Genomic DNA, 224,677 nt, shown 5'->3' with positions numbered 1-224,677 from the left:
TTTCACCCTTAAAAAATTTTTTTTTTCATCTGATGATGAGAATCGTAAATATTCTGTGGCAGGACAATCAAACTAAGATAGAAAGAAGGAAAAAAAAGACAAATGACATGCCCCCTTTGTGGCAGGCCTTTCCCAATGTGCAATGTCAATCTACATTATGCACTTGAACCAGACCTCCTCAAAGCAGGAGGATGAAATCAACCTATGAGAAAAAGTCCGCTCCTTTCTTCAGGCTCCAGCATGATAACATTGTAATTCTCTGATTAATATATTTATTTTTCATCTCATAAAAAGGTAAAAGGGGTTACATTGACCAAAGGCTTGTCTGTACATGCGTAATTGAAAAAAAAGGAAAAAAAACCTTTGTTGATTGAACTATAGATACAATGTTAACCTGTCAATATGATACATAATTTCTTTCTCTCAAAAATCTATAAAACTGCACCTCTAATTCCTGATCAATGGAGCAGTTCTCAGAGGTTCAGAGAATCTGTTTCCTGGGTTATAATCCTCAGTTTGGCTCACATGAAATTCTCTTTTCTTTCTTCTTAGCTTGATTGGTATTTGATTTTTCATAGACAAATTGAAGTTTAGTTGATTTACAAAGTTTTGTTAGTTTCTGGTGTACAGCAAAGTGATTCAGTTATAGATAAATATACATACATTCTTCTACATATTTTTTCATTATAGTTTATTACAAGATATTGAATATAGTTCCCTGTGCTATACATTAGGACCTTGTTGTTTACCTACTTTGTATACAGTAGTTTGTATCTGCTAAACCCAAACTCCTAATTTATTCCTCCCTCCTCCCACCCCCGCTTCCCCTTTTGGTAATCGTAAGTTTGTTTTCTATGTCTGTGAGTCTGTTTCTGTTTTGTATATAAGTTCATTTGTATCATTTTTTAGATTCCACATATAAGTGATATCATATGATTTTTTTTTTTTTTTTTTTTTTTTGCGGTACGTGGGCCTCTCACTGTTGTGTACTCTCCCATTGCGGAGCACAGGCTCCGGATGCGCAGGCCCAGCGGCCATGGCTCACGGGCCCAGCCTCTCCGCAGCATGTGGGATCCTCCCGGACTGGGGCACGAACCCACGTTCCCTGCATCGGCAGGTGGACTCTCAACCACTGCGCCACCAGGGAAGCCCTCATATGATATTTGTCCTTCTCTGTCTGACTTACCTCACTTAGTATTCAATATAATAATCTCTAGGTGCACCTATGTTGCTGCAAATGGCATGACAGTATTTCACTCTTTTTTATGACTGAGTAATATTCCATTGTGTGTGTGTGTGTGTGTGTGTGTGTGTGTGTATATATATATATATATATATCACATCTTCTTTATCCCTATATATTTTGGATTTGCCTAGCCAGCCCTTAATTCCTTGTAATATTCCTTGCAATAAATTTCTTACCCTCTGAACCCTAACTGACACACACTCTAACCCTCCTGCCAGCAAAGTAAGAGACTATACTTGGTCATTTGCATCATAATATGAAATTTTTTAAATAAATAAAGATCTTCATTGTAAAACACATTTTGATAGAAGTACAATTCTAAGGATTCCTAGCAGAAATAATTAACATACTATTTCTGTATGTGTTTTTGTTTATGGTGTGGAGAGGGAGGGTGGGGAGAAGAGATAAGGCATTAAAAAGCACAAAACACTTTGAAATCAAAAGATTTCCTTTGTACTTGCCTGACCAACAAACACTATAATTTACAATAATGTTAAGGCATTAAGCAAAAAGTAATGAAATTTTAAGGATGAATTTCAAGCATCAGCCAGCATGTGAAGGGTGAAGGCAGTCACTACACTTGAGATCATTCATATGTTCATTAAACAAATATGTACTGAAGAAGAAATCTTTTAATGAAAGAGCATGGAACTTGATCTGAAGACCTCAGTTCAAATCTAGACTATGCCAGTTGATAGCTATATGAAACCCTTAACCACTCAGTTAGTTTTTAGCATAGGGAATTTCAAAGGAAACTTTTGCTTTATTTATATTGTTTGAATTTTTAAAGTCATAATGGTATCCCTTTATTAGTTTTATAAATAATTATATCTTTAATATAATTATTGTATATCAAAGTAAAAGTGACATTGCATGTTATAAATTATAAAAATCATAAATGTCTTTGTATAATAAGTAATTTAATCCATTGTTTTTCTTTTTATGGAACAGACTCATAGGCAAAAACCAGCAGAGTAAACATAAAGAAGAAAGAAGAAAAAAATTAAAATATAAGGGCTAAAACAAATAGAGATTAACAAAAAGTAAAATTTAATTATTTAAAAAACTTATAAATTTGACATACCACTGCCAAATCTGTTTAAGAATGTCCAAAGTGAGGAAAGACACAAACCAAAGGGGAAATAACTCTAGATACAAAATACCATAAATGCCAATAAACTTGAAAACTCAAATAAGTGTAAAATTTCTGGGAAACTATCAAACACCAAAATTAGCCTGAGAAAAAATAGAAAACTTGAATAAGCTAATAAGCATTCAAAAAATTAAAATGGCAATTTCCCATATATACAAAAAAAGAGAGCCTAGATGATTTTAGAGGTAACATTTTACCAAATCTTTAAAGAAAAGATTAATATTATCTCATACAGGTTTTTGCAGAGCATAGAAAAAGAGAAAAAACACTCCAACTCACTCATAAGCCTAGAATAACCTTGATACCACACTGGATAGGAGGTGTAAGTAAAGAAAATCACATGTATGAATAAGGCAAACATCCTATGTGAAATATTACCTAACTGAATCCGACAATGTATTAGAAAAAAAGTTTTGTACAGGTAGAGTTTTCCTAAAAATACAAAGATAATTCAACATTAGAAAATCAACCAATGGAATTCATATTCACGGACTTAAAGGAGAAAACCCACATGTTTATCTCAATAGCTATAGAAAAAGTCATTGCTAAAGTTTAATACCTACTTACAATAAAACGTCTTAAAAAACTAAGAAAACTACTAAAGGCTACTTATCAAAACCTACAGAAAATATACTTAATGGGGAAACTTTTGGAGTCTTACATCTAAGGCTAGGAACAATTAAAAAATGCCTGCTAATGCTATTTCTACTCCTTATATTAGTGGAAGTGCTGACAAAGTCGATGATAAGAAAAAAGAGCCATTTGGACTCACAGACTGGAAGTAAAGAGACAAATATATAACTTATGGCAGATTATATGGTTATTTACATGAGAAATTAAGCAAAGACAGCTATTAGAACTAAAAAGATTAAAACCCAAACAACATTATTTCTGTATACAAAAATCCATGTTTCAAAACTTAGACATTTTCCTATACATGCAGTAGCCAATTAGAAAATAAGATAGCATGTCAAAGCAACCAAAACTGTAAAGAATCTAGGAATTGACTTAACAAAAGATGCACACAACCTTTATGGAAAAAATTTTAAAAAACATTAAAAGAGACCTAAGTAACTGGAGAAATATACAATGTTTACAAAAGAAAAGATTTAACATTGTAAAGATGTTGATTCCCTCAAAAATGATCATAACTATAATGCAATTCCAACAAGACTTAAATGGAATTTGAACTAATTCTAAATTTACATGGAAGAAGAAAAAGTCTACCAATAACTAAAACTGTTCTCAAAAGAAGAGCAGAGGACTTGCCTGGTGGCGCAGTGATTAAGAATCCACCTGCCAATGCAGGGAACACAGGTTCGAGCCTTGGTCCGGGAAGATCCCACATGCTGTGGAGCAAGTAAGACCGTGAGCCACAACTACTGAGACTGCATGCCACAACTACTGAAGCTCATGCGCCTAGAGCCCCTGCTCTGCAACAAGAGAAGCTACCACAATGAGAAGCCCGTGCACTGCAATGAAGAGTAGTCCCCGCTCGCAGCAACTAGAGAAAGCCCATGCACAGCAACAAAGACCCAACGCAGCCAACAATTAATTAATTAATTAATTAATTAAAAAAAAAGAAGAGCAGGGAGAATAAATTCACACTACTTCATATTAAGACATACTGGAGGGCTTCCCTGGTGGCGCAGTGGTTGAGAGTCCGCCTGCCGATGCAGGGGACACGGGTTCGTGCCCCGGTCTGGGAGGATCCCACATGCCGCGGAGCGGCTGGGCCCGTGAGCCATGGCTGCCGAGCCTGCGCGTCCGGAGCCTGTGCTCCGCAACGGGAGAGGCCACAACAGTGAGAGGCCCGCGTACCACCAAAAAAAAAAAAAAAAAAAAAAAAAAAAAAAGACATACTGGAAAGCTATAATGTTTAAAGCAACTGTTAAAACATGTGATACTATTGCAGGAACAAACAGGAATATAATGAGTACAGACATACGTACAGATCCATATGCCAATTATGCCCATGGGGAGTGGATATGTGATCAAATTGGTATCATGAATCACTGGGGGACGATGCATTATTTAACAAATAGTATTGACGAAGTCAGCTCACTTGAATGAACAAAAATAAAACTTGAATCATACTTACACACAAAGAAACTCAGGCCTAAACACAAAAGGTACAACCAGAACATTACTAGGAGAGAATGTAGGAAAACAGTTTGTGAACAAGATGTAGAAAGCACAGCCTGTGAGGTAAAATGTGATGGATCTATCTACATTAGATCTTTCCCCCCTCCCTTCCTCCCTCCCTCCTCTCTCTCTCTCTCTCTCTCTTCCCTTTCTTTCTCTCTTTCTTTTTCTTTCCTTCCTTCCTTCCTCACCATGCAGCATGTGGGATCTTAGTTCCCTGACCAGGGATTGAACCTGTGCCCCCTGCATTGAGAGCATAGAGTCTTAACCATTGGACTGCCAGAGAAGTCCCAATGTAAAGATTTCTGTTCAACAAAAGACATAAGTAACAGATGGATGGCAATCTGGGAATCTAGTTTTTGCTGTGTATATCATCAACTAAGAACCAATATCTAAAATTTTTAAAGAACTTCTGAAAATTAACCAGAAAACCCAATAGAAATGTGAACACAGGGGAATTCCTTGGCGGTCCAGCCGTTAGGACTCAGCACTTTCACTGCCGTGGGCCCGGTCCAATCTCTGCCCTGCAAACCAAGATCCTGCAAGCTATGGAGAGGCACTTCACAAAATGAGAAACCAAAATGTCTCATAAGCATATTAAGATATTTTCAATCTTGTTAGTAATCAAATAATGCAAATTCAAACAATAGTAACATACTACTTTATGCCCCTCAGATTTACCAAAATCAAAAAGTTGTATAAAACTTTTGATAAGGATGTAGGGAAACATGATCAGCTGATGGGTGTGTAAACTTGAGCCATTCTGGATAATATTTTGGAGGTATTTAATCACAAGCATACAAAAATATATATATACACAAAGTCCACCCCCCTCAGAAAAAAGAGAACAAAACCCCCAAATACCTTAATACAAGAATGTTTATGGTAGCATTATCTACAAAGTGAATACTTAGAAACACAGAAGGCACTCAACTTCATATTTAACTGAATTCGAGTTCAGAAAGGTGACAGAGAAGAGTTTCCTGCCCTATATGGTAAATTTCTTTGAGGACAAGAACCATAGTTTATCTTTGTATCCCTGTGCATATGGCTTGATAGGAGATATTCCATAGCTGTTTGTTAAACTGACTAGTAGTGAAATAGAAGTTTTTAAGGAGCTGCAAGAAAAATTTGGTAACAATCACATCCATTGTCCTTGGTTAGTCACACAATTTATGGTTAGCAAACAGAGACTAGAAAACAAAGTCACATGCCATGGTCCAGTACTCTCTATTACATTATTTTCTCTCTTCAATTGTCTGGTATGACATTCCATGGAAAAAACAGGGCACATTTTCACTTTTTCTATAGAAAATTCTTTGAAGAGTGGTAGAGAGTAATAAAGTCCTGTTTATTCTAGCTTAAAAAGAATTTGTCTAATGATGTTAGAGAACCATTTTTCTAAGCTATAAACAAGAAATTTAGATCAGAATTTTGTATTCTCAAACTTCAGTCATTCATGTTTCACATGCTCAATTTTTTCCATGTCCATGTATCATTATTTATTTCACGCTTTTTCCTTAACTGCTTGCTTAAAAAAAAAAAAAGTTCTGTCGTAAGTAAAAATATTCATGAATCAGATTTGATGTTACATTTTACAACATATAATTTACAACCATGAAAATAAAACTATGTACTATATATAATTATTTTTATATGTTGTGCGCTTTATCAGTCTGTATTAGATGATTTCTGAGGTTCCTCCTAAACTAACATTCTGTCATTTTGTGTTAGTTTCTCTACTTCAGCAATTTAGTTGTTCACTAAAGAACACTGGATCAGTGCCACAAGGCACTTAACCATAATCTTGTAACCATAAAGAAAGAAGTGCCATGAGGGAATTTCCTGGCGGTCCAGTGGTTAGGACTTGGTGCTTTTACTCCGTGGCCTGTGCTCAATCCCTGGTTGGGGAACTAAGATCCCGCAAGAGCTGTGCAGCCTCCTCCCTGCCCCGCCCCCCCAAAAAAGTGCCATGATATTCTGCTTTTTAAAACTCCAAAATAGACGCATTAAAATTTCTAAATTCAGCACTGCTGTTAGACAGAAATTTATAAATGATTTACAGGATGTAGAAGCGAGTGATATGGTGGGTATATGGTATGAAAGGATTAAGTTATTTTAAACACAGTTTGGAGAATACAGAGAAGGAAGAATTAAAGAAAACAAATCCACTCTCACCTTGCTAATTGGGAAAATTTTAATCTTTTGAGACTTTCTGAAAGTCCAAATGAGGTGAGGAAGAGTTGCACAGAGGAGGGTAATCAGTCATAGAATATAGTTAGAGCAATATGTTTTTTTAAAAAACATAATTCTATAGCAGAGAAGTGGTAACCCTAAATAAAACGTGCAGGGTAGGCAAGAAGAGAATTCAATAGTCTCAGATTTCAGCCAACTAAACCCCAAAACATCATGGTAAATGGTCTTTAGGCAGAGGATCAAAAAACAAAAGACAAAAACAAAAAAACCACTACCCACCAGAAATTACATTTCCGTGTTATGATTCCAACTCCTAATCTCAGCTTATTCTGAAGAATAAGGGCAAAAGTATCAATGATTTCAACTGTAATGTTTTTCAGTAGTGGACACTATCTGGATAAGATATTTAAAAACTAGAAAACATTTTTTATTCAAAACATACTTTTCATTAAATTTTTCAATGTGTAATTCATTCAGCTCAATATTTTTAGCAAGAAAAAAATTATCCAGGTCATATTTGTTTGCCTATTTAAAACTCAAAATAAACAACAAACTTAAAGGTTGTAACAACAAAAATTCCCCTAAAAAAGTATCGAGTCATCCCTTTTAAAGTATGGGATTAAGACTAGTAGATGACACAATATTCCTATTTAGCAATGTGAGAAAATTGTTTTTACAATGAAGAAATTACTTTTCATAAATGTGATTTATTTTGGGTTCAGGTAGTTACCAGTTTAATACCAAGGTTACTAAGGAGAATGAACTTAACAAGGAAGTTGTGGTGATGCTTTAATATGGAAAAATCTTTATACAGAAAATTATTTTTCAAATCACTAGTACGAAGCAGACTCCAAGCAACTAATAAACTATTAATATTTTTAGTGTTTTAAACTTACAAATTGAGCATATAACTTCATGTAATAAACATGTAAATTACATGTAACAACTTTTAGCTTTGTGAATTTACACTTTACACCATAAATGTACATACACATTTTTTCTCTTAGATTTGACTGTTGTCTTAAGAGCTTAATTTATGGAAAGCTAAACCAATATATTTGTAAATCCATAAACTAAATGCCATGAATAATTCTTGTACTCTATCTTCAGTCATCAGAACTTGAGTTACAAAGGAATATATATTCAAAAGTTCATTTTTAATTTATAGGGATGAGACTGTTAATCATAGGGTAAAACTGACTAGCCAGATTTGCTTCTCTGTTGGGATTTACAGTTAAACTATTTATTTTCAATTAAAAAGTATTGATTCTTTTAAGTCAATCTGCTTCTCAAGAGGATTGTGGCTATTTGATATGTATTTTTTTCTTTTGGCTGTGCCGCACATCTTGGGGCATCTTTGTTCCCTGACCAGGGATCTCACTCATGTCCCCTGCCATGGACGCATGGAGTCCTCACCATTGGACCGCAAGGGAATTCCCATGGCTATTTGATTTTTATTAGCTTTTTCAAATTTATGTCACTTATAGTGATTTTAAGTCATGAAAATTCCATCAAAAATTAATCACAGTAGTTTGGGGAGTATATTAACATGCTTGTAAAAGGTAAGACTGGGAGAACAAGCTGAGTAAGATTAACTGTAAATTGCCAGGAATTAAGTAATTCAATGCTTTGAAAATCAGATTTAAAAACTAGGAATAGTGTTAGTTTATTGGGGGAAAACAAAACACTACTGGCTACACCTGCCAATAATTCAGCTATCACCTAACAGGCTACAGACCCTGTGAAACAGAGAAACTGGTTAATACGTGATGACACACACTCAGAGGAATAATAAAGGTGATTTAAAATGGTAAAATTGGCAAATCCACAAGCAGGAAATTTACAAGCTTTTGAGTACCACACAATCATTTTCAAATAACATGAACTGCAAAGTGAAGATGAAAAAAAAAGATCCATCACTACTGTTCACAACTGCCAAGAATTCTATTGTAGTGCTAATAAACATCACCATCTGTTTTCTCGAGTCACAAAAGAGTACAGTGGAAATGTCTGTTTTTGCGCAGAAAAAATCTAGAAGCAATTAGAAAATTTTCTTTTTAGGTAGGTTTGTTTTTCCAAAGAAGTTCATTTAGCTAAAAATATAGACTTGCTACCGCAGCAATTTATCGTCAGTCATAGGCTTATTTGAAAGCTGAGTCAAAGCAAAAAGGTTTTATTGGACAAACTGTCAGTGAGATGTGGCCTCAAGCTGCAGATTCAGCAAAAAAGCACTAAATTGTATGGTTCTAAAACTTAGATTTAATACCTCTGGAGTAGTTGCATTACAATCTCTAATTTGATTACTAACACCTGATCAAAAGTAAAGCTGTAAAATACACAATTAAAAAAAAAACCCAGGCATTATTTATTTAAGGTTTGTTTCCTAAAAATCAAATTCCTGAAGCTGGATGTATATTAAAAAAGTATAGACAGAATTACCAAGAAGGTAGTTGCATGGCTAGGTTACGTAGTTATGAAAAACATCCCAAGGACAAACCTTAGATTTTTATGTAACATGGTGTAATGGAAACATAACTACACTGGAAGCCAAATAACTTGGATTCCACTCCTGTCTGCTATAACTGGTTTTGGGACCCTGGCCTAATAATAACCCTAAGTTTCTGTTTCTATAAGAAACTTAGAAAACTAGAGTGTGTAGACGAGATGGTTTCTAATGTTTTCTTCCTATTTCATTACAATTTTAAATCTTCTAAGAAACATTTACATCAGACAGCTCTACCTGGAATGTGATAATCAGATAGAATGGTAGTTTCTAGCAATACAGGTATGCATATATAACAAAATGGTGGAAATAAAAATGATTGGTTTTGAAAAACTTGTTGCTGCCACCATTCTCAAAACAGACTCAATTCCCATGGGTCTTGAAGTAAAAAAAAAAACACTGTGGGTCATAAATCAGTCTTTTCAACTACATCAATATTTCTGAATGACAATATAGTTAGTGCCAGCGTTTATTGTATTTGAGGTCAATAATGCACAAAATGCGATCTCCTTGATACTATAAAAAGCTGTTACTGATTTGTAGTTGTTGTGCCTCTCCCTCACTCCACTCAGTTCATATGTTGAAGTCCTGGGCACCAGTACATCAAAATATGAACTTATTTGGGTATAGTGTCTTTATCAAGTTAAAATGATGTTATCAGGGTGGGCCCTAATCCAATGACTGGCTGGTTCCTTGTAAAAGGGGCAAAGTTGGAAACAGACTTGCACTCAGGGAGAAGACCATGTGAACATGAAGACAGCCACGTACAAGCCAAGGAGAGCAGCGGGGAACAGATCCTTCTCTCACAGCTCTCAGAAGGAATCAACTATGCTAATATTTCAATTTTGAATTTCTAGCCTCTAGAACTGTGAGGCAATAAATTTCTATTGTTTAAGCCACTCAGTTTGTGATAATTTGTTATGGTAGCCACAGGAAACTAATATAGAAGATTGATTTACCATTATCAAAAGTAATCTATACATTTTCATACAGCAACCCCTATCTCCCACATCTTCCTATTTCCATTTTAATACTTCAGTGGGTTTTCTCAGAAAATGATTTGGTATCAGAAGTTTGGGTATGACTTTGCAGTTGCATAACTGAAAATGAAATGTGAACAGATTATAAATAACCTGTTTATTCATTTATAAATGAGTTATGAAATGTTACTTTATTGTTAAACCCCTTACCAATTTCTCCCCATTTAAAATTATTTAGCACATAGATGGGGTTAAAAGAGAGTCAGAATTAAAAAAAGACTGCCAAGAAAATCAGATCTCTCCTTCTTACCATAACGCTGGCCTCCTAGTGTCACTGAAACAATCACACAGATGGGGAGTTCACTGATTGCCTTGGGGATAATAATTGTTGGGGAATGCAAAAGGAGGGTCTGGATCTTATTAATGGGACTATCAGTGGACTTAAGTGCATATTATGTTGCACTTTAGTTCTGGTAGTACAGTACTTTAACGACTTCATACATGAAAAACTGATCTTGTTTTGAGTTTAAAGAAAAAGTTTACAGCACCTATGTTTACGGAAGGAAAACTATAGTCTAATTTCTTCAGTACATCTGTTTCTTATCGATTTATGAAATCAGAGAACATGCAAGAAATATGACGATAGTCACCAAAAGCGGTTAAAAATACCAACTACAATACACTGAAAATACCACATTTAGGATACAATTATATACTGAAAAAGGTAGCAATGCCAAGAAAAAAAATTTAAAAAGATCTTGTTAAAGACAGTTCTCATAAGTTGTGTTTAAAATCATCCATTTTAACAACTGCAAAAAAGTCAAATTTATTATTTTACATCAACATTATGGAAGTTAAAGAGAACAATCAAGTTGTCTCATGGACTGGAAGGTGACTTATTAATTCCCTTTCATTTACAAACCTCATTAAGCAGTCACTACATTTATGAGGTAAATCAGCCGAATGCTTGAAATCTAGATGAATTTTAAGATCTTCAATCTGTCCTGTTGAATATTCACAATATTGGCATAAATAAATCCCTTCAGATAAATGTGAATTTAAATGTTTGCAATATTCTAGCATACTTGAAAAGCCTTTCCCACAGTCATCACAAACATGAGGAAAAATTTTAGTATGTTCAATAGCAACATGCCTGTTAACGTTTGTATGAAGTCTACTCCGAAACCCACATACTTGACATACAAAGAAGTTTTTACATTTGTCAAATGTAATTTTGCTTAAGAGGCTGTACTGTCCATGTTCTCCATTGTTATACTTATCACTTAACTCTATTAATTTACATGCATGCTCATTTACCACATGGCTATGCAAGTCTTCTGGATCATTCGTTTCATGTTCACAGAACTGACACAAGTACTGTTCATCACAGCTGTGCTCCTGGAAATGTAGGTAGAGTTCACTGCTTGAGGAGAACTGTACATCACACTGCTCACACCAATAAAGGTGATCACTAAAATGGGTGTCTGCAATGTGCTGGCTGAGGTTCTCAAAAATTACTGTCTTATAATCACAGTATTTACAAATGTAGGGATCCTCTTCATGCAGTTTGGCATGTTCGATCAGAAGCATGTTGGTAGAGAAACTTTCTTTGCATACTCTACAGACATTTGAATCAGTACGCTTATGCTTCAAGATCATATGCTGCTTTAAATCAGAAAAATATTTGCTGTTGAACTCACAAAGTTCACATTTATAGAGGCCACTGCTATTAGCTCTCAGTAAAGGCCATTTCTGCTGGGCAGTCACATTAAAAGCTTGGCTCTTGTCAAGAATTTTGCAAAGTTTAGCTGGTGGCTCTTCATCAGTTTGGTCTTGGAGACTCTCAGAGGAATTGTTTTCTGTCTCTATATCATAATCTTCAGAAATTGCATGCACTTCCGCAGCAATTGGAACATCTTCAGCAGTGTGAACTTCTATAGGGCTCTCCTCTTGAGTTTGCTGGTTGACTGATTCAGGGGAGTCGCACTCTTCATCACAAATTTCAATATCAGCAGATTTTTCTAAGAAATAAAACAAGGCTATTATTATTATTATTACTAAATAAGACCTACTAAATAAGTCACTGACAAAAAGAAATTTATTTTACTTATTATTTTTTCACTGATCTATACAAAATGTGCAAATTCTATTAATTACTTTCCCTTACCTGTAGAAAAGGCAGTGTGATCTAGAATTCTAAGTACAGGACTGGGAACCAGGTAGTTTTGATTTCTGTTTCTGGCCTTGATTCCATCTGTAAATTTTGGCAAGTCATTTGACGTCTCTGTATCAGAATCATCATCTGTGAAAAGGGATTTGGAAAAATATTTATTATTTATATCAAAGCATTAAACATTATTCTAAAACAAAGCACAACTGTTTTTAAATATAATTTAGAATTCCAACAGAACTAAGGACTTAAATTTAGCTATGAAAAGCTTTGTTATCTGCATACCACAGATTCACAGAAAATCTGTCCAAACAAGCAACTACTTTTGTTTCCATGCCCTATTTGGACTAGAATACACTTTTTAAAGTTACTTGGGAATTTTAACTTGAAATTACTGAGTTTGAGTAAGTCTTTATTCCCTCAGCTCAGCCCCAATGTTTATTTATTTTTTAACACTTTTATTGGAGTATAATTGCTTTACAATGGTTAGTCTCTGCTGTGTAACAGTGAATTAGCTATACATATACATATGTTCCCATCTCTCTTCCCTCTTGCGTCACCCTCCCTCCCACCCTCCCTACTCACCCCTCTAGGTGGTCACAAAGCACCGAGCTGATCTCCCTGTGCTATGCGGCTGCTTCCCACTAGCTATCTATTTTACATTTGGTAGTGTATATATGTCCATGCCACTCTCTCACTTTGTCACAGCTTACCCCTCCCCCTCCCCATATCCTCACGTCCCTTCTCTAGTAGGTCTGTGTCTTTATTCCCATCTTGCCCCTAGGTTCTTCATGACCATTTTTTTTTCTTTTTAGAGTCCATATATATGTGTTAGCATATGGTATTTTTCTCTTTCTGACTTACTTCACTCTGTATGACAGACTCTAGGTCCATCCGCCTCACTACAAATAACTCTATTTCATTTCTTTTTATGGCTGAGTAATATTCCATTGTATATATGTGCCACATCTTCTTTATCAATTCATCTGTCCATGGACACTTAGGTTGCTTCCATGTCCTGGCTATTGTAAATAGCGCTGCAATGAACATTGGGGTTCACGTGCCTATCTATCTATTTATGGCTGCGTTGGGTCTTCGTTGCTGTGCGCGGGTTCTCATTGCAGTGGCTTCTGTTGTTGCAGAGCACGGGCTCTAGGCACGCGGGCTTCAGTAGCTGTGGCTCGAAGCCTCTAGGGCACAGGCTCAGTAGTCGTGGTGCACGGGCTTAGTTGCTCCGCGGCATGTGGGATCTTCCCGGACCAGGGCTCGAACCCGTGTCTCCTGCATTGGCAGGTGGATTCTTAACCACTGCGCCACCAGGGATGCCCATGTACCCTTTTGAATTATGGTTTTCTCAGGGTATATGCCCAGTAATGGGATTGCTGGGTTGTATGGTAGTTCTTAGTTTTTTAAGGAACCTCCATACTGTTCTCCATAGTGACTGTATCAATTTACATTCCCACCAACAGTACAAGAGGGTTCCCTTTTCTCCACACCCTCTCCAGCATTTATTGTTTGTACATTTTTTGATGATGGCCATTCTGACTGGTATGAGATGATATCGCATTGTAGTTCTGATTTGCATTTCTCTAATGATTAATGATGTTGAGCATTCTTTCATGTGTTTGTTGGCAATCTGTATATCTTTGGAGAAATGTCTATTTAGGTCTTCTGCCCATTTTTGGATTGGGTTGTTTTTTTGATATTGAGCTGCTTTTAAATTTTGGAGATTAATCCTTTGTCAGTTGCTTCATTTGCAAATATTTTCTCCCACTCTGAGGGTTGTCTTTTCATCTTGTTTATGGTTTTCTTTGCTGTGCAAAAGCTTTTAAGTTTCACTAGGTCCCATTTGTTTTTATTTCCCTTTCTCTAGGAGGTGGGTCAAAAAGGATCATGCTGCGATTTATATCAGTGTTCTGCCTATGTTTTCCTCTAAGAGTTTGATAGTGTCTGGCCTTACATTTAGGTCTTTAATCCATTTTATTTTTGTGTATGGTGTGAGTGTTCTAATTTCATTCTTTTACATGTAGCTGTCCAGTTTTCCCAGCACCACTTATTGAAGAGGCTGTCTTTTCTCCATTGTATATTCTTGCCTCCTTTATCCAAGATAAGGTGACCATATGTGTGTGGGTTTATCTCTGGGCTTTCTATCCTGTTCCATTGATCTATATTTCTGTTTTTGTGTCAGTACCATACTGTCTTGATTACTGTAGCTTTGTAGTATAGTCTGAAGTCCGGGAGCCTGATTCCTCCAGCTCCATTTTTCTTTCTCAAGATTGCTTTGGCTATTCGGGGTCTTTTGTGTTTTCATGCAAATTGTGAACTTTTTGTTCTAGTTCTGTGAAAAATGCCATTGGTAGTTTGATAGGGATTACATTGAATCTGTAGATTGCTTTGGGTAGTAGAGTCATTTTCACAATGTTGATTCTTCCAATCCAAGATCATGGTATATCTCTCCATCTATTTGTATCATCTTTAATTTCTTTCAGCTGTGTCTTATAATTTTCTGCATACAGGTCTTTTGTCTCCTTAGGTAGGTTTATTTCTAGGTATTTTATTCTATTTGTTGCAATGGTAAATGGGAGTGTTTTCTTAATTTCACTTTCAGATTTTTCATCATTAGTGTATAGGAATGCAAGATATTTCTGTGTATTAATTTTGTATCCTGCTACTTTACCAAATTCATTGATTAGCTCTAGTAGTTTTCTGATAGCATCTTTAGGATTCTCTAGGTATAGTATGTCATCTGCAAACAGTGACAGCTTTACTTGTTCTTTTCCAATTTGGATTCCTTTTATTTCTTTTTCTTCTCTGATTGCTGTGGCTAAAACTTCGAAAACTATGTTGAATAACAGTGGTGAGAGTGGGCAACCTTGTCTTGTTCCTGATCTTGGTGGAAATGGTTTCAGTTTTTCACCATTGAGGATGATGTTAGCTATGGGTTTGTCATATATGGCCTTTATTATGTTGAGGTAAGTTCCCTCTATGCTTACTTTCTGGAGGGTTTTTATCATAAATGGGTGTTGAATTTTGTCAAAAGCTTTCTCTGCATCTATTGAGATGATCATATGATTTTTCTCTTTCAATTTGTTAAAGCCCCAGTGTTTTAAAGTTAACATGGACAAGCTGAAATGCCAGTCGGTAGAGAAAACTGCACTTCAACATCAGGTCTTTCTTTTTTTTTTTTTGCTGTACGCGGGCCTCTCACTGCTGTGGCCTCTCCCGTTGCGGAGCACAGGCTCCAGACACACAGGCTCCGCGGCCATGGCTCGCGGGCCCAGCCGCTGCGCGGCATGTGGGATCTTCCGGGATAGGGGCACGAACCCGTGTCCCCTGCATCGGCAGGTGGACTCTCAACCACCGCGCCATCAGGGAAGCCCAACATCAGGTCTTTCTTAAACAGACTTTATGTTTTAGAAGTTTCAGATTTACAGAAAAAAAAAAAAATAGACAGTACAGAGAATTCCCATATATCCTCCATTCAGTTTCTCCACTCTTAACATCTTACATTAATATTTGTTACAATTAATGAGCAATACTGGTAAGTTGTTATTAACTAAAGTCCATACTTCATCCAGATATTTTTACGTAATATTCTTTTTCTGTTCCAGGATCCCAACCAGGATACATACCATTTAGTTGTCATGTCTCTAGGCTACTGTTAACTGTGGTAGTTTCTCAGACTTCCCTTGTTTTCAAAGACCATGACAATTTTGAGGAGACTGGTAAGGTATTTTGCAGGATGTCCCACTAATGAACTTTGGTTTTTTTTTCATGGTTAGACTGGGATTATGGATTATTGGGAGGGAAACACAGAGGCAAACTGTCATTTTTATCATATCATATCAAGAGTACATACTATTAACTTGGTTTATCACTGTTGACGTTGAACTTGATAACCGGGGTATTTATTAGGTTTCTCCAATGTAAAGTCACTCTTACTTTCCATATTCTATGCTTGGAATTAAGTCACTAAGTGCAGTCCACACTTAAGGAGTGGAAAGTTATGCTCCACCTCCTTGAGTGAGGATATCTACATAAATAATTTGGAATTCTTCTGTACAGATTTGTTTCCTCTCCCTTAAATCAGCCATTTCTCCAAGAAGCCCTTGTTTCTTTTATTGGAAAATGGTATTAGAAACCAAGGTCTGAGCACTAGATGTGCTCATTGCTACTGGGTTGTCATTTCTGCTAGGCCCCCTCAGCTAACACAGCAAAAAATATGTGCATGTACACTACCATGTATATATAGATATACCCATAAATGTTTCTGTATGTAACCATTTGTGTCTATATTAAGCCAAACATGAGTTAATACTGATGTCTCTGACTCTGCATGTTCTTTTCTTAAAATTTATTTATTTTTATTATTTTAAAAAATATTTATTTATTTATTTATTTGGCTGCACTGGGTCTTAGTTGTGGTACGTGGGATCTTTCAGTTGTGGCATGCAGTCTCTTAGTTGCAGCGTGTGGGATCTAGGTTCCTGACCAGGGATTGAACCCGGGCCCCCTGCACTGGGAGCACGGAGTCTTAACCACTAGTGCCCCAGGGAAATCCCTGCATGTTCTTTAAATAATTTATGTATCTGTACCTATAATAGGAGCTCACGGGAACTGGGAGTTTTGATTATTGCAGAGGAAGAAGAGAACAAATGCAAGTTACTATTCATCTTATGCTCCAGAAAAGAGGAGTCAGTAGAAGATACAAGATTGAAAATGATCAAGTCCTTCACCCTCTGTTCTTTCCTTCCATTAGCCCTCCAGACTGAAAGGTATAGCTGAGTGGAAGAACTGTGTGTAACAGTATTCTTCACCTTTCATCATAAATGGTCCAAACTCTGGGTCATTCCTGCTTTGCCACTGATTCCTAGCTGATTAAAATTGATTTAGGAGGATGTGTTTTTGATTTATATCTCTGAAATAATGTTAAAAATTAAAATTCACTTTCTTACACAAAACTCTTTTGTTTTCTTAAGTTTAAACACTTGCCCATTTTGAAATCATCACTTTCACCCACATTTTCAAAAAAGAAATGAAAAATTATAAAAGCAACTTAAAGAAAAATATTTTGGAAAATTTAGATATACCTTTGTTGTCAAAATATTTTAAGTCTGGTTGTCTCATAGAACAAACACTATAACAATGATCAGAAAAAATGCCATTGAATCCATCTGCAATTCTGCTTATTCCAGAGGAATCTGAAAACAAAATTTTAAAAATTTCAAGCATACTGAACATATATACATTTAATGACAGCAATCTCTTTATCCAACTGATATAAAATTTCATAGTATTTGTAATAAAGTATTAATATTTCCCTCAATTCTCAAGGCTTTTATAATTCAGATCTGACATTGACTTTGAGCTTTGAAAGAACCATAAATTATACAATTTAAAATATAATACTCTGAAGCACACAAAGATACATTTGCCTTGGTCAGAATCCCACAAAATATAAATATGCAATATACATGTTAATTGCAAAACAAAACAAAACAAGACAAAAACCCAAAAATAAGAAACCAAAAAAAACATTGAATTAACTACCAAGAAGATCTGCCATGTACGGTAGGAAAAGCATAACACATAGGGGAAAGTCTGAGGACCAGTTAGGGCTCTGAATATAGCCATTTCAACTCTTGCCTGGGAAGTGCCAGTAAGCAGTAAACCAGGCTTAATTTCCTCAGATATGAAAAATGTGTAGGTTGGGTTGGTTAACAGGTATACCTGAGACTGCCCCAAGTATATGCATGTGGGTTGCATTTGTTACAGATGGCCAAAGACATCTTATTTGCCAAGACAGCAGAGCCAACCTCAAAGAAAGGATCTAAAATTACACAATCAAAAAGAAATTCATATTTCTGAAAATAATGTACAAGATAAAGTATTTTCCCAATGATGCAAAACATCTTCCACCAAGGTTATTGCTGTGCCTTAAGCACAAACTTGGGAATCACAGAGGCAAATATCCATTATGCTGTACAAGTATGTAACTTTGGATATCTAATTTTAAATATCTATAAACCACAAAGCTGTGAGGAATAAACAATGTCTGTAAAGTTCTGATGTGTGCCTAGCACATGGCAGACATTGAGAAATATATATTCAAATAATTTATTTAAAGTTTACTCTCACCTAAAAGTTGACCCAGATATTTAACTCTTATCAGATCATTTATGAGAAAATCATGGAAACACAATAGCATGGGAATACATGGCCTAACTTTTAAATAATTTAATCACACACTGACCTGAATAACGAGAAGGGTGTAAAGTCTTCCTTTTTCTTTTTTTAGGATATTCATTCATATCTCTTTAATCTAAAAATGGAAAAATTTAACAAATATATCACAACTGTTAATATTGTTATAAAATTTTCTTCTAACCAAGTAATTTATTGGCAATAGGAAGTATGTGTGCCACATGAAAATCCACCTCGTAAGAGAAATGTTAAACAACCCTTCTGCTTACATTTTGGATTTATTTTTCTGATCAAATTTAAAGGCAGGACACCAAGTTCTGTTTTCTTTCTTACTGAAGTCGAGAACTCCTTTTCAAATGTGGATGTAATTGTGAAAACTGGATAATAACATAAGCCTTATGCTTAAATTATTTTTTATAGAAGACAAATTGTGCATATGGCACCAAATTAAGAGTTTTACAGGTACATTTCTTACAGTTAGGAATATTTTGATGCAGTTTTGAAGCCACGGGTAGATACATTCCCTCAAAAAAATACTGTCACAAATCTGTATTGATGCCCTGGCTTCAGGGGAAAAAAAAAAAACAACTCATTGTATAGAAGCTCAGAATATAATTTTCAAGAAAAAAATCCTTTTCTGACTTATGAGGTCACATTCAACATTCTGTCGAGAACAAAAGAGTATGTCAGCCACTGAATGATTAAATTCTGACAGACTGTTATAGAATTGACTAATTAGTTTTACTACATCCCACTTACTTGGTATAATTCTTAATACTGGAGTGAGGAAAAATGAATTACAGGAAGTTTTCACAGATGGTTAAAAAAAATGCCTGTAGAGAAAAACATGACAAAAGTCATATGAGCAAATATATAGTTCATTTCTGAGACTCAAGAATACAATGGTGGGCTTCCCTGGTGGTACGATGGTTAAGAATCTGCCTGCCAATGCAGGGGACATGGGTTCGAGCCCTGGTCTGGGAAGATACCACATGCTGTGGAGAGACTAAACCCATGTGCCACAATTACTGAGCCTGTGCTTAGAGCCCTTGAGCCATAACTACTGAACCCGCGTGCCACAACTGCTGAAGCCTGTGAGCCTAGAGCCTATGCTCCGCAACAAGAAGCCACTGCAGTGAGAAGCCCACACACTGCAACAAAGAGTAGGCCCCACTCGCTGCAACTAGAAAAAGCCTGTGTGCAACAACAAAGACCAAACGCAGCCCAAATAAATAAATAATTAAAGTTAAAAATATATATATAATGGTACCAGATCTTAGTCAACTAGAAAGCTATATAGAATTATTAACTCAAGTACAATATTCTTTTGAACATACTGTATTAAGTACTAAAACTTGTATAAATCTATAAATATGTGACTATATGTAAATGTGTCACGTTTCGTTGAAATGAATTTACCTTCTAAAGCTATAGCTGTATCTTAACACCAAAATAGGAATATAAATCTCATTAATTTATTTAGCCACAGTGAAAGCCAATATAATGCAAGCCAACTCCAAATTAGACTTTAAACTGTTTAAATCCTTATAGATTATTTAATAAAGTATAATAATGATCATTTGAGCACCAATTACGTACCATGCTGTGTACATTATTTTATTTAACCCTACGATTTGCAAAATCCACAACACTCTCAAAATCGCTATTCTTTACCCTTTGTTACTGATGAGGAAACTGAGGCATAAATTTAAGTCAGGGGAATACTTAATAAGTGACAGGGCTGGGATTTGAACAAAGATCTGATTTTGAAGACCATGCTTTCAATCCCTTTATTTTAGTTGTGGAAACAAATAGGGAGATAAAGTGATCACCCCAATTCAAGTAATAGATCAGTGTCAGAATCAGAACTGCCTACTCCATTTCAGATTAGTGTTCTTCCCACTGTAGCACTGGGAAAGTAAGGAACGTCAGGAAAAAAAAATGCATTGTGAAGTCTTCTCTACCAGCTTATAAACTGCTTTTCTTATCACCACGGTGATATACTATATAGCAGGGAGAACTTGGCATCATTACTAAGACCATCTCATTTCTAGTGGTAAGGAACTTGAGGTGAACATACTATTTTTGCTGCTTCACTAAGTTCTGGGTATATCAGCACTACACATGCTGTTATACTATACTTATAGTGCTGCTGAGTTTATTGCAAATTTTCCTTCTTTTATTTGATCTTCACAACAATCCTGTGAAGTACATAGAAGGGCTACTATCAAATCCACTCCAATTTTACTGATGAGGAAACAAACTCAGGGAAAATCAAGTCAACAAAGTAGCAGAACCAGAGATGAAAAAGCATGTCTTCTGACTTCTGGGTTTTGAACAACTGTGTGAGTAAATCTTCACTTCTAATCACTGCTACCACAAAGTTACGTCTTGCTTCCAGTTCTTACTCAGCCACCAACTGGGAGGAGGGGAAGGGAATCACCCAAAGAAATTGACAACCATAATTTACAGAAATGTTATCAATATATATAATGCCTCACCTAACAACACAAATAGCATTCCTTGAGCCCACCCCCATCAAGTGCATTAAAAAATAAAAAAAGAAAAGCTGTTTTCATATTTATGTAATAAACTAAAATCTCAAGACTTATTCCTAATACCTTTTGTACAGTTCCAGAATTTACACAGCTAAAACCTTTATACTTCATGTTCTAAATGTTCTACAAGTATCAGATAGAACACTGAAAACTGTCAGCCGAGCATGTTAAACACTTCAAATTCTTTCAAAAAACCAAGAAAAGGAAACCAAGCATGGCATCAGAATTAATGTTGCAAGCTGGCCTGGATTCAGACTGTCAGGTGGAAGGAATAGGATCACCTTGATCAGGAATTGTTTTGACTCCTACTTAGGGCTAAACAATATCCAAATGCTCACCAGACCTCCTTGAAGCCAAGATGGTACAATGCCCACTCAAGACCAAAAATGCTAACCATCCTTCATTTCAGCAAATGTTTTTAAGTGCCTTTTGTATGTATAACGGCCCTGATGAAGACGTTTGGCTTTTTTACTTAGGTATGTCACATACACATTTGCTAACTAGTCCTCCTTTCATTGGGAAGATTCTGAACATGCACCTTTTAATTCAACTAACTCCCCTTCCTCCCTTAAAAACAAACTACAGATGTAATATATGTCACTGCAGTAAAATTAGAAAAAAAATAAAATGAATTGAATCACTTAGAATCTATTCATCCAGAAAAACCAATGTTAACATTTTGGTGCATACACATCTAGACATTTTTCTCATGCTAAGGTATTCACAAATATTTTACCTTTACAAAAAGAAAATCAAGCCATCCAAAACATTTTTTAAAAGCAACTTACAAGACACTCATCAGCATTTTTCCACCTGTCATTTTTTCAACAGTAAAAACGTCTAAGTACAAAACACACTACAGATAATAGGCAGTCAGCACTTACATCAAAGAGTTCAACCTTTCTAAGGCCTTTCTTGCAATGTAAATATTCTCTTTCTAATTGGTATAAACATAAGAAAAGCATTTACAATAAAAAGCTACAGTTTTCTTCTAAAGAGTTTTAAAAGCACGTTCTTTTCCACCTTCATTTTGAAACAAGTATATATTTTCCAGATTTTAAAAGAAATGAAACACAAAAATGCCACAGGAAAACTTGAACTAGAACCGACACTGTATGTCCAATTTAGTGTCAGTCTTTGCTTTATCTCTTTGCTAAGAGATAAACTGCCTCAAATCACTCGTGTCCCTTGGCTGTACTGAAAAACAAGACCAAGAGGAGTTATAAGCAGCCTAACAAGTGGCTTACACTATACTGGCTGGAGACTTACAGCCGGGACCGAGGCCTGAAGGTTGAGGCTAGAGGCGCGGTCAAGGGACGCGCCGCCGGAGGGTGAAGATGCCACCCGGCAGGGCCTGAGAGCCAGCGTGGCACCGACGGGCGTCCCGGGCCCAGACGCCGGAGGGGCCCCTCAGGAGCCACCGGGACCCAGCCGCCTCCACCCCAGCGCCACGCACCGGCCCCACCCGGGCCCGGCGACTAGCGGAAACTCCCAAGCCCCGACCCCAGAGGCACCTTTCGGAAAAAAACAGCGGGAGGCCGAGGCGAGCCGGGGTGGAGGCATCCTCCACAGGGGATGGAACTGCCTTCGGGATGGGGGAGGGGAGCGCCATCCCGCCTGAAAACGAAGGCAGGGTTTCCATTTAAAAGACGCCATCCGGTCTTCCCTGCCCTCTCCCGCAGGAAGCTGCGCCCGCACGCCCGCAGCCCCTGCAGCAGTGCAGCGCCCGACCCACTCCGCCCTCACACTCACCAGTCCTCGGGCCCCGCCCGGCCAGCCCAGGCGCAGCTCCGAGGCGGCGGACAAGGCGCCCGAGCACGGTTGGAGGGGCCGCGCAGCCCTGCCCTCGGGCGCACGGCGGCGGGCGGCGCCGCTCTAGCCCTCACGCTCCCGGGCGCTCCGCCGGGCCAGCCCCACTCCCTCCCCGCGCGCCCTATGCCCTGCCTGCCAGGCCCCCGGCCCTGGCTCGGCAGCCGCACTCACCGCCTCGCTCCGCGCCTGCGCCGCACGCCTCAGGGGCCCGCCGAGAGGGCGGGGAGGTGACTAGGTGAGAGTGGGGGCAGGGGAACGGGTGGCTTGGCCTCTCCGCACACCCGGCCTGGGAGGGACCACCGGCCTCAAGCGCCGGGGGTGGCCCGGCGGCCCGCCCCCACCCCCGGCAGGCACCTCGGCGCCGCGGCTGGTCCCTTCCGGGCGGGGGACCGCCCCTCCCGAAACAAGCGGGCGATTCCACCCTCTAGAATTGCTCCCGGCGAGGCTGCCGAAGGAACTTTCCCCCGCCCGCCCCCGGCCCTCCCTCCCGCACGGAAGAAGTGGGAGAAGCGACGCGCGCCAGGCGCCCTTTTCCCATTAAGCTCTTCCTGGGGACGTGCGAGAATGGTCTTGCTCGGGGTAGGCAAGGCATGTGGCGTTTCAAACCCCAAAGAGGGGCCGCACCCTATTGGGGACGAAAAGGGCAGCTGTCTACAGGGCAGGAGGGTTAAGCTCTTAAAAGGTCGTGAATCATTGTTAGGCTTTAGCCGGATTCCCTGACTCAAAAAATCTTGGTGGAATGAGTGTGGAATTATAGCGGATTGCATTAGATGATTTAACTCCTTTTCCGACCTTGAGTTTCTAGGAGCAGAGGTAGAGAGGATTAAATTAAGGAAGCGTAAATAAACTTGTGAACAGGGTGTGGTCACATGTTTAATCTTTTTGACAAAGAGTTAAGGTTGTTAGTCCCAATTTACAAATTAGTAAAGTGAGCTTGTGAGGGTCTAGAGACTAAGTTTTATTCATTTTTGTAGCCTCAGCACCCGGTTCAAATAATTGTTAAATGGATGATTAAGCCCATATGGATTATCATGTGCCCAAGGTCACTCTAATAGGACTGCAATCTGTGTCTTTTTATCCATATGTCTACTGTGCTTTTCTTGCTTACCACATACTAACCAACAAACCAACCACCGGATAGTTATCATAGACTTTACTCTGACCCCTTCAACTATCTCCCAGGAGATAAAAGTCATATTTGAAAGAGACACTAGTGTGTGTCTCGATTTTTACGATTTCATAACTTTTATGTGTGTATTAAGCCCAAATAAACGAATATTTACGAATGCTGGCATGGCCTGAATAAAGTATGAAGAGATTTAGAGGCACCTTTTAATCCTAGTATAGTAAGTTATGGCACGGAATAGGGAATTGACACAGGTTTCTGGAATTTGTAAAGGACAGTATGTTTCGTTCCCTCCTCTTGGGTAGTTGGGCTGTTTCTTGATCTGATACGGTGGAAGCCACTAGGGGGTGTTATGGAACCATTTTGAAGGCTTCTCTTTGCCCGCAGTGGTGAAACCATGCCGCGGTCCTGGGAAGGAGATCATTTTGCCCGCCAGCGCCGGCGCCTTCATTCCACTAGCGTTGTGCCCTGGCAGCGAGGAACTTTTGATTTGCGCTGGCAGCTGGACATCAGCTCTCTGTTGACTAAGACGACTCTTCTGAGAACCAACTTATAGAAGAGGTACACCTCAACTAAATTTGGACTTTATTTCTCACACCTCCCGTCTGCCTGGAACGGTAGTGTAATTAATCTATCTTTGGTTTGGAGTATGTTATTTCTTTATTGGCTTGTTAAGCATCAGGTGATGCTGATGCTGCTCCCAGGATCACACTTTGAGAACCACTAGCCTAAGGCTTTCCCCACCCAACCTGACATTGGGTAAATAGTACAGTGCTTCTCTCACTATTCCACAGATAGGCTCCAGCTCTTTCTCATCTGTGTGTTTCGGTATGTTTCTTCCACCTGCAATTCCTTTCCTTTGTTTCTGTCTGTAAGATCAAGCTCACAGTTTATCTCTTCTGTGAAGTCTTTGATTTTCCCTAGCAGAGATCTCTGATCACTCTTTCAGAGATTTTATAGTATTTGGTGCATTAGTCCACTTATCATCAAAGATGCATTACTGTGGAGATAATGAAGCCTTAAGCTTCAAGTCCCCGCAAGTGCATGAACCTCTTCTAGGATTAGGTACTTAATTTTGCATTTATAATTTTATTTTTCTTAAATTGGTGCCCTCAGTTGGCATAAGCTTCTGTTCTCACAAAATTTGGCTCCACCCCTGTTTATCATATTGTGTGTCCACAGACTTTGAATTCTAGTTTTATTATATTCCAGTCTGTTCCATCTCCCTGCTTAGCACAGGCATAGAGCCTCAATAAAATAGTCATTGCATATCTATCTTATGTCCAGCACTGTATTAGGTACTGGGGATACAGTATGAGCAAGATGGATGTGTTCCTTGCCATGCTGGTCCTAATAGTAGAGAAGATAGGCAATGAAACGGCATTGGAATGTAATGACTAAACATATATAAGGTAAGTAAAGAGTGTATGGGAGCTCATGACAGGTGCCTAGCTTGGTCTAAGGAGGATGGGGCAGGTAAAGAGTCTAGGGATTCAGCTTGTTGAATGAATTGATAAACTCTATCCAGGTTACCTAGCCTGATGACACTAGTGTAGACCTAACTGGGCGCCATAGTCCTGACTCAAACATGAGGCAATGGCATGCCATAGTCTTGCATCAGGGACCTCACATTCCCAACAGAGAAAACTGGACTCCGAAATTCTGAGCCACCTACACGGCAGAGGTCTTCCAAGCAGCCAGCCCAGTGCTTTCAAAACCAGCAAGCCCAGATCTAGCCAGCCAGTCAGTCCACTCACTTTGCTTCCTTAAAATAGGACAGAGATAGTCTTTTGGCTTTAAAAGTCTTACTCCATTTCTTCTTCTCTGAACCTCATCTCTGGGAGTCTACCTAGACTCTGTACTAGGTCAAGTTCTCTTCTTGGCTATAAAACTTTTTCACTCAGTGCTCAATTTTCAATTGCTATTAGTCTTTATTGTTTCTTTAACTGAATGAATCAATGAATGGATACATAAAATCAGACTATATTTCTTTATTAGAATATTAATTATGCCTTCTACAGTGTTTGTGTGGTACTTTTCATTTTCTAGAGTATTGACTTTATTTATAGCATCTGGGAAGGAAGGTCAAGTGTTGTATCCATTTGATAAACTTGAACTCAGACACTCATACCTGTGAGGGTCTGAAGGCTAAACCATGTCAAGGGAAACAGGTTAATAGATGATGAAAAGAAGTAAATAGGTATATTTGATATCCCTAGGAAGTAAATAGGTATATTTGATATCCCTAGGAAGTAAATACATATGTTTGATATCCCTAGGAAGTAAATAGGTATATTTGATATCCCTAGGAAGTAAATACATGTGTTTGATATCCCCAGGAAGAAAACTCATTAACTGGTTAGGTCTGTGGTAGGCATTACTACTGTTCAACAGTATCAAATTTCTGGTGCTCTCTACTCTCAGCCATACAGGTGATTTTACTCCCTGTCCTCTTTGAAGTTGGGTAGAGCCACATGACTTGCTTTGGTCATTGAAATGTCAGTAGAAGTGCTATGTGTCACTCTTAGGTGGAGGCAATTCATTCCGGTGCTTGCTTCTCTAGCCCTCCCTTCCTCTGTCTGGAGAGCTATCAGGACACAAACAGACATGACATGAGCAAGAAACACTTTTGTTGTGTTAAATTGATAAGCTTTGGGGATTGTTTGTTATTGAAGAATCACTTTCAGGGAGTTCCCTGGTGGCCTGGTGGTTAGGATTCAGTGCTTTCACCTGCGGAGGACCAGGCTGGGGGAACCATCTCACGTGCCACTCGGCGCAGCCAAAATAAATAAATGAAACATTAAAAAAAAAACCCACTATGATTAAAAAAAAATCACTTTCCATCACTGACTGAGACAAAGGCTAAATTTATACATTCCTTCATCCAGGGTGTGAGGCTAAAGAACAGAGTCTATTAAAATCTATATTCCTTTAGTGTTTCTTTGGATTTTAAATTCAATTATTTATTCATTTAATGAGCGTTTATTAAAGCTTACTAGTTGCAAGATAACTGTGGTAGCCACTATGGAGGGGACAATACAAAAATATGTTTTTAGTTACTTGTATAGCAGCCTTATCAGGCCACACTGAAAATCTATGTAAATCTCTTAGAACTGTAATTTTCTTAGAGTATTTTCATGTAGCAGTTCTCATGTCTTACACCAAGTGGTGCCCCATAGTAAATGGTAACAATGGGAGCTGCTTTTGATGATCAGGAATATCCAGAGTTTACCTATTCCGAACTTTGACTAGTCTAAACTGAGTAGCATTGCTTTTCCTTTTGGCAGTCAAAAACCGGAAAGACATAATTATTTATGATGATCACTAATCACAGTGAAACACCACCTCCTGGAGGCAGTGGATGGGGACTCTTGGGGTCTCCCAAGTAGACCGTCTGCTTTGAGAAGGTAAGAAATCAGTCTGTCTTGCTGACTGCTAATCCCCAAAGCTTACCTAGCACAGTGCTGACAGAGTGACCACCTAATATTTATTGTATGAATGAAGCACAGAGTGAAAGGATGCATGAAATCCTTACCACAGTGTAAATACTTGTACAGGTTTAGTCCGTTTTGTGTGTTCAAAGTATGTTTAATGGCAAAGATTTACATAGTAGGCATTCCTCTCATATTCAATTTCCCCCCCAAATATGTTTTGAAATATTAAATCTGTTTTGAAATAGGAAAATTGATATGGAGTCTTAAGGGGAAGGGTAACATCAGAACAGGCTTAGCTTGGGACTTCCCTGGTTGTCCGGTGGTTAAGACTCTGAGCTCCCAGTGCAGGGGGCAGGGGTTCGATCCCTGGTTAGGGCACTAGATCCCACGTGCCACAACTAAAAGATCCCGCATGCTTCAACCAAAGATCCCGCATGCTGCAACTAAGACCCAATGCAGCCAAATAAATAAATAAATAAATATCAAAACAAAACAAAAAAACCGAAAAAACAAGCTTAGCTTAGTTACCCTTAAAAAGCTACAAGATTTTCAGGTACTCTGAAGCCATTAAGAAAAGAAAAAAGATTTGAGGAGGAACATCAAAAAGAATGTGGGTCATGATTTTATTGCCCTTCACCGGTGTAAAATCCCTTTAAGAATTTTAAAATGGATTATGTATCATTGATTTACTCATAAAAATGATGAGGTTTGGCATATTCAAAGGGTAGTTTACTTGGACAATAATCTCACTAAATTTATTGTTTTCATTTTTAACCTGCGTGCATTTTGGATATTTTCATAACTTTTATAAACTTTCCAAATGTATATAAGAATAGAGAGAATAATAAATGTACCCTCATATACCCATCATCCCATTTTCAATAATTACCAAACCATACTTGCCTTTTGTTCTTTTCCCTTTGCTCTCCCGCCTTCCCTCCCTCCTTCCTTTTCTTCTTTTTTCTCTTTTTCAAGCATTTTGAGAAAATCCCAGGTCATTTCACTCTTACACAATTCTCTATAAAATATGGACATTTTCTTACATAAACACACATACTTTTCACACCTAACAAAAAGAACATTAATTCCTTAATATCATCAAAGACACAAATTTCTCTGTCTTACACATGTCCTTTTTTCAGTTGGTTTGTTTAAAAACAAGATCCAAGCAAGGTCTATAGTCAAACCTACTTGTTATGTTTCTTTAGTTGCAATTAAGCTGGAAAAACCCCTTCCCACTTTTTTCATGTCATTGATTGTGGAAGATGAATTTACATGTTTTTACTTTCAGTGTTTTAAATTTTATTACAAACAGAACTCTGAAGATTTGCACTTTAAGTAATTTTGCTTCTCTTAGTCTTTGCTAGCTTACAAAAAGAAGGCAGAAGTACAAAACAAAATAGCCAGGCTTCTGGGATGGGGGAGAGAAATTACTGTTTTTAATTTATTTGGCTCTGTTAATATTAAACAGATTCAGAGGTCTCATTTTCTGAGGAGAAACAAAACATTATTGAGTACAACTAAATAATTCAGTCACATTTTCCAAGCTTATAACACTTCTTGCTTCTTTGGCTGTTTCATTTTTATTTCTGTAAGGATCTCTGAAAATTAAAGGTTAAAATCAAAATCATTGAGAATAAGACTTCCAGTTCTCTATCTCTATATATCTTACCTTCTTCCTTATGAACAAAATCCTTACTTGAGACTGAAATGTGTCCAACTTAAAAACTGTGTTTTCCAGCTTCCCTTGAAGATAGAGATGGTATTAAGATACAGGTCTAGCCAATGAGATGTAGGCAGAGGTAGTTGTGAGGGAATATGAGGAAAGCTTCTTTTTAAAAATGGAGACAAAACTGTTCACAGAGAAAGGAATAGAAGTGGCCCTTAAACATATGAAAAAAATACTCAAATTAATTCTTATTAATATAAATACAAATTAAAACTACCCTGGGACTTCTCTGGTGCTCCAGTGGTTAAGACTTCATGTTTCCACTGCAAAGGGTGCGTGTTCTATCCTTGGTCAGGGAACTAAGCTTCCACACGCCACGCAGCCCTGAGCTATCATTTCTAACTATCTGATTGGTGTAAATCCCAAAATTTGGCAACAAACTCTTGGAGAAGTTGCAGGGAAACCAACGATTTCATGAATGCAAAATGGTATAACCCCTGAGGAAGATTTTGACAATATTAGCAAAATTACAGGTAAATTTACCATTCAATTGATAAATCCCACTTCTAGAAATTTATGCTTAAAATACACCAGTACAAATATGAAGTCACATATGCACAAGCTTTGTGTGTATGTTTTAGCCTTTTCCTGAGTTTCTTTTTTTTTAAAAATAAATTTATTTATTTTATTTAATTTATTTTTGGCTTCATTGGGTCTTCGTTGCTGCACACGGGTTTTCTCTAGTTGTGGCGAGCGGGGGCTACTCTTTGTTGCGGTGCGCAGGCCTCTCATTGCGGTGGCTTCCCTTGTTGCAGAGCACGGGCTCTAGGCGCGCAGGCTTCAGTAGTTGTGGTACACGGGCTTAGTTGCTGCGCGGCATATGGGATCCTCCCAGACCAGGGCTCGAACCCATGTTCCCTGCATTGGCAGGTGGATTCCCAACCACTGCGCCACCAGGGAAGCCCTCCTGAGTTTCTTAAATCATATTTGATTGTTGAAGCAAAAATTATAACATTATATAATGTGCTCATTGTATACAGAGGAAATGCATGAGATTATTGTGCTTAAAAAGTGGAGGGGGCAAAGGGACCTAAGTAGAGTTAAGCTTCTACATTTCCCTTGAAGTGGTAAAACATTCATACCAGTAGGCTATGGTAAATTGCATATGTGTATTCTAATAAGTAGAGCAAATACTAGGAAAACTATACAATACAATGTACTAAAAAACACTTCAAATAAATAAAAATGGAATGCTAAGTGTCCAAAAATCCACAGGAAGGTAAGAAAAGAGAAGCATAGGAATGAGAAACAGAGGAAACAAACAGAAAACAAATAACAAAATGACCTACTTAAGCCCTAACTTATCAATACTTACTTTAAATGTAAGTGGTCTAAATACATCATTGAAAGATGGAGATTGGCAGTGTTGATTAAAAAATATTTGACCCAATGATAGCTGCTTACAAGAAACTTCAAATTCAATGGCATAGGTAGGTTGAAAGTGAAAGAAAAAGTAAAATAGCCAAAATTGATATCTATTTCTTTGTAAGCGTTTACTAACATTTTTTATAGTGAGCAACATTTCTTACCAAATTTCTGTGGAGAGTGTAATTTCAAAATTATTTTTATTTTCTGCCAAAGCTCTTGATCCACTTTAAAAAGCTTTTATTTATTTATGTCAGCTTTATTGAGATATAATTGACATATAATATTGTGTAAGCTTAAGGTGTACAATGTGGTGATTTGACATACACATATATCACAAAATGATTACCACAATAAGGTTAGTTAACACATATTGTTAACTATAGTCACCATGCTGTACATTAGATCCCCAGATTTATTCATCTTATAAATGGTAGTTTGTACCCTTTGACCACCTTCACCCATTTCCCTTACCAGTTCCCCACTGGCTCCTGGAAACCGTCAATCTATTCTCTGTTTCTGTGAGTTCATTTTTTTTTAGATTCCACGTATAAGTGATATCATACAGTATTTGTATTTCTCTGACTTAATTTCACTTAGCATAACACTCAAAATTCATCCATGATATTGCAAATTGCAGGATTTCTTTCTTTTTTAATGACTGAAATATATGCATATATATATATCACAAATATAAATATATATATATATTTATCACAATTTCTTTATCCATTTATCCATGGATGGACATTTAAGTTGTTTCCATGTCTTGACTATTGCAAATAATGCTACAGTAAACATAGAGGTGCAGATATCTTCGATATAGTGATTTTACTTCTTTTGGATATATACCTAGAAGTGGAATTACTGGATCATATGGTAGTTTTATTTTTAATTTTTTTGAGGACCCTCCATACTGTTATCCAGAATGGTTGTACCAATTTACATTCCCACCAACTTTTCTCCACATCCTGGCCAGCACTGTTATCTCTTATCTTTTTGATAATAACCATTCTAACAGATGTGAGGTGATATCTCATTGTAGTTTTGATTTACATTTCCCTAGTGATTAGTGATGTTGAGCACGTTTTCATGTACCTGTTAGCCATCTGTGTATCTTATTTGGAAAAATACCTATTCAGGTCCTTTGCCCATTTAAAATTAGATTATTTGTTTCTTGCCATGAGATGTAGGAGTTCCTTATATATTTTGGATATTAATTGCTTTTTAGATAGATGGTTTGCACATATTTTCCCCCATTCCATAGACTGCCTTTTCACTTTGTTGATCATTTCTTTTGCTGCACAGAAGCTTTTTAGTTTGATGTAGCCCCACTTGTTTATTTAAGCTTTTCTTGATTGTGCTTTTGGTGTCAGAGCTAAAAAAATCATTGCCAAGATCAATATCAAGGAGCTTTCCCTGTTTTCTTCTAGGGGTTTTATGACTTCAGGCCTTACATTTAAGTTTCAATCCATTTTGAGGTAGTTTGTCCAACTAGTAGTTGTAAGATAGGGGTCCAGTTTCATTCTTTTGAATGTAAATATCCAGTTTTCCCAACACCATTTAATGAAGAGACTATCTCTTCCCTAGTGAGTATTCTTCACTACCTGGTCAAATATAGGTTGGCTGTAAATGCATTGGTTTATTTCTGGGCTCTCAATTATGTTCCATTGGTCTGTGTCTGTTTTTTGTTTGTTTGTTTATACTAGGTACTAAAAAATCTTTATTTAGTATTCAGAGCAAGTCCATAGGTGATTTTGCTTTCCTCATACTACAGAGTAGTAAACTATGTGTCTGTTTTTATGCTGATACCATACTGTTTTGATTACTGTAGCTTTGTAATATACTTTGAAATAAGGAAGTGTAATGCCTCCAGCTTTGTTCTTCTCTCTGAAGATTGCTTTGGCTATTCTTTTGTGGTTCCATACAAATTTTAGGATTTTTTTTTTCTATTTCTGTAAAAAAAAATGCCATTGGAAGTTTGATAGGGATTGCATCGAATCTATAGATGGCTTTGGGCAGAATAGACATTTAACAGTATTAATTCTTCTGATCCATGAACATGGAGTATCTTTCCATTTATTTGTGTCTTCTTCAATTCCTTTAATCAATGCCTTAGCGTTTTCAGTGTACAGATCTTTCAAATTGGTTAAATTTATTCCTAAGTAGTTTATTATTTTTGATGCTATTGTAAATGGGAGTGTTTTCTTTCTTTCCTTTTTTTTAGGTAGTTCATTGTTAGTATGTAGTCTAGTTAAAGGTTTGTCAATTTTGTTAATCTTTTCAAAGAATCAGCTGTTAGTTTTGTTCATCTTTTCCATTGCTTTCCTATTCTCTATTTCATTTATTTCTCTCTAATGTTTATTATTTCCTTCTGCTAAATTTAGGCTTAGTTTGTTCTTCTTTTTCAAGTTCCATGAGGTGTACTGTTCAGTTGTTCATTTGAGATCTTTCCTTTTTTCTTAAGGTAGGCATTAATAGCTATAAACGTTCCTCTTAGAACTGCTTTTGTTACATCCCATAAATTTTGATACAATGTGTTTCTATTTTGTTTGACTCATGATTTTTTTAAATTTCTCATTTGATTTCTTCTTTAATCCATTGGTTGTTCAGGAATGTGTTGTTTAATTTCCATGTATTTGTGAATTTTTCAGATTTCCTGTGTTATTGATTTCTAGTTTCATACCATTATGGTTGGAAAAGAAACTTGATATAATTTCTATCTTGAATTTGTTGATACTTGTGTTGTAGCTTAACATATGATCTTATCCTAGAAAATGTTCCATGTGTACTTGGGAAGAATGTGTATTCTGCTGTTGTATGGAAAGTTCTGTATCTGTATATATTTTCTCTACAGTGTTGTTCAAACCTGCTGTTTCTTTATTGATTCTCTGTCAGGATTATCCACTGCTGAGAGTTAGGTATTAAAGTCCCCAACTATTACTGTATTGCTGTTTATTTCTATTTTAGTTCAGTTAGTATTTGCTTTATACATTTAGGTGGTCTGATGTTGGGTGCATAAATATTTAATATTGCTGTATCTCCTTGATGAATTGACCCTTTTATCTTTATATAATAACCATCTTTGTCTCTTTTGACCATTTTTAGCTTACAGCCTATTTTATGTAAAGCCTGTCCCTGTTTTTTTTTGGTTACCATTTGTTTAGACTATCTTTTTCTATCTCTTCACTCTTAGCCTATGTGTGTCCTTAAAGCTAAAGTGAAACTCTTGTGGTTCATGGGATTTCAGTTCCCCTACCAGGGATTGAACCTGGGCCACAGCAGTGAAAGCCTGGAATCCTAACCATTAGGCCACAAGGGAACTCCCATTCCATGTCTTTTGATTGGAGAATTTAATCCACTTATGTTGAAAGTAATTACTGATAGGTAAGAACTTACTATTTCCATTTTGTTAATTGTTTTCCAACTCTTTTGTAGATCCTTTGTTCCTTGAGCCCTCTCTTGCTGTCTTACATTGTGATTTGATAAATATTTATGGCAGTATGCTTTGACTCCTTTATCATAATCTTCTGTGTATCTACTACAGGTTTTTCCTTTCTGGTTACCATGAGGCTTATATAAAATATCATAATAGTTATAACATCCTATTTTAAGTGATAACAGTTATCTATAGGATGCATATTATGTGCCTGTGTTTATGCTACTCACTGGGAAATACAAAGTAGAATAAAAGAAAGCCCTTACCCATGAGAACCTGGTAGACTCCTGGGTTAAACAAATGTTACCTAAGCTGGGGAGTGCAGGGTAGGCAGGGCTTCTTGGAAGATAAGTAGGAATCAGCCATGTGACAAAGAAGGAGAAGTTTGTTGGTCAGAGGGAATGCATGTACAAAGGAGATGAGAAACAACACAGTTTGGTATTTCTGGAATAAAGCGTTAAATTTGAAGTTGACTGTGTTTTTAGACTAGAAAAATGGACAGGGACCAGATCTGGGAGGGTTTTGTTTGTCTTGATAAGGAGCTTAGACTTTATCCTGCAGCCAGTAGGAAGCCATTGATAAGTGGTAGCATAAACATCAGATTTGCATTTTAATGGTGACTTCTAGCAACAACAGTATGGAATAAGGGTTGCTTCTCAGGAGGTAGAGAAAAGAGTTAGAAACTGTATTATTCTAGGTGGCAGATGATAAAGACTTTGAAACAGGACAGTAGTGTTAAGGACAGAGGAACTGGACAAATTCAAGAAGTATTCAGGAGGGAAATTTGTCAGAACCTGGTGATAATAGGATGTTTGGAGATGAAGAAGAGGAAATATTATAATATAATATAGAATGAATTTCTAGTGTCTGATTAAATGGTAGATTAACTGGCATAGGGAATGCAGGAGGGGAAGCAAGTGTGGTGGCAAAGGAGGATGAATTAGGTTTTGATATTGCTGAATTTGACAATACAGATCGAGTTTGGTAGGCAGATCTAATGCTTTGTAGAAGGACTTGGTCTGGAGATACACTTATATGCTCAGGACTCAGTGTCATGGCTTATATGCGTAGGGTAGGAGATGCTATCTTAGATTTATTAATTTGAGGATTTTCTGCCATTAACACTCTCAGGAACTTGCTGCAACTGATAGAAATCTAATTTAAACAATTTTAGGCACTAGAGTGTTGGCTCACAGCTAGCGGAAAAGGGGGATCCAACTTATGGCCACCTCAGAGAGAGAGCTCAACAATATTTAGAACCTGGAAATTAGATACACAAGACTTAATTAACTTAGCAGACCACAGAAAGCTGAATTCTGTCAATGTTCACCCACCAGAGATCATCAGGAACACACCTGGAGTTAAAGTTATGCTTGTTTAGTTTTCTGCAGCAAGGGAGAACACACCCCAGAGGAATCTTGGAGGCATCTCAGGAAGGAAGAATTGGGAAGGAATTCTTATAGGGTAGGGTTTTTGCTGCATGATTCTAAAGAGGGATTAGGGAAGTGAGGTGCCATCTTTGGATGGGATATGGTTGAGAAATGGGGGTCTTTCAGCAATTGGATATCTCAAATCTTTTTTCAGGAAACTGAAAGAAAAAAGCCAGACCAGGTATGTCAGTGGTAACAATGCAGCAATCACTTAGAAGAAAAGATTGTTAGTCATTTTTGCAGCTGTGGTATCGCATTGTATAGAAATGCTGTTTATGTGACCTTCTTCATGTCCCTTGGAAACATAGTTTATGTTCTGGAGGAATATCACTGTCTGATTGCCAGCAGGGCTGTTTTTCATTTTCTCAAATCTAACTGCCTATAACAGGGTAATTCCAAGGAACAAGCCAATTTTCACAGCAGTATCCTGGAAAGGCTCAAAATATACACAACAGGTATGGGTATGAGTGGGACTTAAAATATGAGAAAGTCTATATGAACATGAAAGTCTACATAAGAAAGCAGTTAAGGCCTTGTTATGAACTGAACATTTGTGTCCCCCCAAAATTCATATGTTAAAATCCGAACCCCCAATATGATATTATGAGGAGGTGGGGGCTTGGGGAAGTGATTCGGTCATGAGGGTAGAGACTTCATGTTTGGGGTTAGTGCCCAAAGGGAGCTCCCTTGTCTCTTCCAACATGTGAGGACACAGTGTGAGAAGACATAATCTATGAACCAGGAAGTAGGCTCTCACCAGACACCAAATCTGCTGGCATCTTTTCTTTTTTTTTTTTTTTAAGGAGAACCACTTTATTTTGAGTAGTAAACAAAACTTCATTTATAACATAATAAACAAACCTTCCATCAGTTTTTTAACAGTTAGTCCAAAGAACAAAACCTCTGACTTAGTTAGAATTTACACTTAACCTTAAATATTCTAAAATGCATCCATGTCAACGTTGGTATTTTAATTTTGCCTGATACTGTGAAATAGGGCAAACCTTGATCATGGTCAAATTCCTAATTTTTGCTGTTCAGCCACTTTTCTTAATCTTGCTCTCTGATTCCATACATTCCAGAGTGTTCAGTGGATTTGTAATAAACTTCCAAGATGAAGGGGAATTTCTTCCTCATTGTTTGCCTGAAATCTTGGCTTGTGTTTATCTTTTTAAACAAAATATATGCTCCAAAAATGTCCACAGGTTCAGCTACTAAACCTCCTTTAAAGATCTTTGCCAGTGGATCCATAGTGCCTCCATCCTGAGGTGTGTACTTGCAAGGGTCTGTTGGCATCTTGATCTTAGACTTCCCAGCCTCCAGAAATGTGAGAAATAGGGACTTCCCTGGTGGCACAGTGGTTAAGAATACGCCTGCCAATGCAAGGGACACGGGATCAAGCCCTGGTCTGGGATAGATCCCACATGCCGTGGAGCAACTAAGTCCATGTGCCACAACTACTGAGCCTGAGCTCTAGAGCCCACGAGCCACAACTACTGAGCCCACGTGCCACAACTACTGAAGCCCACCTGCCTAGAGCCCGTGCTCCTCAACAAAGACAAGCCACTCCAATGAGAAGCCTGCGTACCGCAACAAGGAGTAGCCCCCACTCGCCACAACTAGAGAAAGCCTGTGTGCATCAACGAGGACCCAATGCAGCCAAAAATAAATAAATTAATTAGTTACAAAAAAAAGAAATGTGAGAAATAAATGTTTGTTGTTTAAAGTTCAGTTTAGGGTATCTTTGTTATAGCAGGCTGAGTGGAACAAGACAAGCCTCTAGGATTGAAAGTTTACTCTTTAGAGAGGTTGACTCAGAGACTGGATTTGGAAATATGAGAAACAGCAAAGGGAAGGGAGGTCCAACTGAACTGAGAGTGGGAGCCGAGGGAAAGTTTGCAGAGTTAATGGTTAGACTCTAGCCTCTTACCCTCACACAGCTGTCAGGAGACTGATTTTCAGGCTTAGAAATGGGATGGTTCTTCTCTTGGGAAACCAGTTAATCCAAGGAAAAAAACTTACAGATATTGGCAGTAGGGAAGGTGGGCACTGAGGGAAACACCTGTGTCCCAGCCTGATCACAAGCCCACACTTAGCTTCCAACTATCTTTTTCATGCCTTACACTTAAATATGGACAGCACCCAAGGACCATGAGAGATTTGGGAAAAGCATTTAACATGAAAGAGAAAATAAAACAAACATTAAAGCAAAAAAAAAAAAATAACAACAACAACAAAAAAATTTACAAGAAAAGAGATAATCCAAGGAGCAAAAGATGATATTGAATCTATGAAATGAGAAAAAAATGCTCTAAAAATAAATATTCAGCAGTCAAGGAAGAGTTTTTGGAAATTAAAAAGGTATTAGTTAAACTAAAAATTAAATTTCTAATTGAAGTATAGTTGATTTACAATATTATTTTTAGGAGTACAACAGTGATTCAATATTTTTATGACTCTTTTTTTTTTTTTGGCTGTGCCATGCGGCATGTAGGATCTTAGTTCCCCAACCAGGGATCGAACCTGTGCCCCCCTGCATTGGAATCTTAACCACTGGACTGCCAGGGAAGTCCCCAATATTTTTATAGATTATGCTCCATTTAAAGTTATTATAAAATAATGACTATATTTCCCTGTGCTGTACAAAAAAATAAATTGCTAGAAGCTTTGGGAGATAAAGTTGAAGACATCGTCAAAATAGAAAAAAGGAGAACTGAATAAGAAGAGAAAACATAGAATCATTTGAGCAGGTCCAATATTCAAATAAAGGAGGTCCAAAAAGAACAGAAAAGAGAGGAAATAATCAAGGGAAAAAAAATAAAGATTTCTCAGAAGAGAAGTTCATGTCTCCAGATTGAAAGGGTTCATTGAGTGCCTAGTGAAATGAATGAAACAAACAAACAAAAAGCATTGTGAGGTTTTAGAATATTATCGTTAAAGAGAAGATTCTAAAACTCTAGGGTTGGGGAGGGGGAACAGATCACATTCAAAGGAGAGGAAAGCTGGAAATTTTGAAAGCAACGCCTTCAGAATTCCAAGGAAAACTGAAATACAATCTAGAATTCTATAACTCAGAGAACATAGGTATGTATTATGTCATAGACTTTGCAGTGAAATGAGCATTAGAATGTTTAGGCTGCACAATAATAGAATTAATTCTTTCTTTTATTCTGCTAAGCTCTCTTTCTTTCTGCTTTCCTCTAAATGTATAGGAAATCTATTAGATAAAAATCACCTCTAAAGTTCTTATTTCTTGTCAAAGACAGCACTCCCCAGATAAGAAATGGTATTCTAAGTAATAAACATCAAAATAAACCATCCGAGTGGGAGGCTGAGGGAGACGATCAGTGGTGTTATTTAGCTTACCACTCCTCCCAACCTTTTAAAACAGTTTTATTTTACTTTATTTTTTTATAAATTTATTTATTTTGGGCTCCATTGGGTCTTCGTTGCTGTGCGCGGGCTTTCTCTAGTTACGGTGAGGTGGGGCTACTCTTCGTTGAGGTGCGCAGGCTTCTCATTTCGGTGGCTTCTCTTGTTGCAGAGCATGGGTTCTAGGTGCACAGTCTTCAGTAGTTGTGGCTTGTGGGCTCTAGAGCGCAGGCTCAGTAGTTGTGGCACACGGACTTAGTTGCTCCACGGTATGTGGGATCTTCCCGGACCAGGGCTTGGACCCGTGTCTCCTGCATTGGCGGATGGATTCTTAACCACTGCACCACCAGGGAAGTCCCTAAAACAGTATTATTGTAAAAGATTGCACATTTTTTTCAGAAATATGCATCAACTTATTGGCACAGTTTAACAAATATTTACTGTAAAGCAAACACCCATGTAACTGATACTAAGGTTAAGAAATTAAACGTCATGAGCACTTCATCCCAATCCATGTATCAATTTCTGATCCCAACTTCTCTCCTCTCCCAAAAGGTAACTGTTACCTTTCTTTTACTTTCTTTTTGTTTTCTTGCTTTTCTTTATAGCTATACCATATATGTGCGCAGTATCTTTAAACAATGTTGTGTTGTGTTTGCCTGTTTTAGAACTTTATATAAATCAGACTGTATATATTCTTTTGTATCTTGCTTTTTTCTTTTTTACTCACCATTACATTGTAAGTCACTCATATTATTGCATGCAGTTGAAATTCATTAATTTTGTTGTTGAGTGATATTCCTGTATGAATATACTCTATATTTTTATCCATTCTATTGGAAATAGATTGCTTCCTATGGACATTTTCATATACATATTCTGGTTTGTATGTATACACATTTCTCTAGGATATATGCCCAGAAATATAATTGCTACATCACTGGGTATGTATATCTTCAACTTTACTAGATACTATCAAGTTGTTTTCCAAAGTGGTTATACTGATTTACAACCTCACGAGCAGTGTATGAACATTCCAGTTGTTCTGCATCTCTATCAACATTTGGTATTGTCTTTCTCCTTTTTTTCTTTTCTTTTCCTTTCCTTTCCTTTCCTTCCTCCTCCTCCCTCCTTCCCTCCCTCCCTCCCTTCCTTCTTTACTTTCTGTTCCAGTACCAGTATAGTATATATCCTTGCAGTTGAAATTTGCACTTTCATGATGACTAAAGAGATTTAGTACTTTTTCATTGGCAGTTAGGATTTCCTGTTTTGTGAACAACTACTTAAGTCTTTTTTTCTTTTTTAAATGAATTGTGTGCCTTTTTCTCAATAGATTTGGTTTGTCTTTCCTTTCATGAGTAATATAGGTGGATGTTGATAGAGAGTGGAGTTATATGGTCATATCCCACCTTTTAGAAAACTGCCAAATGGAGTTTAAGTTATTGTATGTGTGTGTGTGTGCGCGCACACGTGCATACGCAGGAGGATTATTGAGTCAGTTCTTCTTTTCAGATGTTACCTCCAGGCAGTTCATGAGTTTTCTGCCCTGGAGTCTGGGCAAGAGATGCTTGGTGAGATTTGAGTAAGCACCATCAAGGGAAGGCACAGGAATACACCCTACCCCCCACCCCAATCAGGAGATCACTTAATGGAGGACATCAAAGGATGTCCATTGCTTGGGGAAGGTCTCCAGTTAATCATTACCTAGAAGTAGAGAGCAGAACATGGTCTGGTCAATCCCCTGAACGGGTCAGTCCCCTTTAATCAGTGCTTTGAAGACCTTTAAATTCCTGTTAGACCCATTAGTTCATCTGGAAACTAATGTTTACTTGGAAATGAGACAAATAAGAAGGGGATTCTCTGAAACAATCCTCTAGAGGAATGTGTCTTCACCACCCTTAAATTTAGATAAAGTGAAGAAAGTAGGAGAAAGTTACTTGCAACTTCTGATAAATAAGCTGCTGGAGCATTTCTGAACGTCTTTAAACATAATTTTTTTAAATTAAATTTTATTTTTTTATACAGCCGGTTCTTATTAGTCATCTTTTTTTTTTTTTCTTTTGTGGTACGTGGGCCTCTCACTGTTGTGGCCTCTCCCATTGCAGAGCACAGGCTCCAGATGTGCAGGCTCAGTGGCCATGGCTCATGGGCCCAGCTGCTCCGCGGCATGTGGGATCTTCCTGGACCCGGGGCACGAACCCGTGTCCCCTGCGTCGGCAGGTGGACTCTCAACCACTACCACCAGGGAAGCCCCAGTCATCCATTTTATACACATCAGTATATACATGTCAATCCCAATCTCCCAATTCATCACACCACCACCACCACCTGCTGCTGCTTTCCCCCCTTGGTGTCCATACATTTGTTCTCTACATCTGTGTCTCAATTCTGCTCTGCAAATCGGTTCATCTGTACCATTTTTCTAGGTTCCACATATATGTGTTAATATGTGATATTTGTTTTTCTCTTTCTGACTTACTTCACTCTGTATGACGGTCTCTAGATACATCGACGTCTCTACAAATGACCCAATTTCGTTACTTGTTATGGCTGAGTAATATTCCATTGTATGTATGTACCACATCTTCTTTATCCATTCGTCTGTCGATGGGCATTTAGGTTGCTTCCATGACCTGGCTATTGAAAATAGTGCTGCAATGAACATTGGGGTGCATGTGTCTTTTTGAATTATGGTTTTCTCTGGGTATATGCCAAGTAGTGGGATTGCTGGGTCATATGGTAATTCTATTTTTAGTTTTTTAAGGAACCTCCATACTGTTCTCCATAGTGGCTGTATCAATTTACATTCCCACCAACAGTGCAAGAGGATTCCCTTTTCTCCACACCCTCTCCAGTATTTGTTGTTTGTAGATTTTCTGATGATGCCCATTCTAACTGGTGGGAGGTGATACCTCATTGTAGTTTTGATTTGCAGTTCTCTAATAATTAGTGATGTTAAACAGGTTTTCATGTGCTTCTTGGCCATCTGTATGTCCTCTTTGGAGAAATGTCTGTTTAGGTCTTCTGCCCATTTTTTGATTGGGTTGTTTGTTTTTTTAATATTGAGCCGCATGAGCTGTTTATGTATTTTGGAGATTAATCCTTTGCCTGTTGATTCATTTGCAAATATTTTTCCCATTCTGAAGGTTGTCTTTTCGTCTTCTTTGTAGTTTCCTTTGCTTTTCAAAAGCTTTTAAGTTTCATTAGGTCCCATTTGTTTATTTTTGTTTTTATTTCCATTATTCTAGGAGGTGGATCAAAAAAGATCTTGCTGTGATTTACCTCAAAGAGTGTTCTTCCTGTGTTTTCCTCTAAGAGTTTTATGGTGTCTGGTCTTACACTTAGGTCTCTAATCCATTTTGAGTTTATTTTTGTGTATGGGGTTAGGGAGTGTTCTAATTTCATTCTTTTCCATGTAGCTGTCCAGTTTTCCCAGCACCAGTTAGTGAAGAGACTGTCTTTTCTCCATTGTATATCCTTGCCTCCTTTGTATATCCTTGCCTCCTTTGTATATCCTTGCCTCCTTTGTCATGGATTAGTTGACCATAGGTGCGTGGGTTTATCTCTGGGCTTTCTACCCTGTTTTATTGACCTATGTTTCTGTTTTTGTGCCAGTACCATATTGTCTTGATTACTGTAGCTTTGTAGTATAGTCTGAAGTCAGGGAGTCTGATTCCTCCAGCTCCATTTTTTTCCTCAAGGCTGCTTTGGCTATTCGGGGTCTTTTGTGTATCCACACAAATTTTAAGATTTTTTTGTTCTAGTTCTGTAAAAAATGCCATTGGTAATTTGATAGGGATTACATTGAATCTGTAGATTGCTTTGGGTAGTATAGTCATTTTCACAGTATTGATTCTTCCAATCCAAGATCATAGTATATCTCTCCATCTGTTTGTATCATCTTTAATTTCTTTCAACAGTGTCTTATAGTTTTCTGCATACAGGTCTTTTGTCTCCCTAGGTAGGTTTATTCCTAGGTATTTCATTCTTTTTGTTGCAATGGTAAATGAGAGTGTTCCCTTAATTTCTCTTTCAGATTTTTCAGCATTAGTGTATAGGAATGCAAGAGATTTCTGAGCATTAATTTTGTATCCTGCTACTTTACCAAATTCATTGATTAGCTCTAGTAGTTTTCTGGTGGCAACTTTAGGATTCTCTGTTTATAGTATCATGTCATCTGCAAACAGTGACAGTTTTAACATCTTCTTTTCCAATTTGTATTCCTTTTATTTCTTTTTCTTCTCTGATTTCCATGGCTAGGACTTCCAAAACTATGTTGAATAATATTGGTGAGAGTGGACATGCTCTTGTTCCTGATCTTAGAGGAAATGCTTTCAGTTTTTCACCATTGAGAATGATGTTTGCTGTGGGTTTGTCATATATGGCCTTTATTATGTTGATGTAGGTTCCCTCTATGCCCACATTCTGGAGAGTTTTCATCATAAATGGGTGTTCAATTGCGTCAAAAGCTTTTTCTGCATCTATTGAGATGATCATGTGGTTTTTATTCTTCAGTTTGTTAATATGGTGTATCACATTGATTGATTTGCATATACTGAATGATCCTTGCATCCCTGGAATAAATCACACTTGATCATGGTGTATGATCCTTTTAATGTGTTGTTGGATTCTGCTTGCTAGTATTTTGTTGAGGATTTTTGCATCTATATTCATCAGTGATATTGGTCTGTAATTTTCTTTTTTTGTAGTATCTTTGTCTGGTTTTGGTGTCAGGGTTATGGTGGCCTCATAGAATGAGTTTGGGAGTGTTCCTTCCTCTGCGATTTTTTGGAAGAGTTTGAGAAGGATAGGTGTTAGTTCTTCTCTAAATGTTTGATAGAATTCATCTGTGAAGCCATCTGGTCCTGGGCTTTTGTTTGTTGGAAGATTTTTAATCACAGGTTCAATATCATTACTTGTGATTGGTCTGTTCATATTTTCTGTTTCTACCTGGTTCAGTCTTGGAAGGTTATACCTTTCTACGAATTTGTCCATTTCTTCCAGGTTGTCAATTTTATTGGCATAGAGTTGCTTGTAGTAGTCTCTTAGGATGCTTTGTATTTCTGCAGCATCTGTTGTAACTTCTCCTTTTTCGTTTCTAATTTTATTGATTTGAGTCCTCTCCCTCTTTTTCTTGATGAGTCTGGCTAAAGGTTTATCAATTTTGTTTATCTTCTCAAAGAACCAGCTTTTAGTTTTATTGATCTTTGTTATTGTTTTCTTTGTTTCTATTTCATTTATTTCTGCTCTGATCTTTATGATTTCTTTCCTTCTGCTAACTTTGGGTTTTGCTTGTTCTTCTTTCTCTAGTTCCTTTAAGTGTAAGGTTAGATTGTTTATTTGACATTTTTATTGTTTCTTGAGGTAGGCTTGTATAGCTATAAACTTCCCTCTTAGAACTGCTTTTGCTGCATCCCATAGATTTGGATCATCGTGTTTTCATTATCATTTGTCTCTAGGTATTGTTTGATTTCCTCAGTGATCTCTTGGTTATTTAGTAACGTATTGTTTGGCCTCCATGTGTTTGTGTTATTTTACATTTTTTCCCTGTAATTGATTTCTAATCTTATAGCATTGTGGTCAGAAAAGATGCTTGTTATGATTTCAGTTTTCTTAAATTTACTGAAGCTTGATTTGTGACACAAGATGTGAGCTATCCTGAAGAATGTTCCATGTGCACTTGAGAAGAAAGTGTAATCTGCTGTTTTTGGATGGAATGCCCTATAAATATCAATTAGGTCTATCTGGGCTATTGTGTCATTTAAAGCATGTGCTTCCATATTAATTTTCTGTTTGGATGATCTGTCCATTGGTGTAAGGGAAGTGTTAAAGTCCCCCACTATTATTGTGTTACTGTCGGTTTCCTCTTTTATAGCTGTTAGCAGTTGCCTTATGTATTGAGGTGCTCCTATGTTGGGTGCATATATATTTTTAATTGTTATATCTTCTTCTTGGAATGATCCCTTGATCATTATGTAGTGTCCTTCCTTGTCTCTTGTAACATTCTTTATTTTAAAGTCTATTTTATCTGATATGAGTATTGCTACTCCAGCTTTCTTTAGATTTCCATTTGCATGGAATATGTTTTTCCATCCCCTCACTTTGAGTCTGAATGTGTCCCTAGGTCTGAAGTGGGTCTCTTGTAGACAGCATATATATGTTTCTTGTTTTTGTGTCCATTCAGTGAGCCTGTGTCTTTTGGTTGGAGCATTTAATCCATTCATGTTTGAGGTAATTATCGGTATGTATGTTCCTGTTACCATTTTCTTAATTGTTTTGGGTTTGTTTTTGTAGGTCTTTTTCTTCTCTTGTGTTTCCCACTTAGAGAAGTTCCTTTACCATTTGTTGTAGAACTAGTTTGGTGGTGCTGAATTCTCTTAACTTTTGCTTGTCTGTAAAGCTTTTGATTTCTCCATTGAATCTGAATGAGATCCTTCCCAGGTAGAGTAATCTTGGCTGTAGAGTCTTCCCTTTCATCACAGTAGGTATATCATGCCACTCCCTTCTGGCTTGTAGAGTTTCTGCTGAGAAATCAGCTGTTAACCTTATGGGAGTTCCCTTGTATGTTTTCATTTTTCCCTTGCTCCTTTCAATAATTTTTCCTTGTCTTTAAGTTTTGCCAATTTGATTACTATGTGTCTCAGTATGTTTCCCCTGTGTTTATCCTGTATGGGACTCTCTGCACTGCCTGGACTTGGGTGGCTATTTCCTTTCCCATGTTAAGTAAGTTTTCGACTATAATCTCTTCAAATATTTTCTCAGGTTCTTTCTCCCTCTCTTCTCCTTCTGGGACCCCTATAATGTGAATGTTGTTGCGTTTAATGTTGTCCCAGAGGTCTCTTAGGCTGTCCTCATTTCTTTTCATTCTGTTTTTGTGTATTCTGTTCCGCAACAGTGAATTACACCTTTCTCTCTTCCAGGTCACTTATCCGTTCTTCTGCCTCAGTTAATTCTGCTATTGCTTACTTCTAGTGTATTTTTCATTTCACTTATTGTGTTGTTCATCTCTGTTTGTTTGTTCTTTAATTCTTCTAGGTCTTTGTTAGACATTTCTTGCATGTTCTCAATCTTTGCCTCCATTCTTTTTCCGAGGTCCTGGATCATCTTCACTATCATTATTCTGAATTCTTTTTCTGGAAGGTTTCCTAACTCCATTTCATTTAGTTGTTTTTCTGGGGTTTTATCTTGTTCCTTCATCTGGTACATAGCCCTCTGCCTTTTCATCTTGTCTATCTTTCTGTGAATATGGTTTTTGTTCCACAGGCTGCAGGATTGTAGTTCTTCTTGCTTCTGCTGTCTGCCCTCTAAACATAATTTTAAGAGAGCTGATGAACTGTCTCTGCAATATAATGACTGATAATTTCTACATTTGAACATTTTTTCTACCCAGAGGATTAACTTATTGAGAATTTTTTTAAAATAATACTTGAGTTGGTTGTAATTTTGCAAGGCATCATTTCTTAAATAAAAAATGTAATTATAACTTTTGCTAAGCTCCACAGGGGCAGAGATTTGGGTCTCTTGTATTCACCATTGTTTTTTCCAGAGGCTAGAGCAGTGCCTGTTACATGGCAGGCCCTCAAATATTCATTGAATAAATGGATGAATACGTGATAGATGTTGAAAGCTGATAGCCTAATAACAGAAGGAAACAAAGATGATGCTTATTATTATGTGAACACATGCAAGCATACACACTCACTACTTTAGTTTGACTATATTTATGACTTTACAGGGGAAAAGATGCAAAATTTCTGCCTTTAGGAAGATAATGCATATAAATAACTAACGAGCATGAGAATAGTCATAAAACACAACCAATAAACTTAAAGGTAAGGTCTTACTTTTTGAGGGCAAAAACTGTTTTTCTCCTCTTTTATTTTATTTATTTATTTTTTTTAAGTTTATTTATTTATTTTTTTAATTAGTTTCTGCTTTATAACAAAGTGAATCAGTCATACATATACATCTGTTCCCACATCCCTTCCCTCATGCATCTCCCTCCCTCCCACCCTCCCCATCCCACCCCTCCAGGCGGTCACAAAGCACCGAGCTGATCTCCCTGTGCTCTGCGGCTGCTTCCCACTATCTATCTACCTTACGTTTGGTAGTGTATACACGTCCATGCCTCTCTTTCGCCTTGTCACAGCCCACCCTTCCCCCTCCCCATATCCTCAAGTCCATTCTCAAGTAGGTCTGCGTCTTCATTCCCGTTTTGCCCCTAGGTTCTTCATGACATTTTTTTTTTTAATTCCGTATATATGTGTTAGCATACGGTATTTGTCTTTCTCTTTCTGACTAACTTCACTCTGTATGACAGACTCTAGGTCTATCCACCTCATTACAAATAGCTCAGTTTCGTTTCTTTTTATGGCTGAGTAATATTCCATTGTATATATGTGCCACATCTTCTTTATCCATTCATCCGATGATGGACACTTAGGTTGTTTCCAGCTCCGGGCTATTGTGAATAGAGCTGCAATGAACATTTTGGTACATGTCTCTTTTTGAATTATGGTTTTCTCAGGGTATATGCCCAGTAGTGGGATTGCTGGGTCATATGGTAGTTCTATTTGTAGTTTTTTAAGGAACCTCCATACCGTTCTCCATAGTGGCTGTACCAATTCACATTCCCACCAGCAGTGCAAGAGTGTTCCCTTTTCTCCACACCCTCTCCAGCATTTATTGTTTCTAGATTTCTTGATGATGGCCATTCTGACTGGTGTGAGATGATATCTCATTGTAGTTTTGATTTGCATTTCTCTAATGATTAATGATGTTGAGCATTCTTTCATGTGTTTGTTGGCAGTATGTATATCTTCTTTGGAGAAATGCCTATTTAAGTCTTCTGCCCATTTTTGGATTGGGTTGTCTGTTTTTTTGCTATTGAGCTGCATGAGCTGTTTATAAATTTTGGAGATTAATCCTTTGTCAGTTGCTTCATTTGCAAATATTTTCTCCCATTCTGAGGGTTGTCTTTTGGTCTTCTTTATGGTTTCCTTTGCTGTGCAAAAGCTTTGAAGTTTCATTAGGTCCCATTTGTTTATCTTTGTTTTTATTTCCATTTCTCTAGGAGGTGGGTCCAAAAGGATCTTGCTGTGATTTATGTCATAGAGTGTTCTACCTATGTTTTCCTCTAAGAGTTTGATAGTTTCTGGCCTTACATTTAAGTCTTTAATCCATTTTGAGCTTATTTTTGTGTATGGTGCTAGGGAATGATCTAATCTGAAACTTTTACATGTCCCTGTCCAGTTTTCCCAGCACCACTTATTGAAGAGGCTGTCCTTTCTCCACTGTACATTCCTGCCTCCTTTATCAAAGATAAGTTGGCCATATGTGCGTGGGTTTATCTCTGGGCTTTCTATCCTGATCCACTGATCTATCTTTCTGTTTTTATGCCAGTACCAGACTGTCTTAATTACTGTAGCTTTGTAGTATAGTCTGAAGTCAGGGAGCCTGATTCCTCCAGCTCCGTTTTTCGTTCTCAAGATTGCTTTAGCTATTCGGGGCCTTTTGTTTTTCCAAACAAATTTTGAAATTTTTTGTTCTAGTTCTGTGAAAAATGCCATTGGTAGTTTGATAGGGATTGCATTGAATCTGTAGATTGCTTTCGGTAGTAGAGTCATTTTCACAATATTGATTCTTCCAATCCAGGAGCATGGTATATCTCTCCATCTATTTGTATCATCTTTAATTTCTTTCATCAGTGTCTTATAGTTTTCTGCATACAGGTCTTTTGTCTCCTTAGGTAGGTTTATTCCTAGATATTTTATTCTTTTTGTTGCGATGGTAAATGGGAGTGTTTTCTTGATTTCATTTTCAGATTTTTCATCATTAGTGTACAGGAATGCCAGAGATTTCTGTACATTAATTTTATATCCTGCTACTTTACCAAATTCATTGATTAGCTCTAGTAGTTTTTCGGTAGCATCTTTAGGATTCTCTATGTATAGTATCATGTCATCTGCAAACAGTGACAGCTTTACTTCTTCTTTTCCAATTTGGATTCCTTTTATTTCCTTTTCTTCTCTGATTGCTGTGGCTAAAACTTCCAAAACTATGTTGAATAAGAGTGGTGAGAGTGGGCAGCCTTGTCTTGTTCCTGATCTTAGTGGAAATGGTTTCAGTTTTTCACCATTGAGGACAATGTTGGCTGTGGGTTTGTCATATATGGCCTTTATTATGTTGAGGAAAGATCCCTCTATACCTACTTTCTGCAGGGTTTTTATCATAAATGGGTGTTGAATTTTGTCGAAAGCTTTCTCTGCATCTATTGAGATGATCATATGGTTTTTCTCCTTCAACTTGTTAATATGGTGTATTACATTGATTGATTTGCGTATATTGAAGAATCCTTGCATTCCTGGGATAAACCCCACTTGATCATGGTGTATGATCCTTTTAATGTGCTCTTGGATTCTGTTTGCTAGTATTTTGTTGAGGATTTTTGCATCTATGTTCATCAGTGATATTGGCCTGTAGTTTTCTTTCTTTGTGACATCCTTGCCTGGTTTTGGTATCAAGGTGATGTCGGCCTCGTAGAATGAGTTTGGGAGTGTTCCTCCCTCTGCTATATTTTGGAAGAGTTTGAGAAGGATAGGTGTTAGCTCTTCTCTAAATGTTTGATAGAATTCACCTGTGAAGCCATCTGGTCCTGGGCTTTTGTTTGATGGAAGATTTTTAATCACAGTTTCAATTTCAGTGCTTGTGATTGGTCTATTCATATTTTCTATTTCTTCCTGAGTCAGTCTTGGCAGGTTGTGCATTTCTAAGAATGTGTCCATTTCTTCCAGGTTGTCCATTTTATTGGAATAGAGTTGCTTATAGTAATCTCTCATAATCTTTTGTATTTCTGCAGTGTCAGTTGTTACTTCTCCTTTTTCATTTCTAATTCTATTGATTTGAGTCTTCTCCCTTTTTTTCTTGATGAGTCTGGCTAATGGTTTGTCAATTTTGTTTATCTTCTCAAAGAACCAGCTTTTAGTTTGGTTGATCTTTGCTATCGTTTCCTTCATTTCTTTTTCATTTATTTCTGATCTGATCTTTATGATTTCTTTCCTTCTGCTAGCTTTGGGGTATTTTTGTTCTTCTTTCTCTAATTGCTTTAGGTGCAGGGTCAGGTTGTTTACTCGAAATGCTTCCTGTTTCTTAAGGTGGGATTGTATTGCTATAAACTTCCCCCTTAGAACTGCTTTTGCTGCATCCCATAGGTTTTGGGTCGTCGTGTCTCCATTGTCATTTGTTTCTAGGTATTTTTTAATTTCCTCTTTGATTTCTTCAGTGATCACTTCGTTATTGAGTAGTGTATTGTTTAGCCTCCATGTGTTTGTATTTTTTACACATCTTTTCCTGTAACTGATGTCTAGTCTCATAGCATTGTGGTCGGAGAAGATACTTGATACAATTTCAATTTTCTTAAAATTACCGAGGCTTGATTTGTGACCCAAGATATGATCTATCCTGGAGAATGTTCCATGAGCACTTGAGAAAAATGTGTATTCTGTTGTTTTTGGATGGAATGTCCTATAAATATCAACTAAGTCCATCTCGTTTAATGTATCATTTAAAGCTTGTGTTTCCTTATTTATTTTCATTTTGGATGATCTGTCCATTGGTGAAAGTGGGGTGTTAAAGTCCCCTACTATGATTGTGTTACTGTCGATTTCCCCTTTTATGGCTGTTAGTATTTGCCTTATGTATTGAGGTGCTCCTATGTTGGGTGCATAAATATTTACAATTGTTATATCTTCTTCTTGGATCGATCCCTTTATCGTTATGTAGTGTCCTTCCTTGTCTCTTCTAATAGTCTTTATTTTAAAGTCTATTTTGTCTGATATAAGAATTGCTACTCCAGCTTTCTTTTGATTTCCATTTGCATGGAATATCTTTTTCCATCCCTTTACTTTCAATCTGTATGTGTCTCTAGGTCTGAAGTGGGTCTCTTGTAGACAGCATATATATGGGTCTTGTTTTTGTATCCATTCAGCCACTCTGTGTCTTTTGGTGGGAGCATTTAGTCCATTTACATTTAAGGTAATTATTGATATGTATGTTCCTATTCCCATTTCCTTAATTGCTTTGGGTTCGTTATTGTAGGTATATTCCTTCTGTTGTGTTTCTTGCCTAGAGAAGTTCCTTTAGCATTTGTTGTAAAGCTGGTTTGGTGGTGCTGAACTCTCTCAGCTTTTGCTTGTCTGTAAAGGTTTTAATTTCTCCATCAAATCTGAATGAGATCCTTGCTGGGTAGAGTAATCTAGGTTGCAGGTTTCTCTCCTTCATCACTTTAATTATGTCCTGCCACTCCCTTCTGGCTTGTAGGGTTTCTGCTGAGAGATCAGCTGTTAACCTTATGGGGATTCCCTTGTGTGTTATTTGTTGTTTTTGCCTTGCTGCTTTTAATATGATTTCTTTGTGTTTAATTTTTGACAGTTTGATTAATATGTGTCTTGGTGTATTTCTCCTTGGATTTATTCTGTATGGGACTCTCTGTGCCTCCTGGACTTGATTAACTATTTCCTTTCCCATATTGGGGAAGTTTTCAACTATAATCTCTTCAAATATTTTCTCAGTCCCTTTCTTTTTCTCTTCTTCTTCTGGAACCCCTATAATTCGAATGTTGGTGCGTTTAATGTTGTCCCCGAGATCTCTGAGACTCTCCTCTGTTCTTTTCATTCTTTTTTCTTTATTTTGCTCTGCATCAGTTATTTCCACTATTTTATCTTCCACCTCACTTATCCGTTCTTCTGCCTCAGTTATTCTGCTATTGATCCCATCTAGAGTATTTTTCATTTCATTTATTGTGTTTTTAATCGATGCTTGATTCATCTTTAGTTCTTCTAGGTCCTTGTTAACTGTTTCTTGCATGTTGTCTATTCTATTTCCAAGATTATGGATCATGGAAATAGAATCTTGGATCAGCTTTACTATCATTATTCTGAATTCTTTTTCAGGTAGACTGCCTATTACCTCTTCATTTGTTAGGTCTGGTAGGTGTTTATCTTGCTCCTTCACCTGCTGTGTGTTTTTCTGCCTTCTCATTTTGCTTATGTTACTGTGTTTGGGGTCTCCTTTTTGCCGGCTGCAGATTCGTAGTTCCCGTTGTTTTTGGTGTCTGACCCCAGTGGCTAAGGTTGTTTCAGTAGGTTGTGTAGGCTTCCTGGTGGGGGGGACTAATTCCTGTGCTCTGGTGGTTGAGGCTCGATCTTGTCTTTCTGGTGGACAGGTCCACGTCTGGTGGTGTGTTTTGGGGTGCCTATGGCCTTATTATGTTTTTAGGTAGCCTCTCTGCTAATGGGTGGGGTTGTGTTCCTGCCTTGCTAGTTGCTTGGCATAGGGTGACCTGCACTGTAGCTTGCTGGTCGTTGACTGAAGCTGGGTGCTGGTGTTGGGATGGAGATCTCTGGGAGATTTTCGCTGCTTGATATTATGTGGAGCTGGGAGGTCTCTTGTGGACCCGTGTCCTGAAGTTGGCTCTCCCACTTCAGAGGCACAGCACTGGCTCCTGGCTGCAGCACCAAGAGCCTTTCATCCACCCGGCTCAGAGTAACAGGGAGAAAAAGTAGAAAGAAAGAATTAGTAGAAGAAAGAAAGAGAGAGGGAAAGAAAGGAAGAAGGGAAGAAAGGAAGGAAGGAAGGAAGAAAGAAAGGAGGGAGGGAGGGAGGAAGGATGGAAAGAAAGAAGGAAAGAAAGGAGGGAGGGAGGGAGGAAGGAAAGGAAGAAAGACAGGAGGGAGGGAGGAAGGAAAGAAAAAGAAAGTGGAAAGAAGAAAGGTGGGAGGGAGGAAAGAAAAAGAAAGAAGGAAAGGAGGAGCGGAGGGAGGGAGGGAGGAAGGGAGAGTAGGAAAAAAAGAAAGAGCAGGTAAAGTAAAATAGAATAAAGTATGAAATATAGTAGCGTTATTAAAATTAGAAAGTAATTATTGAAAAAAAAAAAAAACCGGACCGATAGAACCCTGAGACATATGGTGGAAGCAAAGCTATACAGAGAGAATCTTACACAGAAGATTACACATACACATTCACAAAAAGAGAGCAGGGGGAAAAATCAAAAATCTTGCTCTCCAAGTCCACCTCCTCAATTTGGGATAATTCGTTGTAAAAAGAGGAAAAGGGCGAGAAGTCTGAAATCTTGCTCTCTAAGTCCACCTCCTTAATTTGGAATAATTCGTTGTAAAAAGAGGAAAAGGGGGGAAAGTCTTAAATCTTGTCCTCAAAGTCCACTTCCTCAATTTGGGATGATTCGCTGTCCATTCATGCACTCCACAGACGCAGGGCACATCAAATGGACCGTGGAGCTTTAATCCGCTGCCTCCGAGGCTGCACAGAGAGATTTCCCTGCCTCTGCTCTCACAGCTCCCGGGTCTCAGCCTTGGACCTGGCCCCGCCTCTGCGCGTAGGTCGCCGGAGGGCGTCCGTTCTTCGCTCAGACAGGACGGGTTTAAAGGAGCCGCTGATTCGGGGGCTCTGGCTCACTCAGGCAGAGGGGAGGGAGGGGCGCGCAGTGTGGGGCGGGCCTGCGGCGGCAGAGGCCGGCGTGACGTTGCAGCAGCCCGTGGCGCTCCGTGCGCTTTCCCGGGAAAGCCGTCCCGGGGTCTCGGGGACCCCGGCAGTGGCGGGGTGCACAGGCCCCCCGGAAGGCGGGGCGGACAGTGACCCGCGCTCGCACACAGGCCCGGCGGCGGCAGCGGCGGCGGCGGCGGGCCGCGGCGGGCGGCGGTGGCGGCGGTGGCGGCGGGCGGCGGGCGGCGGGCGGCGGGCGGCGGCGGCGGCGGCGGCGGCGGCCCACGCCCGTCTCCGAGGTCCGTGCCTTACCCGCGGCTCGTGCCTGTCTCCGGCGCTTCCCCAAGCAGCCCTCTTAATGCCCTCTCCTCGCGCACCAGGAAACAAAAGGGAAAAAAGTCTCTTGCCTCTTCAGCAGCTCCAGACCCTTTCCCCGGACTCCCTCCGGGCTAGCCGTGGTGCACTAACCCCTTCAGGCTCTCTTCCTGCCGCCAGCCCCAGTCCTCTCCCTGCGCTCCGACTGAAAGCCGATACCCGAGCCTCAGCTCCCAGCCCTGCCCGCCACGGCGGCCGAGCAGACAAGCCTCTCGGGCTGGTGTGTGCCTGAGGGCACCGGTCCTCTGTGCCAGAATCTCTCCGCTTTGCCCTCCGCACCCCTGTTGCTGTGCTCTCCTCCGCTACTCCGAAGCTTTCCCCCTCCGCCACCTACAGTCTCCGCCCGCGAAGGGGCTTGTAGTGTGTAGAAACCTTCCCCCCTTCACGGCTCCCTCCCACTGGTGCAGGTCCCGTCCCTATCCTATTGTCTCTGTTTATTCTTTTTTTCTTTTGCCCTACCCAGGTATGTGGGGAGCTTCTTGCCTTTTGGGGGGTCTGAGGTCTTCTGTCAGCGTTCAGTAGGTGTTCTGTAGGAGTTGTTCCACGTGTAGATGAATTTCTGATGTATCTGTGGGGAGGAAGGTGATCTCCGCGTCTTACTCTTCCGCCATCTTCCTCCGGGGTCCCTCTTTTATTTCTTAAGGATCTTCTGACTTAGAAATGCCTAATATAGGCTCTGTACACAGAAGGTTCTCAAATAAGTATGCAAAGGGTAAATGTTGTTTCAACACAGTTTACCTGGAATTAGAATTTAATTCATTGCAAATCAACACATTCTTTGCAGCATTTTTGCTTGTTGGAAATAAGCTCTGAATCAGGAAGTGTATGGGTTGGGCAGCAGCATATTTGTCTTGGTGCTCTCAGTGCATGTCACCTGGGATAGGACTTGGTCATGTTGCATGAATAAATCCTGTGAAGAAGAGTTAAGGGCATTAAGGATGACTAACTTGGAGAAGGAGAAGTCTTTGGGGAGCTGGCAAGATTGCTGTCTTTGGATATTGGAAGGCCTAACCTGTAGCAGAAGGAGAGTCAAATGAATACACTATGTGGGTGCTTCCAATAGGCAGATTTTTATTTGTCACATGTCAGCAGAGGAACAACACCATCTTAAAACCAAAACCTGGAAGAGAAAAAAGTTGCATTCCTTTTCTGGTTTTATTTTTTTCCAGGGTATCTTTATGGTATACCTCCTTCCCCCCTATTATTTATTCCCTTATTTTCTCCAAGTTTCACTGTATGAATTCCCTGATTCAGCAGGATCAGAAAACTCCAGCTTTCTATCAGCATATCTACTTTCTGGGGAATGATGATTCTCTCTGGGCCATTACATGCATAATTCAAGGCTTAGGATTCCATGGCTACAGTCAGTTAAGAGCGATATATGGTTTACCTTTGCCCATAAAAATGAGATCTAAGACCTGAGGTAAAACATAAATCAATTTTGGGACTACCTAAACCTCCACAGCATTGCTCCTGATGAGTGTCACATTGCTAAGGACTCCTCATAAATCAGCATGAAAAATTAGTCTCTATAGACAGTGCTGTGTCTGTTGCCCTTGGTATTATTTGTGTATTACCTTATTGTTAACATGCATGGTATCCTGGATTAAATATATTAGTTTTACCTCGATTTTTGTTTGGATGATAAAATCTCAGTTATTGGGCTATTACACATCAATCTTTTCTCTTTTAAATTCAGACCTCATCCCTTGTTTGGAAAATGCAAGTAGTTTAAGAGGAGTGTTATGACTTAGAGAGATAGACCCAGAACAGGAATAGAAAGTGTCCCAACCTGAAGTCTGCTTCAGAATCCTTATATAATCTTAGGTAAATTGCCCAACTTCTTAGTATCTCATTTTTCTACCCATAAAAAAATATTAACAAGGGAAATTTACCATATTCTTCCTGTTGAAGAATGAGGTATGCTTAAAGATTCTTGGCAATTAAATATTAAATTGTCCCTGAAAAGAAATAGTGTAAAGATGACTAACTTTGAGTCACTGTCATATTGTTTTTTGGTTTTGTTTTAAATCTTTATTCATACTTCTAGCCTTCTTTACAAATAGGGCTGTGTGGGACCTGGCTTTGGGGCACTCAGTGGCTGATGTTTACAGAGTGAATCATGGTGAGGAAGCAGGAGTCACCATGGTGAACTTGTCCAAGAAGGGAGAGAGCTGGGATGGACATGTGTTAGTTTGAGGGATGACCCCCAAAATGCCAGCAAATCAACTACAGCAGCCCATCAGTTCAACAGTGCCTCACTACCTTGGTGTGGTAGAAAGGTCAGTGTTGAGAAGCTTGGGTTCATTCTGGCTCAACTACTAACTGGCAATAACCCTGAACAAGTCACTTACCCTTTCTGAGCTTTAGTTTCTTTGTCTGTAAGTCTAGGGGGATTGGGCTAGATCTATACTGTCCAAAAACAGTAGCTGCCAGCCACATGGGGCTATTGAGCACTTGAAATGTGGCTAATGCAATTGATGAGGAGCCGACATTTTAATTTAATTTGAATGATTTTGAATTTAAAATTAAAAACGGGAGCAGTGTAAAATATTTTTCTCTTAAACACAACGTTATAACTTTGGTAGGACTACATTTCACTTAAATGGTTGAAAATGTAGCATCCTTATTGGGATATGTTGTAAATGTAAACTACACCATATATCAAAGGCAATATGAAAGAGTGTAAAATATCTCATGAATAGTTTTCTGTATTGGTTACATGCTGAAATGATAATGTTTTGAATATATTAGGTTAAATAAAATATCTTACTTTAAAAATTTCACCTGTCTCCTTTTTACTTTTTATAATGTGACTACTAGAAAAATTTGAATTACATATAAAGCTCACTTTTAGATAGTTCTTGGCTAGATGATCTTAATTACATCTTCCAACAATAAAGCTTATTGTTCTAGGTAGCTATTGTGAAAGTTCAGCTCTGAGGGGCTTTTAATACCCATGAGGACCAAAAGAGGAAACTGGGACATGAGGGTTTTAGCACAAGCACCAGCCTTATTAAGAGCCAAAGTGAGCAGAGGTCTAGACGGTCATGGGAAACATGTAGCTTTGTAACCATGAATCAACTATGTTCAGGTCTGATCCTTGATGTGATCCACTGGCCCACTTTCTAGCCAGACCTGCTCATGTCTCATTTTTCTCTTCCCCTTCTGCCCTCACAGTCTTTTTAATTAGTTATATTCCAGGCTTTTGAAGCTTCCTGCTCTCAGGAAGTAGGTATGTTGGAAGACATAATTCAGACTGTTTGGGAAAGAAGACATGTCCCCTTCCCTTCCTGGGTATCACTGTGGGCCATGGATGTTTCTAGGACGCAGGTGAGAAAAAACACTTTGTAGCAGGTGTCAGTGTGGTCTTACTTGGTATGGGCTCCTCATATCCACCCCATCACCCTAACTCCCAAGAAAGGTCCCCAGACAGGATGATGAAACATAAAAAGGGCAAGTTCTATAGAAAACTTGCTTGAGGAAATGAGGCAATCCCAAGTGTCAAGGATAACAGATGTATGGCATACAGTAGTTTTATTTGATCAATATTTATTCATCACAAGTTTTAGTTTGATTATTGATTATTCATAGTGATGACGAGAATAAGCTCTGGGGTTGGAAAAACCCTGGATTTGAATGTTAGTCCTGATACCACTGTGTATTATTGGAAATTTTTCTAACTTCTCTGAGTCAATTTCCTGGTTTCCTTTTTTGGTCCTCATGGGTATTAAAAATTACAATCAAAGAGACAAGAAGATCAGAGAGAATTTATTTCAACATGGTCACAGGCTCTTTGCCTGGCACCTTGCATAGACTATTTCATTTAATGCTTTCATCAACTCTGTGAGGTAGATGTGTTTATCTCTGTTCCTCAGATGAGGAAACTGAGGCCCAATGATGTTAAATAACTTATCCAAAATCACACAGCTATCAAGTGGCCTTATAATTCACACTCTCTACTTTAAAATTTGTGCTCAAAGCCCCTCAGAGCTGAAATTTCACAATAGCTACCTAGAACAATAGGATTTATTGTTAGAAGATATAATTGAGATCATCTAGCCAAGCACTATCCAAAAGTGAGCTTTATATGTAATTCGAATTTTTCTAATAGTCACATTATAAAAAGTAAAAAAGAGATAGGTGAAATTTTTTAAGTAAGATATTTTATTTAACCTAATATATTAAAAAATATTATCATTTCAGCATGTAACCAATACAGAAAACTATTCATGAGATATTTTACACTCTTTTCATATTGTCTTTGAAATATGATGTAATTTACATTTGCAAAATATCTCAAGAAGGATGCTACATTTTCAACCATTCAAGTGAAATGTAGTCCTACCAAAGTTAGGTGGATAGAGCCACCTTATTACTTGACCAGGTTCCCATGGCCCCTCGCCCCTACCTTTATTCCTGCACCTGTCACACATAGTTATTCCTTTATAGCTCTGTCACTGATGGGAATATGAATGCCTCTGGCAGAGTGGTCAACTCCCAGGGACCCCATTCACACAATAGCTGGTATGAATGGCACTGCCTAGAGGTGTGCCACATCTAGCCTGAGCAGCCCCTCTGTAGCACAGGGGCTCTGCCTGGGGATGGGGTGGAGTGGGTAGTTAGCAAATTTTTTTCCTGGCATCTGGTACATGGTAGGTACTCAACAAATATTTTTTGAATGAATGACACTGGTCTACAATTTATTTTAAGTTGATTTGATCCATTTTCCTAATATGTGGATCTTTTCATCTAGACAATTATCTTATTATTATGAGATTCCTGCCACCTCCATCTAGGAAAATGCTTCAGTTTTAAAGGATTAATGTTATTGATGTTTCTTGTGCATCCAGCAGAACTTCTAGAGAGGTGAGCTCACTGTGGAGGAGCTGGGTGTGTTTAGGCTGCTTGGTGCCGCTGGGGTCTTGACTGCTGGGGTGACTGAGCCTGCAGGGCCCATTTGGTCCATGCTCCACCCACTTTCAATGCTGAGAAACAACTCAGTGACCTTCTGGCTTCATTTTCAATGTCATAGATATGGCTCTGGAAAAGAAACTGAGTTTATATTTTCAGCATATAATAGCACTGAGTTTGGGTCACAGCTGCAGCAAAATCAACCAGAAACAGATAAACAATATGTAAACAAAGTGGGGATGAATTTGATCCATTTTCCTAATTTGCAGTGTGGAGCTGGTTGGCTGGGGGGAGATTGTGGGTGGATTATCTGTCTTGGATTCTTCTGATTGCTTGAATTCATACTTCAGCGAGGAGAAATTTAGCCCAGAATGCAACGGTACCAGGATGGAAAAGCCTCTCCAGTTCAGGTGGATAAACAGTCATGGGGCACTCAGTCAGGCCTGGGGTGGCCGGGACAGTTACTTCCCCCCAGGTCCTTTCATTGCACACTGCCAGCTTCATGTCCTAGGGGAGAAGAAAACATATCCTTTTTATGGTTTTGAAGAAACTGAGCTGCCCAGAGACTTCACTTGATTTACTTCTTTTTTTAAAAAATACATTTATTTATTTATTTTTGGCTGCATTGGGTCTTCGTTGCTGCCCACCGTCTTTCTCTAGTTGCGGCGAGTAGGGGCTACTCTTCGTTGCAGTGCACAGGCTCCTCATTGTGGTGGCTTCTCTTGTTGCAGAGCACAGGCTCTAGGCACACGGGCTTCAGTAGTTGTGGCATGCGGGTTCAGTAGTTGTGGCTCACGGGCTCTAGAGAGCAGGCTCAGTAGTTATGGTACACAAGCTTAGTTGCTCTGCGGCATGCGGGATCTTCCCGGACCAGGGCTGGAACCCGTGTCTCCTGCATTGGCCGGCAGATTCTTAACCACTGCACCACCAGGGAAGTCCCTGATCTGCTTCTTGATTGTTAAAAAGGAACATAAAGACATGTAGGAAACCCTTTTTTCCTGACCAAGCCTGCTTTTCAAAATCTGTTGTGCTGCTGCAGACCCCAAAGTCACATATTTGGGTGTCAGGAACTGAATATGGAGTCTTCTTCTCTTGACATTCCTGCTGGGAAAATCCTATCCCCTTCTCTCTGCCCAGGTACCCCAGAGAGTTGTATGTCTCTGCCTGACTAGAGAGAAGATCACACACATGGAGATGCAAAACAGGAAAATCCATTAATATATTTTAAAAATGCTTCCTGTGATAACAGAATTCATGTTGAGACAAGAAGCTTCACAAATCCTCAGCTTCTGAGAGGACGGAAAATATTTCATGGGGAAAATGGAAAGAAAGCCAGTACCAAGTGTTAGGACATGAGGATATGGTTTTCTCTCAAATTTCCCAGGCAGTTTGTGCTGTTGTCTTACATGTGACCCCTCACTCTACCCATTTCACTTACTTCCCCGACAATGGAAGCATAGCAGGGCGCATACCAGGTTTGTGAAATCAAGCTTCTATAATTCTCTTTGTGAGGAGCAAATGGAAATAAATTGAGCTAATTAATATAAGGGTTTGTAAGAACTGAAAGGCCATGCTATAAAACACAGTTTGGAAAAGGGGAAACAAATCTTTGCATTTGGTGCTTAGGATCCAGTCCAGGATTGTGACATGGGGTTTCCTTTTCAGCTTTCTTCTTTATTCTTTTTAACTTGGCAGGGAAATGTGGCCTAGATATTTCAGCTTGGATGAACCAGATGGATGATCCATGGAGTTGCTGATCGGTTTTGCTCCATGTGGCTGCAAAGCCAGGTACCTAATTGTGTGCTCTGGAAATAATCATGGTGTAACACATCCTTTAAAAGGGGAGGCTGGTTTCCTTGCTGCCAAAATGACGGATGTCTGGTAATTTAACTTTGCCAATATTGGTAGATAGTTATTGGCTTTAATTTATGACTAATAATTGGCACAAAGAGAAAATTTGATTTTCTAGCCTATTTGCTCCTTCATAGATCCTTAAGCATTTAAAGTGGGTGAGTTGATGTGTACTGCTCTCTTCATCACCTTTCCACGTTTCCACGTGACTGGGTCAGGTTTTCTATCAAGGAGAGCAGAGAATAAGAATACTTACTTTAATATTCTGGTGAAACTTTTTCCTTTTACTGAATGGCTTATAAATTGACTCTTTTTTTCAGAGACAGATGACAGAAACTCAACTCCATCTACCTTGAGCAAAAAAGTGAATTTAATGACTCATATAACAGGAAAATGAAGCCAGCAGTGGATTAGCTTCAGGCATAGCTAGATCTAGGGGTTCAAACATTATCATCCAGGCCATTTCCCTCTCTCTACTTTTTTGTCTGTCCTTGTCTGTTCTATAGGCAGGTTCCCTTCATGTGGTAGGCAAGATGGGTCACAGTAGCCCTAGGCCCATACTCTCCCGCTTAGCAACCCTGAGTGAAAATAGAACGTTTCTCTTCCATCATCCTGACATCGCCCTCAGAGAAAGTGCTCATTTGCTGTGCTTGGGCCATGAGTTCATCTTTGAACTAGTCCTTGTGACCGGGGGTAGGTACATGTGAACTGGAGAGTCTGTCCAAGTGCTCATCCCTGTGGTGGAAGTGGCAGGTCCTAACCCCAGAAAAAGTTCCTTTATGTCTAATTGGCTGTAATTCAGTCACATGGCCAACCCTGAATCACACACCTGACCAAGGGGATGTGGTGCTCTAATTGGCCAGGCCTGAGTCACCTGTGTCAGCTCTGGAGCCAGAGACATAGGACAAGAACTGAGAGTGAAGGGGGGCGGGGGTGCCCCAAGGAAATTGGAGCACTGGCAGAGGGAGAGCATAAGTTGGCTAGCTGAAACAAAAACTATGAAGAGACTTCAATAACAGCTTGCACTTACTGTCTAAACCTTTGGAGGTTGGATTTGTTTTTTCTGTGACACTATATTGAAACCTAAGGAAATATAAGTTTACCCTGCTTACAAATCCCTATATTTAGAGAGTGTTTTTGATTTTGCAGAGTTCTTCCCCCAATTCTAATAACAACCCTATGGAGTTTGTAACTATTCCCATTCTACAGGTGAGGAAACTAAGGTACAGAGAAGTTAACTAACCCCACACTACATAACTAGCAACCAGAGGAGCCAGTGCTCAAATCCAGGCTGACCCTATAGCCCTTGCATTTTCTACCCTGCCCTGTGAGAGAGAAAGACAGCTCATAGAAAGCCGTTCCAGTGTGAATAGGAGCGGGGCACAGATTCAACAGACAGTTCAGAGGAGCTGTTAGCAGTAGACTCTGTTGACTCACTGATGGTAGGTGGAGGCAGAGGTGGAGGTGAAGGAGAGGAGGTGACTCAGCCTTCAGCTTGGGTGACGGGTGGGGTGATGCTGCTGCCATTAATTTAGATAGAGCTCACAAGCTGAGATGATTCCCAGCTTCTCAGGTACATCCCCCCTCCCCACTTCAGTTCTTGAACCATTCCTGATGACACCCAAGAGATGACCACCTCCCTTTTCCCTGTGCCCTCCCCTATCTTGTGGGGCTCCTTCTTCTAGGCCTGGGATACAGTGGTCTGGCTAGATTTGGCTTTTACGGTGTTCTAGTGGTCTGGCCTGTATGTCTTCTCTCAGAGTTCTCCAGGACTCAGGCTCCTTTGCTGCCAAAGGAACGCTGAGAGTGAATCCTGGTGATTGGGTGGCCTGAGTTTCAGCACACAATAGGCTATCTCAATTTCCCCTCCTTAGTCTTAGCACTCCAGTGCTGCTTGAGGACCTGTCCAGTGGCTGAGCCTGGGTGTCCTACTCAACCCTTGCAATCCCCTTCTGTCTGATTTTCTGGCATGTTGGTTATGGCCATACCTCACATGGACAAATATCCCTCAGGGATGATCTATCATCCTGACTCCTGAATATTGGCCACAGTCTGGATGTCCCAGAGCATTGCTCTGCTGGACTGTCTACCTGGCCGGGGGCCACTGGACTTACCTCTTCCAAGAGTCTTAGATGCTGCTTCCCCATGTTGGTGTCCCTGCCAGAGGTATTAGGTCTATTCTTGTTCCCTTTGCTGATCAGACTCTTCCCACCTTGGAGCTTTTGCCCTGTGGCTGCCACACCGTCGGCAGTGATCTGCTCCCTAGTCTGGTTGGCTTTCCCTTGCCATTCAGGTTGAGCTTAAACGTCATGTTCCTAGTCAGTGTTGCCTGCCCTCTTCCCATCTCTTTCTAGATCCTCAACCCATTTCGTGTTCCTCATCACACTATATATTTGGAATCCTTTTATTTGGGTCTTTGCTTCTTATCTGTCTCCTCATTAGAATCAAAGCTCCTGGAAGGCAGGGATCTCCCCTCTTATGCTCACTGTTATACTGGAAGACCTGGAACAGGCCCTGTGATACAGGAGGTGCTTAAGGAACTACTTATGGAATGTTACTGAATGATTCTTGATTGCTGAGCTCATATCATGTCTGGTCTATACCAGTGGGAGAAGATGCGATGGATTTTGTGCAGGCCAAATTTGAGGACTGTCCACTTGGAGCTGTCTAACGCTCTCTGCTGGGAACTGTCCACCTGGTCTGTCAGGCAGACTCCTAGATTCAGCTTGGAATTGCCCTCTCAAAAACCTGCCCTTGGGCTTCCCTGGTGGCGCAGTGGCTGAGAGTCCGCCTGCCGATGCAGGGGACGCGGGTTCGTGCCCCGGTCTGGGAGGATCCCACATGCCGCGGAGCGGCTGGGCCCATGAGCCATGGCCGCTGAGCCTGCGCGACCAGAGCCTGTGTTCCGCAACGGGAGAGGCCACAACAGTGAGAGGCCTGCGTACCGCAAAAAAAAAACACCAAAAAAAAAAAACCCTTCCCTTGCCCTGACTCCCAAAGCAGTACTAGGCACCTCTTCTTCCTTGCTCTGGGAGCACCTCTTTCCGACCTTTAATTATCCACCTGTCGCACAGCATTGTATACTTGTTTGCTTACCTGTATTCCTCCCCAGTTAGACTGTGACCTTTTTGCCAGCAGGAATTCTGTGGGGTTTGTCTTTGGACCTGGTGTCTCATATAGAGTTACAATTCAATTCCACAGTTATTTGTGTGGGAATATATAAGTTGGTGAGTGTGTTAATAAACTGGATGTATGAATCTGCTATGCAAGAGATAAGTCAGGGTTAGTGATGCAATAATAAAATCAAGTAATTTAGAGCCATTTATCCAAAAACAATGTCACTGAAAAACCTTTGAAACTTTGGCCAGTCATGTGCAGAAGAGCTCAAGTCATCATTATTGTGTCAAATTAAGTCCATCTGAGCCATTCTCCAATCACATGCTCCTATTCATAAGCCTAGAATAGAAATTCAGAATTGTGTCCTGACCCACTGGAGGTAACTCCAGAGTCATGGTTGTGACATTCTCAGCTCTTGAACAACTCTATTTTCATCTAACCTGAGTTATAGTCACTAGCTCTTGAGAGTCTCAGTCTCATTAATCATAAGAACGTCTGTGCAGGGGAGGCGCCTACCTCATCCTGCCCACGTGTAGATTAATGACGCACAACATGAGGGTTAGCTCAGGCTCGTTCTTTTCACTTTTGATTCATTGATGGGTTTATTCTGTACTTGGCTCACTGTGTTATCACAGATTTAAGACCTAAAGACATAATTCATTTGGTAATTTTATGTAATGTCACCCCTGAGATGAAATTTTCATTGTGAAAGAAAATTAGTTGTTTATTCACCAACCATTTTTAAGTTGTGTATTGCATTGCAGGCATTGTGCTAGGGTTTGAGGACAAGGATGAGTATGATGCGTCCTTGTCTTTGAGGAGCAGATAGTCTAAAGGGTGATGCAAGACAAGAGGGGAGATGCTTTCAGTCTCATTTGGTGAGGGCCATGGTAGGGTAAAGTCTTGGGGGATGAATACAAGCAGGTCAGATAAAGGATAGAGAGCAGGGAGGGAACAGCAAGAACAAAAAACAGGAAAGCATGGACTGGGAGTGGCATGAGACCAAACCAGAGCCGTCTCTGGACCCCGTAAGGCACTTGAATTTTAGCCTGTAGACCAGTGTTTTTCAAAACATATTTGAAGGAATACTTGTTCTGTGTGATGATAATTGCTCTTGCATGGTAAAAGGGTTTCCTGGTTAACCAAATTTGGGGAACACTGATTTAAAGGACAGTATTAATACTGTTCAGTTGGTTCCTGTTTTTCTCGAGTGCTGTGCACCATCCTGTGACAGGCGAGGGGGACAGAGGGGAACAATACATACGGTCCTGTGCTCATGGGGCTTGTAGGCCAACGAGGAAGACAGGAATTAGCAAATGGCTACAAATGACTTCTTAAGTCTATACAAGTAGGAACATCCCAGAAAGGAGTTTGTGTTATAGGATATAAGAACAAGAATTAACATTCTTTTTTTTTTTTTTTTTGCGGTACGTGGGCCTCTCACTGCTGTGGCCTCTCCCGTTGCGGAGCACAGGCTCTGGATGCACAGGCTCAGTGGCCATGGCTCACGGGCCCAGCCGTTCCGTGGCATGCGGGATCTTCCTGGACCGGGGCACGAACCCGTGTCCCCTGCATCGGCAGGTGGACTCTCAACCACTGTGCCACCAGGGAAGCCCAAGAATTAACTTTCTTTTAGCCCATGCTATTAGCCAGACATTGGGCCAAGGGCTTCACAATCATTATTACATTTAAACAAAGCTAATTGGGGCAGTATGCTGGGCGCTTTTTGCATTTCCTGATGTTGGACATAGTCATAGGGCATTTCCTAAATGGGTTTGACCACAGGACCGTTTTTTCACAGATCACTCATTCACTCGTTTTAGCGTGGGGAACCATTGAAGGCTTCTCAACTGAGGAGAGATATGGTCAAGTTTAATTTTCCAAATGGCAGGAAACGTACTTTGTCATCCTGGTGACTCAAAAATGGTCAGAAGCTTTAGAAAGAATTTAGGGATCTTCAACCTTGCCAGTGCATAAGACTTACCTGGGCTTCCCCGGTGGCGCAGTGGTTAAGAATCTGCCTGCCAATGCAGGGGACACAGGTTCGAGCCCTGGTCCGGAAAGATCCCACATGCCACAGAGCAACTAAGCCCGTGCGCCACAACTACTGAGCCTGTGCTCTAGAGCCCTCAAGCCACAACTACTGAGCCCGTGAGCCACAGCTACTGAAGTCTGCGTGCCTAGAGCCCATGCTTCGCAACAAGAGAAGCCATTGCAATGAGGAGGCCACGTACCGCAACAAAGAGTAGCCCCCGCTTGCCGCAACTAGAGAAAGCCCATGCACAGCAACGAAGACCCAGTGCAGCGAAAAAAAAAAAAAAAAAGACTTACCTTTGTTTTCCAAAATACTGACCCATTAAATCTGAGTTTCCTGGAGGGCAGTCTGTAGCTCTTGGATACATAGGAAACTGGTAATATTGTCTGCCTCTGAGGCGAGGTCCTGGGTGGCTCTGTGACAGAGACAGGAGGAAGGCTCTTCACTGTAAAGTGGTGAACCGTGGTTACACATTACCTATTACAAAATAAATGTGGAAATTTAAAAAATCTCCATGGATGATCCAGATGTAACAAGGATTGAGAACCACTAGTAGAGTTAATTAGTGAATTAAAAACAAAATAGTGTGAAACAAGTAATTAAGATTTTCTATTATAAATAAGATGTGCTAGAACAGATGTGAGCATTAGGACGATATTAGCCATAAAGAAAGCAACTTTCTAGTGATGGCACAGAGAAGTCAGACCATGAAGGGTTAAGAAGACAGAAAAATGGGGAGTGGAGGCCAAAGACTAGAAGCTGTTTTCTGGGAGAACCCTGACCCCTCTACTCAGTAGCTGATTAACTGTGGGACTTGGGAAAGTTTCTGAGTCCCCTGGATTCCTAACTGTAAGGCGAGAATAATATTAGCCTTAGAGGTTGGTTAGGAAAATCAAATGAAACAATGAGTGAAGGTTTTACACATACACACGCATGCACACGCACACAGCACTTAGCATAGTGCCTCGTGCAATGTGAGCAGATAGGGTAGATCTGGACATTTTGGTTGGGAGAGCAGAACGCTGAAATTACAAAAATGGAGATAGATCAAGACCCTGTAGAAAATAGAAGGGGAGGGGAGCAAAAGCATCAGCTGAAAGTGTTTCTTGGAAAGGAGGAGGACCCCTTTCCTCTGGTGGGGAGGGGAAGGAAGGAGAGGCTGAGCCAGTATAGAGGTGATTTGGCAACAGAGGCATTTGAAGAGGGAAGCTGAAGGAGACAAGGGTAAGAACCCTCACTGCTCTTCTCTGCAAAGAAAGAGGCAAGGTGAGAATTGCCTAAAATGTTTCAAGTGCCAACAACATTTGATGCACAAAAGCCACATTTTTGGTTAAAATAAATTGGTGCCAGTCATCATATCTGAATAAAAATATAGGCAGCCTTGTTACTGTGTCACCTCCCTGCTTCTCCTCTTTTTTTTTAATTGCATTATCTCTGGCACAGATACCTTCAAGGGTCGTTTATTCATTCAGACCTTTTATTTTGAGCCTACTGTGTGGCAGGTCCCAGACCAGGGAGGTCCTCATGCTGACAGTGGTACGGGGCAGTGGGGGTGTGGAGGGATGAGGGAGAAAATCACAGTTCACTTCTTCTTGTGCATGGTGTGTGAACTTAGCAACTCAGAGAAGGCTGGGTGTTTCCAGGGTAGGAATTGTGTGGGTTTCTATTTGCATGGGTGTGTTGATGCCTGCTTATTTCCCCAAATGAGCTGATTGAGATGGGACTATGAATCGACTTGAGTAGACATGTCCCATTTGGCCCAAGAAAGATACTGGCACACTGTATCAAAGAGCCTGGAAAAGAATATGTTGGGAAAAAATAAAAGAATATGTTGAGTCAAGTTTTAAAAAAATTTCTGAAACATAATTATCCGCTTTCTATATTTTTTTTTTTTTTTTTTTTTTTTCTTTCTGCGGTATGTGGGCCTCTCACTGCTGTGGCCTCTCCCGTTGCGGAGCACAGGCTCTGGACGCGCAGGCCCAGCGGCCATGGCTCACGGGCCCAGCCGCTCCGCGGCATGTGGGATCCTCCCAGACTGGGGCACGAACCCGTATCCCCTGCATCGGCAGGCGGACTCTCAACCACTGCGCCACCAGGGAGGCCCTCTATATTTTTTAAATTAATTTATTTATATTTTGGCTGCGTTTGGTCTTAGTTGCTGTGCGCAGGCTTTCTCCTGTTGCATCGAGCAGGGGGCTACTCTTTGTTGCGGTGCACAGACTTCTCATCGCGGTGGCTTTTCTTGTTGCAGAGCACAGGCTGTAGGTGCGTGGGCTCAGTAGTTGTGGATCATGGGCTTTAGAGTGCAGGCCCAGTCGTTGTGGTGCACAGGCTTAGTTGCTCCATGGCATGTGGGATCTTCCCGGACCAGAGCTTGAACCCATGTCCCCTGCATTGGCAGGCAGATTCTTAACCACTGCACCACCAGGGAAGTCCCTCTACTTTCTTAACAAGGAGGACAGTAGTGTTCAATCCTTTCAGACCCAATGTCCCCTTCATAGCAAATATCAATACTTTACTATTCTGAAATGAGATCCATAGATGATATAACCTACCTACATATGTTTAAAAAATATAATGCCTGAACTGTATTATATAGAAGAAATTAAAGTTGAGTAAATTCCCATTAAGTGTAATTCTCCATGCGAATTCTTAGGCATGGCCACATCAGTGGTACAGTGAAGTACACATGCTGACATTTATATGGATAGTCACGTTGGGTGTGACAGCTGAAAACATAGGCTGATTTGGGTTTTATTATATTGGTAACTCAGATACCACGTGCAGCTTTGCTGATGGTGATATACGTTTCCAAAATGGTGAAGAACTTTTGATAAAGTTCTGAACACAACAAATATACATTTCTCTCAATTTTCACAGTAGGAGCATTTTGGAAAATTCAACAAATATTGAAAAATGCAAAAGCCAGTCAAACACAAGATATTTTGTGTTCGTATGTAAAACAGTGTTTGATTTTAGCTCAGATCATTATTAACAGACTTTTCATCTACATGAATATCAGCGGGAACGTGGAAAGTTCCATGGCACTCAGGGCAATTGTTTGTTATGTGGGACTTTCCTGCAGACTGCAGGACATCTGCCACATCTGGCTGTCCACTCCATTCAGGTGACAGCCAAGAAGCACCCAACAGGTTTCCAAAATGTCCACCAGGGGGTGGCCCCGTCCCCTTTGAGAATCACTGCTGTTTAATATGTGACTATAATTGAACTCTACACTAAGAGAAGCTCACTAAATGCTTGTTGGATAGAATGACTAAGAATCTTGCAGATCCTCACAACCAGCATTTTGAACTTTAAGTCACACCATGGAGAGGCTGTAGATATAAATGGAAGATGTAGACAGGAATAGCCAAATGCTTCAATCTTGCAAGCCTATCCCAACTGGTTGGAAGTGGTTGCCTTTAACGCCATCCACAGAATAATTTCTGAGGTAGTGTCCAGCTTGTTCAGTCATTCAGGAGCTATTTCTCGGGCATCTGTGCTAGGCACTGTTCTAGGAGCTGGTGGTACAGTAATGAATAAAACAGACAGACTCAGACCCTCATGGAGCTAAATTTTTCAGCTCACAGGGAATGGACATTAAAGGTGTCTGCAGTGAGATCAGAAGTCCACTAGCCAAAAATTACCTGAACAAGGAGAGTGATCTGTATCTCTACAAACCTAGGAACTCTTCTGGAATTTTAAAAAATTAAGTGTCTCATATAAGTTCACTTTCATATACTTCGTTGTCTTCTCCTCGGAAAGAGAAAAAGGAAACAACAAAACAAACAACTTTTAGTTAATTGAGAATTCTGATTGAGTTTTTGTTAGCAGAGTTATTCTATCATTTTACAGGATGCATGAGAATTAACGACCACATATCACTTGACAAGAAAAGAGGGCTTGGTCAAATCAGAAACAAGAATTTATCTAAAAGTAACTAAGACACCCAGACCTATCAAAACTTATGAACATCCTGTCTCTATGAAGACCTGGTCACCAACATTCCTGGGCAAACCTTGAGAATAAGGCACATGTCCCAAGCCACTGAGTGAGAAGGCAGACTGTTAGTAAAAGCTGGGCTTTGAATCTGATCTCTTCTGGAGTCCTGGAGCTGCCCCTTCTTGCTGTGGCTTTGTGATTTGGGTCTCTGTGTCCTCATCTGCAAAATGAGTGAACACCTACCTCCCTGGGTTATGTGACTAAGGGAAATAACGTTCCCAAGCAGGGTCGCTCAGGGGGCCTAAATTGTTATTACTTTTCTAGGAGAAGTAGGTTGAGGGCGGTTGGTTGGGTTCCCTCTTTTCTAGGTGAGCACTGTCACTCAGCAGCTGAGGTGGCCTGTTCTTGCATTATTGTCACTCCAGGAGAGGAGATAACTTTTCCTTGCAAACTAACTTATGGTTTCATATACTTTATTGGATCTTAAAGATGGAAAGTACATTAAACATCTGTTCCAACCCCCTCATTGCATAGAGGAATAAGCTGAGTTCCAGAGAGGTCTAGTGATCTGGGACTAGAAACAGTGTTTAGCATCCCAAGGACCAGGCCTCCAAGACCTATTAAACCCATAACATGACCCAGAGTTTTCCAATGTATGAATGTAGGACCACCTGTATTAGGATCACATGAGGAGCTTTTCAAAATGCATGTTCCTGCGTGCTACACCCCAACTATATGATCAGAATCTCTAAAGATGGGGCCTGGGAATCTGTATTGAATAGGTCACGCTTGGAATCAAGTACCATTCAAGCAGTGATCAGTTACCTTGACTTACATTATTATAAAATATGTCTGTGCCCAGTGCCACCTGGTGAAGACTCGGTCACAGGGGATTTCAAACGGGACCATAAATCAAGGGCTCTTGAACTATCTAACAATTTCAGCTATTGTTTCTATTAGTTTCTGCTTCAATTATCCAATGAGCTTTTTCTGTGCCAGGTTGGACCAGTTCGGTGGCTCTTGTGAGGTTTTGTAACTCAGTGTAGCTCTCTGCTCTTAAAAATGCCCAAGAAGTGAATTAATGCATATAAAGCCTTAGAACCATGCCTGGCTCATAGTACTCAGTAAACGTTAGTCATTAGTTTTATCACTCATCAGAGCAGGGAGACCATCTGCAGAGAGGTGACACTGACATGAGAGGTTTCTCTGACATGAACCTAGGTCATATAGGGTCCGTGTCCATTTGATTAGCACAGATGTCTGGAGTTAGTCATTATGATAAAGGAAAAGGAAGATACCATCTAAGACTGTAAATGTGTAGCACAAATCATACTCCCTTATTGTTTGTTTTTCCTGCAAAGAGAATGTAAGATCACATATTACTCTACTTTTGACAGTTTAAATTGCTGCTTGCACCAGCAAAAACTACTCATACCAGGATGATTGTTCAGTTAGAGGTTTATTTATTCTCCTACAAATAACAGAGACAGACAAAGAACATAAGCTGTTTTAGATTGTTGTATATGATTTGTACATCTCCAAATTTGAAGAGAGATACAGTTCTCATGAACATGGAGAATTTCAACTACCAAAGAATTCATAGCTGTAATAAGTAGTATGTAATTGAGAGAATATGAAAATGAGTGAGGAAGTGGTTTCTCTAGCCTGGTGAAAGGGAGATGGTTCTTTTTTCCCTTGAGTAAAGCACCTGTTCAGTGCAAAAGAAAATGTGGAGCCAAGAATCCATGACGCCAGCATTTGGCAGTAACATCCCCTTTCATCTTCAGATCTCACAACAGTTTTTGGGCACTAATTAAGTTACATCACACTCACACAACTCACACTGAATTTTATTTACTTTCTTTTTACTAAGGAAAACCAGGGCAGAGAATGTATAAAGTGTTACCTGAAGTTACAAAACTGGGATTTGAACCTAGTACCCAAATCCTCTGGCCCAGAGAGGGAGGGGGCCCAAATGGTGGGCTTGATGGTTGACTCATGGCTTTTGTGGAGTAGGAAGTGATCTCCAGCAACTCTGAGAGGAAAGAGTAAGCTGGGGACTCAGGGACGGTCTGAGGGACCAAGGGTGGGGATCAGAGATCCTGATGTACAGTGAAGGTTCGTGCACCTGGCATCTCTTACCACCACACTCCTTCTGGCTTAGCTTGTGTGTTCCTGAATGGATGCATTGGGATTGCAATTCATAGCAACCACTCTAGGTTCTTCTTGAGAGGTAGGCTGTGAGCCTTGAGTGGAGTGTGTGTGTGTCGGGCACTTGTTGTAAGGGTGAGAGGGGAGTGGTCTGCTGTTGGTGGACAGAGAGGCCAGTCAGTTACCAAGGGAAGGGGCACCAGGAAGAAAATCAAAGGGTAACAGGTTAAGTTACTCCTTCCCATTTACCATCATGACCCTATGTAAAAAGGAAGAAAAAAACAAGCATAGGCTGGGTCTGAGGTCAATTTCAGATGGCCGACTGTGCCAGCTACTTCTAAGACATACCAGACCCAGACTTGTCCAGGACCCAAAATAAATATGTCTGGATCTATCAGAACTTTTGAATTGGGACTAAAGTTAATTTAAAATAACTCACTTTTTTTGTTCACACCCTCTTAAAATGAATTTTTAAAGATTCTGCATGAGTATTTTCACTTAGGTGGAACTAGAATTATAAAATGGGAAGCCCCAGTAAAGGCAAGTGCAAATTCAAGTAGGGGGTCTTAGGGGCTCAGAAAGTACCCTATTTCTGAGGTTGAATCAAATACATAAAAATAGCAGAAAACCAATAATTTCTTCAATGAGAGTTACATACCAAATTGCAGGGGAATTTATTAGCACATCTAAATCTGAAAAAGAGATTTATTATATATTTATAAGGCTGTTTCAAGTAGGAAGCAGAAGGAAAAAATTCTAGTTGGTATCAGTTTTTATTCCAAATTGCATCAGTTCATTAAAAACAAATAATTAACTAGTCCATAACTATAATAGAAAATTAATACAAATCATAAGTATATAAATATTTTTTCATTAAGTGATACTAATACAGCTGCAAGTAACAGTTAATAAATATGGCTGTATATATATGATGTTTATAGATAAGATTATGCTTACCTTCTTGCTAACACCAATGTTTTGGAAAATGTTAAGATAATACTACCTTTACTAAAAAACTTGCAGCAAAAGTAGTCTACCTAACATTCTATCATCATTTCGGTAAGCTACAATATAATAGTAATTTATGTTCATGATTTAGTTGTATCGAAAGATCCCCCCAAATGTCTTTTAGTTATCAAAGAAAGATAAAATATCATTTGATACAGTTTTTTAAAACTTTGTTATAGTTTTAATGGTGAGTTATTTTATGACCCTTTGAGTCTTGAAAATTTGGGAAATCACATATGGTATAGAAATGAATTCTCTTAATCAGAACATACAATTAACCAGAAAAAATCCATCCTCTGAGCTTGCAGTCTAACAGAAAATTTATGAAAAAGGAAACGTGGCCAGGGCAAAACATTTCCTCTTTTTATAAACCTTGAACAGCGTATGTCCTTCGCAAATTATACAGGGTCCCTTAGGCCTCAGAACTTTCCACAAGCTTTTAGGTCTCTATGGTGATGCACCGGCTGCTGAAGCAGAACCCAGGTGATAAGGCAGCGGCAGGCATTGGGCGACCACGGGGAGAAGGTATGGCTGCAGAAAACCACTTAGGGCCTTGAGCCTTTTGGATGGACCGCCCTGCCTTGCCGGGAATATGCAGAACCCCCAGACAGGCCAGCCCTAACCCCCCACCTCCCCAGGAGAGCGGGCACCGCACACCACCAGGTGGCAGCTCTGGAGGCGCAGGTGCTTCCAGTGGCTGCCTGCGCCGGGGACTGGTGGCTCCCCGGGGACCCCACTTCTGTTGATGTTTAAACTTCACCCTTCTGGTGCCCTCAGAGGCTATGGCTCAGGTGGAAGGAGTCCATTTTGCCCAGCCCCCTGGTCTCATGCAGCTGTTCAGCATCCCCGTGCAACTTACACTCCAGGGCGGCTGGAGACACTAGGGGAGGTAAGTCACCACCAGAATCTCTCAGCTTTCATGGGCATCTCGCTGAACAAGTGGCTAGAAGAAGAGCGGCCATAAGGAGTTTGGAGGTTGAGTTTGGTCTTCATCCTCTGAGGCTGTCCACTTGTCATGCCTCCCACGGGACCTTGGAGGCTTCCCCAGCAGCACTGCTATCCAGAGGTTGCATCCTTTCTTGTTGGCTTCCTCATCTAGGCTGCAAGTTTTGGGAGGCTAGGGATCTTTTTAAACTCCTCTCTGGCTCCCCAGCAGTAGAACATGGCCCAGCACATAGTTGGTGCTCAACAAATGTCTGTTGGTTAAATGAAATTACTACCAGCATTTGTCACATTGGTGAAATCTGCTTGGGTCTTGGAGTCACAGCCTGGGTTCAAATCCAGCTCCATCACTTAAATAGTTGTATGACTGTGGGCAAGTCACTTAGCCTCTCTCTGCCCCATCCTCTTGTCTGCTGATGGAGATAGTAATGGTCTCTGCATGCCTTAGCATACTCTCTAGGTACTACTTTCTATACTATTCCATTTCACGTTTTAGCTGTGGTTATTGACCACCAGGATCTACTATTTAAGGGGGAAGTGAGACAGGTTATCTTGAGGAGCAGGGGAATGCAAAGCAGAGGGGCTGTACTTTGCCTGCCCTCAGGCGTGGGGCAGTGGGGCATCGAGAAGTGGGCACCAACATGGAGAGAAGAGCAATGCCTGAGGGTGTTTGAGGAATGAGGTATTAAAACTTGCCAGCTTACTCGTGGGAGGGTACATTTCACAAATAAGTTCACTCACTCTATCTGGAAACCTGGATGGTTTGTTAGTGGCCCAAGTGGAGCTGGGAGCTGAGAACGTGGAAACAGTAAAGATCATAATGGTCATCACATTGCCCACTCCCATTGTTCTTTAACTACACTCATGGGTCTTTATGTATTTGGGAGAAAGTATGCAGGAGAGTGAGAGGTAGGGGTTTGGACGGAGGTTGGGGCTGGAGGAGGAAGGAACAAACCGAAGAAAGAGATAGAGGCAAAAACGTTTCTCTCCTACAAGTGAACTAATGCTTTTGTGAGAAGACAATCAAAGTGAGTCGTTGTATGGCAGAAGATCAAATGACAAACATGCAAGGGAACAATTTTTAATGCCCCATTCGTAACATAATTAACTAGCTATCAGAGCAGTTGTGTTCTCCCCAAAGCAATACAGCATCCCATTTTCACTTCTGAAATGCACAGTTGGATCACCCATCTTGCCTCTTGCTGAATTTCATGAACCATGTTGACTTTTCTCAACCTCCTTTGCTGTTTCAAAAGAAGTTGTTAAATAATTTTGTAATTAAAAAATAGAAGGGTAAAAATAATTACCCAAATCCCTGCAACACAAACAAATTACAGGGAAATATTTAACATACCCAGCGCTTAGAAATTACATACACATGTGAAATGAATGTCAGCTGAATTATCAAGCTTTGATCAACCGCATCATCCTTCTAAGGAACACTCTGCCCAAGGTACAGTGTTGGAGGAAGATGCTGCGGGCTTCCGCAGGGATCACACCCAGATGAACATGTTCAAGCTCTTTGAAATTGAGTTTGCCTCATGCTAAGCCAGAAGGCACCTGTAGCAACTGCGGTGGTCAGGGCTGGTGGGAAAGTCAGTTCTTTCTGCAGGGGAGCAGCAGGAAGGCGTGGGTAATGCCTTGACTATAATAAAATGCCTCCAGGTAACACATTGGTTAGAAGTGAAGATTATTGCTGGCAAAGAGGAATGAAAATGCTATTCACTCATCTCACTGGCTGGAGAATAAAATAAGATCACTCTTAAGCACTTTCAGGTCCTTTGATGAAAGGTGCTTGTAAATACCACAAACTTAATTACAGGACTGTTTATGGCCTCAGAAAACTGGAAACAACCTAATATTCAACTGTAAGGAAATGGTTAAGGAAATTATGGTATATCCAATTCATAGAATATTATGTAGCCAACAGAAGAGTTACAAAGAATTGCTACCAACATGGGAAAGTGGTTATTATGTTAACTGAAAAATACAAGCTTAAAAAAAAATATATATCCAGTGTGATCTCATTCTATTTAAAACAATATAGACGAGGGGAATAACCCAGTAAGTGAATAATAATTCTCTCTGAGTGGTAGAACTGTAGGCGATTTTTATTCTCTTCTCTAGACTTACCCATATTTTCAAAGTTTCATAAAATGAGCATACAAAATAAGTTCATTACTGTTACAAATCCTTTGACATTTATTGATGCTTTCTTTACGGCTTAGTTTGTGGTTAGGTCTCAAATATTTCATGTATGTTTGAGAAGAATATATATTCTGTAGGGGACAGTATTCTACCTTTATCATTTAGAAAAAGCTTGTTAATTGCTTTGCTCAAATCTATTTCCTTACTGATTTGTCTGGTTGAGCTATCAATTACTGGAGGAGTAGGTAAAAATATGTCAGTCTGATAGTGGATTTTGTCTATTTCTTCCTATCGTTCTGTCAGTGAGGCAATGCTATCAGGTACGTATAAATCAATATCATTATATCTTCCAGGTGAAATGAACCTTAAATCAATGTCATTACTTCTTTACTTCTAATAAAGCTTTTTAACCTTAACGTTCATATCACCTTGCTTTTCATTAGACTTTGCCTAACAAATTTCAACCTTTCTGTATATCTGTGTGTTTTATTTATTTTTTAAACATCTTTATTGGAGTATAATTGCTTTACATTGTTGTGTTAGTTGCTGCTGTGTAACAAAGTGAATCAGCTATACATATATCCCCATATCTCCTCCCTCTTGTGTCTCCCTCCCACCCTCCGTATCCCACCCATGTAGGTGGTCACAAAGCACCGAGCTGATCTCCCTGTGCTATGCGGCTGCTTCCCACTAGCTATCTATTTTATATTTGGTAGTGTATATATGTCAGTGCTACTCTCTCACTTCGTCCCAGCTTACCCTTCCCCCTCCCTTTGTCCTCAAGTCCATTCTCTACATCTGCGTCTTTATTCCTGTCCTGTGCTTAGGTTCTTCAGAACCATTTTTTTTCCAGATTCCATATATATATGTTAGCATATGGTATTTGTCTTTCTCTTTCTGACTTACTTCACTCTGTATGACAGACTCTAGGTCTATCCACCTCATTACAAATAGCTCAATTTCATTTCTTTTTATGGCTGAGTAATATTCCATTGTATATATGTGCCACATCTTCTTTATCCATTCATCTGATGATGGACACTTAGGTTGTTTCCATCTCCGGGCTATTGTAAATAGAGCTGCAGTGAACATTTTGGTACATGACTCTTTTTGAATTATGGTTTTCTCAGGGTATATGCCCAGTAGTGGGATTGCTGGGTCATATGGTAGTGCTATTTGTAGTTTTTTAAGGAACCTCCATACTGTTCTCCATAGTGGCTGTACCAATTCACATTCCCACCAGCAGTGCAAGAGTGTTCCCTTTTCTCCACACCCTCTCCAGCATTTATTGTTTGTAGACTTTTTGATGATGGCCATTCTGACCAGTGTGAGGTGATACCTCATTGTAGTTTTGATTTGCATTTCTCTAATGATTAGTGTTGTTGATCATCCTTTCATGTGTTTGTGGACAATCTGTATATCTTCTTTGGAGAAATGTCTATTTAGGTCTTCTGCCCATTTTTGGATTGGGTTGTTTGTTTTTTTGATATTGAGCTGCATGAGCTGCTTGTATATTTTGGAGATCAATCCTTTGTCAGTTGCTTCATTTGCAGATATTTTCTCCTATTCTGAGGGTTGTTTTTTCGTCTTGTTTACGGTTTCCGTTGCTGTGCAAAAGCTTTTAAGTTTCATTAGGTCCCATTTGTTTATTTTTGTTTTTATTTCCCTTTCTCTAGGAGGTGGGTCAAAAAGGATCTTGCTGTGATTTATGTCATAGAGTGTTCTGCCTATGTTTTCCTCTAAGAGTTTGATAGTGTCTGGCCTTACATTTAGGTCTTTAATCCATTTTCAGTTTATTTTTGTGTATGGTGTTAGGGAGTGTTCTGATTTCATTCTTTTACATGTAGCTGTCCAGTTTTCCCAGCACCACTTATTGAAGAGGCTGTCTTTTCTCCATTTTATATTTTTGCCTCCTTTATCAAAGATAAGGTGACCATATGTGCGTGGGTTTATCTCTGAGCTTTCTATCCTGTTCCATTGATCTATATTTCTTTTTTTATGCCAGTACCATACTGTCTTGATTACTGTAGCTTTGTATTATAGTCTGAAGTCCGGGAGCCTGATTCCTCCAGCTGCATTTTTCTTTCTCAAGATTGCTTTGGCTATTTGGGGGTCTTTTGTGTTTCACATACAAATTGTGAAATTTTTTGTTCTACTTCTGTGAAAAATGCCATTGGTAGTTGATAGGGATTGCATTGAATCTGTAGATTGCTTTGGGTAGTATAGTCATTTTCACAAAGTTGATTCTTCCAATCCAAGAACATGGTATATCTCTTCATCTGTTTGTGTCATCTTTAATTTCTTTCAACAGTGTCTTACAGTTTTCTGCATATAGATCTTTTGTGTCCTTAGGTAGGTTTATTCCTAGGTATTTTATTCTTTTTGTTGCAATGGTAAATGAGAGTGTTTCCTTAATTTCTCTTTCAGATATTTCATCATTAGTGTATAGGAATGCAAGAGATTTCTGTGCATTAATTTTGTATCCTGCTACTTTACCAAATTCATTGATTAGTCCTGGTAGTTTTCTGGTGGCATATTTAGGATTCTGTATATATAGTATTATGTCATCTGCAAACAGTGACAGTTTTACTTCTTCTTTTCTGATTTGGATTCCTATTATTACTTTTTCTTCTCTGATTGCTGTGGCTAGAACTTCCAAAACTATGTTGAATAATAGTGGTGAGAGTGGGCAACCTTGTCTCGTTCCTGATCTTAGTAGAAATGATTTCAGTTTTTCACCAGTGAGAACGATGTTGTCTGTGGGTTTGTCATATACGGCCTTTATTATGTTGAGATAAGTTCCCTCTATGCCTACTTTCTGGAGGGTTTTTATCATAAATGGGTGTTGAGTTTTGTCGAAAGCTTTGTCTGCATCTACTGAGATTATCATATGGTTTTTATCCTTCAGTTTGTTAATATGGTGTATCACATTAATTGATTTGCATATATTGAAGAATCCTTGCATTCCTGGGATAAACCCCACTTGATCATGGTGTATGATCCTTTAAATGTGTTGTTGGATTCTGTTTGCTAGTGTTTTTTTGAGGATTTTTGCATCTATGTTCATCAGTGATATTGGCCTGTAGTTTTCTTTCTTTGTGACATCTTTGTCTGGTTTTGGTATCAGGGTGTTGGTGGCCTCGTAGAATGAGTTTGGGAGTGTTCCTCCTTCTGCTATATTTTGGAAGAGTTTGCGAAGGATAGGAGTTAGTTCTTCTCTAAATGATTGATAGTATTCGCCTGTGAAGCCATCTGGTCCTGGGCTTTTGTTTGTTGGAAGATTTTTAATCACAGTTTCAATTTCAGTGCTTGTGATTGGTCTGTTTTTATTTTCTATTTCTTCCTGGTTCAGTCTTGGAAGATTGTGCTTTTCTAAGAATCTGTCCATTTCTTGCAGGTTGTCCATTTTATTGGCATATAATTGCTTGTAGTAATCTCTTATGATTCTTTGTATTTCTGCAGTGTCTGTTGTTACTTCTCCTTTTTCATTTCTAATTCTGTTGATTTGAGTCTTCCCCCCTTTTTTGTTAATGAGTCTGGATAATGGTTTATCAATTTTGTTTATCTTCTCAAAGACCCAGCTTTTAGCTTTATTGATCTTTGCTATTGTTTCCTTCATTTCTTTTTCATTTATTTCTGATCTGATCTTTATGATTTCTTTCCTTCTGCTAACTTTGGGGTTTTTTTTTGTTCTTCTGCGGTAGTTATTTCCACTATTTTATCTTCCAGGTCACTGCTCCGTTTTTCTGCGTCAGTTATTCTGCTATTGATTCCTTCTAGAAAAATTTTAATTTCATTTATTGTGCTGTTCATCATTGTTTGTTTGCTCTTTCGTTCTTCTAGGCCCTTGTTAAACATTTCTTGTATTTTCTCCATTGTATTTACAAGTTTTTGGATCATCTTTACTATCATTACTCTGAATTCTTTTTCAGGTAGACTGCCTATTTCCTCTTGTTTGGTCTGGTGGGTTTTTACCTTGCTCCTTCATCTGCTGTGTATTTCTGTCTTCTCATTTTTTTTAACTTACTGTGTTTGGGGTCTCCTTTTCGCAGGCTGCAGGTTAGTAGTTCCCTTTGTTTTTGGTGTCTGCCTCCAGTGGCTAAGGTTGGTTTAGTGGGTTGTGTAGGCTTTCTAGTGGAGGGGACTGGTGCCTGTGTTCTGGTGGACAAGGCTGGATATTGTCTTTCTGGTGGGCAGGACTGTGTCTGGTGGTGTGTTTTGGGGTGTCTGTGAACTTATTATGACTTTAGGCAGCCACTCTGCTAATGGATGGAATTGTGTTCCTGTCTTGCTAGTTGTTTGGCCTGCGGTGTCCAGCACTGGAGCTTGCTGGTCATTGAGTGGAGCTGGGTCTTAGCGTTGAGATGGAGATCTCTGGGAGAGCTTTCACTGTTTGATATTATGTGGGGCCAGGAGGTCTCTGGTGGTCCAGCATCCTGAACTTGGCTTTCGCACCTCAGAGGCTCAGGCCTGACACCTGGCAAGAGCACCAAAACTCTGTCAGCCACACGTCCAGGTACGTGGGGAGTTTCTTGCCTTTTGGGAAGTCTGAAGTCTTCTGCCAGCATTCAGTAGGTGTTCTGTAGGAGTTGTTCCACATGTAGATGTATTTTTAATGTATTTGTGGAGAGGTAGGTGATCTCCATGTCTTACTCCTCCACCATCTTGAAGATCCTCCCCGTCTGTGTGTTTTAGATGTAAAAACATATATTTAAATCCAGTTGGACAATCTTTATCTTTTAACTGGATCATTTGATCCATTTAGATTTATTGTAATTACTGGTGTACTTAGATTTATTTTCTCATGTTTTTGTGATTTCTATCTGTCCTGTCTTTTCCGTGAGTTTTTCTTTTTCCCCTTCTTCCTTGCTTTCTTTTGGATTGATTTTTTCCCCCTTTCATTCTTTCTCTCTCTACTGGTTTGGAAGTTATATCATCTATTTGTACTCTTTTAGTGGATACTCCATCAATTTTAGCATGCAGACTTGAACTTATTAAAGTGAAATCAATATCTTTATCATCTCCTCAAAAATATTAGTAATTTAGAACACAATAACACTGTCACCTCCTATAAGGTACGTGCTCTTATAATGTATTTGTCTTTTCTTTTAACCCCACAAGATGACATCATCACCATTATCATCATCATTTTAATGAAGAAAATTTAAAATTTAAATATTTAACTATTGAAGTTTTATTATTATTGTTATTTTGTAAGGTTTGTATCTTTACTTACCTATTTACTCCTGTAATTGCTCTTCATTTTTGACTAAATCTCAGCTCTTCTACCTGGATTGTTCTCCCTCTGCCTGAAGTAAATACTTGACCTTTTTCTTTAGTGAGGGTCTGTTGATGGCAAACTCAGCCTTGTGTGTGTCTGAAATGCCTTTATTTCATACTTATTCTTGAGAGATTTTTACTGAGTATAGAGTTCTTTTTTTCTCAGCATATTGACAATATTCCTGTCTTCTGGCTTCTTTTCTTGTTATAGAGAAGTAAGCTTTCAGCCTAATTGTCATTCCTTTGAAGTTAATCTGTCTTTTTCTCTGGCTGCTTTTAAGAATTTCTCTTGTCTTGGTGTCTGTGCAATATCTCTGTGATGTATATAGTAGTGGGTTTCATTTTATTTTATCCCACTTGGCTTCTGGAATCTGTGGACTGGGTCTTCATCAATTCTGTAATTTTATTGTTTTTTTTTAAAAATATTGCTGTGCTTTCTTCTCTTCTTTTTCTGGAATTCTGAACAGACTTTATGTTAGACCCTTTCTATCTATCTTCCAAGCTTCTTAATCTTTCTTCAATATTTTCCATTAAAGAAATCTCTGTATTATACTTTAGCTAAAGTATATTTAGCAATATATTTATTTTGCAGGTCCATCTATTTACTAATTATCTTTTCAGATGTATCTAATCTAACTGTTAAATCCGTCCATTGATTTTTTTATTGAAGTATAATTGATTTACAATGTTTTAGGTGTACAGCAAAGTGATTCACATATATATAATATATATTATATGTATATATTCTTTTTCAAATTCTTTTCCATTATAAGTTATTACAAGATATTGAATATAGTTCCCTGTGCTCTACAGTAGGTCCTTGTTGTCCATTGAGCTTTTTATGTCATTTATTTTATTTTTCATTTCTAGAAATTCTGTTTGGTTCTTTTTAATATTGGCTTGGTCATGTTTTAGAGTCTTCTGCTCTTTCTGATATCCAATCCCTCCTTTATTTCTTCAAGCATATTGTAGATATATTTTTATATATTGTCCAATATCTGAAGTTTTTTTTTGGATCTGATTCTGTTGCTTTTTCTCACTCCAAGGTCCTTATTGTGTGCCTTATGACTTTAGAATGAGAGTACATACTCCTTGAAACTTTATAGGATTCCTTTGAGACCTAGGTTGAAGGTGATCTCCTCCAGAGAATTTATATCTTTGCTTCTGCCAGCTGCCAGAAGGCACTAACTACTTGAGATAAGATTAAGTGAAATTCTTAGCTTGAGGGTTTTAGATTTCCCAGGTAGTGTGAATTCTGGCTATAAACTCTCTTAAGGATCACCTTAAGGTTATGAAATCTCAGGGGAGATTATAGTTTTCCTCCTGTACTCAGTGTCAGGTTAGAGTAAGGCATTTTCCTTGCAGTCTCCTAGGGAGTTGTGTGTGGGAGGTGGCTACTTCCAATTCAGCCTTACACTGAGTACGAGGTCTTATGGGTCCCAGCTCTCGTTGAGAGCATTACCTCCCACACCTTGGATAGGCCCTGGGCATTGTCTCCTGTCCCTGTGTCTCCCCCCACCCCCAAACTGTGAGACTGAAGCTCAAGGTCACCAAGTTCTGCAAATGTCCTCAAGGTTAAATTTTACTCCAGTCTACTTTCCCTTCTGGGTTCCTACTTTCACACAGTTTTTGTTCTTTGAGTATTTCAAACTCTTTTTTTCAGTTTTGACCGAATTTTTATGTTTACAGTTAAAGTGGGTATCTAGTCCATTTTGCTGGAGAAATAGAAGACTATTATTATTACAACAATAAAAATATAGCTGTGTGGGCTTCCCTGGTGGTGCAGTGGTTAAGAATCCGCCTGCCAATGCAGGGGACATGCGTTCGATCCCTGGTCTGGGAAGATCCCACATGCTGCAGAGCAACTAAGCCTGTGAGTCACAACTATGGAGCCTGCGCTCTAGAGCCCGTGAGCCACAACTACTGAGCCCGCGCGCTTAGAGCCCGTGCTCTGCATCAAGAGAAGTCACCGCAATGAGAAGCCCGCACACCGCAATGAACAGTAGCCCCCGCTCGCTGCAACTAGACTGCATGCAGCAATGAAGACCCAACACAGCCAAAAATAAATAAATAAATTTATTTAAAAAAAAGTAAAAATCAGCATTTTTGTGAGAAATTTCATGATTTTTAAAGTGTTAGCAATGAATCCCACATAAAAACACACATACACACACACACACACAGAAAAGGCCAAACAGAGCACATCTGTGGGCTGGATACTGTCCATGGGTCACCAGTTGGCAACCTTTGTTTTGGACTTTGATCCCTGGACGCCCCCTTGTGAAAGAATTTATCACCTCCTTTGCTAGAGCAGAACAGAAAGAGGGAGAGAAGAGGCGTAGGGCCACTTGTGTGGAGCTGTATGAGGACAGAGGAGAGGTGGGCGAAGGAGACGCCAGCAGCGAGGCCCTCACTGTTCTGAACGGACTGGGCCCTGGGCCAGAAAGCCATGTGGTGGATGTGCTGCCTTCTCAACAGCTGGATATGAAAGAACAAGTTAGATCCTACTTCAGGATGCTATTAATTCCAAATGTGAGCTTGCGGAGTCATTCTTTCCATATGGAATTCATAAAAGAATGTAAAAAATATTTTCAAGGGAAATATGCAATTTCCCTGGAAGACAAGTAAGTTTATAACACTATTTACATAAAATGAATGAAAGCTACTTATAGGTAATTCTTTCCTAGTCATTGATTAAACAGATCTCTAAAGACTTAACCCAGGCAACATTCCTTAGTTTTGTTACATGAAAAAAAAATTATAACACATCATTTTAGCTTGTTTAGATGGACTTTTAAACATGCCCTGAATATAAGATCTCATTGTGTTGCATCAAGCCTGCTTACGACCCTCAGGTGGGCGGCAAATGGGATCATCCCTCCATCCCCCATGGGTTGGTAAATGTTCCCACTTTTTTTTTAACATTTGTCAAAAAACGCTTTATGACTGCAATATGACAAATGGCACATATTTAAAGTGTGCCATTTGGTAAGTTTTGACGTGTATACCAGTGAAACCATCACACAATCAAGATAAAAAACATATCCATCACCTACTACCATGAAAGTTTCCTTGTGCCCTTTTGCATCCTCCTCCAACCCCAGGTAACCGCTAATCTGCTTTCTGTCACTAAAGGTAAGTTTGAATTTTCTAGAATTTTGTAGGAATGGAATCATACAGCGTGGCCTCTTTTGTTTGGCTTTTTTCACTCAGCATAATTATTTTGAGGTTCATCATGAGTACTGTGTTTATCAGTTCTGTTGCTGAGTATTATTCCATTGTGTGAATGTAAGAGTTTATACTTGTTGATAAAAATTTGGGTTGTTTTCAGTTTTGGGCTCCTTACAAATGGGGTGCCATCAACATCGGTGTACAAGTCTTTGTATGATCATACGCTTTCATTTTGCTTGGTAAATAAATACGTAGGAATGGAACCCCTGGGTCATATGGTCCCATATATGTTTAACTTTTTTAGGAAATACCAACTGTTTTCCAAGGTGGTTATACTGTTTTGTATGCCCATCAGCACTGAGAGGGGAACAGGGATTCTGGAGAAACCAAAGCCAGCCTCCCCTGGCTGTAGTGTAGGAGAGTTCCAGTTCCTCACATCATCTCCAACGCTTTGTATTGTCTGTCTTTTTGGTTAAACCCATTCTAGTGGGGGTGATATGGTATCTCCGTGTGGTTTTAATGTACAAGTTATTAATGAGCATCTTTTTATGTGCTTATTTGCTCTTTATATAACTTCTTTGAAGTGGCTGTTGAAATCGTTCACTGGATTGTGTGACATTACTGAGTCTGAGAGTTCTTTATGTGTTCTGGATTCAAGTCCTTTATCAGATAAATGATTTGCCAATATTTTCTTCCAGTCTGGGCTTGATTTTCATTCTTTTAACAGTGTCTTTTGAAGAGCAGAAATTTAAAATTTTGATGAAGTCCAATTTACCAGTTTGTTCTCTTTCAGATTGTGCTTGTGTGTTGTATCTAAGAAATATTTGCCTACACCAAGATCATAAAGGATTTATGTTTTCTTCTAGAAATGTTAGAATTTAAACTTAGGCTTTTAAAAACAAATAGTTTATTTGTTTAATTTTTAAAATTGAAGTATAATTGACCTACAACACTATGCTGGTTCCAGGTGCACAACATAGTGATTCAATATTTCTATATTTCACAGAATAATCACCACTGTTCCCAATTCTTTATGAGCTTACTGAAATATCTCCTTCCCTGTTCCCACAAAGGACAGCCTTTTCTACCTCAGGGAGGAAGAGAAACATAGACCACAATGATGGAGACCCGCCAGATGTGCACAGGAAGCTGCCATCCAGTGCTGCAGAGGACTGAGCCATGCTGCTAGGGTTTGCAATGATAGGCTTCTCTGTCCTAATATTCTTCTTGCTTGGAATAACCATCCTAAACCTTCATGCTCAGGTAAGAAACAGAGAGAGGAGACCTAGAATTTCCAGTTCAAATCAGGTACAAGCACACTGGTAGAGGAGGGGAGGGGAGGCTGGCTTTGGTTTCTCCAGAATCCCTGTTCCTCTCTCAGTGCTGGGAGGCAGCTGGGTGTGGAGGAAGAGGTGGTGAGAAAGTGGAAGATACTCCTTTGCCGCTCCCCTCCTCCAATCTCAAAATTCTTTCAACAATGGTCCACATATTAGATATTTCTGTAGGTAGTAAAGTCTTTCTTTAACATGTAGATATCCCAGGGAAGGGGATGAGCATGAGCTTTTGCATGAGCATAACAAAAGTTTTTTGAGTCTGAGTTTTTTGAGTTTAATAATGTCTACCTGGCACATAGTAGTTGCCAATAAATATTAGTTTTCTTCCTTTTAAGTAGTTTCCTTAGTAAATACATGTAATAAGTTACCATTTATTAAATATATGTCAAATATATATTATATTTTATCCTATTTAAACCTATGGCAAGTCCATGATGGAAAAATTATTTTATTACTTAACTTCCATTTTATGAATGAGAAAGCTGAGGCTCAGAAAGGCCAAGTAGAATACCCAAGGTCATATAGCCAGTAAAGAATCTGCCTATTCATTCTGATATAAGACTCTTTGCCTCCTGATACTTAACTGAAGTTTGATGCAGTGAGGAGGATGGGAGTGTTGATTAGGGTTGTAGAGGAGCTGTTTAATTTTGGAGACAGGCTCACACAACATGGGGTACTTCGGAGGAGGGTGGCACTGGGTAGGGGGTAAACAAAGTATATCTCCCCTTTGGCTAGCCGAAGAGCAACAGAAGGCCCAGGGGGTACGGGAAGAGGGAGGCCTAGGAGTTCAGTGAAGAAAAAGGGTCATAGAAAAGGAACTGTGTGGCCTGCTTTTGTTATTCTGATATCAGAATATCAGAATCTGATATCAGATTCATCTCCCACCACTTACTCTTCTAAGCATTTCTGGAAATAGTTTGGAAGTAATTAAGGGAATGTTTAAGAGTGGTGAGTTCTCATCTCTCTTGCCTTGTGATCTTGTGCCACCAGAGAATAGTTTTGCTTCATAAAAGATGAAAGTTTTGCTTCATAAAAGTTGAGAGGCTTGGGTAGCTCATACCTTTCCCCACTCCCTTATACCCTCATTCCTCAATCAAACGATGGAATTTGTCTATTTGTAGACAAATTGACGCACAATACTATTGAAAGAACATGCTGAATGTTTCAGCCTTAAATACATTCCTGGTTCTACCTGAAAACCTCTGGCCTGGCCCTTGTACATAGGAAAGAATATCCCACTCTCTATATTGGAGCTTCCTGAAATCTTCAAGGAAGGTTCAAATCAAACTCTGTTTGGCACTTGATTAGGATTTAGAGAGTTTTAAGTTCTAATACAGAAAGGCAGACAACTCTAATACTTTAAGATGCCTGGTCTAAATAAGTAGAGAAATTAATTTTGTGAAAATCAGGCCAGTGCTAAACCTGTGAAAGAACCTTATTTTCCATTTTTGTATTTTCACTTGCCCAGTATTTTATTCTTCTAAGGCCATATCTAGTGATTTTTTTTTTAATGCCCTGGGCCTTGAGATCATGTTAAAATGCACTGTGTCTCGGGTTTGTTATGTTAATAAAGAAAAATGGTTACATACAGTCCAAGATCTTAATGAGAGTGCAGCCTGAACCTAAACAATGCTTTTCAAACATTCTGGCTTTAGAATTTGCTAATCTAACTTCTTGTGTTTAAGGCACAGGGAGATAAACACAAAGACTTACCTAGATGTGAGTGTGAGGATACATGAGGAAGTGGACCTGTGCATTCAATCAGAGCCTTTCCTCTCACTCTCGTTTACTTTATCTTGGACCTGTTCTCTAATTATTTTATACACAAGTGTCCTTTCTCTTCAACACCACCGCAAAGTCTTCATGGGCAGGAATTTTGTCTACCCCGTCTCATTGCACCTGTGACATTCTGTATATGCAGTGCATATGTAAATTCTCAAGGAATGTTTTCCAAGTAAAATTTAATTCAGTACAACACGTATTGAGCCTCTACTGTGTGAGAGGCATTGTGCTTTGTGCTTTGAGCAACATAAAGACAAATAGGATATAGTTCTTGACCTTAAGGAAATTACTAATAGTAAAAACATGGCAAGTTTTCTAATGAGAGATTCCTCATATGATTTGCATTTGCCTCTTTGGAAGTAGAGTGGAATTGTACCTTGTTACCACAACTTTCGGAAGCTGTGTTGTCTAAGAGCCCTGTGGTTGGACTCCTTCCAAAGGCACATTTTCACCAGGACAAGCCAGTTGGTGCATCTTGAGATGATGAGGCAGGAGAGATAAGATTTCTGAGTGTGAATATTTGTGGTTACGGTATTTAGGATAATATTGCTCAAAGTGTGGTTCTCCAAATACCTGCAACTTAAATACTATTAAATATACAGATTCCTGGGCCTCAACTTGGATCAACTGAACCCAAATCCCTGGGAGTGAAGTCATAGAACCCGTTTTAACAAATTCTTCATTCTAAGAAACCCACTCAGGTGATTCTGAAGAAATATGCAAGGAGGGTCATAATTGAGATGGAACTTGGCACTTTGCTGATGTTTGTCCCATTGCAAAGTTCTCCATGCTCCCAAATCATTAGATGCCTTCTGTAATCATCCTACATTACTTTGAAATAGATGCCTTGGGTTACCACATTAGAAATATAGGACTAACTTTTCTAGGGGTGAAAATCATTTATTTTTTTCCAAATTGAAGCACTCAGAGAGAAGAATCTAAGCACTATCATCCACACGCACATCTTGGACGACTGGATGGACTGTCTTTCACCTGTGGTGTGGACTGCCGATGTCAGGGCAAGTACCCGTGTCTGCAGGTGTTTGTGAAGCTCACCCATTCAGGTCAGAAAGTGCTCCTACATTATAATGACGAGGCTGTCCAGATAAATTCCAAGGTAGTGTAAAGTTCATGTAATGAAACAGTTCTAATTACAGCAACTTTTCCATGGCAGACTGTCCCTAGCAAGGTGCGGTAGCCATCTCTAGATAAATCTGTTTTCTTCCAGTGAACATTGTGACAATGACCCAATCAGGATAAATGAAGCTAAAAGAATTCTTGGAGGAAAAATGGGGTATATAGAAAAGAGAGGTCATACTGGTGTCTGGAATTTAAAGACTGGGCCAATGAACAGAATTATTTATCATTCTTATTTTTGGCAGTCCCATTCCCCATCATATCGAAAATGTTAAAATGTACTTACAGTCCACCTTAAATCAAACAAGTAATTTTTCTTATCAAAGAAATTTAAAGATTATCCTTTAAAGGATACTGAACAAGTTCATATGATTTAAAGGGTACATTTTCACATAACTATAAAAGTTGAGTTGTATTAGATTAGTTGACATTTTACACTTCATTGTGTTTACTTAAGCACTAATTTCAATCTGATGAGTTTGGTTTTCTATTTTGGATGCAATAATCTTTAAGGTCTCAAACAGTTTTGTGGGCCCTTGGCACAGTGTCGTGAGTGCTTAGTGGATATGGCGATAAGCCTCAGTGTCTTTATTCCCACATCCTGTTTAGTGCTCAGAAATGGCCATTTCACTATTTGCCCTCCTGGCAACCCTTCCCCATGAGCTATGTAATAGGTTTCATCACCTCTGAGATTAAAACTCCTCATAGCTTCAGTCTGAAGCAATTTCAGAATTAAAGCTTTTGTTTAAGTGCTTGTTTTCAGAGACAATGCCCTCACCTTTCTTCCTCCTCCATATTCCTAGTGCTTCTATACCCCGAAGTGCTACTGGGATAGAAATGACTTGCTCGACAGTGCTCTGAACATAAAGGAACTCTTTGATCACAAAATGGGACCCCCTTTTCATGCTTCCACACTCCAGCCAGCCAATCCGAAGACGTCATTCTCATAAAAAATATGACCAAATGGTTATCTTCCACTGGTTATTTTGGCCTTCATGACTGAGAGAGGGTGCCCTGATAGTTGGCATGGTGAGATTAACACAATACCTGTCCCTCTTATGTGAAAAATACAGCACTGCACTCAGAGACGAGGTAAGTGCAAAGTTCCTTACATGGCATAGCATCAGTTCAAACTGTGGAGTGTTGGGAGGAGCAAAGGAAGGAGCAGAGAAATCTTAAGATGGTGGCCGAAGTCCGGGCCTTCAGATACCTGCAATTTCTGCACTTGAGGACCTAATTATGCCTGCTTGCAAACTAACCGTGTAGAAGCAAGGTATGACATTTCATGTGGGAAAGAAAAATCTCATTAAAAAGTCTCATTAGGTATTTATTTATTCTATATAAATACATATAAATTCACCATCTTTTTTCACTCCAAATCTCTCTACATCAGCCAGGGAAGCACTTTTTGTTTCCACAGGGCAAAATGAGCTCAAAGTCATTGTGCTTCATCTAATATCAGCTCTAGCTAGAACTTGTCATTGTGGAAATAAGTGATGAGGGTTTCTAACCTATTGAGCACTGAACAGCCAGTCTAGTTCTATGCAACATAGTCCACATTAAAACATTTCTCAAAAAAGTCTTAGTGAAGAGCAGTTCATTCACTATAGGAAGATAATAATCTGATAATTTCAGAAAATGTGGACCTACTGTTTTACCTCACCATCCATGAGAAAGGAGGAAAGCCGCTGCCTAGGAAATTCACTAAGCTTAGCCTTATTTGTACTTAACCTTGCCGTGTACCTTGTGATTTTTCTTTGAGCAACAAGTTTTTCTATTATGCTTTCCGTAAGCGCATTTTGTTCTTTGTGTACATTCTGGAGGGAGTGAGAGATAGCTAGAAACGTGTTATGAAGTAGGGAGAACCTGAAGTGGATGGAATTTAACATTCATCTCAGGTAATCCGCATCATAGAAAAGTCCCACATGGATAGTCAACAATTGTCCGTACTTTAATGAATCAACCATGGTTATTAAATACTGTCACAAGACTCTCCCAACAAGTGCTTTCCAGGTTAAGCTGAATATGAGTTGAAAACAGAGTTCATTCTGAAACCAGTGTTCCTCAAAGTATCTTTACAATTTTACTAAAAAAATTGTACACCATGGACAATAGAAAGAATGACTTTTGAAACAACTTTTATATGAAGATGTAATCAAAACAGAAACTTTGACTCTAAGCCAATTTAATTCCTTTTAGCAAATAAGTGCAAGTCACACATTATTAAATAAACTGAATAATAGAGCACTATTGACTTCACCAGCAGTGAATAATTTTGGTGTTTTCTCCTCTTTCTAGTGTGGAATAGTGGAGAGAACATGTATCTCAGAGTACAATTTTTTTGAATTTGTAGGCCATAATTACAACTTTTCAGATATGTATCCTTGGGCAATTCAGCTGAACTGTTTGAGCCACTCTTCTCATCTATAAAATGGGGATGATCTCTTCTTTCATGAGGTTATTTTTAGGGAAGAAAAAAGGAAGAGTATGTAAAACACCTAGCTTAGTTTCTGGTACGTAGTAGAGGTGCTCAAAAATGTTTGTTAGTAGATAACAAAACTTTTGCTAAGTTTTAGTTTTCAGTCAGCCTTATCCCTCTTCTGGGTATATACCCAAAGGAAATGAAATCAATACCTCCAAGAAATTTCTGCATTCCCATGTTCACTGCAGCTCTATTCACAACAGCCAAGATATGGAAACAACCTAACTGTCCATCAACAGATGAATAAATTGTGAGATATATATATATATATATATGTATAAATACATGCAATGGAATATTTTTCAGCCTTAAAAAAAAGGAGATCCTGCCATTTGCAACAACATGGATGAACCTGGAGGGCGTTGTGCTAAGTAAAATAATTCAGACAGAAAAGAAAAAACTGCATTTCACTTACATGTAGAATCTAAAAAAGTCAAATACATAGAAAGCAGAGAGCAGAATGCTGGTTACCAGGGGCGGGGAGGTGGGGGAAATTGGGGAGATGTTGGTTAAAGGGTACAAACTTTGTTATAAGATGAATAAATCTCGAGATCTAATGTACAGCATGATGACTATAGTTAATAATACTGTATCGAATGCTGGAAATTTGCTAAGAGAATAGAGTTTAGGTGCTCTCATCACGCACACACACAAAAGGTAACTATGTGAGGAGATGAAACGTTAATTGGCTTGACTGTAGCAATCATTTCACTATGTATATCAAATCATATTGTAAACCTTAAGTATACACAATTCTTATTAAAAATAAATTCAATCGGTCTTGGTAACTTTTGTTGGACAGCTGGGTATAGGGGCTGGGGTAGGGAGCTGCAGGAAAGGATTCCTCCCCACCTTCTCTTGGCTAAATATCATATGCATTTAAGGTCCAGAACATGCTGTTTAAAAGGTTGTAATAAATTATTTTGTACGCCAAAGACTTCCCCATAATAAAATATATGTATGCATACACATTTTAAATCATTCTGCAAATTGAGATTCTCTAGATTTCTTAAATTAAGGGCACATATCTATTCCATTTCTTAGTAAGTTTGACACCCATCTAACAATATGCAGTTCTTTGGATTTTTCTTCTAACAAATTTAAAACAGTCTGAAACCTGAAGTGCATGAAAGTGTGAAACCTAAAGTGTTTCAAATACTACAATTTTCCATTTATATAGTGGCTACTTGGTCCATCTCAGGAAAGAGAGACATGCCTGAAGAACAAAGTCAGTTTACAACAATGTTAACTCAAAGTCACTCTAACCATTTGGAAAATAAACAAAATTTTAGCAATTATTTGCTGTGAATTGCTTAGAAGTACTAAATATCAATGCCCATGTGCATTACTGGTCCAAGAAAAGCCCAGACTTACCTTTTGCAAGGTTTATGATAGCTGAATGCAAACCAGCTTGCTTCTAGCTGAACTTCACTTTTAGGTTCTAGTCATCAACTGACTTGGGAAAAAGTCTGTCCGCACATACAAACACATTCATACATGTATGTGTACACATATATTTCTGCTTAAAATACAAGCACGTAATTCTTCATGCTTAAAGGAAGTTAATATTTAAACAGGTATTTCTCTAATATTCATCACTTTACTGGGACAGAAAAATTGGCTTTTAAGGCATAATAGTTTCAGGTTTTTAGTCAACTATAGTTAGTCATTATTGACAGGAACTCAAATTCAGCTAAATTTTGATTATTAGCAACACTGGTTTGTTGTTAAGTATTAAAAAGAAATGGCAAAATATAATTATCACAGTTTTTTGTTTAACATATAGTACACTAAGGATTGTTTGGACACAAGTCAAAGTAATATTTTTTTTTAATAAACAGCGTGACGTTACAGACTGCAGTTAAAGTAAAGCAGACATTGACAGTTTCTGATGAGCACAAACAGTAAGTGCAGTCACAGGCCAAACGTCTTGCCAGGAACAGCAAGACTGGGGAGAGGTCTTAAATTTAGTGACACTGTATTATTCTATATTTTCAGTACAATACCACATGCACTTGCTGTGTCAAATACTTCTTGGGCCATCATTAAAAGAACATTTAAAAACATTTTCCTCCTAACTAATGCAGTATACCACAGGACTCCAACTCATTGAATGACAAAATATAGTGAAATAGATTTGCTACAATAAATCGGGCTAAGGAGGGTGATGGGAACTCCTTTTTGAAGCTTCCAAAGTCAACATTTGATGTATCAGTAGTCTAATTTTGGTAGTGCCACATTCCCAAGATGTTACGTTCTAAAAGCATACATTCTTTTAGATTTTAGTCAATCCAATAAAGTCTGAGGACTGAGTCACATTGAAACCATTAACTGCATTTGAAACTTTGGTTCTATAGCCAAAAACATTTCTACAAATCAGATAAAGGCCAAGCTGTCCAATACTCTTAGGAACATAAATCTGATAAGAGGATTTTTCTTATGAAATCAGTGGATAGTGACCACATTTGGAAATTTATACTAGAATTAAGGAGTTTAGTCTTATTAAAGATATTCTGAGAAAATAATAAAACAGTGAAGGTCTTCTGCCTCCTTGCTATCCTAGAAGGATTAACAAAAGAATCACCTAAAAGTATACATGGCTCTTAGCATAACCACAAAATTATTGTAGTGAGAGATTAAATAATGTTTTAGATAGATTCATAAACTTAATTTAATGCTTACAAAATGCATTACCCTCCCCATACTTACCAACATGAGGACTGGAGTCTACTGTTGGTAGTGAAAATCAGCTACCAAACTACACTAATATGTACAGTGGACTGATTTTACTTTTTTCTTCCCTGCTAAAACTCTTAAATGTAGTTGTGTAAAAATTAAGTCGTAAGATTTTCTTATGGCTCGTAACTATCACTTTATGCTAACTAGCATGGCTGAAATATGAACATATCTAAAACCAAGCAAAAGGAATGCGCTGCATTGATAAAAAGTGCAAAACCTTACTCAAGTGGAGTACTTGAAGGAAATACGCTTGTTTAAAAACTAATATCCCAACTTAGGAAACTCCTAATCAATTTTAAACTCTTCTGAATTTTAGAACCTTGATGTTTACACCTTTTATAAAAGATGCCTCTTGACTAGGGCTAGCAAACACTGTGTATACATATAGAAATGTCTGCAAATATACACACATCAATTTCACTAATAATAAAGAAAACAAAACTAATTTCAAATGCCGAATTCAAGAACCTAGTACCATGAACCTCCTGGCACTACTGCCTTTTCCTAATGGTTGGAGCAATGATTAAATTTTAACACAAATTTTTTCTTAATGTCTCCAATGCCATTAAAAACAAGGCATGATTGGGCTTCCCTGGTGGCGCAGTGGTTGAGAGTCCGCCTGCCGATGCAGGGGACGCGGGTTCGTGCCCCGGTCTGGGAGGATCCCACATGCCGCGGAGCGGCTTGGCCTGTGAGCCGTGGCCGCTGGGCCTGCGCGTCCGGAGCCTGTGCTCCGCGACGGGAGAGGCCACGGCAGTGAGAGGCCCGCGTACTGCAAAAAAAAAAAAAAAAAAAAAAAAAAAAAAAAAAAACAAGGCATGCCAGCTCTGACTTTATCTAAAATACAGTGCCCTGCAAATTTCTGTCGTATCAGAGCCGGAAGTACTGAATTTTTGACTCATCTATTTTTTTTCCTTATTAACCTTCTGAGGTAGAGTTACCCATCCAATTTTATCAGGACCATAGTTATCTTGAGCTAAACACTATATTCTTTTCAGAAAGTGAAAATAACTTCTAAGAGAAAAGAAAAAAGGCTTCCCAGGCCATGGCACATAAGATACATTTACAATTTTTAATGTAATAATTAAAAAATAAAAATGGTTTGTCTTTATATTTTAAAAAACAGCCCAGCTGTATTATTCTGTCACCAAGAATTATTGATATTGTCTGAGGATTCTATCAGTGCTAAATTATATAGTTCAGCCTTCACAATCCCATCCTTGATGAAGAGTTAATTCCCTCATGGTACGCACAATATACTCTCACAACTTGCAGCCATCTCTTAGTGCCCGATCTGAGCAGGATGGATATGAAGGATGTAATTCATTCAAGCAACTCCTCCCTCCACATTCCCCTCTTCTCAAAAACATCTGAAGTATGAAAGTTGTTTTTAAATGGTAGAAGCACCACAATCCATAACACCACATATGGTCTTTAAACTGAAGTATTTTAGTGATGTCTTGGACATCAAAATCAATTTTTAAGGTGGATTTTGAATGTGTGGGTCCAGCCCAGGTCTGCAGTTTGTGCAGATATAGAAACAAAAGGAACTTAAAACATTCAGAAAAAGTTAACTTGCTGATTTTAAAATAATGCTGGAAATTAAATTTCTTCAAAAGTTGGCAAGCATGAGCTACTGGTCATGATATGAATTAAATGGATTTACAAATCATTAAGAAACCCAATTTTATGTACTGTGAAATTTCCATGGCGCCTTTAAAATAGGCTGCTCATAATTTTTTTAATAAATGCCAAATCACTAGATTTTTGATGGAAAAATAAATACAGATGGACTGTGTTTTATCTATTTGAAAATCACCAATCCATTTAAAATAAAATCCAAGAGGGTATATACATTCTAATCAAGTAATTATTTTCCTGATTAAAAAGAACTACACTTTACACAAAATACTTTATCAGCAGCTGTTTTCTTCAAAAAACCAATAGTCATAGTTTCACAGTTGTAAAAGTTACACATTAAAATATTTTACAATTCATTGTATATTCACCAGGTTCCCATTTCCTAAAGGGCTTGTAATATAAAGCAGATTAGAAGGGAACACCTCAAAGTTGATGACTTTGACACTAAGTTTTACAGAGGACACTAAGAACCACAAAAAGCTTAGGTTCTATCGTAAAATAGTGACCAAATTCCATTCTTCTTTTAAAAACCCAATTAGAAACATCTTTTTAAAAAACCAAATTCCACAACATGAGTAACAGATTTTAAATTAACAGCATTCTAAAAATCTTCAAAATAAATGATTTTATATAGCTGAGAATGATAAAAAGTTAAAGCATGATTTTCAAATAGTTGATTATTTCTTGCTAGAATGTTTAAATTAGGTTTTATTTTCTTTAAACCTGACTTTCTTTTCTCCAAAAATAGTCATTGAAGGAAATATTGCTCAAGTGACCAAATGAAATTGTTGAGCCAATACTCAGTTATACCACATTCAATGACGATGGTCAGCCATAGAAACTGACCAATTGGAATTGATCTCTGATACTGAAGTACCTGGAAGTAGCTATATTATCACTGACTTGAGACATATCCTAGTCACCCCATGTAGCATTTAATTCAATTTCTGGTTCCTTGCCTTCTGAGTACTACCTATCCCTTTTCCCTTATTTTTAAGGTTGTTTACATAAACTCTGCTTGGATTTGTTTGAAATGTACTTTGCATTTAGCTAGTTCATTTAATGTATATTCTTTATAGAATTTGTCTACATTTCTTCAAACGGAATTAATTTGGTTGTAATAACTTAAAAATAAATGTAAATGATAAAATAAGTTATGTGGCTTGTGTTTTAATGGTGGAGAGGTCCTAGGGGACGGGGGACTATCTGGACTGATGTGAAAAATGCAAAAATTGTATAAACTTGGTGCAAGGAAGCTCAAAGCTTTTTTGGCACTCAGTAAAACACAGTTCTCTGTTAAAAACTTCAGTTTCCACCATCAAAGCTTCAGATTTGTACCATTTCACTGAGTTCTCCTGTAATTAATCCCTGATATAGAAAATACTGGGATGTTACTATGTATTAAGTGAATAAATCTAAAAGACACGAATTGTTAATCATGAAATTTTAATGTTATGAAATCTATATCTGCAAAAGAATCTATCTGGTCTCCTGCTTAAAACAAAGTTTAAATTCTTGTAACTATTCTAAGACAGTTTAGGGAAGTAAGTTCCCAAATTTATTTTTCTTGTTGGCAATATTATGTACATGCTTTAGTGAGGTACCTAAATCTCCAGTAATTATGCCCTTTAAGGGTTCTAAAATAGTCAAATATTAAGAGTATTTGTATTAGAGTCCCGTTCACTATTCAAGACTTCTACTATAGGTAACTGATTTCATAAATGAATATTTTTTAAGTGATGCTGTATAAAATGTGCACTCTTCATAAAGATGTACTCCAGTAATATCTAGGAAACTGTCAGTAAATTATTGCACTTTTTCTGGTGTGGCACCTGGACATTTGCTAAAGTTATGTCCTAGGGCATTAATCATTCATTTCAAATACTGAGTAAAATATCAGATTGTAGAGTGATAACTAGCCTTAGCCCCTACGTCTTGGGTTAATGTTTTTCAAAATGTTTAAGAATGTAACCTGTGCTCAAATGCAATTTAATAAAGTTGGAGAGTGAGCCCTGACAACTCGGAAATGGGACATGATCTTAAAATGGTTTAAGGCCCTAATTTTATTATGGAGATACTGAATAAATAGGCTAAAAAGGTAAAAAGTTCATGGTTTCTATTCCCCCTATTATAAAGTATTATTCATGAACATACCTTGGTAGAGGGGTTAAGAAATCAGGAAGATAGTCTAAATTGTGTTAATTTTGGTAACTAATTTCATATGGTTGAGGCATTCTCCACTATAAAAGAGGATGGAAGATGGGGGATTCAAGTGAAAACAGAAGAAAATAAAAGGAAAGAGGAGGAACTTTCATCTGTTTTCCTTAAGTAGTTATACACTAGTCATTGGTATAAATGGGATAGTGCCTGAGCCTCACCCACAGATCAAGAGAAAAGTTGACCATGCTGCTACAAACAATAAAAAATTTGGGGTGCAAAACAATGCATGACTATGGGACAGATCATGTAAATAAAGAATATATATTAATGATAGTTTCTATAATATAAATAGCCTTTAATAAAAAAAATAATCTTTTTAATAACATTAATACTCACTTCTATTTTCTGGAAAACATGCATGAAAAATGTATTCAATTCATTGCAAAAGGAGAAAAAAAATCAATCTAAGGTGAATACTGTACAATTCTGAAGCAAGAATTATTCCTGCTCCTTCTTTCTCTATGATGATTATTTACTTTGTGGGAGCCCAGAATTTCCCTGGGAAATAAGAATCAGATTCTTGTAAATACTGTCCAGAAAAAAAACCCCAAAACACCACCTTATAACAGGTCTCATTTGTGACTGCTTCCCAAACTTTGCAGATAAGACCCCAAATCATCAAAAGGTTTGATTTATTAAAAAGGAAAAGTCTCTGATGAAATCTCAAGAGTCCCTTACACCCCAAGCATTTTTCTTCATCAAACAAGGAGTCAAAAACCCACTTCAAACTATAAATTGAACAGCAATGGAAAAATAAAAATTTTCATTATTTTCCAATCTTAGTGTAATTTAACATCAAACTCCAGTTTACTTGGACCTAATGCAATAATAGATTTTGTTGTGTCCACATTTCAAAACATAAAACATTTGCAAGACAAAAAAAGAACATCATTCTTTTTCCTTCTCCATCATTTCTATATATTTTGGGTTTTTTTTTTTTTTGTTTTGTTTTTTAAAAAAAGATACAAACAATCTTTAAAGTTTACCTTTTTTGGACTTAAGGCATAACATGAAATTGCGCATTATTCTAAAGCTTAATTTTGAAATGAACTAGTTTAGTGCTATCGAACCCTGTTTGCGTTTACATTACTTAAATTATATAGTATTTTATTTCTGTTCCTGTTGTAAATTCTAATGCTGTTCATGGATTGTGCAATTCCTATGCAATCAGTCTTTGCCTGTTGACAGTTATTAACAGTGCAGTATAGAATCCAGATACTGAGCTTTCAGTTTCTTAATCATTTCAGTTCAAAGCATGCTGCTTAATTGTGTGGAAGATCCAATCCATTTTTGTTGTCCAGCCACCATGATGTGCATCATTCATTTGTTTCATGAAATATTCCAAAGCCTCCTGCTCAGTTTTATCTAAAGCTAGGGTCTTTCGAATGTATGCAATATCATCAAAAGATTGTAGTTCTGGCATTCCAGAGCCAAGCATCATTGAGAAAAGATTTATGAAGAGATTGGCATGCTGCCGAATAGCTAGATAAGCCTTGTAACACATCTCCTGAAACCTACAAGTAATAAGAACAGTTTGGTTAGTATGGAGTAAAACGCGTTAATACCTTCAGGTCTCTGCTCAAATGTCACAAAGTTAGAGGGGCCTTCTTGGACAAAACTATAAAATACAGCATTCTTCTCCCTACTCCTCTTACCAACACTTTCTATTCCCTTTACCTGACACCAGAATGTGAACTCTGTGAATCCATAAGCACTTTGTTTACTGCTCTATCATCAGCCCCTAAAAGAATGCCTGGCACATTAGCAATTTAATAAGGATTTATTAAATGTATGAACTGGTCCATACTAAAGCCTCTAGGGATTAGGTTAGGGCCAGGACTGAGTTATAGATAAAAGAGAATTTTATAAAAGGTTTTTAAAAGTACTTAAAGGTTTAAGATAGACTAATGATACCCCATATGGTGGTTAAGAAAAATTATGAATAAACATGGTATTAATGGTTGACTGCATTCCTCAGATTGTATGACTAAAAAGTGTTGTTTGAAGCACTATACATGATTTGTTAATAAAGAGAAGGTGGAATCCAATTTTTAAACGGCAGTGAACAAAAACTTTTAATGTACTGTGAAGTTTAAGGATCACTTTCTTTTTAGGCTTTAACTAACTCAATAAATTAAACTGGTTTTTCTTTCCATTTCCTTCACAGCATTACACAATAAATAAATAAAAATAAACATTAAAATATCCAGTTTATGCTACAATGTTAATAAAACATTTATTTTTAAATTGCTTGAAAAATATCGATTGTTTTGGTAGAGCAGCAAGAATTCTTTATTTTGTGCTTTTGATTTCTTGAACTTACCTCTCAAATTCTCTTGTCTTTGTGCATTCCTGGGCTCCTTTACTAATCACTATTAAGAAATCTTGTGTCAAAACAAATGGCACACGCTCTCGTTTATAACCAAATTTTTTCTTCTTGTGATCCAAAAAGTGTCCAAAATCTATATGAAACAGCTTTCAAAAATAAGAAATTATGTTATAGTTTGACAAATGCAGAAATATAATGTCCTGAATTAGTAAATTTAAGGATGTCGAGGGACTTCCCTGGTGGTCCAGTGGCTAAGACTCCGTGCTCCTAATGCAAGGGACTCGGGTTTGATCCCTGGTCAAGGAACTAGATCCCACATGCCACAACTAAAAGATCCTGCATGCCACAACTAAGGATCCCACATGCCACAACTGAAGATCCCACATGCTGCAACGAAGATCCCGCATGCCACAACTAAGACCCAGTGCAGCCAAATAAATAAGTAAAAAAATAAATATTAAAAAAAAGAATGTTGACACATTTAAAAGAGGAAGCTATTACTTGTCCATCATCTTTAACCATGATGTTACTATTGTGACGATCTCCAATTCCCAAAATGAAGGTAGCAACACAATATCCAGCACATGATCGTGTAAACAGGTCGATGGCTGCATCATATCTACAAAGAAGAAATAAACACCTTGGAGTTAGTATGGAAATACAGAATGATCCAGTCCAAACTGGGAAAAGATGGTCAAAGTCTTTTAGTAAAGTCTGTATTAAAACAATGAAAACCATCACTGACATTAGGGGGAGGAAGTAATTATGTTTGAAGATCTGAGGAACTTTGGGATTCTCAAGTGTTCAGAGGTTTCTAAGAAAATTTCTAGATATTCTCTGACCAAAGCATAATTCTTATTATAGTGAAAAAATACTTATGTCATTAACATAAATTTTTTCTAATCATTTTAACAATGAATTAGTAAAATTTTTAATTTTAATTTTTATTAATTTAACCTTAACTTTTTAAAATAGAATAAGCATTAAGAAAAACACATTTTAGATTCTTAAGGTGAATGTACAGGATTTCACCAAATTATAAGCAATTCTGATCATTTAAACTCAATAATCTCGAATATTTCAAAGGTTGAACATATCTTTTTCCAAAGTAAATACAGTTTGTTATTTTTTTCTTTTCTGGTCTAACTCAAAGAAATATACACAACCATTAAAAATCTTGTCTATCAGATACAAACTTCTACTAGCATAAAAAGAAAAGAATAATAAACTCACATTTCTCCCTTGTTCTTGTCTTTGAGCCACTGATGTAGTGTGTGGCTGTTGAACTGCAGGGCACCTTTCAGGCCTCCTTTACACTGAATTTGCATAATAGTGTGAGAATTTCTCACCACCTCAATAAGTCCCACACAGTCACCAATGGACAGACAACCGTAAGGTAACATTCTGAAAAAGGAACAAGACTGTAGTTAAATGATGGGATTTTAAAACAGCAAATATTTTATCTTTTTTTTAATGTGAAGATCTAATCAGTTTTATTAGGAGATTCATGAATCGAGCATCATTCCATCTAGCAACTTGAAGGGCGCTCCCTAAAATAGCAAGTATTTTAATAGGCTAATACAGGAATATTCTATTTGCAAATTTTTCATGCATGACCTTTACTCCTTTAACCTAGTTTTACTTTTCTTTTATTACAACATGACAAACATTCCTAGAAAAATCATCAAATTATCTGCCACCATTTATTATAACCTCCAACTGTGAAAGCATTTAATTGTACATGAGAAAAGCATGAAGAAAATTATTGTGGCAATTCAAAGTTTATAAACATTTATGACTTTAAAAATAATGGGTGAATTTATATTTGATTTATTTATTTATTTATTTATTGCGGTATGCGGGCCTCTCACTGCCGTGGCCTCTCCCGTTGCGGAGCACAGGCTCTGGACGCGCAGGCTCAGCGGCCATGGCTCACGGGCCCAGCCGCTCCGCGGCACGCGGGATCCTCCCAGACCGGGGCACGAACCCGTGTCCCCCGCATCGGCAGGCGGACTCTCAACCACTGCGCCACCAGGGAAGCCCAATGGGTGAATTTAAAGATGTTTAACTGACATCTAAACAATACCTTAGGGTAGCAGTTCTCAAGTTTTTGGTTTCAGGACTCCTTTAAACTCTTAAAAATTATCAAGGATACCAAAGAGCTTTTATTTATGTGGGTTAGATCTACTGACATTAGAAATTAAAATGGAGAAAATTAAAATATTTATTAATTCATTTAAAGTAATATTTATACTCATTTATATAAAAAATACTATCTTTTACAAAACAAAAACCCTAAAAACAAACAAACAAAAACTTAGAAGAGTGACACTGTTTCCCATTTTTTCAAACTTCTTTAATGTCTGGCTTAATAGTATGGAGCTGGCTTCTCATGAATGCTTTTGTATCCAATCTAATGCAATGTTTTGACTGAAGCATATGAAGAAAATCTGGCCTTGCACAGATATGTATTTGGAAAAGGGAGTAATAGCCTTTTCAGATAATTGTACATATTTTTCTTTCCTACTGTTCCAAAACTTGACAAGAGATAGTTTCTTAAGTTGCAATGTGGAATGTGAAACCATAACAGTAAACTTTTCATACTCTGTTACATGAAGACCCATTTGTTTATCTTGCCTCTGAATGGAATTTCTACCCATATATGACTTTATAATATGCTATATTGGTCATTTGGAAGATATTAGTTCACTGAGTTATGGAGATCTTCCAAATGTTGATCTCCTTTTCATTATACCAACTAAAAAAAATCACAATTGGGGCTTCCCTGGTGGTGCACTGGTTGGGAGTCTGCCTGCCAATGCAGGGGACACGGGTTTGAGCCCTGGTCCGGGAAGATCCCACATGCCGCTGAGCAACTGGGCCTGTGCGCCACAACTGCTGAGCCTGCGCTCTGGAGCCCGCAAGCCACAACTACTGAGCCCACATGCCACAACTACTGAAGCTCACGCACCTAGAGCCAGTGCTCCGCAACAAGAGAAGCCACCGCAATGAGAAGGCCATGCATCACAATGAAGAGTAGACCCCGCTCTCAGCAACTAGAGAAAGCCCGTGCGCAGCAACAAAGACCCAATGCAGCCAAAAATTAAATAAATGAATAAAAAATAAATTAAAAAAAATCACAATTGTTAACATTATCACTGATCTCATCAGAAAAGTCTTTAATTTTGGGGAAGCTCATAGCAGTAGATACAAGCTTTTCAAAATTCTAATTTTTTTTTTTTTTTTTTTTCTTTTTGCGGTATGCGGGCCTCTCACTGTTGTGGCCTCTCCCGTTGCGGAGCACAGGCTCCGGATGCGCAGGCCCAGTGGCCATGGCTCACGGGCCCAGCCGCTCCGCGGCATATGGGATCCTCCCAGACCGGGGCACGAACCCGTATCCCCTGCATCGGCAGGCGGACTCTCAACCACTGCGCCACCAGGGAGGCCCTCAAAATTCTAATTTTTACTTGAAAGCTTAAATTTGATTTTTGACAACAAATACTGTCACTTGTTCTCCCTGAAGAGTCTCATATTGTTCATTTTCAAGAAAATGTCTACCAAATATCCATGTCTGAATAATCATAGCTTGTCTGTTAGTTATTCTTTAAGTAAAAATGATGTTCCATGATAAAAGCAGTTAGTTTAGCCCACAACTCAAATAACCCACCAATGCTTTTTCCTTGATACAACCATACTTTGGTGTGCAGTCGAAGTGCTTTATGGGTATTTCCCATTCATCACATGTAATATTAAAAAGGACATGTAGTCAAGGGTAGAGATGTGAGGATTTAAAGAGACAATGAAAAAAAAGGACCTAATACGCCCATTGGCACATAAGTACTGAAGTATGCTTTTTCTTGCTCTCCTGTTCTCATATGCTACTGTCCATTCTTTCCACCTTTCCTTTACTTCCTAAATTCCTAAAAGAGTTAACAGTCTAAACTCATTTTTATTTTCTCACGTAATTCCTTGTAGCTTAATTTCTATCACTCTACTGACTCAACTCTTCTTAAAGCTAACCATGAATCATCAAATCCAAGGCCTTTTTCATAGTCCTTATGCTCTTAAACTCCTGAAGCACCTGATACTGTAAACTGTTTGTGAATCTCTCCCCTTTTCTGGGTTCTGTGAATCACTTACTCTGGTCTTCCTACACTTTTGACCATTTTCCTTGTGGAATCTTTTCTTCTATCTGCTCTGGTAAATAAAGGAATTTCTTAAGGTGGTACTCCTGAGCATTTTCTCTTAATTTTATTACTGTTGAACATGCTCATAGTTTAAAGCGTTACATAGTCCTACAGGCTTATTATTAAAAAAATTAAACTTTAGATAAAATTTTAATTTAAATTTACTTAAGTTAAAAAACGTAACAACTTTCCAAAGATACAACTTACTTTCCAATGATCTAGCTCGTTTAACTTTAGATGGTTTTTTGCATAGCCACTAATTTACAATTAAATATTGTAATTACCAGAGTTACAGACAAAAGTACTTTTGAAGAGGGTGGGCTTTGCCTGAATAACTCTGAATTTGCAAAGGGACAAGTAAGAGAAGGATAAAATATTAGATACAAAAATGACTAGGAGAAGATGTGGCAGGATAGAAAACTTGGAGATGATGTTGATAACTGGGAAGGTTGGGCAGAAACCAACAAAATGGCAAAAACTTTAAGATTAATTGCTTTCATAAATTTTGCTGAAAAACTGACTCAAGATTAGAGAATTTATAAAGTTTTAGAATTAGAAAACTTATATAATGAAAGAAAGCTTCTTTTAAACTCTTTAACTTCTGAATGAAAAATGGGGCCTTTTGTGTCTCTTGTCTCCTATGTCCTGTTCCTAAATACAGTTGGCCCTCTATAACTGAGGGTTCTGGATACTCGGATTCAACCAACTGCAGATGGAAAATATTTGGGGAAAAAAGTCCAGAAAGTTCCAAAAAGCAAAACTTGGATTTGCTGTGCACTGGCAACTATTTACATAGCCTTTACATTGCACTACGTATTATAAGTAACCTAGAGATGACAAAGTATACAGAAGGATGTGCATAGCTTATATGCAAATACTATGCCATTTTATATAAGGGACTTGAGCATCCATGGACTCTGGTATTGGCGGGGGTCCTGGAACCAATCCCCTGCAGATACCAAGGGAAGATTGCTAGTGACCAGTTGCAGAGTCTTTATCAGCTTATTGGAGATAGCTCTTCTTACCTAGCTGAATCTCATTAGCTATTCTAAGCCAAGGAAGAAGAGGACAAATAGAAAGTACCACAGTGTAATCAACTAGTGTTAATTATTACTCCATACATTTATTTATAGATATATGCCTCTATACTGTTTATAATTAATATATTTTACAATTAAAATTTACTAATGGTTTACTTTTTCAGGATAACTTTCAGCATACATGTTGTCTTATTGGTTACCTACCGAAGATCAAGACCTTGATTTTGCCAGATATTTTCCATAATGCGAATAATTTGAAGTGTTAGCATATCTTGCCGTAAATCTGAAATTCAAAGAATATGTATACCAACACTTAATGCCACAAGCACAAATTTGAGTATCATATCATCACAATGTTTTCAAACAGAAAATATACAGAACTCTGTTTGCTCTTCAAAATAATCTGTAAGGAAGCAATAATCTTAGTCTTTAACCCATTTCTAAAGTATCTGCATAAACACATCTGTATAACAATGTAGGATAAGGTGGCATGTATTTCACAAAAAAGTTAAATTAAAATATTTAAATTACTTATTTTTCTGAATCCTTAAACTTGAACATGTTTATATTAAAATATTTGGATTAACAGAATTCAGTGCTGAAAGGTCATTTCCTAATGAAAACCCATCAATGATACATTTGTTTAGTATATAAAAATGTATTCCCCCACACCCTGTTCTCCAAATAAATTAGGACCTTCTTTTATGATTCCTTAGCAGACTACACTTTTCCTTTGTACCAGGGTTGTAATTGTTCTTGTAGTTATTTGTTTAATGTCTCTTTCCCCTGCTAGACTGTAAACTCTGTAAGAGGGCAGGGATTCTGTTTTGTGTATTCTTACAACTTCAGGGCCTAGCATGTCAAGTATGTATGGAGTGAATGGACACACAGCTGAACAAAATGATTTTCAGGCCTTCTGATTCTAAACCTAGTACTTCTTTCCTTTTCAATAATTGTAAATACATATTCTAAAGGTTAAGACATTTGCTTAATATTATATATTTTACCACATGCATATTCCTTAAATGGCTTTCAATAATCTTCATGGTTCATAAATATCCTGTGTATAAAAATATAACTAAATTCATGCATCATAAGTCCATTAATATTCTTCCTTACCATCCCCATTTTTAAAGATGATCTCATTGTTCTGAAAGAGTAATTCTGACATGATGTCTGGGTTCTCCCAATTCAACCACAGTGGTCTTTTTGCAGAGGACATAATTCGACACTCTTCAAGCCTTTAAAATAGTTGAAAAATTTACTAGGCACCTTAGCTTTGTTATTCCTTGTAGCCTCAATTTCTTTTAAAATATATATACTATACAGCTTTTTGAAGTGTTATAACAATTTTAAACTTTCTCCTCAGTTTTATTTATTAATTAATTTCTGAGGTAGTATAAAGAAAAACTACATATTAAGCTTAAAAATTTCTTATAAATGGAATATGAATTTTCCACAAATATAGGAACATCTCATTTGTTTTACAGATATTACATTCCATTTCTTATCCAATGATACCAGAAATTCTGGCCATAAAAAGTTTTAAATTCTATTATTAAAGTAGTAAAAACTCATTCTGAATAAATGCAGGTCTGAACTTAAGAAAATTTTACTACTCTTATTTTGCAGGGTAGGAAAAAGGGAGAGACAAGCATATATTATTAAACACAATGACATTTTGACTTTTTCAAGATTTTCTCCAGAGAAAGTACTTGTTTAAATGTATCAATAAAACTTCCAATAAAGTACCTTACCTGAGATTTCCCAGCTGATGAGCAGGGTTGAGAGGTGATAGAAAGCCCTGTAGAGCATCCATGAAATCTGGTCGCCGCATTTGCTCAACTAAAAATTTCATCTGTACCTGATAAATGAGCATAATCATGGTTAGAAGTTGATTTGATAAAGGTAAAACTAATTGCTAATCTCTTTTATACACTGGAACCTCATTGTTGTGTAGTCTTTTAATCCATATCCTGGATTGGCTGCATTCTAATTAGAAGGGTTTCTCTAACACAGAGCTGCACAACTCAGACAGAGAGGTGAGAGTGACAGTACCGTGTACCTTCCTGTGAGAAAAGCTCTGCATGCTGACAGAGGCAGTGTTCTGGCTCTAGAGCAGGGCTTGGTCAACTATGGCTTGTAAGTCAAATTGCCTTGGAATATAGTCATGCCCATTCACTTATATATTGGTGCTTTCACACTAGAATAGCAGAGCTGAGTAGTTACAACAAACTGCATGGCCTACCAAGTCTAAAATATTTACAATCTAGCTTTTTAAGAAAAAGTTTGCTGACCTTTGTTCTAGAGGAAAAACTGTGGAGACATCACGTTAGCTTAATAACCTTACTTCTAAGCTTTTCAGAAAAACCACATTCTCTGTTCAATAAAAAAGGTCTAGTGAGTCTAAAAGAAATTGTTGGGAAAAGTCTCATACTATACTCAAGGTTCTAGTACATAAGTGGAAAGAAACATCCTTTTTTAATCACTTTTTTTTTTCTTTTTGCGGTATGCGGGCCTCTCACTGTTGTGGCCTCTCCCGTTGCGGAGCACAGGCTCCGGACGCGCAGGCCCAGCGGCCATGGCTCACGGGCCCAGCCGCTCCGCTGCATATGGGATCCTCCCAGACCGGGGCACGAACCCGTATCCCCTGCATCCGCAGGCGGACTCTCAACCACTGCGCCACCAGGGAGGCCCTTTAATCACTTTTTTAATCCACTGTATCACAGCCAATCTGTGATATGAAAACTTCACTTTAGAAGAAATGCTTATATTTACAAATTTAACTAATATCTAATTTCTTTTTTCTTACCTTAGTTACAATATAATAAATTTTATTATTTCAAAGCAGTCTAATTTCTTCTTGCTCACAATTCCAGCAGCAGAAACAATACAATTATTTTCTAATAACCTGTATTTGAACTTACATACCACAATCTCAATAAAATCAACTCAGTCACATACTGTATGACATTTAGATTAATACAGTAACTTTCTTTTAAAGTTGTTTTTTTCTTCAAGCAACATTAATGAAAATGTTGAAAAAATTTATTCAGTACTACTAATTTACATTGTCTGTCCTTTGGGGACTCACTAATAAACTGGGATTTTCATTTTTCATTTCACTAGAGGTGAGGAATGATCTCACTTTTTACTGTAGGGTATGTTGGACTGAATAAAGGATAAGGAGTAGGAAAAGGTCATGAAAACCTTTACATTTCATGTTCCTCAGGTACACTAAGCAAGACTGCAGGTGACTCAAGTGTGTGATATATTTACTGTGTGACTAAGAGTCCATTTTAAACTTAGAAATATAGAAACTAATTTCTTTCCACTCATTTTCAGGGTCATTACTAAAAAAAAAGAAATGACACAGAGTAAGGAAAAATCATTTTTAAGACTTAGGGCTGGGACTTCCCTGGTAGCGCAGTGGTTAAGAATCTGCCTGCCAATGCAAGGGACATGGGTTTGAGCCCTGGTCCGGAAAGATCCCACATGCTGCGGTGCAACTAAGCCCATGCACCACAACTACTGAGCCTGCACTCTAGAGCTCGCGAGCCACAACTACTGAGCCTGTGTGCCTAGAGCCCATGCTCTGCAACAAGAGAAGCCACTGCAATGAGAAGCCCACACACCACAACAAAGACCACAACAAAGAGTAGCCCCTGCTCGCCGCAACTAGAGAAAGCCCGTGCGCAGCAACGAAGACCCAACACAGCCAAAAAAAAAGACTTAGGGCTAAACAACAAGGTCCTAATGTATAGCACGGGAACTATATTCAATATCCTGTGATAAACCATAATGGAAAAGAATATAAAAAAAGAATGTATATATGTATATAACTGAGTCATTTTGCTATACAGCAGAGATTAGCACAATATTGTAAATCAACTATACTTCAATAAAAAAATTTTTAAAAAAGACTTAGGGCTATATAAAAGAGAAAGGAAGGGAAAGAGGAGGGAACTAACATTTACTGGGCACCTCCCATGTTCTAGGGACTATGAGAGGTGCTTTGCATATCTTGTATGATTTAATTCTCACATCAACCCTATGAGGAAAGTATTATTCCCATTTTACAGATGAGGAAAATGAATCTCAAGAGACTAAATAATGTGTCTAACATTACATTGCTTGAATCCAAATCTTAATCTGCCTAATTCTAAGGCCCGTGATCTGCATATATACTGGGTTCTCAAATAACCCTGCCCCACTGCAATGAAGGAGTATGAAAAAAAAACTGAAGAGTCACATACCTTTTGTGTTTCATCCTTCTTCTCTTGTTTGAGAATGTCAGTTAAGTTAATGAGCTTTTCCATAGCCTCAACCTGCCTATTCAGGTGCTTCAAATACATCCCACATGCACGGCAATAGGACTCCAAAAGCAGGCCAAACCTCTGACTAACTGTTTTATTGTGCATCTCAGATCTAAAAGGTCAGTGGGAGAGGGGGAGAGAGAGAAGGAGGGAGGGAGGGAGGGGGAGAGGGAGAGGGAGACAGAGAGAGAGAGAGAGAGAGAGAGAGAGAGAGAGAGAGATTTAAATGAGTATACACATAACCTTTTTTAAGAAACCCATTTTCTAAATTCAAAAAATGTTATAATCATGTAACTAATACTAACTAATACAATCATACTAACGAATGATAGGTTTTAAATCATATAAAACCTATCATTTAGAAGCAAAACAATTAAGAGTTTCAGGTAGTTCCTGGAAATATAAATTTAAAAAAAACTAGATTTTAGGTTTATTTCAACTACTTTTCATTTACTAATCTTAGCACAAAATACATAAACATGAGAAAAGGAAATTAGGCACAAAAATAATACAATGAATAGAGAGGGAGTGAAGAGCTCAGTGAACACTATTTGACTCTTCTGGCATACATGTCCCTTTTCTGTACTGTGTCTGAATTTAAGTTATTCTTAAATTTATTTTATTTATTTATTTTTGGCTGCATTGGGTCTTTGTTGCTGTGCACGGGGTTTCTCTAGTTGTGGAGAGCGGGGGCTACTCTTCATTGCAGTAGGCATGCTTCTCATTGCGGTGGCTTCTCTGTTGCAGAGCACAGGCTCTAGACGCGTGGGTTTCAGTAGTTGTGGCACGAGGGCTCAGTAGTTGTGGCTCTCGGGCTCTAGAGCACAGGCTCAATAGTTGTGGCACACGGCTTAGTTGCTCCATGGCATGTGGGATCTTCCCAGAGCAGGGATCGAACCCGTGTCCCCTGCATTGGCAGGCGGATTCTTAATCACTGCACCACCAGGGAAGTCCCTGAATTTAAGTTATTTTAAACTTAGTTTCTAGATTCCATTTTAAATTTATTTTAACATTTAAAAAATCATGTTAATTACAAATCTGTTTCTAAATTTATAAAAAAGTGCATGGTTTATGACCTCTAACTTTGTGTATTAGATATAGCATATTCTGCAAAATATTTTTTATTCTTAATTAGCTTATTTTCTAGTAAGAAACTTGGGATTTTGTCATTATTGTTCTGAATTCCAAGGCAAGATTTTTTGGGGGTGGGGGGATATCTTAATCCACACATATGGTGAAATCAATTGCAACATTAATCTGGACCTAGCAAATTTTACTTTGCTTAAAGTAGAATCAAAATCTTTAAAAATATTTCAGCTCTCATTCTTGTATAAAATTTAGTTTTAATTTTACTGCTTACTTAATGTTAAAGAGAAAAGGCTGAGGGAAGTTCATCACTGGTACAATATACTTTCAGTATGGAAAACTCTTCTAGACAAACAAAAACAACAGTATATAAGTAATACATATTTATACATCAACTGAGAATACAAGTAATATATATATAAAGAATTAAATGGGAAAATAATTTGACTTACTTTAAATGCCAAAAGAAAAAGTGCCCAATCCTTTGATTAGTCAATGCTTTTTTGAGTAAAAACCTCACAAGTAGGTTATCCAAATACTGTTCATATTTTAGGACCTATGTGATTAAAAACAAACAAACAAAAATAAAAACAACTCTACATCAATCAAAGTCAGTTTCTGCATGGTTGGATTTAAAGAAAAAATTTTTAGGAAGAAAATAGATACTACTGGTAATAAAACTGACTTTTAAAAATGCATAAAACCAGCTAATACAGTAGGTGTTGGAAGGTGCATGGATTTAGAATAAAACATTATTTTTCTATTTTACCTGTACTAGCTGAATTAGGTACTGAGAAAGTTTGTCATCTGTTAAATATTTTTCTAAGCATCGAACAGCAAAACCTCGAACCATAGGATCTGGGTAATTGCAGTCCAGAAGCTCCATAGCCTGTTCAGGTTTGATTGGAGGCCAATCTTTTACCAAGCAGTACATCTATGTATGAGTGAGATAATAGATCATATTTAAAAACCAAAGATAGTTGTGACTGAACCCTCTTAAGACACTGTCTTAATTTCTTATTTTAAAATTAGATAAAAGCTCCCCTTATGAATTCAGTGCTTAAAATGTTTAGTTCTAATTAATTTTATCAGTGGAAGTTATGTAAACAGTATTTTTCTCTACTATACAGATCTTCCTCGACTTACAATGGGCTTATGTATTGATAAGCCTATCATAAGTTGAAAATATCTCAAGTCAAAAATGCACTTAATACACATAATCTACTGAACATCATAGCTTAGCCTAGACTACCTTAAACATGCTCAAAACTCTTACTTTAGCCCACAGCTGGGCAAAATCATTTAACACAAAGCCAATTTTATAATAAAGTGTTGAATATCCAGGCAATTTGTTGAACACTGTACTGACAGTGAAAAGGAGAATGGCTGTATGGGTACAGAATAGTTGTAAGGATACTGGTTGTTTACCCTCACGATCATCCGACTGACTGGGAACTGTGGCTCACTACTGCTGCCCAGTATCAGGAGAGACTATTTTACCACATATTGCTAGCCTGAGAAAAGATCAAAATTCGAAATTTGAAGTATAGTTTCTACTGAATGCATCTCACTTTCTCACCATTGTAAAGTAATAATATCTTAAGCTGAATCATGGTAAGTCGAGGACCATGTGTATTATCATTATTAATTAATTTAAAACATAGTCTATTTCATTTCTTATACTTATGCAGACTTTCTGAGAAAAAACAATTTGAATGACATACCAAATCTGTGCAACAGTTATTCAGTAATCTCAAACATGCATTTACCTGAGCTACTTCATCTCTAGAATTCCATTTAACAGACAGAAGCAATTTGGGTAGAATTTCAGGGATAGTTACACAATAGTGTCTGTGTGGAAAAGACAAAACAAAACAAAAAAAACATTCTTACATATTATTCAAAGGGCCTAGATGTCTAAATTTGTGACTATGCAATCTTTAAGAAGTTCCAAACACTTTTAAAATTTCTTACCATAACTAGCCTTCCTTAAAATCAAAACAAACCTGTGTTTAACACTATAGCTGCACATATATGTACATAGATACAGTTATAATGGCATGGAAGACTAAAGGAAAATCCAAATGGAGGACAGGTACTTAGGGAAAATTATGAATTTATGTTATAACACTATATAGCTCCTATTATTCATCTACTTATTCGGCATGAACCATGAGAAGAGTTACCACTTCTACTGTGGTCACTGGTCAAAATTTATGTTTAAATGAACTTTCTGCAGAAATGCACTGCAACTGCCTTATTTAAATAAACCAGGGTACACTTACCAAGTTGCAGGATAATTTCTTCAGAAGTGAAAATAAGGCATTACAGTATTACTTTAAGGAAGTGTAAGAAAAAATGAAAAATGGAAGGAACTCCTAAAAATGAAAATATCTAGACCAATTAAATCACAACTAAACTGATCTAAAACTACAGTTTTTTTTTTTTGGATTTTAAATTTTATTTGAAAACAAACCAAAAAACCAAATCCTAAAAAATGTCATGTTAAGGATTCAGAATTTTAAAAAAGCCTTCAATCTGCATGGTTATTACCAATGCAGCATGATTTTCTAGAAATACTGATCGATACCCACAGTTCAAAAAAGGATAATGTTTGTAATTAAAAATCATGTAAATTATGCTTTATTTACTCTAATAGGTAATGGCAGAAGCATGGCAAGATCAGCCAAAGTCAGTTCTTTCTTCTGAAATAGAAGGAACAGAGACTGTATCTTAACACTTACCTGTGGCTCCACAGAAAATCTTTCTCTTGCTCAGTGATTTCAGATAGAGGATCTCGTGTACAAATTGCTCTGAGCTGTTCTTTATCATTTTCTCTTAATTCATTGTCTCTAGCTAGTCTGTTACTCTGTAAAATAAAGTAATATCTTATATAATTTTCTTTGCCATACCTCCCCACCCCCCGACTCATGAGTGATCTGCAAAAAAAGAAAATTAATTTTCAATAAACTTTACATTGCTTATTAACTGTTAAAAAAGTTTATTCTCATTGTAAGACTTTATTTTCAGGGATGGGGAGAACAAACTTAAGACAGTTACTTGTGGAACAAATCCAATAATTTACTTGGTTAACATTACCACCAACCAAAGAACAGTTAAGTGCCAAAGTCAGTCAGGGGTAAGGCTAGATTTGGATACTAGGGGGTGGTAGTGAACAATTTACTTCTCTTCCTGATGAGGACCCTTCCTAGTATCCTATTAACTAATCTGCTAATGTTTCTGGAATAAGAGAGAAAATTAAAAAGTAAAATAATAAAATAAAAATATAAATTCTTTCATAATCCTTCCCTGAAAATATCCTTATAATCACTTGCAAGGCTTTCTAATTTTAAAAGTAAAAATAAGGGAAAAAAGGAGAAAAAAAAAACATCCACATTAAAACACTGCACATTGAATGTTTGGAAACAAAAAAGAAAATACCATAACTTTTGGTGTAATTCCAAGATTCCAAGTAATGTATTTATTCCCTTTAAATACAAATGTATTAACCGCATAGTGAATAATTATGAACGCATATTAATGTATCATGCAAAACACACACCCCTTAGGATGAGTTACACATATTCCTATTGGCTAAAAATGAAAGCAGACATCCATGCTACTTGGTTTTTATACATTTAAATATTGTTAATTTATCCAACAGCATAAAGAAATATTACTGGCACATATTCACTCAACAAATCTTTATTAATACATGTACTGTGTACCTTGTCCTGTTCTTACTGTTGGGCTCAGAAAATAGTAAAACACCCTGTATTAACAGAGCCTCTATTACAGTGGGAAATTAAATGAACAAATAAAAATACTGGAGTAGATATAGATAAGATACTCTGGGTGCTGTGACAGAGAAGGACTGAGTGGCTACTTTAGACTGGGTGTTCAGGAATGACCTTTGAGAAGGTAATATTAATTTGTTATCCAAATGACAAGAAAGAACCATCCACACTAAGACCAGGGAAAGACTACTGCAGATGAAGGAAACAGTGAAAGTGCCCCAAGGAAAGAATGAGTTTGGTGTGAAGGAGGAACAGGAAGAAGACCAGGGCGTCTGAAGTCCAACAGATGAGGGAGAGGAGTGACAGGAGGTCATGTTCAGAGCATGTAAAATTTGCAGGTCAGGGTAAAAGGTCTGGATTTTACTTTTAGCGAAGCTATTTAAAGGATGAATACTATTACTTGATTTACCTTTTATAAATATTATTCTGGTTGCTTTGGGGAAAGCAGGAGACCAGTTAGGAGGCTAATGCAATAGTCCAGGTAAGAGAATACTTAACCTTCAACTCAACCTTCAACTCATCAGAAAAAGTAGTCATTAAAACTTATCATCTGGGTTCCAATGGACTCTTAGTTCTTTTACTTACTGATTTTTCTTTATATTTTTAATACAAAACAATTTAAAGAAGAATAAAGTGATGGTGAAAAACAATTTTATTACACATCTTAATAAGAATATAAACACAGTAAAACCAAATTTATAATCCAAAACGGGCAACATACGTTGAATGCAACAAACTTGCTCATCAACTATCATGTGTGAGCCTGAATATATCCATCTTGTGAATACTGATTCCAGATTTCAAATACATATCTAATAAGTTCTAGTTTATCATTACTTCTGGTTTTTCTTCTCACACTTGCATTGTCAAAATACTTTTGGAAACTTTGATGACTCATAATTTTATTGAAGAAAGGACAACCATCTTCTTTGCTTCATAACTGCAAAACATTTCTATTTTTTATACTTAAAGATATCAATCAGAATAATGAATCCAAGGATTTAAATTTCTACATCACCTTTTTCCTTCCAGTCATTTTTATACATAACTGCCTGCAGCTATCTACTTACTAAGTAAATTCCGATGCACAACATCATAAAAGATGGAAAGAATACTGCAAAAGATGAGGTGTGGGCTGGGTTCTTGTTAAGAAATACTGTGTGCAGACCTACTAGAGAATGGACTTGAGGATATGGGGAGGGGGAAGGGTAAGCTGTGACAAAGCGAAAGAGAGGCATGGACATATATACACTACCAAACGTAAGGTAGATAGCTAGTGGGAAGCAGCCGCATAGCACAGGGAGATCAGCTAGGTGCTTTGTGACCGCCTGGAGGGGTGGGATAGGGAGGGTGGGAGGGAGATGCAAAAGGGAGGGGATATGGGAACATATGTATATGTATAACTGATTAAATTTGTTATAAAGCAGAAACTAACACACCATTGTTAAGAAATTATACTCCAATAAAGATGTAAAAAAAAAAGAATAAAACAGAAATGTTTTGTATCTTAAAATAAATAAATAAATAAAATTAAAAAAAAAAAACAAAAAGAAATACTGTGTGATAAAGTCATTCCTGCAGAATGACTAACTGATGTTAGTCATTTTTTGTCCTTGGAGATATACTGTTCACTCATCGTTTCCTGAGTTTGAGAAAAATTCATCTAGGATATTGTCATCTGATATTTCACTTACATGATCAATTTTAACATCATCATTCAAGCCTGGAATAGTGGTTCTCAACTGGGGTGATTCTGTCCCTTCTAAGAGGAACCTTTGATACTGTTTGGACACATTTTTGATCATCACAGCTTGTGGCGGTGGTGGTGCTGGCATCTAGAGGGTGGAGGCCAGGGATGCTGCTAAACATCCTGTAATGCACACAACAGCCCCTACAACAAAGGAGTTCTTGGCCCCAAATGTCAGCAATGTCATGAGAAACTTTGCTTTTAAGTGCTATTATCTGTCTCTTTGTATTCATACTCTGATTTGCTAATAATTGTGAAATATTTTCCTCTGTCAATTTTCTTCTCTTTGGCATTATCAGTGGAAAGGGAAAAATTCTGAATTATTAACAGTGTTCAATTAAAGTCTAAAAAATAACAGCAACAAAACACTACAAAGATGGTGTTTGCAGACTTCTTTATATATCTGGAAAGATGATGCAAAACACTGGGCTATGCAATGAGAAGACTGAAGGATGATGTAATAGTGATGATTTATCTCACTACTGTATCATCCTTCTAGGTTATTTTATCCTTTTATATTTTTATATGATTTTAGTCTTTTTTTTGGCATAGTTGGAATTAATGAATAATGATGAAATAGTAAAATGTTTTAAGATATAGGAAAACTAAAATCCTGTTATTGTTTCTAAGAGTTATACAAGTTTTCAATAGGTCCAAAGGTAACTGAAAAATAGTCAGTTTTATTCTATTATAAAAATAAACAGGGACTTCCCTGGTGGTGCAGTGGTTATGAATCTTCCTGCCAATGCAGGGGACACGGGTTTGAGCCCTGGTCCGGGAAGATCCCACATGCCATGGAGCAACTAAGCCTGTGCACCACAACTACTGAGCCCGTGCGCCACATCTACTGAAGCCCACGTGCCTAGAGCCCGTGCTCCACAAGAGAAGCCACTGCAATGAGAAGCCCACGCACCACAACGAAGAGTAGCCCCCGCTCACCGCAACTAGAGAAAGCCAGCACGCAGCAACAAAGACCCAACGCAGCCTAAATATAAATAAAATTTTAAAAAAAAGGATAAGGGTTCCAATTTCTCCACATCCTCCTCACCAACACTTGTTATTTAAAAAAAAAGTTTTTCTTTTTTATTTTTGAAATAAAAAAAATTCTTCTAAGGAAGAAAAAGTCATAAAATATCAATCCGTACAGAGTTAGAACTGCTCAAAAAGGAAACTCAAAAGCTAAAATTGGCTCCAACAAGCCCTGATGGCAAACTGAGTTCAATGGCTGAATGTATGAATAAAATAGGAAATAAATGAGTTTCCAAGTATGTGACTTGACTCTTGTAATGCAGTTAGTTTAAAGGTATAACTAATTGGATAGGGTTATGGACATTTTATGGAAATGCTCATCAGTATTTTACCCCCAATTTCAAAAGTAAGGAATTCCTGTCTAGTTAGAATGGTTAAGAGTAAAAGACTTAATACTAATTAAACAGTGACACTGGATAACTTATTTGAACTCCTTAAGCCTTTTCCTTACTGGTAAAATACGAATTATAATAGCACCTACCCTCATAAAGACTGCTTTTAAGATTAAATTAGGTAATACGTGAAAAGTAATTGGTATAGCATTTGGTATATGGTAAGCACTTAATAAATGTTAGGTATATTCAAAGAATTAAACTTACAGAGTAGGGTTTCTCAAGAAAGAGAATCCCTTTTTAATGTCAAAAAAGCTAATTGTTCCTTCAGTAAATGACAGAATTCAGTAATGATTTTAAATTAATTTCTACTTAACAAAATATCTTCTACATAGTTCTGAAAGTACACAGGCAGGAAGATTATTATTACTATTATTATTATTCTGTTTACAAAAGGGATTGGTAAACTCCTTACTGAGAATACAACTAATAAAGTTAAACTAATAAAGTTCCTAAGCATAGGATTCCAGGCTACCCCAGGGTGCTACTATTACTGTTACTGGGGGTAGGCCTATCTCAGGACCCACATTCACTGAATGGTCTATCTATAACCTTCAATTAGGCCAGAGAAAATGGTGATAAATTAGAAAACTGGGGAAAGAGACAGCAAAGAACAAAGTACCCTCTTCTCTCAGTACTGACACTTTTGCCCTTGAGAAATAAGAGAGAGTTTATGATCTTATTTATTTTTTTAACATCTTTATTGGAGTAGCATTGATTTACAATGGTGTGTTAGTTTCTGCTGTATAACAAAGTGAATCAGCTATACATAAACATATATCCCCATATCTCCTCCCTCTTGTGTCTCCCTCCCACTCTCCCTATCCCACCCCTCTAGGTGGACACAAAGCACCGAGGAGAGTTTATGATCTTTGAACGCAGTTATACTGCGGTTCAAAAGTTACAGCCAAGATCAGACAAATAGATCAATATTTAAACTCCATTTTACATATATTCTTTTCTAGCATGTCTGGACTATACTGGTATGTTATTTCCTCTGCTCCCTTGCTCAACTAACAACATATTTATACCTTGATTTCAAGTTCAAGGTTATTATCCCAGAGAGGTCTTTCCTGAACCCAAAATATATTAGCCTTTCTCCCCAAAACCCTATGTTAGTCATTCTTGACACACTATTGTTTCCTTCATGGCACTCACCATGATTTATGATCTTATATTTCTGCTTTTACCAGTTTCAGGCCTATTTTCACCATTAGACTGTATAATCAGTGGAGGTCTCTTTAGGTCACAACTTTATTACTTGGTACCTATCGTATAATAAATATATACATATAGTCAATATTCAATAAATATTTGTTAAATGAGGCAGGCTAAACTAAGAAAAGGCAGAGCTGCAGTAAAAATATTAGCATACAGAATTTTATTTTATTGCAGTACTGTTCTAGAGCCTGAAGTATCTATGCCAGTATGACTAAAACACATGAAACCTTCTCTATACAAAGAGTAACAGTATGTAGCCAAAAGCACTGATTATGACTGATACTTAAGGAAGACTCAGTGATTTGCCTTACCAGTCCTGCATGGGAATAACTAAATCCTGCTTCTCGGGATACAGACCAATTGGCATGCTCTTCAATCACTGACATATCTGGAAACTTAACCACACTGCTGAACCAGTCAAACTCCAACTCTAAACATGGAGTTTCCTAAGAGATGGAATAAAAGTTATTATACATATTACACTTGACTATCACACACACAAAAAAGAAAAAAATCTAATTTATGATAATAAAAAGCTTACTTTATTTGGATTTGATCCAGTAACACCAATAGGGTTCAGCAAATCTTCTAGTCCATGAGGTACTGGCCAAAGATTCAAAGCCATTTTTCCAGATACTAGAGTATCTGTGTAATCAAACAAGTTTATATTTCCCCAGGCCAATGGACAGTGTTCCTTAAAAAAACAGAAAAATGTTCACTACTCTGTAGATTAAATTATAAAACGCATTTCAAAATATTGATACTCTTCTTTCCCAGAAAGGAGAAATCAACAACTGTCTTTTTCATGGTATCTATAACAAGTCATATTAGTTTTTTCAAAGTTAGTTTCTTTCCTTTTTCCCATTTGAAATTACATGTATTTATAAATTATAAATAGGAAATATGAACCAAAGCAAGCAAGACAGATATTTGTATGTAGTCACTCTGCAAGTTTAAAAATTTTATCAGTATGAACTCAGGACATATTCATCATAAAATAAATTCTGGAAGCTCTACCAAGCTATTCTTCTTTAAATAAATATATTATTTTAAAATGCTTATTAATTTTTTTTAAAAAGAAAAAATAATATCCATTCCTTGAAAAAATTCAATCAGCAGTATAATTAGGAGTTTTCAGAGGTGAATGATTGTTCCTTTTGAAATACTTTACCTCTTTAGCACCCTTTCGGCCTTTAACAGAACAAATAGAAAGGCAAAGTCGAGCAGCACGAGGAAGATCAGGAATGTATATATCGTAATTTAGCCATTCATTCCACCTATGAAAAATTAAGAAAAAAATAATTTACCAAGAAAGACTTTATCTAGAGTATATAAATGACTCCTACAAATCATCAAGAAAAAGATAAATCAAATGAAAACCAAGCCAGAGACTGACTGGAATAGAGAGTTCACAAGGTCATATTTAAATGGCTAATACACATGAAAAAGTAGCCAATATCAGGACTTCCCTGGTGGTCCAGGTAAAGAATATGCCTTACAATGCAGGGGATGTGGGTTTGAACCCTGGTCAGGGAACTAGGATCCCACATGCCGCAGGGCAACTAAGCCTGCGCGCCACAACTAGAGAAGAGAAGACCCTCACGACATGACTAGAGAGAAGCCTGCGTGCTACAACTGAGACCTGACACAGCCAAAAATAAATAAACAAATAAATAAATAAATCTTTTAAAAAAAGAAAGTAGTCAATATCATGTCATTCAAAAAATGCAAAATAAAAGGTATCACTGTAAAAGAGAATGGCTAAAACTATAAAGACTGATGATACCAAGGGGTGGTAAAGGAGGTGCAGTAACAGGAAATCTCATACATGCTAGGGGAGGTGTAATTTGTACAACCAATTTGGAAAGCATAATCTATTAAAACTGAACCATGACTCAGCTCCATCTCTAGGTATAAAACCACAGAAATGTATGCATTTTTGCACAGAATATTAATACAATTATTTACAGTATCCCCAAACTTCAAAAAATTCAAATGACCAACAGTAGAATAAATGGTAGTATATTCATATAATGGCACACTATATATCAACAGAAATGAACACCAGTTATTTACAATATGGATGAAATCTTACAAACATAATATTGAGTGTAAGAAGCTAGACACAAAAGAATATCTACCCCTTCGGTCCATTTATATAAAATTCAGGAACAACCAAAACTAACCAATAGTGTTAGAAATCAAGATAGTAGTTATCTTTGGGGAGGAGAGAAGATGAATGGACTGGGAAGTAGTGTGAGGAGGGGTTTCTGGAATGCTGGTAAATGTTCTAATTCTTTTTTTTTTTTTGCGGTACGCGGGCCTCTCACTGTTGTGGCCTCTCCCGTTGCGGAGCACAGGCTCCGGACGCGCAGGCTCAGCAGCCATGGCTCACGGGCCTAGCCGCTCCGCGGCATGTGGGATCTTCCCGGACGGGGGCACGAACCTGTGTCCCCTGCATTGGCAGGTGGACTCTTAACCACTGCGTCACCAGGGAAGCCCAGGTTCTAATTCTTGACCAGCACAGTGGCTATACAGGTATTCACCTTGTGATAATTCACTGAACTGTGCAATTATGATTTATGCATTTGTGCTATATTTCAGTAAAAATAAAAAACAAATTAGCTTATAGAAGAGGCAAAGAGAAAAGGAAAACTAAATAAGATAAAATTAGATTTCCTATTATGATTAAAATTATATTTAATTACTTTTATATATGATGTAGTTTCATCCAGAAGAGCCCATTAATTTAAATAAGTCAGTATGTAAATAAAGGATACGTAAGGAGAAAGTATGTAAATTTTAGAGCAATTAACTACTTCACAAGAGGTAATAAAACTTGACATTCATAATAAGGAAAGCATAAGAAGCTACTACAACAAGTGATGATAAAAATTATTCAAATTTTTATGATAACTTCCCTTCAATTTATTGGATGTTACATGCAAAATTATGTCTATATTTGGTAAACATACTGGTAAAGAGCCAAGTATAATAAGTAGTCGTTTTTTTTTTTTTAATTAAAAAACATTATAGTAATGGCTAAAAGCTTGGACTCAGAAGTCAGACTACCTGGAGTAAAATCTTGTTTCTACTATTTTACTATATGTGTAACCCTCGCTTTGTCTGTTTTTTCATGTGTGAAATGGGACTAATAATAGTACCTACTCTCAGAGAGTTGTTTTGAATATTAAATGAGATAACATAAGTAAAGCACTTCGAACAGTAACTGGTCCATGTTAAAAGCTCAAGTGCTAGATATTAACTTTGAAAACTTTTCAAATGGCTTCTTTATAATTCTGTTCTGTTTTCTGATTATAAATAAAACAAGACTTAATTAACAAAACTATAAGAATTCTATTTTTAATTAGTCAGACTAAGTTATAAAACCATCAGTAAAATAATTCTATTTATTCTAGTATCTTTGCTTGAGTGTGGGCAAAGATAAAAAGCAATATATTGTCCTTTTATACAGAGAAGACTTACATTTAAAATGGGGGAACTTAGCTAGAAGGAAATCGAAAGGGAAAGGAGACAACAAGTGCAGGGAAAAGAAATACTGTGAGATTTGATAAGTCCACAGTAATTCAAGAAAAATTAGAAGATGTATCTCAAATGTACCTAGTACTTTTTACTGCTCTGAAATTTTTAGAATTGCTCATAATTAGTGAGAAATTTTCTACACACTTTCTAAGAGAACTGTCTTATTAATGTAGTTCAGTATTATGCTAACCGAATAAAGCATGTTCCTTTCACACACACACCCCACCCATACCCAATTAAGTTATTTTGGCAATGGTTTTATATATATATTCCAAATTGATTTTGACACTGGGAGATAACTGGTAACATTTATAAGGAAATCATAAAGTATCTAATTTATTTAGCATATAGAAGGAGATTTAGAACAATCACTTAATCTCAGTAAGAATTTTTAAGATTCTATCTTTCTAATAACTTCATACACTTTTACCTCTGATCTTTTTTGTAAATGCAGAAAAGTTTTAAAATTTACTTAAATCTTTATACTACTACCACAGGGATTTTACCTTACAGATATTCTTAAAGGAAAGACAATAAAATATAAGTCCTTTATGAATAGCTACTTTAAGATATTAAAATTTTGACAGTTTAATCTTATATTATTAAATAAATTTAACTTTTACTTTTCTAAAGCCTGTTTATTCTTGGTACTTGAAAGAACTAGGATAAATCTATCCAACATTATTTTGGGGTCTTTGCTTGGGGCTTGTTCAATTCCTTAGATTGTTGGTTTTATAGTTTTCACCAAATTTGGAAAATTTTGGCTATAATTTCCTCAAATATTGTTTTTCTGCTCCTTGCACAACCACCCACCTAACCTGTGACAGATATGCTGTGTGAGTGGGAAATAAACATTTGTTGTTCTCACAAAAAATTCAGAAGATTCTGGTATCGTCTGTTGCCACCGCATAACTTCTAACCCGAATGATGTATTGATACTTTCTGACCTATGATGGTTCAGGCAGGGAGGGGAACTATTTCCCTTCTTCCTGGTAGAGAAGGCTACCATCTCTTTGAACTTTACGTAGGCTCTCTCACCTCTATCAATTTAATTACAACACCATAACTTTTTCTTGACTCTCCTAGAACTCAGTCTGAATTGATTATGAAATTTATCTCTGGAAGATCCACTAGTTAGCTCTATTGCTAGTCTAAAAAGTCCATCTTTAACATTTAGTTCCAATTTGAGTTCTCTTAAAATATTACTATTAATTTCAGGAATAAACTTTTATCCCCAAATGATTCTATACAGAGAAGCAAAGAAATGGCAGGATGTGAATCTGTTGAATTATACTACCTTTTATTTCTTCATTTTACCTAGGCAGTAATCATTTAAAAATGTTCCCAATAACACCCCCTCCCACTAAGAAACTGGTTTGTTCCCCAATATTCTTTATTTGAATGTCATAAATATGTATTCTTGGGAGTACTGTAAAGGAAACTGCCTCAGAGTAGTCCAGCTCTAAAGTTGTTTGCCAACTCTCACTTCTTAATGGAAATGCAAATGGAGATAAAAAAGGAATAAAATGCTAGGTTTATGGATCTAATGTAAGGAATCATCAGCACAAAACTATAACCACATTCTGTTCTCTCCTTGATACAATGAGAAGAGAGGATCAGAAAAACCCTTCCGATAACATTTTAGGGAGAATCAATAAAGTGATCCTGTGATTGATACTCATTAGATGGAATGTCCTCATGTTCTATATGTAAATGTCTGGTAATTATATATGACTTGTATAAAACTAATGATGTAAACTATACTTTTATTTATTATACTGCTAAACACTAATATGACTTTTGGAAATATAAACTCATATATACTTCCTTACCTGGGATTGGAACAAGGTACTCTTTGAGTGTTCACATTATCGCATAAGGGTTCTCCTCCATGGTAGATACCTGTTCGAACATAGATCTAAGGAAAATAAAAAGTTATGTGTATACACATACATACATATATGTATATATACACATGCACACATACATACTAGACCAGACCAATATTAAACATTATCAAAACAATGTAACTGATATGAATGAGAGAATCAACTAAAGTTTCTGTTCAGATGTAGCTTTTCTGTTCTCTTTTTCATCACATGTATAGTAAATTAATACTGATGCAGATTCTTCACCAAAATGTACTGCTGCCTTCAGGCGGACATTACATTATTAAAAATCAAGATAGGCCTACAACCCCTTTAGGCCAGGTATGTAATTCAGAGTTTTTCATATTTTAGAAAGATAAATTGGTACATATACTAAATATTACTTAGTACTCTTAGCAGTTAAAGCAGCACTCCATAAAGAAATTAATATTTCTGCAATAAAACATATGGATATTTACACTAAGTGGGATAAATAAAGACTGTAAAAAACCTCGCTTCAGGTTAGGTCAGGTTTTCCTGCCAAATGAATTCTGTAAAAGTTTGGTTTTAAGAGCTTAGAATTATGGGTATTAGAATTATTAGAATTAGGGATATTAGAATTACAGAAAATGACTATAAGTTGAGGTAGATGTTTTCTAGCCAGCTGAAAACATACTGCAGGTCAACAATTATATACTTCAATAAAAAAGATTTTTGAAATCTTTTATTATTATTTATTATTATTATTATTTTTTTATTATTAGAAAATAATTTATATACAATAATAAACATCAACACTTGACCTTACCTTGTCAATGTCTCGAATATTTACATTCACATAGGTTGCACAAAGAATTTTTATTCTAAGTGCACTATTTATAACCCAAAGGGATTTTGTAGATGTTTCTCCATTCATATATGGTGTAGCTGTGGAGATGCGTCTGGAATAAGATGGCATTGTAAAACAGTCCATCGGCAGTTGAGAGTAGAGGCTTTCTTTAGCCATCAGCATCAAATTGGGCATCCTCCCAAGCATTATACAGCTTCTTATATACTGTAAGAGATTAAGGTGGGAGGAGAGAAGCCATTTCTTGTAAGGTTTTTCATTTTAAAGGCAACATATAAGAGTACTATGAGAATTTACATACTAATCTGCAAAGGTAATTAAAAAATCAAACATTATAGACACACTTCTTAGCAGTTGCTACATTTATAACATTTAAAAAACTAACATTTGGGAGTTAGGTTATAGCACAGATAAACCGAACACATCTTGGAATATAAATTGTATAAAAGAAAAAAAAAACAAAGGTCAGCTGTTTAGACTGTAGTTCTACCTTTAACTGGAAGGAAAAAGAAAGAAAAGAAAAAAGGAATTAAAAATAAGGATAAGAAGATACTCATTATGAAAACACTAGATATTAGAATTACAGAAAAGGACTATAAGCTGAGGTAGATGTTTTCTAGCCAACTGAAAACATACTGCAGGTGCTTGTTAAAGGAAAAGCAACATCATTTAGAAAGCCTCTGCCATTCAATCTATTAAGTCATACTGATGTCAAATCCAAGAGTTGCTGCCCACTTGTTCTTCTGTCCCAACATTTCTTGAGAAATATTTGTTTTGTTAAAAAAAAAAACGGAACAAAAAAACCCAAAAACCACAAAGAGAGGAGACTAATAAAATTATGGAATATGTTTTTAAAAATACTAAAATGCATTGGTTTGAACTCTGAAATGGTAGTTAGGATAGAGATTTTAAAGCAACTGTATACATATTACAAAAACCTATTTTCTTACCCATAAGCCCTACTATACTGTAAGCAACCTAAAAGCCAGAACCATCTCTTGCTTGGTATTGTAAATCAGTACTTGACATATGCTTGGTACAAATACAGTTGCTTCTTATAGGTATTTATTTAATGAATAGAAATAGAGAGTAGGGAAGTATTTATAGTACACCTTAATTAACTATAGATCATGGATTTTTTGAAATATTTATTTTAATTCCTTCTAGTGCCACTGCTTGGGAGGGGATAAAAATAATTAAATACCCCATATTTGGGGATTAGTATAACTGCCAACTTTTTTTTTTTTGACAAAGAACACATTTACCTTATTGCTTACACTGCCTATTCAAATGAATACAACAAACCCTTTTTTTAAAAAAGTAAGGCACATGAAAAGCCTTTTGGGCAAGTTCCGTGTTATTTAAAATTCCTATTGGCTATAAAAGTATTTCCACTATAGAACTGGACCTATCCAGAAAAGCACACGATACATTTTTTGCATGTAGAATACCTGAAACATTATTATATCCTACCTCATGGCACAATTAAACAGTCACCAAATCAAATGTTTGTATCTGAATAATGATATAACTATTGTTACAATTGTAAAACATTAATCAGCTTACCCATATATGTAGTCAGGTCCCCAAATATTAATTATATAAAATCTAAAAGAATAGCATCTGTCGTCTCAAATTCATCAGTCTCTCAAATTAAATATAGTGTAAAAACTAAACTTATTAATCTATTTACTAATATTAATTATTTAATTTTGGGAATTCCCTGGCAGTCCAGCGGTTAGGACCTGGCACTTTCACTGCTGGAGTGAGGGTTCAGTCCCTGATGGGGGAACTAAGATCCCGTAAGCTGTGCAGCACGGCCAAAAAAATTTTTTTTTAATTTTCAAAAACTATGTCCTAAATACAGATACCATTTCCCAATGTGATTACCTTTTAAATTTAAAAGTAAGATCTTTGAAACTTGTTACTCACCTTATACTGACTCAGAGGATATTTTTCTAGGAAGTATTCGTCACATCCACACACTTTTAAAATATACTTGCCCTGATATTCTAAAACACAGAGTTTTAGTTGTTCAGATGATAGCAACATACTTCGAGTTTTTTTCCTGATTGCTTCAGCAATTACTTGTTCTGGCACACAGTCATGGTTGATTTTCAGAGTATACTTCTGCTTGTCATTATTTGGAGAAACTATTACCCAAATCACCACTATTATTTGCCCTATAATAGGAAAATAATATTAGATGCAGTCACCACATATATTTCATTTTTCAAGGGACAAATTTCAAAAAGTATGCACTAACCATAATGACTTATAATCAACTTTAATTAAATACAGGTAAATATCAGGTAGAACGACCAAATCTTCAAATCTGATAGGGCTGCCAAACCATGCCCAAACCTCATGTTTTAAGGCAAGCACGCAAAACTGTGACTACTGTGTGTCTCAATTACCTGAGACCAAGCTAATTTCCATTCTAAACTACATGACATACTTCATAGATACAATCCCTGTGAAGAGTGACTCATGACGGCATCAAAGGTTCAATAGTACCTTAAGTAGAAGAGTTTCTGGGAACTGTGGGAAAGAATCATGGAGACTTAAAGAAAGATGCTGAATCAGAATGAGAGAAAAGATGGGGGAGGAAGGGGAAAAAATAAATTTTCTATTTTTTTTCCTTTTAAGAAGAATAATTAAGCTTTAAGCTGGGGGACCAAAAAAAAAAAATAATGAAAATGAAAAGATTAAAACTATGTTAGAGTGGTGTAGGTATCCATAATAAAATTCTTTCAAACTTTCTATATGTTGGAAATATTTCATAAAGAGTAGTGGGGAAAAATAAAAAGAGCATTCCATTTTAAAAAGTATGCTAAAGTAGAAATGAATTTTTTAAAAATTTATTTATTTTATTTATTTATTTTTGGCTGCGTTGGGTCTTTGCTCTGTGTGCAGGCTTTCTATAGTTGCGGCGAGTGGGGGCCCACTCTTCATTGCGGTGCACGAGCCTCTCACTGCAGTGGCCCCTCTCATGGAGCACAGGCTCCAGGCACACAGGCTTCAGCACTTGCAGCTCTCAACGACTGCACCACCAGGGAAGCCCAGAAATGAACTTTTAATGAAGACCTTATGTTATATAAGCATTAAACTACTTTGAAAAATATGGCTAAAATAGTAATAAGATGTCTTAACTTATTCTGAGAGAATATTATATTTAATAGTGTATTAAGTTAACCTATAACTTTCAATTAAAAACTTCACTTTGTTTTTCTGAAAAATACAAATATTTATCTGACACAATGATATTTTCATTTCTAAAACAATTAGTTTATATATTCTCATGTACCCTTAACTCTAGAAATTGATATATTGTCAAAAGTCGACTTATATATTATCACTCACTATGATCAGAGTTAAATACTGCATCTAACATTAAGATTAGGAAATTTACTCTCTCTTTGTATATAGTAAGAATGTGTGAAGTTTCCCCAAAATTTCATAAAATATTTCTATTTATACTTATTTTTATTTGTAAAAAGATAATCAGCTATAATTCCGTAACAGTGAATTTCAAACTCAATGCTTTTTTTTTTTCAGTTTTATTCTGAGATAAACAATTCACCAAGGGATCAGCACCATATGCACACATTCATTCAATCAATCACTACTTACTGCACACAAGTTGTGTACCTGAAGAAAGAGATAACCCTCAGAATGGGAGAAAATATTTGCAAACGAATCAACGGACAAAGGATTAATCTCCAAAATATACAAACAGCTCATGCAGCTCAACATCAAAAAAGCAAACAACCCCATCCAAAAATGGGCGGAAGACCTAAATAGACATTTCACCAAAGAAGACATACAGATGGCCAAGAGGCACATGAAAAGATGCTCAACATCACTAATTATTAGAGAAATGCAAATCAAAACTACAATGAGGTATCACCTCACACTGGTTAGAATGGGCATCATCAGAAAATCAACAAACAATAAATGCTGGAGAGAGTGTGGAGAAAAGGGAATCCTCTTGCACTGTTGATACAGCTACTATGGAGAACAGTATGGAGGTTCCTTAAAAAACTAAAGAAAGAATTACCATGTGACCCAGCAATCCCACTACTAGGCATATACCCAGAGAAAACAATAATTCAAAAAGACACACGTGCCCCAATGTTCATAGCAGCACTATTTACAATAGCCAGGTCATGGAAGCAACCTAAATGTCCATCAACAGACAAATGGATAAGGAAGATGTGGTATATATATACAATGGAATATTACTCAGCCATAAAAAGGAATGAAACTGGGTCATTTGTAGAGACCTGGATGGACCTAGAGACTGTCATACAGGGTAAAGTAAGTCAGAAAGAGAAAAACAAATGTTGTATATATATATATTTTTTTAATTATTATTTTTTTTTTTGCGGTACGCGGGCCTCTCACTGCTGCGGCCTCTCCCGCCGCGGAGCACAGGCTCCGGACGCGCAGGCCCAGCGGCCACGGCCCACGGGCCCAGCCGCTCCCCGGCATGCGGGATCCTCCCAGACCGGGGCATGAACCCGCGTCCCCCGCATCGGCAGGCGGACTCCCAACCACTGCGCCACCAGGGAAGCCCCACAAATATTGTATATTAATGCATATATGCAGAATCTAGAAAAATGGTACCGAAGAACCAGTTTGCAAGGCAGAAATAGAGACACAGATGTAGAGAACAAATGTATGGGTGCCAAGGGGGGAAAGTGGGGGATGAGGGTGGGATGAACTGGGAGATTGGGATTGACATATATACACTAATATGTATAAAACAGATAACTAATAAGAACCTGCTGTATAGCACAGGGAACTCCACTTCGCTGTACAACAGAAACTAACAAAACATTGTAAAACAACTATACCCCAATAAAAAATAAATAAGTAAATAAATTCAATTATAAAGCAAATACAGCACACAAAGTATTACACATCTCATGAGGACACACACAAATAAAATAATTCAAGATTAAAAAAAAAAAGCTGTGTGCTTGGCACTCAACTATATCTTGTCAGTAAAGCATTCCCTGCCTTCAAGAAGCTTATCATCTAGCTAGGATAAAAAGACTGTACAGGGCTTCCCTGGTGGCACAGTGGTTGAGAGTCCGCCTGCCAAAGCAGGGGACATGGGTTTGTGCCCTAGTCCGGGAGGATCCCACATGCCGCGGAGCGGCTGGGCCCCCCCCAAAAAAAGACTGTACAAAGATATACGCACAGATAAAAGTTTTCACTACAGTGACCAACTATGGTAGATTTACAATTTTCTTACCTTTATCCAATTTATTATATATGTGCTTTGGCAGTTCTGGTGAAGATTCTACATTTGGAGGATAGACATACATTGCTCTACTATGCGGTGAATTGAGATCCCTAAGATCCACAGCTTCTTTACAAACATTGAGAATATTTCTTCGGAAGTCCTGTACTTCTGGATCTTTAACCATATCGAATTCACACACTGGCATGCCAATAGCAAAACCTTAAGAAAATTATATAGAGAATATAACATTCTGTTAAACACACAGTAAGACCATGTTTATTGTAAATAGGGAACTTGGTAGATATGGAAGATCACAATAAAGAAGTTTCTCTTTGTTAATAAAATTTTTGATGAATACATATAGTAAGAATTGACAAGATCTCAAATATTTTTAATATATAAAATATGATCTGTTCGGCAATTTGGAGCAAAGGTAGCAAACATTATTCATATCAATTATTTTTTAAAAGACAAAACAAAACTGGGCTATAACAAATATAAATCATCCCTACAAATGATACTTCTTTAAGAAAACTTTACAGAAAAATACCAAGGTGTTAAAAATAGTTCCTCAGCCTAACAGTCAAAAATACTTTAGATTTGTAATGATTTTTATTTTGAAATCTATTTATTTAAGATTACAAAGGTAATTAACCAGTTCAGACAAAATATTTTACTAATGAGAAAATAGTTAAGCTTCATAGTTATTTGCATTTAGAATAGGATGACAAGGCCATTTCAAAGTTTTATCATACCAATTTCTCGATTGAGGATCTTTTCTTCACGGTTGCCTACTGGTTCAATTACTTTTAAAAAGGGTTGAAAAAGCCGAAGGTCACAAAGTCGTCTTGTTTCATCAAAAAATTCTTCCCTTTCTGCTTCTTGGGTAACACTTACGAAAATGTAAGAAGATTCATCTTGAAGAAGTTGATGGAGAGGGTATTTTCTCGCTTCTTTAAATAGTTCATGCTTTATAGTTATTAATGTAGCCTCACGGAGGCATTCTAAAGTCACTATCATCCCATTTGGTAGTAAACATTCTACTAGGATTCTTGGGGGCATCAAGTGGATGCCCCACAGTTCACCTGATGATGGTCTTGGAGGCATTGTTCTGATCCTTTACAAGTTTTACATATAAAAGTACTTTAAGGAATTAGATGCGTGGCTGTCCCAAAGCAGAAATCTAAACCAAAGAAAGAAAACATATGTTAAAAGAGAAACAACCATCAAAGAATACATTTATGGCATTACTAAATGCAAAAATTCATTTTCTGTAGTTTGAAATGATTAGGGTAAGTAATTACAATTCATCTTAGATTGCTGCTCCTAATTAGGCTAGAAGAATTGATTCCAAAGCAGAAATTAGAAAAAAAAATCACTTGTATTTAATAAATTCGTTCAATAAAAAAAAGTTTTATTTGAATGGACTTTTAAAGTCAGTTCTTAACAAGACAGAGCTGGGGCTATGGAGAGAATAAATAGTAAGTTGCAACCAAAACCAAAATTCCCATAATATATCATTCTTTTCTATTTTATGGAGCAACAGAATTTGGGCTGGAAAGGCTCTTTTAGATCACGGGTCCATTGTTTTTATTTTAAAGATGAGTAAAGTAAAGGCTAGAGAAGTCAAATCCTTTTGCTTTTACACCCCTACTTCCACCCTGTGGTAACGAGAATTTACATAGCTTAGTCTTTTTTTCTTTCTTAAGAAAAGAAAGAAAAATCATTGTAATTTCCTTTTTTGTATTGATTATTGTCTAAGTGATATCTTAGACCATATCTAAGTATTTTAAGTATAATTAAATTTACTTAAGTATAAAGCTTAAGTATAATAAGCTTTTAAGTATAATTCAGTTATATATTCACTATAATGTAAAGTGTCATCAATGCATTTTCCTTGAGATATGATCATGAATTTGCAATGATCCATCCCTTTTATCAAATAACCCAGTCCTAATACTTCTGACTGAAATGAACTGATCTACATATCCAATGACTCTTTTTGTCAGTATAATGTTCCAACAAACTGTGTTAAGCACTTATAATATTTTGAAAAATATTAAGTATTATTACAATCTGAAGCCCTCATTTATTTTAGATGTCAACAACCTTAGGGGTTCCTTTGGAAGATACTGTCAAAACCCACAAAGCAAAATTTTATTTCTTGCTGTTTATATTTTCTTTTATTCAGTAAGCTAAACTGTAAAGATATAAGAAAAAATAAGGTCTGAGATGTTAAGAAAATAAAAAAGAAATAAAAGTTAAGCAAGAAGAATGAATCAAAAAAGAGCCCAGATAACTTACGTATTCAATTACTCTATCAGGCACTGTAGACAATAGCTATAAATGACACTTTGTTTATTCACCAAAAATGTATTGGTGTTGTCCCCAGGACCATGTTAGGTGCTGGGAATATGATGATAAGTAAGACAGGCATGGCCCTTGCCCTCACAAGACAAAGTCAAGAGTGTGAAGGTTATGTGTATATGGGTGTGGGGTAATAAATTCACATGTACAAAATGGAAAAAAAATGTTCTCATGAAGTGTCAGGTGCTATAAAAGCACATTGAGTGGTCACCTAACTTAATGGAAGTTGGAGTGGGAAAGTTTTCCATAGGAGGTAACATATAAACTAAATTCTTCAGGGATAAGCAGGAGCTGAACAAACACAGTGAGAAAGAGGTGAGGAGCACAATATTATCTAATCCAGAAACCTATCTCTGACTCCTTTATGTCATGCTCGCCAACATCTAATCCATCAACCAATTCTGTTAATTCTATATCCTGAATCTCTTAGTACCTTGGGTCGGGCCACTACTATTTCTTGTCTGGACCACTGCAAAGGCCTAAATGGTCTTACTACATCTACATTTGCCCCCTACAATCCATCTTTTTCCTCACAGCCAGTGCAACCTAGAGAGAACAATAGGACCTATTTTGATCAGACATTTCTGCTGTACCCATTCTCAGTTGCAAACAAGTGTTTATGGTATGCTTCAGAGTTATAACATACGAAGGAGGTGAGGAGTAGAAATAGGAGAAATTTCAAGCCCTCTCCCTACCTCTGGAAATACAGAAATCAATTGAAAGACAATAAGGAATAAAAAATTATTTTTTAATACTTGAAAATATTTTCTTCAAATTTATAAAAGGGACTCACTGAAGTTATAGGATTTAAAATATAATTATCCTATTTTCTATACTTTTAAAAGAAAATTCACTGGCTAGCAAAAAGACCAGATGGATCAATCTGAGTGCATAATTATAAAGTGACTTAAGCTAAGCTTTTTAAAAACATACAAAAAAATTTGAAGAATGCAAGGGAAAATGCCAAATGACTACTTTTAAATGATGATCTGCCTGCACAAAAAAGTTCAAACAAAAACAAAACCAAACCACAAACCACACTAAAACAGCAGCTGTGTTTATAGTGTTCTTTGTTGAATGGCACTAACTGATCTATGTTACGGAATCATGCGGGCAACTATTTTATATATAATAAATAACAACCCCCGGAGTCCCATATGTTTCCTAAGAATTAGCAAAAGAGAAGTCTAGTACAACAGGAGATCACTGACTCTAATCCTTATTCTACTATAGTATATTTATGGGCAGTTAACAACTAGTAAATATTCAAGGCATGCCCTTCTCATTGAGAGAATAAATGCAATGACAGCTATAAAACACTTGGTGATCTTGGAAGGCAGGCACTGGTCGACACTCTGGTAGTACTATACAGAAGAGAGGAAGCTAACTTTGTCTTCTTCTGCCAGGCCTTATTCTGTTCAAACCATTACCTCAGAGCTCACAAGAACAGAAGTGTAGAAGAGGCAAATGGAGCTAACACTTAGTATTTAGTATGCGTCTTGCACTTACGCAGGCAATAACCCTTTTGGTGTAGGTAATAACCATTTTACATATGAGAAAAACGAAGGTCAGAGAAGTAAAGTTATTTGCCACCAGTAAATGTTAGATACGGATTTTGAATCCAGGTCTAGATGATTTCAAAGTGTACATTATAACCATGCTGCTATTTGGGCTTCAGTTATGGCAGGAATATTCATTGGTGGTAAATAAGAGAATGGGCTCTGAAGTTACACTGGATTCACATTCTGTCTGCCTTAGTTAATAGTTGTATGGCCTTGAGCAGTTTAATTCATCTCACGGCACCTTATATCACTCCCCACCCCTGCCGCCCCCTGCCCCAATTTGTTAAGTTGTGATAATGGCATATACTTCATCAGACTGTGGTATTAGATGAGGTAATATATGAAAAACATGTAAGCAAAGAGACTGGCACACTGTAAGCACTCAAAAATGTTAAATATTATTAATAAACCTGTTAAGTATACCCATATTATCTTTTCAAGCTATTATGAATTATTCAGGACTAGCATCAGTTAGGGATGGGAAAAAGGGGCTTGGGTTCTTTTACAGAGGGAGGCAAGTAAATAAGGAGCTTCAGCTTCATAAAGCAGCGCCAGTGTCAAGTGCTGAAACTTGAAGGTAGCACTGGTATTGCAAGGCTCACAGATGAGTTTAGAGTGTGGCTCAGATGCTGGTACTTTTGCAGCTGCTTCTAGTTCCCCAAACCCCTAGTATCCCTATTTAATTGGTACAGCTATTTATGGCTTAGGTGTGAGGAATCCTCCTTTTTGGAGAAATACTTGCTTGTGCCAGGTTCTAGGTTAAATAGTATGATAACAATGGTAAATAGATGCTTTCTCTTTGGTTGTTGAGTTTACTGGGGAAAGACAAGACACAGGAACAACTTTAACAATGGAAAATTGTTATAAGACAGAATATGAACTTTGGAAAAGTCACAGGAAATCTCCAACTGCCTGAGGAGGCTAGGGAAGGCATCACAGAAGTAAAGTCTGAGTATTACAGATTAGTAGGGATTTTGCAGAGAAGAGGTGGCTTGGACATGGGAGAGCTAGATGAGGAGGGTGTTTTAGATTGCCACAAGAGTATGTGTGCAAAGTCACAGACCATGAAAGAATGCACATTTTACCAGCAATACAAGTTGTTTTTATTACTTGAGTATGAAGTGCATGAGAATAGGTAGGATATGTGATAAAGAAGGAGGGATGAGAGGTAGGCAGGGGCCAGAAAGGTGAGCAGACTCCATTTTATGGAGTTTGAATTTTATGTAGTACACTCTAAGTAAAAGGGAGTCTCTGAAGTATTTTGAACACAAGAATGACATGACATTTTTTTCATGATTTTTAAATTCAGATTTCTTAAAAAATTTGTTTTTAAATATAGGATATAATCAAATAAACATTAAACCAAGGTGTAAAAACTTAATCTTCTCCATTTCCCAAATTTGGAGGAAAATCCCTAAAGTTAAGAAATCAGAGTAAGTAACGTTTTAAATAAACGGCCTTTACACTATAGAAAAAAATTAAATGTTGATAAAGAAGGTGGAATTATCCAAACTTAAGGGCATAACCTATTTACAAAGAAAAACTTATTTGAAAAGCAGTAGAGGGGGATAAATCACTCTAAGATGAATATTTAAAATATGAATCTATGCAATTTGGAGGTCTGAGGTGACAAAAATGTATTTGCTAAAAAGAAAACACTTTAAGAGTCAAGGAACTACTCTATTGGCTTTTGAGTTCAGAATGCCAGGACTAAATAGCCACATACTGACAAATCACAATTATTCAGAACTGTTAGGAAATAAATTGGTTTTGCTTATCCTAATTTTTAAATATATCTAATAATAAGTTATTTCAACTGGGGCAGTTCTGTTTTCCTAAAAGAGTATATATAAATATATTTTACAACTTACCCTTTTCTTGATGAATTACAGTCCTCATTATAAAATGAACTACTGTGCTATACTAAAACACAAGATCAAAAATCAAAAATCAAAAGCAAAGCTTTTCAGTATTACTGAGGAGTCTGAGGGTATTTCTGACCCTAAAACCAATGACCCCAGGTTGGAGACTGTGATTTAAAAATGCTCTCATCCCCTGGTTTTCTAGCAGTCAATGGTCACTTCTCAGCTGTGGCCAGACTGCCTTATGAGAGTAGCCTCCTGTTCTTCTGTTATTCATTTCTAGTCAGCGTCCACATTTGACCATCGTTTTCTAACAGTCTATTAGCTAAAGGCCAACAGACCAAATGATGATATGAGAACCTCTGCTTTATGAGGTTAGAACAAAACATGTAACAGATAACTTGCTGATCAGGGACTTCTGTTTACTTCCTTGTTCTGGTATTAAAATTACTGTTAAAAATTACTGTGCTTGGGCAGGAGGCGCTGAAAGTCTTTTTTGTTCTTAGAAGGCCTGAACCTGCATTTATGTCTTGGTAGGGGTTGGGTCTGTCTGCATTAGCAGTCCATGCGGGATGGATGATATTGCTCAGCAGGAGTAAACACACCTTTAAGGACAAAATATGCAGCAGAAATGAACAGTAGAAAATAGTCTCAGATTGTCCACTGTCACTTGACTTTTATAGTGAAAGGCTTCTTACTTCAATGGGCAATTCAGTATTTTGAACACTTAGTGTGCACTTTCAGCCCAAAAAGACAATGACATTTTGACAATTTGTTTTTAACTGCTAAACTGAAAGCCTTTCTCCATTTATATTAAACTGTTATTTCCAGATTTCATCATTTAAGGCAAGGGTTGTCAAACTATGGCCCACAGGCCAAATCCAACTCACCACCTGCTTTTGTAAATAAAGTTTAATTGGAACACAGCCAATAAACCATGTTTACATATTGTCGACGATGCTTTTGCACTACAACAGTAGAGTTGAGCAGGTGCTACAGAGCCCATGTGGCCTGCAAAACCTAAAATACTTACTATCTGGCTTTTTACAGAATAAGTTTGCTACCTCTGAAAAGGTATCAGAATTACTTGATAGCAATTGGAGAATTTTCTAAATGCACAATGGCTAATAAGTCATCCCAACCCTACCTTTACAACCACAACCCTATACTTTCAATCTAAGTACTCTGAAAACAAAAACAAAGACATTAATTTTAAGCCAGTGAAGTTAAAATCTTGAAATGCTAAAGCATCTCATAAGTCACTTAAATATTTTCAGTGTTAGGAGCTCACTATCTGATGTAGAAGTTTTTGTGAAGCACTTCTAAAGTTATTCCTAAAGGTTGTTATTCCTAAACCTTCTTTATTCCAACAGTTCTGCCTTCTCTATCTCTTCACATACTGACAGAGATTAGAATTTTCCCTAGGTCTTTTAATCCCAATTCCTTTAACCATAATTCAGGTGAGATAGTTTGTTGTCATCACTGGATGTGTTCTTTTGCTAATAATATTCATCTCAAAATGCAGCAACCAAAATCTAGTACAATACTCTAGAGTCAATATCACCAAGGCAGAGTACAGAAAACTATTAGTTGACTGTGGATTATGAGTCTCTATAAACACAGGCTAAGACAGCAGAGACCTTTTCTAACTTGATTACTTTAAAATATACATAAAGCATATCTTATATATTTTTAATTCAGATTTTAATTTCAGAAGTATATTATGTTTAAAATAGTTATTTGTTTCAAAATATCAATATTACATCTGCATCAGGAAGTCATTAAAAATAAGAAAGCTATTTTTAAGTGCACACTTGCAAACTGAGGGGATATCGATACTGACTCGATTGCAGCTTAATCACCCCAAACAGCCACAATTTGCTAAAATAAGCACCTTGTATTTTCTAGATATATATGTCCCACAAATATAGAAGCTGCATAAATGTTTGTTGAATGACCAAAGGTTTTACAAACACCATTTTTTAATTTAACTGATACATTTAGCAAATGTTATCTGATTTCACTGACACATTTACAAATGTGTATCTATTTAGACATATGTTGACAAGATATTTTCTACCCTCATTCTCAGATAGGTCAACAGGAAAACATTCGTTTTGTGGCTAACTCAGTTGCCACCATTGCATCTCAGCTGCATCTATTTGCTCATTAACTAAAAAATAAACTTTTCTGTTTTTTTAAATAATTACAAATGAATCTTTAGTTTATTTAGAACAAGAGAACAAAAACTTGCCTCTACACTTACTACAGAAATAACATGATTTAAATCTCAATAATTCCATGGTCTGATTAATCTCTTTAATATTTATTTCCAGAGTTAATTACTTCCTTTCTTAATGTTACCCAGCCTCTTATATGTATTTCTATAATTATACCTTAATACATTACTATTATATTATCTACATCCATGTTTGACTTCCTGATAGACTGTGAACTTTTCCAAGATAGGGTCTTTATTTGGGTGACTATAATCCTACAGCATAAATGAGTAAGTAGGAAAACTAATTTGTTGAAATCATCCCAGGGAAAATGTAACAAGGCCCTGAACAAAAGAGCGGTAGCAACAGTAATAAGCAAGAAAAGAGATAGACAAGATACCTTGTAAAGGAAAATCAAAAGCACTGAGAGACCAATTGGATTTAAGGGATAAGAAACCATTTTAAACAAATTTCACTTCAGTGGTTATGCATGCGAAGCAAGTGTCTTTCAGTACAATTATTCTGAGCCCCAGTTAGGGCCTCTAAAATTCTCTTCCTCTAAGTCACTGAGCTGTTGTTGGAGTGAGTCCAAACAGACAGCTGTAATATACACGAGCTCTGGAAGGATGCGTATTATCCATTTCTTTCAAAGTGCTGTCCTTCACTAACCTTTACAAGCAGATCATGAGAAAACAGATTTAACTCATTCTTTTAGTGATTCAGACAGACCTTAACAACTTCTGGTTGGAAAATCAAGTTCTCATGACCAGGATATAGAAAATTTAAATTCCTTTAGAAGGTGATGCAATTCATTTTCACTATTAAATTTGTAGTGCTATAAAAAAGGTGTTATGAAAATACATTTCAGAGATTTAATGCATTATATAACATAAGTGTCCCCTAACATGAGGTCCATAGATGGGCTTAGGAAGGGTCTTGCTAATGGATTTTTAAAATAATGACAATTAAGGTCTAGGTCAGCAATGTTTATACTGATGGGTTTTTTTTTAAAGTAAATTTATTTATTTTTGGCTGTGTTGGGTTTTCGTTGCTGCATGCAGGCTTTCTCTAGTTGCAGAGAGCGGGGGGTACTCTTTGTTGTGGTGCATGGGCTTCTCACTGCGGTGGCTTCTCTTGTGGCGGAGCATGGGCTTTAGGCATGCGGGCTTCAGTAGTTGTGGGACGCAGCCTCAGTAATTGTGGGACGCAGCCTCAGTAACTGTGGCTCTTGGGCTCAGTAGTTGTGACACGCAGGCTCAGCAGTTGTGGTTCGCGGGTTTTAGATTTCAGGCTCAGTAGTTGTGGCGCACGGGCTTAGCTGCTCCGCGGCATGTGGGATCTTCCCGGACCAGGGCTCAAACCTGTGTCCCCTGCATTGGCAGGTGGATTCTTAACCACTGCACCACCAGGGAAGTCCCTCTACTGACAGATTTTTGATTATCAATAAATGTGAACAAATGTGTAGCACAATCAAATGTGGTAAACAGGGACTTCCCTAATGGTCCAACAGTTAAGAATCCACCTTCCAATGCAGGGGACACAGGTTCGATCCCTGGTCGGGGAACTAAGATCCCACATGCCATGGGGCAACTAAGTCCGTGCTGCAACTACTGAGCCCGTGCACTCTAGAGCCTGCGCGCCACAACTAGAAGAGAAGCCTGAGTGCCGCACTAAGTCCACGCTGCAACTACTGAGCCCGTGCACTCTAGAGCCTGCATGCCACAACTAGAAGAGAACCCTGAGCACCGCAACGAAGAGTTCACGTGCCGCAACTAAGACCCGCCGCAGCCAAATAAATAAATAAATAAACGCTTAACTAAAGAAAGTGTGGTAAACAAACATAAGTCATTAATAAGGTGAAATACAGATTAATAAATATTTGATCTTAGATTATTAAATTATAATTTTCATATTTTATATAGATACATAAAGAAAACATACCAAATCTCAAAATATAGTCACTAATTTTCCCAATTTGAACTTATAAAAATTCAAATTTTACTGTGTGATAGGATAAATTAAAATTTCTTAAAATTTAAACTCAAAGGGGCCTAAATATTAAAAGAGTACAGTGTAAACTGGAAGGACAGGATTATGAAGTAAATATAGTTAAACAATGTGGAAAATACAATAAGAGCTCTTTCATAGTAGCACACAACTTAATAGGACAAATGATTCCACACTGACATAGTTTTCCAGGAAATATTTTTTTCATCTTTGTGAGGGAGTCAAGACAGATTATCACCACTTCATGTAAAACAGGCAGCAGGCAGTCAGAAGTAAACTGTAAATCAGGTAGCTCTAGAATTCCCATTTACTTAATGAGCAATACTTCAAATAAAAAATACATTAATAGTTTGCCTTGTTTTTCTATTTGTAGAAAAGAGTAGTAAATTCCAATTCTTTGATTCCTCTTTATTAACCAGGCCACCTTGTGACTAATAGCAAGCATTGGTAACACAGGTGGACACGGTTAAGGGTGCCTCCTTCTGCCCAAAGAAACGAACAAAGCTAACCATTCCATAAAGAGAATCTAACCAGGTGACTTAAGCTTTAACATCTTAACACCTGTAACAAATGAATAGCCAAGGGACCTGAAAACGTTTTAGAAACCTCTACGTTTTTTCAATTATGGCATTATTCAGTATTTAGTAGCATATATGAAAAGTCTTATTTTAATGGCAGAACAGAAATGGTCTAACCTGAAGGTTTTGCTTTGGTTCAGATCACTGCTTGCTCCATCACCCTCAGCTCTGCTGACCCTATGAAGAACTCTGCAATTATTAAGACTTCCCCAGGAGAGGAAATTTCAGGCAGTTTCCTTATTTGCACAAAGTGAAAAAAAAAGTTACTACCTCATAGTGATGTTATAAGAATTAAATGAGATAATACGTGTAAAAAAATCCTTAGTATAGTGCTTGGAGCATAAAAATTCAATAAAGGTTCCCTCTCTCTTATCTATTGGATCAATGCTATCTAGATCCACGTGTCCAGAAAGGGACACAACTTTATTGTTTCAGGCCTATTGTAAGGAGATGAAAGATATTTTTTTAAATGATTTTAAAAAATATTTTTGATGCAGAATATTTTATTGATATATTTGATATCTGTACAGATGTCTCTGTCCTCATATTTGTATTTGTCTCTGTATTCTTACTGAAACATGAAATTCCTAAAGGATGAGGCCTGTGTCTGTTTAACTCAGTCTGTACATTCTCAGCAAAGCATAAGCATCAAATAGTCATCTAACATATTTCAATAATGATAAAACACAAGAAACATAAGACAAAAGCAGATGGAAATATAAAAATTCTTATTTTAGAATTATGCTATACATAATTTGTAAAATCTACTTCTTTAAGTTTACACATGAGATTCTACTGGTTTTTCTCATTTAAAGAAAAAGGGGGAAAATTGCAATGAATAATAGAAATAAAAATTCAAAGTCATGGTAACAAGTATTTTTGGCTCTTTGGACTGAAAAAAAATAACGACGGTGAGGAAAACCAAGAAGTAAAGGGGAATGAAATAGACCATACTACCGACTTTCTCTTCATGTTAAAATAAATGCCTTTTAGTCATATCTGGATTGACTGGAAATAAGCAGTGATGATCGATGATCTTTTTGGGCTAAAAACCAACAACATAGCTCATGTACATTTAGTAAGATACTATTTAGTTCACGGAAGCAATACTTAAAGGAAATTTGGTATAATGTAGAGGGTAATTTTTTATTGAGAAAAAAGATACTTTCCTTGAAAAATGGTTACAAAATAGTATCTTTTATATACGGAGAGAAACAACTCTATGATATTTAAGTCTGGCAGCTGTATTTACATTTAAGGGTCAAGAGTATACTTCAACACAACAGTGAAAACAGAAGCCTAATTATGCACCTGATTGCCTCGATGAAAATTTAACCAATATAAGATCAATGAAGAGAACAGCCCCGTAAGAAAGCATGGCCTACTACAAAGAAATGCAAAATATGGAGTTCTTGAAATGTTACTCCAATTTCCTGCTAAGCAAAAATTTTAGCTCCCATGGAAGATGAAGAGAAAAGGTCCTGAAAGCTTAATCTCTTAGAAGTCAAAGTTTATAACCAAACTTATTACTGATGATAACCAAAAAATAGGGCTCACAGTCCTTTCTAATTCCCCTTTACAAATGAGACTCATGTCCCATATATTTCAGAAAGAAAGTCTATTTATTACTATTTATTACTTGGAGTTATACAGATGATGCTAACTACACACTGCTCCTTTCTTGATTGATGGGTTCATTTTAAAAAGTATAAAAGGGATCTACTTTCCAACTTAAAGTCAGTATTAAAATTAATTCTCCCCTCTTTTTCTTTCAAAAGTCTGGGGGCTTCAAAAAACATAACTTCACTCTTTATTACACTAATGAAGCTAACACCTATCCGGGACTTGGATGTACTCTTTTGAAGAGACAAAAGAGTACATCATCCAGGGCCCATCTAGATAAATGCATTAAAGAGTTTAAGAATATCTTGAGTAAACATCTTAATTAAATTAAAACATCTAGAAAAAGGTAACACTAGCAATGTGTCTTCTAGCTCACTTGACTTGATTCTTTTAAAGACCTGTAATAAGCTGAAGGCAAGATGTTTCCGTAAGTCATCAGGAATGAGAACTTCTCTTCCTGAAGTTTACAAATGGCTTTTCCTCTTTTATTTTTGTTTCTTTCTGGTTTAGCATAATGCCCTCATAAGCCTTTCCATGGCTTTGAATATCTCAACAGTCATCTTTCAAGCTCTCCTGCTACTATGGGTGAGGGCAGATGAACTTTTGGAAAACATTTGCTTCACACTGTTCTTTGTCTTTTCTTCTCTTTATCAAGAATGAACAGCTACCTTATTTCGTTATGTCATAGGATGAAGACATAATTTGGTCACTATTGGGACTTCTAGTCAATTACTATTCCTTCTGGTGGTACCTCTCTAGTGTCTAGATGTACTGAAACTTGTCTGCACCCCACTGATTAACCTTATGGTATTTCCTGACAATGATGAAAAGATGAGTCCTGCATAACAAGTCTTATGCTATCATTATAAACAAAGTGAAACTTGTGTCAGCTACAGATTTCTCAGTAGAATGAGTTGCTCTATCCTCCTTGTACAGAACAAGTAGTTAGTATCCATAGAGAAAGGAAAAAAACACCCTAAATACCAAAATAGTAAATTTTCACTCTAGTTTGATCCAATAAAGTTGGAGCTAGCAACTTTGACTAGGGGTACTAGCAGACATAATATATTCACCTAATTGCATCCAGATATATTTCACAGAAAGTCTCTTTACTTTGGTAGTATTATTTTCATTTTTGACCAACTTAACATTCCAAATTTTATAGATTGTACTATCTGCCACAAGGCCAAACTTATCTAGGAGAGAGAATGAGGGGCCAATCATAAAGCTTCATTATGGTCTACAGTTTCCAATGGATTTCTCTACTTCCTGAGTTTTATGCAGTGTCATTAAACTTAAGCTATGGTGTCTGTAACTATTATTACATACTACCACACACAAATAATGAACAAAGCATATATTTATATATCATTGCTGTAACTGGCTGCTGCAAGGACAATATTTTCAAAATTGAATGACAAGGTCTGGAATGTGCTGCAATGATCATTGTGGTGATTCTGGGAATACTCACAGGCTAAGAAGTACAACTGGACTCCACCAATTTCCTTTATGGCAGGAAAGCAGCCTGCTGGTGAGTCAAATGAAAACATTAACTTAAAAATATGGAGTACTTCTTGAATGTGTGTATCAGCCTTACACAGGAACCATGCTAGTCTTCTGCTGTCATTCTAATTTTAGTATATTTTCTGTGGAAACAGGTACTATCCAATGAACTTTTACTAAAAATACTAGAAGGGCCTTACCTTTAGTTTCATTCATCCTAAGGCATAGTCCCCAATGGCTGTATTACAAAATTAAGCATCAGTATAATACAGTGTCATGAAAATATATTTTAGTTTTTGATTTAGATTAGACTGCGGAAATCTGGACGAAGATGTACTGCACAACCTTGGTTATCATATCAATACATAGGTCCCTGACATTTTTGTCTAGTTATTTTATCTACCCTTGCTATTAACCTTTTGTCCCAATATCACAATCTCACCCTTTTCCTTGAACTGGTTACCTTTCTCAGAGGCCATTATAGTAATCTCTTCAAGTATTCTTTCTTTTATGTCATATCTATTGATATATTACTGGCATTCTATGAATAGATACAAAGCATAGAATGCATAGGGCACTCACATTTTACTTCATTAAATTTCACTTAAGATGATCATATAATGTCTATTTTTAATCTGCTTATTTCACATGCTAAATTTATTGGCCAAAACAAGCAGTCCCTAGTTTTACTGAACTTAATCAAATAAACCTATAGAGAGCTACTTGAAAATATGTTCCATTTTCTTCAAACTATACTCTAATAAATGTAAGATATTGTATTATTTGTTCAATGAGTGCCACCCAAGTCTATCTACAGGTAACAATACAGTTCAAGAGGGATGCTACAACACTGGATGAAAGACATGAAATACTGTAGAAACTTGATTTAAAATTTTTGCTTTTTTCAATGATAAAGACCAAACAGTAATATTATATTCTGATGTAACACCTTGCCATCTGCTCCATTTTCTGGCAATAACAGAATATTTAGTATTATACTAGTAATAGTGAAAAACTCCCCTGCAAGCATTTATTGACCAAATTTAATAGTGATTTATCATACTTCAGTATTTGATATCTGGTAAAAAGGGCTACTTCACTAAAGCAAAATTTGGAGTAATACAGGATAGCTGTCTGGCAAGCAAAGGAATACAGATCTCCCAGAAGCGCAATCAGAGATAGGGTAGCTTAACTGCAGCACAAACATCACCTGGTCAAGATGTGAAGAGAAGCAGTCCTACGAATGATGACAACACCAATGTGGAGTCATGTAAGCATAGATATTTTTTTAAAAACTCAATTTTTTAGCCAACACAATATGGGTAAGATACTTTAGAATCCATTTAATGATGGAAGAGAAATATTAGTAGATGGGTTTCACTTTGCCTTTTCAAACACTTACTATTCATGTATACTTGATATAGTACAATGTACCAAGTATCTGGGAAATCATGGTTATCATACCTTAACATGAGAGCAATGAGAATGACAAACTGAAATTGGGTGTAACTGTGTATAAACAGCAAAATAAGTGATCAGTAAGTAGAATATTTCCATTTTATCCATTGCTGCTTAATATGTCATCAGTTGACCACCTAAGGCATAAAGTTAAACAATAAATTACCTTATAATTCAATAAGTTAAAGTGCTTCTTTAATATGTATCAACTGACAAAAACTTTAAAACTGGTTACTGAATGTAAGTCATTAAATTATTATCCCTACAACTGCTTCACACATTATGATTCATTAGTTAATTTTGCTGAAATTAAAATAAATGCACAGAGGGAGCCATAAGAAAGTTTGAAAAAGGGAACTTAAAGAGCTAAAATTCTAAACCTTCACTAGGGAGTAGTACCTCAAGGAAGAGAATGATTGCAAAGATTAAAGTGAAGAGATACGGGACAGTTCCTAGGTTGAAGAGAGACACTGTGGGGGTCATTAACAGAGACTTTTGTGTATGTGCTCAATAATGGTTATTACAGTAATGGACACATTGGAGAATCCTGATGTGGTGAAAATTCACCACGAGAGCTTCTATTACGGCACATAAAGAGCACGTTTAAACCTCTATTTCTTAAATTGCAAGATTAAGGTTAAACTAAAACTGGAACATAAACTTTTAACTTATCTAGTCAATACTAATAATCTCTATTATTTGATAGTTGCTTTATGGTCTATGTGATTATAATTTGATACTCTCATACCAATTTTGAGTCATATAAGAAAAGAATGCACAGAAGAAAATAAAGTATCTCCACTGTCACTACTGGAAGTCAGAAATTTACCTTCTGTCACAAAGTCTTTAAAACAATGAAGTATTTTTTTAAAAAAAGATAAAAGTATGTTCTATTTTTATTGCAGAATCAACAAAATCATGATAACTAGCTTATTAGTTTTTATTTTTAATCGACTTTTACATCTCTAGGAATCAGCTAATTAAAGCCTGTGCTTGGTTCCTTTGTTACAACTGGCCTTACAATACTAGTGTTCTTACCCATCACTAGTCTACTCACAATAGTATCATTAACACTAAGATCCAAATAACAGTGCTGTATTTATGACTGCACTTTAGTTTCCACAAAAGCAAAACTCTGAGAAGAGCATGAGTCATTATCCCCAGGGTAAAAAAAAAAATGTTTCTTTGGTCAGAATATGAAACTTATTACTGAAACTAGTAATTTAGCCTAGAAATTCATTTTCTGAATAAAAGGAACAGAATGTTTCTTTTCTCTATTAGAACACTCCAAAACTAGCACAGCTGTCCATCTGTCTGCTTTTACTACTCTCCATAACTGCTGTGTGGTGACAGAAAAACAACCTTTACTCTAGCTATTTTCAATACTGTTCTTTTGTTCTTCTGTCCTGTCAGGATGTCATTTTCCCAGGACAAAATACAGACACATACACACATGTGTTCACTCACACATTCTCTACTTCTCTCTTGCTATTTGAGCATCTATTACAAAGTCACTACAATACAGTATACATAGAGAACATCCTAAAAGTGGATATTCCTACAGTGGTAAATGTCAAAAAGTTCTCAGGTTCATATGTTATATCTCATGTTAAAATACCTTCAAAATTAAAAAATTAAAATTACAAAGGTAAGGAACTATTAATATTATAAATGATTTAAAGTTTTCCCCCAAACTTTCCTCAATAAAAAGTCAAAATCATCTTCCTGTGATATTTTTCTGGCCTCCTTTAATTGCTTCTTTTTTTTGTTGGTACCTCTTACTCTGCTTATTAGTCAAATGTGGGGATTTTTCATGACATCACCACTCTCTCAATCTCCAAGGTTAGAACCTTTGGAATTCTCAACTCCTCTTGCATGACGTCACTTCCACCCACTAAAATGCCCTCAAATTCATCTTTTTTTTTTTTTTGGCCATCTTCTCTATCACTATTAGGCCTTAAAGAATTCTCACATGGAACAACGACTTGTTTATAATTCAACGAGCATTCACTAAGCAATTGCTTTCTATAAGATGAAATGAAAAGGATTTCTGACAGGTACAGAGGGCACAGCAGGTTAAGTAGGCAGTATAAACTAAGGCAAAAAGCCCTGAAAGCATACACTATTTAATTTTTCCCCTTCCCAATTCATTATCCACAGTGTCACTAGAAGTGGCTATCTAAAACACACATCTAATTATATCGTTACTCAATTAAAATAATATGATGAATCTCTAGTATCTACAAAATATAGCTGAAACTCAAAGCCTCATGAACCATTACAACCATGGTCTGCCTTTACTCTCCCCCTCTTGACCCACACTCCAAACTCTAATCCTACTGGATCAATCTTTTATCTTCAGTCTTCTTTGCATTTGTAAATAGGGTCCATGATCTTTCTTCAATCTCCATTCCTATTCATTGCCATTTCAATCATTCTTTAAATTCAACCCAAATGCCTTCCCTCTAGTCCCTCACAGTCTCATTAAACTTGACTTTCAATTCCAGATGAACTTTAGAATCATTTTTTTAAGTTCAAAAACAGCTCAAAGTAAAACTTGGTCATATTTTGATTAAGAACACCTGATTTATGCTGAGATAGAACTGACATTTTTACAAAATAATCTTCCTATTCAAGTATGTATTTCCACATCTAGTTTTCAATGTTCCTCAGTAGTTATTTTTAAATTGAATTATAATTAACATACGATGAACTGCTTATATCGTAAATGTTGTTTGATGATTTTTAATAGCTTTTTACGCCTGTGTAACCACCACACAAGATACAGAACAGTTCTATTACCCCAGAATGTCCTCTCATGCTCTTTTCCAATTAACTTCTCTCTATGCCCCAATCACATTTTGACTTCTGTAATTATAGATTAGTATTTCTGGTTCTTGACTTCATGTAAATCAAATCACACAGTATATACTCTTTTGTATTTGGCTTCCTTTCCTTCATTATTTTTGAGATTTATCCATGTTGTTAATGTATCACTAATCAGTTCCTTTAAATCACCAAGTAGCATTCCAAAATATACTACAACTTGTTTATCTATTCTCCAGTTGTTGGAGCTATTCCCAGTTTTGGCTATGGACGTTCTTACATCAGTTTTTTTTTTTTTTTTTTTTTTTTTGCTGTATGCGGGCCTCTCACTGTTGTGGCCTCTCCCGTTGCGGAGCACAGGCTCCGGACGCGCAGGCCCAACGGCCATGGCTCACGGGCCCAACCGCTCCGCGGCATGTGGGATCCTCCCAGACCGGGGCACGAACCCGTGTCCCCTGCATCGGCAGGCGGACTCTCAACCACTGCGCCACCAGGGAAGCCCCTTACATCAGTTTTTATTGTTTTTGTTTTAGTGGACATATAATTTTATTTCTCTTGGTGAATACTTAGGAGTGAAATGCTGGGTTCTACAGAGTATAGACTGACTGCTTATCCTTAAAAAGTTCTGCTTGCAAAGCTAGCCCTTGGTTAGTGTCTGGGAATTTGGATGTTGGATACTGGGAGGATTCCCACCCCCTAACTGATAAGAGTGGCTCACTGTACCTGAACTGTTCATTGGAAATAATATGGTTTACGTCTAATGCCTGCTTTCCTTCTGAAATTTGGGTATGTGCTGGGCAGAGGGATCAGCCTCTAAAGCTATACTTGTGCAGCACTGAATCTCTAACAAGCTTTCCTGATTGGCTACATTTCACATGTTGTCACAACTCCTTGCTGGGGAAATTAAATGTACCTTGCATGACTATACAGGGAGAGGACCCTTGGAAGCTTGCACCTGGTCTCCCCTGGGTTTCTCCCAACGAACCTTTTCCGTTTGCTGATTGAGCTTTGTATCCTTTGCTGTAATAAATCACAGCAATGAGTACGACTACATGCTGAGTCCTGTGAGTCCTCCTAGCAAACCATCGAACCTGGTCTTAGTAAACTCCTGACACATAAGGTAACTGTTATGTTTAACTTTATAAGAAACTGTCTACCACTTCTCCAAAGTGGTTGATCATTTTGTATTCCACCAGCAATAAAAGAGAGTTCCAGCTGCCCTACATCCTCATAACTATTTAGTGGTATCAGCTTTTAATTTTAGCTATTCTACTGGGTAGGTAGTGATAGCTCTACAAATTAAAACACTATTGTTTTAATTTGCATTTACTAATGACTAATGATGTTGAAAATCTTTTCATGTGTTATTGGCCATTTGTATATCTTCTGTGAAATGTCTATTTGTGTCTTTTACCCATTTTTACTTAGTAGTTGATTTTTTTTTTTTTTTTTTTTTTTTTGCGGTACGCAGGCCTCTCACTGTCTCGGCCTCTCCCGTTGCGGAGCACAGGCTCCGGACGCACAGGATCAGCAGCCATGGCTCACGGGCCTAGCCGCTCCGCGGCATGTGGGATCTTCCTGGACCGGGGCACAAACCCGTGTCCCCTGCATCAGCAGGCGGACTCTCAACCACTGCGCCACCAGGGAAGCACCATGTGGTTGATTTTTTTAAATGTTGATTTCAGGTTCTTTATATATTCTGGAAATAAGTTTTTTTGTCACTTATAAGTACTAAGAATATTTTTTTTGATTCTGTGGCATGTCTACTCATCTTCCTGTTGTCTGTTTTTTTTTTTTTTGTGGTACGCAGGCCTCTCACTGTTGTGGCCTCTCCCGTTGAGGAGCACAGGCTCCGGACGCACAGGCCCAGCGGCCACGGCTCACGGGCCCAGCCGCTCTGCGGTATGCAGGATCCTCCCAGACTGGGGCACGAACCCGTGTCCCCTGCATCAGCAGGCAGACCCTCAACCACTGCGCCACCAGTGAAGCCCCATCCCTGTTGTCTTTTGATGAGCAAAAAATGTTAACTTTGATAGTCCTATTTCTCTAATTTTCTTTTATGATTAGTGCTTTTTGTATCCTGTCCAAGAAATTTTTGCCTTCTCAGTAGAATTTTAAAAGATTTCTTTATGTAAGTTCTGTTACGGCTTATTAACAGGTAAGTGTTACAGATAACAGATAACTGTTTGCAGATAAGTGATCTTTTTGTTAATTTTGTGAATGGGTTCTTCTTTTCCATTATATAATTGGTTATTGTTCATATAAAGGAAAACTATGATTTATATATTAATGCTACAATACCGAAAAGTCATACAGAAAAAGATAGAGAAATATGACTAAAAAGTCAAAGATTTTTTGGCAAAAGTACCATAAACCAAATTGTAAGACCATTGGCAAACTGGGAAGACATATTTGCAAAATATATGACAAAGGGCTAATTTTTGTGTGTGTGTGTGATTTACAAATAGCTCAGACCAGGGGAAAAAAAGGGTAAGTCAAGTAAGGAATATTAAGTTTAACTGTCTATAGATAATAAGCAAGCCAATTCTCACAGAATCTCAGAAAGGTTCAGGACCAGGGAGGGGCGGAGTCAAGATGGCAGTGTGGAAAGACGCAGAGTTCACATCTCCCCACAACTAGGGCGCCTGCTGGATGCTGGTGGGGGACCTCGACGCCCGAGGAGATAGGAAGAAACCCCAAGCAAACCACCCCACGCAGCCTGTGGGATCTTGGTTCACAAGCCAGTGGTCAGGCCGAAGCTCCTGCAGTGGGAGCTCCGAGTCTGAACCACTGGACTAACAGAGAACCTCAGACCCCAGGGAATAGTCATTGGAGTGAGGTCTCCTGGAGGTCCTCATCTCAGCACCAAGACCCAGCTATATCCAACAGCCTACGAACTGCAGTGTTGTAAGCCTCAGGCCAAACAACCAGTAAGACAGGAACACAATCCCACTCATTAAAAAAAGGAAAAAAAAGTGAGATGGCAAAAAAGTATGTCACAGGTGAAGGAACAGGGTAAAAACCTACAAGACCAAATAAATGAAGAGGAAATAGGCAATCTACCTGAAAAAGAATTCAGAGTAATGAGAGTAAAGATGATCCAGAATCTCAGAAATAGAATGGAGGCATGGATTGAGAAAATACAAAAAATGTTTAACAAAGATCTAGAAGAACTAAAGAACAAAGAGACAGAGATGAACAATACAATAACTGCAATGAAAAACGCACTAGAAGGAATCAATAACATAATTAATGAGACAGAAGAATGAATAAGTGAGCTGGAAGACAAAATGGTGGAAATAACTGTAGAAGAGCAGAATAAAGAAAAAAGAATGAAAAGAATTGAAGACAATCTCAGAGACCTATGGGACAACACTAAATGCACCAACATTCAAATTATAGGGGTCCTGGAAGCAGAAGAGAAAAAGAAGGGGTCTGAGAAAATATTTGAACAGATTATAGTGGAAAACTCTAACACGGGAAAGGAAAGAGTCACCCAAGTCCAGGAAGCACAGAGTCCCATACAGGATAAACCCTATGAGAAACACACAAAGACACATATTAATCAAACTAACAAAACTTAAATTCCAAGAAAAAATATTAAAAGCAGCAAGGGAAAAGCAAAAAATAACATACAAAGGAATCCCCATAAGGTTATCAGCTGATTTTTCAGCAGAAACTCTGCAGGCCAGAAGGGAGTGGCAGGATATACTTAAAGTGATGAAAGAGAAAAACCTACAACCAAGATTACTCTACCTAGCAAGGAGCTCATTCAGATTCGAAGGAGAAATCAAAAGCTTTTCAGACAAACAAAAGCGAAGAGAATTCAGCACCACCAAATCAGCTTTACAACAAATGCTAAAGAAACTTCTCTAGGCGAGAAACACAAGAGAAGAAAAAGACCCACAAAAAAAAAAAAAAAAAAAACAATTAAGAAAATAGTAATAGGAACATACATGTTGATAATAACCTTGAATGTAAATGGATTAAATGCCACAACCAAAAGACACAGACTGGGGGAATGGATACAAAAATAAGACCCATATATATGCTGTCTACAAGAGACCCACTTCAGACCTAGGGACACATACAGACTGAAATGAAGGGATGGAAAAAGATATTCCATGCAAATGGAAATCAAAACAGAGCTAGAGTAGCAATAGTCATATCAGATAAAATAAACTTTCAAATAAAGACTGTTACAAAAGATAAGGAAGGACACTACATAATGATCAAGGCATCAATCCAAGAAGAAGAGATAACAATTACAAATGTTTATGCACCCAACATAGGAGCACCTCAATACATAAGGCAAATGCTAACAAACATGAAAGGGGAAATCAACAGTAACCCAATCATAGTAGGGGGCTTTAACATCCCACTTACACCAATGGACAGATCATCCAAACAGAAAATAAATAAGGAAACACAAGCTTTAAATGACACAATAGACCAGATAGGTTTAATTGATATTTATAGAACATTCCACCTGAAAGTGGCAGAATACACTTTCTTCTCAAGTGCACATTCTCCAGGATAGATCACATCTTGGGTCACAAATCAAGCCTCAGAAAATTTAAGAAAATTGGAATTGTATCAAGCATCTTTTCTGACCACAACGTTATGAGATTGGAAATCAATTACAGGAAAAAAAACCTGTAAAAAACACAAATACATGGAGGCTAAACAGTGTGGTACTAAATAACCAAGAGATCACTGAAGAAATCAAAGAAATTAAAAAAATACATAGAAACAAATGACAAGGAAAACACAACGACCCAAAACCTATGTGATGCAGCAAAAGCAGTTCTAAGAGGGAAGTTTACAGCAATCAATCTCACCTCAAGAAACAAGAAAAACCTCAAAAAAACAATCTAACCCTACACCTAAAGCAACTAGAGAAAGAAGAACAAAGAAAACCCAAAGTCAGTAGAAGGAAAAATATCATAAAGATCAGAGCAGAAATAAATGCAATAGTAATGAAGAAAACAACAGCAAAGGTCAATAAAATTAAAAGCTGTTTTTTTGAGAAGATACACAAAACTGGTAAACCCTTATCCAGACTCATCAAGAAAAAAAGGGAGAGGACGCAAATCAATAAAATTAGAAATGAAAAAGGAGAAATCACAACTGACACCACAGAAATACAAAGGATTATAAGAAACTACCACAAACAACTATATGCCAATAAAATGGCAACCACAAAGAAAAGGACAAATCTTGGAAAGTTACAATTTTCCAAGACTGAACCAGGAAGAAGTAGAAAATATAAACAGGCCTATCACAAGTAATGAAATTGAAACTGTAATTTAAAATCTTCCAACAAACCAAAGTCCAGGACCAGATGGCTTAACAGGCGAATTCTATCAACCATTTCGAGAAGAGCTAACACCCATCCTTCTCAAACTCTTCCAAAAAACTGCAGAGGAAAGAACACTCCCAAATTCATTCTATGAAGCCACCATCACCTTGATACCAAAACCAGAAAAAAAATCACAAAAAAAGAAAATTATAGACCAATATCACTGATGAACATAGATGCAAAATTCCTGAACAAAATAATAGCAAACAGAATCCAACAGCATATTAAAAGGATCATACAGCATGATAAAGTGGGATTTCTCCCAGGGGTGCAAGGATTCTTCAGTATATGCAAATCAATCAATGTGATACACCACATTAACAAATTAAGGAATAGAAACCATATATGATTATCTCAATAGACACAGAAAAAGCTTTTGACAAAATTCAACACCCAGTTATGATAAAAACTCTCCAGAAGTTGGGCATAGAGAGAACCTACCTCAACATAATAAAGGCCATATATGACAAACCCACAGCAAACATCATATTCAATGGTGAAAAACTGAAAGCATTTCCACTAAAATCAGGAACAAGACAAGGATGTCCACTCTCGCCACTCTTATTCAACATATTTCTGGAAGTCCTAGCCATGGCAATCAGAGGAAAAAAAAATAAAAGGAATACAAATTGGAAAAGAAGAAGTAAAACTGTCCTGTTTGCAAATGACATGATACTTTACATAGAAATTCCTAAAGATGCCACCAGAAAACTACTAGACCTAATCAATGAATTTGGTACGGTTGCAAGATTCAAAATTAATGCCAGGAATCTCTGGCATTCCTATACACTAAAAACAAAAAATCAGAAATAGAAATTATGGAAACAATCCCATTTACCAACGCAACAAAAAGAATAAAATACCTAGGAATAAACCTACCTAAGGAGGCGAAAGACTTGTACTCAGAAAACTATAAAACACTGATGAAAGAAAGCAAAGATGATATAAACAGGTGGAGAAATATACCATGTTATTGGATTGGAAGAATCAATACTGTGAAAATGACTATACTACCCAAAGCAATCTACAGATTCAATACAATCCCTATCAAGCTACCAATGACATTCTTCACAGAATTACAACAAAAAATTTTACAATTCATATGGAAACACAAAAGACCCCAAATAGCCAAAGCAATCTTGAGAAAGAAAAACGGAGCTGGAGGAATCAGGCTCCCCAACTTCAAACTATACTACAAAGCTACAGTAATCAAGACAGTATGGTACTGGCACAAAAACAGAAATAGAGATCAATGGTACAGGATAGAAAACCCAGAGATAAACCCACACACATATGGTGACCTAATTTATGACAAAGGAGGCAAGAACATACAATGCAGAAAAGACAGCCTCTTCAATAAGTGGTGCTGGGCAAACTGGACAGCTACATGTAAATGAATGAAATCAGAAGACTCTCTAACACCATACACAAAAATAAACTCAAAATGGATTAAAGACCTAAATGTAAGACCAGATACTATAAAACTCTTAGAGGAAAAACACTCTTTGACATAAACCACAGCAAGATCTTTTTTGACCCACCTCCTAGAGTACTGGAAATAAAACAAAAAGAAACAAATGGGACCTAATTAAACTTCAAAGCTTTGGCACAGCAAAGGAAACCATTAACGACGAAAAGACAACCCTCAGAATGGGAGAAAATATTTGCAAATGAAACAATGGACAAAAGACTAATCTCCAAAATATACAAACAGTTCATGAAGCTCAATATAAAAAAAACAAACAATTCAATTAAAAAATGGGCAGAAGACCTAAATAGACATTTCACCGAGGAAGACATACAGATGGCCAAGAGGCACATGAAAAGATGCTCAACATCACTAATTATTAGAGAAATGAAAATCAAAACTACAATAAGGCATCACCTCACACTGGTCAGAATGGCCATTATCAAAATATCTACAAACAATAAATGGAAAGCGTGTGGGGAAAAGGGAACCCTCTTGCACTGTTGGTGGGAATGTAAATTGATACAGCCACTAAGGAGAACAGTATGGAGGTTCCTTAAAAAACTAAAAATAGAACTACCATATGACCCAGCAATCCCACTCCTGGGCATATACCCTGAGAAAACCATAATTCAAAAGGAGTCATGTACCACAATGTTCATTGCAGCTCTTTTTACAATAGCCAGGACATGGAAGCAACCTAAGTGTCCATCGACAGAGGAATGGATAAAGAAGATATGGCACATATATACAATGGAATATTACTCAGCCATGAAAAGAAACAAAACTGAGTTATTTGTAGTGAGGTGGATGGACCTAGAGACTGTCACACAGAGTGAAGTAAGTCAGAAAGAGGAAAACAAGTAACATATGCTAACACATATATATGGAATTAAAAAAAGAAAAAGGTACTGATGAACCTAGTGGCAGGGCAGGAATAAAGACGTAGACATAGATAATGGACTTGAGGACACGGGGTGGGAGGGGGAAGCTGGAGTGAAGTGAGAGTAGCATTGACATATATACACTACCGAATGTAAAATAGTTAGCTAGTGGGAAGCAGCAGCATAGCACAGGGAGATCAGCTTGGTGCTTTGTGATGACCTAGAAGGATGGGATAAGGAGGGTGGGAGGGAGGCTCAAGAGGGAGGGGATATGTGCATATATATATGCATATGGCTGATTCACTTTGTTGTACAACAGAAACTAATACAGTATTGTGAAGCAATTATACTCCAATAAAGATCTATTAAAAAAAGAAAGAAAGAAAGGTCCAGGACAAGGAAATACCTGGAACTATTAGAACTTCAGGTCTCCAACTCCTCTTAGTGTAGTCAATGGCTTCCCAATCCTTCGGAAATCAGAAGGCATAGTTTCTGGAAAAACTAAACCCCAATGTCTTTGGACTTAAATAGACACAGAAATAGCTAAGGGTAAAGTTGTGACTGAAACCAGAGGATTATTTGAAAGTCTAATGAGATTCAAAGCCCCTTTCTTCAGTAAATCTCTAGAACATATAAGCAGCCCCACATAAGAGATGGTAGATTTTTCTCCAGGAAAGAAGCCAAAACTGACTAACATAGAGAAAGATCATGACATTTAAGGATTTCCTACAGCACAGTCCACTAACAGACAAGAGCTCTGCCCTCAAACTCAGGGCTTTTTATCAGCTTTTAATACTTTTTAAATATGAATGACAGCCAAGGATCTTTATGCTTTTGAGGAAGCCTCCAATATTAAAGACAGAGACCAAAACAAAACAGGAGTGCTGAGAAACAAAGAGAATGATGGGACAGAAGAAAATGTCAAAGAAACTAATTAAAATATTCTCAGATAAGAGAAGATATTGCATTATTAACCGGAAGAAGAACCAGTAAGAAAAGAAGAATCAGAGAATAAGAGCTGAAAAAAAATTCAATAAAAGTTTAAAGTCAAGGCAATTTTCTAGAAGGCAGAATAAAAAGAAGGAGATGAGTAATAGGGGGGAAAGGTAAAAAACTAGAAAGAGCAATTCAGGAAGTCTAATATCTGACTTGTAGGAATTCCAGAAACAACAATGAAAACAGAAGAGAGAAAATATCAAAAAAGAAAGGCAAGAAAATGTCCAAGAACTGAAGGATGTAAGTATGCAGAAAGCAAGGACCTACTGAATGCATAGCACAATAAAGGAAGAGACCCACACCAATATACAGTGCCATAAAATTTCAGAACACCAGGCCTGAAGGGAAGATAATTTAACTTCTAAAGACACCCACCCATCCCCCAACCCCCCACACAAGCCAAATAAAAGATCAGGAGCCAGAATGGCACTAGATCATGCAATAGCAAAATGGGAAGCCAGAATATATTACAGCAGCAATACTTTAAACATTCTGAGTAAAAATGATTTTCAATCTAGAATTCTACACTCACCAAAAGTATCCACATAACTACAGAAGTAGACTATAACATATTCAGGTATGTAAAATCTCAAACAATTTACCCCTCAGTTATCCCTTTTCAGGAAGCCACTAGAGGGTATGGTCCTGTAAATGAGAGGGTACACCATGAAGGTATGGGACATGGGAAATCAAGCCTCCAACACGGGAAGCAGGGGTAGGGAATTTCCAGGATAAGAGCAAAGAGAAGTCATAAGACAACAGCTGTGAAACAGACCTAGAGGGCAGTGAAGATCAAATCAGAAAAATTGAAGGCTCTAGGAATGTATCTTAGGAAAATACCAAACTAATTACCCTACAGGTGAGTTATTATTACAAAGATGGTTTGAAGCCTCTAGGAAGACAGACTCAGATGCAACCTTAACTAAGCAAAATTTTAAACTGAGGTAATTATTAAAACAGCAACAACAACAAAAGTTGTATCAGAAAAGACATAACCATATGCGCTGTTTGCTTCACTGTTGAACAATACTTTTATGGTCATAATAATGAAAACACTAAGTATGGTTAACCAGTAATAATTAAATACATCAGGATGACAAAATAAGGTGAAGGAAGGCATTGAGAGTTAAAATCAAGTTATAAGAGGAAATCAATGTATGTTAAATATTGGTGGACCAAGAGATAGGAGTATACATACCCCATTATTATAATGTGGTAAATAGAAAAAGTAGATAAAATAGTTGAAAATGGTTTTTCTGAAGAATGACACAGGACAAGACAGGTTAGGGGGACAGGACAGGAGAAACGAGGGGTAGTAAACTGCTGCTTTTATTAACTTTTCATAGTATTTTAAAAATACATGATTGTATTACTTTTATTTCAGCTTTATTTGAGGTGTAACTTAAAATTCAATTCGAGGAGTCTTGGCAAATGTACACAGTTGCGAAAACTACCACCACAATCAAGTTAAAAACATTTCAATTACTTATCCCGAAAAGTTTTCTTACTTTACAGTCCATCTCCACTCCTACCCCAGGTCCTCGGTAACTACTAACCTGGTTTCTGTCACAATAGCTTTGCTTATTCTAGAGATTTATATAAATGGAATCATACAGTATGGAATCTTTTGTGTCTAGCTTCTTTCGCTTAGCATCATTATTTTTTTATCATTTATGTTTAGGTCTAGGATCCATTTCGAATAAATTTTTGGGTTTAGTGTGAAGATATGTTAAGAATTGTTAAAATTCCTCCATATGGATATCTAATCATCCTAGCACCATTTTCTGAAAAGATTATTCCTTCCTCCTTGAATTACCTTGGTGTCTTTGTAAAAAATCAATTATATTAAGCATGGTTCTATTTCTAGACTCTCATTTTCTCCTCATCCATCTATATGTCAATCCTTATGCCGATACTGTTACTATATTGACTACTGTAGCTTTACAGCAAGTCCAAAAAGTCAGGTACTGTAAGTCCTCAGATTTCATACTTAAAAAAATTTTTTTTGGCTGCTTTATATCCTTGCACTTCCATATAAATTTTGGAACCAGGTTTTCAATTTCTATGAAAGACTGACAAGATTTTGATTGAAACTGCATTGACTCTATAGATCAATTTCGTAAGAACTGCCATCCTAACAGTATTCAGTCTTCCAATTCAAGAACATGATGTAACTCTCAATTAATTTAGATCTTCTTTAATTTCTGTCAGCAAAAATTTGTAGTGCACAGGTTTTGCATATCTTTTGTTAAATTTATTTCTAAGTAATTACATAATGCTAATGTGGTTTTGTTTTTTAAGTTCATTTTTGGATTGTTCGTTACTAGTATATAGGAATATAATTAATCCTTGTTAATTATCTTGTATCCTACAGCCTTGCTAAATTGATGCATTAGTTCTATAATTTTTTTAATGCAGATCCCTTAGAACTTTCTACACATGTGCCAGCTGTGAATAAAACAGTTTTACTTCTTCCTTTCTATTCTGTATGTCCTTTCATTTCTTTTTCTTATTGCATCAGCTAGGACCTCTAGCATAATGTTGAATAAAAGTGGTGAGAGCAACATCCTTGCCTTGTTCTTGATCTTAATTGGAAAAACAAAATCATTCACCATGAGGTATGATTTTAGTTGTGTTTTCATAGATATTCTTTATCAAGTTGAAAAAGTTGCCTTCATCCCAGTTTGCTGACTTTATTATGTGTTTATGTTGAATTTTATCAAATACTTTTTCTGCATCCACTGAGATGATCATACAATTTTTCAACTTTATCTTATTAGCATTATGTATTACACTGAATTGATTTTTGGAAGTTAAACCAGTCTTTCATTGTTGAGATAAATCCCACATGGCCATGGTGTATTATCCTTTTCATATATTGCTAGATTTAATATGCTAATATTTTGTTAAGGATTTCTGTGTCTATGTTCAATGAGGAATATTCCCTGCTAGTTTTCTTTTCTTGTGATGTCTTTCTTTGGCTTTGGTATCCAGGTAATACTGGCCTCATAAAATGAGTTGTGATGTTCCCCTTACACCTATATTATCTGAAAATTTGGGTAGGAATTATATTTTTTCTTTCTTCAGTGTTTGACAGAATTACCAATTATGCCACTGGCCTGAATTTTTTTGTTGTTGGAAGGTTTTTAATTACTAACTGAATTTCCTTATTCTATATAGGTCTATTTAGATTTTCTATTTCTTCTTGAGTCGGTTTTTCATCATTTGTATTTTTCAGGGAATTTGTCCATTTCACCTAAGTTGTCAAACTGGTTGGTGTAAAGTTGTTCACAATATTCTTTTATTATCTTGTCAAGTATCTATGTATCTCTAATAACATCTTTTCTTTCATTCCTAATATTGTTAATTTACATCCTTTTTCTTCATTATTCTAGTTAAAGGTTTATCAATTTTACTGAACTTTCTAAGAATGAGATTTTCATCTCATTGGTTTTCTCTATTTTCTACTTACCTGAGTTCTGCTCTGATCTTTATTATTTCCTTTCTTCTATTTACTTTGGGCTTAACTTACTATTTCTTTTCTAGCTTTTTAAGGCAAGAGCTTAGATAACTGATTTTACACCTTTCTTCTTTTCTAGTATATAAGCATTTAAAGCTATAAATTAATTTCCTAGCACTGCTTTAGCTACATACCAAATATTTTGATATGCTGTATTTTTATTTTCATTCAGCTTAAAATATTTTCTTCATTCAGTTAAAAATATTTTCTAACTTCCCCTGTGAATTCTTCTTTCACCCATAGCTTACTTAGAAACACATGATTCAATTTCCCCATATTTGGGAATTTTCCTTATTTCTTTCTGTATTGACTTTTAATTTAATTCCTTTAATTTAATTCACACTGCATAATTTCAACACACTGTAATTTCAATCCTTTCATATTTACCAACAAATTTTGTTTGTGGGCCATTATATGGCTCATCCTGATGAATGTTTCATATGCACTTTGTGTTGTTGGGTGTGGTACTCTGTAGATGTCAGTTAGGTAAAATTGGTTGACTGCCTTATTCAAGTCTTCTATGTATCCTGTTTTTCTGCCTATTTAATCTACCAATTGTTGAGAGAAGAGCACTGAAACCTGCAACTCTAAATGTATAACTGCCTATTTCTATTTTTGATTCTGGCAGTTTTTTACTACATGGATTTTGTGTCTCTGTTGTCAAGTGCACATATATTTAGAATTTCATATTTTTCTGCTGTGTTCATTTTATAATTTATCTCTAGTATTACTCTTTGCTTTAAAATATATTGGCTGATATTAATACAGTTACTCCAGAAATCTTATATTTATTTTCTACGAAGGGGAATCACCCAACCTCTTCACACTGTCATTACTGGAAGATACATTTATTTTGATGATGAAAATTAAAAACTTAAAAGGGGAATACAGGGCTTCCCTGGTGGGGCAGTGGTTAAGAATCCGCCTGCCAAGGCAGGGGACACGGGTTCAAGCCCTGGTCCGGGAAGATCCCACATGCGCAGAGCAACTACGCCCATGCGCCACAACTACTGAGCCTGTGCTCTAGAGCCTGCAAGCCACAACTACTGAAGCCTGAGCACCTAGAGCCCATGCTCCGCAACAAGAGAAGCCACTGCAATGAGAAGCCCACACACCACAACGAAAAGTAGCCCTCACTTGCCGCAACTAGAGAAAGCCAGCACGCAGCAATGAAGACCCAACACAGCCAAAAATAAAATAAATAAAAATAAATAAATAAATAAAAGGGGAATACAATGACAGACTCAGAAGATATTTGAAAAAGAAATGTTGATTATAATTGTATACTAATAAAACTAAAAATCTGGATTAAAAAGTATTTTACATAAATATATATTCCTATATCCCCTCCCATGTCTCCCCCTAAAATTAACCGCGTTATTAACATTGGTTACACTTTGAGGAGCAGGATATGAGTGGGCAGTGAGGACAGACAGAAATGAATACAGAAAGTAAAATTTGCAAATAATAATTTGTCTTCTCCTTTCATTATACTTGTTTTCTTTCCCTCATTTAACTGTACCAGTATTGTACACCAACACAAAAAAAGGTGAGAAAATAGCTGATTGTTCCTTATGTTATTCATAACATGAATGGAATGTGAATCTTTCATTACTGAGCTTGAGCGAAGCTTCTGGCTTGGGACAGCTATTATTTAATACATCAAGGAAGAGCTTTCTATTACTATTTTACTAAGGTGTGTGTGTGTGTGACAGAGAGAGAGAGAGAGAGGAAGGGAGGGAGGGAGGGAGAGAAAAGGAAAGAATATGTGTGTTTATAAGTGTTACAGATTTCCTAACATTAAAATGATGCCTGTATTTCTAGAATAAATGCCATTTGATTGTGGGGTGTGAGTGCATGTGTACATGTATGTGTATGTTTTAACAAACTTTGAATCTGTTAGCTAATACTTTATTTAGAATAAATACTTGAAATGAGAATGGTCTGTAATTTTCTTCGTGTGTGTGTGTGGCTCCAAAACAGTTTAACAAATTTTACAATAGCTTTTAATATACTGAATATTTGAAAGAAGTATAATGAGAAGAGACTAGCCTTAATAGAAATCAAAGCCTCAATAACAAAAATAGTATATATACTATTGGCCTATGTAAACCCAAGGAACAGAACTGAGTTCAGAAATGAACCCAAGTCATTGCTGCAATTTTATATAGGAAAGAACCCAGAATCTCTAATTAGGGTACTAGGACAAATTACTTAATAAATGGTCCTGGTAGAAGTGACCATCCACTTGGACGGAAAAAAAAAGTTGAATTTTTACTGCCTTACTTTAAGATACATAAAGAAAACTTTAAAATGTTCCTGAGAAACATAAAAGACTTGGAGAAATGGAAAAAAATACCATATACTTAGTAAAGAAGACTCAAATTCATAAAGATGTCAATTGTCGCTTAAATAATCTGTACACTGAACATGATACCAATAAAGTATCAATGATTCATATGTACAGAATTAATCATGCTGACTATAATGTAAAAAAAAATAAAAACAGCAGGAAACCCAGGAAATATTTGTGGATGGGAAAAATCAGGGGGAGAGAAGGGTCTAGCCCTACCAGACATTAAAACATATAATAAAACTACAATAATTAAAATGGTAAGATACAGCTCATGAAGAGTCAGATTAATAGAACAGAACAGAAGGGACTTCCCTGGTGGTGCACTGGATAAGGATCCACCTGCCAATGCAGGGGACCCAGGTTCAATCCCTGGTCCAGGAAGATCTCACACGCCACGAAGCAACTAAGCCTGTGTGCCACAACTACTGAGCCTGTGCTCTAGAGCCCGAGAGCCACAGCTACTGAGCCAGCACGCCACAACTAGAGCCCGTGCTCCGCAACAAGAGAAGCCACTGCAAGGAGAAGCCTGTGCACCGCAACAAAGATTAGCCCCTGCTTGCCACAACTAGAGAAAGCCTGCATGCAGCAATGAGACCCAACCCAGCCAAAAATAAATAAAATTAAAAAACAAAGAAGAGAAAATTTAAAAATAGACAAAGAATGTATTATACAATAAAGGTGTCATTTCAAATTAATAGGGAAAAGACAATTTGGTACAAGTATCTGGAAACTTGAAAAAAAGTAAGAGTGGGTTTCCAATTTACAACTTACATTAAATAAATTCTACTTAGAATAACAAACATAATATAAAAATAAAACCATAAAAGTATAAGAAAATATGAGATGATCATTTTTAATATGTGTAAGTTTTTTCTCAGTAAAATAGAGATGCCATAAAAAGAAAAGACTGATAAATGCAACTATATAAGAAACAAAAATTCCTGTATGTAGGAAAAAAACACCAGAGGCAAAGACAAAAGAAAAAGTAGTAAAAACTATCTGCTATTCATATAACTGACAAAGGGAGAGATCCCTACTGTATAAATAAAAACAATTCAATATAAAATGGACAAAAGATATGAACTGAGAGTTCATAGAAAAACAAACACAAATAGTTAATAAACTTATGAAAATTACTCATCTTTATTCATAATAAAATGCAAATTAAATAATAAAACACTGGAATTTCAAAATTTTAAAAAAACTGCTAGAACATACAGCGAAAATACATACATTGAAAACAAGGGGCGGGGGGAGGGGGAAGACATGAGATGTCCAATAACCAAATACTTCTTATTTTACAATAAGAGAAAAATGGAAGAAAGGAAATTAAAGAAATAAAAGAAAAATATTTCTGGGCTGGAGAGACTTACATATTCAGATTAAAAGGGACAACTGAGCAGAATAGGTGTAAAAAAAAAACTATACTAGACAATAAAAGATAAAGATAAGAGCCTAAAGGCTTTCAGAAGGGGGAAAATAGGTAATATAGAAAGGAACGATTATCTGACTGACAACTCTTCTCATCAACAATAGGAGTGAAAAATTAGGCAGTAATTAGAATCTGTTGAAAAGTGTTTTGACCAGGAATTTTATACCCAGCAAATTATCATAGGTAAAGAAAATATAAAGTATTTCCATAGGTTTTACCTCCCATGAACCAATTCTAAGGCATGTGAGTTATTACTCAAGCCAATCAAAAATGGAGGTCAAGAAAGAGGAAGATATATGCTAGAGACGGCAGAACTGACTCAGAGGCCAAATCACATAAATAAATAAATCTTATTTATTATAAGAAAAAGCAATCCTAGGAAAAGTTTTACATCAATCATAGAAAGTAATAAGCCCAAACCAGAATGAAATCTGTGTGGCCAAAGTAAAAAGTATTCAGAAAAAAGAATACAACAGCTTCTAAGCAGCAGATAAAGGAACTGAGGAGTCACGAAGTATTAATGGCATGCTGAATAATGTACATGCTTATTTTCACAACAGGAAAAAAAACAGGCAATTTGAAACTTTAGGGGAAAAAAACAACAAAAATGTATAATAAAATCACGCTCAAAATATGAAGCAAAAGAGCACAATTTTCAGCAAATTGTGGAGTGTATAAAAAGAGTAACCATGTGATCTAAATGCTAAGAATATTCTCTGTGTGGTTCATGATGTTGAACATATAAAGAAATCTAATCCTAGCACTCTACATGGTCATGGAGTGAAACATTTTAAAATAATCATATTAATGTAAATACTACTAGCATAAGCTATTAAAATCCTCCTATAGTCAAAACAGAAGAGGATTTAAGTATGGTCATACTGTTAGAATAGAATGTAAAAGTTACCATTACTTGACAATATAAGTAACTGTATATATAATGTGCTGTGGAAGAGTAGGACAAAACTTGAAAGGAAAATAGGGTACTATTACCACTGTCTAATGGTGGGATATCAGGAATATTAAAAGTTGATATGATAGAAAATGGACATTTGAGTATATTAAAAGCAGAAAGTAACAACAAAAACTAAAGAAAGAGAGAATGGAAGGATAGTGAGATGCTGATTAAACAGGTAACAAAATTAACAGTAGCAAGAAATTTTTTAAATGAAATTAAAATGCTCAAATTTACTTTAGTAATCTTCATGTCCAGTGACTATTAAGAAAGACAATCTTCAATTTCTCAAATGCTATGATTTACTAATGTATTGTATTTCAGCTTAATTTTGGAGGTTATTATACATTCTTCCTTTCTATAAAATGTTTTGAGACACTGACTGAGGAACTCGGAAATCTTTATGAGATATAACCGTTTTTCAAGTGTTTAGTGTATTTCAAAATGTGGTACCCTAATTTCCATTTTCTTGATTTCAGTTCCAGAAATATTGGCAGAAAAAGTAAAAAGATGACAGCTGGGTGTAAGGATATTACAAGATGATTCTAGTTATCTAAAATGTTTCTTTTAAAAGAACAGTTGCTACTAAATATTTCATTGCTAACATTTGGTTTAAGCCATAGCTAGATGTATTCTATGCCGTACTGGATCTGAACTTTGCAGCTGGTCGTTGATTTCCATCAACACATCAAGACGGATATCTATAGCAAGGCTAAACACAACTAAACTTTGGAAATTGAACTTTAAAAAATACAACGCAAACCCACTTGAATACTTATCTATGTACTATATATGTGTGTATGTATTTATTTATATATATAGTTTTTTGTCTTAATTACTGCAGAATAAAATGCTAACTACATAAATGTCAGCTGCATTTAATTAAACAAGTATTTGTGGACACCCCATTAGGTACTATAATATGGTTTCTGAAAGGGATACAAAGCATCACAAAGCAGAGGATAGGAGATTGGACGTAACACTGAGAGACAATAGCTTAATATCCAGTAATCAGTTCTTGCCCTAGAGGAATAGATATTATTTATAAATTGTGACATATGATGAAAAAGTTTATTAAAATACCTTCTCCCCCAAACATGATAAAAGATCAACTAATACATAAGCAGGAAAAAATGCTTAAAAGGTTGTGTGTGTGTGTGTGTGTGTGTGTGCGTGTGTGTAATTTTACAGTGACAGTCTGTCTAACTTTCCTGTAAAGACTAAAACCAGAAAAGCAGCCAAATATCTTGGGGGCAAATCTCAAGTCTATAGTACTAACAAGCTGGATAATTGTAAGCAAATATTTAACTTTTTAAGACCTCATTTTTCTCACTGAAAAGTGGGACTAATCATTCCTCCCCTGCCTTCTTTACTGGACTGTTACTCACATGACAAACATTTATTAAGCAATTATGTGCCAGGCTTATGCTAGAGATACAAGATAAATAAAATGATATCCCTTTGGGACATCCTTGGTGGTGCAGTGGTTAAGAACCCGCCTGCCAATGCACGGGACACGGGTTCGATCCCTGGTCCGGGAAGATCCCACATGCCGTGGAGCAACTTAGCCCGTGTGCCACAACTACTGAGCCTGAACTCTAGAGCCCACAAGCCACAACTACTGAGCCCGTGCACCACAACTACTGAACCCCATGTGCCCTAGAGCCTGTGTACCACAACTACTGAGCCCACGTACCACAACTACTGAAGGCTGTGTGCCTAGAGCCCATGCTCCGCAGCAAGAAAAGCCACCACAATGAGAAGCCCGCGCACCACAACGAAGAGTAGCCCCTGCTCGCCGCAACTAGTGAAAGCCCACGCGCAGCAATGAAGACCCAATGCAGCCAAAAATAAATAAATAATAAAATGACATCTCTGACCTCAAGAGGCTCATAGTCTATTGAGGAAGACAGATATGTAAATAAATAAGCATAACTTAATATGTGTGTGTTGCAGTGAGTAGAGGCTATGGAAGTACAAAGGAGGGAGAGGTCTACTCTGCCTAGGAGTGTTGAGCCCAGGAATACTTTACACAGAAGCTGGAGAGAGTGTGCCAGGTCAACAAGTTATTGGGTAGAAGCAACCATAGCAAAAGGAGCTCTGAGTAGGAGGAACGGCATGAGCACAAGCACAGGAGTCCAGAAAGGCCTAGGTGACTCTGAGGCAGTTCCAAATGGCTAGACTGCAAGATGTTCACGAGGGACAGTGTAGAAAATGTGTACGAAAAGTGGGATGGTGACAAATTGTGAGAATTACAGTAAATGAATGAGACTGCACTTTATTTTGAGGTCGGCGTTCCTTAAAATCTTGTCTTGGGATCACATGCAGGAGGCTCAAGAGCAGAAAGCCTTGTTAAAATGCATGTTCCCAGGCCCACGGATCCACCCAATCAGAATTTCTAGGCTTTCGGTAATTCACATTTTAACAAGTTCCCCCTGGTGATTCTAATACACCTAAAGCTGAAAGAGCAGCAATGTAGGTCACAAGGAATTACTAAGCTTTAAGCAGATCAATTTTGTATTTTAGGGTGATATTCTGGCAGTGTCAATCTCTCCCCTGCTTACTTCCATAAAATCTATTTATTATAGCACATATACAAAATTCTGCTGATTATTTACATGTCTGATAATTCTGGCAGCAGTGTGGAAAGTAAAACAGAGAGAAGTAGAAAAGTGAAGAGACTTGTTGGGATACTTCAGTGACACAGGAAAGGACTAAACTAAGGCAGTGACTATGAGAACAGATAGAGATGAAATCAAGAGGCATTATGAAGAAAAATATCCAAGATTTGGTGATCAGTTGGATTTGATACGTCAGAGTCCAAGGTTAACAGAAATTTCTAACTTAGGCAAGTAGTGATGTTATTAACAGAAAAGGATCACATAAAATAGAACCAGGTTCCTTTTTAGAACACTTCCCACACTCTCCTTAACTTAGATGTGGGTTGTATTCATATTTCTTTCAAAGTAAAAGTAACTCATGCTTATTATAGAATTTCATTCACTTAAATACTGACTCAAGTGTCTATTAAGAACCTGGGCCTGTGCTCCGTACATACTTGAACTACAGTGGTACATGAATGAATGAGGAAAACAAAACAGTGAAAAACGTACCTAAGACAGCTATTATTACCATTTTTCGATGTAGTCTCTTACAGATTTTTTTTTTGTGTGTGTGTGTGTGGTATGCGGGCCTCTCACTGTTGTGGCCTCTCCCGTTGCAGAGCACAGGCTACTGACATGCAGGCTCAGTGGCCATGGCTCACGGGCCCAGCCGCTCCACGGCATGTGGGATCTTCCCAGACCAGGGCATGAACCCGTGTCCCCTGCATCGGCAGGCGGACTCTCAACCACTGCACCACCAGGGAAGCCCCAGATTTTTAATATGCATATTTTTAGTTTACTTCATTGGTTTATATAGTCGTGCTCATATGATTTTGTATCTTGCTTTTTTCACTTCAAAAAATTTCCTCAAATTTTTAAAAATTCTTCATAAACAATAGCCTTCTGACTGCCCATTTCCATGAAAGATATAGCACAGTTTACTTGTATACTTCAGCTGTTTTTAAATTTACATTACTAAGATGGCAGAGGAGTAAGACCTGGATATCACCTTCCTCCCCACGAATACACCAGAAATACATCTACACATGGAACAATTCCTACAGAACACCTACTGAACGCAGGCAGAAGACCTCAGACTTCTCAAAAGGCAAGAAACTCCCCACGTCCCTGGGTAGGGCAAAAAGAAAAAAGGAAAAACAGAGACAAAAGAATATGCATGGGACCTGCACTTCTGGGAGGGAGCCGTGAAGGAGGAAAAGTATCCACAGACTAGGAAGCCCACTAGGAAGCCCCTTCACTGACGGAGACAGCAGGTGGCAGGGGGGGAAGCTCTGGAGTCATGAAGGAGAGGGCGGCAACAGGGGTGCAGAGGGCAAAGTGGAGAGATTCCTGCACAGAGGATCAGTGCCGACCAGCACTCACCAGCCTGAGAGGCTTGTCTGCTCACCCGCCAGGGCGGGTGGGGGCTGGGAGCTGAGGCTCTGGCTTTGGAGGTCAGATCCCAGGGAGAGGACAGGGGTTGGCTGCATGAACACAGCCTGAAGGGGGCTAGTGCGCCACAGCTAGCCGGGAGGAAGGCCGGGAAAAAGTCTGGACCTGCCTAAGAGGCAAGAGACCATTGTTTAGGGGTACACAAGGAGAGGGGATTCAGAGCACTGCCTCAACGAGCTCCAGAGATGGGCGTGAGCCGCGGCTATCAGTGTGGACCCCAGAGACAGGCATGAAACACTAAGGCTGCTGCTGCAGCCACCAAGAAGCCTGTGTGCAAGCACAGGTCACTATCCACACCCCCCCTCCTGGGAGCCTGTGCGGCCCGCCACTGGCAGGGTCCCGTGATCCAGGGACAACTTCCCCAGGAGAACACACGGCGCGCCTCAGGCTGGTGCAACATCATTCTGGCCTCTGTCGCTGCAGGCGCGCCCCTCATTCCATACCCCTCGCTCCCCCCAGCTTGAGTAAGCCAGAGCCCCCTAATCAGCTGCTACTTTAACCCTGTCCTGTCTGAGCGGGAACAGACACCCTCAGGTGACCTACATGCAGAGGCGGGGCCAAATCCAAAGCTGAACCCCAGGAGCTGTGCAAACAAAGAAGAGAAAGGGAAATCTCTCCGGGCAGCCTCAGGAGCAGCAGATTTAAATCTAGACAATCAACTTGATGTACCCTGCATCTTGGAATACCTGAATAGACAATGAATCATCCCAAAATTGAGGCGGGGGACATTGTGTGATTTTGTCTGTATAGCTTTGCTTTTACCATTTGTCCTATGGTTCTGTCTGTCCGTTTCCTTAGTATTTAGCACTCGTTATAATTGGTGGATTTGATTTTTGGTTTGGTTGCTCTCTTCTTTCTTTTTTTCTTTTTTTTAAATTACTTTCTAATGTTTTTTATTTTAAATAATTTTTTAACTTCTTATCTTAATAACTTTCTTTTCTTTTCTTTCTTTTCTTCCTTCCTTCCTTTTTTTCCTTCTTTCTTTCTTCCTTTTCTTCTGAGCCGTGTGTCTGACACAGTCTTGGTGCTCCGGCCGGGTGTCAGGCCTGTGCTTATGAGGTGGGAGAGCTGAGTACAGGACATTGGTCCACCAGAGACCTCCCGGCTCCAGGTAATATCAAATGGCAAAAGCTCTTGCAGAGATCTCCATCTCAACGCTAAGAGCCAGCTCCGCTCAACGACCAGCAAGTTACAGTGCAGGACACCCTATGGCAAGCAACTAGCAAGAAAGGAACACAATCTCACCCATTAGCAGAGAGGCTGCCTAAAATCGTAACAAGGTCACAGACACCCCAAAACACACCACCGGATGTGGTCCTGCCCACCAGAAAGACAAGATCCAGCCTCATCCACCAGAATACAGGAAACAGTCCCCTCCACCAGAAAGCCTACACAACCCACTGAAACACACAACCTTAGCCACTGGGGGCAGACCCAAAAAACAATGGGAATTAGGAACCTGCAGGCTGAAAAAAGGAGACCCCAAACACAGTAAGTTAAGAAAAATGAGAAGACAGAGAAACACAGACCAGATGAAGGAGCAAGGTAAAAAACCACCAGACCAAACAAATGAAGAGGAAATAGACAGTCTACGTGAAAAAGAATTCAGAGTAATGATAGTAAAGATGATCCAAAATCGTGAAAACAGACTGGAGAAAACAGAAGAAACGTTTAACAAGAACCTAGAGGAACTAAACAGCAAACAAACAATGATGAACAACACAAAAAATGAAATTAAAAATTCTCTAGAATGAATTAATAGCAGAATACCTGAGGTAGAAGAACGGAAGAGTAACCGGGAAGATAAAATAGTGGAAAATAACTACAGCAAAGCAGAATACAGAAAAAAGAATGAAAAGAATTGAGGACAGTCTCAGAGACCTCTACAACAACACTAAACACACCAACACTGGAATTATAGGGGTCCCAGAAGAAGAAGAGAAAAAGAAATGGACTGAGAAAATATTTGAAGAGATTATTGTTGAAAACTTTCCTAATATGGGAAAGGAAATAGTAAATCAAGTCAAGGAAGTGCAGAGAGTCCAACACAGGATAAATCCAAGGAGAAACATGCCAAGACACATATTAATCAAACTATCAAAAATTAAATACAAAGAAAAAATATTAAAAGCCGGAAGGGAAAAACAACAAATAACATACAAGGGAATCCCCATTAAGATTAACAGCTGACCTTTCAGCAGAAACTCTGCAAGCCAGAAGGGAGTGGCAGGACATATTTAAAGTGATGAAAGTGAAAAACTTACAACCAAGATTACTCTACCCAGCAAGGATCTCATTCAGATTTGACAGAGAAATTAAAACCTTTAGAGACAAGCAAAAGCTAAGAGAACTCAGCACCACCAAACCAGCTTTACAACAAATGCTAAAGGAACTTCTCGAGACAGGAAACATAAGAGAAGGAAAAGACCTACAATAACAATCCCAAAACAATTAAGAAAATGGTAATACGATCATACATGTCGATAACTACCTTAAATGTAGATGGATTACATGCTCCAACCAAAAGACACAGACTGGCTGAATGGATACAAAAACAAGCTACTGTCTACCAGAGACCCATTTCAGACCTAGGGACACATACAGACTGAAAGTGAGGGGATGGAAAAACATATTCCATACAAATGGAAATCAAAAGAAAGCTGGAGTAGCAATTCTATCAGACAAAATAGACTTTAAAATAAAGACTACTACTAGAGACAAAGAAGGACACTATATAATGAGCAAGGGATCAATCCAAGAAAAAGATAAAACAATTGTAAATATTTATGCACCCAACATAGAGCACCTCAATACATAAAGCAAATACTAATGACCATAAAAGGGTAGATCTACAGTAACACAATCATAGTAGGGGACGTTAACACCCCACCTTTACCAATGGACAGATCATCCAAAATGAAAATAAATAAGGAAACACAAGCTTTAAATGATACATTAAACAAGATGGACTTAATTGATATTTATAGGACATTACATCCAAAAACAACAGAATACACTTTCTTCTCAAGTGCTCATGGAATATTCTCCAGGATAGATAGTATCTTGGGTCATAAATCAAGCCTTGGTAAATTTAAGAAAACTGAAATCATATCAAGCATCTTTTCTGACCACAACGCTATGAGACTAGATATCAATTACAGGAAAAAATCAGTAAAAAATACAAACACATGGAGGCTAAACAATATGCTACTAAATAACCAAGAGATCACTGAAGAAATAAAAGAGGAAATCAAAAAAAACCTAGAAACAAATGACAATGAAAACATGACGACCAAAACCTATGGGATGCAGCAAAAGCAGTTCTAAGAGGGAAGTTTATAGCAATACAACCCTACCTTAAGAAACAAGAAACATCTCAAATAAACAAGCTAACCTTACACCTAAAGCAATTAGAGAAAGAAGAACAAAAAAACGCCAAAGTTAGCAGAAGGAAAAAAATCATGAAAATCAGATCAGAAATAAATGAAAAAGAAATGAAAGAAATGATAGCAAAGATCAATAAAACTAAAAGCTGGTTCTTTGAGAAGACAAAATTGATAAACCATTAGCCAGACTCATGAAGAAAAAAAGGGAGAAGACTCAAATCAACAGAATTAGAAATGAAAGAGAAGTAACAACTGACATTACAGAAATACAAAGGATCATGAGAGATTACTACAAGCAACTCTATGCCAATAAAATGGACAATCTGGAAGAAATGGACAAATTCTTTAAAAAGCACAACCTTCTGAGACTGACCAGGAAGAAATAGAAAATATAAACAGACCAATCACAAGGACTGAAATTCAGACCATGATTAAAACTCTTCCAACAAACAAGAGCCCAGGACCAGATGGCTTCAGGGGGAATTCTATCAAACATTTAGAGAAGAGCTAACACCTATCCTTCTCAAACTCTTCCAAAATATAGAAGAGGGAGGAACACTCCAAAACTCACTCTACGAGGCCACCATCACCCTGATACCAAAATCAGAAGAAGATGTCTCAAAGAAATAAAACTACTGGCCAACATAACTGATGAACATAGATGCAAAAATCCTCAACAAAATACTAGCAAACAGAATCCAAAAGCATATTAAGAGGATCATACACCATGATCAAGTGGGATTCATCCCAGGAATGCAAGGATTCTTCAATATACGCAAATCAATCAATGTGATAAAACATATTAACAAATTGAAGGAGAAAAACCCTATATGATCATCTCAATAGATGCAGAAAAAGCTGTTGACAAAATTCAACACCCACTGATGACAAAAACCCTCCAGAAAGTAGGCACAGAGGGAACTTACCTCACATAATAAGGCCATATATGACAAACCAACAGACAACATCATTCTCAATGGTGAAAGACTGAAACCATTTCCTCGAAGATCAGGAACAAGACGAGGTGGTCCACTCTCACCACTATTATTCAACATACTTCTGGAAATTCTAGCCACAGGAGTCATAGAAGAAAAAGAAATGAAAGGAATCCAAATCGGAAGAGAAGTAAAGCTGTCACTGTTTGCAGATGACATGTTACTACACATACAGTATCCTAAAGATACTACCAGAAAACTACTAGAGCTAATCAATGAATTTGGTAAAGTAACAGGATACAAAATTAATGCACAGAAATCTCTTGCATTCCTACACACTAACAATGAAAAATCTGAAAGAGAAATTAAGGAAACACTCCCATTTACCACTGTAACAAATAGAATAAAATACCTAGGAATAAACCTGCCTAAGGAGACAAAAGACCTGTATGCAGAACACTATAAGACACTGATGAAAGAAATTAAAGATGATACAAACAGATGGAGAGATACACCATGTTCTTGGATTGGAAGAATTAACATTGTGAAAATGACTATACTGCCCAAAGCAATCTTCAGATTCAATGCAATCCCTATCAAACTACCAATGGCATTTTTCACAGACCTAGAACAAAAACTTTCACAATTTGTATGGAAACACAAAAGACCCCGAGTAGTCAAAGCAATCTTGAGAAACAAAAACGGAGCTGGAGGTCAGGCTCCCTGACTTCAGACTATACTACAAAGCTACAGTAGTCAAGAGAATATGGTACTGGCATAAAAACAGAAATATAGATCAATGGAACAGGATGGAAAGCCCAGAGATAAACCCATGCACATATGGTCACCTTATTTTTGATAAAGAAGCCAAGAATATACAATGGAGAAAAGACAGCCTCTTCAATAAGTGGTGCTGGTAAAACTGGATAGCTACATGTAAAAGAGTGAAATTAGAACACTCCCTAACACCATACACAAAAATAAATTCCAAGTGGGTTAAAGACCTAAATGTAAGGCCAGACACCATCAAACTCTTAGAGGAAAACATAGGCAGAACACTCTATGACATAAATCACAGCAAGATCCTCTTTGACCCACCTCCTAGAGAAATGGAAATAAAAATAAAAATAAACAAATGGGACCTAATGAAACTTAAAAGCTTTTGCACAGCAAAGGAAACCATAAAAAAGACGAAAAGGCAACCCTCAGAATGGGAGAAAATATTTGCAAATGAAGCAACTGACAAAGGATTAATCTCCAAAATTTACAAGCAGCTCATGCAGCTCAATAACAAAAAAACAAACAACCCAACCCCAAAATGGGCAGAAGACCTAAATAGACATTTCTCCAAAGAAAATATACAGATTGCCAACAAACACATGAAAGAATGCTCAACATCATTAATCATTAGAGAAATGCAAATCAAAACTACAATGAGATATCATCTCACACCAGTCAGAATGGCCATCATCAAAAAATCTAGAAACAATAAATGCTGGAGAGGGTGTGGAGAAAAGGAAACACTCTTGCACTGTTGGTGAGAATGTTAATGGATACAGCCACTATGGAGAACAGCATGGAGGTTCCTAAAAAACTACAAATAGAACTACCATACGACCCAGCAATCCCACTCCTGGGCATATACCCTGAGAAAACCATAAATCAAAAAGAGTCATGTGGGCTTCCCTGGTGGCGCGGTGGTTGGGGGTCTGCCTGCCGATGCAGGGGACACAGGTTCGTGCCCTGGTCCGGGAGGATCCCACATGCCGTGGAGCGGATGGGCCCGTGAGCCATGGCCGCTGAGCCTGCGCGCCCGGAGCCTGTGCTCTGCAACGGGAGAGGCCACAGCAGTGAGAGGCCCGCGTACCGAAAAAAAAAAAAAAGGGTCATGTACCAAAATGTTCACTGCAGCTCTAATTACAATAGCCAGGACATGGAAGCAACCTAAGTGTCCATAATTGTATGAATGGATAAAGAAGATATAGCATATATATACAATGGAATATTACTCAGCCATAAAAAGAAATGAAATTGAGATATTTGTAGTGAGGTGGATGGACCTAGAGTCTGTCATACAGAGTGAAGTAAGTCAGAAAGAGAAAAACAAATGCTGTATGCTAACACATATATATGGAATCTAAGAAAAAAAAAAAAAGGTCATGAAGAACCTAGGGGTAAGACGGGAATAAAGACACAGACCTACTAGAGAATGGACTTGTGGATATGGGGAGTGGGAAGGGTAAGCTGTGACAAAGTGAGAGAGTGGCATGGACATAGATATACTACCAAATGTAAAAGAGATAGCTAGTGGGAAGCAGCCACATAGCACAGGGAGATCAGCTCGGTGGTTTGTGACTACCTAGAGGAGTGGGATAGGGAGAGTGGGAGGGAGGGAGACTCAAGAGGGAGGAGATATGGGAACATATGTATATGTATAACTGATTCACTTTGTTATAAAGCAGAAACTAACACACCATTGTAAAGCAATTATACTCCAGTAAAGATGTTAAAAAAAATAAAATAAAAGTACAATGAGGTATCACCTCATACCAGTCAGAATGGCCATCATCAAATATCTACAAACAATAAATGCTGGAGAGGGTGTGGAGAAAAGGAAACCCTCTTGCACTGTTGGTGGGAATGTAAATTGATACAGCCACTATGGAGAACAGTATGGAGGTTCCTTAAAAAACTAAAAATAGAACTACCATATGACCCAGCAATCCCACTCCTGGGCATATACCCTGAGAAAACCATAATTCAAAAAGAGTTATGTACCACAATGTTCATTGCAGCTCTATTTACAATAGCCAGGATATGGAAGCAACCGAAGTGTCCATCGACAAATGAATGGATAAAGAAGATGTGGCTTATATATACAATCGAATATTTCTCAGCCATAAAAAGAAACAAAATTGAGTTATTTGTAGTGAGGTGGATGGACCTAGAGTCTGTCATACAGAGTGAAGTTAAGTCAGAAAGAGAAAAACAAATACCGTATGGTAACAGATATATATGGAGTGTAAAGAAAAAAAAAAGGTTCTGAAGAACCTAGGGGCAAGACAGGAATAAAGACCCAGACGTAGAGAATGGACTTGAGGACACGGGGAGAGGGAAGGGGAAGCTGGATGAAGTGAGACAGTGGCATGGACATATATACACTACCAAGTGTAAAATAGCTAGCTAGTGGGAAGCAGCCACATAGCACAGGGAGATCAGCTGGGTGCTTTGTGACCACCTAGAGGGGTGGGATAGGGTGGCTGGGACGGAGACAAAAGAGGGAGGAGATATGGGGATATATGTATATGTATAGGTAATTCACTCTGTTATAAAGCAGAAACTAACGCACCATTGTAAAGCAATTATACTCCAATAAAGTTTAAAAAAATAAATTAAAAATAAAATTTACATTATTAATGACACAAATGGAATTAAGAGATCAAAAGGTATGTTAATTTTAATGGCAAAAAAAATCGCTAACTGGCTTTCCAGAAGGGTTGAATCAATTTAGACTGCCAATAGAAATACACAAGCAAGGACATTTCACAGCACCTTAACCAGCAACAACGTGAGAAAAAATTTCTTGCTAACTCAGAAAGTAAAAATATATCACTGTATCTTACAGTTTCACTTCTTTACCTTTCTGGGAAAAACGTTTTCCCATATGTTTTTATTTTTTCTTTAGTAAACGAACCTGTTTTTTCAAGTTCTTTGCTCATTCATTTACATGGATCATGGTGTTTTTAGAAGTATTTGTATGAACACCTTAAAACTTAAACATCTGTATATTACATTCTTGCAAATTTATAATCCTGGTTTGCACATCTTTCAGTCTGTTCACTTGTATTGGGAAGTGGAGTAGGAGGGGAGGTGGGAGAAATAGACAGAATAAATGCCAATGTTTTATTTGAGAGTCAAATGTAATAAACTTGCCCCTGCCAATTCTTTTATGTTTGGAAGTTATTTCCCCATCCAGATAAACATATTTCTTAAATGAGATTAGTATAAGAATACTCTATTCCACTTAACTCTTCAATTTATCCAGAATTTATTTTGGTACAGAGATGAGCTAAATATCAAATTGATTTTGTTTTTGTAACTATTTAACGCTCTCAAAAACATTTATTGAATGTCTTCCTTTTTCTACTGATTTTTGAACTCCTTTTTTATATTTAGAATGTCTGTTTCTGGGATCTCTATTCCCTTTTACTGACTTTCCTATCAATGCTTTTACCAATATCCAACTCCTTGATTTACTATAATTTTATAGTATGTTCTGATATCTGATAGGGCTACAGGGTTAGCTCTCTGACACTGTTGTTGATTTTTTGCTTAAAAGTTATCCCATTTTACCTGTTTAGTCTCTTGGACAAAATCAAGAATTATCTTGTTAATTTCTCAAACACATTTTTTACAAATTAGGACTGTGTTAAATCTGTAAGTTAACTTGAGAAAAACTGGTATTTGTAATAGTTGGACTTTCCTCATAGGAACATGACATTGTCCTCATTACACCCGTACTCTGTCCATATCCTAATAGTTTTTAGGTTTCTTCACATGGGTTCACACATTTCTTATGAACATAATTTAACCTTTTTCTGTATACTGTTAAAAATGATTTCTTTTCTATTATATTTGCTAAACAATTATTGCTACCATAAAGGAGAACTACTGATTTTAAACCATTTGTCTTAAATCTAGTTACTCTATATTCTTATTAATTCTAGTAATTTCTCAGTTGGTTTTCCTATGAATGCAATTATGTAACACTGAAAATGGGACTGTGTAACTTCTTTATCAGTATTTATTCCTCTTCTTTCTAATTCATGTCTTATTTTATTGGTCAGAACTTCCAGAACAATGCTATGTAATATAGTGATAATGGGTTTCCAAATTTTAAAAAATGGTTACTTTTTCACCATTAACCATTATTTTAGCTTTCAGTTTGATATACTTTTTAAGAAAATTCTCTTTGTTCCTGGTTTTAAAGAGGCAAAAGGCAATTATTAATTTCTTTTCCATATTTACTGATATGATCTTTATTTCCCTTATTGGATTTATTGATTTATGCATTATAAAATTTCATATTAAGCCATCTTTGCATTCTTAGAATAGTTCTTACTTGGTAATCATAAAATAGACTTAATATACTGTTGAATTACTCTTGCTCCTATTTTATTTAGAGTTGCTATTTTACTTGAATTCGACATTCTTATTTGAGTTCTACATTCTTAAAGTTTGTTTGCATAAGCTCATTTCTGGAACACAGTACCCTGGAAACATCTCTTTCAGTCACTAGCCATCCAGTATCAACTTTTCAGGCTTATAAAACATAAGTGGCTCATTCAGTGTCACGTAGTTAGCAGGCAGGTTAGATATTCTGGTTCTGATCTAGAATTATAAGCAAATGACCTGTTGCACTGCATCAAACCTTTCCTCCCCCACCACATGGCAGCTCAGCTCTTTCCAGGGACCTAGGGGAAGTTCTCTTTCCCTACACAAATCAGATAGGAATTCAAAAAGTATTTGTACAAAGGGAATCAATATTACATAAGGAGGTGAAAATAACATGTAGATTTGTCACCTTATTTACATTTTCTATCCTTCAGTCTTTCCAGTTCTTTAGGTGAAAGAGCAGAAACCCATTCAGAGTTTTCATAAAATAAATTTTGCCTAGTATAATTGTATTTCCTTTAGCAAATCCATATACATATAAAAGAACAGAAAGGAGAAAGGAAAGAAACATAAATAACAGTAAGTCTAGTGGTCACATTAGGACCAAATGTGAGATGGTTGTTATTTCTAATATTCTTTTTTCTGTATTGTTCTAATATGACTTAAGATTAATCCATCTGGGGAATAAAGCAGATTTTTCAAAAGTGCCTTCAAAATCTGGGCTTAGAAAATGTGATCACCATATGTACATTTGTATTTAAAAAAATATATTAGCTGAATGATTAAAATTTTTTTGCCCATTTATTCAATAAACCTTATACTTGGTTACATGCTAGACTCTGGGTATACAGTGGCAAACAACACATACATAGTCTGCAGATTTACAGAGTCAACATTTTCCTTGAAAAAAATCTCTTAAATCTCCCATAAATTACAATGTACAATTTTTGTATACCACCTTGTACAGGAATATATTTTGTGTAAAGATATAATATATATACAGCAATCTAGAAAACAATAAATTTATATATGGAATATATAAAATATATGTTGTATTTAAAATGGTGTGGATTTATGCAGGTGCAGGCATGTACCAGAGAGAATGCACATGCATAGATTCTTGTGGGCACAACTGCAAAGCCACCTTGGAAATCACCACAATTGCTCAACCAGTCTAAAACAGCAGTTTTTCTTCCAACACAGGAACAAATTGCTATTTCCTTAGTTCAGCACTAGAGAATTGGTATTGGAGGCCATGTTGTATGAACATTAGATATGTTTGAATAACAGAATCCTACTCAACACAGTGAGTTCATATCTACACACTGAGACCTGTTGAGGTGACAGCAAATCCACATCTTTAATCTCACATCTACTTTAAAGCAAATGCTCAGTAGTGGGATGTGACTGCAATATTTAAATGATTACTTTTGCCATGTTTTTACTTTTGGCAACGTATATGTAACTGAATTCTTGTAAATTAAATGTGATGGGACTCCACTGTACTGAATACATGTGGAACTTCAATTTCCTAATCTGTGAGATGGAGAGGTGATGTGTATTGAAGTGTTACTGTGAAGATTAAGGGATATAACATAGACAAAGTCTGTAACATTTCCCTTTCCCAAATTCATGAGATTTAAAGTTTGGTTTTGAGGTAACTCAAAAAAAAAAAAAAAATATATATATATATATATATATATATATATATACATACATACATATATATATGTATACACACACACACGCTAACAGGTACACTTAGAAAATCGAGGAAATTTTCTCTCACATTCTGTCAATAAATTCTTTGTCAGTTCAAGGACAGTCCACTGTTGTGTTATTTTTTTTTCATTATGGATATCATCCCTCCACCCAAAAGATACAAAATTCTATACAGTTTTACATGCATAAGAAATGTTTGGGGGCTTCCCTGGTGGCGCAGTGGTTGAGAATCTGCCTGCCAATGCAGGGGACACAGGTTCGATCCCTGGTCTGGGAAGATCCCACATGCTGCGGAGCAACTAAGTCCTTGTGCCATTAACTACTGAGCCTGCACACTAGAGTCCGCGAGCCACAACCACTGAGCCCGTGCGCCACATCTACTGAAGCCCACATGCCCCAGAGCCTGTGCCCCGCAACAAGAGAAGCCACCGCAATGAGAAGCCCGCGCACCTCAACAAAGAGTAGCCCCCGCTCTCCGCAACTAGAGAAAGCCTGCGTGCAGCAACGAAGACTCAATGCAGCCAAAAATTAAAATAATTAATTCATTAGTTTAAAAAAATGTTTCGCCATAATTCAAAAAGAGACATGTACCACAATGTTCACTGCAGTACTATTTACAATAGCCAGGACATGAAACCAACCTAAATGTCCAACGACAGATGAATGGATAAAGAAGATGTGGCACATATATACAATGGAATATTACTCAGCCATAAAAAGAAACGAAATTGAGTTATTTGTAGTGAGATGGATGGACCTAGAGTCTGTCATACAGAGTGAAGTAAGTCAAAAAGAGAAAAACAAATACCATATGCTAACACACAGCAGCAGCATAGCACAGGGAGATCATCTGGGTGCTTTGCAATGACCTAGAGATGTGAGATAGGGAGGGTGGGAGGGAGGCTCAAGAGGGAAGGGATATGGGGATATATGTATGCATACGGTTGATTCACTTTGTTGTACAACAGAAACTAACACATTTTTGTGATGCAATTATACTCCAATGAAGATCTATTAAAAAAATGTTTGGGAGTATGATAACAATTATTTAAAAGCAAGTAAAAATGAAAAATGTTGAACAATTATGCCAAAAATTAGATACCTTCTAAAGCAATCTCCGTATAAATTAATTACAATAATATATGTATTTAAAAGTGTGTGGGGGAGAGGAGCTTCAAGATGGCGGAAAAGTAAGACAGGGAGATCACCTTCCTCCCCACAAATACATCAGAAATACATCTACATGTGGAACAACTCCTACAGAACACCTACTGAACACTGGCAGAAGTCCTCAGACCTCCCAAAAGGCAAGAAACTCCTCACATACCTGGCCGTGTGGAGGACAGCCTCTTGGTGCTCCAGCCGGGCGCCAGGGCTGTGCCACTGAGGTGGGAGAGCCAAATTCAGGACACTGGTCCAAAAGAGACTTCCCAGATCCACGTAATATCAAACGGCAAAAATCTCCCAGAGATCTCCATCTCAACACCAAGACCCAGCTCCACTCAATGACCAGCAAGCTACTGTGCAGGACACCCTATGCCAAACAACAAGCAAAACAGGAACACAACTCCATCCATTAGCACAGAGGCTGCCTAAGATCATAATAAGGCCAGAGACACCCCAAAACACACTACCAGACGTGGACCTCCCCACCAGAAAGACAAAATCCAGCCTCATCCACCAGAACGCAGGCACTAGTCCCCTCCACCAGGAAGCCTACACAACCCACTGAACCAACCTTAGCCAGTGGGGGCAGACACCAAAAACAACGGCAACTACGAACCTGTAGCCTGTGAAGAGGAGACCCCAGACACAGTAAGTTAAGCAAAATGAGAAGACAGAGAAAAACACAGCAGATGAAGGAACAAGGCAAAAACCCACCAGACCTAACAAATGAAGAGGAAATAGGCAGTCTACCTGAAAAAGAATTCAAAATGATAGTAAAAACGATCCAAAACCTTGGAAATAGAATGCAGAAAATACAAGAAATGCTTAACAAGGACCTAGAAGAACTAAAGAGCAAAAAAACAGTGACGAACAACACAATAAATGAAATTAAAAATTCTCTAGAAGGGATCAACAGCACAGTAACTGAGGCAAAAAAACGGATAAGTGACCTGGAAGATAAAATAGCGGAAATAACTACTGCACAGCAGAATAAAAAAAAAGAGTGAAAAGAATTGAGGATAGTCTCAGAGACCTCTGGGACAACATTAAATGCACCAACATTCGAATTATAGGGGTCCCAGAAGCAGAAGAGAAAAAGAAAGGGACTGAGAAAATATTTGAAGACATTATAGTTGAAAACTTCCCTAATATAGGAAAGGAAATAGTTAATCAAGTCCAGGAAGCACAGAGAGTCCCATACAGGATAAATGCAAGGAGAAACATGCCAAGACACATATTAATCAAACTATCAAAAACTAAATACAAAGAAAATATATTAAAAGCAGCAAGGGAAAAACAACAAATAACACACAAGGGAATCCCCATAAGGTTAACAGCTGATCTTTCAGCAGAAATTCTGCAAGCCAGAAGGGAGTGGCAGGACATATTTAAAGTGACCTAGAAACAAATGACAATGAAACCACAATGACCCAAAACCTACGGGATGCAACAAAAGCAGTTCTAATAGGGAAGTTATATAGCAATACAATCCTACTTTAAGAAACAAGAAACATCTCAAATAAAAAAGCTAACCTTACACCTAAAGCAATTAGAGAAAGAAGAACAAAAAAACCCCAAAGTTAGCAGAAGTGAAAAAATCATAAAGATCAGATCAGAAATAAATGAAAAAGAAATGAAGGAAACAAAACCAAAGGTCAATAAAACTAAAAGCTGGTTCTTTGAGAAGATAAACAAAATTGATAAACCATTAGCCAGACTTATCAAGGAAAAAAGGGAGAAGACTCAAATCAACAGAATTAGAAATGAAAAAGGAAAAGTAACAACTGACACTGCAGAAATACAAAGGATAATGAGAGATTACTACAAGCAAGTATATGACAATAAAAGGGACAACCTGGAAGAAATGGACAAATTCTTAGAAAAGCACAACCTTCTGAGACTGACCAGGAAGAAATAGAAAATATGAACCAACCAATCACAAGCACTGAAATTGAAACTGTGATTAAAAATCTTCCAACAAACAAAAGCCCAGGACCTGATGGCTTCACAGGCAAATTCTATCCAATATTTAGAGAAGAGCTAACACCCATCCTTCTCAAACTCTTCCAAAATATAGCAGAGGGAGGAACACTCCCAAACTCATTCTAAGAGGCCACCATCACTCTGATATCAAAACCAGACAAGATGTCACAAACAAAGAAAACTACAGGCCAATATCACTGATGAACACAGATGCAAAGATCCTCAACAAAATACTAGCAAACAGAATCCAACAGCACATTAAAAGGATCATACACTATGATCAAGTGGGGTTTATCCCAGGAATGCAAGGATTCTTCAACATATGCAAATCAATCAACGTGATACACCATATTAACAAATTGAAGGAGAAAAACCATATGATCATCTCAATAGACACAGAGAACGCTTTCGAAAAATTCAACACCCATTTATGATAAAAACCCTCCAGAAAGTAGGCATAGAGGGAACTTTCCTTAACATAATAAAGGCCATATATGACAAACCCACAGCCAACATCATCCTCAATGGTGAAAAACTGAAAGCATTTCCACTAAGATCAGGAACAAGACAAGGTGGTCCACTCTCAGCACTATTATTCAACATAGTTTTGGAAGTTTTAGCCACAGCAATCAGAGAAGAAAAAGAAATAAAAGGAATCCAAATTGGAAAAGAACAAGTAAAGCTGTCACTGTTTGCAGATGACATGATACTATACATAGAGAATCCTAAAGATGCTATCAGAAAACTACTAGAGCTAATCAATGAATTTGGTAAAGTAGCCAGATACAAAATTAATGCTCAGAAATCTCTTGTATTCCTATACACTAATGATGAAAAATCTGAAAGTGAAATTAAGAAAACACTCCCATTTACCCTTGCAAGAAAAGAATAAAATATCTAGGAATAAACCCACCTAAAGAGACAAAAGACATGTATGCAGAAAATTATAAGACACTGATGAAAGAATTTAAACATGATACAAACAGATGGAGAGATATACCATGTTCTTGGATTGGAAAAATCAACATTGTGAAAATGACTCTACTACCCAAAGCAATCTACAGACTCAATGCAGTCCCTATCAAATTACGAGTAGGATTTTTCACAGAAGTAGAATACAAAATTTCACAATTTGAATGGAAACACTAAAGACCCCGAATAGTCAAAGCAATCTTGAGAAAGAAAAACGGAGCCGGAGGAATCAGGCTCCCTGACTTCAGACTATACTACAAAGCTAAAGTAATCAAGACAGTATGGTACTGGCACAAAAACAGAAATATAGATCAATGGAACAGGATAGGAAGCCCAGAGATAAACCCACGCACATATGGTCACCTTATCTTTGATAAAAGAGGCAAGAATATACAGTGGAGAAAAGACAGCCTCTTCAATAAGTGGTGCTGGTTAAACTGGACAGCTATATGTAAAAGAATGAAATTAGAACACTCCCTAACACCATACACAAAAATAAATTCCAAATGGATTAAAGACCTAAATATAAGGCCAGACACCATCAAACTCTTAGAGGAAAACATAGGCAGAACACTCTATGACATAAATCACAGCAAGATCCTCTTTGACCCACCTCCTAGAGAAATGGAAATAAAAATAAAAATAAACAAATGGGACCTAATGAAACTTAAAAGCTTTTGCACAGCAAAGGAAACCATAAACAAGATGAAAAGACAACCCTCAGAATGGGAGAAAATATTTGCAAATGAAGCAACTGACAAAGGATTAATCTCCAAAACATACAAGCAACTCATGCAGCTCAATAACAAAAAAACAAACAACCCAATCCAAAAATGGGCATAAAACCGAAACAGACATTTCTCCAAAGAACATATACAGATTGCCAACAGACACATGAAAGAATGCTCAACATCATTAATCATTAGAGAAATGCAAATCAAAACTACAATGAGATATCATCCCACACCGGTCAGAATGGCCATCATCAAAATATCTAAGTGTCCATCGACAGATGAATGGATAAAGAAGATGTGGCACATATATACAATGGAATATTACTCAGTCATAAAGAGGAATGAAAGTGAGTTATTTGTAGTGAGGCGGATGGACCTAGAGACTGTCATACAGAGTGAAGTAAGTCAGAAACAGAAAAATATATACCATATGTTAACACATATATATCGAATCTAAAAAAAAGAAAAGAAAAGAAATGTCAGAAGAACCTAGGGGCAAGACGGAAATAAAGATGCAGACCTACTAGGGAATGGACTTGAGGATATGGGGAGGGGGACATGTAAGCTGGGACTAATTGAGAGAGTGGCATGGACATATATACACTACCAAACGTAAAATAAATAGCTAATGGGAAGCAGCCGCATAGCACAGGGAGATCAGCTTTGTGTCCACCTAGAGGGGTGGGATAGGGAGGGTGGCAGGGAGGGAGATGCAAGAGGGAAGAGATATGGGGACATATATATATGTATAACTGATTCAGTTTGTTTTAAAGCAGAAACTAACACACCATTGTAAAGCAATTATACTCTAATAAAGACGTTAAAAAAAAGAAAAACATAAAAAGTGTGTGGGTTTTATTGTTATTATTAACCTGGTACATGAGAGATATAGACTATGGGATCATCAACTTGAGAAAAATAAGTCACCTTGTATGACCATCAAGAGCAGTCTGGTGAAAACTGTGAAAAAGTAAGAGGTAAGAAGACATAAATTTACATATAGTTATCAAAAACTTAAATATGCACTAATAGTCTCATTTATATAAGGTGCCAACCACAGTACTGAAACCAGGTACAGTAAGTCCCCTCTATACAAACGAGTTCTGTTCTGAGAGTAAGTCCAACAAAGTCAGCCTAGGTACCCAACTAACACAATCGGCTATATAGTATTGTACTGTATTAGGTTTATAATACTTTTCACACAAATAGTATGTAAAAAACAAACAAAAAATGAAGAAAATATTTTTAATCTTACAGTACAGTACCTTGAAAGTACAGTATAGTACCAGCTACATCACCGCTGCTTTTACGCTTGCTTCCAGACATCCTGGGCTTGAAATAAAGATACTGCACTGCTGTACCCTATATAGTACTGTACAGTAAAGTACACAAAAGCACAACCACACGCACATGACAATGTATGCCAGACATGTGAACTAACTTATGTGATTGGATGTGCGAATGCACGTTCTCACGTTTGAAAGTTTGCAACTTGAAGGTTCGTGTGTAGGGGACTTACTGTAGATGATGCCACAGAAACTTGCATCAATGATGCCAGGTAGCATCATTAGTGATTAAGGCAAAGACTTAAGAGACTGAACTGATGAAAATATTCAGCATACATGGCTGCTTTCCTTATTTTCATGTAAATAACTTGTAAGGTTTATACAATGCCCAGTCAGTGTAAACTACATAACAAACAGAATGATACACAAAAGAGTTAAATCTGTATTCATTAAGACTTCATAGCAAGTATAATAGAGAAGTGAAATACAAGCAGCTTTACAACATGACATGAGAATTCTACATAAGCCATGTAACATAGCAACTATGTGACAATATGACACTATTACCACTTAGTGCATAAAGAAAGACAGGGAAAGGAAATACCTAGTAGCATGAAACAAGTACTGCTTCAATGGCAGAGTGCTATTAAGACAGCTGCTGGAGGCAAACAGAAGTCCAGGACCAGAGGGCTTCACAGAGGAATTCTACCAAACATATAAAGGAGAGCTAACACCCATCCTTCTCAGACTATTCCAAAAAATTGAAGAGGACAGAAAACCCTCAAATTCGTTCTATGAGGCCACCACTACCCTGATAGTAAAATCAGACAAAGACACTACAAAAAAAGAAAATTACAGGCCAATATCTCTGATGAATATAGATGCAAAAATCCTTGACAAAATATTAGCAAACAGAATTCATCAATATATAAAAAGGATCATATACCATGATCAAGTGGGATTTATTCCAGGGATACAAAGACGATTCAGTATCTGCAAATCAATGTGAAACACCACATTAACAAAAGGAAGGATAAAAACTACATGATCATCTCAATAGATGAAGAAAAAGCATTTGACAAAATTTGACATCCATTCATGATAAAAACCCTCAGTAAAGTTGGTATAGAGGGAACATATCTCAACATAATAAAGGCCATTTATGACAAACCCACAGCTAATATCATACTCAATGGTGAAATGCTGAAAGTTTTTCCTCTAAAACCAGGAACAAGACAAGGATGCCCACTCCTGCCACTTCTATTTAACACAGTACTGGAAATCCTAGCCACAGAAATCAGACAAGAGAAAGAAATAAAAGGCATCCAAATTAGAAGGGAAGAAGTAAAACTGTCACTATTTGCAGATGATGTGATACTGTATATAGAAAACCCTAGTCTCCACACCAAAACTATTAGAACTAATAAATGAATTCAGGAAAGCTGCAGGATACAAGATTAGTTTACAGGAATCTACTGCTTTTTTTATACACTAATAATGAACTACCAGAAAGAGAAAGTAAGAAAACAATCCCATTTAAAATCACATCAAAAAGAATAAAATACCTAGAAATACACTTAACCAAGGATGTGAAAGACCTATACTTTGAAAACTCTAAAACAGTGATGAAGAACATTGAAGATGACACAAAGAAATGGAAAGATATCTTGTATTCATGGACTAGAAGAATTAATGTTAAAATGTCCATACTACCCAAAGCAATCTACAGATTTAAGGCAATCCCTACCAAAATACCCATGACATCTTCCATAGAACTAGAACAAACAATCCTAAAATTTATATGGAACCACAAAAGACCTCAAATAGCCAAACAATCTTGAGAAAAAAGAACAAAGCTGGAGGTATCACATTCCCTGACTTCAGACTACATTACAAAGCTATAGATATCAAAACACTATGGCATTGGCATAAAAACAGACAGATCCTTGGACAGAACAGAAAGCCCAGAAATAAACCCTTGCGCCTATGGTCAATTATTCATCTCGACAAAGGAGGCAAGAATATACAATGGAGAAAAGACAGTCTCTTCAATAAGCGGTGCTGGGAAAACTGGACAGTTGCATGTAAAAGACTGGAATTAGAACATCTTCTCATACCAGATACAAAAATAAACTCAAAATAAATTAAAGACCTAACTAAGACTGGAAAACATAAAACTCCTAGAAGAAAACATAAGCAGAACACTCTCTGACATAAATCTTAGCAATGTTTTTTTTGGCTCTGTCTCCTAAGGCAAAGGAAACAAAAGCAAAAATAAACAAATGAGACCTAATTAAACTTAAAAGCTTTTACACAGCAAAGGTAACCATCAAGAAAACGAAAAGACAACCTAAAGAATGGGAGAAAATATCAGCAAATGATATGACTGATAAGGAGTAATATCCAAAATATATAAAGAGATCACACAACTCAACGCCAAAAAACAAACAACTCAATTAAAAAGTGTGCATTAGACTAAATAGACACTTTCCCAAAGAAGACATACAGACAGCCAACAGGCACACAAAAAGATGCTCAAGCTTGTTAATCACCTGAGAAATGTGAATTAAAACCACAATAAGATACCACCTCACAACTGTCAGAATGGCTATCATAAAAAAGACCATAAATAACAAATGTTGGTGAGGATGTGGAGTAAAGGGAACCCTTGTACACTCTTGGTGAGAATGTTAACTGGTGCAGCCACTGTGGAAAACAGTATGGAGGTTCCTCAAAAAACTAAAAATAGAACTACCATATGATCCAGCAATTCCACTCCTAGATATATAGCCAAAGAAAACAAAAACACTAGTTCAAAAAGATACAAGCACCCTAACGTTCATAGCAGCATTATTTACAATTGCCAAGATATGGAAGCAACCTAAGTGTCCACCAACAGATAAACAGATAAAGAAGATGTGGTATATATGTATACAATGGAATATTACTCAGCCATAAAAAAGAATGAAAATTTGCCATCTGCAACAAAACTGATGAACCTCAAGAGTATTATGCTTAGCAAAATAAGTCAGACAGAGAAAGACAAATACTGTATGTTATCACTTACATGTGGAATCTAAAAAATAAATGAGTGAATATAACAGAACAAAAACAGACTCACAAATATTGAGAACAAACTAGTGGTTACCAGTGGGGAGAGGGAAGTGGAGGGAAAATATAGAGGTAGGAGATTAAGAGGTACAAATTAATAAGTATAAAATAAATAGGCTACAAGGATATGTTGTACAGCACACGGGAGATAGCCAATATTTTATAATAACTTTAAATGGAGTATAGTCTAGAAAAATACTGAATCACTATGTTGGACACCTGAAACTAATTTAATATCATAAATCAACCATACTTCAACAAAAAAGAAAAAGGACATCTGCTGAGGATTCTGAGATTCCAGGAATGGACGGGGAAAAACAATCCATAGGAAGCTCAGACTAGGTGTGAAAAATGTACGTCCACTTACTTAATTCCTTTCTGTCCACTAAACCTTCATTCCGATCATGCTAAATCTCTATATGCTAACTTCTCTTAGGACTAGGTATGAAATAGAATTCAAATTCCCAGAGTGAGAATGAAACTTTAAAAAATTGTAATAGAACAAAAAGCAAGCAGTAATGTCAAGAAGCTTGTTAGAAAGGAACCTTACTGTTCACGCTCCAGAGAAAGGATTCATTAGTAAATCCTCAAAATGTACAGGATCCAATTCACTACGAAATGTTAAAGCCCCCAAATAAATCGATGAATATGACATGGTTAATGCTCTCAAGTAGCATACAGATATTTATTAAGTGCTTACTATGTACTAGGCACTATTCTAAATGCTTTCATGTATTCGGCATTTAACCTTCATTATAATATTATGATGTAGGTATTGCTATTATCCCTTTTCTACAAATGAGGAAATACGTATTAACCCAGAGAATATTTAACCCAGACAGGTTAAATAATTTGCCCTCAATTACAAAACTAGAAATTTTGACAGTCTGGCTTCAGAACACATACTCTTAGCCATTGTGACATACATTTAGGAAAAGAAAAATTAAAGAAGCCTACATACACTGACCATATTTTGTGTATTTTCTAAGACTGTTCTGACTTCAAATATTCCAACCGTTGTCAGATTACTTGCTCCCATTTTGGCTGGGGAAAAAATTATTTGCAGGAGGAATGTACATAACAAATTTATATATCTGATATTTAAACTCTAACAAAACACCATCGCATGATACATTTAGCTGTGCTTCAGTCGTTGTTCATTAGTAGATCATTTAGCTGTATATTAGTAGTGTCTGTGAACAACACATGGCTCTAAAAAGAGCCATTTCACTGCATAGAAATAGTCAAAATTATTCACAGTGATTTTGAGGAAATCTTAAGTCCTACAATATCACTAAGAAATTTGAAAGTTGGTCACTTCTAGTGAAAACAAACTACCAGTCTCCGAACCATAAAATCACTAATATTATAAATTGCTTTGGATTTTACTACCATTGTAATTATCAAGACTAGTACAGAAACTGCTTTGATAAAGTCATGTTCAACTTTTACAACTGGTATATACTTAGAGAAAAAGAGTACGAATATCACTTTCACAAATACTTTAAGATGCTGCCTATCAAGGTCTCAACTGCAAATAATAGCCATTAGATTTTAAGGAAATCTTCATAGGAAAAATAACTTTAAAATGATGTTACTGCTAATATTTACAATAAGTATAAAAACAACAGTGTGAAAATACAATTTTTCCTTTCTTTGCTGTCATATATGATTTGATTTCAGATTGACTTTATAGTTGTGCCTAATTTCAATCTTTTTCCTGACAATTTTTCCCAGTAATGCTGCTTTACTTTTGATGACATGCCCCATAAATCTATATTCCAGAAAAGCAGCTTATTTAGCAGAAAACTCCAAGGTTTTTGTACTTGTCAAGAAGTTAACCTCCTAAGGAAAAACCCAAAACACACACACACAATTCACTTGCTTTTAGGCTAAAGGCAGTCAATTGTTTCAAAATGCAATAGTACTTTCAGGTCGAGACCTGCAGTAAGTCCATCAGAAAAGTACTTGGAAAAGCATGATCTGTCAAAGAAAAGCCACAGAAATCTGCTTAGCTTGTTGAAAAATGAGTACATACTCAAAATAACTCTAAATAATATCTCATTACCTGAACAGTTTGCTGGTTAAAAACTATTCAAAAGTTGAAGGTAATTTGAACATTCTCATAGAAACAACAAATCAACAGCATACACACCATTGCTTTCTGACAAGGACAATTATTTTTGTCATCTTTTCATATATCTGTCTGCACAACAGAGGATACATCTAGAAAAAAGAGGGTTACTATGCCTCTGGAATTATGTTTCTAAGATTAGAACATATTTTCTGAAAACCATCTAGTGGGATGGGTTACCAAAGGAAAGTATGGAACATATTTTCCTAGAAGTCTTTAACTAAAGTAAAGATGGTTGCCAATGGCTATTAAGGGTGCTGTGACAGGTTTTCTGGCCTTCATAACCCTGGCAACTGGTGTGCAATGGATGATCTACTCTCAATGTCTGTCAGTCGCTTACTGGCAATGCCTTTGCCAGTAACCAAAATGGCCATGCCTGTACAACTCTGATCCTCCAAAGTCACTGAAGGTTTCAGAAAGAAAGAAAGAAAATCTTTCCAGTCCATTCTTTTCTGATGGCAGCTTTTCTCTGTCACAGAATTTCACAAAGGGCCTTCAAATATGTGCAAATTTATAAAAAGGCAGAAAAAAAGATTTTTGCTTCTGAAGATACAACAAGCTGAGATAGGACCATCTTCCCTCTAGGGAGTGGCTTAACTTACTCTTCCCTGAAATCAGAAATAGGCTTTAGGACTTCCCTGGTGGCGCAGTGGTTAAGAATCTGCCTGCCAATGCAGGGGACACGGGTTCAATCCCTGGTCCGGGAAGATCCCACATGCCGCGGAGCAACTAAGCCCGTGCGCCACATCTACTGAGCCTGCGCTCTAGAGCCCGCGATCCACACCTACCGAGCCCGCGTGCCGCAACTACTGAAGCCCGTGCGCCTAGGGCCCGTGCTCCACAACAAAAGAAGCCACTGCAATGAGAAGCCCGTGCACTGCAACGAAGAGTAGCCCCCGCTCTCTGCAACTAGAGGAAAGCCCACGTGCAGCAACAAAGACCCCACACAGCCAAAAAAATTAATTAATTAATTAAAGTAAAAAAAAAGAGACTTTAAAATGCTAGGAATCTCATAGCATTTTGGAATTGTAAAGAACCTTAGAAATTTTGCAGGTAAAGAAAAGTGCTAAAAGGTAAAGATCTAACGCCAAAGAGTTAGTTAATAGTTCAATATAGAAACTAGATTTTCAGACTCTTGACCCAATGTTCTTTTAGGACACAGCTTCTCCTAATCTATCAATCTTTGTTAAAAATGTCTACAAACATCAGTAGAAATATGCACTAGTTAACAACTTATAGAAATGTGTTTCCTATCTACTTCAAATCTATACTCAGTAAATGATCAACTAAGACTGGCACAGCAATTTATATACTTTTCAGATAGTTTAAAATATATAGCTACTAATTGATAGAAAGATAAGAAAAGTGTTTTGATTCCCAATTATGATTCTACTGCAAAAATATCACTTACTGATCACCTACTTTTGGGTACTATGCTACGTGCTGAGGATATAAGAATGAACACAAACATGGTCTCCTCCTGTTAAAAAATTTATGCTTAAAATTATCTTCATAATATTGCTTTAAATCTCTACAGTACTTTATAAGATGTATCTCTCCACTGAATCTTACTAACTCTTGGTGAGTTTGGCAAGAGAGTTATGATCAGAACAGAATGATTCTATCCTAATGCAGCTTTTTTCACATCACAACACTGACTTCTTTGGCTTCCACTACACAAATATTTAAAATCTGAAGTGTAGCAGATAAGTATGGCCTGTAAAAATTCTTACTTTTTTTTTCTTTTTAAATCCCACACTTATTTCAAATGGCAATGCTGGCCCTGATACAGAGACTCCTTTGTAACAATTCCAATTATATACTAAAAGTTACTAAAACTTAACCTCTTATAAATGAGTGCAAGTTAGATAAACTATCAAGCTAACTAGCAAAATGATACAGAAGAAATGAGTGTTTAATTGTCAGATCAAATATGAAACATGTTATTCTTGTACTAGGTATAAATTTAAAATAATGATTAATATGTATACATTTTCCCATAAATAATTTTATGCAATTTGGATCATTTAAATTACATCATTAATTATATGAATTATTAGCAAGCAACATATTATAATTCCTATTGTATCACTGCAGAAAGAGAGGCAAAGATGTGATACAGTCTGCCTCCTCTCCCCCTTACACTAATACAAAGTAGCAGTTTGGGACTGGAATTTAGTCTTTTCAGCCATCCAGACCACAGCACCATAATCCATACTAAATACAGTTTCACTGTAAGAAATATTAAACTTGAAGAAAAAACTCTAAGCCACCACTCTTACTATAAATTTATAAACTTTCTGTTGAAGCATTTTAACTTTAAACTCCCCAAACTGTATAGTTGAGGAGAGGGAGAGAGAACATCTAAAACTTCCTTAACCAGCATCAATTGATTCATGTTAATAAAGGATTAAATGTGAATAATATAAATGTCTATAAAACGTTATCAGTATATCTAAGGTTGAATAACCTTTCTGAATGATGGAAATCTCCAGCCTTTAAGTCGAATCCTCAGACTCCACTGTGTGTTGCCTCATGCTTCTTTTTTTTACACCCTTAAGACTTCAGTTTCTCCTACCCGCTATTTTAAATTTTTATTACAGTACTTTTTCTAAAAAGATAATAAACTTCACTTTAAACATAAACTTAAGGGAGAACTCAGACAAGTCAATTTGCTTTATACAAAAATAAGACTGGTCGGGCTTCCCTGGTGGTGCAGTGATTGAGAGTCCGCCTGCTGATGCAGGGGACATGGGTTCGTGCCCCGGTCCGGTCCGGGAGGATCCCACACGCAGCGAAGCGGCTGGGCCCGTGAGCCATGGCTGCTGGGCCCGCGCGTCCGGAGCCTGTGCTCCGCAACGGGAGGGGCCACAGCAGTGAGAGGCCCGCGTACCGCAAAAATAAATAAATAAATAAATAAGACTGGTATCCAGAAACTTCAGCAGAGATACTTTTACATTGTGTGTAAGGTAACTCTATTACCAAATAAATGAAGGTTAAAATAACCATATAAAATTAAGATACATGGCTTCCAAATGGAGAAAGATATCAATAACTTCAGTCTGCTAACTGATATCTGTAACCACTTCTGATATTGAGAACAATATTCTGAAATTGGTCCTGACCAGAGGTATATTCCCCGTATCTCCTAGAAATTACTAAATAAATGTTCCTGAATTTTAAGGTCTGGCAAACAGAGATTTCACCAAAATCTCTGGGTCTTCTTTTGTAAGTCATCCTTAGTTTTAATCTGCCCATTCTTTTGGAATGGTCAAGTCTGATTTTACTTCTCTTTGGAGATGGCATCAGGTCATCAGTTTAGATTCTCCCTTCCTCCATATTATGTATTATGGATGTATAGATAGCTTGACACTTGCTATCCTGTCATGGTTCAAACTTCTAGGTATAATTCTTTCCCAAGCAGGTTGACTAACACCTGGATGTTTGACAGTGGAATAAGGTTCTAAGAAAATGAAACTAAAAGCCACGTGGTTTTTGGTCCCTAGTCACATCTGTAAAGCTAGCAGTCAGCAAAGTGGAAAGCAGGATTTATTACATAAACTGTGTCTTTTTTCTTATCTCAGATAAGTCCAATCATGAGATCTAACACCTTTTAAGGGGAAAGGAAATGAACATGTATTAAACACCTGATCCAGGACAAAAACTTTCTTGGATCTACATTATCTCATTTAATTCAACAAAAACAAAAACAACAACAACTCTGTTGAGTAGTAATTACTCCCATTATACACATTAGGAAATCTGTCCAAAGTAATCCTGCCAGTAAGTATAGAAGCCAGGTTTTGATCCAAGCAGGTTCAGATTTTCCAAAGTCAATATTTTTAGTGCTCATAGGATTTTAAGGCACGATCACCATGTTCTACCATGTAGAACATTCAGTACAATTCCTCTATGTTACAGATGAGGAAACTGAGGCCCCAAAAGACTGAGACTTGCCCATGGGACACACTTGTGGTGAGGCTGGGACTTGAATTCATATCTCCTGATTTCCAGTACAGTTCTGTGTATAATTATTTGTGTGTGTGTGTGTGTGTGTGTGTGTTTGGGGTTGAGTATCACTCTTGATATAATTTATATGTAATTTAGAACATCTCAACTGTCTCCAAATAAAATTCATATGTGTGGCAGGTGCAGGGATGTACATAGTGACCAAAAATAATAAATGTGTTTGGCAAGAATAAAAGCTTAATTGGCATTTATAAATTATTACATGTTGTAAAGAAGTCTGTTGTCAATATATTTATTTATTCAGTGAATAACTGCCTATTATGTACTGGCTACTGTGCTTGGCAATGAGAATACAACTGTATATAAGATAGAGCCCCTATCCTTCTCATGATTTACATCTTGGTGGAGGATACCAACAAATAAATTGGCAATTACCAATGCAGTGAGTCAATGCTATGACAGAGGAGTACAAGATATTATGGGAACAGGAAGCAAGGGCACCTAACCCAGACTAGACTTTTCAAAGGAGTTGATATGAAAGATGAGTAGGAGTCAGCCAGTTAAGGAAAGGGTATGAAATATGCAAATGTTTCAGGAAAAGCAAACAGCATTTGCACATGAAGCAGGAAAAGGCCAAGGGAGCTGTAGGAGGAGGAGGAAGAGATGAACCTAGAGAGAGAAGCAAGAAACAAATCATATAGGTCTTAGAAAGCAAGGGCTTTACAATCGTGTCTATTAGAATTACCTGGGGAACTTAAAAACAAATAAACACATGTCTGGGCTCCCTCTCAGACCAATTAAATCAGAATCTCTAGGAATGAGCCCCCGGCACTGTTATTTTTAAAAAGCTAACTAGATGATTCTAATATGTGGCCAGGATCAAAAACCACTGTTTAAGCTATATGGGGAATTAAATATATACATTATTACTGTAAATAAGGGAAAAGGTGATCTTAGTATCTCTGGGCCCTAGTTTCTTTACCTATTAAAAAGCAGGCTGGAGCAGGTTAGAGGTAGCATGATAAAATGAAAGGAGTCACAAAGCATTAGGTTTGTCAATGAGTTGTCACCTGACACCTGTCTGACCTTAGATTAAAATGTCATTTCTCAGAGACAGTAATACTGCCTTCTCTACAGGGCTGTTGTGTAGCTCAAGATAAATATATTTAATAAAATAGCTCAATAACTATGCTAATAAAATATAAACCATAGTTTTCCAAGATTTATGCTTCTAAAGTTGCACAATTTTAAAGATTACAAATATTTTCACCAGAGATAAAATCTTTTATGATGCTTAAGAAACACATTTCATTTAAAGAATCACCCCTACCTTGAAGTTCAAGATATTTGAATAATAAAATAGAGAACTGATCCTTTTAATACTATTTTAGTTTCTAAAGAGATCAAACGGGATTAAGCTAGCCCTTTTCGAATAAACAGATCAACAGAGCAAATGCCCTTTAAATGGTAATAGCTAATGTTAAAAATTCTTTATTCACTAAAGGGCACTAATAAGGAAAGCTATACACAAAGTAAACTGTTTTAGGAAACGTATGATCTACCTTATCATATATGTATTTAATTTATAAATTTACTTTTTTTTTTTAAGGGAATACTTATTTGGGATGGAGAGGATCTTCCCCTGACAGGACGGAAGCTCTGCCTCAAGAAGGGCTGTTCCATCCAGAGCCAGGCAAAGCCACTGCTCTTTTATAGTCTCACTTTCACATATATCTTGCCCATGATAATATACACTTTCACGTGGTAATTTTTGGGTTTAAGTACAGCATTTGTATTTAGTGATAGCTCTTTAATTTTCTACCCAATTTACTTAAAATTGAAAAAAAAAAAACTTTAGACATATAAAAACACTGTTCTGCATTTATATGTGGTTCATTTTTAACTCTCAACTGAAACCGATAGGAATGCCTTTCAAACTTTATATTCATAGTCAATGATAAACTATTAAGTTAACATTCATTCACTTGCATTTCATGATGCTATTACTATTACGATGTGCTATCACTTCTTTCAATGACCTATTTTGTGATTTTAATAGGAAAACACTCGATCTTACAATGATGAAAAACCCACAAGAAACTTCTGAAAAAAGTTATGGATGAAATTTAATTTTATCCAAAACGTGAAATGAGAAAACTTAGAAAACCAAACAAAACACCAACACACACACACACATGCACACGCACACACACACACACACACACACACAAACACTGGGCCCTCTTCAGATAATTTTGGCTGATGACACTGCAGAACAGTTAATCTGATAATTAAAATTTTCCAGAACATGTGATGTTTAGATAGAGATCTATGCTGTCAACCAGAATTCAATGCTTCAGTTAAAAAATGTTAAAACTTGAATACATAGACATATTAACAAATTCTTACACTGCAATTGCTTCTGGAGTCCATTAATAAAGACGTGTTCTGATTTATACAAATTAAATTAGCAACATGGTATCTTAAGTATTTTGCAGGTCTTTCCTTAACAACACGCAATCCAGCAAATAAACAAATTTTGTACAGTGCAATGTAAGCAAATACCCAGAGAACCCATCTTCTGAGCAGGAAAACATGCGATCAGTACTGCCCACAGTGGTTCAAATGTGGCCGCAGTAACTACCGACGACTTGAGTTACCAGGAGTTCACCTACCCAAGTCTTCTAGGGGTTCTCCCAGGCCTCACAAACTACGATTCAAAACATCATCTCGCAAACCCATGCCCTGCATGTGCACAAAGGCGCAGTGCTGGAATGAGGAAGCTTCACCAAACAAAATCACAACTCTACTTCACTAAAGAATATGTAGGCTGTTTTTACAGAGCCCCCTCTTGTTGCGCTCCCCTTACCCTTTATATAACTACGTAAACAGCTCCCCAATTACTGACATCCAAGAAAAGAGCTTTCGATTCCTAAGTCTGGTAACTAGCCACCATCACCATTATTCTTTTTGCATCCTAAAATAAACCCCTCAAGCCGCGATCAAAACACACTGGCCGAACGTCTGGTGTTGACACAGCCCAACCCTGGGCGCTACCCTACCTTTCCGAGCCACTTAGGAGCTATGAAGCAGGCACCACATAATAGAATTGGTAAAGGCACAAATCACGAGACAACGTCTCAGGTCTATGAATGAAAGATCCAATACATTTGACTGTCTCGGTTAAGACGAAAACAACAACTTCGAGAGGAAGGGTGGGAGGAGAAGTGCAGGGTTGGGGGAGGTTTTCCTTCCAAGCCCCAGCCGGGCGATTTAAACCCAGTATGAGGCAAACGCAGGGTCGCCGGGCTGGCGGGGCCGGAGTCCTCGGGCGTGACAGCCCCTCAGGAACAGCTCGCGGCTCGGCGCCGGGATCCCTCACGCCGCGGTGCTCGCGGGCCGGGTGGATGTGCAAGGGCGAGGGGGACCGAGCCACCGCGGCCGGGGCGGCGGCCCTGGGCGCACTTCCTCAGTCCTAGCCGCCCCATCCCCAAAAATGGGAGAGGAAGGAAACGAGGAGCGAGGCGGCGGCCAGAGGGAGAAAAGAGGGAGCGGCGAACCCTCGTCTCTGCATCAGGGTGAGGCCAGCAGCAGGCGGGGGAGAGGGAGCGGCGATCGCAGGCGAACTCCGATGCGGGCCGACGCTCGGAGAAACGACCGGCAGGCAGCCCCCGCCCAAGACAAGCACCCACCCGGCCCCATCCCGACCGCGCCCGCTCCCGGCCAGTCCGCGTTCTACTCACGCTTGGGGCTCCTCGAGGCTCCGCGGCTCTAACCGCATCGGGTCCCAGCCCCGCGGGCGGCGGCGGCGGCGGCGGCGGCGCCGAGGGAGAGGAGAACGGGCGGCACAGCCCCCGCCTCCCGGCCCCTCTCCCCCGCCGCTCCGGAGCTGCCCGGCCGGGCCCGAGCCCTGCCTCGCCGGCGGCCCCAGCCCCAACGGCCCGGCGGCAGCAGCCCGAGACCTCAGCGGCCGCAGCGGCGGCACCGGAACTGCCGCTTTCTCCTTCTCGTTGCCTCTCCTCGCTAGCCCCAGCCACACGCCCCCGCCCCCGTCTCCTTTCTCTGTCACCCCTGTTTTTTTCCTTTTGTTTCCAGAATAAACTTTATTGGTCTCTTTTTCCGCTCACATCGTGTAAACAAACAACGAACTCTTCCCCACCCCCTCGACTCCCCCCTCCTCGGGCAGAGGAGGGTAAGAGCTGAGGAGGGGCCGAGCCTACTATGCCCCGGAAGCAGATGTGCAAATGAGGGGAAGTGAAACTGAGGAGACCAGGAGTGGGAAGTGGGCAAATCGGGTAACAGTGTGCCAGTGCGCTTGCGCTTTGGTGGTGTTCCTGAAGTTGGGGTGGCGTTATGGGTGCTTTTCTGGCGCGCTGGTATTTAATGCTGTTGTCTTTTGCAGTATTGAGGCTGTTTCGTCATCCTATGGCGGCATATGTGCCGTACATCTGTTTCTACGAGCGAGAGATACAGAAAGGAGTATTGGGAGGAAGCGGGTCCATTCACTTTTCCTCTCGTTTAGGGGCGAGGGAAGGGGATGTGGTGGCTAACCGCCTCTGTCAGTGGCTAACCAGAATTGGATATCAATACTAGAAACAAGGCCTTTTACAAAACGTTGCTACGCGTCCTTCTGCCAACGTAAGGTTAAGTTATAGCCCATCCGGAAAGAGGAATGCACTGCCACATCCCACCGCAATTCTTTGACTCACTCGGGGAGACCTTTTGCAATGTCCTTTTTTCCAGATTTGAGTCAGCTTGTAGGATTCATTTCTGACTATTCAGAATACGTGCTTTTTTCGCGTAGCGCCCACGGAGACTGCAGAAAAGCCATTTCGGTTGCAGATTAGATGCAAGGTGTTTTGGTACTGCGTACCATAGAAACCTCTCTTTGCTTGAGAGTAATAGGATCTGTTGCCTTTTGAGAGCACTACTGATAAGGATGCGCTTTTCTGCGTGTTTCTCCCCCTAGTGGCCTTTCACTGTATTGAAAAGGCGTAGGAACGGTGATTAGTAGAAATCTGTGATACAAGTCCTCAAACTAGGGCTCTCCCTTGAATTTTAAGGAGCAGAGGGCTTGGAAGTGACCCACTCTAGAGATGTTACAGTCCAACTTGTCGTCCAGAGCAAAAAGCTAACCAATAACCAGTTTTTGCTGGAGCACACATCCATACCCAATCTTAAATAAGATCCATTCCTATATGTAGTCATAGTTTCATTTGACTGTATTTCTGTATTTCCTGTGCTTTCTCTCTTTTCTTAAGCTCTGGTTTTCATCTCACATTTCAGGGGTCTAAGTTTATAAATATTTTTCTTGAAGCAGTGTTTTTCAGCACTTTCAGAACACTGTGTTACTCAAGAGCAGGGAATTAAAAAAAAAAAAAAAAAAAAAAAAAAAAGCAAGCGTAAGGCAGCATTTCCCATATTGTGTTTCCAGGCCCAGAGTTTAGTGACATATTAATAGATAGTCCTTAGTGAGGAAAAATTATGCTAGGTATATAATTTTTCTAAAATTAATTTTTAATAGAAAAATGCTAATTATATGATTTTTGTTATGTGATAATCTGCCTTTAAGAAACCATGTGTCACAGCAGAAAATGCCATAACTGGTACTTGAATGTATGATTACTCAGGGGTGCAGGATTAGCATTTACTGCCCAATTCACGATTGGTGTATTTGGTTTATTTGGTGACCATTGATCTGTCATGTGTTTTATCTTGCTTCCGAAGGTGTTTACCCTGTAATGCAGTGTTTAGACTATGTTAGGCATCTGTATCAGCAGTCCCCAACCTTTTTGGTACCAGGGATGGGTTTCATGGAAGACAATTTTTCCATGGACCAGGGCGAGGGGGATGGTTTCAGGGTGATTCAAGCACATAACATTTACTGTGCACTTTATTTTTATTATTATTACATTGCAATATATAATGAAATAATTATACAACTCACCATAATGCAGAATCAGTGGGAGGCCCTGAGCTTGTTTTCTTGCAACTAGATGGTCCCATCTGGGGGTGATGGGAGACAGTGACACCCGAAGTGTGCTGCTTATGTCCAGTCAACCCCATAATCTCGTTTTGGTTGCTGTCACTGCAGAAAACCCTGTTTCACAAAGATAGGATGTTGGAAATGGAATCAGGCTTTTCAGGCAGTCTCAGGCTATTCTGCCTTGACATTAATCCAGAAAGTATGGAAATTTGAAGTTGTCTCAAACATACTTTTTTTTTTTACATCTTTATTGGAGTATAATTGCTTTACAATGGTGTGTTAGTTTCTGCTGTATAACAAAGTGAATCAGCTATACATATACATATATCCCCATATCTCCTCCCTCTTGCGTCTCCCTTCCACCCTCCCTAGCCCCCCCCCAGGTGGTCACAAAGCACCAAGCTGATCTCCCTGTGTTATGTGGCTGCTTCCCATTAGCTATCTATTTTACATTTGGTAGTGTAATAAGACCATACCACTCTCTCACTTCGTCCCAGCTTACCCTTCCCCCTCCCCGTGTCCTCAAGTGCATTCTCTATGTCTGCATCTTTATTCCTGTCCTGCCCCTATGTTCTTCAGAACCTTTTTTTTTTTAGATTCCATATATATGGGTTAGCATACAGTATTTGTTTTTCTCTTTCCGACTTACTTCGCTCTATATGACAGTCTCTGGGTCCATCCACCTCACTACAAATAACTCAATTTCGTTTCTTTTTATGGCTGAGTAATATTCCATTGTATATATGTGCCACATCTTCTTTATCCATTCATCTGTCGATGGACACTTAGGTTGCTTCCATGTCCTGGCTATTGTAAATAGAGCTGCAATGACAATTGTGGTACATGACTCTTTTTGAATTATGGTTTTCTCAGGGTATATGCCCAGGAGTGGGATTGCTGGGTCATATGGTAGTTCTGTTTTTAGTTTTTTTTTTTTTTTTTTTTTTTTGGGAGAAAATGGCAAAAATATATTTATGGATATGTTATATATATAAATGTAAAGTATATGTATCTATGAATATATGCCTATTGGCTATTTGCATGTCTTCCTTTTATTTTTAAGTGCCTAATTATATTTTTTATATGTATACACACTATTACATATAAAATAGATAACTAATAAGAACCTACTGTATAGCACAGGGAACTCTATTCAGTACTCCGTAATGACCTATATGGGAACAGAAACTAAAAAAGAGTGGATATATGTATATGTATAACAGACTCACCCTGCCGTACAGCAGAAACCAACACAACACTGTAAATCAACCACACTCCAACAAAAATTAATTAAAATATTTACATATATTGTATACAACATATATATTAAGTATATATAATTTATATATATTTAGAGATTGCTCCATCAAAGACGTATAAATTATAATTATAATGAGATACCACTACATACCACTATAATGTCTAAAATTTAAAAAACTGTTAATATCAAGTTTTGGTGTGGACCTAGAGAAACATGAATGGGCTTGTAGCATGAAAGCTTTAAAGTTAAATATACATTTACATATGACCAAGCAATTACCTAATAGTTCATACTTATCCAAGAGATATGAAGTCTTATGTCACACAAATTTGTTCACAAAAATGTGTAACACCATTATTCATAATAGGTAAAACTGGATATGACCAAAATATCCAAGATTTTTTTTAAAACATCTTTATTGGAGTATAATTGCTCCACAGTGGTGTGCTAGCTTCTGCCCCACAACAAAGTGAATCAGTTATACATATACATATCTTCCCATATCTCTTCCCTCTTGCATCTCCCTCCCTCCCACCCTCCCTATCCCACCCCTCTAGGTGGTCACAAAGCGCCGAGCTGATTTCCCTGTGCTATGCGGCTGCTTCCCACCAGCTATCTATTTTACGTTTGGTAGTGTATATATGTCCATGCCACTCTCTCAGTTTGTCGCAGCTTACCCTTCCCCCTCCCCATATCCTCAAGTCCATTCTCTAGTAGGTCTGTGTCTTTATTCCCGTCTTACCCCTAGGTTCTTCATGACCTTTTTTTTTTCTTCTTAGATTCCATATATATGTGTTAGCATACGGTATTTGTTTTTCTCTTTCTGACTTACTTCACTCTGTATGACAGACTCTAGGTCCATCCACCTCACTACAAATACATCAATTTCGTTTCTCTTTATGGCTGAGTAATATTCCATTGTATATATGTGCCAAATCTTCTTTATCCATTCATCCGATGATGGACACTTATGTTGCTTCCATGTCCTGGCTATTGTGAATAGTGCTGCCATGAACATTTTGGTACATGACTCTTTTTGAATTATGGTTTTCTCAGGGTATAGGCCCAGTACTGGGATTGTGGGGTCGTATGGTAGTTCTATTTTTAGTTTTTCAAGGAACCTCCATACAGTTCTCCATGGTGGCTGTATCAATTTACATTCCCACCAACAGTGCAATAGGGTTCCCTTTTCTCCACACCCTTTCCAGCATTTATTGTTTGTAGATTTTTTGATGATGGCCATTCTGACTGCTGTGAGGTGATACCTCATTGTAGTTTTGATTTGCATCTCTCTAATGATTAGTGATGTTGAGCATCCTTTCATGTGTTTGTTGGAAATCTGTATATCTTCTTTGGAGAAATGTCTATTTAGATCTTCTGCCCTTTTGTGGATTGGGTTGTTTGTTTGTTTGTTTGTTTTGATATTGAGCTGCATGAGCTGCTTGTAAATCTTAGAGATTAATCCTTTGTCAGTTGCTTCGTTTGCAAATATTTTCTCCCATTCTAAGGGTTGTCCTTTCGTCTTGTTTATGGTTTCCTTTGCTGTGCAAAAGCTTTTAAGTTGCATTAGGTCCCATTTGTTTATTTTTATTTTTATTTCCATTTCTTTAGGAGGTGGGTCAAAAAGGATCTTGCTGTGATTTATGTCATAGAGTGTTCTGCGTATGTCTTCCTCTAAGAGTTTGATAGTGTCTGGCCTTACATTTAGGTCTTTAATCCATTTTTAGTTTATTTTTGTGTATGGTGTTTGAAGTGTTCTAATTTCATTCTCTTACATGTAGCTGTCCACTTTTCCCAGCACCACTTATTGAAGAGGTTGTCTTTTCTCCATTGTATATTCTTGCCTCTTTTATCAAAGATAAGGTGACCGTATGTGTGTGGGTTTATTTCTGGGCTTTCTATCCTGTTCCATTGATCTATATTTCTGTTTTTATGCCGGTCTCATATTCTCTTGACTACTGTAGCTTTGTAGTATAGTCTGAAGTCAGGGAGCCTGACCTCCAGCTCCGTTTTTGTTTCTCAAGATTGCTTTGACTACTCGGGGTCTTTTGTGTTTCCATACAAATTGTGAAAGGTTTTGTTCTAGGTCTGTGAAAAATGCCATTGGTAGTTTGATAGGGATTGCATTGAATCTGAAGATTGCTTTGGGTAGTATAGTCATTTTCACAATGTTAATTCTTCCAATCCAAGAACATGGTGTATCTCTCCATCTGTTTGTATCATCTTTAATTTCTTTCATCAGTGTCTTATAGTGTTCTGCATACAGGTCTTTTGTCTCCTTAGGCAGGTTTATTCCTAGGTATTTTATTCTATTTGTTACAATGGTAAATGGGAGTGTTTCCTTAATTTCTCTTTCAGATTTTTCATCGTTAGTGTGTAGGAATGCAAGAGATTTCTGTGCATTAATTTTGTATCCTGTTACTTTACCAAATTCATTGATTAGCTCTAGTAGTTTTCTGGTAGTATCTTTAGGATACTGTATGTGTAGTAACATGTCATCTGCAAACAGTGACAGCTTTACTTCTTTCCCGATCTGGATTCCTTTCATTTCTTTTTCTTCTCTGATTGCTGTGGCTAAAACTTCCAAAGCTATGTTGAATAATAGGGGTGAGAGTGGACATCCTTTTCCTGTTCCTGATTTTAGAGGAAATGTTTTCAGTTTTTCACTATTGGCAGTGATGTTTTCTGTGGGTTTGTCATATTTGGCCTTTATTATGTTGAGGTAAGTTCCCTCTATGCCTAATTTCTGGATAGTTTTTATCATAAATGGGTGTTGAATTTTGTCAAAAGCTTTTTCTGGTGGGAGGGAGATGCAAGAGGGAGGCGATATGGGGATATATGTATATGTGTAGTTGATTCACTTTCTTAGTTTTGCAGACACTAACACACCATTGTAAAACAGTTATACTCCAATAAAGATGTTTTTTAAAAAAAGCTTTTTCTGCATCTATTGAGATGATCATATGGTTTTTCTCTTTCAATTTGTTAATATAGTTTATCACATTGATTGATTTGCATATTTTGAAGAATCCTTGCATTCCTGGGATAAACCCCACTTGATCATGTTTTATGATCCTTTTAATGTGCTGGTGGATTCTGTTTGCTAGTATTTTGTTGAGGATTCTTGCGTCTATGCTCTTCAGTGATGTTGGTCTGTAGTTTTCTTTTTTTGTGACATCTTTTTCTGGTTTTGGTATCGGTGATTCTGGCCTTGTAGAATGAGTTTGGGAGTATTCCTCCCTCTTCCATATTTTGGAAGAGTTTGAGAAGGATAGGTGTTAGCTCTTCTCTAAATGTTTGATAGAATTCATGGCAGACAGATTCTTAACCACTGTGCCACCACGGAAGTCCCAGGAAACATACTTTTAAGATTTCAGTTCTTTTCCATTTGTTAAGGTTTATTTTGCCCCAGGATATCTTGGTAAATGTCCTATGTGCCCCTATAATAGAACATTTCATGTGTGTTATTGGGTGGAATGTTTTATGTTAATCATATGAATTTGGTTGATAATGTTAGATCTTCTATATCCTTACTGGTTTTCTCCAGTAGTTCTGTCCATTTCTGGGAGAGGAGCATTGGTGTCTCCAACTATAATTGTGGACTTGTCTATATTTCCTTTCATTCCTGTGTAGTTTTGCTTTACGTATCTTGAAGCTCTCTTGTTAGCTGTAAACACATTTAGAGTTATGTGTTTTTGATGAATTGCCTCTTTTTATCATTATGTACTGTCTTTGTCCCTTGTAATATCCCTGTTCTGAAATCTATTTTTTCTAATATTAATGTAGTTACTCCACCTTTCTTTAATTAGTATTTGTATGACATATATTTTCCTATCTTTTTATTTATCTATCTATATTGTTATACTAAAAATGGGTTACTTGTAGACAATACATAGGTCTGTCTTTTTTATTTTTAAATGTTTATTTACTTATTTATTTATTTTTGGCTGCATCGGGTCTTAGTTGTGGTGCATAGGCTCTTCATAGCGGCATGCGTGCTTCTCTGTAGTTGTGGTGTGCAGACTCCGTAGTTGCAGCGCGTGGGCTTGGTTGCCCTGCTGCATGTGGGATCTTAGTTCCCTGACCAGGGATCAAACCCACTTCCCCGGCATTGGAAGGCGAATTCTTAACCACTGGACCACCGGGGAAGTCCAAGGTCTCTCTTTTTTAATCCAATCTGATGTTCTCTTTTTTTAATCACTGTGTTTAGATTATTTACTTTTAATGTAATTATTGATATGATTGCCTTTAGGCCTACTATTTTATTATTTATTTTCTGTTCCCTATGTTTAAAAAAATTTTTTTTGTTCCTACTTTCCTGCCTTCTTGCAGATTATTTGAGTATTTTAATATTACATTTTAATTAATTTATGCATTATCTTTTTGGTTATATCTTTCTATTTTTTTATAGTTCCTCTATGGCTTACAATATATATACATAAACTTTCACAGGCTACTGAGTGTATTACATCACTTCAAGTAAAATATGGAAAGACACCTTGCAGCCATATAGGTCCCTCTCCCCACCACTCACTGACCTTTATGGTATAGTTAGTATATGTATTATATTGATATATATGGAATCCCCATTAGACAATTTTATAATTTTTGCTTTCAACAGTTATACAGGCATACCTTATTTTATCATGTTTCACTTTATTGCACTTTGCAGACATTTCATTCTTTTTGCAGATGGAAGGTTTGTGACAACCCTGAGTCAAACACGTATATTGGTGCCATTTTTACAACAGCATTTGCTTACTTCATGTCTCTGTGTCACATTTTGGTAATTCTCATGATATTTCAAACTTTTCAATATTATTATATTTGCTCTGGTGATCTGTAATAAGTGATCTTTCTTGTTGCTACTATGACTTGTTGAAGGCTCAGATAATGGTTAGCATTTTTTAGCAATAAAGTATTTTAAAATTAAGTTAATTACATTTTTTGACATAATGCTATTGCACATTTAATAGACTACAATATAGTGTAAACATAACTTTTATATGCACTGGGAAACCAAAAAAATTATTTGACTTGCTTTATTGTGATATTTGCTTTATTGAGGTGGTCTGTAACTGAATCTGCAATATCTCTAAGGTATTCCTGTACATATTTTAGAGAACCTAAGTGGAAAAAACTAATCTTTTAAATTTACTCATCCATTTTCCATTTCCATTTCTCTACTTTCATACCTGAAAACCCATGTTTCATTCTGGTATCATTTCCTTTTAGCCTAAAGAATTTCAATTAGTATTTCTTTTAGAGCAAGTCTGCTGTTGACGCATTCTCTTACTTTTCCTTCATTTGAGAATATTTTTATTTTGTTTTTATTCCTAAGGGATATATTCATTGGTCATAGAATTCTGAGTTAACAGGGTTTTTCCCCTATGGCTTTAAAGATGTTCTTCTACTCTCTTCCCTATCTATGATCATTCAAATAGTTTTTTCCCTGTATGTAATTTGTCTTGAAAATTCTCTCTAGATTATTTCAAATTTTGACATTTTTTGTTTGAATGGTTTGATTATGTGTTGAGGGTTTTTTGTTTGTTTGTTTTGTTTTTCTTTGAGTTTATTCTGTTTGGGTTTGCTGAGGGCCTGAATTTGAAAACTTATGTAATTCACTAAATTTGGGAAGTTTTCAGCAGTTGTTTCTTCATATATTTTCCTGCCCAATTTCCTTCTCCTTTTCTGGGAATCCAACGACAAGAATGTTAAGACATTTTGATATTGTACTCCATCTCTCTAAGGCTCTGTTCATTGTTTCTATCTTTTTTCTCTCTCTTGTTTGTATTGGATAATTTCTATTGATCTGTCTTCCGGTTCACTTACTTTTATCTTTTTTATCCGTTTCTGCTTTTGAGCCCACCAAGGGAATTTTAAAATTTCAGATACTGTATTTTTCAATTTGTAATTTTCTAATTGGCTCTTTTTTATGGTTTCTAGTTCTCTGCTAAGAACCTGTATTTTCCCATTCATTTCCATACCTCAGGAAGCATAGCTACTAATATACCTTGCAGGTATTTTTATGAAGTTCAATTGGGAGAAACAGCTCTTAAGGGAAAAATAATCAGTTTTACTGCATTTAAAAAAATTCAACATTGTTAAAAAAATTTTGCATGTAGACCACAAGAAAGAACCATTTTCTTATACTCAGTAGCTATGGTTAAAACTAATTCTATGGTTGCCAAATATATTTTCAGTGCCATTGTATAGTCTAAGGATTTACATACCATTTTGTTCAAATATTTCTGCCTAAGAAACAACAGGAATATTTGTGTTTGGAACCCCTTATATTAGTTAAATATCAGGGTGTTAGAAGGGTAGGATCATGAGGTTCTAATAGAAGGGACATTTCAATGTTGGGTAAAACAAATCTTTTAATATAGCTAAGTGATTTTCAGTGCACCCTAACTCAGGGATACCTGAATGTTGAAAAACATGCAGTTCATTTTCTTCTTCACTTTGGTGTACGATTCTCATGTGAAACAAAAATTTTACTTTGTGCTGCAATAAAAACAAATTGTAGAAGGAGATTTGATTTTGTAGTAAGAGTATCCATTTCAATGACATCATCCTAATAGTTAGTGGGTGTTATATGATAATAAGGCAAAAACCACTGTTCTCATTTAAATGTTGGCAAATGTAATTTTATAAAAGCTGCTTCACTCAAATGTTATTTTTACTCTTTAAAAATAATACATGACAATAGGACTTCCCTGGTGGTCCAGTGGTTAAGACTCTGCACTTCCACTGCAGGGGGCACGGGTTTGATCCCTGGTCTGGGAACTAAGATCCCACATGCCTGCCGTGTGGCATGGCCAAAAAACAAACAAACAAACAAACAAAAATGACATTAAAGAAATGTTTAAAGGAAAAAAATAAAGTCTCCCAAAAGGTAAAAGATGGTTATTTTTACTTTGGTATACATCTTCTAGTCTTTTTTCCCTGATATATATACACACAAAAATTATTTTACAAAATAGTCAATAATTACAACTACCTTAGATGTCCTTCAATAAATGAATAGTTAAAGAAACTGGTACACCCATGACATGTAATACTACTCAGCAGTAAAAAAGGACAAACTGCTGATACACACAACTTGGATGAAGATTGAGATTCATCTTCTTTAGTAAATGACTTATTCTACCTCTTTGCCATGTTTCTAGTCTCTTCACTTACTTGAAATGCCATATTTATCACGTAATAAATTCCTATATACCTCTGAATCTATTTCTGAACTTTACTCGGTTCCATTAATCTCTCTGACTATGCTAGCATGGCAGTATTTGAATCATGGTAGCTTTATTATTCATTTTGATATCTGATAGATCAATTTTGCTCTCATTATTCTCTTCAGAAATGTATTGGCTAGGGACTTCCCCGGTGTCACAGTGGTTAAGACTCTGTGCTCCCAATGCAGGGGGCTGGGGTTTGATCCCTGGTCAGGGAACTAGATCCCACATGCATGCCGCAACTAAGGAGCCCATCTGCCACAACTAAGACCTGGCACAACCAAATAAATAAATAAATAATTTTTTTAAAATGTATCGGCTAATCTTTTTGAGAAATTTTAAATTCAGAAAAGTACAAAAAATTATATAACACCCATTTTCCTTCTACCCAGAATTAACAACTATCTAGCAGTCTGTTATGTCTGAGTGACATTTATTGTTTCACATCAAATAAATAAAATACTACAGTAAAGCTAAGTATTATCTGACCCCATACCCAAGCTGCATTCTAATTCTTTCTTCCCCAGAACCAACCACTATTTTTAATTTGGTATTTTTCCTTCTTAGTTTTATTCTAAAGTTCTGCATTTTCATACTTTACCTACCTATATCTAGGAACAAGAAGTAATATTATTATTTTAAAATTATTTTTAAAAATAGTGTTTTGGTACATTTTTAGCCTTTTTTTACTCAACTGTATCTTTTTGAGATCTGTCTATGTTGGTATATGTTGATCTAGTTTATTTATTTTAAAGGCCTGGCACACTCTTCTCTCCACTCCCAACTCCTGTATTCACTTGGCTTGCTTGCTTACTTCTTTCAAGTCTTTATTCAAATGTCAGTATGGATTTCCCTGACCATCCTTTTATTTATTTATTTATTTATTTATTTTGCGGTACATGGGCCTCTCACTGTTGTGGCCTCTCCCGTTGCGGAGCACAGGCTCTGGACATGCAGGCCCAGCAGCCATGGCTCACGGGCCCAGCCGCTCCACGGCATGTGGGACCTTCCCGGACCGGGGCACGAACCCGTGTCCCCTGCATCGGCAGGCAGACTCTCAAACACTGCGCCACCAGGGAAGCCCCCTGACCATCCTTTTAAAAATCACACACACACACTCTCTCCCAGGGCTCCTGTTAGCCCTTCCCAGCTTTGTTTTTCTCCATAGCTCCTATTACCATCAAACATACTGTGTACTTCTTTGTTTGTTTATTATATATCTCCTTCTACAAGAATGTAAACTACATGAAGGCAAGGATTTTTGTGTGTATTAGTAACTGCTATGTTTCCAGTTGTCAGAACAGTGCTTGGCACATAGCAGCCAGTCAATAAATATTTATTGAATGAACCAATGCATTTTAGTGATATGCCAATCAATGGTCAGGTTATTTTCAATTTTTCCAGATTACAAGCAATACTGCATCGGATATCCTTGTATGGCTCATGCATGAATGTGAATTTCTAGGTAGTAGCGTGCCCATGTTTTCAATTTTGTTGAACTGCTAAATTGCTTTCCCCAGTTGCTATTCCAATTTACCATCCTACTAGTTGTGAGTTTCCCCTTATCTTTTGTAGCAATTTATCATGTAAGAATTTTTAACTTTTCTAATCTGTTGAGTAAAAACTGACATTCCGGGCTTCCCTGGTGGTGCAGTGGTTGAGAATCTGCCTTGCGATGCAGGGGACACGGGTTTGAGCCCTGGTCTGGGAAGATCCCACATGCTGCGGAGCAACTAGGCCCCTGAGCCACAACTACTGAGCCTGCGCGTCTGGAGCCTGTGCTCCACAACAAGAGAGGCCACGATAGTGAGAGGCCCGCGCACCGCGATGAAGAGTGGCCCCCGCTTGCCGCAACTGGAGAAAGCCCTCGCACAGAAACGAAGACCCAACACAGCCATAAATAAATAAATAAAAATGAATATTTGGTAAAAAAAAAAACCTGACATTCCGTTATCAATTTATTTTCTTTTAACAGTATTACTCATGAGCTTCCTTTTGCTCTTTTTTAAAAAAATTTTAACACAGTTAATACATGCACATAGTTAAAAAATATAATACTGAAAAGATTATATAGAAAACAGTAGTTCCCCATTCCTTCTATCCTATAATTTGTATTAAAGCTCTATTTTGCAATTTATTGATTTAGCTCTTTTACATAGACACATATACACCCTTGCTTCCCCTCCTTTTATAGACTCAGTGTAATTATAATTTTCAGTTAAGGATCAGTACTTACGTTATGACTATATTAATATTGTTAACTTCATAGCCAAGTAGTGTGTGCTTTTCTGTCTTGAAAAGCTTTTAATTTTCCTTAAGAAAATAATTGCATCATGTATCAAATGTGTATTTTTCTATGTACCTATTCTTACTATTTTTTCCAATTACATATCAATTCTGTCATGTGCCTAATACTAGTTCTCTTCATCCAATGCTCAGAAATATCAGCTAGTCTATTAATTCCACTTGCTTTTTCTCAGAGACCCTCATCCTGAAGCCCTTTATCCTCCTGTTCCAGTCCAGAATGGTTACTTCCTCAGCTCCTGCAGTCTGTCATCTGGGACATCCCTCTGCTATTCCCTATTCTAGAGTTGTTTTCCGGATCCTGTGCTTTCCTCTTCCTTGATTACCTCCTCATCTCAGAGGAGTACTCCTCCAGTAGCTTCCTGAGAAAGGGTGAATGAGAAGTAAATTCTTTGAGATCTCGTATATCTGAAAAGGTTTTCATTGTATTCTAGTGGTTTTCAACCCTGGTTGCATATTGGAATTACATGGGAGAGCCTTAAAAGCAAAAACAAAAGCAAAATCTTCTCAGATCCTGCCTTAAACCAACTAAATGAGAATTCTGATACCAGGATTTAATAGTTCTCCAGGAGATTCTAATGTGATGCTGGGGTTGAAAACCAGATTTTCTCAAACTCGAAATGAAGGTTTAGCTGGATGTGGCAGGCCAAATTCTAACATGGTCCTCAAGATTTCCTTTCCCTGACGCATAATACACTTCTGTTAAGTGTGGATGGTACTAGTACATATGATGGGGTATTATTCCATGAATAACTTACTAATAAGTTGACTCTGAGTTAATAAAAAGAGGGATTATCCTGACTGGCTCTTAATGTTATTAGGTGAATTTTCAAGAGAAAGTAAAACATCAGAGAGATGTTCTCCTGTTGGCCTTGAAGACGAAGCAAATTGCTATGTTGGGAGAGGAGGGAGCCATATGGCAATGACATGAGGGGAAGCCATTAGGAGCTGAGAGCAGTCTCAGGCTGACAGCAAGAAAACAAGGTCTTCTGTCATATTGCTTCAAGGAACTGACTTCTGCCAACAACTCAGATGAGATTGGAAGAGGACTTTAAGTTCCAGATGACAGCACAGCTTCAGCTGACACTGTAGCTTTGTAAGACCCTGAACAAGAAACCCAGCTACTCTGTGCTCAGACTTCTAACCCACAGAAACTATGAGATAATAAATGGGTGACTGAGATTATGGTAATTTGCTCTATAGCAATAGAAAACTGATAATACAGCTGAGTATAGTATTCTGGGAGGGAAATCATGTTCCCTATAAACTTTAGGAGCATTGCTCCATTGGCTTGTAACTATGTTGCTATCATGAAATTAGATACCATTCTAATCTGCATCTTTTTGGAGCCATTTGTGAGTAAATTTCACAGAACACATCCCTTTACCATTAAATAGTCAAGTGTGTATTTCATAAGAACAAAGACATCCACTTAAATAACAACAGTGAAATTATAAAAATCTGGAAATTTAACTTTGTTATAATACTTTTATCCACAGATTTTATTAAAAGTTCGCCATTTATCCTAATAATGCCCTTTGTAACATTTAAAAAATGACCAGGATCCAATCCAGGGTCACGCACTGCATTCAGTTTCCGAGTTTTTATGTCTCTGTAATATTGAACAGTTCCTCAGACTTTCTTTGTCTTTTATGACATTGACATTTTTGAAAAAAACAGGCCAGTTATTTTGTAGAATGTCCCTCAATTTGGGGTTGTCTGATGTTTTGTCATGCTTAGATTCAGGTTATACATTTTTGGCAGGAATACTGCATAAATGTTGTTGTGTTCTTTTCAATACATTTTATCAGGAGGTACATGATGTCAATTTGCCCTATTATTTGTGATATTAACTTTTTTATTGAAGTATAGTTGATCTACAATGCTGTGTTAATTACTGCTGAACAGCAGTGATTCAGTTATACATACATACATATATATACACATTCTTTTTTTATATTCTTTTCCATTATGGTTTATCATAGGATATTGAGTATAGTTCTCTGTGCTATACAGTAGGACCTTGTTGATTATCCATTCTCTATATAAAAGCTCACATCTGCTAACCCCAGCCTCCCACTCCATCCCTCCCCCAACCCCCGCCTCCCCTTGGCAACCACCATGTAATACTAACTTTGATCACTTGGTTAGAATGGTATCTGTCAAATTGCTCCACTATAACTTACTATTTTTCCTTTTATAATTAATAAATAAATATGTGGAAATTCTTGACTATATAATTATTCTGTTCTCAAATTACTTCACCTACCAGTTTTAGAATTTTTGTCGATTCTTGCCTGGCTCAATTGTCACCATTTTAAAATGATCTAAATTAATTGTTGCATTTACTTTTTAAAAATTAATTAATTAATTAATTAACTTTTGGCTGAGTTGGGACTTGTTGCTGCACGCGGGCTTTCTCCAGTTATGGAGAGTGGGGGCTACTTTGTTGCGGTACGTGGGCTTCTTATTGCAGTGGCTTCTCTTGTTGTGGCTCACAGGCTCTAGGTGCGTGGGCTTCAGTAGTTGTGGCACACGGGCTTAGTTGCTCCGCGGCATGTGGGATCTTCCTGGACCAGGGCTCGAACCCGTGTCCCCTGCATTGGCAGGTAGATTCTTAACCACTGCACCACCAGGGAAGTCCACATTTAGTTTTAAGTGATCTGTTTTTCTCTCTGAGAGTTCTAAACTCTCTATTCTAAGTGTACCATAATTTTATGATTTTTGGTACTAGGGTTTAATGATACTGGTGTAGTTTTTCTTTATTCATATTCCTGGATACTCAGTAGATTCTTTTAATCTGGGAATTCTTGTCTTTTGGAAAAACTTATTTTGATTGTTTTCTTTCTTCCATTTTCTTCTTTTGGAATTCTTTTTAGTCATATATTTATACCTCCTGTACCATTCTTCTTTTGGTTTTTGTTAATATTATCTGCACTATAGTCTGTCTCTTTAACCTTTCCTTTGCTGTACCATATGGAACATATCAATCTGATCCCTCTATTGAATTTTTAGCTTTTATGATTATGTTCCAAAATTTCCAGAGCTATTTCTTATTCTCTGATTGTTACTTAAAATAAAATCCTGTCCTTAAAAAAAATGTTGTCCCTGTACCCAGCCAATGAGCATAACAAAATGTCTGGATGTTTTCATTTGTATATTTTCTTGCTTCTGGATTGGGGTTCCTTCCCCCTCACTCACTCTCCACCCCTGTTTTGTTTGTTTCAGTATTACATGTTAGAGACTTTCCTCAAATGTTTGGTGACCCAGACTATCCATTTATATTTTAGAATGAGGTACTAAAAAGGCTGAGTGGTAGGCTTCACGGTAGGGTGACTCAGCTGTTAGAATGCCTAGACATTAGTATTAGATGCTAGTAAGTAATTGTCCCAGAGCCGCTCAGTTTCTTTTTAAAAAATGATCCTCTAGTCTTCTGCTTGTGAGATATGTGTCTGATCATTGGGATTCCTAGGATGAAGGGAGGATCCTAGCTCGTCACTACTCAGAATTCAGGTTTTTACAACGTACTTTCTCTCCTACTCTTTGCTGTGCCTGTTTTGTCTAAGCATAGAGCCTTTCTGATTTCAGTTTCTTCAACGAGGATAGTGATTTGGCTGTGCTGAATTGAGGAGAGAACCTGTTATTCCAGTCATTTTGCATACAAAATTTTGACGAATTTCTCTGTTTTCATCCCTGCCTCTCATCCTTGCAACTAGGGTTTGACCCATCCATATTTTGAGCTTGTCAGGGATTCAGTGAGGTAAATCAACATGCTTCTCTTTGATAGGCATCTTACCTTATTGCATCCTCTTCTCTTCTGTTATCATTTCTATTTGTTTTCCATCTTCCCAAAATTTGCTGATATCATTTGCCATTGTCCTCCTTTTCCCTGGGAGTTTATTTATCTTTTTCAAGAATCCATTTAATGTCATTTTTAGGTGGGACTGGAAGAAGAGGAACTATACATCTACAATCAATGTGCTATCCATTTCTGTCCATTTTAATGTATTTATTCTTCCTGATGAACTTATAATCAGTTTCCATGTTATACTAACTCACCTACCCATCCACACACGGAAATTTATATAAAATTACATTGAATCCATAGGTTAATTTGAGAGGAACTGATATTTCTACAATACTGAATCTTCCATTCTCCATTTATTCAAGGGTTCTTTGATATGTTTCAGTAAATTACTCTCAGGTTCTTCTTATAAATCTTGTATGTGTCCTGTTTCCTGTAATTGTACTGATAGATATTTCATCTTTTTGATTGCTCTATGGAATAACCCCCTACTCCAACTACCCCCATTACATTTCTAATTGATTATAGAACAGATTTGTATCTTGTACTGATCACTTTGATGAACTGCAAGTTCTGAAAAAGTATAGTTGATATTTTTATGTAAGTGTGTATAAATGTAATTAATAGATGTGTATCATTTTATAACAAGAATATGAAATGAAAGCTGTTTTATTAAGCTTGGTAAATTTTGTTAATAATTATTACCTTTTATTTTCTTGTAGCAGTTAATCTGTGAGACTTTTTTTGTTTTCTTTTTATGCAAATAAGCATTATACGTTAGAAGTTCCCTTGATGGAGACCTATTCACAAACTTTCATTTGAGAAGTATTCCATGATCAAATAAATTTGAAAAATGCTGTCTTAAAATACCCGCCAACACTTAGCACAGTACTAGACACTTAGCAGTAGTTCAACAAGAACTTACTGAGTAAACAAATATATGTAATCTTCCCAACCATCTTCTTTCCTTCAGGCTTATTCTCTAAACTCAGACAGATGGGAAACATTTTCTAAAAACTCTCCAAGGTGAATATTTCATAATATCCCTAGAAACCCATGTTAGTGTTTGACAAATCTCAATGTCAGGAAACTTCCTTACCCTAAGGCTATTTTGCTGTAGTTTAAGTCATTTCCTTTTATTCTTTCTTTAATGCTGTTAGAAAATAGGTTTCCATTCCTTGTGTATAAATCTGAGAAGGTTACATGGAACTAAAATTTAGTTTAAGGTGTGCTTTAGAAATTCTTTTTTCCTCTTTCCACTATGATTCTGTAAAAGGATAATTCTGCCACCCACCAAAAAAAGTGGATTTATTTATTTTGTTTATTTACTTATTTATTTTTGGCTGTGTTGGGTCTTCATTGCTGTGTGCAGGTTTTCTCTAGTTGCGGCAAGCGGGGGCTACTCTTTGTTGTGGTGCGTGGGCTTCTCATTGCAGTGGTTTCTCTTGTTGTGGAGCACAGGCTCTAGGCTTGCGGGCTTCAGTAGTTGTGGCACGTGGGCTCAGTAGTTGTGGCTCACGGGCTCTAGAGTGCAGGCTCAGTAGTTGTGGTGCACGGGCTTAGTTGCTCTGCGGCATGTGGGACCTTCCCGGACCAGGGCTCAAACCCGTGTCCCCTGCATTGGCAGGTGGATTCTTAACCACTGCACCCCAAAAAAGTGGATTTATTTATAGCAGAATATTGGAAAAATATGTCCAACAATTTTAGAAAAGTGATACTTCAATATGAAAATGTTTACCTTGCTCTCCTCAGAACTCTTTAAACCAATGGTTTCCAAACTTGACTAATTTTTATTTTTTATAAATTTATTTATTTTATTTATTTATTTTTGGCTGCTTTGAGTCTTCGTTGCTGCACGTGGGCTTTCTCTAGTTGTGGCGAGTGGGGGCTACTGTTCGTTGCGGTGCGTGGGCTTCTCATAGCGGTGGCTTCTCTTGTTGCAGAGCATGGGATCAAGGCATGCGGCTTCAGTAGTTGTGGCATACGGGCTTCAGTAGTTGTGGCACGCAGCTTCAGTAGTTGTGGCTCACGGGCTCTAGAACACAGGCTCAGTAGTTGTGGAGCACAAGTTTAGTTGCCCCACGGCATGTAGGATCTTCCTGGATCAGGGCTCAAACCCATGTCCCCTGAATTGGCAGGCAGATTCTCAACCACTATGCCACCAGGGAAGTCCCTTGACTAAGTTTTAAAAACACTTGGGGAACTAAATAGATATAAAGATTTTTGGTCCCATGAAAATGTACTGAATTTGATTACCAGAAGGGTAGTGCTTGGAAACTTGTAATTAAAAAAAAAAATCCACTCTGGAAGCTTTTAGGATCTCCTTTTTATTTCTAGTGTTATCGTGTTTTGGTTTGGGTCATTTTTCACACTTTGTGCTAGGCAGTGGGGAAGTTCTTTTAAGAAGTTAGAGATGTGTCCTTCAATTTGGGGAACATTTTTAATTTAATTATCCCCCCTTTTATTTTCTTTGTTTTCTCTTCCTGAAATTCCAATTATTTGGGAATTTGAGCATCTGGATTAAAACTGTGTTTTTCTTACCATTTTTCTGAGAGTAACCATCTCTGACTTTTTAACTTTACCTTTTAATGTGCCTACTAAATTTTTTTTGATGGTCATGCTTTGATCATATTTATAATTTCCTAGAGCTATTTTTCTTCTTGTGTGGTGGGTTAAAGTATTTCCACAAATTCTTTGATGCACCCATCTAAAAGCAAAGCCTAATAATCCTCGCTTTGAGTATGGACTAGACTTAGTGACTTGCTTCTAATGATTATAAAAAAAAGTACAAGTGAGAGTGTGTGGTTTTTGCATACCAGGTCATAAAGGGCAATGTGGCTTTCTTATTGCTCTTTCTTTGGATTACTTGCTCTGGGGGAAGCCAGTTGCCATGTTGTGAGAACACACAATAGTGTTACAGAGAGTTCCATGTAGTGAGAAACTAAGGTCTCCTGCCAACAGCTATGTAATAAGTCATGTGAAGGAAGATCTTCCAGCCCCTGTCAAGTCTTCAGAAAACTGCAGCAATCTCATGAGAGACTTTGAGCCAGACCATGCTGCTAATTTCCTCCCAGATTCATGACCCACAGAAACTGTGTAAGATAGTAAATGTTTGTTGTAAGTTGCTTAGTTTGGGGATAATTTGTCATGCAGCAATAGATAACTAACATATCTTGCCTCTGAATGTTTCTTTTTATAGCATCCTATTCTTGTTTCTGATGCCCTATCTTCTGTCATTTCATAGTACATTAGTAATCTTTATTTGCTTATTTTAAGTTTTCTTTTCCTCACTACATTTCCTCTAATTCCTTTGAATTTCTTTTTTTTTTTTTTTTTTTTTGGATTCAGGGTAGTTGACAAAAATACCAAAGAGATGGAAGGGGGTACAGATTCTGGACATGAGGTCACGGGAGAGGAGGCAAACAAACAGCTAACATCTGATACAGGAATCAAGGAAAACAAAGTAAAAGGAAAAACTTAAATAGCCTGTAAGAGAAAGAGATGTATGAATATATTTTAGAGGTGTTTGTTTGTTTTGCTCTTTGTTTGTTTTGCTCACGATATCATCAACTATCATCAGTACTCAGATTCCTTAGTCCACAGCATCTTTGGCAAAGATTTCTAATATAGTGTAGGTTAGAAATACTCAGTGGTGCCTCTTTACTGTTTTACTTGGATTGAATTCTCCTATTCCTAAAGCTGTACTATAGATAAACCAAGGTGTTATAAGGCTGTGTTAAGAAAACCTGCATATTGTTTGTATAACTAGTGGATTGAGAGTTGAGTTAGTCTGATGGTAGGTTTCAGACAAAACTAAAGGTCAATGGAATCATTGTAGACTCCATCACCTACTGTCTGTCACCTTGAGTATGTTTTTCAAATGTTAAGAGCCTCTTTTGTCAAATGGGAATAATAATAGATCCTACCCTGGGGTATTATAAAGATTTAATGAGATAAGTTGCTTAGAAGAGCACTTGGCACCCTGTTCCCTTTTTTCCTCTTATTCTCCATCTGCTTCCCCTTCTTCTCTCCTTTCTTCTCTTCTCATTCTTTTCCTCCTTTTCTGCTTCTCTTTCTCCACCTCATATTTCTCCTTATTACAGGCATATATCATTTTATTGCACTTTGCAGACATTGCATTTTTTACAAATTGAAGATTTGTGGCAACTCTGTGTCGAGCAAGTCTATTGGCACTATTTTTCCAATAGCACTGGTTCACTCCGTGCCTCTGTGTCACATTTTGGTAACTTTCACAATATTTCAAAATTTATTATTATTATTATATTTGTTGTGGTGATCTGTGATCAGTGATCTTTGATGTTACTACTGTAATTGTTTTGGGGCACCACGAACATATAAGATGGCAAACTTAATGGATAAATGTTGTATGTATGCTGACTGTTCCATGGACTGGCCATTCCCTAGTCTCTCTCCCTCTCCTCAGGCCTCTCTATTCCCTAAGACACAATAATATTGAAATTAGGCCAATTAATAACCCTACAGTGGCCTCTAAATGTTCAAGTGAAAGGAAGAGTTGCATGTTTCTCACTCTATATCAAAAGCTAGAAATGATTAAGCTTCATGAGAGAGGCATGTTGATAGTCAGGATAGGCCAAAAGCTAGGCCTCTTGTGCCAGTTAGCCAAATTGTGAAAAAGTTCTTGAAGGAAATTAAAAGCGCTACTCCGGTGAACACATGCATGATAAGAAAGTAAAACAGTCTTATTGCTGATATGCGGAAAGTTTTAGTAGTCTGTATAGAAGATCAAACCAGCCACAACATTCCCTTAAGCCAAAGCTTAATCCAGAGCAAGGCCCTAACTCTCTTCAATTCTATGAAGGCTGAGAGAGGTAAGGAAGCTGCAAAAGAAAAGTTTGAATCTAGAAGAGGTTTAAGGATCCACCTCCATAACATAAAAGTGCAAGGTGAAGCCTCAAGTGCTGATGCAGAAGCTGTAGCAAGTTATCCAGAAGATCCATGAAGGTGGCTATTCTAAACAGATTTTCAATGTAGATAAAACAGCTTTATATTGGAAGACTATGCCATTTAGGACTTTCATAGCTTGAGAGGAGAAGTCAATGCCTGGCTTCAAAGCTTCAAAGAACACAGTGATTCTCTTGTTGGAGGCTATGCAGCTGGTAACTTTAAGTTGAAGCCAATGCTCATTTACCATTCCCTAAATCCTAGGGCCCTTAAGGATTATGATAAATATACTCTGCCTGTGCTCTATATGTGGAACAACGAAGCCTGGATGACAGCACATCTGTTTACAACATGGTTTACTGAATATTTTAAGACCACTGTTGTAACTTGCTCTTCAGAAAAAAAGATTTCTTTCAAAATAATACTGCTCATTGACAATGCATCTGACCACCCAAGAGCTCCAATGTAAATGTGCAACAGAGTAATGTTTCCATGTCTGCTAACACAGCATCCATTCTGCAGCCCATGGATTAAGGAATAATTTCAGCTTTTAAGTCTTATTATTATTTTTTTAAATAAATTTATGTATATATTTTTGACTGTGTTGGGTCTCCGTTGCTGTGCACGGGCTTTCTTTAGTTGTGGCAAGTGGGGGCTACTCTTCGTTTGCGGTGCGTGGGCTTCTCACTGCGGTGGCTTCTCTTGTTGTGGACCATGGGCTCTAGGTGCGCGGGCTTTAGTAGTTGTGGCTCGCAGGCTCTAGAGCTCAGGCTCAGTAGTTGTGGTGCACGGGCTTAGTTGCTCTGCGGCATGTAGTATCTTCCCAGACCAGGGCTTGAACCCATGTTCCCTGCATTGACAGGCGGATTCTTAACCACTGCGCCACCAGGGAAGCGCCCGTCTTATTATTATTATTATTTTTACATCTTTATTGGAGTATAATTGCTTTACAATGGTGTGTTAGTTTCTGCTTTATAGCAAAGTGAATCAGTTATACATATACATATGCTCCCATATCTCTTTCCTCTTGCGTCTCCCTCCCTCCCACCCTCCCTATCCCACCCCTCTAGGTGGTCACAAAGCACCGAGCTCAGGGACTTCCCTGGTGGCACAGTGGTTAAAAATCTGCTTGCCAATACAGGGGACACGGGTTTGATCCCTGGTCCAGGAAGATCCCACATATCATGGAGCAACTAAGCCCGTGCACCACAACTACTGAGCCTGCGCTCTAGAGCCTGCAAGCCACAACTACTGAGCCCACCCACTGCAATTACTGAAGCCCATGGACTCAAGGGCCTACATGCCTCAACTACTGAGCCTGTGTGCTGCAACTACTGAAACCCGCGCCTAGAGCCCATACTCCGCAACAAGAGAAGCCACCACAATGAGAAGCCCACGCACCACCAATGAAGAGTAGCCCCCACTTGCCACAACTAGAGAAAGCCCGTGTGCACAAATGAAGACCCAACACAGCCAAAAATAAATAAATAAAATAAATAAATCTTTTAAAAAGGAAATCTATTTTTTAAAGGCTATAGCTGCCATAGATAGTGATTCCTCTGATGGATCTGAGCAAAGTAAATAGAAAATCTTCTGGAAAGGATTTATCATTCTAGATACCATTAAGAACATTTGAGATTCATTGGAAGAGGTCAACATAACAACATTAGTAGGAGTGTGGAAGAAGTTGATTCCGATCCTTATGGACAACTTTGAGGGGTTCAATACTTTAGAGGAGGATTTAATTGCAGATGTGGTGAAAATAGTGAGAAAACTAGAATTAGAAGTGGAGTCTGATAATGTGACTGCATTGCTGCAACGTCATGATAAAATTTCAAGCTTGAAGAGCTGCCTTTTATGGATAAGCAAAGAAAGTGGTTTCTTGAGATGGAGTCTACTCCGGGTTAAAATGCTGTGAAGATTGTTGAAATGACAACAACGAATTTAGAATATTACATAAATTTAGTTGATAAAGCAGTGGCAGGCTTTGAATGTATTGTCCAATTTTGAAAGAAGCTCTACTGTGGGTAAAATGCTATCAAACAGCACTTCATGCTACAGAGAAATCATTTGTGAAAGGAAGAGTCAATAGACATGGCACACTTCACTGTTGTCTTATTTTAAGAAATTGCCCCAGCCGCCCCAAACTTTAGTGATCACCACCCTGATCAGTCAGCAGCCATCAAAACATCAAGGCAAGACCCTCCACCAGCAAAAAGATTACTACTCACTGAAGGCTCAGATGATGCTTACCAATTTTTAGCAATAAAGTATTTTTAAATTAAGATATATATGCTTTTTTAGACATAATGCTATTGCACTCGTAGTATAGCATTACATGTAAACTAAACTTTTATATGTACTGGGAAACCAAGAAGTTCATGTGACTCACTTTATTGTGATACTCGCTTTATTGAGATGGTGTAGAACTGAATGTGCAATATCTCGGACATGTGCCTGTATTAGTGTTATGTAACAATGTGTCATCACGAACCTTGAATCTGTTTTGGAGGGAATTCTGGTCTATTGACCACTTTTACAAGTCTTATCCTTATGGTACCACAACGAACTATAAGATATTGGCACTTACATTTGTTAGTCATAAGCAGACCTCTAACACAGAAGCTTGATTTCCTGTAACACAGCTATATCACTCAACAAAATTTTACAGAAGGCCTCCTCTGTAAGAGAAGCTGTGCTGGGTGGTGACTATATAAAAATGTGACACACTGCTCATAGTCTAGTGGAGAAGACAGTCAAATATAATACAGAACTCCCCACTATTGTAGGCATCCTCAGGATGCTGTGGGAACTTAGAAGAGTGAGCTCTGATATGCTTATGATAGTCACTGAAGGTCAGGCAAAGAGAAAGCACTTGAAAGGGGTGGGGTGTGTGTGTGTGTGTGTGTGTGTGTGTGTGTGGTGGGGAGTTGGGCATAATTCCAGATATAGAGAACACTATATGAAAAACTACAGAGGTATGAGAGTGCATGTTGTGACTGGAAACTAGTAAGTAACTGAATGTAATATCTGAGAACCTACTCTGTATCGAAGTTATACAGTAGATGGGGAGTCTTCAAACACCAAAACATAGCTCTTTGTACAAGAGCAACAAAGTAAGTCCTCGTGTGGTATCTAAGAATTATAGAATCCGCGTAGAGGAAGTACTCCCATAGTACTTTGTAGTAGTCTAAATTTTTGTTTAATAATTTGTTAAGGTTTGTTGAATGAAGGAATAAATAAATGATAAATCTTAAAGAATGTTTA

The 224,677-nt window shown here is 37.5% G+C and overlaps 4 protein-coding genes and 1 pseudogene across 8 annotated transcripts; 2 read left to right on the top strand and 3 right to left on the bottom strand.

The window, feature by feature from the left end:
• Positions 1–8,381: 8,381 nt before the first annotated feature.
• Positions 8,382–22,867, bottom strand: ZNF639 (zinc finger protein 639). 2 transcript variants are annotated; one of them, XM_081234103.1, is made up of 5 exons: positions 22,670–22,867; positions 18,647–18,715; positions 17,484–17,594; positions 12,391–12,525; positions 8,382–12,244 (listed from the first exon to the last, which is right to left on the bottom strand). In XM_081234103.1, exons 2-5 carry the CDS (start codon positions 18,702–18,704, stop codon positions 11,091–11,093), a joined length of 1,458 nt encoding a protein of 485 aa, XP_081090229.1. In that variant the 5' UTR covers positions 18,705–18,715; positions 22,670–22,867; the 3' UTR covers positions 8,382–11,090. The 2 variants fall into 2 exon arrangements, with proteins under 2 accessions (XP_081090229.1, XP_081090228.1); XM_081234102.1 differs by lacking the exon at positions 22,670–22,867 and adding an exon at positions 19,357–19,375.
• On the top strand, positions 19,357–85,539 carry LOC308617228 (uncharacterized protein). 3 transcript variants are annotated; one of them, XR_014015836.1, is made up of 5 exons: positions 19,357–19,432; positions 22,911–23,202; positions 24,481–24,654; positions 27,381–27,500; positions 85,369–85,539. XR_014015836.1 is itself a non-coding variant. In XM_081234104.1 (4 exons), the coding sequence occupies exons 1-3, from the start codon at positions 19,390–19,392 to the stop codon at positions 24,647–24,649; spliced, it is 504 nt and encodes a 167-aa protein (XP_081090230.1). In that variant the 5' UTR covers positions 19,357–19,389; the 3' UTR covers positions 24,650–24,654; positions 85,369–85,539. The 3 variants fall into 3 exon arrangements, 1 of the variants encoding a protein (XP_081090230.1); XM_081234104.1 differs by lacking the exon at positions 27,381–27,500; XR_014015837.1 differs by lacking the exons at positions 19,357–19,432; positions 22,911–23,202; positions 27,381–27,500 and adding an exon at positions 23,402–23,546.
• Positions 36,514–36,786, bottom strand: LOC308617518 (protein CEBPZOS-like; annotated as a pseudogene). Its single transcript has one exon. The product of its transcript is annotated as a protein CEBPZOS-like (transcript).
• KCNMB3 (potassium calcium-activated channel subfamily M regulatory beta subunit 3) lies at positions 73,210–97,801 on the top strand (the record flags this gene model as incomplete). Its single annotated transcript, XM_081234715.1, is given in 10 exon segments — positions 73,210–73,279; positions 83,412–83,620; positions 84,229–84,259; positions 88,333–88,392; positions 88,395–88,528; positions 89,352–89,430; positions 89,433–89,492; positions 89,495–89,544; positions 89,548–94,345; positions 94,586–97,801. Coding segments are annotated over 9 exon segments (873 nt in total). The 3' UTR covers positions 89,728–94,345; positions 94,586–97,801.
• A 103-nt stretch (positions 97,802–97,904) lies between these two features.
• On the bottom strand, positions 97,905–200,103 carry PIK3CA (phosphatidylinositol-4,5-bisphosphate 3-kinase catalytic subunit alpha). The gene is made up of 21 exons (XM_081234101.1): positions 199,637–200,103; positions 131,042–131,469; positions 130,296–130,505; positions 126,965–127,215; positions 124,994–125,239; positions 124,150–124,235; positions 119,946–120,051; positions 119,316–119,468; positions 119,086–119,220; positions 113,333–113,457; positions 112,358–112,439; positions 111,358–111,522; positions 111,041–111,144; positions 109,443–109,614; positions 106,944–107,050; positions 106,306–106,427; positions 105,391–105,469; positions 101,193–101,363; positions 100,461–100,578; positions 99,954–100,105; positions 97,905–99,144 (listed from the first exon to the last, which is right to left on the bottom strand). The coding sequence occupies exons 2-21, from the start codon at positions 131,391–131,393 to the stop codon at positions 98,874–98,876; spliced, it is 3,207 nt and encodes a 1,068-aa protein (XP_081090227.1). The 5' UTR covers positions 131,394–131,469; positions 199,637–200,103; the 3' UTR covers positions 97,905–98,873.
• Between the last annotated feature and the right edge of the window lie 24,574 nt (positions 200,104–224,677).

This window comes from Mesoplodon bidens, assembly GCF_964165515.1.
Source record: "Mesoplodon bidens genome assembly, chromosome: 5".
Classification (NCBI taxonomy): Eukaryota; Metazoa; Chordata; class Mammalia; order Artiodactyla; family Ziphiidae; genus Mesoplodon; species Mesoplodon bidens.
The sequence above is the reverse complement of the archived record's forward strand: the minus strand, read 5'-3'. Positions and strand labels throughout refer to the sequence as shown.

Excerpts from the sequence above, each read along its gene's own strand:
- ZNF639 (XM_081234103.1), bottom strand. The coding sequence starts at position 18,704 with ATGAATGAATATCCTAAAAAAAGAAAAAGGAAGACTTTACACCCTTCT. Across the intron at positions 17,595-18,646 it reads ACACCCTTCTCGTTATTCAG|ATTCCTCTGGAATAAGCAGA; the intron begins GTCAGTGTGTGA and ends TTTTGTTTTCAG. Across the intron at positions 12,526-17,483 it reads AAAATATTTTGACAACAAAG|ATGATGATTCTGATACAGAG; the intron begins GTATATCTAAAT and ends CCCTTTTCACAG.
- LOC308617228 (XM_081234104.1), top strand. The coding sequence starts at position 19,390 with ATGAATTACAGGAAGTTTTCACAGATGGTTAAAAAAAATGCCT. Across the intron at positions 19,433-22,910 it reads GATGGTTAAAAAAAATGCCT|TCCTCGGGCCCCGCCCGGCC; the intron begins GTAGAGAAAAAC and ends CACACTCACCAG. Across the intron at positions 23,203-24,480 it reads GAGGGCGGGGAGGTGACTAG|TGGTGAAACCATGCCGCGGT; the intron begins GTGAGAGTGGGG and ends CTTTGCCCGCAG.
- PIK3CA (XM_081234101.1), bottom strand. The coding sequence starts at position 131,393 with ATGCCTCCAAGACCATCATCAGGTGAACTGTGGGGCATCCACTTGATG. Across the intron at positions 119,469-119,945 it reads GCCGAAAGGGTGCTAAAGAG|GAACACTGTCCATTGGCCTG; the intron begins GTAAAGTATTTC and ends TGTTTTTTTAAG. Across the intron at positions 100,106-100,460 it reads TGGTTAAAGATGATGGACAA|CTGTTTCATATAGATTTTGG; the intron begins GTAATAGCTTCC and ends TATTTTTGAAAG.